The sequence below is a fragment of the Telopea speciosissima genome, chromosome 7, assembly GCF_018873765.1.
Source record: "Telopea speciosissima isolate NSW1024214 ecotype Mountain lineage chromosome 7, Tspe_v1, whole genome shotgun sequence".
Classification (NCBI taxonomy): domain Eukaryota; kingdom Viridiplantae; phylum Streptophyta; class Magnoliopsida; order Proteales; family Proteaceae; genus Telopea; species Telopea speciosissima.
In genome coordinates, this window is record NC_057922.1 from 2,405,840 (window position 1) to 2,692,875 (window position 287,036).

The window sequence follows — 287,036 nt, forward strand, 5'->3', positions numbered from 1 at the left end:
TGCCACATGTCGAAATCTCCACCCTGAGCTGCCGCACTGCATAGTTTAGGGTGTGTTTGATTGCGTAAATCCGTAGATGGTAATTTCATGGAATTGTGATTTTCAATTATTAAAACTAGGGCTGCAACAGGGTTGGGTTGGGCCGGGCTTTATAAAACCCTAGCCAAACCCTAAGTCCCCTTAGTTGGCCTAGGCCCGACCCGACGCTGACTCAGGGTAAAAAAAATCCAACCCTGACCCGCCATCAGGGTCGGGCCGGGCTGACCCTGATTGACCCTGATCATGGGGAGGGGAAAGAAAAGCATTGGCTAGAATGGGTTGGGGAGAACATTATTAATTTTACATAAAATAACACTATAATAAAATGTATTATATCACTTATTATCTTCATATATAATATATTATATAAAAAAATGTGGGTGACGTTTAAAGTTTATAATGTATATATTATATCAATATATATTTTTTAGTATAACTTAAATTAGGGTCGGGCCAGGCTTAGCCCAAGGCCTCAACCCTAGCCCGACCCGACCCTAACTCAGGGCCATAAATTTTCAACCATGACCCGCCCTCAGGGCCAAATGTCTCAGCCCATGCCTTGTTTGGGCTCATGGCGGGCTAGGGCAGGTTCGAGCCAACAGGACCAAACTTGCACCCCTAATTAAAACTGTTTGGTTGTGTAATTTCATATATTTAAGAGACCCACCTGATTCCACTTCTTGTGCTAAAGTTGCTTCATTCAGGAATCCACCTTAAGAGGTGAACTCACACATGGATCACGTGATTCTATAATACATTTAAATATCATGATTCAACCTAAAAGTAATATTTTATTAAAAAATAAAACACTAATAGTTAACAAAATAAAATCTTATATTTTATAAATAAAATATCATTTTTAGTTAAATATTATGCTTATATTTTTTTAAATAAAACACTAATACTCAGTTAAATAAAATCTAATATTTAATTAAATAACTAATATTTAATTAAATAACTAATATTAATTAAAAAAACTAATATTTACTTAAAAAATTAATATTTAATATAAAAAAGTATTTAATTAAATATTAGTTTTTAATATTGGAGAGGATTAAAAACCCACATCAGGCTTTAGTTTCCAGTCCTGCTTTTTCCTTTTCCTATAGGGTAAGAATAATTATAATGGGAATAGGGAAGAGAATTTGACTAAATATAGGTGTGAGAGTGAGTTGTCACTTGTCACGGTAGCAGTGTAGCTACTAGCTATCTGAAAATAATTAGAATGGAAATAGCGAAAAAGATATTTTAACTAAATATAGAAGAGAGTGTGAATTGTCACTTATCACGGTAGCGCTGTATCTATCACAAACAGTTTGTTTCGTGCGTGCCGTGACGGCCTTTGAGCAACTACTGCCGAGCCTACGGTATAATCTAAGTAGGAGTTTAAGTTAGAGTTCGAGTAAATATAGAACTGGGACCGATATTAATATATATATATATATATATATAACAAACAGTTTGTCTTGGGCTTCGTCTGAGCTTTGAAGCCTTTAAAAACTGCCAATACCAATACCAATACCAAACCAAAATTTCTATAGATTTTGAACCCAAGAAGGGAGAAGAAGGAATTAACAATGGATTCTGAAACTGATTTCTCAAGTTTCAGCCAGAGTACAAGCTCAGCAGGATCACTTCGCCATGAACACAAGCTGAGATTGGAAGATGATGGATTGGAGACTGATTCCTTTGACACAGAAATCAACTCTCCAACAGAACTACTGGAAATTGATCCAACAATGTCGAAAGTAAAACAAAGTTTTGGTAAGAGTGATGGAGATGGTATTGTCTTAACATGGGAGGATCTATGGGTCACAGTCTCTCTTAAGGGAAGAAGTGGATGCAAACCGATTCTTCAAGGGGTCACAGGCTACGCTCAGCCTGGCGAGGTCTTGGCCATTATGGGTCCTTCTGGTTGTGGCAAGTCCACTCTTCTTGATGCCTTGGCAGGTGAACACCATTATCTCACAAGTTTTACTTCTTGGGTTTTTGGTACTTAGTAGACTAGACTCAGGGTTTTAAAAATCGGTGAGTCGGGTTTGGAATCGTCCAGGACCGATCCCAATTTCTGCCATTCCAACCGATTCTAGGGTTATTCAATCCGATCTGAAATTCTGTCGTTTCCTGCTTTTAAAACCCCGACTCTGAGTAGACTACTTTTATTTACCAGGTCGAAGAGCTTTACCCACCCATGTTCAGGGTCTTAAAACCCGGAATCAGGGATGAGAAACCGTCTGGAATCGATCTCCAAGAACCCTAGAGGAATTTCTAGGGTTTTTGGGGTGTGAATCAGCCGTATCGAATCGGTTGGAATTGGGATCGGTTACTGCCAATTCTGATATGAATTAGCCCATGAAGTTGGGTTGTTTTTAGTTAGAAGTAAAGTCATCAGATTAATGAAATAGAAGACATCCTCTTCTTCCCTTGAGGTTGCTTTGGCTGGACTTGCTGTGCAACCTTTATGATGGTTTAGAAATCATGAAAAGGTATTTTATTATTTTCTAGATATCCTTTAACCAGAAAATCCTTTTACAAGTCGCAACAACTAAGCAAACAGCCATGAGTCATCTTCTTCCAACATACTAGTTAAATTTTTTTTTCCCCCCTTTATAAGAAGGGTTTGGTTGCTTTGTCTAGTTCTGCAAAATTGATTTCACGAAGATCTTTTGAAACACATTCTAATACAAATTTACCATTGCAGGGCGTAAAAGTCCAAGCACAAGGCAACATGGAAATGTGCTTGTCAATGGTGTGAAACAAACTCTAGCATATGGGACTTCGGTAAGAAAATAGATCTTTTGCTTGATTCAGTTCCATAAATGGCACTAAACACATCCATCATTGAGTTGTCCATGAATTAGATGTTAGTGAGTGTTTAGATGGTAAGGCTCTGCTGTCCCTTAAGGTTCTGTAAAGTTGGTTTCAAATACAAAACCCTTTTAGCCTGACCAGGTTTTTTGGGTGGAAGGGGGTTAATGCCCACAACCAACCTTCCCTTAAGTGTGCATTGCATCAGTTCATCTATTAAGACTACCTACTTAATGTCCTATATCACTTCAGTGCATTCAGTGTAGTCCCACATCAGCCCCTGAGGCCCCTCATATACTTGTGAGTCTCTCCACCCAATAGTTTGAGCTTTTGGTATAGATATTTACACACGTGTTCCATGTCACGAATTCAAAGAGTTTTGGCGTAAGAGTGCTGAGGTGGGCACATGTTGCATTTCCTCCTCATTACGTATATGCTGATTATAGTTTACCTTAAATGAATACTATAAATTTTTGTATTTATTCCAATTTCTAAACCACAACATTGCCTGTTTGCCTTTGCATTTGTTTAGGCTTATGTGACTCAAGATGATGTTCTAATGACAACATTAACAGTTGAAGAAGCCGTATACTACTCTGCTCAACTACAACTACCTAATTCAATGTCGAGGTTGGAGAAGAAGGAAAGAGCAGAGATGACTATAAGAGAAATGGGTTTGCAAGATGCCATGCACACACGTATAGGGGGCTGGGGAGCTAAAGGGATTAGTAGTGGGCAAAAGAGGAGAGTGAGCATTTGCATTGAGCTCTTGACGCACCCCAAGCTACTCTTCCTAGACGAGCCAACAAGTGGGCTTGACAGTGCAGCATCTTACCATGTCATGAAAAGAATTGCAAACCTTGCTCAACAAGGTGGAAAGACTGTCATCACATCCATCCATCAACCTACCTTTGAAGTCTCTGAGCTGTTCCACAATCTCTGCCTTCTCTCTTATGGTACAACAATTTACTTTGGTGCTGCTTCTGCAGCAAATGAGGTAACTATAAGAAATCTGATTCTTTTTTAGTCCAATTAGTTTTAGTGGATCATAATCATTTCTTTTGTCTTGTTGAAATTTTACTAATCCTTACCTTAAAATTTTAAGGACAACTAAACATAAGAATAAGGTATGAGTAATGATTCTTAATTCCCATGCAGTTCTTCGCATTGAATGGTTTCCCATGCCCGACCCAGAGGAATCCGTTTGATCACTATCTTAGGATAATCAATAAAGACTTTGATGAGGTGATGACTGCTCTGTTAGAATACTTATTTCTCTGCATTATCTATTATTTTCTCAATTAATTGACAGCAATTCTTAATTTTTTTGTGTATAAAAACATTTCTGTAATTTTAGATTTTGGTACTTGTGATTAGGACATCGAACAAGGCCTTGGTGAAAGGATCCTAACCACCGATAAGAAGATTGATATTCTTGTACAGTCATACAAGTCATCTGGCACTTGTGAACAAGTAGGGAACAAAATAGCTGAGTTATCTCAGAAGGTAAGCAGTCATGTACAATGTTTTTAATTGTTTTAAGCCGAATTGGCCACTGCTGCTGCTGAAACTTTTGAGGATACCATTTGTTTTTGTAGGAAGGACCAGCATTGGAGAAGAAAGGTGGCCAAGCTAGCTTCCTTACCCAGTGCTTTGTTCTTACAAGAAGGTCTTTTGTGAACATGAATCGTGATCTAGGCTACTTTTGGTTGCGATTTGTAGTGTACAACCTTATGTGTATATGCCTGGGCACCATCTTTTACAACATTGGCTCCAGCTTTGGCTCAATTCAGGTAAGGTGGTCTAGGTATATGAAGTTAAAGAATTGAAAATTGATCATTCTAATTTAACGAGTCATAGAAGCATAGAGTGCATTGTATCTGACTATAAGATTATTGTAAACTTTCCAGGCCAGAGGTTCGCTGCTAATGTTTGTAGCTACACTCGTGACATTTATGTCCATCGCTGGATTCCCTTCTGTTGTTGAGGACATGAAGGTTAACTACTAATCTCCATAATATTCACCAATTCATCTTAGAAGTTATTCTTATTTATATTTCAGTTAAGAGACACTTAGCTTAAAAAATAAGAACATGTTATGAGTAATATAAAAGTATGTTTCCAGTATTGCAGCTCTATAATTGTTGTTGTTCCCCTTTACTCATTTCTCTTTAAATTCAGATCTTCGGACGAGAAAGACTAAACGGGCATTATGGAGTTGGAGCATTTGTTGTCAGCAACACACTCTCTTCCATTCCTTACTCGCTTGTAAACGCTATTATTCCTGGAGCTATAGCTTATTATCTTGCTGGCCTTCAACGGGGATTTGAACACTACCTCTACTTTGCCTTGCTGCTATTTGTGTGCATCATGTTGGTTGAAAGCCTAATGATGGTTGTTGCAAGCATTGTGCCAAATTTTCTGTTGGGCTTAATCGTAGGAGCTGGAATTCAAGGGTTGATGATGATCAATGATGGTTTCTTTCGGTTGCCAAATGATATCCCTAAACCTTTGTGGAGATACCCAGTACACTACATTGCGTTTCATAGGTATGCTAACCAAGGCTTCTACAAGAATGAGTTTCAAGGTTTAACATTCCCTAATAATCAGGCAGGAGGGCCACCCAGCTTTACTGGAGACGAAATTTTGAGGGACGTGTGGCAAGTACAGATGGATTACTCCAAGTGGGTTGATCTTGCTATCTTGTGTGGGATGATGGTTCTGTATCGTCTCATGTTCTTTCTTATTGTAAAGGCTGTTGAAATGGTTAAGTCCATACGAAAGATTCAAACCAGTCCTCATCATGACACTCTGTAATGGTTTTCCACAATTAATTAACTTTATTTGTTTTACAATGATTTTGAGTGTAAACTTGTTTAATTTTGACGAGAAATCATTTTAAGCTTACTTGTATTCATCAGTCATTACCCTTTCTAGCACTTCTAAAATAGTGAATGATTTTTACTCAGTTAAGATAAGCTTCTCTTAACAGCTCCACTATCTGCCATGTTTTTCCAGTTTTCAGATATTTATTTGGGAGTTTCAGCCCAAGCCCATGTTTCCACCTGGGATATTTGTTTGGTATAGACATAGACTATAGAGCATTATTTGTCTTTTTAATATATAATATAAGGGTAAAGATTCTATGAGGCCACCACAGAGGGTACACTAGCACCCTCTATCTATCTCTGTCATCACGTGAAACGACATCTCTACACTCCTCGTTGGTGCGCTCATTGCTGCTTACTGAGAGAACCCTCTCCCATAATTGGGGGGCAGAGCTAGGACCCAATTGAGTTTTCCTATTGACATCTAGTGTTAGGTTTTTTTTTTTTTTTTGGGGGGGGGGGGTGGGGGGTTCACAATTTTAAACAAGCATTACGGAGTTGGATAACTTGTTATCAGCAACACACCCTCTTCCATTCCTTCCTTCTATACTCTCCGATTCCTGGAGCTATAGCTTATTATCTTGTCAGCCTTCAATGGGGATTTGAAAGTACTGTGCCAAATTTTCTGTTGGGCTTAATTGTAGGAGCTGGAATTCAAGGGTTGATGATGATCAATGATGGCTTGTTTCGGTTGCCAAATGATATCCCTACGCCTTTGTGAAGATACCCTTTACACTACATTGCCTTTCATATAAATATGCTAACCAAGGCTTCTATAAGAATGAGTTCGAAGGTTTAACATTCCCTAATAATCAGGTAAGAGGACCACCTAGTTTCTTTGGAGATGAAATGTTGAGGAACATGTGTCAAGCACAGATGCATTACTCCAGGTGGATTGGTCTTGCTATCTTGTTTTGGATGATTGTTCTGTAACGTCTCATGGTCTTTCTTATTTTTAAGGATGTTGAAATGGTTAAATCTAATGTCATTTCACTCATTACTGCTATCCCTCCCAGAGAAAAGATACAAACCATGGAAAGCCCTCTTCCTCATCATGCAAGTCTGTAATGGTTTTCCATTATTAAATTTATTGGTTTTATAATTATTGAGTTTAAGCTTGTTTAATCTTTGATGAGAAATCATTTTAATCTTACCGTTATCCATCAGTCATTACCATTCTAGCACTTCAAAAATAGATAGAAGGGTAATGACATTGTGGAGCTTAAATAAATATCTCCTAGAGACACATGATTTTGACCTGTTTCCTTCAAACCAGTGAAGCACACCAATCTAAGTGCAGAGGATGACAATATACAAACACAACAAGAAAGAAGCAAGCAAAAAACATTAAGAGAAATACAAAACCAACATGAAACTGATGAAATTATGTTCAATATCAGATCTGTCTATAAGGCAAAAACCTTTTAATTTCCTTAGGAAGCTCATTGCCATGCAAAAATAAACACAATACCTTAAGACCTAGTTCAAATTCATCTTCAACGAAGTAACACAGAGAAAATCAACATCTTCACCTGTAATTCCGTACTCCATTTTACGAGTTCTGGTGCAAATCCTCTCTGACTTCAACCGTGAGGATTCCGAAACCCTCGACATAGGAATGAACTTCGAAATTTAAAGGTAGACCACGAAGAGACAGAGCTCTAACATCACCATTCACTGGGTTAAATAAAGGTAGCCCACTAGGGCCGTAAACCCTCTGTAAAACCTGCCGGTTCATGAAAAACCACGGACTTTTGTACGGTATGTCTGAAACAGTAAAGGAGAGTTGTTTTGTCCAAGTAATATCCTCCAATCCATCATCCATCCTCACCCATAATTCATAACGATTCTCATTATATAGATTATAAAATACAGAATGACAGCCTCCCAATGTAGTCAAGAAAGCTGTTGTTGTAGAATTATCAATGGGGGACATTGGAATTTCCTTGAACTTCTCATTTCCAAAACTAAATGAAATAATGGACTTCAAATCACGCACAATCCAATGGGGACAACCTCCAAACACCTGCGATTTTTCATCCCGAAGAGGGTACTGAAGTTCTCCAATGCTTCTCCAAGAACTTGTCCCCAATGTGTACACAACGGCTTCAAATTTATGAAGGTTAATCGTCCTCCTTGCCAACAACTTGAATTTACCAGAAATATGATCATAACCAAACCCTAAAACAGGGCTAATAAAGTAAGGATTTTTATCGAAAGGCAATTGCTTGAGCAGGATTCCACAAATACAGATAATTTTCGTAACTTTTCCAATAGGTTAAACACAGCAACCCATTACAAGAACCTACCAACTTCATATAGTTTGCGCGGGTCGGATTCAGAAAAGGTATATCGAGTGCGATTGCGTTGCTAAATTGGTCAAGATCCACTTTAGATATCTTAGTAGCAGTTGAAATGATGATAGTAGAGCCATTGTTGATTTCAATCTGTCGGTTCAAGTGCATTTTAATGAACTGAGGGTTATGGAATCGTGAGTAGTCTCTGATTACGCACCTGAATCGCAAGAGAGCCTCCATAGGTAGACTCAACAAGATTTTATCTTTGATTTCAATTGGGAGATTCAGCAATGCCGTCCTAGCAGATACACTCGTCTCGTTTCTTGTGTCTCTTTCTCCATTTTCTTTCTCTTAGGTTTTCTCCTGGTTGGATGCAATATAGAAAGGTAAAAAAAAAAAGGGTTTAAGTAACTCTGAACTCCCAATATCGGAATATCCCTCCCGCCCAAAGCCCTATACTAAATTTTCTTTCCCTAAAGGTTAATGATATTGGGAGTGCTTGTGTATTCTAAAGATGGATGAGGGATTTTTTTTTTTTATTTTTTATTTTTATTTTGGGTCATAACCTATAAATCAGCAAAAGATATGAGGGGCCTGATCCAAGAGATACAAGATCTAGAGGCACAAGAGGATAAAGAATGAGCCTCCTTAACAGAATCACGAGATACATGAAAACAACAAAACAAGCGAAGAGAACAAGACAAACGATCTATATCAGCTACAAATCCTACAAATCCTACAAGGTTACAATGACGTTGGTGAATTCATATTTACTATCCACATGGGAAAGGGTGGGGACAAATCTGAACCCCCATTGCAGAGGCCGAAGATAGCCCCTATAGGGAGAGAAAGAGCAACAATCTGACTAGTAGGTTCGCGAGTGAACGTCAATGCTAGGTGAAGGGAGGATAGTGTGACACTTGGCTACAAAAAGCTTACAAGCAATCATAGTAGAACGCAAGTCAAGAGTGATATAATTGATTGGGCATGTTTTTATAGAGACAAACAAAGTGAAAAATCCAATCCGTAAATTGTGGTTGCCATGTAACTGTTGGCACTTGGCAGTCAATCCTCAAAGGGGAAGCGCGCCAATAAGATAAGGCAAAGGGACATAAAACCAAAACATGTAAAATAGATTCATCTTGCCCCAGGCAGAAACGACAATAAGGGTGAAGGGCCAAGTTCCTTTTACGGAGAAGTTCATTTACAACCGAAAAAATCACTGCAACATCTACAAAAAAATAAGGGAAATTACATATACATCCCCTGTACTTTGCATAAAGTATTAATCAATTTGAAGTTTCAAAAATTGCACTTGTATATCTTTTGTAGTTTTCAAAAAAATACAAAATTAACAATCCGTTAGTCAGACCACATTAAGTGATGACGTGGGTGTTAAAGTGGACATGAAATGTCTGTTTTACCTTTAAACACCCACTAACCTAAGCAGTGGATGAAGAGAATTCCTCTTCTTCCATGGGATGGGATAAAGGTGCTTTTATCTGGATGGGGGGATTGGGTTGCGAGATTTTAAGCTTCCAAATGGGACATTGATGACTGGTTGGGGTGGCAACTAATTATAAATCAGGATTCCAAGTGGGCACAATTGATAAAATATATTTACTTTCCCTTTGGTAATTTTTTGGAGGCATCAAGTAATGGCAACCAATCTTGGGCTTGGAAAAGCATAAGCAAAGGTAGGAATTGCTGAAAAAAGGTTTGCTTTGGATAATAGGAGATGGTCACAAAATTAATATCTAGGATGATCCATAGATCCCAATCCTTAATGGGTACAGAATCGCTTCGAGAAGGCCAAATAATTGTGTTGAAAGGTTTGTGTTTGACCTTATTTCTCATAGTAGATGGAATGTATCAAAGTTATTTATTTATTTATTTTTTATGAGGTTCGATGTACCCTTAGAATTCCCATTAGTACTGAAGGGGGGGAACGAATTTGCTATGCTGGGGTCCATCTTCCAATGAAAGATTTTCAGTAAAATCAGTTTATCGGCTTGGAGCTGCACAATTCCAGTACCAGTCCCATTCTGTAGTAAGAGCCTCTCTCTAGGATCCTGATGCTCTACTGCCAAGGTGCCCAGCAGGACCATGCTGTGCAGACACAGCCAGATGAGAAAGGACCGCCTTACCTGAGTGGGGTCGAATTGTATCCCCCTGAGGAGTGTAGTGGATTGGCTCTTATTATTATTGTTCAGAAGGTCTTCTCTTCCATTTTAAAGATGGCTGCCAAGAGCTAATGCTTCAGTGGAGCAGGTGTTGAAGTGTATAAATGTTATTCCAGCTACACTGCAGGTACCAAGACATCCCTTGCGTTCATAGCATGATTTACAGCCATATGATGGGCATTGCAGAATATAATTCAGATGTGGCCTGTCTAAACCCCGTGCTATGGGATTGGGATGTTGCTTGATTTAGGATTTTTAGACTCCAGAACAATGCTCTGATTGAATCATATTTTGATACAAATTCTATTAGCTGAATGATGATTTTTATAGGATTTTTTATTTTTTATTATCATTTCTATCTCAAATGGCATCCAGGTATGGCTAGAACAAGGTTCATCTTCAAGGGTGGTGAAGCTTACATCTTGCTTTTAACCTCAAGGCATCTAAGGATTTAAAGTTGGGAGTTATGAAATGAGAATCTGGAACTTAGGCTGTATTTGGTATGCATTTTCGGGATAGATTCTGGGTCTAGAACTCATTCTGGATCCCAGATCTTCTTTAATTTCTCAGTTGAAAATACATTCTAAACCCAGAATATATTCCGAGAGTGCATTCCAAACACTGCCTAAATTGAAAATTTTTCATCCTTCCTAAATGCATTCTTTTTTATTGGAAAAATCTGTACAAATTTACATGGTCACCCATCAGAGACAAGCTTGGAGTTAGTTCCAACTGAAATACTGTTGATGTGTGCTTTGCCCTCTTTGTCATAGGAAAATAGAGAGTCGCAATGTCACCAAGAAGTTAGGCTGTTTTTATTTAAAAGTAAATTCGTCTGATTAATGAAATAACTGACTTGCTAATTAAGAGACCTGGGATCAAATTCTTCCTTCACTTTTCTGATGCCTGGCCATAGACTGAAAACATGAATTGATGATCTCTTGTAGAAGGGAAAATTTTATGTTGGTTTAGACATCTTCTTCCCTTGAGGATGCTTTGGCTGGACTTGCTGTGCAACCTATATGTTGGTTTAGACATCCATGAAAAGGTATTCAATTATTTCCTTGATACCCTTTAACCAGAATTTTCTTAATAAGTCCAAACAACGAAGCAAACAGTCATCTTCTTCCGACATTTATATCCAGTTTCTTCTGATACTAGTTTAATAATTATAACTTCATGAAGATCTTATGAATACTTTCTAATATGAAGTTCCCGCTGTAGAGAGTCAAGGTCCAAGCACAAGGCAAGATGGAACCGTGCTTGTCAATGGTGTGAAAAAACTCTAGCACATGGGACTTCAGTAAGAAAACAGATTTTGGCTCGACTCAGTTCCCTAAATTGATGACTTCTTAAATTTTGGGTGTATAAAAACATTTCTGTAATTTAAGATTTTAATACTTGTGATTAGTACATCGAACTAGGCCATGGTGGATGGGTCTTAACCACCGATAAAAAGATCGATATTCTTATACAGTCATACAAGTCATCTGATACTGGTAAACAAGTAGAGAACAAAATAGCTGAGTTATCTCAGAAGCTAAGCAGTCATGTACAATGATTAATCGTTCTAAGCCGAATTGGCCACTGCTTGGTGCAGAAACTTTGAGGATACCATTTGTTTTTGTAGGAAGGAGCAACATTGGAGAAGAAGAGTGGCCAAGCTAGCTTCCTTACCCAGTACTTTGTTCTTACAAGAAGGTCTTTTGTGAACATAAATCGTGATCTAGGCTACTTTGGTTGCGGTTTGTAATGTACATCCTTTTGTGTGTGTATCCCTGGGCACCATCTTCTACAATATTGGCTCCAGCTTTGGCTCAATTCAGGTAAGGTGGTCAAGGCATATGAGGTTAAAAAATGGAAAATTGATCATTCCTATTTAATAAGTTAGAATAAATTATTTTACTATCAGATTATTGTAAACTCTCCAGGCCAGAGGTTCGCTGCTCATGTTTGTAGCTACACTTATGACATTTATGTCCATCGCTGGATTCCCTTCTGTTGTCGAGGACATGAAGGTTAACTGATCTTCATAATATTCACTAATTCATCCTAGAAGTAATTCTTATATATTTTTTCAGTTAAGAGACACAGCTTCAGAACTCAAAATTTTTTTACTAGATTATTATAGAAATTTTAGTGTTATTTTCTGAAAATAAAACATGTTAGGAGCAGTGTAAATGTGTCTTTCCAATATTGCAGGCCTAACTGTTGTTCCCTTTTTCTCATCTCTCTAAATTCAGATCTTTGAACGAGAAAGACTAAACGGGCATTATGGAGTTGGAGCATTTGTTAGCCGCAACACACTCTCTTCCATTCTTTACTTGCTTCTAAACTCTCTGATTCCTGGAGCTATAGCTTATTATCTTGCCGGCCTCCAGGAGGGATTTGAACGCTACTTGTACTTTGCCTTGCTGCTATTTGTATGCTTCATATTGGTTGAAAGCCTAATGATGGTCGTTGCAGGCATTGTGCCAAATTTCTGTTGGGTATAAGTGTAAGAGCTTGAATTCAAGGGTTGATGATGACCAATGACGGTTTACTCCAGTTGCCGAATGATATCCCTAAACCTTTGAGGAGATACCTTGTACACTACATTGCCTTTAAGTTGTATGCTAACCAAGGCTACTAAAAGAATGAATTTGAAGGTTTAACATTCCCTAATAATCAGTAGGAGGGCCACCTAGTTTCACTGGAAACGAAATTTTGAGGAACATGTGGCAAGTAAAGATGGATGGATTAATCCAAGTTGGTTTATCTTGCTATCTCTGTATCATCTCATGTTCTTTCTTATTGACTTTGCTATAACTATGACAATGTGGAGCTTAAAGAAATATCTCCCTAATACACATGATTTTGATCTGTTTTTTTCAAACTATTTTGAAGCAAATCAATTTAAGTGCAGAGGACAATACAAAGACAACCAGAAAGAAGCAAGCAAAATAGTTAAGAGATATATATATACAAAACTAACATTAAAGTCTGATGATAAAAATCAGATATGTCTATGAGGTAAGAACGTTTTAATTTCCCTAGGAAGGAAGCTCTCATTGCTATGCAGAAAACAGTCAAAATCTTTCAGTTTTAAGTAAGTACCATAGTAGACTTAAAGCTCAAATCCATCTTCAACCAGTAGCAACACAGCCAAAAGAAAGTAAATCAACATCACCACTTGTAATTTTTTACGTACTACATTTTATGAGTTCTGGTGCACATCGTCGTCTCTGTCTTCAACCATGAGCATTCCGAGGCCCTCAATATAGGAATAAACATCGAAATAATGAGGTTTACCAGGAAGATAAAAAGCTCTAACATCACCGGTCACTGGGTTAACTAAAGCTGGTCTACCGAGACCTCCCAGTAAAACCTGACCGTTCTTGAAGCCCCACATGTGTCCATATCCATTATTAATATTTCGAGGTATGTTTGACAAATTAAAGGAGAGTTGTTTGGTCCAAATAGTATTCTCTAATCCATCATCATCCATCTTCACCCATAATTCACAACGATCCAGCTTAAATGACCTATAAAATATAGAAAGACGGCCTCCCAACGCAGTCAAGCGTGGTGTAGTGAAGCACCCTGATGTTTTTGTAGAATTATCAATGGGGGGCATTGGAATTTCCTTAAACTTCTCATTTTCAACAATAAATGAAATAATGGATTTCAAACCAGATTTCAAATCATTCACAATCCAATGGGGACAACCTCCAAACACCTGCGATGTTTCACCCAAAAGAAGGTACTGAAGTTCTCCAATGTTTCTCCAACAACTTGTCCCCAATGTGTACACAATACCTTCAAATTTATAGAGGCCAGTCTTCCTCTTCGCCAACACCTTAAATTTTCCAGAAATACGATCATAACCAAACCCTAAAACAGGGATAGTAAATGATTTTCCCTCGAGAGAATAAGAATAATTATGTTCTGGTAATTGCTTGAACTCTCCTGTAGCAGGATTCCACAAATGCACAACGTATCTACTACGATTCCTATGAGTTATGCACAGCAACCCATTACATGAACCTGCCAATCTCATTTCGCTTACGCAGGTCGGATTCAGGAAAGGTATATCGAGTCGGATTGGACTGCTAAATTGGTCAAGATCCACTTTATATATCTCAGTAGCAGTTGCAATGATGATAGTAGAGCCATTGTCGATTTCACTCTGTCGGTTCAAGTGCATTTTAATGAAATTAGGGTTATGGAGTCGTGAGTAGTCTCTGATTACGCACCTGAATCGCAAGAGATCCTCCACAGATAGACTCAACAAGATTTTATCTTGGATTTCAATTGGGAGATTCAGCAATGACGTCCTAGTAGCAGAAGCTGACACACTCCTCGTCTCTTTTCTCTGTTTCTTCGGTTCTTGTGTCTCTTTCTCCATTTTCTTTCTCATTAGTTTTGTCCTCCTGGTTGTTGGACTTGGAGGCGATAGAGAAAGAATAAAAAGGGAAAGTAGATGTGTCTCCTGATTTCCCTCTCCCCCGCCCAAATCCTAATTCCTCCTTAATACCTTTTTAAGAGAATAAGGTCTGGACGTCACGGTGTATTTAGAACTTCATACTTTTTCACATGAAATAATAAAGTAATTAGATGGCATTAAATATATCATTTTTGTCATCTGCTCTTTCTTAAATTTTCGGTGCATCTTCAAAACTCTTTACCATGTTTAAGATATTTTAGTTTTCCGTGCATATTCTCTTTTGGGTATATATATTCTCAATTAAGCAGCACATAGGGGTGTACGATCGTGTATGAAACTTTCCTTCTTTTTTTTTTTATATATATATTTTTAAAAGAGTTTTAAATTTATAAATATATATAAAAAAAAAGAAAATGTTCTCTGTGCTATAGCGTAGCTTGTGCCCAGGCACATGGGTAGCCTGTGCAGGGGGCAATGTGATCATTGCATCTACCCCCATGTGCCTAGGCACAGAGAGCAGCGCCCCATAAAAAAAAACTCTTTAAGTTAGAGATCATTATCAAAAGTATTCATGTCTATTTTCTTTTATCTTTTTTTTTGGTAAATATTTCCTTTTATCAAAAGCGTCAATTTTCTTGCACATATTTCAAATATATATATAAAATAAAAGGGAAAATGTTCTCTATGGGAGCCCAAGCCACTCACAAACACAATGGGATCGCAATGACTGCCCTGCCGCCATGAAAAGCAGAAATCCAGCCCTTTGAGATACCAACGTGTGCTCACATTGGCTGCCACGCACGTGTGGCCCTTGCTCTCCCCCATAGAATAGATTATCACTGTGTTTGATATGCATTGTCATAATAAATTATGGGTCTAGAATGCATTATGAAACCCCTTTTGGCCGAGGTATCGACCACCAGAATATATATATGGTGGTTTCCGTCATACAGACCTTGCTATTATTTGGTGAAACAAAATAGCAGAGTTATCTCAGGAGGTAAGCAGCCATGTCCAATGTCAAACCATTTCATGTCGAAGTTGCTTGGAACAGAAACTTTGAGGATACCATTTGCTTTTGTAGGAAGGAACAGCATTGGAGAAGAAAGGCGGCCAACCTAGCTTCCTCACCCAGTGCTTTGTTCTTACAAGAAGAAGGTCCTTTGTGAACATGAATCATGATCTAGGCTACTTTTGGTTGCGGTTTGTAACGTACATCATTTTGTGTGTGTATCACCGGGCACCATCTTTTACAATATTGGCTCCAGCTTTAGCTCAATTCAGGTAAGGTGGTCAAGGCCGGCATATGAATTAAAAAATAGAAAATTGATCATTCCAATTTAATAAGTTCTTGAATGGCATTATTTTCTATCAGATTGTTGTAAACTCGCAAGGCCAGAGTTTCGCTGCTCATGTTTGTACCTATAGCTACACTTGTGACATTTATGTCCATCGCTGGATTTCCTTCTGTTGTCGAGGACTCACTAATTCATCTTAGAAGTTATTCTTATATATATTTCAGTTAATTAATAGACACTTAGCTTCAAAACCCAAAGTTTTTTTACTAGATTATTATAGAAATTTAAATGTATTATTTTCTAAAAATAAAACATGTTATGAGCATTATAAATTAATCTTTCCAATATATCAGGCCTAACTGTTGTTCCTCTTTTCTCATTTCTCTTTAAATTCAGATCTTTGAACCAGAGAATAAATGGAAATTTCGAAGTTGGAGCAGCTGTTATCACTTATCAGCAACACACTGTCTTCCATTCCTTACTCTCTTAAACTCTCTGATCCTGTTGCCATAGCTTATTATCTGCCCGGCCTTAAATGAAGATTTGAACACCACCTGTACTTTGCCTTGGTGCTATTTGTGCATCATGTTGGTTGAAAGCCTAATGATGTTTGTTGCAAGCAGTGTGCCAAATTTATGTTGGGTGCCTTCTTTCAGATGCTGAATGATATCCCTAAACGTACCTTTGTGGAGATACCCTGTACACTACATTGCCTTTTATGTGTATGCTAACCAAGGCTTCTAAAAGAACAAGTTTGAAGGTTTAACATTCCCTAATAATCAGTAGAAGAGCTCAATCTAGTTTCAGTGGAGATGAAATTTTTAGGAACAGGTGGGAAGTATCGATGGATTACTCCAAGTTGGTTGATCTTGCTATCTTGTTTGGGATGATGGTTCTGTATCATCTCATGTTCTTTCTTATTGAAAAGGCTGTTGAAATGGTTAACTCCATTGTCATGTCCGTCATTACTGTTGTCCCTCACAAACAAAAGATAAAAACCATGGAAAGCCCTCTTCCTCATCATGCAAGTCTGTACTGGTTTTTCACTATCAAATTTATTCGTTTTATAATTATTGAGTATAAACTTGTTTAATCTTGATGAGAAATCCTTTTAAGCTCACTTGTATTCATCAGTCACTACCCTTCTAGCACTTCTATATATAATAGAAGGGTAATGACAATGTGGAGTTTAAAGAAAAATCTCCCGGATACACATGATTTTGATCTGTTTCTTTCAAACTATTGAAGCATATCAATTTAAGTGCGGTGGGCAATAAAAAGACAACCAGAAAGGGGCAAGCAAAATAATTAAGAGAAACACAAAACTAACATCAAAGTCTGATGTTAAATATCAGATATGTCTATGAGGCAAGAAGCTTTTAATTTCCCTAGGAAGCTCATTGCTATGCAAAAAAAAAAAATTAAAAAATAAAAAGATCTTTCAGTTTTAAGTACCACAGCTCTAAAGTTCAAATTCTTCTTCAACCAGTAACACAGGCAACAGAAAATCAACATCCGAACTTGTAATTCTTTACTACATTTTATGAGTTCTGCTGCACATCCTCTCTGTCTTCAACTGTGAGCATTACGAGGCTCTCGATATAGGAATAAACTTCGAAATAACGAGGATTACTACAAAGATGCAGAGCTCTAAAATCACCATTCAATGGGTTAAATAAAGATAAAGCTTGTCTACGGCAGTAACACTCCAGTAAAACCTGATCGTCCTTGAAGCCTAACATGTATCCATATCTTATTTGTCGAGGTATGTCTGATTCATTAAAGGAGAGTTGTTTGGTCCAAGTAGTATTCTCCAATCCATCATCCATCTTCACCCAGAATTCATAACGAGCCGGTTTAGATACATTATAAAATATAGAAAGACGACCTCCCAATGCAGTCAAGCACGCTCCATTGAAGCACCCTGATGATGCTGTTTTAGAATTCTTTAAGGGCATTGGAATTTCCATGAACTTCTCATTTTCAACATTAAATGAAATAATGGAATTCAATTCACGCACAATCCAATGGGGACAACCTCCAAACACCTGCGATTTTTCACCCGCAAGACGGTACTGAAGTTCTCCAATGCTTCTCCAAGAACTTGTCCCCAATGTGTATACAATGCCTTCAAATTTATCGCGGCCAGTCTTCCTCTCTGCCAAAACCTTAAATGTACCAGAAATATGATCATAACCAAACCCTAAATATGATTTACTCTCGAGAGAATAATTATGTGCGGGTAACTGCTTGAACTCTCCTGTAGCAGGATTCCACAAATGCACAACGTATCTACAACGATAACGATGGGTTATGCACAGCAACCCATAACAAGAACCTACCAATCTCATATGGCTTGCGCGGGTCGGATTCAGGAAAGGTATATCGAGTGGGATTGGGTTGCTAAATTCATCAAGATCTACTTTATATATCCTAGTAACAGTTGCAATGATGATAGCAGAGCCATTGTCGATTTCAAGCAGTCGGTTCAAGTACATTTTAATAAAATTAGGGTTATGGAATCGTGAGTAGTCTCTGATTACGCACCTGAATCGCAAGAGAGCCTCCAAAGGTAGACTCAACAAGATTTTATCTTTGATTTCAATTGGGAGATTCAGCAATGCCGTCCTAGCAGAAGCAGACACACTCCTCGTCACTTTTCTCTGTTTCTTCGTTTCTTGCGTTACTTTCTTCATTTTCTTTCTCATTGGTTTTCTCCTGGTTCTTGGACTTGGAAGCGAGAGAGACAGAAGCAAAGGGAAAGTAGCTGCTCTGACTCCGGATTTCCCTCCCGCCTAAAGGCTAAATCCAAGCCTAACACGTCTTTAAGAGAGTAAGGTCTGAAGTCTGAACGTCACCTTTTTTTTTTTTGAACTTCATAGTACTTTTTCTTTCATATTACTCCTCGGACACAGCAAGTCAGCAACTGTCTTCAATTTCTTAAATTTTTTTTTTGGAAAATTTCAATTTCTTAAATTTCCCAAGTGTTATATTTTATTTCTTAATATACGAACCTCAACCGACGAGAAAAATTGTGAAACACAGTGTAACAGTTGATGCCCATAAATGAGCCTAACTCGGTAATTATTGCATGACTCGGATAAAATTAATAGTCAAGAGAAAAATCAGGTTGACCATGATCGAGTTTTGGCATTTCTAAACCTGGCCGGGTCTTCAAGATTTTTGATCAAGTTTTATGATTTTTTGACTGGACTAAGGTCATTTGTCTGAGTCAAAACTTGATTTTTCAATTATGCTTTCATTATTAAAATTCAAAAGTGTTAAAGTATCTTTTTTTTTAATTAAAAATATTTTATCAAAAAAAATAATTAAAAATATCAATTTTCTTGCACATATTTTTTTTTCTTTTTTTTGATAATTGGAACATATGAATTGGGAGACACTTGGGCCCCCATGTTAATCAGTGAGTTTCCTCTCAGGTGGGTGCTCCCAACTCCCAAGGGGGGAGACGGAGTCGAACTCAGGACCATCAGCTTCCTTAGGCCTCGTCCCTTGCCAACTACGATGTCCCTTGGGGTTGCTTGCACATATTTCAAGTACGTATAAAGTAAAAAGTGAAAATGTTCTATGGAGGCGCAAGCCACACCCAAACACAGTGGGGCAGAAACGATTGCCCCGTCCTCTGAGATGCCAATGTGCGCTCTCATTAGCTGCCACACATGCATGTCCCCTGTTCTCTCCCACAGAGAACATTCCATCAAAATAAAATATTTCTATTTAAAAATTGTATGCAATACTAAAAGGATGAAAAAAAATTAAAGTTCCTTTAAAAAAACAAAAATGATTTATACTCATCTGAGTCATGTACCTTTCCTAACCGGCTAACCCACATATTTGTGTAGAGCATTATTAGTCTTTTCAAATATAATATAAGGAAAAATATTCTCTATTGGGGGGGTGGGGAATGAACGGCCCCAGGCATTGTGCATGCTCTCACTTGCTGTCGCGGATGCATGACCCTTTTTTTATTAAAAAAAAGTGTATTATTATTGTCACAAGGGTTTGTTATATTTTACAAAACATCAATAAACATATATTTTTCCATGTGGACAGATGATGAGTCCATTCCAACCGTTGGATAGATAGGACATGGTCTAGATTATCCACATGTAAAATTTTAGAGTCGAATTCAATCAAATATCCCCTTATTTTGACATGCATCCCGTGTATATCCAAGCGGCTATGCCAGTACTCTAGACAATACTATGCATTGTCCCAACTTTGAGCGAGAATAGACGGTCTAGATTTAAAAAACTGTAAAAGTGAATGATTCACATTTACGGCTCTGACTAAGATCTTGTATTCCTCTAAGGTTGCCAAGTGCCTGACTGAGTGTCACTTGGTGATGATTTTAGCTGAGGACTTTGATACCTCTAATAATGGGGCTGGATGGGCTACCTTTCTTTTTCATGAATAAATTTCTAAGAAGGGTTTGGATGCTTTATCGCTGTGTTTGATATGCATTGTCAGAATAGATTATGGGTCTAGAATGTATTCTCAGACCCCTTTTGGCCGAGGAATCGACCACCAGAATATTATATGGCGGTTTCCCTCATACCTTGATTAGTCACTTCTATGTTACCCACATATTAGATGGTGAGGAAAAAGCATCTTGAGGGTATTTTGGTTAATACAACTTCTTGAACATAATTTCCCTTATGATTCTTAGGTTTCTTATGTTTCATAGGAAGCCTGAAGCCTTGAGATGTTGCTGGTGAATGTAATCTTCCTAAAGCCAAGGCAACCAAGCCAAATACTCCATAGATTTTTTATTGAATCCCTTATTTTTATGTGGAAATATCCAAAAAAAATAATGCTTAAGAACTCAACTTTAGTGAGAGGATTTTGGTCGATCAAAATACAAGGTTAGTAGGCCATATGGTTAAGATGGGATTCCAATTTTGACAAGTGGCTAATCCATTGAGTTTACTACACAGCCAGCAGTTGATTTACAAAGCTTAGCCCCTCATGCTGCTTCCAACGGGTGGGCCATGTAGACAGGCTTATCTCAATGGCCAAGTAGGAAACATTAGCCAGCTAATTCTTCTATTTCATGAATGGGAGTAGAACTATTGCTCTTCACTAGTTTAATTGATATTTATGGTTGATTTTGATTGCACTTTATCCATTCTTGTAAAAACATTTCTGTAATTTAAGAGTTTAATACTTGTGATTAGGACATCAAACAAGGCCTTGGAGGAATAAAATAGCAGAGTTATCTCAGAAGGTAAGCAGTCTCTTAGATAGGTTATAATAAAAAATATAAAAAACTGGACACCATCTTTTACTATATTGGCTCCAGCTTTGGCTCAATGCAAGTCTGTACTGGTTTTACACTATCAACTTTATTCGTTTTATAATTATTGAGTTTAAGATTGTTTAATCTTGATGAGAAATCCTTTTAAGCTCATTTGTATTCATCAGTCACTGCCCTTCTAGGACTTCTAAAATAAAAGGGTAATGAGAATGTGGAGCTTAAAGAAATATCTCCCGGACACACTTGATTTTGATCTGTTTCTTTGAAACTCACTACAAAAAATATGATTTTTCGTGAAGGTAAGAAATATGTTTCGTAGCCAAATATAATTTTCAACGACAGATACCATAGTATCGTAGCAAAATATTATTTTTTGCAACGGTTACTAGGTACCCGTCGTGAAAAATCTAATTGGGCGACAGTTTATCTATTTTTGTCGTGAAAAATGGATTTTCAATGACGGTAGTAATATTTCCGTCGCTGAAAATAGAATATTAACGACGGTAAAACCATTTCGTCGTGGATTAAATATAATACTATTAAAGCATATCAATTTAAGTGCAGAGGACAATACAAAGACAACTAGAAAGAAGCAAGCAAGCAAAATAATTAAGAGATATACAAAACTAACATCAAAGTCTGATGTTAAATATCAGATATGTCTATGAGGTAAAAAGAATCTTTTAATTTCCCTAGGAAGGAAACTCTCATTGCTATGCAGAAAACAGTCAAAATCTTTCAGTTTTAAGTAAGTACCATAGTAGACCTAAAGCTCATCAAATTCATCTTCAACCAGTAGTAACAGAGGCAAAAGAAAGTAAATCAACATCACCACTTGTAATTCTTTACGTACTACATTTTATGAGTTCTGGTGCACATCGTCGTCTCTGTCTTCAACCGTGAGCATTCCGAGGCCGTCAATATAGGAATAAACATAGAAAGAATAAGGTTTACCAGGAAGATAAAAAGCTCTGACATCACCGTTCACTGGGTTAGCTAAAGTTGGTCTACCAAGACCTCCCAGTAGAATTTGACCGTTCTTGAAGCCCCACATGTGTCCACATCCATTGTTAATACTTGGAGGTATGTCTGACAAATTAAAGGAGAGTTGTTTGGTCCAAGTAGTATTCTCTAACCCATCATCATCCAGCTTCACCCATAATTCACAACGTTCCAGCTTAAATGACCTATAAAATATAGAAAGACGGCCTCCCAACGCAGTCAAGCGTGATGTAATTAAGCACCCTGATGTTTTTGTAGAATTATCATCAATGGGGGGCATTGAAATTTCCTTGAACATCTCATTTTCAACACTAAATGAAATAATGGATTCCAAACCAGACTTCGAATCACGCACAATCCAATGGGGACAACCTCCAAACACCATTTTACACCCCAAAGAGGGTACTGAAGTTCTCCATTGCTTCTCCAAGAACTTGTCCCCAATGTGTACACAATGCCTGAAAGTTTATGGAGGCCAGTCCTCCTCTCGGCCAAAACCTTAAATTTACCAGAAATATGATCATAACCAAACCCTAAAACAGGGCTGTGATATGCTTCTCTCTTGACAAAATAATCATATTCTGGTAATTGCTTGAACTGTCCTGTAGCAGGATTCCACAAATGCACAACGTATCCATATCGAATCCTATGAGTTATGCACAGCAACCCATTACAAGAACCTTCCAATCTCATTTGGCTTGCGCGGGTTCGATTCAGGACAGGTATATGGAGTGGGATTGCGTTGCGAAATGAGTCAAGATCTACTTTATATATCTTAGTAGCAGTTGCAATGATGATAGAAGAGGCATTGTCGATTTCAAGAAGTCGGTTCAAGTGCATCTTAATGAAATGAGGGTTATGGAATCGTGAGTAGTCTCTGATTACGTACCTGAATCGCAAGAGAGCCTCCACAGGTAGACTCAACAAGATTTTATCTTTGATTTTAATTGGGAGATTCAGCAATGCCGTCGTCCTAGCAGAAGAAGCAGACACACTCCTCGTCTCTTTTCTCTGTTTCTTCGTTTCTTGTGTCTCTTTCTCCATTTTCTTTCTCTTTGGTTTTCTCCTGGTTGTTGGACTTGGATGCTATTAGAGAAAGAAGAAAAAGGGTAAGTAGCTGCTCTGACTCCTGATTTCCCTCCCGCCCAAAAGCCTAACACCTTTTTAAGAGAGAGAGAGTATCAGTGAGGTCAGTAGTCTGTACGTCACGGTGTATTTAGAACTTCATACTTTTTCCGTCATGTTACTCTTCGTACACAGCAACTATCTTTACATTCTTAAATTTCCCATGTGCATCTTCAATATTCTTTTAAATTTCTTATATTTCCCAAGTCCAGGTATATGGTGTCTTAATATAGGAATCTCAACCGAGGACAAAAAATGTGAAACACAGTGTAACATTGGATGCCCATAAATGAGCCTAACTCGGTGATTGTTGCATGATTCGTTTAAAATTAAGAATCAAGATAAAAATCAGGTTGATCAAGACCCTAGTTGGGCATTTCTAAGCCTCGCCGAGTCTTCAAGATTCTTTTACCAGGTTTTAAGATTTTTTTACTCGACTGGACTGGCTCGTCCGAGTTAAAACATGATTTTCCAACTCTATTTCATAGTTCATACCTTTTTTTAATTGTCTTTTTTCTACTCTCAAAAGCCTTTTTACCTTTATAAATATTTTTTTAAAAAAAAAACTCTTTTAAATTAGAGATCATTACCAAAAGTGTTAATGTTTTTTTTATCAAGTGTCATTTAATCCTAAAGAGATCTTTCCTTCTCTTTTTTTTTACTTTTAAAGGCGGGAGGGGGGAGAACTGGGGAGGGGGGAAGGTGACAGCCAGGAGAGTCGAACTAGAGACCTCCTGATGAGCATGGGCATGAAGTGCACCATAGGTCACTAACTACGCTAGGCAGTTGTTGTTAAGCTGTGGATTTGAAATCCTAAAGAGATCTTCCTTAGAGCAATCACTGGAGCTAAAGAGGTAGTTAAACAGTTCCATTTCGCAGAAAGAAAAATGAATAGGCTGGTCAAATGGATTCCACCTCCTCTTGGATTCTTAAAATTCAATGTGGATGGGACGAGTCATGATAATCCAAGAAATGTTGGCATTGGGGTTGTCTGCCAAAATGACAATTTTTCTTTCATTTGTGGTTTTTCGGAAGGTATTGGTTGGAATTATGCGCTTATTGTTGAAGCTCTTGCGGCTAGAAAGGCTATGCGGATTGCAATTTCTTTCAACTTCAAGAAAATTATAATTGAGAGCGATAACTTTCTGCTGATCCGTCTTCTTAAAGGTGTCTCGGTTGCTACGCCTTGGAGAATAAGCTTTATTTTGCTCGATTGCTTTAGTCTGATCCCTTATTTCGAGGAAATTCAGTTTTCTCATGTCTTCATGGAAGCTAATTTTGTCGCAGAGTTCCTTGCATCGCTGGCTGCAGATTCTCAACAATCTCTGTATCTCTGTTTTGGTCTTCTGCCCCCCCCCCCCCCCTTTTCTATTTCTTCTTTATTGTATGCTTAATCTGTTGGAACTTTGTTCCCCGCCAACTTTTAAAAAATAAGTCAATTTCCTAGCATATATTTCAAGTATATATATAAAATAAAAAGGAAAAATGTTCTCCATGGGAGCATAGGCCACACTCAAACACAATGGGGATGAAATGATCTACGGGCCCCCCATGAAAGGCAGAAATCCCACCATCTAAAATGCCAATGTGCGTTCTCATTGGCTGCCACATGCACATGGCCCCTGCACTCCCTCCACAGAGAAAGCTCTACCAAAATAAAATATTTTCCTTTAAAAAATTATATGTAATACTAAAAGGGTGAAAAAAGTTAAAGATCCTTTAAAAGAAAAAAAAGAAATGATTTATACTTACGTGAGTCATGTCCCTTTCCTAACCCACATATTTGCATAGAGGCATAGAGCATTATTAGTCTTTTCATATATAATATAAGGGAAAATATTCAGGGGCAGGGGGAGAGGGAGAAATGACCTGGCTCCCATGAAAGGCAAAAAATCCCATCCTCCGAGATGCCAACGCACATGCTGGCTGTCGAGGCCACATGGCCCCTTTTCCTATTAAAAAAAAGTGTATAATTATTGTCACAAGGGTTTGTTATTTTTTCCAAAAAGTAAATAAGCATGTATTTTGCCACATGGACAGATGATGAGTCCATTCCGACCGTTGGATGGAGATGACATGGTCTAGATTATCCACATGTCAAATTTCAGAGTTTAATTCAATCAAATACCCCCTTGAATTGACATGCATCCCGTGTATATCCATGCATGTATACCAGTACTGTAGACAATACTGTGCACTCTCCCAACTTTGAGCAAGAATAGACGATCTAGATTTAAAAAACTGTAAAACTTAATGATTCAAATTTACGGTTCTAACTAAGAGCTTGTATTCCTCAAAGGTTTCCAAGTGCCTGAGTGAGGCTCATTTGGTGTTGGATTTTTGCCGAGTACTTTGATACTTCTAATAATGGATCTGGATGGCCTTAATTCTTTTTTGAATAAATTTCTTCCCTTTCTAAGATGGGTTTGGTTGCAGGACATCAAGGTCCAAGCACAAGGCAACATGGAAATGTGCTTTGTCAATGGTGTGAAACATACTCTAGCATGTGGAACTTCGGTAAGAAAATAGATGTCTTGCATGACTCAGTCATCACTCATCACATCCATCCATCAACCTACCTTTGAAGTCTCTGAATTTTTAAGTCCACTTAGTTTTAGTGGATTCGTTAACAAAAAAAAAAGTTTTAGCCGAATTGACCCAGACCACTGCTTGGAGTAGAAACTTTCGAGGATACCATTTGCTTTTGTAGGAAGGAGCATGTTAAGAGCTTAGCTGTAAGAAGAGGAAATCAAGAATTCCTGCAACTATTATAAAAGAAGAAAGAAGAAGAAGAATTCTGATTTTAGAGGAACCAGAGCCTCCAAGAAAAGAAACTAAAAAAGACAAAAGCTCTAACATTTTTCACACCTCACCCCCTCCTGCGCTTACACCTTTATAGCCCATGTGTAGCTTGACTTTTCTAACTGCTTAGCTGTCTAACACAACTTCCTAACTGACTGTTATAACCAAAACCAACTCTCAACTAATCCTTAAGTCTTGCTGGCACCTTTCTCTGTCTATTGCTGATTCTTCTTTCTACCTCTTGTTGAACCTGCCTCGTTACAGAGCAGAGCATTGGAGAAGAAAGGTGGCCAAGCTAGCTTCCTTACCCAGTGCTTTGTTCTTACAAGAAGAAGGTCCTTTGTGAACATGAATCGTGATCTAGGCTACTTTTGATTGTGGTTTGTAATGTACATCCTTTTGTGCGTGTATGCCTGGGCACCATCTTTTACAATATTGGCTACAGCTTTGGCTCAATTCAGGTAAGGTGGTCTAAGTGTGTGAAGTTAAAAAATGGAAAATTGATCATTCTAATTTAATTAGTCACAGAAGCAAAGAGAGCATTATATCTAGCTTATCAGATTATTGTAAACTTTCCAGGTCAGAAGTTCACTGCTCATGTTTGTAGCTACACTCGTGACATTTATGTCCATCGCTGGATTCCCTTCTGTTGTTGAGGACATGAAGGTAAACTAATCTCCATAGTATTCACTAATTCATCTTAGAAGTTACTTATTTATATTTCAGTTAAGAGACTTAATAGCTTCAGAACTCAGTTTTTAACTAGATTACTGTAGAAGTTTTAATGTGTTATTCTCTGAAAATAAAACATGTCATGAGCAGTATAATGTATCTTTCCAATATTGCAGGCCTATAACAGTTGTACCCTTTTTCTCATCTCTCAAAATTCAGATCTTTGAACGAGAAAGACTGAACAGGCATTATGGAGTTGGAAGCATTTGTTATCAGCAACACTCTCTTCCATTCCTTACTTGTTTCTAAACTCTCTGATTCTTGGAGCTATAGCTTATTATCTTCTCGGCATTCAGTGGGGATTTGAGAACACTACCTGCACTTGCTGCTATTTGTATGCATCATATTGGTTGATAGCCTAATAATAATTGTTGCAAGTATTGTGCCAAATTTCTGTTGGGCATTAGTGTAGGAGCTGGAATTCAAGGGTTGATGTTGATTGATGAAGGCTTCTTTTGGTGCCGGATGATATCCCTAAACCTTTCTGGAGATACACTGTTAAAGTGTCTACCAATTTAAGTTGTAAGGAGTACATGACCATATGTACTGCAGGGTTGTGTCAGGTACACATTCTAATATTCTATTATGTTCTCTGGCTTCTTTAGTGTAGGTGAGTTAATTGTTACGAGTCCTAGATAGGGTTGGTTCCTTGATACTTAGACTCAAACTCTAATTTGTACTTACTTCTATTTTCATTAAATAGTGAAGGGATGGGCTGTGGGCTTCTCACCCGATTCTGTTTTGATATCAGAACGGTCTTTTCTTCCATCAAATTCTTATTTCTGGTTTATTAGTTCTGATATTGTTCTTTCGTATCAGAGCACTAATAAATCAGGAGATTGTCTTCTTCAATCCTGGTTTAATTTGTGTTTCAAGGGTTAACTTCGGTTACAGCAGCCTATGCTGCCTATCTGCATATTGCCCTACGTTTATGATTTAATGAAAATAAACTAGGGCCTATTCTCAACTACATACTGCTGATTATGGAGTTAACTTGCTGAAGATATCTCTACCTATGCACACTTCAAGTTGAGGTTTCAAGTTTTGAAGGGTTTTTTTTTTAAGATCTGGTTAGAGCAACCTTTCCAACCATCTGATGGTTATGATATTTTAAGAGATGATTTAGGACATCCCAAGGGAAACTCGATCCAGGTTCCATCAAGTTTTACTGGTTGATTTTCTGCAATTAATTTTCTCCTCCTTGGCCATGATACTCTGTTTTCTGGGCAATTTTTTCTCTACTTGATTATCCAATTAGTTCTGATCCTTCCACCTGATCAGAATAATACTTTGGGATCTTCATTCCCTACCCAGGAAGGTTGCTCAATAGATTTTTTAGGTTATTATGACCTCTTGATTGTGTGTGATTTAAAAATCACCCATTCTGATCCTAAACTAAATGGGGTTTCTAACTATATGTTGTGGGCCCAAGCTGTATAGGCCTACATGCATGCCAAAGGTAAGATGAAGTTCATTATAGATAATCCTCCTATTACTGATCCTAAGGATCCTAACTCACTAACGGCACATGAAAACTGGATGCATGAGAATTCTACTATCAAGATATGGTTATGGAACAATGTTGAACCATCTATTGCTTCCAATGTCGTCATTCAACAGCCAAAGGTCTTTGGAATGATCTCTGTGAAAGTTTTTCTCAGGAGAAGAATCATTCTTGAATATATGAATTATATGACAAGATGTATACATGTACACAAGGAGATAAGACCTTCAATGAAACCTACAGTGGATATAAGAGAATCATTGAAGAACTTCAGATGCATCAAACCCATACCACTAATTTGGAGCAACTCAAGGCACAACGACCTGAATTTTATGTGGCTAAGTTCTTGGGTGGCTTACACCCTACCAATCTATGAAGAATCATCTTCTTATTGGGGAAAAGGTACCTTCACTTAACAAAACCTTTCTGTGATTGTAACGTATGTCTACCCCTCTCAAGAGGTACTACTACACCTTCTCTGAAGGAAGGTTCTGCTTTTACTACTCGGGGACATGGCTCCTCTAATGGAAGGGGTTGTGGTTCCTCTAGAGGTCGTGGTCAAGGTAATGGTGGTCGAGGTACCAGTGGTCAGTATTCTGACAAGTCTTCTAGTCATTGCTCAGTTTGCAGCAAACCTAATCATATTGTTGATACTTGTTGGGCCAAGCAAGGCAAACCAGATTGCGCTAATGAATTAGCCAATACTGCTACTACTGAAAACAATACGAAGCATGTTTCTGCTAGTGATACATCTACTGCATCTACATCTGGAGCCTCTTCCATTGTTTCTATGTCTTGGGAAGATCACGCATAAATGCTCAAGCGTCTTCAACAGCTTGAGACTTCAGTTTCCTCTTCTACAGCTAATTTATCCCACACAGGTACTTCCGCTTCTCTTTACACCACTTCCACCCCGTGGATTATGACTCTGGTGCCTCTACCCACATGACTGTTAAGTCGGAATTATTTTCATCCTCTCTTAATTCTGCTCCTCCTGTCATTCTTGCTAATGGTCCATCCACTACTGTTACCGGCCATGGGACGATATACCTTAGTCCCACTTTGACCTTATCTTTTGTGTTACATGCACCCCAGTTACCCTCGAGTCTTTTATCTATTAGTCAACTTGCTAAAATGCTTAACTGCTCAGTCACTTTCTACCGTTCGTACTGTGTTTTCCAGGATCTTCAAATAAGGAGGACGATTAGTGGAGGAGAGCTTGAGAAAGCTGGACTATATTATCTGGATGTCAATGGACCTTCTACTGCAGTTGCTACTACCACTAGAAGGCCTTCTCCTTTTCAATGGCTTGTTTGTATGGGTCATTTGTCTTTACCTAAACTTCAACGCATGGTTCCTAGTCGCAAGTCCATTTCTCATCTTTAGTGTGAAGTTTGTGAATTGGGGAAACATCACCGGTCATCCTTTCCTACTCGTAGCGAACCTCGGCGTCAATTTTTGTTTCCATTAGTTCATTCTGACATTTGGGTCCATGTCGTGTCAAAAATATATTAGATTTTTCTTATTTTGTCACTTTTGTGAACGATCACTCCCTATGACTTGGATTTATTTTTTGAAACATCTTTTACTTTTAAATATTTTTATAATCAAATAAAGACCCAGTTTGATAATTCTATAAAGGTTTTCTGATCTTATAATGCTCTTGAATATGCACAGCATGACATTACTAGTTTTTGCTTAGACCATGGCATTATCCATCAAACGAGTCGTTAATACACCCTTCAGCAGAATGAGGTGGATGAACGTAAAAATCGACATCTATTGGAAGTTGCTCATTCTCTTATGTTTCATATGCATGTGCCAATGCACATATGGTGTGATGTTATTCTTACTGCATTTTTCTCATTAATCATATGCTTTTTTCTGTTTTATCAAATCAGTCTCTGTTCTATTTTATTTCCTAATCACCTTGTTCTCTCTCTCTCTCCTAAGGTTTTTGATTGTATTTGCTTTGTACATGTTTTAGAACCTAATATTGAGAAACTATCCCCCCACGCGATTAAGTATATTTTCTTGGGTTATTCTTGGATCTAGAAAGGCTACAAATGTTATGACCCTATTACTCATCGGCTATAAGTTAGTGCTGATGTTACTTTCTTTGAGAATACTCCTTTTTATTCACCCTCCATTCCTGCCCCAGATCCTGGTGCAGCTACTGATCATACTACTACTCTTCCAATTGTGCCTCTTTCTCCCGACCAATCCTTTGCATGTTTATACTCGGCGACAGAAGACAGTGTCGCCTACTACAGTGCCAGCGTCTACTTTGCCCTCTACACAGTCTGTTCCAACTGAAGTTCCTGCCTTACCATCTCCTCCGCCGGATCCTGTAAAAGTTCCTTCACCTGACTTACCAATCGCTTGATGCAGATTCCCCAACTGGCCCGAAAAAGAAGAACCAAGGAGAATTGAGCCAGCCTCAAGTGGACCAGAACTGGTCCAGCTCGAGCCAGCCAAGAAGACTAGTTCGAACCAGCTAGCTGACCTTCTAGAAGATCCCTTTGCTAACCACGATTTTGACAGGAAATCTGGTCTTTGACGAGTCAAACTTAGTAGTACTAAGTCACTAAACCTATTAGTTTCTATTTTAGTTATTCTTGCCTATGGCTGAATTATACAGCCTAGTAGTTTCTAATTCTAGTTGGTTTCCATTTTCCATAAGATTCTATTGTCACTAGTTACCAGTTTAGTAGTTACTATTTTCTACTTTCAATATTTGTAAGGTAGCCTACTTCATTAAATAGGCGGCCCTTTTTGTAATAGTTAGACAATGAATTATTAAATGAAGTTCCGAGGCATCCTTGCACCCAGTTATGGGAGTAAATCCTTGTTTCAACAGCTGGGATAGCTGTGGGTGAGAGACAAAGGACTGAGAAAGCCCATCCCCCTACCCCCTTCTTCTTCTTTCTCCTCCTCCCTTCCCTACTAACGCTGCTGTGCTGTTTTCTGTGACTGCAATTAATCACTGTGAGAGTATACTTTGAAGACCTGAATCAAGCCTCTGTCAAGTTCTTAATAGTTGCTGCTGTTATACAACCTGAGGAGGCTGTAGAACACCGGCGGATGTGCAGTTTCAGCCCAGTTTCTCCTGCAAATTTCGAGCCCTGATTTCTCTGCAACCTGTACTCTGTTTCAGCAGAGGTATGGAGGACTGAATCTCAAAATCCAGGGCTACACTCGATCCTGACTTGGAATCCAAAACTCCCCCTGGTTTGCAAGATCTCCACAGACTTTCTATTTTTGAATCTGTCCTATTTCTCAGCAACCTTGGGTCAGAATTGACTGAGATTTGGAGGAGTTTCCTACTGCTGTCTGGGCCTTCACTCGACCTCAGTTTCAGCCTCTACTGCTGGCTGGAATGTTCTACAGCACCACCTTCTAATTCTGAGCTTAACCTTCTATTTTAAAGACCAAGTCAGATCTCCACTTCTGACCATCAGAGTTGGACCAGATTTGGACCAGGCATTCACACCACCAAGGCTCGTCGATCAGATTTGGAGTCCATCCCTGTGGCTGGTTTGCTCAGATTTGATTACTTTCTAATTTTAGCCTTTTCTTCTATATTGTGTTGTGGGTTTAATTTGGGGCTAGATTAACCCTAACTTGGTCTTACATTATCGCTGTTCGCAAAGGTACACGATCCTGCACCCAGAAGTCCCTGACTGCCTACCCCATTGACAATTAAGGCTCTTTTTCTCATCTTCCATCTCCGTTACATAATTTTGCTTTTTCCTTATCTACTCATTCCATTCCTAAGCATTATAGTGAGGCTTTATCTCATCCTGGGTGGAAAGTAGCTATGAACACGGAAATGGAAGCCTTGTTATCTCGTCAGACATGAACTCTAGTAGATTTGCCTCCAGGTAAAGATCTTGTATAGTGCGTTGGTTGTATACAGTCAAGTACAATCCTGATGGTTCTACTGAAAGGCTCAAGGCATGCCTTGTTGCCAAGGGTTATACACAGACATATGGTGTGGACTATTTTGAGAATTTTTCCCCTGTGGCACGGTTGAATTCTATGCGTGTGCTCATTTCTTTTGCTGTCAATCTTAATTGGCCTCTTTATCAGATGAACATTAAAAATGCCTTTCTTTATGGTGATCTTGATGAGTAGGTGTATATGGAGCAACCTCCCGGGTATGTTGCTCAGGGGGAGAATTCTGCCCGAGTGTGCAGGCTACAGAAGGCTATTTATGGTTTAAAACAGTCACCTCGTGCTTAGTTTGACAAGTTTAGCTCTGTTGTCACTCGCTATGGTTTTTCACAATGCTATTCAAATCACTCTATGTTTGTTTTTCACAATGCTATTCAAATCACTCTATGTTTGTCTGTCGACAGGGGTCGAAGGTGATTGTTCTGATTGTTTATGTTGATAATATTTGGGAATAATGCTTCAGAAATTACTACAGTAAAGGGTTATTTACATCAGCACTTCCAGATGAAGGATTTAGGCAATTTTTGATATTTTCTTGGTATTGAAGTTCTTCATTATAAGAAAGGGATCAATCTTTCACAACGAAAGTATGTGTTAGACCTATCATCTGACACTGGTATGCTTGCCTCTAAACCAATGGACACTCCTATGGATCCTCATCAAAAGTTCGGTACTACTACTGATGAAGATTTTACTAATGTGCATCGATATAGAAGGCTAGTTGGAAAATTGATATATTTAATTGTTACTCGGCCTGACATATCCTCTTTTGTTGGCGTTATTAGCCAATTTATGCAATCACCGAAAATGGTCCACTGGGAGGCAACTTGTAGAACTTGTAGGTCTTGAGGTATCTAAAAGGGCTTGTCTATCGTCCACATCAGAATGTTGATCTGATAGGATATTCTTATGCTGACTGGGCTGGCACAGATGGCGACCGTAGATCTACTAATGGTTTTTGTACTTTTCTTGTAGGTAATCTAGTCTCTTGGCGTAGCAAGAACCAGACCACACTAGCTAGATCCAGTGCTGAAGCAAATACCAAGCTATGTCTCTTACTGATGCAGAGTTAGTATGGTTACGTTCTCTTCTTCAAGAGTTGGGATTCCCTATTACTCGTCCTATGGCATGTATTGTGATAACTAAGCAAATTGAAGTCGACTGTCACTTCGTGCGAGATGCTGTTATGAAGAAGTAAATCGTTACTCCATTTGTTTCATCTACTAATCAGCATGGTGACCTGTTTACTAAACCACTCTTCGGGTCTACCTTCCGGAAGAATTGTGTCAAACTGAGCATGGGAGATTTGTATGCTCCAGCTTGAGGAGGAGTGTTAAAGTGCCTAGGAATTTAAGTTGCAAGGGGTACATGACCATATGTACCAAGGGGGTACATATGTGTCATGTACACATTCTATTATGTTGTGTGGCTTCTTTAGTTTAGGAGTTATTTAATTGTTATGAGTCCTAGATAGGGTTGGTTCCTTGATACTTAGACTCCAACTCTAATTTGTACTACTTACTTCTATTTTCTTTATATCATGAAGGGATGGGCTGAAAGCATCTCACCCAATTCTGTTTAGATATCAGAACAGAGTCTTTTTTTTCCATCGAATTCTTCTTCTTCTAGTTTATTAGTTCTGATATTGTTACACCCTCTACACTATATTCCTTTTTATGTGTATGTTAACCAAGGCTTCTAAAAGAATGAGTTTGAAGGTTTAACATTCCCTAATAATCAGTAGGAGGGCCACCTAGTTTCACTGGAGATGAAATTTTGAGGAACATGTGGCAAGTAAAGATGGAATACTCCAAATTGGATGATCTTGCTATCTTGTTTGGAATGATGGTTTTGTATCATCTCAAGTGCCTTCTTATTGCAAAATCTGTTGAAATAGTTAACCCCATTGTCATGTCCCTCATTACTATTGTCCCTCACAGACAAATGATACAAATCATGGAAAGCCATCTTCCTCAACATGTAAGTCTGTAATGGTTTTCCACTATTAACTTTATTTGTTTTATAATTATTGAGTTTAAGCTTGCTTAATATTGATGAGAAATCCTTTTAGGCTCACTTGTATTCATCAGTCACTAACCTTCTAGCACTTTTAAAATAGAAGGACAATGACAATGTGGAGCTTAGAGAAATATCTCCCGGATGGATCTTTATCTGCTCTATTTCCCTGCACGGTCCATTTCCCCAAGTCCCTTTAATAGGGGGGAGGGAATGACCACACTACCCCCTGCCCGAACATACTGCCCGAGTGGGGTCCAACACCCCCCCTATTAGAGGGACTCGGGGAAATGGACCGGGCAGGAAATGGAGCAGATAATTTTCCCTCCAGGATGCACATGATTTTGATCTGTTTCTTTCAAAACATTGATAATGTGACTTTGCTATAATTATGACAATGTGGAGCTTAAAGAAAGATCTCCCGATACACATGATTTTGATCTGTTTCTTTCAAACTATTGAAGCATATCAATCTAAGTGCAGAGGACAATACAGAGACAACCAGTAAGCAGCAAGCAAAATCATTAAGAAAAATCCAAAACAAACATCAAAGTCTGCTGCTAAATATCAGATATGTCTATGAGGCAAGAACCTTTTAATTTCCCTAGGAAGCTCATTGCCATGCAGAAAGAAACACAGTTAAAGTCTTTCAATTTTAAGTACCATAGACCTAATTTCAAATTCATCTTCAACTAGTAACACAGGCAACAGATCCCCACTTGTAATTCATTACTACATTTTATGAGTTTTGGTGCACATCCTCTCTGTCTTCATCCATAAGCATTCCGAGGCCCTCGATATAAGAATAAAGTTTGAAAACAAAACGTTTAGCAGGAACATACATAGTTGTAGTTGTAACGTGACCGTTCACTGGGTTAAATAAAGCTAGTGTACGGCAGGGGCCCTCCAGTAAAACCTGACCGTCCTTGAAGCCCCACATGTTTCCATATCCATTAATATGTGGAGGTATGTCTGACAAATTAAAGGAAAGTTGTTTGGTCCAAGTGGTATTCTCCAATCCATCATCCATCTTCACCCATAATTCATAACGTTCCCGCTTAAATCCACTATAATATATATAAAATATAGAAAGACGGCCTCCCAATGCAGTCAAGCAAGATGTAGTGTAGCACCCTAATGATTTTGTAGAATTATTGGGGGGCATTGGAATTTCCTTGAACTTCTCATTTTCAACACTAAATGAAACAATGGAATCCAAACGAGTTTTCGAATCACGCACAATCCAATGGAGACAACCTCCAAACACCTGCGATTTTTCACCCAAAAGATAATACTTAAGTTCTCCAATACTTCTCCAAGAACTTGCCCCCAATGTGTACACAATTGCTTCCAATCTATAGAGGCAAGTCGTCCTCCTTGCCAACACCTTAAATTTACCAGAAATATGATCATAACCAAACCCTAAAACACAGTTGTATGATTCTCCCTCGAAAATATAATTATGTGACGGTAACTGTTTGAACCCTCCTGTAGCAGGATTCCACAAATACACAACGCAACTGTAAGGATCCCAATCGGTTAAGCACAGCAACCCATTACAAGAACCTGCCAATCTCAATTGGCTTGCGTGGGTCGGGTTCAGGAAAGGTATATCGAGTGGGATTGGATTGGAAAATGAGCCAAGATCTACTTTATATATCTTACAACCATTTGCAATGATGATAGTAGAGCCATTGTTGATTTCAATCTGTCGGTTCAAGTGCATTTTAATGAAATGAGGGTTATGGAATCGTGAGTAGTCTCTGATTACGCACCTGAATCGCAAGAGAGCCTCCACAGGTAGACTCAACAAGATTTTATCTTTGATTTCAATTGGGAGATTCAGCAATGCCGTTGTCCTAGCAGAAGAAGCAGACACACTCCTCGTCTCTTTTCTCTGTTTCTTCGTTTCTTGTGTCTCTTTCTCCATTTTCTTTCTCTTTGGTTTTCTCCTGGTTGTTGGACTTGGATGCGATAGAGAAAGAAGAAAAGGGAAAGTACCTCTGACGCCGGATTTCCCTCCCGCCCAAAGCCTAACACCTTTTTAAAAGAGAGTAAGGTCTGAAGTCTGAACCTCACGGTGTATTTAGAACTTCATAAATTTCCCATGTATCTTCAATGTTCTCTTCTTTACCTAAAAAAATAAAAAAATCTTCAATGTTCTCTTTTATTTCTTATATTTTCCAAGTCCAACTATATGGTCTCTTATCTCATCAAAAAACAAAAAAAAATAGTATATGGTCTCTTAATATACTAACCTTAACCGAGGAGATAAATCAGGTTGATCAGGACCGAGTTTAGGTATTTTTTAGCTTGGCCGAGCCTTCAAGATTCTTTACCAAGTTTTAAGATTTTTTGATTTGTCCGAGTCAAAACCTAGTTTTCCAACAATGCTTCATAGTTCATTCTATCTGTTAATCACCTTTTTGTATTTTCAAAAGTTTTTTTAGTTTTATAAACATTTAAAAAAAAAACCTCTTTAAGTTAGAGATCAATATCAAAAGTGTCAATTTTCTTGCACATATTTGAAGTATATATATAAAAGTAATAGGGAATATATTCTCTATGAGAGTGCAGGCCACGCTCAAACACAATAGGCTCGAAATGACTACCCCAGTCCCCATGAAGGGCAGAAATCACACCCTCTGAGATGCCAACATGCGCTCTCATTTGCTGCCATGCGCACATGGCCCCTGCTCTACCCCACAGAGAACACTCCGCCAAAATAAAATATTTCCATTAAAAAAATTGTACCTAATACAAAAAGGACGAAAAAGGTTAAAGTTACTTTAAAAAAAGAAATGATTTATCCTCAGGTGAATCATGTCCCTTTCCTAACTCACATATCTGTATAGAGCATTATTAGTCTTTCCATACATAATATGAGGGAAAATATTCTCTATGGGGAGAGGGGGAATGATCGCCCGTGAAAGGAAGAAATCTCATCTTCCGAGATGCCAATGCATATGCTCTCATTGGCTGTCGCGGCTGCATGACCTCTCTTCCTATTAAAAAAAAAGTGTGTTATTATTCTCACAAGGATTTGTTATATTTTCCAAAACATCAATTAACATGTATTTTGCCATGTGGACAGATGATGAGTCCATTCCGACTGTTGGATAGAGAGGACATGGTCTAAATTATCCACATGTCAAATTTCAGAGTCTAATTCAATAAAATATCCCCTTGTTTTGACATGCATCCCGTGTATATCCATGCGGGTGTACCAATACTCTAGACAATACTATGCACTATCCAACTTTGAGCGAGAATAGACGGTCTAGATTTAAAAAACTGTACAGTTCTAACTAAGAGCTTGCATTCCTGTAAGGTTGCCAAGGCCCTGACTGAGGGTCACTTGGTGATGATTTTAGCTGAGGACTTTCATACCTGTAATAATGGGGCTGGATGGGCTGCCTTTTTTTTTTCATGAATAAATTTCTTCCCTTTCTAAGAATGGTTTGTTTGCTTTATCGCAGTGTTTGATATGCATTGTCAGAATAGATTATGGGTCTAGAATGCATTCTGAGACCCCTTTTGGCCGAGGTATCGACCACCGAATATATGGCGGTTTTCCTCATACAAACTTTGATTAGTCACTTCTATGTTACCCACATATTAGATGGGGGAAAAACATCTTGAGGGTATTTTGGTAAATACAACTTCTTCAACCCAATTTCCCTTATGATTTTATTGATTCATAGGAAGCCTGAAGCCTTGAGATGTTGCTGACTTGCTGGTGAATGCAATCTTCCTAAAGCCAAGGCAACCAAGTCAAATACTCTATAGATTTTTTTACTGAATCCCTTATTTATGTATGGAAATATTCAAATAAAAATAATGCTTAAGAAATCAACTATAGTGAGAGGGTTTTAGTCGATCTAAATACAAGGTTTAAAAGCCAAAGAAATGGGCTATATGGTTAAGATGGGATTCCAATTTTGAAAAGTGGCTAATCCTTTTGTAGGAAGGAGCAGCATTGGAGAAGAAAGGTGGGCAAGCTAGCTTCCTTACACAGTGCTTTGTTCTTACAAGAACGTCCATTGTGAACATGAATCATGATCTAGGCTACTTTTGGTTGCGGTTTGTAATGTACATCCTTTTGTGTGTGTATCCCTGGGCACCATCTTTTACAATATTGGCTCCAGCTTTGGCTCAATTCAGGTAAGGTGGTCAAGGCATGTGAAGTTAAAAAATGGAAAATAGATCGTTCCAATTTAATAAGTTAGAATGAATTATGTTTCTCATCAGATTGTTGTAACTCGGTAGGTCAGAGGTTCGCTGCTTATGTTTGTAGCTACACTTGTGAAATTTATGTCCATCGATGGATTCCCTTCGGTTGTCGAGGACATGAAGGTTAACTGATCTACATAATATTCACCAATTCACCTTATAAGTTGTACTTATATATATATTTCGGTTAAGAGACACTTAGCTTCAGAACTCAAAAAGTTTTTTTACTAGATTATTATAGAAATTTTAATGTGTAATTTTCTGAAAATAAAACATGTTATGACCAGTATAAATATATCTTTCCAATATTGAAGGCCTAACTATTGTTCCCCTTTTCTCTTTTCTCTTTAAATTCAGATCTTTGAAGTAGTTTTAACTAGAAAGACATAATGGGCATTTTGGAATTGGAGCATTTGTTATCAGCAACACACTCTCTTCCATACCTTACTCTCTTCTAAACTCTCTGATTCCTGGAGCTATAGCTTATTAACTTACTGAATTTCGACGGGGATTTGAACACTACCTGTACTTTGCCTTGCTGCTATTTGTGTGCATCATGTTGGTTCAAAGCCTAATGATGTTTGTTGCAAGCTTTGTGCCAAATTTATGTTGGGCATAAGTTTAGGAGCTGGAATTCAAGGGTTGATGATGATCAATGACGGCTTCTTTTGGTTGCCAAATGATATCCCAAAAGAATGAGTTTGAAGGGTCTAACATTCCCTAGTAATCAGTAGGAGGGCCACCTAGTTTCACTGGAGACAAAATTTTGAGGAACATGTGGCAAGTATCGATGGATTACTACAAGCTGGTTGATCTTGCTATCTTGTTTGGGAAGATGGTTCTGTATTCATCAGTCACTACCCTTCTAGCACTTCTATAATAGAAGGGTAATGACAATGTGGAGCTTAAAGAAATATCTCCCGGATACACATGATTTTGATCTGTTTCTTTCAAACTATTGAAGCATATCAATTTAAGTGTGGAGGACAATACAAAGACAATCCAAAAGGAGCAAGCAAAATAATTAAGAGACAGAGAAAACTAACATCAAAGTCTGATGTTAAATATCAGATATGTCTATGAGGCATGAAGCCTTTAATTCCCCTAGGAAGCTCATTGCTATGCAAAAAAATAATAACTAAGAATGAAAAGAAAAAAGATCTTTCAGTTTTAAGTACCATAGCTCTAAGTTCAAATTCATCTTCAAACAGTAACACAGGCAACAGAAAATCAACATCCCTACTTGTAATTCTTTACTACATTTTATGAGTTCTGGTGTACAACCTCTCTGTCTTCAACCGTGAGCATTCCGAGGCTCTCGATATAGGAATAAACTTCAAAATTAAAAGGTTTACCACGAACATGCAGAGCTCTAACATCACCATTCAATGGGTTAAATAAAGATAAAGGTTCTCTATTGCGACCCCAAAATAAAACCTGACCGTTCTTGAAGCCCCACATGTTTCCATATCCATTATTAGCATCTCGAGGTATGTCTGACGCATTAAAGGAGAGTTGTTTGGTCCAAGTAGTATTCTCCAATCCATCATCCATCTCTACCCATAATTCATAGCGTTCCGACTTAAATGCACTATAAAATATAGAAAGACGGCCTCCCAACACAGTCAAGCTTGCTGTAGTGAAGCACCCTGATGTTTTTGTAGAATTATCATCAATGGGGGGCATTGGAATTTCCATGAACTTCTCATTTTGAACACTAAATGAAATAAGGGTGGAATTCAAACCAGACTTGAAATCACGCACAATCCAATGGGGACAACCTCCACACACCTGCGATTTTCCATCCACAAGACGGTACTGAAGTTCTCCAATGCTTTTCCAAGAACTTGTCCCCAATGTGTACACAATGGCTTCAAATTTATGGAGGCCAGTCTCCCTCCCCGCCAACACCTTAAATTTTCCAGAAATACTATCATAACCTAACCCTAAAACAGGGCCAGTGTATGATTTTCTCTCGCCAATATAATTATGTGCTGGTAATTGCTTGAACTCTCCTGTAGCAGGATTCCACAAATGCACAACGTGTCAACTATTCCAAGAGGTTATGCACAGCAACCCATTACAAGAACCTGCTAATCTCATTTGGCTTCCGTAGGTCGGGTTCAGGAAAGGTATATCGAGTGGGATTGGGTTGCTAAATTCGTCAAGATCTACTTTATAGATCTTAGTAGCAGTTGCAATGATGATAGTAGAGCCATTGTCGATTTCAAACTGACGATTCAAGTGCATTTTAATGAAATTAGGGTTATGGAATCGTTAGTAGTCTCTGATTACGCACCTGAATCGCGACAGAGCCTCCACAGGTAGACTCAACAAGATTTTATCTTTGATTTCAATTGGGAGATTCAGCAATGCCGTCCTAGCAGAAGCAGACACACTCCTCGTCTCTTTTATCTGTTCTTTCGTTTCTAGCGTCTGTTTCTCCATTTTCTTCCTCATTGGTTTTTCTCTCTGGTTGGACTTGGACACGATAGAGAAAGAAGAAAAGGGAAGGTAGCTGCTCTGACTCCTGATTTCCCTCCCGCCCAAAGCCTAACACCTTTTAAAAGAGAGTAAGGTCTGAAGTCTGAACGTCACGGTGTATTTAGAACTTCATACTCTTTCTGTCATTTTACTCCTCGTACACAGCAACTGTCTTCAATTTCTTAAATTTCCCATGTTTATCTTAAATGTTCTTTTTTTGTTTCTTATATTTCCCACGTCCAAGTATATGGTCTCTTAATATAATCCTCTCCATTATTTGTTGTTATTTTCCCCTTCAGAGTGTGACACGTGGCGGTCTTAAATCTAACGGCCCTAAATCATTCTCTTACTTTTGAATAATGAACTAACTATGGTTATCCCAACCCAAAGCCTAACCCGGGTCAAGTTTAACCAAACAAACATTAAACCCATGGTTAACTCAAACCGAAAGCCCAACCCTAATCTCAGGATTCGGCCGACGTTTCAAAGCCTTTCTTCTCCTCTTCTATGGCACTGTCTCAAACTATTCAAAATCATTCCTCTCCTCTTCAAGCTCTATAGAGCCTCTTCTATGAACCAAGCTGCTCGATCTGGGCTTTTCTTCTACCTGTTTTTGGTTGAATATTACCCTATGATTCTATCATTCCAGCGTTGGACTGTAATCATGCCCTAGGCACCCACCGCCAACCATTGCAGCTTCACAATCTTCACCATGAGTATATTGTCTCATGTCATTGGACTAGCATCTGCTATTAGTTAAGAAGAAATAAAGCATTAAAAACTCACACTTAATGGCCTTTGTCAATGAGCTTGACAAGCCTTTTCACGATTAAATGGGATTTTGATCATGTTTCTCCATTCAACTCAGTTTTTTTGCCAATAACTGAATATGGAAAGATTTTGCTCGCAAATAATTGCTTATAGATGATAGAGGGTTATCCTTGCAAAAAAATATCACGATGAGGCCTTTTAAACTTTATAACAGTGGGGTATCAAGAACTTTGTAATGATGCAGCTATAATGGAAAATTCCCAGAACTGAATCTAATCAAACCATTGAAGTTTGAGTAGAGGCCAATTTGTTTATTTAGGTTGGGTCCAGCTCGGCTGCTTGGTGGAAGAAGAGCAAAAGGGAGCGAAGAGGAGAAGGGCGCCATGGATTTACACTGAACTTGCAAGTGATCAAAATCAAAGTACCCATTTCGTTCCTTCATCTTCTTAAGATTTTTTTTTTTATTATTTTCTTCCATGAAATCTGAAAGTAAACAAATACTGAGGAATAGGAACTAATCTGTTACTGGAACTTAGCTTTTTACTCTGTAATTCGTATAATATATTCTTTCATCTTCAGATTCAAGGGGGTTGCTTTCTTTCTTTCTTACTTTTTCTTTTTTTTTTTTTTTTTTTTTTCTGAGATCAGTGTATCAGGTCTCTGATACAGTTTGGTTTGGTTCAGATTTGTTCTAAATCAAATGAATAAGAAGGCTCTTTAGCTACTACTGGAACTAACCCATCCCTGTATTTACACTGAAACGATCTGAAAGAAGACGAAGAGAGACAAAGAAGAGAACCAGAACTGACAGATAAAGAAGAAGAGGAAGAAAAGATGAGTTGGGTTCTAGTTTTCTTGGTGGGAAGTCTTTGTAATGGTACTAGGAAGGAAAGGAAAATTGCGTGCGTTAGATCCACATGGGCCATGGCCATGAACGATGGAGTTGGAGTTGCTCTGAGTTTTTCTCTGAGTATTGCAGTTCCTCGGTTGGGCTTCCAGCAGCAGCTTCTTTCGTCTCTCAATGAGGACAATAGAAGAGAGAGAGAGGCGATGAGAACTTAGGGTTGAAGAGTCGGTTGAGAGCGGCAAGAAGAGGTGGGCTTCCGGCGGCAGCTTCTTTGGTCTCCCAATGAGGGCAATAGAAGAGAGAGAGAGAGAGGTGATGAGAACTTAGGGTTGAAGATTCAGTTTGAGTTAACCATGGGTCTAACATTGGTCTGGTTAAACTTGACCCGGGTTAAACTATGGGTTGGGGTAACCATAGTTAGTTTTTTTTTTTTTGGATTAAGAGCTTGTATAATAGGGGGGGAATTAGGGGATGGGGATAGGCCCCAAGGTGGTTTGAACTCATGACCTCTGTAACCATAGGTTAGTGTTTTTTTTTTTTTTTTTTTTTGGAATTGGGAGCTTTATATATATATTTTGTATAGAGGGGGGGGATCGAACCAGGGAGGGGATAAGGTACCAGCCAGGAGACTCGAACTCGAGACCTCCTAGTGAGCATGGGCATGAAGCGCACCACGGCTCACCAACTGAGCTAGGCCGTTGTTGGTATGTAACCATAGTTAGTTCATTACTCAAAAGTAAGAGAATGATTTAGGGCCGTTAGATTTAAGACCACCACGTGTCGCACTCTGGAGGGGGAAATAACAAGAAATAATGGATCTGAAAATGGAGAGGATTAAAATCCGTCTCTTAATATAGGAACCTCAACCGAGTTGGAAATTTCTAAGCCTGACTGAGTCTTCATGACTCTTTACAAGGTTTTAAGATTTTTTTTGCTCGATTCGGGTGACTCGCCCAAATCAAAATCTAGTTATTCTTATCTATATCTCAGTTAATAGACACTGAGGCTTGATTTTGTATGATTTTTATTTTAATTTTGAATTGATTTCATAAAATAATCAACAAATAGATTTCTTGTCAAAGAAATTGAAATTGTTTTGGTTGTATCAATATGAAATATTTCAAGAATTAGAAATCTATTTGATAATTCAATTTTCATGTGGAGGAATCTATCACATTACACCAATGGTGGCATAGAAACGGTATCATCCACATGGTGTCTCATGACGATCAAAGGAGGAGTGTGAATATACTACATAACCCATCTGAAAAGGTGTACAACACATGATAAATTTTTTGTTCAAACACTTCATATTTTTTTAATAAAATATACCAAAAAGCTACACAAAAAACACAATAGACATTGTGTTCATCCTTGATCGCGATAAGCTTTCTTGATTTGATTTACGATTTCTTTCCGACATGTTTCTCATCGTTGTTATTGCGTGTCACCCACCACACTTGCAATGTTCATAATCTCCTCCTCCTCCTCCTCCTCACCATCATCATCATTCTGTGCTTTTTCAAAAAGCCAATATGATGCCTTTTGCTTTCTAATTAAGTTGTGTATGGTTGGTTACACAGGTATTTTCGACTTTGCTCGATCTAAGATATTTTTCTCCCAGCCCAATTTATATGCCTTGGGATGCTGTGGAAGATCCTGAAGCCTTAAGCCACCACACAACTTAATTATTTAAAATGTCCCGGTAACTCAAAGTTCAGTTATGTGATCAGGAACAACAGTCTGGTTATAAGATTTGAGTTTTGACTACTTGACTAAAAAACAAAATGCACACCCAGCATTTGTGGCCGTTCAAATCCCTGAAAGCTACATTTCAACCCGAAATCACAAAATGCACACCCAGCACGATAAGATTAGATTGATTTTTTTGCAAAAAAATGCACACCCATCAAGTCTACACCAAACCGTTCAAACCAATCAAAACTTGCAAAAAAATCAATCTAATCTTATCGTGCTGGTTTCGGTTTGAGGTATTATGGAACCCATATCAACCCGAAACCATAAAAAATGTTTTCCCCCCATAATTATATATTTACAATGGCAAATTAAACTTAAACTGAATCGAACCTTATATGTAACCGATAGCAACCTGATAAGAGAAAATTAAAATAAATTGAACCCAAATCAGACCAAAATCGATCAAAATCAAATCTTCTCTTATTGGTTTGATTTTGAATTCACCCATTCTGACCCCAAAACCCGATCAAAATCGAAGCCACCAATTGACACTCCTATTTCTTATGTAATAAAAGAGGAAGATAACCCAAAAAAAAAAAAAGTCAGTGTTCTTTTGACTTTAGTGACACATGGTCCAAATCCATTGGGACCGGTATTTCTACTTGTAAGTTATTTTCCTTTCCTAAGGAATCTAGCCATCTAGGATGGGCCTCCTAGTTTCATGGGCCTAATTGTGACAAAGCCCGCGTGGTGGACCTGAGTGAGATGGGGCTTAGACATTTCAAAGCGGAAGACTTTCACTGCATCAGTTGTGATGGTAGAGCATGTTGCATGGTCGTATTTTCAATCATTGGATGAGCATGATTGTGTATAATATACGATCCTTCATTCCCATTCAATGGTTGCAAACATGATCATGGTGCCCATGCACGGTCGTGTACAAATTTTTTTGCCAAGAATCAATTTGTCAATGTTTTTCTTGATAGAATTCCAAGAGTGTTTTTTATGAGCATTTCTTTTTGCTAAGTGGCAAAAATAGGTGAAGTGGAAATTTTGTGAACAAGTGGCCCTTTGATCACATGTCAAGTTTCAATCCAAACTTTACCAAAAAAAAAAAAAAAAGTTTCAATCCAAACGGAGTAAAATAAAACATTGAAAAATAAAAAAATACCACTAAAAATTTGGATGCATAGGCATGCATGAGTGAATATGCACCATTACGAGGGATGGTAGGTGATTGATTTGGATTTTTTAAAATAGCCGGCCCAGACCATATCAATCGAAACCAAATTTTCTCTCTTTTTTTTTGGGTCGGGGAAACCAAATCTTCTCTTATTGGTTTGATTTTAAATTTATCCATTTTGACCCCAAAATCTGACCAAAATCGAAACCAATTGACACCCTAGGTGCAGACCGTGCAGTGATCCAACCGCACAAGTTAATTTTTGTTAATAAAATGGATATCTGGATCAGGGCCGGTCGGGTGGGTATAAATCATGAAAACTTTTGGGTTGGAAATTTGAGCTCTCTCATCTACATTTTGTTCATAAGCGTCGCTTTGGCCGAGTGGTTAAGGCGTGTGCCTGCTAAGTACATGGGGTTTCCCGCGAGAGTTCGAATCTCTCAGGCGACGTTTCTCCTTATGCTTTCATAGCTCAGTTGGTTAGAGCACCCGTTTAGTAAGCGGGAGATCTTGAGTTCAAATCTCAATGAAAGCACAGTGGAAAATTACGGGTAGTGTTCTTTTGACTTTAATGACACTTGTGGTCCACAGCCTTTCTACTTCTAAGCCATTTTTCTTTCCTAAAGAATCTAGCCATCTAGGATGGGCCTCCTGGCCTCCTGGGCCTAATTGTGACAAAGCCCGCATGGTGGAACTGAGTGAGATAGGCCTTAGACATTTCAAAGTGGAAGACTTATCGAATCTGGTATCTCGTTTGACACGTGTCTGACAACCCGTATTTCAAGGAAATAAAATATTAAATGGGCCCTTGGAAGCTAAAGAGATTCCTTCACGGCTTTATCCTGCCTAAAATCGGGCGATTCGTGTCAGTATCAGGAGGATCAATACCGATTCCTGACCAATGCCATATCAATGGATCGATACGAAAAGGGTAAAAATAGAAACAAAAAATTAATGAAAATTTTATTATAAAATTTATTTATTTTCATTTCTTATTTATTGTATTATTTTAATTTTTCAGATTGCAGATGATAGTGAAGTATTTACAAACATGAGTGATTACGTAAAATAAACCAAACCTTATGATGGGGAAGTGCTTGCTATGGAGGCCTATCATATTATTGACAAGGTACCGTCACTTATTTTTGTAAATCAACATCTAGACAAATTGGAAGTTGTTCTCCAATTTTATTATTTAATTTTAAAGGTAAATTACATGTCACTCCCTTGGTTTTCAAACGAAATTCAAATCACTCCTTGGTTTTAAAAAATGCTCATCCATCCCCCTTTATAATAACGGTGTTAGTCTGTTGTTAATTATTGGTGTGAAATGACTATTTTACCCTTGTACTAAAACATTAGAATTAAATTTACAATACTACCTTTCAAAATCTATATTTGGATGTCAAAGGTAGTTTAGGGATTTGAATTTATTTAACTGGCTAACATCATCACTTAACAGCATAAAACTAACGGTAAGGACTAATTTGTCATATTGGGATCTAATACAGGGGGTAATTTAAGTATTTTCAAAAACCAGAGGATGACATGTAATTTATCTTAATTTTAATAAGATATTTTGTTTTTCTTATTCATGATTTTATATGTAATTTTTTTTTTTAATTCATTATACAATCTCTCAATAAAGAAGGAAAAAAGTTTTCTGATTTGTCGACCAAAAATGGAACATATCATGGTTTGGGGTCATTCATCCATCATTAAAAAAAAAACATTTAATACTTCTTTTATTGAATAAAGTTATTGTAATACCCCTACTAAGCATCCAAGATTCACTTATGATACTTTTTAAAGCGGAAACCGTGATAACTTCTTTTCTTAACAACAATTAAATTAATAAATAAATAAAAATCTTACAATGGGAATCCAGGACCACATAAGAGGGAGAAGTTTACAATGCGTCAAATAGGGGGCTTTTCGTCATTTCAGATCCTATTGTCCCATCCCACCTGTAGGTGCTCAACCGTGCATGGTGCACAGCCTTTCGCCTTCTTATAAAATATTTTCCACAAAAAAAAAAAAACAAATGGATACCTTCAAGAAGCCGCTAGGTGGTTTCTTAAAAGAAAAAGAAGAGAGTAGATCCTAGGTAGGGATGTAAACGGATCGGATTTGATTTGGATAGTACTATATCTGCATCCGCATCCGATTACCTTTTGGACGAATTTGGATAGTGCTAAACCGATACAGACACGGATATAGATTGAATATTTTATCCATTTACATGTAAATATAGTTTTTCAGATAACTATGGCCTATCCGTATCCAAATTCGTTTAGCTTTCGGACAGACTCGGATAACGCTAAACAGATATAAAAACGAATTTTGACTATTCATTTACACTGCATTAGGGTGAGGTTCAAATTCAGTAATATATGAAAGCTGTCAATGAGATATTACAAGCTTATTGATGTCTTATCAATGGGATTCGATTGTCTTAAAATTGGGTCCCAACCCCTTATCTTCTCCTGTGACTCACTAGAGACCAATTATATAAGTTACTGGCTCTCTTATTTTAAAAGGTGTCCAATGAAAACTCTCTTCCTGTACAGATTGCAGATTTGCTACACTGAACTTCAACAAAGGTAGTCAAAGAAAGAAGAATGTGAGAGGTTGTAAATTTCAGTGTTTATCTATCACCTTTATGGCATTTTGCGTGTAGTATTTTCTTTGGTGTTAATGAAAATTTGTCTTTCTTTCTTTCAAAGAAAACAAAAACTAGTACATAGAAAAGGCTGCCAGTAGTTTCATGCAGCCCCACATATGTGTAAATACAAGGAACCTCTCTACCTTTATGGGTAATAAGCCAAGAAGCCCTTTCTTATCACCTCTATCGATCTTTTGCATGCATTGCATGGACAGGGGAAAACATCCAAAGGGTATTTTAGTAAAAGAACTATTTCAAGCCATGTCTGTATTTAAGTACTAGCTTTGCTAGTTTAGTTGCCATGGGGGCAGCCAAACCAAATTCTATAGAGATTTTAAGTCAAATAGAGAATGACTTCACCAGTTGATGTCTCAAGTTGCAGCACAAGACCAACCCCAGAAAGATCACTTTGCCATGAACACATGATAAGGGTGAAAGATGGTGGGTTGGAGATGGATAGCTTTGGCCCAAAAATTAAGCATTCAGCAGAACTGGAAAGTACTACTGTTACAGTACTGAAAGAAGAAGAAGCAAATTCTGATGTACATGTGATTAGTTCAGAAATGAGAGGAGATGGTGTCTTCTTGACATGGGAGGATCTTTGGGTGACAGTTTCAATGGGAAGAAGTGGGTGCAGATCAATCCTTCAAGGGCTCACAGGATATACCCAGCCCGGCGAGGTCTTGGCCATCATGGGTCCTTCTGGTTGCGGCAAGTCCACTCTTCTAAATGCTTTGGCAGGTGAACTCCATTGTCTTTTCAAGTTTACTGAGTAGTAGTAGTGGTGGGGGTAGTTCAATTTTCAAAACTCAATTTAAGAGTCCATTAGATATATTTGTGAGTCCAAAATTCACAAGCTGAATTAGTTTGTTCTTTTGATACTAAAGTTAAGTGAAGTCATTGGTTAAAACAAAAAAACTTTTCAATGAAGTGTTTGACTTGAAGTAAAATTGATATACAGTGATATGAGTAACAATTATTACATGTTAGAACAACAATATTAAGAATTATTTCATTGGTTCATAAAGAAGTTGGGAGGTTAAATTGTTTCATTGGTTCTCAAAGATCAAAATGAAAGAATTATTTTTCAAGTAAAATATCAACCAACAAGGCCAAAAAAAAATATGGAGTCATACAATATTTCCTATTGCTTCTTTACCCATGAAAACATTTTTGACTATTTTGCACTCACTCACTTTCATTTAGACAATTGCTTGCTCAGTCGGTTGATGCTTTGCTGGTAGAGTGTAAGCTCCCAAGAAGTCACGGGTTTGACTCTCCTATCTTCACCTTGTGCCAATAAGACATCTCTTTCCCATCCTTCCCATCCCTAACCCCCCCCCCCCCCTCAACCCACTTTCCTCCCTCTCTCTGATTGTATCTGTAGTTAAAATCCTATTGGGCAGTTAGATAGGTAGGCTAAAAAAAAAACTTTCATTTACTTCAATTCATTCATTATCAAGGAATTTTTTTTTCTTCTTTTCATTTTATTCATTATTAAATTTGACATTGACATGACCAAAAGGATGATCTATCCAACCAATGGTTTGTATTGGCCACAAGGATCCTCCATGTGGCTAAATTATAACTGCCTATGTAGCCTACCTTGGGTGGACAGGCATTTTGTGATATTTTTACCTTTCTTTACTCTGTTTTTTTTTTTTTTTTTTTGCTTTTAAAGTAAGCCGTATATATTTTCCATTGAAACAAACAGAGCCCCAGAAAAATGCCTCCCAGTGCTCAAGTCTACACTCTACAAGATAGTTACAAAGGACTTTGGATTAAATCCCATTTTCACTTTTCAGTTGCCAGGCCTTAGGCTGCAATTGTGCACCAATTTGAGCCCTCATACAGGGGTACACTTTCCATTGAGGAAGCCTTTGTGGACCTGCTGTACAATTTTGTATTAGTTCAGCACACTTATAATAGTATCTTTTCTTATCCCTTCAGTAGCAAGAGGAGTTACCCCTGTACATGTCTCAACTCCTGACCAAAAAATTATCTTCTTTTCATGTAACTACTGTTTTACCATTTCCTACAAGACTAGTTTGAATATCTTTTTCCCCCAGTTATATAGTGTTTGGTTATCTTTTCTTGTAGTACTTAATTAGTGCTATAGAACTTCATGAGAAAATATTCTGACAAAGCTTGCATTGCAGGGAGACTAGGTACAAATACAAGGCAATCTGGAAATGTGCTTGTCAATGGTCGAAAACAGACTCTAGCATTTGGAACTTCGGTGAGAAATAGAGATCCTTTCAAGTCTTATAAAAGCCAAAAATTAGTTGACCCCTACTGCCAAAATGTCCCTTATGTGTTCCTTTGATCATGAAGACACCCAAGGTCTCAGACTTAACCGATGTCCCCTAACGTGTCACCGTAGGGGATGTGTAGGTACCATATAACAGGCTTGGTGTTTTAATGCCATGTTAAATTTCAACCTAAAAGCTCTAACTATTAGCTAGAAGAATCCAACTGGTTTATGAAAACACCCAAGCTCCCAGGCTTTAACTAATGTGAGGTTGTGTGCATTTCATTACTTCTTATGATGTATATGTTTGCATTCAACCTCAAATTCATACAATGTATTCTGAAATTTATAAAGATTTCTCATTGCAACACTGCCCATTCCCTTTTCCATTTGCTTAGGCTTATGTGACTCAAGACAATATCCTAACGACGACATTAACAGTTGGTGAAGCAGTATACCACTCAGCTCAGCTCCAACTACCTGACATGATGTCAAGATTGGAGAAGAAGGAGAGAGCAGAGATGACTATAAGGGAAATGGGCTTACAAGATGCCATCAATACAAGGATAGGGGGATGGGGAACCAAAGGGATTAGCGGTGGGCAAAAGAGGAGAGTAAGCATTTGCATTGAGATCTTGACACATCCTAAGCTTCTCTTCCTAGATGAACCAACAAGTGGGCTTGACAGTGCAGCATCTTATCATGTCATGAACAGAATAGTAAACCTTGCTGAAAAATATGGAAAGACTATAATCGTGTCTATCCATCAACCTAGCAATGAAGTCTTTGAGCTTTTCCACAATCTCTGTCTTCTCTCCTATGGTAAAACAATTTACTTTGGTGCTGCCTATACAGCAAATGAGGTAATTTTTTTGATTGTTGAAATTTAACTGGTACTTGCCTTAAAATTGTTTGGATGGAAAAGGCATAAGAAAAATCACAAGAGCAGATCATGCCTTTGTAGAGACATGGTATGACTAACAACATTCTTAGTTCCAAATGCAGTTCTTTGTATTGAATGGCTTCCCATGCCCAACTAGGAGGAACGAATCTGATCACTACCTTAGAATGATCAATAAAGATTTTGATGAGGTAATGTGTATTATATCAATTCTCACCAGTTTCTATTATCTTAGCTAATAAAAACGCGTCATATATTTTAACATTTTGATTATTGTTATTAGGACACTAAACAAGGCTTTGGTGGCAAGATCAAAATTGCAGATGAAACTATTGATATTCTTATGCAGTCATACAAGTTATCTGAAACCTATCAACAAGTTCTAAAACAAGTAGCTGAATTGTGTGAAAAGGTAAGCTGCTTTCATCTTCTACATTAAATATTTTCAAGATAATTTGGCCTCTGCTTGGAGGAGAAACCTAGTAGACCATTTTCCTTTGTAGGAGGGAGCATCATTGGAGAAGAAGGGCAGCCAAGCTAGCTTCCTTACCCAGTACATTGTTCTTACAAGAAGATCCTTTGTGAACATGTATCGTGATCTAGGCTACTATTGGCTGCGATTTGCAACCAACATCACTTTGTGTTTATGCCTAGGAAATATCTTTTACAATGTTGGTGCCAGTGCCAGCTCTGCCTCAATTCAGGTAATGTATGCAAAGACAGAACTTTATATACCAACCCCTAACAAAAGTAAAAATATGGAAAATTGTTCATCATCACAAGATTAATGAGTCATGGAAGCATGGTTGCACTATATCTAACCATCAAGTAATTCTCAAATTTCCAGGCTAGGGGTTCGATGCTCATGTTTGTAGCTTCACTCATGACATTTATGTCTGTTGGTGGATTCCCATCTTTTGTCGAGGACATGAAGGTGAGTTAATCTCCATAATATCCACAGACATCTCATGATCGAATAAGAGATACTAATTTTAATACTCAACTTGTTTATAAAATCATAACAAAAAATTATCTGAAATATTGGATATATCATCAGCATTATAGAGACTCAAATATTGCATTCCTCTAACTCTGTTTCCTCCCTTTCTCCCCACTCCCCCCCCCCCCCCCCCAACAAAAAAAAATTCTCTTTAAATGCAGATTTTTGAACATGAAAGACTAAATGGGCATTATGGTATTGCTGCATTTGTTATTGCCAACACACTCTCTTCCATTCCTTACTTGCTTCTGAACTCTTTACTTCCTGGAACAATAGTTTACTATCTTGTCGGCCTTCAACGGGGATTTGAACACTTCATATACTTTGTTTTGATGCTATTTGTCTGCACCATGTTGGTTGAAAGCTTAATGATGGCTGTTGCAAGCATTGTGCCAAATTTTCTACTGGGACTTGTAATAGGCTCTGGAATTCAAGGATTGATGATACTCGATGCTGGTTTCTTTCGGTTGCCTAACGATCTCCCCAAACCTTTTTGGAGATACCCAATGTATTATATTGCCTTTCATAAGTATGCTTACCAAGGCTTCTATAAAAATGAACTTGAAGGTTTAACATTCCCAAATAATCAACTGGCAGGAGCATCCACTATCACTGGGGAAGAAATTTTGAGAGAAATATGGCAAGTAGAGATGGATTACTCCAAGTGGGTTGATCTTGCTATCTTGTTTGGAATGGTGCTTCTATATCGTCTCATGTTCTTTCTTACTGTAAAAGCTGTTGAAAATGTTAAGCCCATTATCATGTCCATCAGTATTGCTCTCTCCCACTTAGAAGATTCAGATCATGGAGAACCCCTTCCCCATGAAGGAAAACTATAATTGTTCTATACTCTTTTGTTATTTATGTTGAGCATAACCTCATTAAATCGTTGTTAAGCACGAAATACATTAATTTATCTTGAAGCATACTTGTATTCATTAGTCATTAACCTACAGCAATTTATCCATACAACTTTCCTGTGCTTTTTCATCTTTCCTTTAAATGGGCATTGCTGTTCAAGATATGTAACAGAGGGGGTTGAATGAGGTACATGCTACTTCTAATTCAAAAGACCATTATAGACCACATTAACAGAAGTTACCTCTGAACTTGTCTCACTTGACAGATCTCATATTTGAGGTTAGAAGACTTTTATTTGTGTAACCTCTGCAGTCCTTGTCAATGAGATGGAGGAGCCTTGGCTGTGTAAAGCCAGCAACAGCTAATAGGCATTTAGGCAATTGAAAGGGTGGTGAGAGAGAGGATTGGGTTTCCTTTATTAACCTTCAAAAAAGGAGTTTTCCAGGAAAAATATTCTGCCCTTCTATAATATGATGTTGATAATACCCCCATTGTTCCCCTATATCCTATGGTCACCATCTCCATCGGTCTCCCTTGAATGTGGGTTCGGGAAACTCGGTCCTTCAAAAAATGGGAAATACCAAGAGGGACATGATTGAGAATGGGCATTTTTCTATCTCAATTTAAAAAAAAAATTTAAGAAAATACATAGAGGGACATAGGACTGATAGATTGTACCATAAGGGGTATTTATGTTAAGGGAAAGTTTTTCTGCATCAATGAAAAGAAACTCATGGTTAGAATGTAATAATGACCTCTACCTCTTACTAGATGAATTCTCGAAGTGCACTTGCACACTATTCTTAGAGTCTCATCGGATTGCCACGACCTTGGGATGAAGATATTCTTATTCACCAATATGCGCAGAATAAATTGCACCCTTTATGTTAAAAAATAAAATAATAATAATCAAATGACAGTTCATATTTTTATCTATTGTGTCCTTCTAGGCGCCACTATGTCTAGTGAAGTATAACACTTTACTATTTGGCACTTGGCAATACATGGGTTAGCCAATGTGATAGAGGACCCACGTACATCTTAATGTTCAAAATTTAGTCTATAGTAAGAAAATTACTCAAATTCTGATTCAAAGTTTTAGTAAATTTATCAAATGCCATCAAATGAAAAATGCATATAATAAAAGTACAAAAAGACCTCCTGATAGTGATGGATTTTCACACCCCACATGCTACCAAGTGCGCTAGGCATTTTTTCACAGGGTTAGGACTTCTCCAAAGACATGAATCCCTATAATGTTCAAATGATCCATTTTAGATTTTGAGAAAGGGTTTTCTTCTATGTCAGTGTGCCTAATGAAGTATAGTACTTCACTATTTGCCTACACGGGTTAGTCCTTGACTCCTTGTGAAAGGAAACCAAACAAACATCTTATTGGTACAATTTCGACTTAAAATGAATACAATAACTAAAATTGTAAAAGATGCCATTTTGATGTTTGTGAGATCTTATGCCACATTGGTTAATCCATGTACTGCCAAATGGCAAATAGTGAGGATTTTTTTTTTGAGAAACCTCTTTCCCTCTGCCTCTCTCTTTCCTCACATGAAATGATTTTTCTACCCCTACGTAATTTTAGTCCTCTACATTGTTTAGCTCGTACGCCGCTGGGGTCAGTAATTCTTCTGCATATTCAATGGTTGGGATTAAGTAATCGGTAAATGCTTGGCCGTGCGATGATACACCTCTGCTATTTAATGAGTAAGGTACTCTGTATCGCGTCTCTTGCAAGTACGAGGGGTTTTGAGTTTTTTGGACAGAATTGCAGTGCAGTTCCACAACGAGAAAGGGAGAGAGAGATGGACGAGGAGGAGCATGAGGTGTATGGGGGAGACATCCCTGATGAGGGGGAGATGGAAGGGGATATGGAGGCTAATAATGTTGATGTTGAGATGGGCAGGGCCGATGAAGATGCCGTCAAGGTAGTGCCCCAGATATCTACTCGAGCCCTAATAAGTCGATCAGATTTTAGGTCTAGAAGCCCTATCATACCCTACCCAACCTAGCCTGACTGGTTGAATTTTTTTGTGAAGTTGCAGGAGCTGGATGAGATGAAGAAACGATTGAAGGAGATGGAGGAGGAAGCGGCTGCTCTTCGTGAAATGCAGGCTAAAGTCGAGAAGGAAATGGGTGCTGTCCAAGGTTGGTTTGTATTTTCCTTTGATTTTCTTTTAGTTTGTTGATTGATGTTTGGATGGTTTAGATGTTGTGTTTTTTCAACGATATTCCCTGTAGATTTCTGCTGGCAGTTTTTGGCTTGTGGGATTATGTTCTATCGGACACTATTTCTTAGGGAGGGAGCGGTCATGGTCGCTGGGGCGGATAAATCTATATTCGGCTTGCTTGCTTTCTTTACTAAATATCGTTTTATACCATTGAACTTAAGAACGGTTTTATGAAATTTGGACGGGAACTCTTACTATTTTGCATTGATTAGGGTTCTTAGGGGGGGGGGTGTTGGGGGTGGGGGTTAAGAAATGAATATTGATTTTACGGCACTGCGTGGAACATGCAGAAATTGTTCATTGTAATACAATTAACTTCTGCAAATTCGTTTACATATTCTTATGCTTGTTACAATTGGAGAGATCAGGTGAAAACTATTAAACCTCAATGCTTGCAATCTCTAGCCTATTCTGCTCGTTCCTTTAGCACAATTTGCTGCAAGTCTTAGTCCTCCATATCGTCCTTGATGGCCACTATGAATGTTAGGGAAAAAGAAAGAGAAACTGCTGGACCAAAATACCCCTGTTAATGTTAAGCAACTTTCAAAAAACTCGTATATAAATAAGAATTTGAAAAATCCACGTGTTGAACTGGAATGAAGATCAACTACCGCTTGCCTTAGTTGTTAGATGGCTGCATTAGACTAGGAGTAGCATATTATTCATTTTGGTGATACGAGTGTAACAAAACTTGAGAAGGTAGAAGTGATCCAATGGTCGTATGCACTAGCAATCGAATGGTTGGTCCAGCATGACCAGGTTTGGAATCTCAAACTCAGACGGAACCTGTCCAACCCAGGTTTTTGGTATAATAAGGGCTGGGCGGTGATTTAGTTGTTTATTTGGGTTTAATTTGTAGTATTTTATTTTCTCATTTTTTGTTTTGAATGGGTTATGTCGGAATAGGAGATAGAGAGATAGAGTTTGGGTGCAAGTTAGTTTCAGTTTTACATTCCAATTAGGAGTCTCTTGGTTTTCTCTTATTTATACCTTGTAACCATCATTGGATAGACAGATTATAATGAAAAGAAATTGATTTGAGCATGCTGTGGCATACTGGCATGTATGTGTGATTGAGGTCGTGGAACTTCCCTTCCTCCCATGCAACTCTGAGTTCCGTCTCACTTCTCAGATATCTTCCCCTTCTATCACTGGCCCTCCACCAATTTGGTATCAGAGCCGAAGTCCCTCCATCTTCCTGCTATTAATCTCTCTCTTCCCTTTGCTAAGGTATGACCTATCAGTCTGTCTCCTTGTTTTCCCTTCTTCCCTGCTATTTGTAATTTTCTCATCTACTTCTTCATCTCCTAAGCCTTATAATCACAAAACCATGATCTGCTGGGAGATTATTCTAGTTCCTCTTAGGTTTCTGCCAGTGAAAAAGAAGAGAGTTTGAAAGGTGGGAAGTCGAATCGATTGTACTTGGTTCACGTGGTCACTGTTTGCATTTCAAACCCCAGAGTCTCACCAGCTTCAGTTGAAAGATCGATCTCTTCAACCAGGGTTTATTTCTGGAGTACCGCCCCTGCTGATTTCAGAACTTTCTCTCGCTGTCTTTTGCTGATCATTGAATCTGTGAAGGGATGGGTTGGCAGGATTTGCAGTTGGGAACTTGCTCTTGAAATCCTAAGTCAACTGGAATTCCCAAATGCGAGATTTCCTCTCCGAAAGATACTTGGTTTCCTCTAGTTTTTCTGATTACGTCTTGAGGTAGGAGACGACCTCCTTCCTCCCCTCTTCTCGATATATATTTCTCTCTTTACTTTCTTCTTCTGTTTCCTAAACTGCCCCCTCCTTTCTCCTTTATCCCTTTCTATCCTTTATTTTTATTTTATTCCAAGTCTACCCCTACTCTTTATCCATTTCTATCCCATACTTTTATTAATTACTTAAGATTCTCATTATTTATGGCCTTGTCATTCTATTATAAACTTTGATTTTTTTTTTTTTTTGGCCATTACACTTTGATTTGAGCTTTCTACTCTTTGTGTGGGCCCCATAGTAATTCCGAATTGGGTTTTCGAACCTCGACATTGCGACCATTTTGGAGATACTAATCATATCCTGCCACGATGGTCAATAGTGAGGTTCTCCAATAGTTTAACTCCTATAAAATTGAAACCCTCATTAAACGTGTTGATACCCTCACAGTAACTGTCAGTTCCATCCAGACTACAATGGTATCTTTGCAAGCTTCCATAGACCGACTGGTGGCTTTATATAAGGAAAAGAGTCCCATGCAGTTTGGGGATTCTTCTAACTATGTCCCACAAGGCCTGTCTCATGTTACACCACCACCACCATCGCCGCATCATACACCACCACCACCACAACCATATGGAGCTGGTTGATATGATGATCCTTTTCATGGAGCTAAAATAGGAGCGAAGCCGGACATCCTCGATTAATAGGGATTACTACCCAGAGCAGTATCTTGACTGGGTTCATAGTTTGGAGATATTTTTCAGATGGAACGGTTTGATTGAGGCCAAAAAGATCTTATTTGCAGAGGCTAAACTGAAGGGCACAACTTGGGTTTGGTGGATCAAGCACCAACAACAGAATTGGACTTGAGGCATTGTGTTAGTCACTACATGAGCTGAGATGAGTGAAGCCATGAGCCGGAGATTCTTGCCTACCGCTTCAAGCAATGCATGTTCCTTGGGTTTGCACAGCTGAGACAGAAAAGCATGACAGTTGAGGAGTATGTAACCAGGTTTTACTATTTAGCCACTTGATCTATTTTGAGTGGGATGAGGAGGTATTGGTGGCATAGTTCCACAATGGATTGCATCCTCAGATCGTGCTGCACTAGCATCCAATTGAGTGCCTACGATGTAGGATGTTGTTTAGGTGGCATATTCGGGTAGAAGAAAGTCGAATGGGTACACTTAGAAGATTCCTAGGGGTGTTAGTTCCAATTAGCAACAGTCTTGCCCCCAGGTAAAATTATTCAACAAGTCATAAGCAAGTGGCTCGTCCATGCTGCCAAAGCTTGCCATTCAGTGTTTTACATGCAAGGGGTATATACATTTTATTGCTCAGTGTCCCAACGGTTTGGTAGCTTACATTGATAAGGACTCTTTTATACCTTTTGCCCTGGAAGAGCAACCAACTCTTGAGACAGTTAATTTAGAGGCAGAGCGTGAACCAGGTGAGTTCAATGACATGACAGTGATGGGGAGAGAGAACCTTTTTAATGTTCTTTGTCTTATTTTGACCACTCACAAGGTCTTTGAGGATGAAGATTGGCGCCGTAACAGTATTTTCTAGACCGTGGTGAAGTGCAATTACCAATTATGCAGCTTGGTGATTGATGAGGGTAGTTGCACTATGTTCATTTTTTTACTTTAAAATTAAAAATAATAATAATATATATATATATATATAATATATATATATATATATATATATATATATATATATATATATATATATATATATATATAAATAAAAATATAAATGAAAAATGGAAATCCAGAAATTGTCTTTATCTTCATCTTCTTTAAGTATTTCTAACTTCGAATTTTCTGGATTTCCATCCAGATAAGAATTTTTGAAAACTGGGCAATTTTTATAGGATACGGCGAAACTAATCGAACTACTTGGGCAGCAAGTTCAGTTTATGGAGCAAGCTGAAGGGATTTTTTTCTTATTTCAAAAAGGAAATTATCTACTCCATCCGACTAGTTCCGGGTTCGAATCCCGGACAACCCAATATCATTTGGAAATTTTTATTAAAAAAGGAGGTCAACCTGTTTCAAATATACAACATGGATTCTGGCAATGCAATGTAGTTGGACCCTAATGTCATTTCTGAAGACGTTGTTCGTAAGCTTAGATTACAGACAGAGCCACATCTAAATCCCTATAATGTTGCATAGGTGAACAACACCAATTTCAAGATTAATGATAAGTGTTTGCTCACATACTCTATTAGTGAGTTCATGGATACAATACAATGTGACGTCCTCCCTATGAAGGTGTGTCATATTCCTCTTGGTCGACCGTGGCTATTTGATAAGAAGGCATAACATTGTGGGTATGCGAATGCCTATTCTTTCAAGCACAACAACAAAGAGATGAAGTTTCTTCCTACTAAAGATCTCCCCAACATTAAGCTCAAGAAGGTAGCAGGATAACTCCTCCAACATGTTGACTTAGATGACCTCCTTGGTCCTAATACAAATTCTACGAAGTTGAGTTCTTTTCAGAGGAGGAGAATTGATGCAGTAACAATCGAATGGGTTTGGAAACTGGCCCACCTGGGTTTTTGGTCTAATAAGGATTAGTAGTGATTTAGCTGTTTATTTGGGTTCAATTTGTAGTCTTTTATTTCTTTTATTTTCTCATATTTGTTTAGAATGGGTTAACGTAGGAATAGGAGATAGAGAGATAGTGTTTGGGTGTAAGTTAGTTTTATTAGTTTCAGTTTTACATTTCAATTAGGAATCTTTTGATTTTTTTTTATTTATACCTTGTAACAAATTAGAATGAAAAGAAGTTGATTTGAGCATGCTGTGGCGTGTGTGTGCGACTGTGGTCGTGGAACTTCCCTTCCTCCCCTGTAACTCTGAGTTCCTTCTCAGATATCTTCCCCTTTTCTCGCTGGCCCTCCACCAGGTGATGAGGGAGGAGAGAGGAAAGAGTGGTGCAAAATAATGTAAAAAAAATAATTTGAGTTTTATGCTTGAAATTTTCAAAGGATTCCTTCTCTGTTTGTGTCGCTTATGCATTAGACCTTGTATGTAGCCGCAGAATCTTGTCTATACCCCGTGGAGTAAATTGAGGCCAAAACAAGGAAATTTTTTTCTATGACATGTTATAACTGTTGGTAACAAGGAAATTTGACAGGATTGTTTCAGCTAGGAATAATAGAGTATATGTTCTTATTTTTTAGTCATGATTGAAGGCATCAGTTAAGGTTTCAAGCCTCCAGGTCAGTCAGTCCCAACCAATCTTGATTCCATCCAATGATTGATCAGGACAATGTTATTGAGGTGTTCTGTCAGCATGGCCTAGGCAACAAGGTGGTCCATGATTGATCAGGACAATGTTAGATTGCATCATGTAGGAGCTACATGCTTTGTTTGCTGAACTAAGACAATCAAGTAATCGGCATACATGCAATGTATAATTCTTTTTTAAAGTCTTCTGAAACAGTTAATAAACAATATATTAGGAAGAAGCATAATTGTAATTTGTGTACCATAATAAAGAAACTGATGTGGGATACGTTAGAATATTTCTTGGGATGATCATTGAAAAATACATTGGAAAAAATTGACATAAATATTTTTCTAATGTGTTTGCATATTATTTAAATCGATAAACAAATTTTAAGTAATACGGAATAGGTCTAAACTGGATATTAATTTTTCTGTATCTTTGAAATTATGCATTTTTTTAACATTGGTCAATGCATCACCTAGGCACCTTGTTGGTGTCGCCTAGAAACCGTGACAACTATGTTTTCGAATGTCCAGTTCGTACTTGAATAATACATGGACTCCTATGGGATGGAGACTTGTGAGCGATAGGACAATGTTTATCCTGTAGTGGCTTGTTCGATTCATTGTTTTTAAAACACAAATCAGATTGATCCATTGTGTGATAATGCTGGATTGGTTTGAAGATCCTATTGGGATTGGATGATTTTCGGAGCCATGTTAATACCTTTACTAGAAAACTATTAAATATTTTAACTTCTATTTGAAGGAACTATGCATTTTATTGATGTTTACGTGGTCTTATTTTAAACAAAAGATAATTCTTGAGATTTATGATAAGTTTTCGGTATCTTTGCCATACAACATTCATTTCAATCTATTTTCAGACTGAGGCTAATTATTATAGGAAAATATTCATGTTGTGTGATTGGTTGTATTATTTCGACAGCAAAAAGCTTCTAAATTCACTTTTGTGCAACTTTGTGTGTGTGTGTTTGTGTTTTACTTGTTCATCTTCTAAAATGCAACCACTGCATCATGTGTATAGATCCTGCAAGTGTAGCTGCAACTCAGGCAAGTAAGGAGGAGGCAGATTCTCGATCAGTGTTTGTTGGTAATGTGAGTTTCACAATCCTTCCAATCTGCAATTTAATATTTTGCATAATATGATGCTTGGTAGTATGCAAAAAGTGCTGATTATGCGGGAGACCCCTATTTAATCTTAAACGACCATATGAAAAAAGCTGTGTATCTTTTTAGTTTGTTGTGGTTCTTTGAGGATATGGCCTATTTGTTTAATTTTTGCCCACCTATCTTAAGTATATATATATATATATATAAATCCATCTTGATCCTTTCTACTCTGACATTTGAAGCATTATTCTACTTTAAAATATTTTGCCTCAACTTTTGGTCTGTGTGCTTCCTTTAGATTGTCATGCTGTTTTTGAACTCGAGTGTTTGCTCTTTCTGACATTTGATTGGTGGTGTTGTTTGGTTTCGAAAGGTATTTTATTGCTTCCTCATTGAGCTTGAAATTTGGAATTGGGTACCAGAGTTGATGTTCACCTTAAACAAAAACAGCTGAAATTATAGGGTATGGATCAGTTTGATCTTGCCACCCGTGGGTTCTCTTTGTTACTTTTCTGGTGATGGGAGAGAGCCTGTCCACCCATTTGTAGCTGGTCTTTTGGGGAATTGTTGACTCTGATCAGTGAAATTTTTTCAGCTATTCCTTGGAAATCATGGGACCATCTATTTTTCATTGTGCCATGGCAGGAAATATTGAAGATTGTCAAATATGTGAGGTACCTGTGCATGGTTGCTTAGGGCTATTTTTATTATTTTTGTTGATGGGAGTCGTAGGAAAGAGTATGGAGTCGTATTATTTCAAATTTAGTTTTTGTTTAAGAATCTTTTTTATTCTCTTTATATACACACATGTAACCAATGATTATGGTTGGAATTAGATTTTTTTTTTTTTTGGGGAGATTCATACACTGCTGTGTGTTGCTGTTGTGCGATTGTATCGTCTTCCTTCTCTGCTCAACTCTAGAACTGATTCTTTTCTTCAGTTGTGATCTTCCCAACTATCCTTTCTTCTAATTTTCTCTTATTTTTCTTCTCGTTCTTTATTTCATTATTTATATCTTCTCCCTACTGTTGATTATTCAGTCTATCATCTACTGCGATCCTCTGTTTCTGGCGGTAGTGACAGTTCTAGAGATTTGAATCAAACTCTTATCAATTCTCTTTTCTGCCGGAGATTTCATGTGTTAGTTATACTCCTAGGGGCTCTACTTATCCTTCCCATTTTGAGTCCCAGAGAACATCGTAGTGCTGAGAAACATACCTGCAAACAGGGCTGGTATTGAGTTTACCACCAGGGGTGATTTCAGAAAATTCTATCCTGGTTTTTGAGCCAGTATTTGGTTGCTTACTTCTTTAATCTGGTAGGTCAATGACCTTCATACAAAGTTTCAGACTCATAGGAGTCCATACGGTTGAGTTATTTTCAGCCTAAGGAAGTATTCTTCTTAATTACAAAGGACAGCATCTAGTTAAAATACGCATAACCTCTCCTCTTCTGATATTTGTTTTGTTTTATTTCCCTCTTCCTCTAAAATTCCAGAAAAGCCTTCTTCACAAAATTTAATTATAATTCTGCCCCAAGGGTAAAATATACTCACAATTAGAATATAAGTATTTAAAAAATTTAGTATTTTTAATCAATAATTTAATTATGTGAGAAACTCTTGATGTCTAAATTGAGTAAATTCGATACAAAAGATATGGGAGAAGCTGATGTGATTCTTGGAATCAAGATCATCAGGAAAGAGAAAGATACTATCTTATCTCAAGATTATTCCTTTCAATTAAATCCTAAATTGTTCTGAAATTTATGGAATTGCCACTGTTCTTTAGAATTGAGTTATTTGTTACCTGTGGGTCCATACCAATCCAGATTTAAGGGTTTAGGAACCCGAGATCTCATCAGAGGGAGCTCGTCCTTGGTGGGATCTGAAGGGTTGCGCACTGGTCATAAGTTGGATCCTGGGTGACGGAGTTCCCATGGAGATTTTCCAATCTGATCAGAACAGCCAGATCCTTGTGTGGTTGGAGAAACATGTCGTCACCTAACCAAGTCCCAGAAACTCATTGGCAGACTTTGGCTATAGAGGGGCAGGAAGAGAATTCTTGCACATGTTTGGCAGAATTTGGCCTTATACAAATGGGGGTGCTGAGGCATTAGGAATTTTTGTCTCTGGTTGGTTGGGCACCTATTTGGCCATTTGGGGTTTTATATTTTATGCATTTCATTTTCTTAATCAATAAATCCTTTTAAATAAACAAGAGTGCAGGTATTCATCTGATCCTGTCGGCTGTCCCTAGTGCTTCCTTCTCACTCCGCACAATTGGAGTCTTATTTTTTCCCAGGCTGGATGGTCCCGGGGGGGGGGGGGTTGGATTTGCCTGAATGCAAGCGAGATTGGTGAGAGGTTTACTTGGTGTTGGGGATACCTTCAAAGGCTTGAGGTGGTATCCAATTTGAAAATAAGCATTGATTGCATGAATGGTGTGTTATTGGTTTCTTAGTTGATCCAGTGGTGGCTCCAAGTGATCCAAGTCTAATCGGTGGTTTTGAGGGTATATCTTTCTTTTTCTACTTTGCTCAAGCTAACATGAATGTGCAATTTCTTGGCTGGCTTTGTTCTTTTTTTTTTGCAGATGAATAACTAAGATGACTTCCCCTCTACCCTTAATTACATTGTTAACAAGTATGTAAAAAAAGAAAAGAACAAGGAAAAAAAAGGAGGAGAAGCAAATACTTTAGTTTGGTGGAATTCACAGTACATATAAAAGAAACAAAGGCATTCAAAGTTCTTATGTTAATCAGAGAAAAATGTGCGAATTTTACTATGGGGAAATGCTATCAAGTCCAATGTGGGATGATCTGAATTGCGAATCATTTTAACTGAATAAATTCATTAATATATCAGATTAGTTGGCTAGAGTTAATATAGTGTGCTATTTTTCTCCCTCTTTATCTATTGGGTTGTGGTGGGTTTATTAACTTATTAGGTGTTCTATTGTCGATTGACAATAATGTTGGGTATGCTGATCCACCTCCTCTTTGAAATTCCATCCTTAACCTGCCTGTAGGAAAAAAAATATATTAATTAATTATATTGGGTACAGTTTTTTATATTTTTTTCTAAATTTATTGCGTCTTGGCTATAAAGAAATTTATTTATTTTTGTTATTCCAGTGATTGGCTTCCTTCATTTTGCTTTTTGTAATTTCCTTCATTGCTTTTTAAAGTTCTTTATTATCTGAATTTTGTTTCCTATGTGAAGGATCTTTTCTCTCTTTTCATTGTTTCAATGTTTGTAATAATTTTGGTTACTTTTCAACCCTGGAGTCATGGTTTTGACTTTATGTCTGAATGATCGCAGGGTCATTCTGCATTATTCGAGTCCTCTGATAAGCTGGATTTGCTACCAAATATTTGTGTGGATGGAAGTTTTTCTTGTATTAAAATATGTCTGAATTAGAAAAGGAAAGGAACAGAAGATAGTTGCATGTATGAAAAGTAACAAAAGAGGGCGACAAAAGAAAAAGAATAGTTAGAAAGGAAAAAAAAAACCTTAAGACAATGAAGGAAAAATCCTACAATGTAGCCCCTAAAAAGAGAATTGCAATATCCTTTGAGAAAAAAGAAAAAAAGGAGGATATATTGAATGGGGGAAAAAAAAAGAAAAGCAAAAAAATGTTTTAAAGCCAAATATAAACCAGTTCGATATGGGGAAAAAAGAAGGCAAGAAAGGAAAGGAGATAGGAGATTTCTGTGTGTTATTCCAATGACATTCCAGCTTGAAGGTGATATGATTGAAGAATTGACGAGAATCAAGTGTTTTGAACTCGAAACCACTCCGGTAAGAGGACTAAATTTATTGAGGTAGTTTGGAAGCCAAAGATGAATCATGGGCTATTTGCTGGTGGTGGCAGTGGATAGTGCCTGCAAAGTATCTAGTTACATTGCAGCCAATGGTGAGGGATATTCAAACTCTTCCTTATGACCTTGATCTCTTGTTTGTCATGTAACTCACCCAATTCATGGTGGAGACATCCATAATTTTGGAAAATGTACTGACTGTCCTATAACAAGGAATCTGGCTGTTGATTTTGCTTTTATATTTTTCCGACCTTTTTTACTAAAGATTAATTGGTTCTAAATGCTTGAAAAGTTATTTTATTTTTCTCTCATAAGGTAGCTCAAATATTAGTTGTCATTTTAGAAGCGTGTGAGTTAGTCATTTTCCATATTATATTCTCTGCCAGCCCGAAGATCGTGGTTTTGGATTATGGAGAGTAAAGCAATCTGAGGTGTCCAAATTGTATGGCTGGGAATCATCTGATAATTGGAGAAGTTTCTGATGAGATAGTAATCTTCGAAAATGGTTTTTATGATTTAAAACAAAAAAATTAATCATCAAATTCAAAGTAATTATGGTTGCTTTCTGCAAACCTAAGTCATTGTAGTTGTTACATGAGTTCTATTACTAATGAAAAAATGTCTTGTTTAGGGGCAGAATTCTTCTCCTCATTTAATCATTTCGTGACATTTTGGACAGACACTTCTATGCCATTCTTGCCTGTGCCACCAGAAGCAACACAAAGCTAGGAATGAAGCATACTTTTCAACTATCATGCTCAACTGATGCATAAGATGTAATTAGGAGTTGTTGCAACTTGCAATTGTGCCCTCTTCCATCCTCAATTTGTTTGCTTTCTGCCAGGAGCTACAAGATATTCTTATTCCAGGAATATAAATACCCTTTAGGCTTTCTAGCAGATGGATTTTCTAAATGGAATTTCAGTCCTTATCCTTTCTGATGATCTGTAAAAAAGAGTCTTATCCTTTCTTACAATCTGTAAAAAGAGTCTTTTCCCCCATGTTGTTACAGGCCATCCGTAACTTACAAGTCATCATTGAAACTCCCTCTGGTTTAGTGTACATATGTTCTCTTACATTAACGGTTATCTAGGCAACCTTGTGCCAAAGATGCATATTGAAGTCCGGCATGCTGTCCCTAGTAGGTTAGTGAACAAAAAAAAAAATGCATTGCCACTCAACTTCTCATAGGTTGAGCTTTATATATCCAGCAACAACGCAATGCATGGGGTAAAGAACAGTTTATAATGACCATGACGGATATTTTAAATTGTTGACTGGTTAATTGTCATTTCAAACCTCTATCAAAACTGCTAGTTAGGCAGCATCACTAATTGCTTCAGTGCAATTGGACCTTCCCAGGTCTAAATCATTAGGTGGCCTGAAAAACTGATGTTATATGGTAAAAATTTAACCTCCCCCCCCCCCCCTTTCCAAATGTAGTGAAATCGGAGGAAATACATTGGCCATCACATGAGTGAACATATTAGGAGAGTTTAAGGGTGGAAAAATTCTTTTTTCTTTTTTGTGGGGTTGGGGGGGGGGGGAATAGAGTATGTGAGTGCACTATTTCTTTTGCTTTTTTTGAGTTTCTCTGGCCCTGCTTGCAAACTATTGGGGTCTGGTCACCAGAACTAACTTAGCTTCATAGCAAATAAGAAACAAATGTGTACAGAGCTTTGGAATGATGCCTCACATTTAGTGTTTTCAGGCCATTGCCTATGGATAGCTAGGTGGCTGATCTAGGTGACATAGGCATAGGTGGGGTGATCCTAGGGAACTCCTAGGTCTAGGCATGTTCCTAGTTTTAATTTTTGTCCGGTTACAGCCCAGAAGATGGATGCTATATATAATGTTTTTTTGAGTATTTTTAGATCTTTTATATTATGTGTTCGTTCCTTAATTGATGTGTCATTATCTGTTATATGTTTCAAACAAACTGCTGACAACATGCTTAATGTATTAAAAGGGTTAGATACTTAGGGAACAAAGATGAAGTCTTGATCACTGTCAAACCCTAAACTTAAAGCTGGAAAACCTAACAAGTAGAAAAACCTAGGAGAAAGGAGGACCTCATGTCTCTGCTAGTACTCATTTTAAATTCAAATATTTGAATGAGTAATGGAGATTTCATCTGTATACATGTTGTCAAGAATTGCCTAGGTGACAAGGTGCTCCTTGAGAACCAACCATCCAAGGCGACTGGTGGCTTTCTTTGCCAAGTCCTAAACCCAAAATCTGTTGATCTTGCCCTCCAAATGTAGTCATGTATTCTATAAAATAATTTAACCTTTTAAATCAATCTAATTTAGTTCCATTTACAACTTTATCCAATATTTGGTAGCCTGCAAGTTATATTATCATTTTTAGTCTTTGTTTTTTGATAGATAATTCCCGTTTAATGGAGAGGGTACTATTTCAATTCGTCATGTGTCATAACTAGGCATCACATTGCCTTTTTGGCATGCCTTAATTATTTAGATTTCTTAAAGTTATTAGTTGAGTATAGCTGCTGTTTAACTCTCTCTCTTTCTCCCCGACCAATTGGAGCTTAAAGATGAAAATAATAGATTATTTACACTGCATTAGTTTTATTTTTTTCTCCGAAGAAATTTCATGTATCATGCTCCTAGCTTCTGCTAGAAGTTTAACTTTGTACCTGCACTGGTTCTGTGGATGGTGTACCTAGCCACTTTGGCCTACTTGTCATCATGCCAACTTAGTTGGCACTTTGAAAAGGATCCACACATACACAAGGTACCCTGGATTCACATTGGAAAATCTTAGCCCTTTATTTTATTTTTGGCTTCTTAAAGACACAGAAAAACGGTTGGAAGGTTGTTATTTGAAAACTACTTGATGGCTGATGATAGGGGGATTGTGTAATCTATAAAAAGGGGGGTGTACCCAGTGCACTAGGCTCCCGCCACTGCATTGACCATTTATTTTGCTGCTGCTAAGTTTGTTTACCTCTGATTTGTTTCTTGTAGGCATCTGTATAGTTATCTTCTGCTGTTTTGCTTGGCTGACTGACTACTAGGCATATGTAGTATTTTGTGATTTAAACCCATGAATCAAATCATTTTTGCAGGTGGATTATGCATGCACCCCAGAGGAAGTTCAGCAGCATTTCCAATCCTGTGGGACAGTGAACAGAGTCACTATTTTGACTGATAAGTATGGTCAGCCGAAGGGTTTTGCTTATGTTGAATTTCTTGAAGTAGAAGCTGTCCAAGAGGCTCTCCTTCTCAATGAATCAGAATTACATGGTCGCCAATTGAAGGTTGGTTAAATCTTGTGAGTGTATGTGTTATTGTGTTCCCTTGCTAGACAATCTTGTATCCCCTGTGGATGACGTGGCCAACCTAGGCTCTGTCCAAATAAGTGACTTTAAATTGGCCACCTGTTCATGCCCATGCATTCATCAGCTGTGATGATGTGTGGGACTAAGTCGTTCTGGGCATACTCATTACACAAAGAAGATTCTTGGATCTTCTGTACTTCGTCACCTGATATCTTCTTGCAAACATGTCCCCACATAGTTTTTTGGTTATTAGTTTCCCTAATGTTACCTGACCAAACTTTGATATTTGTGCAGGTCTTGGCCAAACGAACCAACGTTCCTGGAATGAAGCAGTTCCGCCCAAGGCGTTTCAACGCATACATGGGGTACCGATTCAGGCGGCCTTATGTACCCCCATATGCTTACTCCCCTTATGGATATGGGTATGATTCTGGTTGCTCAAACAAATTTCTTTCTGCTTCTTGTATCATGAAGGATTCAATTGGGATTTCCTGTGAACATGGTATGCTGTGGCCTGGAGGTGTTGCGAAATCTTGTGCAGGCTTCTAAATACTATGGCATTGTGGGTCATTGGTATTACTAATAACTGATGCCTGGATACTTGCCCTAGGTGACACTATTAGCCAACAGTGTGTTGGCAGTTGACACCACTCCTGGTCAGAGGAAACTCGAGCTGTGGGGCATTTACATTCGTGCCCCTCCCCCCCTCCCCCCTCCCTTCGCTCCAATTTTTTTTTTTTTGGTAAAGGGTGTCTTGTTTCTTTCATCTCACTTTTTATGGCATATCAATTGCAGGAAGGTTCCCAGGTTTAGAAGGCCAATGCGTTTCAGGCCTTACTACTGATGGACTTTGTTCATTTTAAGACAAAGATAGATAAATAGAGAAGCTCTATTGGAGGAACACTTCCCTTGTAAGACATTGGAGATAAATATTTAGACCTAAGGGTTTTATTGCTATATTGATGTCATGCTGCTTGGATTGTATTGGATTATGGATTTGAATATAAGATAATATATTTGATGCTTGATGCGGAAACAATCTGATGAACTGTGAATTTCAAAAATGATTGGAAGAAATGCATGGGGTTTCAATTTGAATGGGGTTTCAATTTGATTTCTTTCTGGCTAGTTTTGATGTAAAAAATATGGAACAGGATTGGATTCAACTCAAGGAAGGCTAGATTCTTTGACTTTGTTTGGTAGGAGAAGTGGAGATATTTTACTCCCCTCAAATTATGGTAAAAATTTTGGGCATAGAATAGTGAAAAGCACAGTAAAAGGCTTCTTTACCATTAGGGATATTAATACCCATTGGGTCATTTATATGTCAAATTTTGTGTGGTATCTTAATTATATGATTCACTATTTAGTTGATTTTCTTAAACCGAAAAAAAAATCTTTTTTTACTATGGTGGAATTTCCACGTGGGGGGGGGGGGGGGGATTGGCAATTTGTGAAGTTTCAAAGCCATATTCATTATAGGGCCATCACGTATTGGATCTTTGACCATGCAAATCTTAATCTAAAATTTTTCTTATACTTGATAAGGGAGAGGGTTTCCGAGTATGCCCAAGTAATAATTTGGGTGTATGAGAAACCCAGGTTACGAACCTTAGAATTGGGGGTTTGAGGAGGGAGAAAATGGTTGGGGCTCACCCATACATGATGTGACTGCAAATACTTGTGAAAATTAGTGTTCTCGCAGATTTGTCGAATTTTCATTACTGTAAGTTTAATCAATCGTGTGAAAATAATTTAGAAAATTAGAAAGGGAAAAATATCACTTCACGGTGTCGTCAAGATTAAGTTCCCCCTGATGATCCACAGAATATTTCCATATGGTAGAATAGAAATAGTATTGTAATTCCAACCATTGTCTTATAACTAGACCGGAGGGGTCTAACTATGAAGAAAGAAGATTTGGGCCCCATCTGGCAAACTATGTGGCAGATTTCTGCTTACCTGGTCAGGCTAACCAGGTATACTTTGCCCAATTAGTAATTCCCTAGGTTATCAAATTTATATTTCAGTAAGCTTTGGCCATTCTTTCTCTATTTTGGATCCCTCAATCTCCTAATTTTTCTTGTGATTTCATACCACAGTTCATATTAACTTTCTTCATGTACATCTCACTCATTCACTTCAATGTTATCCTTAGACCCATCCAAATGATTGTATGGGGAAAAAGCAGCTGGTCATTGGAGATGCATCAGCTCCCATCATAAATAACCTTAGTTCTCCTCCCCCCACCCCTCACACACCCCCCCCTCCCCCAACAAACTGCAGTGTAGGACATAAAACATCGATCAAAATCACAACTTGCAACCCCCCAACCTAAACACACACACAAAAAATCAGACTTCAAAATTTGAGAAAAAAGACTGTCTTGGAGTGTAACCCCTGTACCTATATACAGATGGGACAAAATGATTGATCCACCCTCAATGAAAGGTAGAAATTCAGTTCTTGTTGATGCTTCTACATGTACTCCCATTAACCCGTACTGACGCAAGATTCACTCCCCAACAAAGAACATGTTCTCAGCATGGAAACAAAGAAAGCATCAAGAACATGCAAAGCACCACGCGAAACTGAGGATAACTCATACAGTTGGAAGTTGGAATCTCACCCGTATAATTAGACCTACATTGAATGATGTGGTCCCAGCCTCAGGCCCTCAGGTGTTGTCATTTTTTCGTAGCGCTAGTAAGCATTGCTCTTTGCTTGTACTTTCCTCTCTATTAAGTGAATATATTTTCTACTATAAAAAGAATTATCAGGTCTTAATGACCTCACTACATTTAAATATATGGGAAAAACTTTTCCATGACATATTTTCTGTCTCTGGCTTTGAATATATGTGTTCCATGTGGATGATACCTTGTTCAAGATCACCATTACTGTGACATACAGATTCCTCTCCACACAGGCGACATTGGGAACTTTCTCCCTAAAATCTATTAGTGCGTTGTTTTATACCTCTTTTGAATCCTTAGTCTAACGGGTTTTTTTGATAATAATATAATTTCACCAGTATACTCAATATATATATATATATGATAATAATACATTTTGATAATGATATAATGATATGCCACTTTCGACTTATTTATAGAGGTGTCATCCAGACTCTCCTAATTTAATATAAAAATTCTTATTATTAGTGATTAATCAATTAATTGAACAAAGATCTTCGAAGAAAGTTCTCGTACACCGTCGGTTAAGAACCCATCGATCTTCCTTGGGACAAGAATCTAAGCAGCATCCATTCATTGTTCAACAATCATGGGTTTCAATATGATTAGTATACCTACATTTCTACATCTTAATCCTTAACCTGTCACTGAATTCTTCAACAAGTACTCGAAGTATTTCTATCTTCAGTCAAAAGAGGGTAGGCACAAGAAAACATCCTCCCCCTTCTCCTCCTCCCCACCCACCTTTTCTCAAGGGGTTTGGTTTCTGTCAAGTGGTGTGTGGGTAGGTAGAAGGTCATGTGCCACCAACTAATTCCTTCTGTCTATCCCCCTCTTCCCCCCCCCCCCCCCCCCGACCCCGACCCCGACCCCGACCCCCACCCCCACCATTTTGTTTGTTGATAAGCTTCTACATTTAGTTGCTGTCCCATATCAAGCGCTCTACTTATTGATGGGGCGATGTTCTCTGCCCGGGAGAGCATGGACACATGGGGCAGGGCAGAGCAGGGCAGGGGAGTGATTTCTGTCATTCAGGAGGTTGCTGTGCTGGATGGTCATTTCACCCATCCCCATGTGTCTGGGGCCTCTGGGCACACCCCATGCCCCGAGTGCAGAGAACTTTATCCCTTGATTTATTTCCAAGCATATCATCTGTTCATTCTAGTAGGTACATAGTTTCAAAAAATAGGGGAATAGAATCAGCAGAATAGGCCAACTACCACTGCATTTCTAGGGTTCAGGTAGAATCTAACCGATTCCCAAATCGGATCAGAATCAGCTGGACCCAGTTCAGATACTGATTCCTTGTTTTAAAACCTTGAGTAAAAGTTTGCAATGCTGCCAAAATAAGAAGAAAGGGGAATAAAAGATGAGTAAGAGGAAGTAACAATGCATAATACACTTTAATTTATTCCTCTCCACTTCCAAATCATCACTTGTTCCAGTATACATACATAGTAGTACATAAAATTAAGCTCGGAAACCCTGCATAAATGAAAGGGCTACCAGTTAAGAAAACAAGAAACACAAAGACCCTTAGAATTCTTCTACATGCTTAACGAACCCAGAGAGGGTTCTGATCCGATCCTCCTCTTTCTAAGACGTTCAGCGATGATGAAGGCAAGCTCGAGAGATTGAGATGCATTGAGTCTTGGGTCACAGTGGGTGTGGTAGCGAGAGCTAAGATCATCAAAGGTTACAGTCCGTGATCCTCCAATGCACTCCGTCACATTCTGTCCAGTCATCTCCAGATGAACACCTCCTGGATGGCTACCTTCTTGCTCATGGACATCAAAGAATGCACGTACCTCCGCCTGCCAACAGATACAACATTTAACATATATGATTCCTAAATTTGGATTGCATTCAGAACAAAGAAGTACAGAGATAGCTAATTACATTCCAAGTCTGTTGCCAACCTGACTGAGAAAAGAAGAGAAAAAGGAGAAGAAAAAAAGTGTAGAAGCAAAGATTACCTACTTTGCATGCAGGTTTTGATAATTTTATTTGATTAGGACTCACACCCACATACATCTATGTCAAACTTTTCCTACCTAACTACTATTCCTTACCTAGTTATATATGATTTGTTGAAGTTCCTCTCAATACTTTACTTGGCAATAAACTAACCCTTCTCAAATGCTACACAGCCACAATCAACAGCTGTTTAGTAAATAATGGTAATGTACATCTGGATGGAAAGTGACTGATCAACCAATCAGAAGCATCCCATTCAATGGGCTTCAATGAACGATTGACCAGATTTGACTGGTGAAATAGGATTTGAGCTTGGAGGGTAAGCTAATGAAGGCATGCCATGATTCATTCACGGATTTTTTGGATCAAGACTTTGATGCATACCCAAATTCTCTAGATTCAGTTAACAGTCTGCCTGTTGTTGAAAAAAACAAAGGCCCAACTGGTAAATACTTATCAGTAGTTGTGAAAATGGGCTACCAAACATCAGGTTGGAACCCCACCTAACCCTGCCTCCACAAGTAATAAGATATTGGGAAAAAGAATGGCAGTATGCAGTTGCTAAAATATCTCTTTCTATTCTCTCATCATTAATACCGTGAGTCCAGTTAAATACTCCGACACCCATCGAAATGGATGTTTCTCTCTTTTGCTTATATGATACCTCTCCCTAAAACAATAAACGAATGTAAAACCAACCATAACCAAAGAAACACTACCCATTAGCTAGGACCTTCAAGCTACTTCCACCCTTCCATTTAGGTATTGGGATTCCCACAGCTGATAATTGGATTTGGTGTTCCACTCAATTAGGTGACATGGATAAGAATGGTTTCATACACTTATTATTCACATCCAATTTCCACAATTATAAGAATTAAAATTCAACCAAAAGTTGCAGTGGTTGTTGAAATCAAGAAAGCCACCCAAAATAAACTTAATTCTAACCTATTAAGCAACTATCACCCTATAATGATCAAAGTTAAAACTCCTTTGATCCAAAGTAATGCAATCATCAATCAAAACAAAGGGGAAGAAAAGGAATCATATCAAATAAGGAATGCATATTCAACGAGATCATACCCTTATGGCATCGAAGGGACGAGTTTTGAGGCCACAAGGAGCTTTAATGGTGTTGCCGTGCATTGGGTCACTGACCCAGGTAACGATTTGCCCTGCCCTGCGAACTGCTCTGATCAGATGAGGAAGCTTCACTCTCATGTTCTCGGCTCCCATCCTAGTGATGATAGTAATTCTCCCAGGCTTGTTCTGAGGGTTCAGAATTTCAATGAGCTTAACTAGCTCATTTGGATTCATTTTATCGCTCACCTGCATCAAATCGCTTTTCTTTCAGCCAGCTCAATCTTTGTCAACCAAAATTTTTTTGAAAAAAATCCAAATAATTTCACATAAACCCATATGCAAATAAAGATATCATCTCCAAGAGAGAGAATTTAAAGTTCAAAGAGCAGAAAATTCATGAATACAAATTAAGTTCAGCCACTATAACAAATTGACTCAACTATGTGTATTATAGACTAATGCTGATAAAACAAATAGATTGTAATACATTTGGCACCAACCTAGCTCAAAAGCATATCAGACATAGGGATTGCCCACGAATTGATTGAATCAAACACAGAAGTGAAATCAGATATATGTGATATACCTTGATGCCAAGTGGATTAGCAACTCCTCTCAAAAATTCGACATGGGAACCATCCAGTTGCCTGGTGCGTTCACCGACCCAGATCATATGAGCAGAGCAATCATAGAAGAGGCCAGAGGTTGAGTCCTCCCTTGTAAGTGATTGCTCATAGGGCAGGAGCAAACACTCGTGGGATGTCCAGAACTCGGTCGTCGTCATGATTGGGTGGTCTGCAGTGAGCCCAGCAGCAGTCATGAATCCCAAGGCCTCATCAACACGATGAGCCAGTTCCCGGTACCTATTGAATCAGCCAAACAATTAAACAAATTACAATCTGAAACAGTAAGGACATGGCCGAGTTGCAACTTGACACACTGTAGCTCTTAAGGCGACTCAACAACCTAACTCGCCAGCCCACCCGAGTCCTCAAAAATCCATCTAAAGAGGAAGAATTAGGTAGAAATTTCTCTTGACCAGCCAAAAACAATGAGAACGTCGGGATGGAAAGCAAACTTCAAAGTCATCTTTGAAAAGCACAAACCCCGATTGACCCAAATGAAAAGGACCCAAAAAAGGCAACCTTTATTGGGATGTTTCCCTGATTTTGCAATCAGATAATTTCTGAAGAATTCACGAAATGACCAAACCGAAAGTAAAAATATTCATTTCCAATTATTGAGTTTATTGAGAGGAAGGGAAGAAGGAAACAGAGAGAAGAACACCACCAAAGTGGCAAAGTCACCAAAAACAATTCTAAAAAGAATACCTGTCCCCCTGTTCGCTGTGCTCCGTGAAATCGAGATTCCACTGGGTGACTCTCTGCATGGCGGCATAACCTCCGGTGGCGAAGGCCCTGAGGAGGTTCAGAGTGGCTGCGGATTGGCAGTAAGCCCTGATCAGCCTCTGCGGGTCAGGGGTTCTCGATTTCTCATCGAATGCATCACCGTTCACGTTATCACCTCTGTAGCTCGGTAGCTTCACTCCGTTCTTCTCCTCGAATGGATCCGATCTGGGCTTCGCGAATTGACCAGCCATTCTTCCGACCTATATGAGTAATGCACAAAATCTTCCATCTCAGTAACTATGCCATGCAATAGCATTCAAATCTCGAAAGAAAGTATAATACAAACCAACCTTGATGACTGGCATTTGGCCTCCGAACATGAGAACGACGCCCATCTGAAGAAGGATACGGAAAGTGTCACGAATGTTGTTGGCGTTGAACTCCTTGAAACTCTCGGCACAATCCCCTCCCTGGAGAAGAAAAGCCCTTCCCATGGCGGCCTCTCCGAGACGCTCTTCCAAATTTCTGGCTTCTCCGGCGAAGACGATGGGAGGGAAGGATTCGATGGTATGAAGCACCGATTCGAGCTCCTGCTTGTCAGGGTACTCAGGGAGTTGGATTGCAGGCTTGGATTTCCAGCTATCGACGCTCCATTTACCAGGGGTGGTGGTCTTGGGGATCACCGTGGTGGCATTCTTGGAAGATGACTTGTCGGCAACAACAGGGTTCTTGGCAGGCTCAGCAGCATGGACGGCGGAGATGGATTTCAAAGATCTGGATGATTTGGGTTTGGTGGGTAAGAGAGGGAAGGATGGTTGGTGGGGCTTCGAAGGAGAGAAGAGAGATTCTGTTTGTAGAAAGGATTTGGTGGACGTAGCAGGGCTGCTTGCGAGAGCCATTGTTGTTCTTTGTCCAAACTTACCTTTCCTTTACTTTAGATCTCTCTTCTTTTTCTTAGCTTTTGGCTATTGGAGATCAGAAGAAGAGAGAAAGGGACTCTAGTGCTCAATTGAGAAAGAGGCCCTGAAGAAGAGAGTGGAGAAATGGGAAGGGTTATATAAACGTTTGAAGGAGAAGAGAATGACAGAAGTCACAGTAGCAGAAGGGGTTGGGTTGGGTTGGGTTGGTGGAGCGGTGCTTGGAAAAGGGTGATGGCGGGGGTAGTTGGGGTTAAGAGATCTTTCGATCGCTTCTTCTGGGGACTGACCAGATTTAGGGGTAATATAGGAAATTCATAAATATTATATTTAAAAACTATATAAATCTAAAAAAGGAAAAAACCAAAAAAAGTAAAACAATGCCCACTTAAGCTTCTCTTCTCAACTTCCATCTCTGACGTTCAGACTATTCCCACATCGTCTCTCTCTCACCTACTACTACTACTAGTAGCGCAAACGGCGGCGGCGGCTTAGAGCCGAACTTTTTTTTTGTTCCCTTAAATCAACCAGTAAATTGCCACTTATTTTCCGCCGGGTTGCTCACCATTTTGTACAATAGAGACCAGATACTTAGAGAGGCTCGGGATGACTTGGTAGGTTCCGACCTTAACTGACTGGTTAAGCCTTGAGCTCCGGTCAATCAAAATTTGTGGTAGACCATTACTCGATAGTTTATAGTCTGATCAGCTAGTTTTAGCCCATTTATCGTGATTATTGCCTGATTATAGTTGTTGAAAGATATTTTATAGCCCAGCCCAATTAGTCAATTAACTGTTTAAATCTCGATTAACGATAATCGATTGATCGAATAGATACGTGCCTATTACCAAAAAAAAAATAGAAACATGTCTATGCCTTAGCCTATGATATCCGATTATATGGAAAGCCTTAAATTAATGGGGATTGATTAGGTTCAATTGAAATCAATTGGGTCCAACCCATTGATATCCCTAGATTTGGGTAGCTGTATGTATTGATCATATTAGTCGATACATATCGCTATCAACGATCAATATCGATACAACATCAATACGTATTGGTTGATATGGTTAAAAAATGATTTTTTGTATTAGAATTGACTCGATGTCAGTGGTGATATTATGAACTAAAACCTTATTGGTGAGTTGAATCAATGTGTGATTCTCTCTCTATCAATCCACTCCACGAACACAACAAAAACATGGTTCATTGGTGAGTTGAAAACTTGGGATCATTTAGACCGGGTCCACCCAAGTGAATCGGGATTGGCAACAATTGATCCGTCCGATCGTCATCAAGTTCCTTCAAACTCATTGAGAGATTGGTCAGATGAGCTGAGTCATTTAAAGAATAAAAGGTGAAAAACCAAAAGTCTAAATTACCCAACTGAAAAAAGAATCTCTTCATTCAAAGTGATTTGATATTATACATGGATTCCTCTAAGAGTCTCATCATAAAATGCTTCCCCTACTAGTTAGTAAAGTTTCGAGATATCTTGTTAGTGGGATAATTTGTGGCAGAAGAATTTCTCTTTTCGTTCACCATGGATGAAGGAAAACTCAGTCGTACTTTAAAAAAAAAAAAAATCTTCTTTTTGTAAGCTTCACTCATACCATCATTATCATAAGGTGGGCATTAAAAAATAAGGAAAATGTATTTTGGACCTTCCATTAGCAGAATAAAGTAATAAAAACCCTTAGATTTTGGGTGAATCATTAGCCACGAATTTAGGAATATTCCTTCAAAATAGAAAAAAGAAATGGAGATCATTGTTGTGCAGGCAAAAGGGTCATCTGCTGCTTGGCTTAAATTTATTTATTTTATTTATTTTTATTTTTATTTTTATTTTTTACTGTAGCATGGAATGTACATTCTAAAGAGTCCAAGGTTTTCACAGAGGTAGAGATATATTGGATTGAGTTGGATATGTTTGTGGGGCGAAAAAGAAGTGGTTGTAACTAGTGATTGCAATGCATCTACATGCACCCTGTAGATAAAAGCAAAAGAGAAGGCTCAAATGAGTTACCAAATAAAAAACGAAAAATATAACTAGCATAACAAGGTTTGTTGACTCTGTTAGAATTCAATGTTTCAATCAAAACCTTGAAACAAAATTCTGTATAAATCTCAAACAAAACTCTGAATCTCTAGAATACAGTGGGGTGATCAAAAGAGAAAGGAAAGAGATGTGTATCCTTTACTATGTATGTTGACGAAGAACAATTACAAATCTATGATCAAATTTGCATAGCCGCGATGGTGATCTTTTTCAGTCTCCTAGATTCTCATCAATCTCTCTTTCTTGTGGAGAAAAGAGAAAAGAGAATAGTAACTGCTGGGACCCTCATCAATAGTATTTATAATACTCCTCAAATCCTAGTCCACTTCCACAATAGGTTGGTCTGGCCCGTCTCAAGAATAAGTAGCAAGTCATTTCAGTCCATGTATTTATTGATTCCCATCAATGATCGACCCGATAATTAAACAAACCTACAAATCGTCATTGGGAAAAATCTATCAGACTCTTCATCATGGAGAAAGTTTTTCTTTCACCCAGTGGGAAGGGTTCATACATCATCTTAGGGTCTTAAAAGATACCCCTTCCACCTCTGTTACTGGATATCCTCTCTCGTGAATCCAAAAATTGCGATCAAGAGATTCCCTTCACCGGGATTTAAGGAAAACTCGATCCCCACATTTCATGCTCCTTTACCATACAATAGATACGGGCAGATGAGGTTTGTATCATATGATAGAGAACCTCACACTTATTTCAAAAGTTTAATTTTAGCTTAAAACAAGCACACAAAAAAAATTATAATGATTTTAAAATATCATAAAATTACAATAATTTCAATTTTATTATAAATGAAATTTAAAATTATTTTTATAGTTTTCTATATTTTGGTATTGAGTTGAAACATGACAAATTGGATACACCATCAAATGTTCATTTTGGCCATATGATGTGTTTACTCCTAGGATTGGCAACAGCTAAAGTTTGGTACTAGTATCATTAAAACCATACCCAACAATCTTAAAACATTACAAAATTATAGCTGCCAACCCCACAAAGCATGCATGGAACCTCTTAAATTTACAAGGTAATGAGGATGTGTACTCTCGTAGGTTGAAACAATGCAGGGCAGGTAATCTAGGGTTCTTAAATACCATAATCAACTCTAATCTAATATGGGTCATACCATACCCCATCCACTAACAATAGAATAGTAAAAGATGTCCATTCTAACTCACCTCTTCTCAATTCATTGCAACTTAGTTTTATTCTAACTAAACGGGGTCAACTATATGAATCATTTTCTCTAGTCAATTTTATTCAAAGTCATATTTGTTACTAGTCTTAAGCTATGTATGTTTTTCTGCATAATATTCGAATTACCCTATTCTAATTCTTTGTACAACATCATCTTTTCTTTTCTTTTCTTTTTCTTTATTTATGACTAAACTTGAGTACCTAAATTTTCACTTCATGTTATCTTCCTATCCTCAATTTTCACCACCCCACTTTCAATTCTATTGTTACTAAAGGTACACTTTGTTCTACTTATCTTAAAATCTTTTTGACTCTAGGATTGATCTTTATAAATCTAACTTTGCATTTATCCTAGTTTTTTGTTTCATCCATCAAACAATATTATCAACAAAAAACATAAACCTAAGATCTGATCTTGAATGTTTATAGTCAACTCTTTTATGATTAGAGCAAACAAATACGGGTTTAGAGATGATCCTTGATGTAATCTAATAATTGTAATTGAAAATTCACTATCCTATCCCCAACAATTCTCATATTAATCGCTATATTATTATACATATATTTAATCATGTCTATATATTTATTTGCTACACTTTTCTTCTCTAACACTTGCTAAATCAGCTATCTAAGAAATCTATCGTAAGCTTTTTCTACGTAAATAAAGGCTACGTGGAGGTCTTTCTTACATTCTCTAAATGTTTTCATTACTCTAACCCACCTCATTGTCAGCCTTATTTCCTTCAAACCGATTTTCCCTATTAATTTAGAGAGAGAGAGAGAGAGAGAGAGTGAGTGAGTGAGTGTGTGTTTTGTTTGTCCCTCAACCCAAAGGAGAGGCTTGGCCAGGGACCATACTTTCTTTACCTCTCGAACTTAATACTATTGTACAGAGAGAGTGCTGTTTTGAAGACTTTGAACTAAAAACTACCACCTCTTTGTGACATTAGTGAAACACTATCACTAACACTTTGTCATACTTTCATTAAAAAAAAAAACACTTTGTCATTGCCAACAACCCTAAACGAAAGGATTATGTAGAAAACAAAAGACAGGAGGGCGTCAGGGACGTTTATGTATGACAAGGTTTACAAGGTTTACAATACTCGGCTAATATGACAATGTTTACAAGTCATACAATACTCAAACAATTTCGTCGTTTTTCATTATGTGTGTGTTGAAAGTTTCTCTCATGGTTTCTATGTACTTGATATTTTTGTATTATTAATTTAGGGAAAAAGATCTCTATTTGTTGGTGTTTCCTACGTCCTCTCTCAGGGCACCATGAAATAATGCCTCTGTCCCTGGGTAGATACTCATGGGTGCTCTCCCATTGGCCCAAACGTTTGTTAGAGACCATGTGACCAAGTAGAGATCCTTTGTCCATTTATTTAATATTTTCCAATTTTTTATTCATTTCCGCGGGGGGTGTTAAGTTTTGAAATTTTTTCTACCAAGTGGCAATGTTCACTAGAACCTTACATCAAATTGATAAAAATAAATAAAAAATTTCGAGTAACCTTTTGAGATTGACGTGTGGTTTGTGTGATTATACTTTCATAAATACCAAAAAAAAAAAAAAAAAAAAAAACTGATAAAAAACTGATTCCAAACCGGACCAAAAACAGAGACAATAATTAAAACAAGAGTTTTAAAACCATTGTTTTGAAGTTGTGTAGGGTTAGTAAGCCTAATCATTGCTTACCAAAAAAATAAGCCTAATCATTCTTATTTACCTAAGCCAAGCCGATCGAGCCGAATGGTGGAGCGCTTTCTCCTACTGCAGCCGGAGCCAAACCCTGAAGTCCACGTGTTCAACTAACATTCTAACAAAATTATAGAAATAACCCTACTGACCCCTTAAGATGACTGACTTGTTGGGAAACCCTACTTCACTTCACTTACCTACAAAATAAGATTAGACATCATCACTCCTCCCGTCAAAAGTCTCATCGACGTCCAGATGCAGTTAGATTTCTATCCTCTCTCTCTCTCTTTCTCTCAACACACACGCGTGAAGGGTCCAAGTCACCCACCTACCAACCTCCACCTCAAAATATCAAAGAACCCTCTCTTCTCTATTTCCCCTACCCCGACCAAACCATCCAGTGACCAATGACCTCCTAAAATACTGACACGTTTTAGTTTCAAAACAAATACCGACACGTGTTGGTTTACACATCCGGATCTGCCTTTGCATATTCTTTCTCCCCCACCCCCTCCCCGGCCCCTGCCTTTATTTTCTTCTCTTGCGATAAGGAGTTAAAAAAATGCTTTACAATATTGCAGTGGTCAAATTTGCCCCGACTCCTCCAGTTACAGTTCTCTTGTCTAAAGCCTCTTAATTTGGTTAATGTCTCTATCTTATTATCATAAAATCAAAATCAATCTAAATCATCCATTCCCACCAAGAGTTTGAAGACTTGAATGTCATTAGTATTGGTGCATTTTTTGTTTATGAGGGACCATGAAATCAAAGTTACAAGAGTTCTAAATCCATGGAGTGGAAACGGGTCAAGCAATCCCACACATAATCGAAAGGACAACACGCTTACTTATTCTAGGAACATACATGAAAGTGCACTGCTGTAAGTAAGATGATAGAAAATTCAGCAGGTTCAGAGATTATGGAAATGGGTTTCCCCAAATGGTCACAGGTGATATTATTGGAATTGTGCTCATCGAACTCGAATTATTTTCTAGTAGATTTATAATATACCATTTTTGTGCGTTACATATAGTTCATTCAGAAGCTTATAAGGTTGTCCTTAGTTTTTTTCTTCCTAAAACCATTTCTCGAGTAGGGATAAGAAGATTATACATCCTATTCAAAGTCTCAATACAAACTTGTACAATGAGTACTTGGCCTAGACAGTATTACTTTACATGTCCTATAATTCATTATGTGACATTGTGTAATGGATGATCGTTTGTAATTTGTAGAGTTTAATTATACTTCACTTATTAAATGGGAAAAAGTAAACATGTTAGTTATTTAATTAATTATTGTTTATATCTTTTAATTAGATCAATAATCCTTTTAAATTCTACCTCTACGCTCTCTTTATGCACATCCCAAAAAACACACACAAATAAGGAAACTCCTTCCTTGTCAAACTAAGAAATCTTATTCAAGATTTTTCTATTTAATACATAGCAAGGGGAGGGAGAACTTCAATTGCGGTCCTAAGGTAACCCTATTTCTTTCCCTTTGATCAATAGTTTTTGTTTTGTAAATTTGAATGCAAGAGATTGAGATCCAAATCATTCTGCTGCGATATTAGATTTAATCCTTCGGAAATGTCCTAACCCTCCTTTAGAGGTTCCTCACATCTGGATTGTGTCACAATTTAGCTTGACAGTTCCTAAAAAAAAATAGAGGGGGAGGGGGGGCTCCAAGAGGATTGTTATTTTATTTTTTGATCTAACCTATCTAATTGCCCAATGAGACTTTAACTACAGCTATAAGATGGGCCTTATGACACAAATGTGAAATAGGAGAATCGATCATGTGACCTCCTGGGGGCATGCACTCTATTGGCAAGTCACCGACCAACTGAGCAAGCAATTGTTCACAATGAAGCTTTAATGGCTTGTTGAATCATCACATGAATGAACTACATGAGATGCATGCAAATATAAAAAAGGGGGTATTTGATTGAATTATTTTGAAATTTGAAATGTGACTAATCTAGACTATGTTCTCTCTATCCATAGACCTTTATGATAATAATAATAATTCAAATAAAAAAAAATAATAAAAGACTTAAAATTTTAAGATTTAGTTTCGTTTCACCCACATTTGAATTAAGTTGAAGAAGGGTATCTCAGACCATGAACAATAGGTCCACTAATTGTGTATAAAATCTTTCACCATTTAATTATATACACATGCTACATGTGTGAAAATCAAAGGAAAAGAACCAAGGTTCAAAATCCAGGTATCGGACTCTGTATCAGTCATTGTCAAAACCTTTCAGGATCAGGATCGGATCGGTACAAAACGGTCAAAAAACCTCCCAAAATCGTTTTTTTATGAATCGGGTCATGTATCAACCAAAGTTGGTGGGTGTTTAGATCTCAGGATCGGATCGGATCAAATCGATCAATATCAGTTGGTATCGGTCAATATTGGTCGAGATAATATAAAAAATAAATAGAAAAAACTTAAAAACTTTGAAAAAACAAAAAATATTCAGTCAGATCGGTCAAGGATCATATCGGCCGATCCAACCAAGTTGGCCAATCCAAAGAACAATCCAGTCAATCCTTGTTGTATCGGTCTAATCTTGAGACCGGCCTCGACTGATACTGATCCGATCCAACCGTTAGTGGCCGATCCAATCCAAGATTACGAACCATGAAAAAAACCCATAAGCATATGTTTTTTATTTGAGTAAATAAAAAATGTTTTTTTGAGTGATCGGTCTCAACCTTCGGGATCTTTTAATCACCACCGGTCCACATGAACGTTGGAGCATGTACTATAGAACATATGGTTTTTTTTTTTTGGTAAAGATTATAGAACATATGTTATTCTGTTACAATATTCAATTTGAAACCCATTAGATATTGGAGGATAAATTAGATCCAAGGTTGTTACCAAAAACAAAAAAGATCCAAAAATATTAAATCAGATCAGCTGATGCAACTGAATTGGCTGATCCAGGAAATGATTCAGTCAAATCTTGCTGTATCGGTCTAATCTCGGGATCGGCCTCGACTGATACCGATCCAATCCAACCGATATTGGCTAATCTGATCCAAAATTACGAACCAAACCCTAAAGTCTTCTCTCTCTCTCTCTCTTAAAAATTGAATCGAATTCAAAACAATTGAATCTGAGTGAACAATCCCTATGGCTATGTTTGGTTGCAAGGGGAATAAAAGGGAAGGGAAGTGAAAATTTTCCTACCTCTAAAAAGAAATTTTGTAATAATTACGCTATGGGATTGTATAAACTGCTAAAATTTCATATCATATTTAATAATGATACATTTTACATGTAATTTTTATTTTACTTTTTAAACCAAAGGGAATTGGATGCAAATTAAAGTGAAATTTAATAAACAAATATGGAATGATTTGGAGTAAGTAATATAATGATTACAAAAGTTTTCTATTCAAGTTTAAAATTTTCATTTTCCTTCCCTTTAATTTTCCATGCAACCAAACAGAACTATAGGGTTTATCCGACATCTAGTCATTTTGACCAATCTAAAAGAGAATTGGATTGGAATCCACTGGATCCGATTAAGATGCTGATTTCTTATTTTAATCTCTTTTCGATTTAAAAATTAAAATCATATTAGGCAAATCAACCGACTATGAACAAGCAATATATATAAGGTTTATAATGTTCACCTGAAATCTAAGTTCTAACCCATTCCAACCAATCGAGAACGAAATAATGTTGGAATCGATTGGATTTCATTCAGATACCGATCCTTATTTTAAAATTCTCTGTCTCTAGCATATTCCTTTACTAAGGATGTCAACAGATATTTGAAAATTCGTATTCGATTTACGTTCGTATCCGTTTAAGAGAATCTGAATCCGTAAAAAAACTAATCGGATATGAATGTGATAATCCCCCTATCCGAACAATTATTATCCGATTCGTTTAACAATCCGACGGTAATAAAATGTCTGAAATAAATCTTTGTGTCCGTCTATCTGATTAAGTCTTTTTTATATTTTTATAATTTTATAAGTTAAGATAATGTGATTCTTTTTCTAGATTTTCTATTGATTTATATATATTGTTTTATGCATTGTGATACATGGAATCACATATATATTAAAATAAATACAAGATAAAGTCAAAAGTAGAAAATGTAAGAAAATCAAAGACTAAGAATAGTAGAAAAAAAGGTAGTTGTTGAACTCTCAAGTCTCACCCCTAACCCTCATCAACAACGGTAAAGATGTCAATGAATAGGATATCATCCGAATCCGTCCAAATATAATCAGATATGAATATGATAATGCCACTATCCGAAACTGATTTCGATCCGTTTACATCCTTATCCTTTACTCCTTTGACATAGTAACTAACTAATCTCCCCATTTATTAAAAGAGAAAAGGTTAGGCACACCACCTATATACGCCTGTTATATCTATCTCCTTCTCTTGTCCTCTTGAAATGACTCTGCAACTCCTATATGATGCCCTGTTTCATGTCCTCATTGGTGTTGCTCACTAGCTTACTATACACTCGGGTTGTGGGGCTTGTGCTTGTCCCTCCCCATTTTTTATATATGGGAGAAAGAACGTTATCTAGTTGCGTGTGGTGCACTACGTTGCCCCTACGGCTAGGCGCAGGAGTAGGCGAAATGATCATTGCGCACCCATGGAAAGGTAGAATTTCTCAAGGGCGTGGTGATCATTTTGCCCACCCTTGTATCTGGGCACAAAGGCGTAGGTAGTGCTCTCTTTCCCTTCATATCTATATGATTCAAAATCCACGTTTCTAACACCTTTTTTTTTTGGGTACAAATATAATTTCCTCAAATCTTAGTACATAACCCTTCCCTTGACTATCAACAACAAGAGATCTTACCACCAGAGTAGGGGCGTCAATCGGTCAGTTTGGGCTGGTTTCGATTTGGGTTGAGTCATTTTTGTTGTGATCCGAAACCAAACCAATAATAAAGTTTGGTTTGTTTCGGGTTTGCATTGTTTCTTGTGTCATTTTGTTAATGGGTCGTCTTTGGTTTCGATTCGATTTGGGTTTGGTTTAACATACATATTAACACAAAAACTATTGAATTTTTTTAAAATGAGTTTCAGGTTGTTATCGGTTTCTTATCGGGATACATCAATTTGGTTTCAGTTTCGGTCTGGGTTTTGAGCTGGTTTCGATTTTGGTGTAGGGTTCTTTCGATTTCCAATGTGGTTCAATTCGGTTTTCGGGGTTGTAATACCCCAATTTGAAACCTACCCAATAAGACATTAGTTCGATTTGGTCCGGACCATTTTGATTCAGATCGGTTTGCCCGATTCGGACCCAATTTTGACACCTCTACACTAGAGCAAGGACAGACCCCGATTGAAGATATGTGTTGTTAAGTAATTATGGTGAAAGAATGGTGCCAAGCTACGTAGCGTATGCTAGCGTCTCTCGATCTGCCTCTCTCCTCCCTCCTATGAAACAACATATCTATCCCAGATTATGGGAGGAGAGAGATAGACACAAGTGGCGTTAGCGTATCCTATATAGTTGAACATGGAACTCAATTTCAGTAATTATATATATTTCTTAAAGGGAAATTCTTATTGTAACCAATGTTGGTTACAACAAGATTGTAACCTTACTTTTTTGCCCTTTTTTTTTAGAATATACATTTTTTCCCGAATAATGATAAATTTTGTTATTTCACAAAAAAAAAAAAAGGGGATTAAATATTGAATTTAAATAACTTAAAATTATTTTTAAAAACCCTTTTTCACCCATACAATAAATAACTTCTACCAATAAGACAAGCGACAATTAAAAGGCTACAACTTTTTAGTTAACTATTTTGGTAACAACTTGTTTCCCTAGTGGGTTTACAATTTGGCTCTCCACCAGTCGTGGCGGGAGGTAGAGGGTCCAGCCGAGCAAAAAAAGAGGGGTTTAGGTCATTTCACAGGTGGGACCCAAGTGGCCCCCCTTGTGAAATGAGTCAAATGACCATACCCCCCAATTTTTGTTGGGCTGGACCCTCCAGCTCTCGCCACGACTAGAAGAGAGCCAAATTTGTGGGTTTAGAATCCAAACAGATCTCATCTACGATATATATGTTAAGAATTAACAATCAGATCAATGACTTAGAAAAGAAAAACGAAAGAGAATCAACAAAGATTAACTTAGTTCATCCAAGATGGGCTACTTCCACAGTTGAATGATAAACTAGAGAATCTACTATTCCGAAGAAGAAATTACAAAACCCTAACCACGCATATCTGTACGAGATAGACTCATGGGAGTGCTGGCGTAAGCCACACTCCCGAACAGAAAACTACTTCCCATCAAATACTGAATCTCAATTCTTAATAATCAATCTCTATGTATAATACTAGTATGTGTAAGTCTCGGCTCTAACTGGGCCGGACTGAGCCCAATGCTTTAACTCTAACCCAACCTAGCCTTTTCATGGGGGAAAATAAAACCAGTCTAGCCTGACCTCTTCAAGTGAATTTCTCAACCCTAGCACAACCCATGGGCTATGAATCAGAGTCCAATCCCAAAAAAATAAGGCAGGCCTAATGTGGTTTTGTGGCCCCTTAAAATGAAAAATATGCAAGGAAAATCCATCTGATATTAGAACTTCTGGAAGGGTAGTTTTATGTCACCAGCCATATCATGGGCTGGTGGGTTGGTCCGTTGGGCTTCCATTTGAAGATTATCCATCGAAGGGTCAACCTTAGGGATGTCAATCGGCTGGTTCAGTCTGGTCTATTAATAGGCCAAACTGAAACAAAACTGTTAATTCAAAGTTCAATTTCAGTTTCGATCTGGTTCGGTTCGTTCTTTTATCAGGTTGGCTTAATGGTCTCTTATGTTTTTAAGCTGTTTAGATTTTTCTTAGCATATTTTGTTTTTATCGGTTTTAAGGTTTGGTTTGGTTCTGACATTGGTCGGTCGGTCCAGTTTTATAAAACCCCAAATCGAAAAGAGCTTGGTTCGGGCTGAAAAGTGACACCCCTCTCAACCCCGCCCTAAGTTATCCTAATCCCATCAAATTCCAGGATATATTTGAAGCTCCGAGAGCAAGAAATAGGGCAATGAAGGGTCCAATGAGATCACATTTACAGGTATCTGGCATATATCCATTCATGCCGCCAAAAGAGTGGCATGTTTCAGTTTCAGTCCAGGTGGTTTAGAGTTGGGACTAATTAGCTAATCGGTTTGGTTTTGGTCCTAGCTCAATTATGTTGTACCTATTGTAGGACCAAACCAATGTTGACCGGTTGACACCCCTCCTCGTGGCGGTATTTGGGTGAATTATTGCTGATTAACCGGCTTGACAGGTGGAGGTAAATAATTTGAACCGGAGTCCATCGCGAGTTGACTCGCGAGACATGTTGAGTGTTCACCCTACCAACCGGCGCACTTTAGATTTGCCCATGTACGTAATCTCTTCTTTCTTTTTGTGACACCACCACCCACCTCCACCACCACCACCGCCTCCTCCGCCGCCCCATCAACCTCCAATACCCAATGTCAACCATTAGAGCTCACCCTGTACAAACCCTAATTGTATTACTCACACAGAGCCCGTCTTAATACAATTCCATGTCTGCCGTTTCCTCATCTGCTCCCGATGGAGCACCACCACCACCGGAGCTCGAACCCTCTACACATGACCCCCCTCAACCCTCACCGCCCTCTGCTTCTCCACATAAGAAAACTGCTCCTCTGCCATGGTCTCACATGGAGACTGTACACCTAATCGAAGCCTACCAGGAGAAATGGTACTCTCTGAAGCGAGGCCAACTCAAAGCCAGCCAATGGGAAGAAGTCTCCATCTCTGTCGCTGTTCGGTGCGGCTACGATGAGCCCTCCAAGACCGCTACTCAGTGCCGCCACAAGATGGAGAAGCTTCGCAAACGCTACCGCTCAGAGAAACAGCGCTCGTCTCCCTCCCTTTGGCCTTTCTTCAACCATATGGATCGCATGGAACGCGGGCCTTTCCCCATCGCTGCGCGTCCCATCTCCTCTTCCGTTGATCATCTGCATCACAACAGAGACGATGACAGTGAAGACGACGATGAGGACGATGATGACGACACGAATAAATCTCGAAGCATCAATCACATTCTTCGCAGACCACCAATGGCCTCACGGTATCCTCCTGCGCAATGGAGTGTTGGTGGTGGTGGGGGAATTGGAGTAGGAGGGCCTCCTGGGGTTTCTAGGTTTTTGAGGAATCCGATGTTTCGCAAGAGAAAGTCGTTCGAGACGGATGAGGTGGAGGAACAGGGAGTTGATCCGATATCGGAATTGGCTTCGGTGGTTAGAGCATTTGGGGAAGGGTTTGTTCGGATAGAGAATATGAAGATGGAGATGATGAAGGAGACGGAGAGGTATAGAATGGAGATGGAGACCAAGAGGACAGAGATGATTCTCGAATCCCAAAGCCGCATCATCGAAGCCATTGCCAAATCCCTTGGCTCTCAGAAGTCAAAGAAACCCCAGGAAATTTGAAGGTTCAAGTTTCAACTTCCTTCCCCCCCCTCCTCTCTCTCGAACATTTCAGTTTTCACCCCCCCTTTTTCTTTTTCCCTTTATATGTCTTAGATTCTCTCTTTTTGTTGTTTTTCCTAATAAAGAATTGCCCTAAGTATAATGTGGATTACACATTTTGTATAGTTGAGGATGCTCTGTGGCTGCTTTAGAGGTGCAATAAAATAGTTTCTTGATTTGTTCTTCTGGTCTTCCTTTGAGGTAAAATTTGATCTCTTTTGGAGGTTTTGGGGCCCCAGAAGTGAATTACTATAACTCATCTCTTTTACTTTCCACTGAGCAGTGATGGCATTATTCTTCTTACCTTCAAAGTTGGAAACTTTTGGTGTGGCATTCATCAGTGAAATTTACAATGGTATGGGTAAAAGAGGTCATAGTGCATGCCTTGCATTACTTTCTAGCTGTTTGTGTATAGTCACATTAACAGTGGGTATCAAACCTCTTATTCTCATTCTCACCTTGCTGCTGGAGCTATAGACCAGGTCCGGTAGGCATGTGATTCTTAGTATCTAAAGGGTTCCTCTCATTTTGCCCATATTTTGAAATACTTAAATGGGGGGGGGGGGGGGAGGGAATTCACAATGAGCATACTCAAAGGGTCTCCTGCTATTTCTTTGCTATTGTCAAGGAATTGAAACATACCTCATATGATTGCTTACATAAACAGAATTCCCTTCATCAAGCTCCAAGTGCACAGTTTTATTCAAACCCTTTCTGTTTGACAGCGTTTCCTTAAGTTTTAGTTACTTTGAGGTACCATCCTTCACCGAATATTAAAAATCGGGAAATAAGGGGACAAGAGGCTGGGAAGCATGAGAAAGCAGGGATCTGAATAAATCTCATTTCTGTTTTGACAGAGTTCCCTAAATTTTTAGTCACTTTAAGGTACCATCCTTCACCAAATATTAAAAATCGGGAAATAAGTAGACAAGAGGCTGGGAAGCATGAGAAGGCAGGGATCTGCTCAACAACAAGTTGTTCTCTTCGAGGGAAAAATGACAATATGTACTCAGGAAGCTGACTTTGCAGTTCAATTCCCACTTTGGATATTCCAGAACTTGTTTTGGAGATGATCAATGATAGTTACAACACATTACAAGATTCAGCCATTTAGGCTGTTTTTTTTTCCAAATAGATAACTGCTAATAATTATTTCAATTTTCATGACAAGATTTGTTGCACTTATCAGTTGCTAATTTTTATAGTGTATGGTACTACTGGTTTGTCAGGGATTCTTATAGTTTCTGTTTTTTAGCTTTCTTTCAGCTTGGCTGCTGCTATTGCTTAACTACAGAACTTCTATGCTTTGGGTATCTTTTAGGAATCTTTTCACTAAAACTTTTCTTTTCCTTTTGGTATCTGTAGTCCATAGATTTAGCTGTGTCTGAAATCTGAATTGTAGGTGCCTGGGTTACTAGTGTCCTAATCCTTCCTATACGAATGATACTACTATTAGAGCTTTAGTTTAACACTCTTACATTGAGAACACCTAGAATTCTCATATTCAGTGCTTGAGAGCTTTTGAAAAAAAAAAACAACTCATACTAGTTAGAAGTCAGTGTTCTTAAGTTGAAGGTGAACTGATGTATTGGCAATGTTAGATCCTGTTAACATTCACTTGCAAGGCTGTAAAGTTCACCAGTTATTACATGGTAAACATTGGGTGAGTCATATACAGGACATTGGAGCCATCTCATTGATCTAATATCAGCCAAATGGGTCAATAGTACATCCAAAGTTTTAAAAAATCACAAAATGCTACTAACCACTGGACATTGTGGAAGTTTTGTAATTTCTATGACTTTGAACCAACATACGTACTCAATTTTGGTTGAATTGGCTCATAAGACCGGTCCATTTTTAATCAGGGTGAGGACATTTTTCTTTCTGTCCATTGTTTTGCCCCTTTTTTTGGTTGACAATTCATTGTTTTGCCTTTGTTTGGCTGGTCTTTTACTTACTGGTCGCATATCACTATATTCTTTCTGGGCTTGCATCTTCTTGTTCTTGATAAAAATCTGTATCCATTTTATCATTAATGGCCAAAAATATTTCATCAGTGATGATACAAGTATGTAAGAACAATGGATGTTGACAAATTAGTAAGTATTAAATAGTTAATGTAGAAAGTGCTGACTGTTTGTTCTGAAGTTATTTACCTGAAATTCACTAAGCTTTGGAGTACTTCTGATGTTGGACAGGTTAGAAGAAAACCTTGTACCCTCTAAGTATAGGGCCAATGAGATTACAATAACCTCATATCTCACCAATTCTTAGAGCAATGAAAATAGGTCTTCAATTTTCTGAACTGCTTAGCAAGGATACAAATTCCATTGCATCAGTCAATCCACATCTGGTTGCAGTGACAAAAAATATAACATTCTTTATCTAGTTGTGAACAAATCCAACTAAACAGCAATTACTTGCTTTCGATAAACAAGAACCACTCTGACAGTCAGTCAGTCTAACTGTGATAGTCGATTCAATCACATTAGAAGATACCATTTCACTTCAGAAAATAGTAATTAACTTGTAAAGACCAGATTCAAACAGGTTGATTTGTAGGTTCTGGGAAACCAGAATCATGCCTTGGTCTCTTTAGGGGGGAGAGGATTGTAACACTTATCCGATCATCCCAACTATTAGAAACCAGATAACCATTAATAGCAGAAATAATAGCAAAGGCAGTAGCTTAGTAGATCCGATTAATGAGAGAAACTGATGAATAGATCCGAATAAATCAAATACATGCATTAAGTAGATCCGATTAATGGGAGATACTGATGAACACATCTATTACATGTCTTAAAAAAAAAAACAGTAGTCACTAGTCCCTTTACAGATCTAGTTTACACTGAAACAGAAAAAAGGGAGAAACTTTTAAAAGAAAGATCTTAAAATCTTCCCCAACAACAAACTCAGCCTTATCCCAACTTAATGGGGTCGGCTATCTTAAAATCTTCCCCAACTTCTATAAATAAACCTCCAGTTGGTAAGAACCTTGTCTTGGCCTTCTTTTCTGAATAGAGGCCCATGTTTCTCTTGGATTTTTCATGGGCTGGCTTTTTGGGCCTCTTATGTACATGATGGTCCCTCATCAACTTAAACTCAGGTTAATTAAGGGAATCCAAACTTAATTTTTGGTACATATTATGATGATTTGAACAACGGTAAGGTTGCTCCATTGGGATCTAGTGGTCGCGGGTTTGAGTCGAGAAACAGTCTCTCCGCCAAAACGGGGTTAAGGCTGCGTACATAATGACCCTCCCTAGACCCCGCAGTGGTGGGAGCCTCGTGCACTGTGTACACCCTTTTTATTATGATGATTTGAATACTTAAATTCGTATGTCAAAAAAAAAATATGAGTTACTGCAGTCCAAGAATTCTTTTCATTGTTAGCAATCTAATTTTTTCCATCCATCATATATCCATCTCTAATGTTCGTAATATCCTTTTTCCTTTCTCCCCAGTCTGTTGACATGAACTATCATACTAATAGGAAAACCAGAAGTTTCTGCCATAGTTGTCAAAGCACTAGGTGACCCAAGGCATTGGAGGGCCTCCTAAGCGTTTAGCGATAAGGCGGCCGCCTCGTAGACCTAGGCATTCTAGTAAATTTTTTTGATGTATATATTATATCTAGTAGACTAGTATAGAAAATAGCCAAATAGCATAGTAGCAATGATATAATTCTACTTAATGCTACATCAAGAATCATATCAATGCACTATGGTATAATTATACTAGCATTGACAATCTGAGACAACGAACAAATAATGAACAAAGTATAAGATATAAATAAACATATTCATTAGAAAAACAAATCAATAAACTGTGAGCATAATAGCATATAATTAAGAAACAGAATTATAAATATAAAAAGAAAAAAAACGGGACTGTTAAAACTAACAGAACTAATGCAGCTTCCCTGTAGGGATATAAACGGATCGGATTCAGCTCAGTACGGATTGGACGTGATCGGATCTGAATATTCCCTGGTCGAATACAGATACCTCTAAACGGATTCAGATGGATTCGGATGCGGATCGAATTCGGATTTTCGACCATCAGTTTACATGTCTGCCTTGTGTAACCCGGACCTTCCTCCCCCTAGCGGATACAATTCACTCTCAATCCATATCTCTTAGATCATGATTCTCTTTTCCTCATATTCTAGAACCTGTTGAATCTTCAAAAACCCTCAAGATCATTATTTACTTAATTTTTTATTATTAAGTATTTGGATTTTTTTCGGGATGGATTTTTATCGGAGTATTCGGATTTTTTTCCGGATATCTCTAAATGAATACGGATGTCCCTAAACAGATATGGATGCGGATCGGATTCAGATTTTCAGTTATCCATTTACATCCCTACCTACATGATCCTGCCATGTAACTCACAGGTCAGATGCACAGAATACAGTACAACACCAACAGAGCTGCAGCTGTACAGTTAACTACCCAGCGACAAAACATGGATAATTAAACCTGATCTTGATACCGACAAGGACGATGGCCATCTGTAGGTCCTGGTCATATGCTTCATTCAAAAAATAACCTCACGGCAGTGAAAAATACAAGCCATCATATTTATCAGAAACACACCATTTATGGTCCTGTTCATCTGCAGTCCAAGAATTCTTTTGCTAGTTAGTAATCAAATTTTTCCGTCCATCATATATCCATCTCTAATGTTCATTATCCTTTCTCTCTAGTCTATTGACATAATACTAATAGGAAAACCAGAAGTTCTTGCCATAGTTGGCAAAGTGCTGGGCGACCCAAGGCGTTGGAGGGCTCCTAAGCTTTTAGGTGATATAAAGAAACATATTCATCAAAAAAAACAAATCAATAAACTGAGAGCTTAATAGCATATAATTAAGAAACAGAATTATAAATACAAAGAAAAAAAGGACTGTTAAAAGTTAAAACTAACAAAATTAATGCAGCTTCCCTACATGCTCCAGCTATGTAACTCACAAGTCAGATACACAGAATATAGTACAACACCAACAGAGCTGCAGCTGAACTACCCAGCAACAAAACATGGATAATTAAGCCTGATCTTGATACCGATAAGGACGATGGCCATCTGTAGGTCCTGGTCATATGCTTCATTTAAGAAATAACCTCAAGGCAGATGCAGATAAAAAAAGGCATCATACTTATCAGAAACACACCATTTATGGTTAAGCCTGAACATATTGGCTTTGTTTCCGGCTAGGATGAGGGATATCTCCAGCCCTCTGCTGAATGCTTGGTTAAAGAAGAAGAAAGACTGGAAAACAAAATCGATTAATCAGTTATAGAGGAATGAAGGAGGGAAAAAAAGAGAAAAGAAAATAGTGTGTCACAGGAAGAAGAAAGGGGAAAAACAATCAGAAGTAGAAGAAACAGAGGGGGGGGGGAAATTGATTAATAAGGTACAGAGAAATGGATGAGGAAAAAAAGAAAAGAAGAAACAAGAGTTCAGCGAGAATAGAGGACGAATGGCATCGCAGACCTACTGGATTTCGTCTCACGGTCATGGGGAAGGGAAGTTTGAAGATGTTAAACATTTTTGTGCTTTCAAGGCTAACCAGGTTGTAGGGTCTGAGTTGTGAGAGGAGAGATTTTAACCCCATTTTATATAACTTGATCCCATGTAGCATGGTACATTGTTATCCCGTATCCAAACGAATGAGAAAATTAGAAATATAATCAACTAATAATTTCAAGTAAAAAAAAAATGCAAGTAAGGCAAGCGCCCAACTTATAAGGTGAGCCAAGGAGTCCAGAACACCAAGGTGGGCACCTTTTGCGCATCCAATAAAGTGAGGCCCGCCTAGCCGCCCCAAAAAACGTTTGGATGCCTGCCTTGGCGACGCTTTAACAACTATTGTTCCTACATTATTGAGTGGCATGGGGGCCAGGGTTTTAAGTATCGTTGCGTATCGTATCAGTATCGGTGGGTATCGATACGATATGTACTGCTACAATACTTATTTTTTAAAAACAATTTGTATCGACTGATACTGTTCGATACAGTTTGATATGGGTAAGATACACTCGATACACCTCTGTTAAACCTGCAAAACAGAAATCATGAGTGAGATACGAAATCGAGAGCATTGCAAACTTGTTTTTCTCTTCGAACTAAGTTGGGAGAAATCATATAACATAAAAACCCTAATCTTAACCATTTCAACAAATTTTGGGGATTTATATGCTCAAATCATGTATCAAAAGAGATATGGAAAAAAAGAGGTAAAGTTGCAGGTCTCTTTTTTTTTTTTTGGGGGGGGGGGGGGCTCAAATCTCTTATTTCTGGCCTTTTTTTGTTGTTATGCATCATTAGATTAGATAAAAACAACTCAAAGACTTGCATCATGCTGATATATATTTAAGTATTGCATTATAAGGTGTTTAATGCTTCAAAACTGTATTTTGTATGTATCATAAGCACATCAATGCATTCCTCGACTATTTCCATTTGTATCTTTAGCATATCTTGCGTCTCTCCAATGTGATATGATACAGTATGTCACTTAAAATCACGGCTTCAATATGACACCCGATACGGACACTTAAATCCTTGATGGGGACAATATTTTTTGAAGTCTATGAAGGATTATTGCGTATTATAAGCCAAAGGATGCACTCAAGCAGTAGAACAGAGAAAGAGAAAGGAAAGCTATGTTTGATGTTTTATCAGAAACCAGTACTGAAGAGAGTAATGTGGACCAGAAATCAAAGATAAATCCCTTTTTCCATTACAGGTAAAGAAGTAAAGTTGACTTTAGTTTCAGTGAGTAGTATGCTCAAGTTGCAGATCAAAGGATGGTTCTTTCTTCGGTGATAGCCTGATTGGTACAGTTCCAATGTAAGTGAAGGTTAGGCATACTGATTTGCTTTCTTAAGGGCAAATGAAGCATCAAATTGGAACTCTTTTTGTTGGAGTACAAGAACACGAATGAGAAAGATGGAATGCCTACCTAAGCAGAACATGGGTAGACCATTGTCTGACTAATGGATCTTGTTAGCTTGTCCTTTTCTGTGGCTGGGTGGTTGGTTGAAATAACTCCCACTCTATTGATTCTACAGGGCGATTCTCAGGGAGAAGAGGGAGGAGGGAAAAAAAAGAAGGAAGGATGTGGTAGAGAGAGGATGGGGTTTGGTTGTTGGGGCAGAAGTTACTTGTGATGGAGAGGTAGAGATAGTGGAGAAATAAAATAGAAAAAGTAGGACTAGGAGAGGAAAGAAGGGAGTAGTTGGCATGCATTAATTGAAGGATAAAAGGAGCACAACGGTTGTGTCTCCTGACTCAACACACTGAACAACTGATTTAAGCCATGTGGAGGGATGACATGGCCAACCTGAACCATTTGATTCAATTGCTTCAAGAAGCCAAGTTTTGTGGGGAATGACTCAAGCAATCTTGTGGAGGTTCCTGGTGAGAAAGGAATTGGGGAATCATCTAACATAGCTGATCTACTACAAGGATATGTGCAGATATTGGATCACCTTTTCTGGATTTGGCCTTTTCGTGCAAGTTTGTTAGCACTGATTGATCAGCTTCATGGAGATAAGTTGAACAACATCATTTTGGTTGATTGGGATCTGCTGTATTTGGGAGAATTTTTGTTTGTCCTTTCTGCTGATATTAGTTGGGTGCTGTATGGTTAGACACAGCAACAATTTTTGGATATGTAAAGCTTGTATTCATTAGACATTATGAGTTGGAAATAGTTACTTCCTGCTTATCCAGCTTCAGTAGGGAGATGTTCTTATATGTTGATCAGTAAATCTGGCCTCATACACATTCCAAAATTCTCTTTGTACAAGTGTGTTATCCTTGTTTACTATCGTTGTTGTTCCTTGCCAGTTATTATTCCTGGCTTCTTGCCTTTCTCAGTAACTAACTATTGTCGGTATTTTATTTAAAGGGGAAGAAGGAAATGATCCCCCTTTTTATGATTCCGTTATAGGAGCCATGCTGATCAATTGCAAATTAAATATTCAAATGATTTGGCTAGAGCTTATAATGCCGCCTGCCAATTTGACGCAACCTCGGACATGTGCCTCTGCGACTGGCATGATTAGTGAAAATGATTTAATGGACAATAAGGCTTCATATGAGAGTTGAATAGCAAAAAGGGATTTCTATAGCCTATTTTAAGTTGTTGGGATAAGTCTTATTTGAATTAAATTTTGTTGCCTCTTCTTTGTGACCTTGATGTGGGTGTTCATGCCAAGAATTGCCATGAGCTAATGCTGAAGTTTTCTACCGTCTACAGCTGGTTTCATCATTTGGAATTTTGTGGTTGTTACCTGTTGGACCTAAAAGTGATGCATTCAAAACAATTGGGCCTAGGAAGACTGTATTTTGGGTTGGATTGGTTCTATGGGCCGATTAGTTTTGGGTTGTGTATTTTTATGGGGCCTTCATTATTAACCTATAAAGTGAGGGTGAAGTTAGTACACAAGATTAGTAGTTAACGTTTATTGTTTTGATTGATATTCTAGATCTGATCTCCTTGCTTCCTACTTCTTTTGATATACTCTTATCAGGTGTGATCTTTCCTCATTCTTTTTCTCTGCTCTTCTTAGTCGCTCATTCTGATACCTACTTCTGGCTCCTTTTCTTCTAGTTCTCCTGTCCTCTAGATATCGATATACAGTTCTGGTATATATATCTGCTCAAACTGAATTACTTCTTGCAAATCTGAGTTTCTGTGCTCTATTAAGTAATTCTAGATTTGATCCTTGATCTCTGGTTTATTTTCTCGAGTTGTTGAATATAGCTTGAAAATAGCGATACTGGTTGTAGTTCTTGTTTCTAGGTTCTTTCTAGAACATTGAACTGCATTAAAAAGCCTCTGGATCCCCTACCTTTTGGTTCTTGTATTGGGTTACAAGATGAAGACTTAATATCTTTAAGGATTGTAACTTGATGTTTTGCCCATGGGACGTGTGATAGCCTCCATGGTTAAAGAGTCTTGAGGAGTCGTGACATTATGGTTGACTATCAGTGTTGTTTGGACTCCTCTTGAGTTCCTTGAGTAATATAGAGTATGGTTGGCTGTTTTGTTTTTAGGGTCTTCAGTAGAGTGTCAGATACTAAGGTCATGGTTGACTGTTTAGTTATTAAGATTGCGGCAGCGATGTTTTGCCCCATGGGGCTTGGAATCCTTTTAATGGCCAAGTGCCTTGATTAGTCAGATTGCGGTCAATTGTTTAGTTCCTGCAGCTGTGAGTTTCACTTGTATTGTCAATGCACGCCTGCACGGTGTTGCCAATGTTGATCGAGTAGAAGAATGAAGAGATCAATTCAGGAGGGCCTAAAATCTTTTCTGAATTGGGTGTGACCCAGTTGAGTGATCTTCTTGTATGGGGTGATATTAGTTACTTGTGTAGGATGCGGACTGATAAGTTCCTATAAATGCAGACACAATTTAGCTGCGTGAGGTTAACTGCTTTGGTTTTAGTTTAGTCGCCTACAAGAAATGTAACATGGTTTGCTTGTAAGCAGTAAGGACCTTGTGGACTTCCTACCAAACCAGCCAACATCACACACTCCTTGGATTTATGCGAGTCAATTATGCAGATCACTGTCATTTGTGGCTCTTGAATTACTTGGGTGGAAATTCAAGTTGATTGCTAACATAGATGGTGATTTAGTCACTACTATCTTTTTCTTTCTTTATTTATTTACTACTTAATCCCTTATTATTTGTTATCATGATAATTATTTGTAACTTATATTTAAATGCTCAGTGTTGTTTACGCTATATTATTCTTATGGTTATTGTCATGTTTCTTGGTTTAACATATTTCTGGATATATGGCTTGTTCTTCTGTGAAAGTATTTAATTTACCTAAATGGGTAACTGTTTTTTCATGATCTTTGGAGTGAAGTTCTTGTATTACAACATGGATTCTCAATGTTGAGGAGAACTGACAATTGGGCTGCTCCATCCAGCATCTATTACACAAGTTCTCCTCAGTTTTTATTCTCGTTCAGAATTTCAGATCAATTGCAATCAGATTCTGTTTCTTGCTGAGTTACATCTAATACCAATTGGACTTGCAGTAGGGGGAATGAATTTTCTCTGGGTTCAGCTTAAGAATGCATGTACCCTGCTATAAAATGATGGAACCCTCTTAGGCCACAGGACCATTGGTTGGGTCGCAGCTCTATATTTTCCTGTTGGCAGTAAGTAGGACCACCTAGTCATTGAGTTTCCATTGGGAGCAATGTACCTTGTAGAGCTTAATGCTCTTCAAGATTCTAATTTTAGATCCAAAATCAATCATATATGGTCACATATATTGGCATGCGTTCTCTTGGTAGCTCAAGTATTGGCGTGCATTCTTGGTAGTCTTGGATGTTTCAAAAGCTTTTTTAGCCACTTGAGATGATATTTGATATGTAAGTAGGGAATATTGAAGTCTATTTGTTCACAAAATTTTTGTCCTATCATTGTGGATCATTGCACTGTATCATACTGTGGCATACAGCTCTATAGACCATGGTTCTTAAAACGGTATTTGTATCGGGTGTTTTGGTTGATACATTAATCACACCTGATATCGACACCGGATTGACATGGTATTGGTGAAACACTCGAAAAGAGACATTTTGAAATCATATTGGCACGATATGTCTGTTCCATATCGGTATCGACCGAGACCAATATGGGTATTGATACTGTGTTTTATAACCATGCTATAGACTTGTACCTGAATGGCCGAGCATTATAACCATAGATATGAGGAAATTTAGTTCTCTCCCTCGCGATATCATTTTCAGGTTTCTGACTGATCCTTTCTATTTTCTAACTGATTTGTTGTGTTTGAAAATAAAAATAAATCTTTTTTTCATGGAACCCTATTCTTGTTATTTCGATTATACAATATAAGTTCCACTTTATTCTCTTCCATAAATAACGTGGGACTAAAATTTTTTCACTTCTTTACTTAACTAGAAATAATATCCGAGAGATCATGGGGTTCATATCTTATGGAAGATAAAACAATCAAATTCTTTTGAAAGATACATAAAAATATTTTGAAAATTTATTTGCTTTAAATATAACATTTAGTCGGTAAAATAAAATCAACAAAGCTTAACTTTTCTAACAAAATTCTCAAATTTTTATTGAATCAAAACTCCAAAAAATTAAAATTTTTTTTTCTAGTTCAAAATCCCAGGATTTTGATCGAACCCAAACAAAGATTGGTCACATATCCAAAGTCCAGACCCATATACTAAACCTTGCAGCGACATTGGTCTTGGACTCATATGATTGGGACTACTGGTTGTAGTGGTGCCTGGGGTATGTTGGTCTTGAATTTGAGACGATTCCTACCGCCTATAGCAAGTAAGGTTTTTTCTTTAGTAAGTGTTGGTCTTTCGTGGGCCTCTCCTGGTCCCTTGTGGGTCTATTGTCCTGAGTCCTGATTTGACTCCTTCGTAGGTCTTCCTAGTGGGCCCCATTGTGGTCTTAATGAGTTAAATTCTAATAGTTTAAAAAAAAAAAAACCTTGAATCTCGTAAAACTCAATGGTTTTTTGGGGGGTGGAACAAATAAGGATGTCAAATTAGAACCGGAATCAAAAATTGAATTCAAAATCGAATCGAATAAAATTTGGTTAGAATTGAGTATTGGATCTTAAAACCAATTCGATTGTATTATGGTATGTATATTATAGTATATGGACTGAGTAGAGGCATCGGAACCGAACCGTTTAAGATCTTAATAGAACCGAATAAATATGGATACTGAACCAAAACTGAGCAAGTTTGATTTGAGCATTGTATTTCAAAATCGATTCAGTTCTTCTGTATCACAACACTACTCTCTAGATTCGAACCAATTGACAACATGAGGAGCAAAATGTAGAATTTTTTTGGGAACAATAAAAGATTTCTGTTAAATGCTTTCATTGAGATTTGAACTCAAGACCTCCCGCTTACTAAACGGGTGCTCTAACCAACTGAGCTATGAAAGCAGAAGGAGACACGTCGCCTGAGAGATTCGAACTCTCGCGGGGAAACCCCATGTACTTAGCAGGCACACGCCTTAACCACTCGGCCAAAGCGACGCTTATGAACACAGTACAGATGAGATAAGATTAAATTTCCAGCCGAAAAGTTTTCCTGATTTATACCCACCCGAGGCCCGACCCGCCCTGATCCAGATTATCCATTTTGTTAACAAAAACTAACGTGCGCGGTTGGATTACCAACACCACCTGTTTGGAATGTCGTCAAAATTTTGTCACCAGCGCCACTCAGACTCATCCCGTCGCCACTACTGAGGCTGAGGAGTAAGCAGCCGATCACTCAGATCTTCAAACGACAACTTCATAGCTTTTTTTGTTTTTGTTTTTGGTGTTTCAATGAAACCCTAACAGAGTGAAGCAAAACGAGAAACCGTTAAGAAAGGATTGAGAAAATCATAGACAATGTCAGTTGCAGCTCCAAACCTGTTCACTAATTCACGCTCTCATCTCCTATTCTATACGACGAATTTCCATGGCCGTTCTCTGAAGACCTCTGCTTTCGCTATCCCGACAATTTCCTCCAGGCCTATCGAAAACCCATTGCATTTCGAAATCCTTGGGGACAGAGCTTTGCAGAAGAAATTCGAACCCTTTGTGACTGATCGATGGCGTCTCAGAGCTTTTGAATCCGGCGAGCCCCTTCCCAGAGAGGGCTTCGATAACCTTAATTTGGACTCCTTCCTCTGTATTGCTGAAGTGTTGTGTCTGGTTCCTTCGGCTGCTCTTTCAATTGGAGTTGCTGTGAATTGGGCGTTTTCTAGCTCGCAGAAGTCGATTCAGTTGTCATTGGTTAATCGGGTTATAGTTTGGCAGCTTGTTCTATTGGTGGGTGCCGTTGCCATCGGAGCTCTGATTCGGAGTAGACAATGGAAGAGGATTTGTAGGGATTCATTTAAGTCGGGTTCTGCGAGTTTCAATCTCATTGAGAGAATTGAGAAGCTGGAGGAAGATATTCGGAGCTCGGCAACAATTATACGGGTGCTGTCGAGGCAGCTTGAGAAGTTGGGCATCCGGTTTAGGGTTACTAGGAAGACATTGAAAGAGCCCATTACTGAGGTAAATTTATTTCTCTTACACTTCTGTTTATCCTGTCCATTTTCTTTTGATCATTGTTCTGGATTGAGGGGACGGGTTGATAGATATAAATCTCCAGAAATGTACATGCAAACGAAAACTTTGTGTCTTAACTGTGACAAGATGCTTGCTGGCTTATCTGCTCATTTGTGAAATTTTGTACAGTATATATATGGTTTCAATACCTTGGAGTCCTTATTTGACTCATCATCGTCTTCTTGTACACATTAAAAAATTTCTTATTCAAATTCATTCAGAGTGTATTTTGGAGAAACATTAACAAAAGTAGATTGTGCCCCTCCTATATCTTCGACCCCCCCCCCCCTCTACCTACTACTATGTTTGTCTGATATGGCACCAGGTTTTACTTCATATGAGCTTCATAATTTTTTCATTTTGGAGGGGGGATGGGAGGGAGGGACATGGGTTGTATTAATATTATTTTAACTTAGGGAGCGGGGTTCTTGGTCTGGCAGGTCATAAAGAGTATGTCTTAGGACTGGCACAATATTTGCCACCTACTGCTTTGGTTGTGCCTGAAATTTTGTGGACTGATAGGCCATAAAGTCCCCTCTCACGTGTCCAGTTTTCACCAAATAGAGTTGGGCAAGTGGCAAAATAACACTTTGAAAATCCAGTGAAAAATAAAACTTTCAAAAAAAAAAAAAAAAGGGACAGCTGAAAAATACGGGGTGAATATGTCAATAAATGGGAGGGTATATAATAAAATTTAAGAAGGAAATTTTACACACAGTCAATCTAGACCATTTCCTAGATATCTATCAGCCGGAATTGCCACATCATCCTTCCACGTGGCCTAATTAGGTACACTAACCAAAGATTCCATCTGGACTTGAAGGTCTAGAAAGCCTTTTGCCTTCAAACTTAACTGCATTTTTCCAATTTTGAATATTATAAAATACCCTTCAGTATGTTTGTATTGTTTGGTTGGCTTTTCTTGTTTAATTATTTTACCAATCCATTTTTTGTGTAGACCGACAGTTGCAATGAATGGAGGGGTGCAAGCTATGTGGCCATCCAATTAATGCTAAATCATTTAGCAAATCAATTCATGTTTTTTTAACCCACGCGGGGGTGGGGAGTATTCCGCCTTTACCATCGTTACTAATAGCTAGTCTGCAGCTTATTAATTTTGTTGCTTTGATGAATATGATCCAGCTTATTATTCAAATGGCCATTTTTTTTAAAAACTTTTATTGCTATTCCTAACTATTATTGTCCTGTTTGCAGATGGCGGCTTTAGCTCAGAAGAATTCTGAGGCAACTCGAGCTTTGGCTGCGCAAGAAGATATTCTTGAAAAGGAGTTGGGTGAAATTCAAAAGGTCTTGTTGTTAATGCAGGTGCGTCTCACATCATGAAGTGTGTGTGTGTGCATGAATTTGTTTTCTGTGAAAGAGATAATTTTGGTCTTAGGGAAGCAGGTTGATAAATTTTCAACTTATAGAAATATTTTATCAGCCTTGGAGCTCATTCAATTGCTTGTTTTTTTGTTTATTAAAACCTAGTTTAGATTGTTTCAGTGGGCTAGAAAATCAGAGATAGCTCGTTATATACTTGGCAAGCATGTAGATGTCAAAACAGCTTTCCCCCCTCCCCGGTGGTCTAGTTGTATATCTGCTGGATAATATTTATTTTTTTTCCTGTTTCAGTTTTGCACCTTTATTGTCCAACTAGTGGATGGAATTGGCAGAGGTAGGAGGACATTTAGTGTCAATTTTACCTAATGGCTGACCAACAGCCTCAAGTTTACTTGCTTGTAGATAATGTGCTGTGTATTTTGCGTTCACAAGTGTGAAATGCTGAACACCTTTAATGAGGAATTGATTATCAAAGTCAAAGTACGTTCATCTGATGGGTTGTCTTAGTCTATGAGAGACTGACCATAATAGTACTTTTTTTACATGTGTTCTGGGGGCATTTTGTAGTGAAAGAAACATATTCTAGTTTCCAGGTTCTAGTCAGCTGGAGATTTTACTTTGCCTATTGAATATTTAAACAAGGCAAGGCAGGATTTTATTTCACCCTTGGTATGAAACTTCCCTTTTGCATTTGTTGATTAGGATATATTGAGTTGAAACTGATCTTATGACACCTTATAACTAACCATTGCATGCTGTACACGCCTTCTGTGATCTAGAGATTGCAATTGATGAAACCTGTAAACATCACAATTATCCAAGAAAAGTGATTTTAGTGCACTTGAAGAAATATAGGGGCTTAGCTGATGCAAACACAAAAACTCTAGGGTCTAAGTGCTGCAGCTCAAGCCAGGAGGTTGCATGTCTGGTTCCAGTTCATCTAGAAGAAATTATAAAAGGGCATACCCAGTGCACAAGGCTACCACCATTGTGGGCTCTGGGGATGGTCATAATGTATGCAGCCTTACCCCTGCTTCGCGGAGAGGCTGTTTCCTGACTTGAACCCGCAACCACTAGATCGCAATGGAGGAACCTTATCGTTGCGCCGAAGTCCGCCCTCTATGTAGAAGAAAATATAAAAAATAAAAAATCATTATGTTGTGATGCAGATATGTGGGCAAAAACCGCAAAACTGATCATCATCATATTTTCTACTGCAAAATTGACATCGTTTGCAGCAATGTAGCATCAAGAAATGTCAGCCTCGGGTAGACACTTAAAATTTTTTATGATATTCAATGTCCAGTGCACATTCTGAGAGATATAACTACCTCTTGTAGAAACTTCTGATATTTTGATAGAAACAATAATTATTCCATTTCTTAGAGTTCCTTTATTCTGTTAATGTCAGTCATTGTGCTGAGTTACTTCATTGCAACCTTTGTTATTTCTAGATAGCAAGATTGAGTAACCATGAACTAGGAGTGGCCTCGAAAGCATATTGAGGGCAATAATCATACCTGTTTTTTTTTTTGGGTTGGGGGGGGGGGGGGATGTCCTTGGTCTTTGGGTTCCACGTACTCAAGCATCTTGATCCCATTAATCCTTGTTCCCACTGTTTTGGTTTAGTTTCACGAATCCTGTTCTGCCATTCAACTCTATAATTAGGGCCATTGTTTTATCTTCGGCTGCGTAGGGTTTTCATCTTTTCTAGGAATACTTTTCGGATTTCCCCATATAGAACAGTCACAATTCTAATGTTCTTAGACTGGATTTAAAGTTATTCCTCTAACCACCATATGATATTTTGGTTGCCGCATTCTAGTACAGCTGTTCCTTTGAAACTGCAAAGGGTATAGGGACGAACAAAATAATTGGAATGTGGAAGACAACAATTGCAGCCCATTTTTGGGGTATTTGGAAGGAGAGGAATGCCAGGTTTTTCAGACACACTTGTTCAGACGAGATGATTGTGCAGCATTTCAGTTTGGTAGTTGCTCACTGGGTTGATGCATATCCTGTGTTTGCAGCTTAGCTACTTATTGGTTCCAGGTCATAGACTTCTCTCCTCAGCATCATAGTATCACAGTTGAGTGGATCCCTCCTCCAGCCAAATTTCTGAAGCTTAATTTTGGTGATTCTTCCTAGGGGAATCTGGGGCTTTCTGAGTTGGGAGAATTCTTGTAGCTTTCTTTTAAGTCCCATTGCTTAAGACAATTTGATTGGGGCTGAGTTGTTGACATTATGTTCAGGTTTGAACATTTCTCTCTCATGGTGCTTTTGACTTTATAGTGGAAACTATTGTCATCGATTTGATGAGGAGGGTGGATAGATTAGCCCTCGCGGCTATAATATCTTATCAGAGACATCAGCCTCCGTGATTCCCAAGCATATATCTCATTTCAGTGAATGCTTAGGTCTGCACAAGAAAATACCCCATGGCCAAAGTTGATTTATTCGAACTTCACTCAGTTTCAAATGGAAGTTCCTGATGTTAGTTGGTGCATATGCTCGTCTGTTGTATTCTTGCAGAGCTGGGGCTGGTTTTTGCTTTTCATGCCCAAACAGAGTTCCTTCATGAGTGGCTTTCAGGTGGGGAAGTAGTACCTAAGCACTGCCATTTCTCCACGTCCTTCAGAAGGAAAATGAACATCAAATCATATCAAACCCCGCCTCGCATTCCCACAAAAACAGGGAAGAAGAATGAGCAAAAATTAGAAGAATGAAGTGATCACCTTCGCACCAAAAAAAAAAAAAAAAGAAAGTGATCACCTTTAATAATATTTTAAAATTAATGAATTGATATGCATCTGACAGCATCATTGCAACCTAGTGGTTGCGGGTTCGAGTCGGGAAACAGCCTCTCCATGAAGTGGGGGTAAGGCCTGCATACATTATGACCCTCCCCAGACCCTGCAGTGGGAGGAGCCTCGTGCATTATTCCAAGGGCTGGGCAGTCGACCGCCTTATTTTAACTTAACAAGGCGGGTGCCTTGGGATGCCCAAGTCTCTGGGCGTTCGCCTGCCTTATTCTAACTCACCAAGGCGGGTGCCTTGGGACGTCTAAGTCCCTGGGCAGTACATTTTTGTTACTGACATTTTCTTTTCCTCTAAATAACTCTGTTTCTAACATCTTTTATTGGCTTGTGTATAAGTTTGTGTATAGGTGAGAAGAATGGGATCATTTAGTATAAATAAAAATATAGGGCAAGAAATCACTGCCTAGTCGAGTAGCCCCTGCACCAGAGCGGCGGCCAATGAGAGCATGCGCAGGGGCATCAACAAGTATGGGATTTTTTATTTCAGGAGGAGCTGGGCAGTAATTTCGTGCACTCCCGTGTCTGGGTGCAGGAACCACGCGACCAGGCAGCATTCTTTTTCCCATAAATAAATAAGAAAGGAATCGAACTTCACTTGTTCACTTCTCTTGTTCTCTTCCTGTTTACTTAGTGTTTTTAACTCTTCTAAATTGTTGTTTCTAACATAATGTTGTTGCTGTAATCTTGTAATGATGTTGCTAGATGTAATGGCAAATTAGTGCATGGATTCTATTGTTGTTGGCGTAATTCTATAAGTATAATTATATTATTGCTATACTAGATATAATGGATGCATTAAAAAAAACCCTAGGACACCTAAGGTGTCTAGGTCAGCGTTTTGTTACCTAAGCGCTTAGGCAGCCCTTTAACGCCTTAGGTTGCCTAAGCACCTTAACCACTATGATTTGATCTAATTCATGCTGATAAGAGATTTCTCTATTTGCAGTTTGTGTGAATTATATGGTTCTGGTTTTCTTTTGTTGTTTTCTTTTTCTTTTTTTTTTATAAAAAAGAGGATATTGCTTTCGAGACGCAAAGAAAAAATGCACGTCAGCATGAAATGAAACCAATCTTACAAAGAGATTCTTAATATACTAGACATATGTACGAGGAATTGGTCTAAAATTGTCATAGAGCAAACGCATCGTCTTTTCTTTATTTCTGGTTCAATATAAATTTCAGTGACTAGTAGATCTGAAAAGAGTGGCTTTTATGTGTAATTTCTACCTGTATAATTTGGAATTTCAGGTGCTAGCATGTAGTTTGCTTGGTTTTTTACTTCTGTATCTTCACTATTGAATGCTGCTTTTATAGGAACAACAGAAAAAACAGCTTGAGCTAATTCTTGCAATTGGGAAAGCTGGGAAGCTGAAGGAAAGCAAGCGAGAGACTGTTGCCGAGGAAGAGCCAATGGAGCCGTTTCGCCCAGTTTTGGAAGGGGTAAAACAGGTGGAAATTCAAACTGGGGTTAGACACATGGGAACCAATAATGACAAACCCTAGGACTTTTGGAACAAGAGATTCTGAATGAAGGATGGGCTTACCATGCATGACCGAGAAAATGTAAATTGTTCGACATTGTCTGGTTTATATTGACAGTGGTCTGTAGTGGCAAGCAGTGTATTTGCGTTGGTGGGAGGCTATTCCCTCCCAATTAAAGAGAAGTTGAAGGTTGATTGATGGGCTGGCCATTGCAAAGGAGATGATGGAAAAGAAGGTTGTTGTCATTCCACATTTAAGTCAATAACTGCAGGGCTTCGGACACCAAAGCTTCATGTAATTTAAGTCATTGTAACTTATTCCTCTATTTCCCACCTTAATGGGTTCTACTCAAGGCATTGCTGATAAATTTGATATGATATCAAGCACTCAAGTTCTATGTTCCTGTCTGGTAGAAGCATGGTTTGAGACTTTGAGCTTCCATGTGTTCTCTTAGACATGGTTTATGGATTGCCCTTCAGTACAGTAAATTACAATGAGAATCTTCCAATGCCTTGGACTTTAGAATTACTCTCACCTGGCAACCAACCCAGAAAGTGGTTTCGAGACTCCGAGTGGTAAGTTACAGAGGCCCAAAATGATTCCAATCCAAACCGTATACGTTAGCTGAATGTTGGTACTAGATTACTAGCACATCACCCCCAAGGAAAGGAAAACTAAAGAAGGTAAAAACTTCACGGTTCTGTATGCTTGTAAGGGAAATATAGATATGGGAACATGTCCTCTGTTTGGGAGCGTGTCCTTATGCCCAGACACATGGGCATGCAAAATGACCACAATGCCTTTCCTTGTTGATTAGGGATGTAAACGGATCGGATGTGATCGAAGCCGGATATTCCCTGACTGAATACGGATACGTCTAAACGAAAACGGATTCGGATTTGGATTTTCGACCATCCGTTTACATGTTTGTCTTGTGTAACTCGGACCTTCCTCCCCCTAGCGGATACAATTCACTCTTAATCCATATCTCTTAGATCATGATTCTCTTTTCATCATATTCTATAATCTGTTGAATCTTCAAAAACTCTCAAAATCATTATTTACTTAATTTTTTATGGGGAAAATTTTCATACACGGCTTACACAGCCGTGTATATGAGAGGGTCTCTCACAAAGAATTGGAAAAGTCATAAATCCCCATCCATTAATTAATGTCTTGAAACTCCCACCCTCTCACATACACGGTTTACACGACTGTTTATGAAAACTTTTTCCATTTTTTATTATTAAGTATTTCAATTTTTTTTTCCAGACGGATTTTAATTGGAGTTTTCAGATTATTTCTCGGATATCTCTAAACGAATACAAATGTCCCTAAATGGATATAGATGCGGATTCGGATTTCGGTTATCCATTTACATCCCTATCGTTGATGATTGCACATGCACTCTCATTGGCCAGAGCATTGGCATGGAGGCCACACTTCCGTACAGAGTTCCTTGTTGCTATAGATATTTCATTAAAAAATAAATTTTATTTTACAATCGGATAGTAAATTAATTGGATATTATCCGGATCCGAAATGAAAATATCCGAATTCGAATCCGGTTATCTTTCAAACAGATTCCGATATTTTTTACAAACCAAAATTTCGGATTCAAAAACCCCTAAACAGATTAGGCCTGATTTGGTATGATTTCTATTTCAATTTTGGATTGATTTCTTGAAATAGTTAATAAATAGATTTTTGGTCAAAAAATTGAAATTGTTTTGATTGTATCAATAAGAAATATTTCAAGAATAAAAAAAATCCATTTGATAGTTCAAATTTTGAGAATAGATTCTCTATACTTCTTTGAGAAGGATGGTGGTGGTGGCGGCGGGGTAGTAGTGGTGGTGATGGTGGTGGTAGGGTAGTGGTGACATGGAAGTAGTGGTGGTGGTTGTGGCGGTGGTGGTGGTGGTGAAGGGGTAGCGGTGGCGGTGGTGGTTGTGGTGGTAGCGGTGACAGCACAGTGGTGGCGGTGGTGGTGATGGTAGGGTAGTGGTGGTGGTGAGAATGGTGGGAGTGGGGTGGTGGTGGTGGGACCATTAGGAGAAGAAGGGTGGTGTTTTATTTTTAACATGAAATTAACCATGTGCTTATTCAAGAGCAAGAGTGTTAAATCAAATGAAATAAAAATTCTGAAACAATTCCTCAGCTATTTCAAAATTTCTATTCAACTTGATTTCTATTTCACTGAAATAAGGTGTAAAAATCAAACCAAACAATTTCGGGAAAAAAAATCACCCCTGAAATTGAGAAATCATACCAAATCAGACCTTAATACTTTTCCTTTCCCATCTCCATTCTAACCAAACGGAACAAGATCGCAATTGTTTTAGGCCGAAAGACAAACGTGTCGATCTATTCTTCTCTCTTCAGGCGGGCCGGCGGGAGAACTGGAAACTGAGATACTCGACGTATCAGCTCTTTCTATAGTCTTTCCCGCCCAGACGCCCAGTCAATTTTTATAGTTCGAGTGTGTGTGTGAAGAGAGCACACACGGAGGCAAGCGATGGAAGCTCTTCGGAGGTTGGAAGAAGTGCAGAGAATGATGACGTTCATGCGATCGCGTGGCCTCTCTTCAGACCATCCCGATTCCGACCGTTTCCTCGCCGATCTCATGCTCCTCTTGGTACTTATCTCCAATTCCTTTACTACTTGCTACCTTTTCCTCCTAGATTCCTAGTTTGTTTTGTTCTCTGTCATTGGAATTCCATCCTTTTCTAGCTATTTTTGGTAAAGAAAAGAAAAGAGATAGGATTCAAGGTTCTTTTCAAATTTCAGAATCACATTTGTTATTGTCTGTTCAGTTCCTTTGGGGGATGGGGCCGTTTGGAGAGGCCCCCGGGGGGGGGGGGGCATTCGCTGTTCTTCTTTTACTTTGAGATGTTGGGAGTCCATCTACCCCTATACAGCCAGTCTGTCCCATCTGCCTGCCTAGGGATTAAATCACTTTTCTTCCTTAACTGTATCGTGCTTTTTGCATCCATTGAGAGAATGGGGCCTAGGGAAGGCTAGGGATATAAGATCTTGCATCTATAATGCTGGTCACCCTTTCCTTTTAAACACTTTCCCCCTTCTCTTACTGAATTTATTCTTTCTGTTCTTCCTTTGATTGGCTTACATTTACCCTAACTCATCTTTTCATTAAGTCATTTACTGAATCGTGTGATTCATTTCATTTAAAAAGAAAGTAGTAAAAGACTGTATCTGTTTCTTTGCTTTCCTCTGAATTTGAGTGTTCATTGCTATAGGTAAAACCAAGTGACATGCTCAACATGGGTAAGAAGCTTCATTTGATATCTGAATTTCTGTCGAGGGTAAGCTTAACACCCTAATTTTTTTTCTTTTCTTTGTCTGGTTATAACTTTCATTCTGAGTTAGTTTTACTTGTTTGGCAGGTTTCAGTTGCTATTGTTGAAGAAGCATTGCTTTTTACCGGAGAAGGTATGTGGAACTGGAAACTAGATGCTTTAATTTTTTTTAATGAATACTACTAGATGCTATAATTTTTCATACTTAGATTTTTTTCAGAATGAATAGAGAACTTCTACTAGTGGTTTGCAATTTCAGTGAAATTCCACACAATATTCTTACTCATGGAGGTGCTGGAATATTGAATTAAAGGAATAAATATGGTTCTATAATATCTATTTGAGGAATTCCTAAAGCTATGGAATCATGAAATATCAATTATATATCGACTAATATGTCTAAACCTTTGATATTTTGTACAGCATTGTGGAAAACTGAGAACCAACTACAGAAGTTACACAGTTTCACTGAGACACTTTGCATTCTATTGAAGTTCTTTTAGGGCTCTATTAAAGCTTCTTCTTTCTTGAAGATCTTATTCCTCCCACTCCCCTCCTCCCCACTTGATAGTTTTCGATCAAGGATGTGTGTTGTCAAAGGAATCAAGTGCTCCAACTTTGTCACAGATTTTATGAAATCTTGCAATATCATTCAAGATGTCAAAATTAATATAAGAAGACAGAACCTATAAAAGTTAACATGGTGCATCTGATGGTTTTAATTTTTTCACGAGAAATGTCTTGCCGGATCTGAACTTGTATCATTTTCTGCAGAGCAATCTCAAAAAAGATACGACAACATTGCGGTGTGCGATAATCATAATCTGATGAATGGATATTCGTTTTCTTTTGTAAATTGGGATATTCTTTCTTCTTTTCTGAATAATCTTCCCAAGCATATATTGTTATCTTCCCATCAAACAATTTCTAACATTGTTTCTTATTATGGACCTATAAACACTATACAGGTATTCAACAAGATAATGTTGAACATCATACACAATTTCGTGTCGAGAATAAAATAGATCTTGATTCATGGGCGATTGATGTTGAAGATATGGCTGTGGTTGGACTAGATGCAATGAAACGGTCAAATTCTAGTCTTGACGATTTTGTGAGTATCACTATTACTGTGGCAGTGGATGTTTAGATTTATTGATACTATTTTAGCTTAATTAAAAGGTCATAAAAATTTGGATCATGTGTGACTCAAGGGTATGTTTGGCTCAAGTTATAACAGAAATGTTGTCTTTATTTGGTCCTGTCTGGCTTGAGTCAAGCACTGTGATCCCTAGCCCTTATAGTACTCATCCAGTTGATTATTCATTTTCGATGAAGTTCTTATTTTTCTGGGCATTCTAACAGCCTAATTAATTACCCAACTCTCTGTGTATTTATCCAACCGATTAATATTTTGACAAAAATTTTTCTTGGTGAATCATCCATGAGAACATGATCCTCAAGGCTCTTAGGAAGGTAAATTCCATCATTTATGTACTTGATGAGTCATGGTCAGGTATTGAACAAGTTGATTTAAATGTAGATAAAGTCCCACAAACTTAGAAATTGAACTTATGGACAAATTGATTCTTATTTTGCAAATTAGATGAGCTGAGAACCAAATTATAACCTAGGGGTTTGAACTCATTTAACAGCAATAATTATGAATATTAGATAGCGTTGTGATTGATCGTGCTGTGAACTTGGTGACCATGGTGTTTACTATTTTAACTGTAGCCTTCAAGTCTATTGTTTCTTTATTATTCAATTTTTCTTTGTTCTGTATAGTTGTTGGTATTGTTTCCCTTTTTAATGCAAGAATAATTTCTCGAAGAGGAAAAAGTTAGATTACAAAAGAAATGGAAATTAGGGGGGGGGGGGACTGCACCATGGAGTGTAACTTAAGACCCTGCGATCAAGGGGACCTAAATAAATCACTCAAAAATCTTATGTACAATATTCAACCTATCAATATATGGTAGGTTGCTTCAAAGCTCAACCATTGAAACTGAATTAGTACTTTTTTTCTCGTTATTGATAGAGAAGTGTTCTCTGCCACTGTCAAAAATGGTAGAGGGTGGAAGAGAGAAGGTGAAAGAGTGAAGGATTTACAAGTCTAATGGGAGAAGAATTTCTGACTGCTTTTTTGACTATCAAATATAACCCAAGACGTATAAACCACAGTGTGGACCCCAACTCAAGGACACTAGACTAATTGACTTGCTGTGGGGAAAGTCTTTCGCCAAATGAGAAAAGATTGTCTGTTTTTCCTATAGAACTGAGTTGCCCTAGCATCGACTTGAAGAATCAATTGAGTTATATCTGACCATTAATGCCCGACACAACGAGGCAGAAAATGCCTCTGATTCATGGCATGAATTAAAATTTGGATCACTTTCAACAGTTATATAATTAAAGTGTAGTTGCTTGCACAATTTTAGCTCATCAAATAATGATATGTGTCCAGAATATTTTTTTAGGCAGTTGAGTAGAAACTTTTGAAAATATGCCATTTTCCATAAATGCTAGGTAGGTTTTCTTTCTGCTTTGTAAACAGACATCCATAATATTGGGCCCTGGATTATAGCATGAAGCTCCATAACAATTCAAAGTTCTGAAGCTTCAGACTGATATTTCAATCTACTTTAGTGTGCGTCATTTAGAAGCATCTAGTGAACTGGAACAATAAAAAACAGACTAAATAGTTTGCAAGAAATTCTTGATCTTAAAACAATACATGTTTTCTTAGATGAATATGTTAATAATAACATGTTGAGAGGGTGAGGTTTCGTGTTTATACTAACCTTGATTTTCTTGCAAACCAAAGTTCATAATATGGAAGGACCTTGATGAGTATTGTTGATATTGTTATAATTGTCTCTCTTTATTCTTTGTTAGGATAACTTTTCGCCTGAAAGATGGATATTCTTGTTTTCCTCTTCATCCTTAACCTTCTCCTCCTTCTTGGTGGTTAAGCCTTAATTATGTTGTCAATGATATGATTTGTTTCCTCTCATATTTAGGCAAATCTTGTATTATTTCAAATGGTCATGAGATGATTTGTGGCCTATTGCAGTGCAGGTCCTATTTTATGTTTCATGATCTGGATGTGAGCAAACCACAAACAATATTCATATACCTGCCAATTCTTTCATTTACAGAAAGCTACATTTATCAGGTAACACATGCAACAATAATGTTATAATGATCTATCGCCTTTTTGTCAAGGGAAAAAGCTTTAAATAACTCTACGAATTATGAAAGTGGTGATGTAATTCTGTGACCCTGCAAACCAGTGTTTGAACCATGTGGCAAGCCAAAATATTAACTGCTTTTGTAAGATGGTTAAACAGACAAACACTGAATAATATGCTGCATGGGATTTCAAGCATTGTATTATCTTAATATTGCATCTTGTGAGGTAATATCTTTTTATCAGGTAACACATGCAACAATAATGTTATAATGATCTATGGCCTTTTTGTCAAGGGAAAAAGCTTTAAATAACTCTAGGAATTATGAAAGTGGTGATGTAATTCTGTGATCCTGCAAGTGATCCTGCAAACCAGTGTTTGAACCATGTGGAAATAAGCAAGCCAAAATATTAACTGCTTTTGTAAGATAGTTAAACAGACAAACACTGAATAATATGCTGCATGGGATTTCAAGCATTGTATTATCTTAATATTGCATCTTGTGAGTTAATATCTTTTTTTTTTTACAATATCTTCTGTTTCTCAATAACCATCTCCCCTTCCCCCCTTCTTTCCCTTAATACAGCTTGACAGATATAATGAAGAAATTCTGCACCCATCAACAAAGGGCGATATTCCTTCAGAAAGAGGACCTGACCATTTTAATAATGTTTATAAGGTTAGTTAATTAGGAATCCTGGAAGCATTCTTTTATAAACCTTTCAGTCGGTCACTCAACACTTAATGTCTAGTCACTTTGATTTTAATTGGGATGCAGGATGAAAAGCAAAGGTTGAGAAAGAAATTCCTTGAGGTTTTTAAAACTGATCCATTTAGGCCTCTTATTCTTCTGCTTGAGCGGCAGGGACTTTTGACAGAGCGGTTTGGCATCCTGCTTACTTGAAAAATTTTAAAAGCAAAGATGTATTTCTTAGAGCATGCTAAAGGCAAGATCTTCTCTAACTTCCTGTAGTTTCCATTGTGCTTAATTGGTTCAGAATAAGAGAAGAGCTTAGGTGTGGACAAGAGTATTGGGCTCTGGAAAGGAACCTTTGTAATGCACTTCTAAGCAATAAGGAGGTACTCATGCATAGAACCTTTTGCAGAGTTGGCTATCTTGACCATACTAATAATTATTTTCTGTTACTTTGATTTTCAATACTCTTAGCATGTTGAATGCCAATCTTTTAAGATGTTAAGCACGCCTCAGTAAAAATTACAATAAGAAATCCAATATGTGTTTGATTCATCATTTGCCCATCTACAGTGTATCTCCACATACTATAATTTTTCTCTAATGTTGAAATAAGGATTTGGTACCTTGGGTTCAGGTTCATTTCGTTGTTGCAATCTAGGATTTCCTAACATCCAGCTGCCTCAATCATCAATATGATAGATTTGCTAGTGTTAAAGAAAATGGTATATTTGCCTATCTCTTTGAGTGTTGGTAATCAATCCTGCCACTTATATATTCCTTGGCATCTAATGCTCAGAACTTTGAAGTTTTAATGATTATCTTATAATAAAGGTAGTGTTGAATTGGTGTCAGGAGGCCATGGCAGGGTTGTATGCTGCAGGGGAAACAATTTTGATGTTTAGTATTAGCTCTCTCTCTCTCTCTTCTCGTTCTCTCTACCTTTCCTTGGTTTTAGGGGAAATGAGTAGCTGGGGATGGTTGTTTATTGGGGAAGAGGGAGGAAAGTCTGAGATTATAGGCTAGGCTTGCTGTGATGTTTGACAGATTTTAGTTGCTTATGTAGGGGTGGTTTTTGGGGAAATGAGTAGTTGGGGATGTATTTTAGTTGCTTATGTAGGGGTGGTTTTTGGTATTTGGCTATGGGTGGGTAGTGTGAATTTCTTTTGCTTAGTCACCAATCCCCATTGCAACACCATCCAGATGCTGGATGAATCCTTGGGTCCAATAACCCAAAGCCCACACTATTCTAACATGCAGCTATCCATGCTGCTTGATCAAAGCATGATATTACCTACCAAAAAGAAGGGGGGGTGTTTTGTATACAAATTTAAACCTCATGATCTGAAAGTTATAAATGAAAAGATTGTCTTGTGCCAATCCAATAGGTGTCCAAAATATAGATGGTCTAGGTGATGATCATGGATGTACATATGTTGGTAGCCACATTGAATAGGCCATTTCCCATTGGATTCTTAAATAACTGGTAACAGGACTAAGAATTTCTCCAAATAGAAATAATTTAGGTTTCTAACCTATCCCATGGCTGCCAAACATTTGGATATTCCAGGTCAATAATTGAACATGGTGAGTGTTAACAATTCCCTAGCTGTAAAAGCTTGAGCTTTTGATCCCGGAAAGGCGGAGCCAAGTTGTTTCTTTCTTTTGTTGATTTCTTTTCATATGCTTTTGTGATGTTGCAAATTGTATTATCTGTGTAACTGAGGGACCATTTGTGTATAATATATAACTTATCATACTCTGTAATATGTTAGTATAGATTCTCATGCAATGTAAATGAAATATTATCATCATTAGGCATGTACCTACTCATTCAGATTCTGATCAAGAACATTTTATCATAGGTATTTATTGAAGATGTGATGAGAGGCATTGATCTAAAATCCTTTGATTACCGGGTTTTGAATCTGTTGTTGTATCAGTTGAGAGGAGAACAGGTAGTTTTTTTAGCAATATTACAATTGTTTATGATATTATTCAGTTTTATGTGCTAATTACTTGAACCAAGTCTCCCTCGTCCTATGTCCTTGTATGCATATGTTATTCCGGCTACAGTATGGTAGATGGGTTTAAGTTTTGAAGGACAGTTTTATATCCCTCAAGTTGAATTGTTGTAGTGCAGCTTAAAATTTTAAACTCTCCACAAATCTCTCTGCACAGAAAGAAGTGTTAGCAGCTTACAGGATAAAGGACAATGAAGGGTTAACCGAAATTGGTGCTGGACAACAATATTTGTTGTACCATATGTCTTTCCACAAATCACTCTGCACAGAAAGAAGTGTTATCAGCATACAAGATAAAGGACAATGAAGGGTTAACCTAAATTGGTGCTGGACAGCAAAGATTTGTTGTACCATATGTCTTGTACTTTTTTCGTCTCTGGAAACACAATTTACCTTTTTTACTTATATAAAAAAATATGCTGATTCTAAGTTCAGATGAGGACTTATAAGTTTTATTCCTTTAATATGAGAACAGAAATTTGAACCATCACTTGGAGCTTGAAGAGATCAAATACAGAAAAGGAGAGAGGGGGGGGGGGGGTTAAAGAAATTTAGAGGCATGTAACAATTTTCAAAAGAATTTACATAAAGAAATCTCAATGAATGTAATAAAGGTATCCACCTTGAAACTCTAGGAATAAATTAAAAATATGATTTTTTTTTTCTCAATTCAGGTGTTTGACCTTCTAAAAAAATTGGCTAATATTTTGACTATAATTCTCCTATATGAACAAAAAATTGTGAGGTTTTGTTTTGTTGGAAATTCAATGGAATTAGATTTTAACTGACACCAAATCATGCCAAATGGGTTAGTCTTAAGTCTTGACACCCAAAAGATTGGGCTAAATAAAGATATTGAAATATTGCTAATTAAAATACAATAGAAACAACTCAAACTAAGGATGGTATTAATTTTCCAATTTAACCTACAATTACACAAATTCAACTAAACTCATCCGCCCCATACTGAAAATATACTTTCTACTCCTAAAAAGGATCCTAAAAGTGAACAAAACCAGAACCAAAATATCCAATATACTTATCTGCCCTTTATTTTGTGCAAGTTTGATGCCTAAAGTTGATTTGGGCCCCACAAGAGATCATTTACTTATACAAAGCTTGTCCTTGAGGACCTTGACTTACACCATGCCACTGAAAACTCACATGTAGAAGTCTACTTTGTTCTTTGAATGTTGTCGTGGCATTTCATGAGCCTTGGTCTTATGGACTTGAACTGATCTTACCTAGCCTCAGGAAATCTTCTTTCTGCCATTATTGTTCATTCTCCAGCATTCTGTTCTCTTATTTTCTCAAGATCTGATGTGGTTAATATGGATTTATATCCTTACATAGGGATTGAAGCGAGTGTGTGAATTTGAAATATATTACTGTGTACTGTTGATATAAATCTCGAGTATGTTTTACTTTTCCCTTTATCAGTTGGCACAATTATTTGATTAGTAGGTTATAATATCTTTCTCTTTGAAGTTGTGAAGGTTAATGAATTGCATATGGAGTTTTTATCAATCTCAGAATTCCTTGTTGAAATATCTGATGACTTGTAAGTACTTCTGATCTTTGTTTCTCCTTTTTATTGTTTTGATTTTCATATGGGATCTGATCCATAATAGATTACCATTCCTTGTTGCCAAAGACCTTGTTTGGACTCATAAGTAGATCTGACTGTGGGATGCATCTATACTTGCAGCCAAGGTTATTAAACTCAGAATCAGGATCTGGATCGGGTCCAGCCGATTCTGATTCAGCAGGAATTGGCCTGAACCCTAGAAACAGAGCATGGATCGACCGGAATCGTGAGTGGGTTGGCCGATTCCAATCTGAATCGGCAGATTTGACCAATCGATTCTGATTCTTGAAGCCCTGCTTGCACCCTCATTCAGTCAGTCCTGGGATATTCTACATGAGTTGGACTTGGAATTTGTTCATCAGTCTGCATTATCATCTGCATATATGGAATGTGGACTTGGAATTTTTTCATCAGTCTGCATGATCATGTGCATTTATGAAATGTGGATTGTGTCCATTCACTGTTGGACTAATAGATATGTGTGTGTGTGTATTTTTTTGGGGGGAGGGGGGTGGTGGGGAGGGAACAATTACTGGTTATTAGGTCTGTTGGATAATTAAGCTTCCTATTTTAATCTTGAAACTTATTCCTTACATCTTTTTTTTTTCAATTGAGCATGGAACTATTTGAGGTCAATGACAAGATGGTTGTGATGCTGTAGGTTTGATTATGAGGTGAGGCCATGTAGTAATTGGATACTACTTACTGACCTTTGGGCCTGTTTTCAGTGTAACCTTTGCTCATTTGAAGGATGACTGCATTTTATGTAGGATGATGTGGTTGAAAATAATTTCAATATTTTGCGCATGTTTGTCTGGATATATGGAGCTTCAGTTGCGCCGTCCATGTTGGTGAGTTTATTGAATAAAACATGTCATTTTATTTTTTTTATAAACAAAATATATACAATGATGAATGTTGACAGTAAGGTTATGAAGTTCTTGGATTTTCAGTGACATAAATTTTGTATAATGCACTCTTCATCTTGAATAGTCCAAATATGGTTGGAAACTGATAGAAAAACATTTTTTTTAAAAAGAAATCTCAAACTCCCGCTATCTTAATCAGATCTATTGCGCAGGATTTCTTCTTCATACTCCTTCGATTAATCTTAGAAAGACTCCATAGGAGCTATAGGGTAGTTTCTAGATTCTTGGAATTAGTCAATGTTCTTGAAGGATACTTCCTTATTCCTTTAATTTTCCCCCTCCCCAAAGCTCTCATTTGTCCCTCTTGGTCATTTTGGCTAAAACCATTTGAGATTTTAGTATGTAATAACTAAACTGTTGGACCCTAAGATCTTTCTAATGCCACATTATTTTCTGTACTAGGCAAAATGCATTGCTGAGGCAGAAGAGAAGTATGAACGCCTGTCAAAGACTTTGGATCCCAACCTCTCCCTGAAATACTGGAGAAGATGTGAAGAAGCGACAAAAGAAGGTTGTTCCCTTCCATTGATGTTTCATCTAGTGTGACATTCCCTTTTACTGCAATTCAGCTAGTGTGACCTTGGTTATTCTTAGACATTATTGTTCTATTCACTTTTTGTAGGTGGGAATATATCAGGTCATTCTCTCGGAACATGGACTATTCCACCTGTGATTGTAGATGAAGAATTGTATCGAACAGATTTTCCAGGCTTTAGATCATCTGTCAATCCAGATTGATTATGTTAATTTTTGTGGATTTTCTTATCAAACTTGATATTCAGCCATCATCTATCAATCTCACTCATGTGTTATTATGTTCTGAGCATTTTATAAACAACCCAGTTCCTCTAAACAACTATGAGGATCGAGTTTTGCAAAGGATATCTGTGGGAAACTTCCTCTATGATAGGGAAAGAACACGCTACCTGAGCGCATGCAGTACGCTGCCCCTGCACCGCGACGGATGAAAAGGCAGAATTTCCCAGGGCCAGCTCAGTGCACAATCCTCTCCCATCTTTTTTATTTGCTTCATCCATGTATTTGTATGACCAGCACGATTCAAGTAGTTGGAATCAGAATGGAGATTGATTTGGATTTTGGAGTGGTATTGCAAGCAGAGGCCTCTATAAAATGCTTGAGTTTCAATCCCTGTTCACTCCATGGAATAACCTCATACCAACCCACTCAAAAGAGATTTCTGTGGAGACTTGGGCTGTGTTTGGTATGCATTATTGGAATGCATTATAGATTGCTTTGCTTAACACAAGACCCTTCAAACTCTTAAAAAAGCAAAAGCCGTGGAATGATTGATAATGCATTCCAAGAACTTATACCAAACACAGCCTTAGTCCCCACCTATGATTTTAATAAACATCTAAATCTAATATTTTTATGGGAAGTAGTTTTCTGTACGGGAGTGTGGCCTACGCTAGCACTCCCATGTGTCTATCTCTCTCCTCCTTAAAATAAAGGGGCAGAGATGTCTTTTCATGTGGGGAGGAGAGAGATAGACTCATGGGAGTGCTGGCGTAGGCCACACTCCCGGACAGAGAACTTTTTCCTTATTTTTATTTATGGGTAGGAGATCACTGCTTGGGCCTCTAGAACTTACAAACACGCTGTGGCCAATGGGAGCACAAGCGCAAACATCGAACTATGTAGGATTTTAGCCTTTCCATAGGGGTAGGGTGGTACTTTCAATGGTGAAAAGGTGGTACTATGTCTGTGTAGGAGCAACATTAGCCACGCGACCAGGTAGTCCTGGCACCCCACCCTTGAAGAGCTCAACTCTAAATCATGGTTACAGAAAGTGAACTACATCCATAGTTTGAAAGCATTTAGAATTGTATAGTGAACTGCCAAGTAACGTTCTTATTACCTATAAAGATATTGACAAGTCAAATTATTGTTTTTTTGTTTTAATCTGTACCGATTATTTATATTAGCTCTATATAATCTATTACTAGGAAGAAATGAAAATGGGCAAACCCGATCGACCTCCACCGATTCTAATCAAATAGGATCTAAATCGGTCAGAATAGGTCCAGATCGGCTGGTAGCTTGGAAATTTGAATTGGAAAGGAGAAGATAATATTTTATTTAATAAACTTGGTTTTTATGGTATGACTGTATAAGAGGGAAGTTTAATTGATTTCCCTTTACAATTTGCAAATGTCACATTACCCTGCAATTACTCCAGCCAATTTTTACCTTGGTCTTTTACCTCTGATCTGACTTGAAATTGACGAAAAGTGACCATGGAAGGCAACGAGGAAAGGAGAACTGTGTCCATAGTCTTGTTTCCCATCCAAGATTGCATTGTACTCTTAGAACGAAACAAGAAGAGAAGGAAGTTTCTTCTACAACTCCCCATGCTCTGATTCAGTTAGACAGAGAAAGCAGAGGCAGCGGCGATCATTAATAGATTCTCTACCAGTGGAGGTTCAAACGTATGAAACTTTTCATTTTCATTTGCTTTTAACTTAAACAGAAATTTTTTGAGAAATATTATTTGCCAACATATGTTCTCATTCATTATCAGAGACGAAACAATAAAATTAAGGATTAGAAAACCAAGCCTGCTTGAAAGTTGAAAATTTTGTTTTTTGGAAGGAAAAATAGGTAATCTTCATCTATTCTATCCTCAAAAGTGTCATTGTCATCCAAGATATTGTAGAAATCCATTTGATCTTCATCTTTCTCCCCTCAGAAAATTGATCATCATAGAAGATGGAACCCTGCTTCATCAGCCTAGAGCATTTCTGATTAACTTATCATTGAGTTTCACATGCAAGCAGCCTCTCACATCAAACGATTCGAGTTTCTGGCAGCCAAAGACAATGTCAAGAAACCCTTCGGTTGTGATGTCCATGGAAGCTATGTCAAGGTGCTTGAGCTCAGGCATTGTGGTTGGAATGGCGTGGGCTTCCTCGTTATCGTTCTGACAGGACCAACGTCGTTGGCGTGAGCACATATTCCTTCTAAAGCTCGAAAGCAATCTACGGTTCCTACCAAATACTTCTAGAGCACGGAGAGAAGGAGAGAGGGAGAGAGAGATGTAAGTCTGAGAGTGTTCTTTGAGTCTTCATATTCTTGAGTGTCGCTATTCATCAAACATGAGCTTCAAGATGCATGTCCAAGAATGAATTGTAAAATCGAAATCATGGAGGACCTTTTGATTTCTGAAAAAGCTCGGTTTTACTTTTCAGATCTGAGCACCTTCTCACGCTCAATAAATTTATTGGATCAAGCCTTTAAGGAGATGGATGAAATTAAAATATTGATGGTTGTTCCATGGGCAATCCAGGTCATGCAGCAGGTGAACCTCAAGGCTGTTTTTATCAATATCTGGGAATCCAAACGAACTTCTTTGCAGAGCTCTCTGCTTTGTTCGTTGGTTTAGGTTTGGTAAAAGAAAACAATTTTCAAAGCCTATGGATTGAATCGGATTCTAATTTTGTGGTGCTTTGTATTCTCAATAACTCAATTCCTTGGAGGTTTCTACAACAATGGAAATTTTAGGCGAAATTGATCTATTTGAAAGGTGAGGAAGTAGAAGGCTGGGTAATTCCATGGAAAAGAAATGATACCAGTAACCTTAAGACCAGTTTTGTACCTTTCGTACAATTTCAACTTTTCATTCTCTCTTTTTAGGGAGAAAATCTTTGGAAAGAGGGGAATTTTCCTTTCTTAAGTATTTGGATTTTCAAAAATAAATTTCCATTCCCAAAGAGTTGGTTATGTATGGTGAAATGTGGTACTTGAACCCCTAGGTTGTATGCCAGCCAAACAGTAGCTTGAACTGTGATGGCTACAATGCTTAGCTATTGCCTGAAATTGAAAAAAGAAAACAGGAATTGTCACCTCCCGGTCTGATGTAGTCAGCATCACGGTGTGCCTGACTGGCGAATCTACTGTATCCGCCGCGGTTTTCCCTTATTGGGGTTCTTAATGCCTATTCATCTGGGACTATGATGTTAGTTTGAGATACCTAGACGAACAAGATACTGGAAGAGCCATTGAATAAGCCCTCATTATTGAGGTGACATTTAATTTACTAAAGTCACTTGATTAAGATCACACACTTACAAAGCTCTGCCCAAACTCACGGAGATGAGTTAGTTACCAATACCAAACTCTGCATCATCAACACTCAACTCCATTAGAACATCAGCTAACATCTCCTCAATCCTCTCCCTGTCACCCCAGAACTCGTGGTCAATAATAATATCGTCCGGGAGATCTTCAAAAGAACGCCGCACCTTCAGCCCAGGGTATTTCTCTTTGAGGAACTTATCAAGAAGTTTCACACCCCAGCAGCCTTTCACATCCAAGTATACAAGCTTCTGGCAGGCAGAGAGAATGTCAAGGACCCCTTCAGTTGTGATGTCCATTTCGGCTATCTCAAGGTGTTTGAGCTCAGGCATTGTGGTTGCAATGGCATGGGCTTCATCGTCATTTAAGACCCAACCTGATAAGAGCATATTCCTTTTCAAGCACGAAAGCAATCTACAGTTCCTGCCAAATGCTTCCAAAGCAGGGGCACCAATGTTTTTACAATAGCTCAGGTCCAAGAAAGTGATGGCACCCATTTTTCCAGCAACTTGTTCGACTATCGAATCACTTATTTTGCTTTGGGGCATCTGTAAGGTTTGAAGGGAGCCGGCACTTGCAATACCAACAACAAGTATAAAACTCAGATCACCAAATCCACATTGACTTATAAATAAGAATACTGACTGACATTGGACAAATGGGTTTGAACTAAACCTGTTACCAATTATGAAAAGGTAGACATTAACAGAGTATTACTTACTGGTCTGCGATGAAGGAGAATATGGCATCGTTGGGTATACCAACAACACATAGATTCCGAGGGGAACCAGAGATTCCAATCAGCATTTGAAGCATTCGATCTAGTAGCTCAGGCTGGCAGCTGCAGCACCACTCCTCAATGTCTATCTCTTGCCAACAGTAAGGCCCCATCACTGCTTTTCTCCATAGTTTGCAAATTCTTGGAATCACAGTTAATTTTTCCTCAAGAGATAATTTGCTGAAGATTAACCCAAGCGCATCTGGAATTAGTTGGTCCCAATACCGGATATCTCCTCCCTCCATCTACTCTATCTTCAAACCTTGCAACACATGCAGAATAGGAATAAAAAAACAAAAACCAACGTGAAGGAAGGAAAAGGGTTTTCTTTGTTCCAATTTTTAGTAGCCTAGAACAGGCGTTGTCTACTAATCAATACCAGAAACAGAGTACAAGGAAGATCCATCATCATTTCTTCTGAAATCACATTATTTAAGAACGAAAATGAAGAAAGAACTACCATTTACTGAAGAACAAGAAGGTGATCCATGTAAATCAAGAAAGAACGTTGTAGAAGAATACCTACTACATAAGCATGAAAAGACCCAGAGTCTCCAACTAAATTTACCAAACACCAATCAAAGGCCCAGAAGACATGAAATATCAAGAAATAGAGAAGAACTGCAAAATTCCCCTACATCACATTCAATGGTTTGTACAAGAGAAAGTAAGCTGCTTTTGAGGTTAAGGGGGGGTGGGGGGGAGAGTAAAATCTTTTCATCATCCACTGACCCAGATAATAAGAGGAGCGGAGAGTAAAAAGGTCTCATATCGCTCTAACAATCAGAATCAACAAACCAACGCAGAGCAAAAAATCCACAAAAAATTAAAAGCTAAACATCAAAACATATAGAATATAAACAAGAATATTAACAGAGCAAGAAATTAAGACCCCTATAAAATGAGTTAATGGCATTAAACTCAAAATGATTTCAAGAGGAAAATGAAACGGGTTGACAGAACGCAAATAACAAGAGAGGAATCAGCAGTAAAGAAACATAAAAAAGGATGGAGCATGCATACACGAGGAGAATATAGTCTCTGTTTTCTTGGATCTACAAGGGCAAAGACTCACTGGTTTATCCACCTGAGATGAAGGGGAGAGAGAGGCAGGTAAGAGAGAAAAACAGCTACACCTTCCAACTATGTATACTGTGATAAACAACAACAATAACAAAAACAATAATAGAAGGTGAAAGTTTTCCTTCACCTAGAAGAAAAGCCAAAGAGGAAACCAAAAGGCAAATGGCAATAGGAAAGCAAAAGACGCAAAAGGAGAGAAACATGGAAAAACAAGAAAAGAGATATGATACATGGAAAGCTTTTGCCCAAAAAGATCCTGTCCAGCACCCTACCTGGCCTGCATGTGCAGCGCCGGACAGAGTGAGGCATGAAAAGACCATCTCACCCCTACTTAGGCAAGACACTCAGGAAAAAGGCTTAGTGAAAAAGAGAAATAGCACTATATCAACCTCCCTTCACTCTCCCCTCCTTATGAATTGTATGGAGTTATCCACGGTATCAAAATCCTAACAAACCAGTTAATCAAATGTATGTTTGATCATATTTCTAAGCAGGCAAATTCCATTGCCCACTCCCTAGTCAAGAAAGCCCTATTTTTGATAAGTAAGACGGCATGACCAAATTCCACTTCTTGGCTCCAGAATCTTTGTAACCAAGAAGCCTTGAGCTCCACTTGTCATGTTTCTCAATAAATGGAGGACTTAGAAAACCTTTAATTCTTGTCGATAATGGGCCCTCAACATGAAAGATAGGGGCACTTAATAGGGGGTTTAAAAGAATGTTCGGCATTGGTTAGAATTGGAATAGTAATTTGAAGGGGAAATTGCCTAGATCTACTATAAAAGAAAATTAATTACAAAAAATTTTACACTTATTTTGTCTAGTATACCTACTTGTTTGTAATTCTTTTTCTTATCTCATAGATCTAGGAAATTATCCCTAATTTGAAACAAAAGGCAAAGAATTAAAGAAAGAAATAGATCTGAGAGCAAAGGAGGGACTATCAAGTGATCAGATTATGGAATAATTTCATTATAGGATTTTCATTCTCAGAATCCAACCATAAAATCATGGGCAGTGGTGTCTCTTTATCCTGTAAGTGTTGGGTGGACGGTTGGATTCTTAAGTGTGATGCACTAGACAGTGCAAGTAGTGTGCAACACACTTGATAGAATAAATTGTTCAAACATGAGGAGTGGTTTCTTTTTATCCTTTAAATATTGACTCAGACCATAACATTACTCTTCTCAGTTATCCCAAAAAACAATCACTATTACAAATCTGTTCAAACTTCAAAGTCACGGACATGAGTAACGGGTACAAAACTCTGAACAATCACTCCCACTCTATTCATCCTTCATTAGAGCCATACCCGAAATGTACCTTCAGCCCAGGGAAATTGTCATTGAAGTACTTCTTATCAAGTTCCACAATCCAGGGGCCTCTAAAATCCAAGAATATGAGTTTCCGACAGCAAGAGAGAATGTCAAGGATGCCTTCGGTTGATATGGGCATGCACTTTATCTCAAGGTGCTTGAGCTCAGGCATTGTGGTTGCAATGGCGAGGGTTTCATCGTGTTCGGTAAACCGACCATATTCGTCCATTTTCCTTTTCAAGGTTGAAAGCAATCTACATTATTGCCAAATGCTTTCATAGCACGAACACCAATGTTATAACAAAAGCTCAGATCTAAGAAACTGATGGCACACATTCTTCCTGCAACTTGTTCCACTATTGTATCACTTATTCTACTGTGCGGAATTTGCAAGGTCTGAAGGGAGCCGGCACTTGTAAAGCAAACAGCAATAATAAAACCCAGATCACCAAACCCATGGATTACAAACAAGAAAACAAAAAACAACTGAAATTGGGCAAAAATGAATTTAAGCCAGACATTTTAAAAATTGTGAAGAAGTAAACATTAAAAGAGAGTTTCTACTTACTAGTCTGCAATGAAGGAGAACATGGCATCATTGGGTACATAGAGACTGAGCTCCCGAAGGAAACCAGAGCTTCTCACGATTAGCATTTCAGGTATTCTATTGTGCCAAGGGCTACAATCCTGAATGTCGATCTCTTGCCAACAATAAGGCCCCATCACTACTTTTCTCCATGATTTGCAAATCCTTGGAATCACAATTACTTTCTCATCAAGAGATAATTTGCTGAATATTAACCCAAGCGTATCGGGGAGTAGTTCGTCCCAACCCCGAATCTCACCTCCCTCCATTTAGTCTTTCTTCATTCAAACCTTGCAACAGACAGCAGACTATATTAGAAAATTAGAAAACCAAAACAAAGCGACATGGAAGAAACTGAAAAAGAAAGAAAAGTGTGTAACCCAAGAAAGTAAAACATGTCTCCTTTGTTTAAATTGAAACGGGTCGATGGAAAGCAAAGAACAAGAGTGGAATCTGCAAAAAGAAATAGAAAGAAAGAATATGGACTATACATACTGGAGGAGAATACAGACTTTGTTTCCTTGGTGACTGCAAAGGCAAAGGCTTACTGATTTATTAGCATGAGATGAAGGACAGAGGGGGAAGCAGGAAAGACAGAGGGCGAGAGAGAGAGAGGGAGGGAAAAGCAGCTACACCTCCCAACTATCTACTCTGACAAACAAGGGGCAGTGGCTTTAACTGAGTCTAATTAATCCCTTGACAAATTGTTTCTTCTTTCGCCTTGGTCACCCTTCTATTTATTAAGATGGGTTATATAGTCAAACTGGTGGGAAGAGAGCAACGGAAAACCAGGAAATTTGGTGGGGGAATTGCCAAACTGGTGAGGTTTTTAAGAACCTGGTTATTTAACTCTCTGTACTACTATCACACTTCTCACTCATCAGGTCCCAAAGCTCCTTTCTCAATTCAACCTCACATTGCTTTTTCTTTGGAAATGGTATGAAAACATTGAACATCACAACTTTGCAAATTCTCTCTCTCTCATAGAAAGTTACAGTTAATTCAACACTTTTCCAAGCCCATGTATAGGTGTGCAAGTGAATCCACACTTTTCAAAATAAGGAAGGTGGCCATGGAAGGCTAAGAGGAAAGGAGAATATTGTTTGACAGCAGCAGAGATCAAAATATTTGGTTTCTTTCTTATAAAAAAGGGCGAAATACAAAAAAAAATATTAAAAAAAAAAAAAAAAAAAAAAAAACTTATTCAAAATTATAGTCTTGTTTCCCATCCAAGATTGCATTGTACTCTTAGAACCAGACAAGAAGAGAAGGAAATTTCTTCTCCAACTCCACATGCTCTAATTCAGTTAATTAGGCAGAGAAAGCAGAGGAGACGGCATTAAAAAAAACTTTTTTTTTTTTTTGGGTAGAAAAAACCTAATTGATCTAATGTTCTCTATGCATTGAACATCAAATATTCCATCATTAATTGATTCTCTACCAGTCAAGGTTCAAACGTAATAAAATGTTTTCATTTTCATTTGACAAGAAAATGGGTGAAACCATAAAATCCTTTGGAGGAATACGAAACCATAAAATCTTCATGGGAAAATGAACGCCAACCAGTCATGGAGCACGGTGTGTGTCTGCGCCCAGACACAGTTGCATGTAAAATGACTGGAGCATCCCTGATCATTTATGCCTTTGAAAGGGTGTGAGCCGGTCATTTCATGTGCGACCGGGTAGAGTTGTTTATCCCAATCTTTATATTTGCTTCATCCATGTATTTGTATGATGGCACAATTCAAGTAGTTGGAATCAGAATGGAGATTAATTTAGAGTCGTATTGCAAGAATGCATAGCAGGTTTCAAATCCCTGTTCACTACATGGAATAACCTCCTAACAGCCTACTCAAAAGCAATTTGGATCCTCTACTGCCGAGCTGATCGGCAGGACCGTGCTGCCTAGATATGGCGAGGCATGCAATGACAGCCTTACCTCTGCCCAAGTCATTGCTGTTGGATATGTGTGTCCATCAAACCCGATTCGGTCCGATTCTACCCGGTTTACCTTTGTATTGAACTTTTATACATTTTAGTTTAATATTATCACATGCGATATAAACTTTTTGAGCATTATGTGTCCGTAAGTTATACTTAAAATGGTAGTCACGACTAGGGTTTGGGCTGGATACCCTTATCATATGGTCGTCGCATTGGGTATGCCTAGACATGTGATGTCGGAATGCGAGTACTCACATGTTGATGTGTGTATTGGCGAAGAATCGCTTTGTCGATTCCCTCATGTATTCTTGTCGGATGTAGGAAGGGATAGACATGTGTCACCGACACCCTTTTACCCGAGGGAACCGTCACGCAAAGTGTGACCGCATTCTTTGGTTCATCTATGACCGAGACTCAAGCGAGTCAAAGCCGTGTTCCGGGAATGCGTGAACACTTTGTGAATGAAGGAGTTACTCAACATGGTTACCACCGCCGATTGGGGAACACCAAGATAGAGATTGTCGTGTATGGTTGGATCGGAATATGGATCCAGTGCCGTTTTGGAAATGGTTTTGCAAAAATCTATTTTACTTAAAATAATAGATTATTTATAATTATTTGAACAAAGTGTTTTATCGAGTTTTGCGGGACCCGATCAGATGCACATACGCTTTTATATGGACATGTACTATGGATTGGGGTTTGACAGTACATGTGTACATGTCCTAGATTCCATAATGATAGTGTTGATTAGTGGGGGGGGTTGTATATGATAAATTGTTATCATATAGGGAGTTATTTGGAATTTGCTATTTTAATTGGTTCTTTATTTAATTATTGGATATGATGCTAATTGTAATTATCCATAAATATTAAATAAAGTAACTAATTAATACTTTCCCTATTAGATTCTGCTTCTTCACCGAGTAAAAGACTCTGAGATAAACAGATAAAGCTTATCTGAGATAAATAGATAAAGCCTATCTCAAATAAACAGATAAAGCCAATCAGGAGAGAGAGTGTCAGATTTTCACAGGGATTCTTCCCATCAGGGTTTTAGAAACCCATCTATAACTAGAAGCCAAAACGCAGGAGGGGTAGCAAGACTTCCACGTTTTTTCACTGCCACCCCCTCCCACGGTTTTGGCTCTCCCTCTCTCTCTCTTGTGATCTCTTCTTCTTGCTCTCTAGTTTTGAGAGCTAGGGTTTTAGAAACCCAGGTCTGGTCGGAGATACATTCGGATTGGCTTGGAGAACCTTAGTAGCACCATTGGAGGTTCATATCTGTTTGCTTGGAGTGCTTCTTGGAGGAAGAACCACTGTCTATTGGAGGAGCAACACTTGAGGCTCACCAGGTTAGCAACATTCTGTTAATTTCTTTTGATTGTTATTAATTTTTAATATTCATGGGATGCGAAAGAAACCCGAATCGATTTATTTCGCTGCGCATTCGGGCATGGGATGGATCCCTCCTCCATGTGATAGAACGGAGATGTTTGTTTTATTTCTGTTCGGATCCCATAATTATGGGGAACATGAAATAATGAATTTAGGGTGCACCAGGGTTTCATGGGCAACCATGTAAAACCCTAAAAATTTAAATAGGGGCACCCATGGTTTCCCATGGATTAGCCCCAGGGTGCAAAACCCTAATTTTCAGTATATTGATTTTCTAGGGGTGTAAAACCCTAATTGGTTTATAATCGGTTTGCCTAGGTGAACCGCCCAGATCCCATGGTTTGTAGTTTTGGCCTACAATTGCGTGCCTCACCATGTCTGGCCAGCACCGTCTTGCCGGGCAGTAGAGGATCTAAATCTACTCAAAAGAGATTTCTGTGGAGACTAAGGATGTGTTTGGTATGATTTCTTGGAAGGAGGGCTCTGGTCATTTCTAGCACAACTGTGCTTGGGCACAGGTACATGCCGAGGCACAACACCGGTTAACATTCTTTCTCCCTTTATGTTTTTAAAAGGCTATGGTAGTTAAACCAACTCAAACAAGTGTACTGGACCAATGGTCAAGGATAGTTTATGTATTAAAAGATAAACGAGAGGAGGGAATGTAAAGATTTGCATTGCAGGGAGAAATAAAAAAGAAGTATTTTCATAAAAGAAAATTTTCCAACAATGTTCAAGAACAACTGAACCAGGCCTTGTTCGTTGAATAAACTCAAGTGCTCAACCAACGTAGACTGCCTTTCTAGTTGAGCATACAAGACTCAGAGAAGATGATCCCTGCAATGGCGACTCCCTCTGTTTTGCCACGCGTTTGTTGTTTCTGTTCCTATCAGTTCCTAGTCTGATTTTGTTAAGAGCGGAAGCTTCTAGAGTTGGGTCGCACAATGTCAATGCGTCGTCTGACCCACTTGATTGTGGTTTTAGGAGTAGAAAAAGGGAAAAGCAACCTCTGTTCATACTCATATTTTTCTTTCCCCCTTTTGAAGCCATGTGCAATTACATCGGACATTGGTACAATGGGCTGTTGGTTGAGTGGGTATGGAGGAAGGGCTGCTTAAATCCGAAGTGAATAATACTTGATTGGATGAGTAATCTATTTTCCTCATTGCAATGGCTTTTGTGCAAAATTGGGCAAAATTGAGCAAAATTTAGAAGCTGACAGATGACTCTACGAGCTATTCAAAGAAGTATTTTCATAAAAGAAAATTTTCCAACAATGTTCAAGAACAACTGAATCATTCCTTGTTCTTTGAATAGACTACATGTCAAAGTTCAAATCTATCTCAGTTGTACAGCACACTTGTCCCATTGTTTCTCTACCGATCTAAGTTCTTCAGCCAGCATGACTTTTAAAACAACTTTCAAATCTTTATGTTGACTCAATTCTAAATTTGGAAGATTCTTTTTTTTTCTTTCTTCCCTATCTAATGAGGGTGTCCAGACATTTTGCCTGACTAGTACCCTGTGCATACGAATATGCCCCTACACATGCACAACGGATCATCACTAGATCTTATGAGAACCATAGAAGCAATGGAGCTGGAGGTACAAAGGGGTTAAGGGGAATCGAACTAAGGACGCATGTCGATTTAGGCACAGTACCTTACACCCTTGGGGTTATCAAGGGAGTCAATATCATTAACTTGGGCCAAATATGTCTGGGATGAATCAAAACTTTGAAAATCACAAAGTCTATCGAACCATAGATCCTTCATAACAGAAAAACTTACCAATTCCATTAACAAAGAAAACTACGAAAGCCAGAAATTTTTTGAGAAATATTCTCTGGCAAAATATGATCACCATTTATCAGAGAAAATAATAAAATTCAGGCTCGCAGTTAGAGAACACCGCATTGTCCTGGTGCAGCAGCAACAAAAATAGGTTTGTAGTACTTGAATTTATGAACAAGAAGATGAAACTTTATAAATAGGACGTCTAGAATCACAAAGGAAGATGAAATCAATATTATAGGAAAGTTGATAAATGCTAGTAGTAGGAACATTAGTAAATATATTTAAGCTGAACTCTCTTGATTCATTAAGATCACACTCTCTTACATAGCTACCAAAACCCATGGAGATGAGTTAGTTAGGAGAGTACCAAACTCCATGCCGTAAAGACCCCATTTCCATTTAATCTTCATTTGTTAAATCCACAGAACTTTGTTCGTCAAGCCAGTCCTAGTACCCGTAGGAATACAGTATGTCACGGAGGAGATAAAAAAAAATGTTCATCATAGAAGATAGAACCCTGCATCATCAGCCTAGAGCATTTCTCAATGAGTAACTTATCATTGAGTTGCATATGAAAGCAGCCTCTAACATCAAATGATTCAAGTTTCTGGCAGCCAAAGACAATGTCAAGAAACCCTTTGTTGTGATGCCCATGTAAGCTATGTCCAGGTGCTTGAGCTCAGGCATTGTGGTTGCAATGGCGTGGGCTTCATCATCATAGCAGTCTCAATCTGCTGAGTGCATATTCCTTCTCAAGCCCGAAAGCAATTTACAGTTGTTGCCAAATGCTTCCAGAGCACGGACCCTAATACCATAACAATAGCTTAGGTCTAGGAAAGTGATGGTACACATTCTACCTGCAACCTCTTCCATTATTGAATCACTTATTTTGCTTCCCCATATTTGTAAGGTCTGAAGAGAAGCGGCACTAGGAAAACAAACAGAAATGATATAATTCAGATCACAAATCCATGACTATAACAATTAAAGACACAAAAAAAAAAAGACTGAAATTGGGTAAATAGGTTCAAACTAAACCTGTTAAAAATGAAAAACTAGTCATTCAGCTTGTTTTCTACCTGGTTCTGCAATGAAGGAGAATGTGGCATCGTTGGGTAGACCAAAGACACAGAGCTTACGAAGAGAAACAGAGATTCTGATCAGCATTTGAAGCATTCGATCCAACAGCTTAACTTGGCGGAAGCGGCGGGAGCTCCACACTTCAATGCCGATCTCTTGCCAACTGTAAGGCCCCATCGCTGCTTTTCTCCATGATTTACAAATCCTTGGAATCATAGTCAATTTCTCCTCGAAAGATAATTTGCTGAAGATTAACCCAAGCGCATCTGGGATTAGCTCCTCCCAACCACCTCGCTCCATCTAATCTTTCTTCAAACCTTGCAACCGATGCAGAATATGAATTAACAGAAAACCAACATGCAAGAAACTGACGGTGTTTGCTTTGTTTAAAATTTTAATATCACAGAAAGAACATGTTCTGTTCATTCATACCAGAAACAGAGTATGATGAAGGTTCATCATCATATGGTCAGAAAGCACATTAAAGAAGAAACTGAATAAAGAATCGTCATTTACAGAAGAAGGTGATCCATGTAAATCAAGAAAGAAAAAGAAGCATTGATTGATCCAAAGTACAAAAAGAACAGAAGATGCAGAGAGAAATAAGATGGAATATACATACTCTGTTTTCTTGAAGACCGCAAAGGCAAAGGGAAAGGCAAAGGGCTAAGGCTCACACTGGTTTATATAAAACTGTAAGTGAATATGGAAGGGTGGCTCTTCCTCTTCCTCCAAATATAGTTGAGTTAAATTAATTCCTTAATTAATTGTTTCTTCTATCACCTTGATCTTATACAGTTAATTTTTCCTTGTTTTCTGAATATTATTAGATGGGTATATGGTCAAACCGTCAAACTGGTGGGAAAAGAGCGATGGAAAACCAGGAAATTTATTTAGCAGGGAATTGCCCAAGGGAAAATTGCTTTGATCTACTACCTAACAAAAACATTTACAAATTCGGTTGGTTTAAATTATATTTTACAATCACAAGTTACAAGTTTGAAATGATTTACCAAAAATACCCCTAACATCATTTTCTCCCTCCTCTTTTTTTCTTTTCGAACGAAGGAATGCCTAGGCAACCGCTCTCTTCCCCTCTCTTCTAAGTTTGCCTAATATCAATCCAATACTCAAGTTTTGAAAAATATTTACCCCTTCCCCTACTTTATAAAGATTATATCAACTGTACCTTAACTATTAAACGCTGTTTAAAAAACAAGTGTAAGGACAAATTTATCCTTTTTAATATCTATTGAAAGCATGTTTTTCTCCTTTGCTTATAAAAAGACTGTATTACCCTTTTATGTTGAGTTAAAAGGCAAAAGCCAAATCGAGAGAGAAATGTGGGAGAAAGAAGACAAGCCACCAACATTACAACATTTAACAGTTGTCCTTCTTTTGATTACAGAAATCTATCTCTTCTCTGTGCGTTGTTTCTTCTTCTTCTTCTTCTGCCAGCACCACCATCATCGCCACCGCTGCCGCTGCCACTACCGTTCCACCACCACTAGCACCACCACCACCGCCGAAACCCATTCAGCTCTTGCAGCTGAAAGAAGAGGCATCTACTTCGTCCAAATCTCCAATGATCAGCTCAACCAAACCAGCTTAGAGATCTTGCTTTCCATTCGAGCAACACAAAGTGAATGCTCTCTGTTTTTTCCAGAAATAAAATCGAGAGAGAAAAGGGGGAGAAAGAAGACAAGCCACCAACATCCCAACATTTAACACTTGAATCCATAATAATTAGTAGTTATGTATTCCCTTAATTAGTAATCTTTTAAAAACCGAATTAGAAATCCCAAATCTAAAACACTCACTCCCTCTATTTCGTCTTTCTTCCCTTTCTCTTCAACACATCTCTGCTTCTTCATCCTCTCCCTAACTAGTCTCTTCCTCTGCTCTCTGCACCCTGCAAACGCCACACCTACTCCCTACACTGTTCTGCTCTCAATCAGTTAAATCTTTTCTCTTGTGTCGATTGAATCGGTTCTTAGGCGATCCGGTGGATGTGACGCGCTTATGATTATTATTGAGACAGGTAACTACAAAAAAAACCATCGAATTGGTTTCCCAGGAGAGGAAAAAAGAAATAAAAGCTTCTACCTTGTCCTTGTTTTTAGTCTCTCTATCTTACCAGGTTTATTATTTGATTTCTGAATCGAATTTAAGGAGGTTTCCTGTGATTTAGTTTTGTGTCCATCACCATTCCGATCACAAATCTTCAAATCTTGGAATTGCTTTTGTGTGTGCCCAACCCCAAACGATTCCGCTGATTGGTAGATATCAAGCTATAATTTTGTTATTTCAACCAAATTCTTCCTTCTCTTTGTCTTCTCTCCCTTCTATAGTTTCTAACAATTTCACTTCTTTTTCGGTTTGTTGCAGGTTTTATAACCTTCTTCTTCTCCGTCCGGCTGGAAAGGAGGATTCCCATATCGAAATATTCAGATTCTTCCTCTTGAATCGCCAGAATCTCCTTGATAGGATCTTCATATCCCACACCAGAATATTGAAGATTGATTTACATGGAGTCGCCTCTGATCTTAAATCTCACAATGAATTCCGATAGATCCATAGAGTCCAGAAGGGAGAAGAAGAAACTCTCGAACCCAAGGCAGACCCAGAACCAAATGAGATGGAATTCCCCAACCGAACAACAGAATTTTTCGCTGCACCTGAGCCCCTGTCGATCTCTTCTTCTCTTTCAAGTTCAATCCAATGACGCTGACTCCTCGTCGCTTCGATGGGTTGTCGCCGGCGACGGCCGCCACCCTCTGTATCCTCCTCTTGAATTTCAACTTGAGACGGCTCTTCAGGATAGCTCTGCTCCACCTCGTTCGTCCCTTGGCCGCTATTGCTAAAGCCCTGTAGGCTGCTTCACGCACAGCACGGCCGCCCCGTGTGATAGATTCCGCACGAGAAGGAGAAATACAAGAGGAAGAAGGAGCGGCAGCCGGTGCTTCGAGTGAAGGATTGGAGGGGTAAAAATGGAATTAAGAAAAATTAAGGGTAATTTGGGGTTTAGATAAATTGGCCTTGTCCACGTCATCAATTAATGGTAGATTTTAACGGTTAGAATACGGTTGATATAATCTTCATAAAGTAAGGGAGGGGGTAGATATTTTCCAAAACTTGGATACTGAATTGATATTAGGCAAACTTAGTGGGGAGGGGTTAGATATTTTCCAATAAAACTTTAGATAGCCTCTCAGTATGCTGAGCCCTTGGGAGTCTATGGACTTTCTCTCTTGTGGTTTCTCTGTGCGTGAAAGTAGTAAGGGGGAGATCCTAACACTCACTTTACCTTTTCTCCTTTGATTTCAATTCTTACACACGGGAAAGAAGAAGGAAGATAGAAAGACCTTTAATGAGTTTTTCTTTTACGACTGATTAATCCTAACCCTGAGAAAGAAAATAAAACAAGTTTTAGGACTTTACGATCCAAACTAATACATTTCCATTTTCAGATCTGTTCGTTGGGCTGCCCGATCTATTCATATCTGATGTTGATTTAGTAGATTGATTCCTATAATGGTCAAGTGATTACTGAGGGGAGAAAGAGGGTTTTTTAATTGTTGTTGCTTTTCACTTATATTGTTAATGCAATTAATCAATTCCAATCGGCAAGACAACTCTTCGTAAAGAGAAGAATTCCAGATTGAAAAAACAAAAAATTACTGACTTGAAAGTGTTGGACCTACAACATGCTATTCCGTTCTCATTTAACGTATTATTTTTTGTATTTCTTGCTCACTCTTTCTATGCTGTCCAAGATGGATTCTGAATAAGAGAATTTCTTTGATAGTAGAGACCAAAATGTTTGTTTTTGTTTTCAAAAAATAGGTGTTAAAATAAACACAAAAAATACAAAGCCTATATTTGGAAGTCCAGAAAAAAAAAATATATATATATATATATAATGGAACAAAAACTATGATGACAGAATGATTGATTTATGTGTTTATCTTTCACCTCAAATTCAATTTTTTTGAATTTTTTATTTCCTTAGCTTCAAAACATAACCGATTAGAAAACAAAACAGAATAAGAAGACACAGATGGAAGGTAAAACTAAACGCACACAAAAGAAGAGAAACAAGGATAAATCAGATAAGGGTAATGACAGATGGAAAGTTTTTGTTTATTTTTATTTTTTGGGGTAAAATGCAAACCTCATTGATATTGTTTAAATGTTTCAGATTCCCCTTTCCCTCTCGGATGATTGTCTGAGATGGGGGGTGGATTGTAATGGTAGATTTTCCATGAAATCAGCTTACCATATACTTTGTAATGCTCAGCGCCTCAGCCAAGATCAGCCTCTTTCACCTTCATCCAATCTCTCCTTATAGTCCTGTGTTCCCTCCTCGGTTTGGAGATCTATATGGAGATGTAATACTCCTCCTAAGATTCGGTCTTTTCTCTAGCGGGCATGTGCAAATGAGTTAATTACAGCTTGAGGGGCTGCCCTGTCATTGCATCCCAGTTGATAAACAGTGTGTTCGTTGTGGAACAGCATTGGAGTTAGGGGTATAAATGAATAGCCAAAATCCGTTTCCATATCCGTGTCTGTATCCGTTAAGCACTATCCGAATTCGTCCGAAAGCTAAACGGATGAGAATACGAATAGGCTATAGCTATCCGAAAAGCTATATTTAGATGTAAACGGATAAAATATCTGATCCGTATCCATTTAGCACTATCCAAATCCGTCCAAAAGCTAATCGGATGCAGATATGGATGCGGATATAACACTATCCAAGCCGAATCCGATCTGTTTACATCCCTAATTGGAGTTAGTGGACCATATCATTTTACAATGCTCATTTGCAAAAGCGGTAAGGTTTGCCACAAGTGATTAACAAATGTGCCCTTCGGATCAGTTGTGTTACCACCTTTCGCTATGTAGCACATTTGTTAATCACTTGCTCATATGTTAGCTTTGTAAGGTTATACATAAATTTGCATGTCAAGGAACATGAAAACTATCAAAAATGGGGTGGGTGGAGTCACACTTTGCTGCCCCCAGTTAACTAAGAAAAAACAGGAAAGGTGAGATTCCTCTATAACCCACATATACTACAATCAGTCAAGCACTCACTTGACTAGGACAAAAAATAGAAAGGAATAAATCAAACCTCTTGTTATAATTAGAATTGTTGACTGGGGGGGGGGGGGGGTGGAAATCACAGGTGCAACTTGGTTCTAAACATTTCTCCGACAACTTTCCTTGGCTGTGGATTATCTGGTCCTCTGTCTCGTTGTCCAGACGTGAAGTATAACCAACCACGCCAGAAACCCACCAGAGTGGTTTTTACCCGATAAGGCATCTTCCCGTAAACTGACCATTTCTGTGATTGGGAACAAAGCATGAATGTCAAAAGTACTAAAGGTATAATTCACATTAACAAAGGCCAGAGCGCAATGAAAAAGTTAAAAATGAGGCAAAATTTACTACAACAGCAATGGAGGAAATCACACAAATATATGGATGCAGCTTTCTTAGATGATGTGGTGTACAAATGAAGGGGAATAGTATAGATCATTGCTAACAGCAATCTAGACCTTAGAAGCATTCTATTTGGCAAATTTTTTAGATTGAAACCAGTGAACAGTTCAAAAGAAGTTATTAGATGATTAACACTACCCAATTGGGTTGCCAACTGAAACACATGAATCTTATTATAAATGACCTATCAAGTGGAGACTCCAGACATGTAACACTTATTTAGAATTACCCAAACAATATACGTCTATGCCAGCAATGAAAATTTACATTTAAAGAAAAAAACCAGCAGTTGGGTTCTAGGTTTTCTCCTTTTTCTTGTTTATAGCTAACAAAGGGCCCAAAGTTTTTCAGTCAACAGGAGGCAATAATATGATGTTACTAACCCAAGAGACCAGGAGTAACTTGAAGCATTTCAGAAAGAAAATAACACAAGTTAAAAAGGATGATCACCAAGACGCATTTCAGAAAGAAAATAACACAAGTTGAAAAGGATGATCCCCAAGACCCAGAAGTACACTTTGCATCATCTATGATCAAGAAGCTCGATGTTATTATATGTATATAGTAAATTCTCTTGAGTATAATTTCAAATGGAGATAACAAAAGCTGAATATCAGTCCAACTAGGACACTGTCCAAAAAACAGGTACCATAGAAACCTTAAAGGCAACATTCCAACAGACGGAAAGAAAAGCATATATAAAAGAAAGTTCACCATTGGTAACGAATTTGAAATAGTACTTAACGACAAGAATTTAAAGAAATAGATCCAAGAGCAAAGAAGGGACTGGCAAGCGATCAGATTATGGAATAATTACAAACAGCTTAATTGATGTAGGAAAGGTTGATAAACCATAAAACTGAGTGAGGTTTCACATACAACACTCATTAGAGCAGCATCTCTATTCGACTGCCATGGGGAAATTCTGTCTTCAACTAAATGCTTGTCTATATCCATTAATGCAAGTGAATGAAAGGAAAAGGGCCATACCATTGTATCTAAATTGAACCGGAAAACTTCTCCAACAAGGATCATTCTTTTTGTCACAGGGTTCTTTTCTGTTGTCCCTCCCACAATGAAAATAGAATTGTTCACAAGAATCCACGAACTCTCTATATGGGAATTAGGCTTTGGCATCGGAGGCAATGTTTTCCACTTCATCTCATCATCCAGCATATAAACATCAGCGTATACAACCTGGAACAGATGAAATAAAAATTTGTATTATTTTCTAAAAACCAAATATAAAGGGGAAGCTAACAACCTAAACCCCTAAAAAGTAGGGTGAACAGACCTCTCATCCAAAATATGCATCCTCAACACATTATGAAAAGTTCACAACTGATACCACTTCACAAATAATACAGGGAATACTACTTCCATATATGACGCTTGGCAAGCATGTCGTCATTGGAAGAAATGTCATAGGGCTAAGAAAAAAATGAAACCAAAATACCAAACAATGATATGACCAACAATAGGATGTTTTTTATCTATTGATCGGCGTAGAACACAATTTCATTTAATCTTTAATCATTGTAGCAATGGGTCATGGTAAGAATAGGGATAACACAGCTGGCTTTTCAAATACTTCAATTTCACTCTCTGAAATAAAAGATAAGGCATTAAGCACATAGTTATCAAGGTGGCAAGGCGACCATGGCATTGGAGAGGGTCCAAAATCAAGGCGACAAGGCGCCCAAGGCGACCAAGGCGCCTAGGCGATGGCCGCAACGCCTTGATAACTATGATTAAGCATATATCAAATGACATCATTGAAGCATTTCACCAACTTGCAACCAACTCAAAATGGAAGTAAGCATTATCCTACCTAATTGGGGTCAGCTTTGAAAATCTTGTGTGTCAACCCACTCAGTTTAAAGCACCAGAATGCTAACAAACAAAATGAAAACATTAAAAAGGATAGAGAAGTATGCATTATGAATCCATTCTATGAAGAACCATATGAAACTTATTGCAACAATATGGAAATTTTATTGGTGTGGCCCTAAGAATCCCTAATACCCCAAAACAACATCACAAAAGGGCATGCACCAAGTCCACAAATAGAGACCAGAAAACCAATAAAAAATTATAATTCCCATACAGTAGCACCTTTACCTTTCCCCAGAACAACTTTTTTTTTTAAACAAAAGCCTTGGATTCAAAAAGAACAAGGAAGCAATTTGTCTTCTCCTTTTTCTTTTTTTTTTGGAATTCCATGTTTTCCTAATCCAACTGCAGAACCCTACAAAATTCTGAACCTATGCTCCTAATTTCCCCTCATTTCTTTCTCTTCTGAGCTACAAATAAAGCCTACATGCACAATGCTCGAGCTAGAAAGCAATTTGATTTTCTTCTTCTTTATCCCTTCCAGTGGAATGGGATTGAGACAAGAAAACAATGACAAGATCATCCAGGATTTCTAGTGAAGGACTGATGAAGTCAGGGGTCAATGAAATCTTAATTAGCTGCAAATGGACCCAATCAAGCTATCCAATTAATACAGTGCTAATCTCGAACCAGTGAAGTCCAGTGGGAGATCAGCTTGCAACAGGATCGCAGGTATAGGGACAACTCAGATACCCATGAAAATCCGGTTGATGGTCTATTAGTCCAGGAGAACAAGTCTGTAAAATCTTATGTTGATCTAATAGTCAGATCTGAAGATATGGAGTAGTCTAAAAAAATAGAACATAGCCAAATAGAAACTCAGACTTAGAAACCAATAGAAAACAATTAGAATCCAAAGAATAGCAAGTCAAACTCAAAATAGAAACATAGAATAAACTTAATAACTAAGGATGACAGAAATAGCAAGTAAATCAGACTTGGTAACCTACAGAGAAATAGAAAGTTAGAATGAAGAACATGTTGTAACAGTAACAGCACATAGGAATCAGCAGTGAATGACTGAATGCTCAACGGAACAATTTGATGGAAGGAATAGTTTGCTAAACCAGCACAATAACTTGATCTGAAACTTGAATGAAGAAGAAGAAATCACAAGGAAGAAGGATATGTTAGGCTTCTCAATCTCACCCAATGACGGAGAAGGAATGCCACCAACTCCAGCCTTGGCACCCACCAAGATTTCCCTACTGCATCCCACAGTAGAACAATTTTGAATCTCACAAAACCATGCTCTGTTCTCACATCTATTCTAGAACTTTAACAAAAGAGAAACTAGGGGCAGGAATGTAGGATACCTGTCCAGCCTTTTAGAAACACTACTAAAATAAAGAATACAACTTACTAAAGTAAATATTAAGACTAATCCCGTATAGGACTCAAATCCTTCATATTTGGGCTTATAGAATTCGCCCATTACAATAGTAAACTCAAAAATACTAAGCCCATGACCCATATAACCCATTGGATACTAAAAATTAAACATGTTGGTCCATTCTTGGTCCAGTCCAATGCCTGATTTGCAGCTGGCCTTCTTGTTCACCAATAGACCCACTCCAGCAATCCAATAGGAAAACAGCAAGAAATTATGATTTACTCCACTGATAAATATAAGGTATCCATCCCAGAACTGACCAGAAAATAATACAAAAAAATTGTAAAAATTTCTGTGGGCCACCAAATCTGATAAAACATCAGAGGATAATTAATTGAACAAAGCCGAATCAAGATTGGACCCACCACCAAAATAGTTTACAATATGCTTTTAAATCATAAAATTTTCAACCCAGACCAAGCAAGTTTGCTAGGGTTTGTGGGATTGGAATCCAAAACTCTGATTTGCGTCTAGAAAGAGAAAATCAGACCACTCCCAAATTATGGAAAATTTCAATGGAAAGTAATCTTTTTCTAGTTTAGAAATTTCAATAGATATCTGTGAAGTAGGCTTACCACATTGTAGACCCAACCAAAAGATTTACCCAGAAGGTCCATTGATAATTCTGACAATTACTTTTATTGCACAAGCAGTTCTAAATAGATAGTAGGATAGCAGCAACTAATGGCCTCAGCCAAAAAAAAGAGGAGAACCAAAGCTTTTAACTCAATTCTATTCAATTCGAAATTCCAACAGCACTACAATCATTTTTATAGAAGCAGACTACCAAGTAAATACCCATAACAAAAACCCACTAATAAACTCTAATACATAAAAAGGAAATAAACAAGGCACCCTAGTAACAAATTATTAATACTGAAACTTGCATATTTTCTTTCATCTTTGCAGGATAGAATCCCAAAGGCTCATTGTTCACCACTTGGACCATGCCCCCGTTTATGTTGAGGCACATAAGAGGCTAATATCTTAGGAGATGCTCCCACATCAAGAACCCTTATAAATATGTCTGCTACAGTATTTTTAAGGAACACCAGAACAGAATTCAGATCGCCATTCACGGTGTAAGCACTGATGATTCTAAACATGATTCACATGAGCCTGAAATGAAACAAAGAAGAATCTTCAACTTGAAATGGCCGTCATTAGTATTTTGGATCATAGATGGCTCAAAACACCCCTATAAATCAGTTTATTTAATTTTTTCCTTCCCAACTTCCTTTCCTGGAACTCCAGCATATCTTTATTCCTCTTCAATAGGGATCTTTTCTTGAGGCTCAACTTCAGTAAGAATCAACTTCAAATGGCTCAATTTCTGTGTGGGCCATCTCTCGAAAATCAACAACTTCAACTAGGTGTTCTAGTAATTCATCTTCCGCTCTTTTGTCATAAATCCTCAACTAGAACTTCAATTACTACATCACTGTTTCTATTATTCCTTCCATTTTTTGCAAGGGAAGTAAGAAAGCTATCACAAGTAGCAACCCTGTTCTGAACATCAGTTTTGATTAAGAGTATCACATTGTAGAACGTCTGATTAAGATCATCCATGGTTAAAACTGAAAAGCAATCAAGTTGGCTACGATACCAAACTGATGCAGCCAGGGATGCAAAGGATCGGATTAGCTTGCAGATGATGGACCTAAATACAAGACATAAGGCTTTAATTAATTGAAAGAGATGAGAAGCAGATCTGAGGGATTATAAAGGACAGATCTGATAAATATTATCTGAAATCGGTAACCGGTATGTGAAATTGCAGATTAAAATAAGAAGAATTAAAGCAATTGTTGATAAATAGATAGAGAAAAATAGGAGTGCAAACAGGGTTTAGCTTGGGAAGAAGTATAAAGAGAGAAAGAGAAGAAGGCCGTGTACCACATCTGTATCTATGATTGACAGAGGATAAAGTGAGGAAGAGAGAGGCGATAAAACTCACCCTATATTGACGCACAAGCAGTCAAACTACTTAACCAAAACTCAGCCTAAGACACTCAACTTGTATGGTCATAGGGCAGGGTACATACGCTTATATAGAACTCTCAAAATCTGACTCCTACAACTAGAACTTCCATAATTCTACTATAACTCGATCACTACTTATTTGACCAGTGATAGACTAAATAGAGCATAATTATACTCCTAAACTATCTAGGAAAATTAAAAACTTGAAAATCCTACAGAATCTACAGCCAAACAACTGATTTTACTCTACTCCCAATGCCACAAGGAGAAGACTTAAAATTCGTGTAACCTGACAACTAAACTTTTAGGCTTTATAATTGAGCCCATTAAAGGCAACGGCATTGAAAACCAAGGCCGGCAACCATCTAATTTCAAAACAGGTATAATCTTGGCTTGTAACTGCATTAAGTATCATAGACCATAAATCCAATCTATAACAAATGCTCCAAGATGAGATTGGTCCTATCTATAATTATAAAGCAGTTGGCTTTCATTGTTAACCTAATCGAAATTCTATTATTTGATTACAATATAGGAATCATCTCAAATACCTCATGCCTTCGAGAGCATTTGAAAATAGGTGATCCAGGTTTGGCCATAAAATCACCCTCTTGACCACCAATAACCATCAGCCGATCGTCAACCACAATACAAGCCCTGCCAGAATATAAACTCAAGAATCAGAGATATAACCTAAGATTACATGATGGAAGTTTCATGGCTGTCCTAATAGGCCTGAACTTTCTTCGCCCCTCCAATGAGCAGCCTTGGTCATAATGTAAATGAAACCATAGGCATAATGAGCAAATAATAATGAAAATCTATGCAATTAGAACTTCCTAGGAAAGAAAAGACAATAATCAGTAAACATGTAATTGTTGGGGAACACAAGTGGGTATGAAATTGTTGAAAGGAAAATTTTAAAATTTTCCATTTATTCAGATTTGCAGTTGCAAGAAATAAAAATTACACTAAAAAAATCTTGTATGAAAGGACTGGGACAGAAGAATGTCAGCACCATATTACATTATCAAATGTTGCATTTATACGAACTCGAAATGTTGCATTAGTTTCAACTTGAACCTGGTTGAACCACCTATATAAATTCACTTAACCCCATCGAAACTTGTTTGTTTCGACCATGGTTCAAGAAACTGAGACAAAACCTGGGCTAGAAATGGTATCAAACCAGGTTTGTAATTTATTTATGCCAAACGTCATTTAAGTAAATGACTTTGTAATTATCTATCCATTTACTTAAGAAATTATTCATAAATAAGCAAACCCCCCCCCCCAAAAGAATCTAATAAAAATATTTAAAAAGTCAACTTCCCAGTAAGGGTGATTTCCAACTTTCAAATGCTAGGGTTTTTCTCTAATCTAAAAATTTCATAAATCTTATTGTGATAGAACAGTATAAATCAGTGCCAAACCTGGTTCGGTATCATTTCCAAGAACAATATAAACCAAATGTATGTTCTGATTGTTTCAAACTTTCAATAACTTGTTTTGAGTGTTCTTTTTGTGAAACCAATTCATGGAATGGTTTAAAATGTCAAAAATAGGCAGCACAGATAAAATCAGGGCCAAAAACCACCTTTTGGGCCTCAAAACCAAGGTTTCTACTTGTCCAGGAAAAAAATACTAGTTTCGGTCGAAACCTACCATATCTCGGTTTCAGGGCTGACCGAAACTGGCCTCGAAACCAAGATTTCAAATCGTGTCTTAGAGAGAGAGAGAGGAATAGTAGTACACATTTAATCATGACAAAATAAACATAATTATGATCCACATGGGATATAATTTCATAAACTCGGCTATAAACTATTCACTTTTTATTTATAAAACCACTTACTTCACTTCTTTTGAATTTTAAGAACTTATTTATTATTTGAATAAATAAATAATAAAAAAACATATATCTTTGGAACGGAATGCATTGTATATAGATGTGTATTTCTATCATTTTTACCAAATCTCGACATGATGCTGCTGATTACAGGATTATATTTCAATTTACCCAAGGGTTTAAACTTTAAATCATCGTCCCTGAGGAAATTTGGAACCATGTCTATAGATGCAACCTTAATTCAGCAAGAAAAGGAAAGGCTGAAACTGTAAACAACACACACCCCCCCCCCCCAAAAAAAAAAACAAAAACAAAAAAATTGATGATTAACTTCAGAACCAGAAGAAAGTTAAACATTAGTCAGAATTGTAGACTATTTTTCACAAGAAAAAAACTTGTTTAGCATTTTGATTCAGGCAAAGATCCAAAAAAACCTTAAACAGCCAGCGGGTGATGGGGCCATAAAGAGGAAATAGGGCAAAAAGGGAGAGAATCAGATAGATATGACCCAAATCTAAGGTTCACATTTGATGAAAACAAAAGCAAAAAAATAATATATGAAATTTCTGATTAAAATAAGAACTAATATTGCACATAGTTGGGAAATCGATAGAAAATAAAGGAGAGAGAAATAGTCATCATTACCTAATAAAAGAGAGGGAAAAGATAGAGCATTGGAGGGGAGAGAAGAGATGTTGACTAACCTAAAACTTGGTGATTCGGGTCTGAAAACTGAAAAGTAGTAGACAATAAAGGGAAGAAAGAAATAAAAGAGACGAGAAAAAATAGGGAAATAAAAGATTAACGAGAGAGAGAGTATTCGGCCACAAGCCCATCTATAGCTACCAACCAGCAGCAAACCAAATCAAAACTTATCCATTGATCAACCACTAAATATCGTAGGGGGTGTAAACCTGTATTTGTAAAAAATAAAAACTTCAGAATTAGGACTCTGGCCTCCAACAACAATACTTGGACTCTTTAACTAAAAAATATCTAAATTAACTTAATCCCCTAGCTAACCAACATATGGACCGCTTTTCACAATAAAATAAACCCTACTTAAATATCCCGACTTGACCCTCGAATAAACCGTGCAACTAATAAAAGTAAATTACAATTATTCCCCTTGATAAAATATGCCAACCCTATATTTTGTGGAGCAAATCCTAGCCATTCAATATGGATCTTAGGATACTCCTGCAACATATTTCAACAGGCACCCAAGTCCATCTTCTAGAACATGAAAAGGAGGGAGTGAGGGAACGGACTAGCAAGGTTATACTTTTGACACAATAACCATAGGATATGCATGTAAAACATTATATGGAACAACATAAACATTAGGTGACATAAACCTCATAACTGCATTATAGACGATCACCCTCCAGTAGTTGAAATGATAATGAGATAGATTTGCACAAGGAAGCCGGAGAAATTAATTCTAGATTCATTTATCATCGAATACTCGTTTCATAGAAAAGCAGGCAAATAGGAAACCTGTTCGTTGCTTAACCCAATAATATACTGGTGCAGGGTGTACATTATTTCCATGCATTGAATAGTATAGGAATCCTTTTCTAATTTCACCTTGTAAAAAAATACTAACTTATTTATTTTGAAAAAGATGGTAAATAACCTGTGAGGTCCCCCACGAGGAATGGGTATTTCATTCTGCCATTCTTTCTCTAATACTTTGCCATCTTTAACTGCAATGCTCCAATGGTCTACTGCAGGTTCATGACGATCCTCCTTGCTGCCACCCATTACATGAAGTCTGCCCTTCCAAAGCTGAGTTGCTGGGGAATACCTGAAAATTGTCATGTTCAAACCCGTAATTTTAATTATGATATATCAAAATCATCAGGAGTCAAATGCAAGGTTTAAAGTATCAGTATTGGATGTTGCATAAGAGACGTATTGTATCATTCGTATCGGAGATGCGCTAAAGATATGCATGGAAATGGTCAAGATACACATGAAAATACACTTTTGGAGCAAAAAAAAAATATAAATAAGCAATATATAAACACTAAAATGGCAAATGTATAACGAGACAAGTGCATTAAATTGAAATTGTTATAAAAGATGAGGTTTCTTACACGTAGAAACAGTCTATTGCCATTAAGAGTGTCAGGGTGGTTCAAACTCATATCTGGAAGGGTCTATAGGAATAGGAGTGACTAGGATGATGTTGTGCACCGACCGAACATAAGCACAACACTGACCCCAGTATTGTGTGAAGAAATTTTGTTATTCTGTGAAATTTCATGACTCTAAGTACAAATCCTTGCAAATGATCAAGTTTGATGCTATGGGTGGGTTAGTTTTACCCAAATCTATCAAGTTATAGCAAAAAAATAGGTATAAAAACAATGGTTTAAACACAAATCAAGTTTTTGTGAAACCTACATTTTTCTGTGAAATCTCCTTCAATCTTTGATTTCAGCTTGTTCAATGATCCAAACTTAGGTTTTTTAGCACCCCTTGAATAGTTTTTTACTGGAGATTAAAACCCACAACTCAAATCTATGCAAAAAACTTGGTTAAAGGTCATTTTTAGGACTCTGTTGAGAGTTCGGCCTTTTTTTTTTATTATTTTTCTGGGTTGTGTATCGAGACTGAAACCAACGTGGACCTGCTAATGGCCGTATCGAGATGTATTGCATGTATCGTATCGAGTCGTATAGACCCATACAACTCAATATGTACCGATACTCTCACCGAAGGCTTTAATAGACTATCAATGGGTCGCCAAAATTTTGACCTATTTCGTGGCATTTCAGCGAAATGCCACTTTGGACTTTACTTAAATACCTGGTTTCACGAATTTTGGTAAACAACTTCGACTAGAACTCGTTTGTTTCGGTACTTTCGCCTGGGAGAAGAAGAAAACACCTCCTTTGCATGGATTGTTGCCACCTCACCCCATCAAACTGTAGGAATACGCTGTTGGGGATTGCCACATGACTACAAAAGAGATCGGTTCCTGCATATTGGCAAAGATTTGACCACATTCAACAATTTTAGGTTATGAACTTTTCCAAAAAATGATTCTTTGCCAAAAAAAATAAATAAATAACTGATTGTTGATGATGAAATTTTTATATGTAAGACACTGGAGGCCGATCTATGACCCATGGAACTAAACCTCGGTTTCGCAGTCGAGACAAGTTGAAGGGAGAATTTAAAAAAATGCAATGTTTCGACCATGTTTCAACCATATTTAGGTAATTTCGCATGTTTTGACCTGAACACTATATAAATTCACTTATCCCCATCGAAACTTGAGGAAACCTAGCTCGAAACCAGGACAAGCACTTATTTATGCCAAATATTATTTAAGATTTACTTAAATTTGTTATTTCATTTACTTAAGATATTATTCATAAATAAGCAAATACCCCCTATTTGAATCTAATAAAAATAATTAAAAATAATTTTTAAAAGGATAAAAAGTCAACCCCTCAGTTCAAGAACAAAAATGGATTTTCTACAGTAGGTGCAATTTCAACTTTTAAATGCTGGATTTTTTCTCAAATCTATAAATTTTATAAATCTTAATATTATAAAACATTGCTAAAAACCAAAAAAAGGGTAAAATATTCATTTGATCTAAAAATTTATTTCCATTCATAGAGATTTTAAACAGCATTCATGCACACAAATTAAATTTGACCTGAACATAACTTCTTCAATATAAATCAGATTTAAGCAATCTTGGATTTGTTTGAAAGCTTTCCCAGTCAAACCTTATTCGATATCATGTCCAAGAAAAATATACAGTATCAAACTTGGGTAAAAACCACAAGTATTATTTAGAGTGTTCTCTATGTGAAAATAACGCATGGATTGTGTTCAAAATGTCAAAAAAAGGAAGCACAATAAGAATCAAGGGGGAAAAAAACAATTTTTGGGTCTCGAAACCCAGGTTTGAGTTAGCCTGGAGAAAGTACCAAGTTTCGCCAGAGAAATGGTAAAAACTGAGGCAATCTTGGTTTATGGTTGGTCGAAACCAAGATTTAGAACCTTGAAATGACCTCATGGAGTTGGAAATTATTTTCTGTTTATATATAATTTTTTTTCCTGGTTTCAAAACTGTATTTTCCCACCACAAATGTGAAAAAAATTAGGGTTAATATAAATTGGATGAGGCTTAATTATATAGATGTTAGAAACCATTGGCTGAATCTACAGCCTCACGGAGTCGGAATTTTTTTCGGCTGGTTAATATTTTTTATTTTCGAAATTTTGAACATTTTTTTTACATTTAAAAAAAATAAGAAAAAATATTATGTTTTGGTTTGAAAAATCTATAAAATTTACGAAAGTAATTTCAGCATGTTTTGAAGCGCATATGAGGCTTATTATGTTGTTCCATATTTGCTTTTGTTGTATTAGGCTAATTATTTTTTTTTTTTAAATTATGAAACTTGTTAGAGTTTATGAGGGTATTTTAGGCCCATGCCTGTTAGATTGTAACTTGATGTAATGTGTTCTTTTCCTTTTTCCTTTTACCTCCCTTAACAATATTATATTAGCATAAGGGGTTAAGGATGTAATTTTCTTTTCTTAAGTTAAGTGAACAATATATGAAAGAGTTGTGAAGAGATTCACAACACACATTCACCACCGAACTCTCTTCTTCTCTATTTTCTCTTCTCCTTCTTCTTCTCCTTCTCTCTTCTCCCATCTCCCATCTCCCATCTCCTTCCCTCTTCCTTACATACATTCACTACCTAAATTCCAACTCAACCAAGCCACCTGAACATACGATAAAGTTCTTGTAGCTTTTCCAATTTACCCATAAATTGCTCTAGTACTATTTGTCTCACCACTGTCATTAAGCACATCAAAAGAGGCACCATTACATTAAAGATCTCAACCTTAGATCTGTCTTTGCTTCTGGCACTTCGAGCACAACCCTCGATCCAACCACACCAAGTGCCCATTAAATAAGGGTTTGAAACTTCTACTTTGATAACAACTGTCATGAACAAGTTTTTTCCAAGTACAATACTGCCCGTGCGGAGCTCTAGACAGCACTTGACCAAGGTCAGTCTAACTACACCCAAGCCATCATAGCATTCATCCAAAGATGTCTTCACAAAAATCAATGAGACATGACATGCCCACTAGTCATACACTATGTTGAAGCTTGGTCGACCTAGCCCACATCTTCACAATGTCACATCATTGCATCCCCACCAAGACACTCTCCCAATGACTAGGATAATTTGAAAGGCCAAGCCCAACACCTAGAAGTCGCTTCCCTACAACCAATATAGACGCTCATCCAACACTGTGGATCCCTTGTCATCGGAGCCCATCACTAGTGCTACAACACCATACGGTGAGCCATGCTACACCAGCTCAAGATTACAACCAAGCCAATTACCATGCTTGCATAGAAAGTGCCATTACTGCCCCTCAAATGGCTATGGGGCCCCTTGTTTGACACCCAAAGCATACCGAAGGTTTGCCAGACTTGCAGAACACCTGTCCACATCGAGTCACCACTATCGCATAGTGCATTCAAGTAGCAAACATCAACATATACGCATCCAATGCACACCAAAACTAAGAAGACACATGATAACCGGCTCACTCAAACGTAGTGTTGTTTTTGACACATATGAGGTACAATTAGCATCCACAAATTCGAACCTCTGCCTCCCGACAGTGCAACATGCTAGTGCCTCCTGCTAACATGTAAGGGTGTCAATCAGTACGGTACCGAAGCCAAACACCCCATACCAATACTGTACTGTACCGAGTACGGTACCATTTTCCCATACCAATACCGTACCATACGGTATCAGTTCGGTATACAGTTTTATTAGGTATATGGTATTTGTTATACAGTTTCTTATATATATATATATATATATATATATATGATAATACGGTATGGTATCGGTATTCGGTAATTCGGTACGGTATCAGTATGTACCGTCGGTATCAACCTCCATACCGTACCGAGTATGGTACCATTTTCCCATACCATTACCGTACCAAATTATATTCAGTACGGTACAGTACCAGTTCGGTAAATGGTTTCGGTACCGAATTGACACCCTTACTAACATGGTCCCTATAGGCACCCCACAATATAAGACACATGATAACCCCTCACTCGAACCTATTGTTGCTTTTGACGCATACGAGATACAAGTAGCATCCACAAATTCGAACCTCTGCCTCCTGATGGTCCACCATGCTAGCACCTTTTGCTAACATGATCCCTATAGGCACCCCAACCTACCTGGGAAAAAATTCATGGCCCATTCCGACTAACAAGTGTCCACCCATTGTATACACCAATGGAATAATTGTGCTACTGATGCATGAGTGGCTAGCCAACCCCACACAAAATGGCTTACTTGTGGAAAGTCACGATGCAATGTCGAGGCAACAAAACCAAGGAGGGTGAGGCACACACCTTCCTCAAGGTAGCCCTTAAGCTTTTGCTCCTTTTGAGACATTAACCCCCTCAAAAAATCATATTGTCGTATTCCAGAGTCTCACGACTCTTTGTTTTCCCAAAATGCCACTACACTTCTCCACAATGCTAACATCACACGGAGCATTGACATGCCCCGTGCTAGGAACAAAGGCCATCATCGGGCACACGAGCCATGCACATGCATGCTTCCACAAGTGTTAGAAACTTGCCTATGGTTAGGCTACAACATCACACCCATCCTCTGTCAGTTTTGATTATTGCCTCTAAAGCAAAAGAATAAAATAAAACAACTGATGAGTGAAATAAACATATTCAGAACGAGTATGAGTGGGGAAACCATGGTTGACAAATGCTCCTGACAAAAAAGAACCATTTTTCATGTTACCACTTCATTAAGGGACATACCTAGGGACGGGTAATGGGGGCATGTCCCGCCATTGTTTCGTTTCTGTGTCCAGCACAAAGGTACGTGATGTGGGCCCTCTGCACTGTGGACCATATTGCCCTGACACCACATAGATGTATCTCCCATCTGTCACTGTTCCTAAATGTGAATGTGCCATTTCTTTTGGCATATCAAACCTTCCACCCCATGTATTGTCCGTGAAGTTGTAGATATCAACATGTGAATGCACCTGCCAAATAAAAACACAAACAGAAAAAAGAGAGAACAGTTAGACCAACTTTGTAGTATCCAACAGTTACTGTTAGGAGAGAATATATTTTTATGGATATACAATGCCTTCAAGTCCAGGCATTCTCTGGCTCTTTCTCTATCCATAACTATCTTAATAAATTTTTAAAATGAACACAATTAGTGAAATACATGATATTCAAATGCTGAAGATAATCATTCAATCAAAAGCATTGATAACTCTCACTCTTTAACAGAAAGAACCATAATATTAGACAAGAGGCTGATGTCCCTTATCACTTAATAGAATTTAATAGAAAGCACTTTGATCACCAGTAGGAAAGTGAAGCAACCAAACAAGTGGAGAAACACAATCATACTCCTTATTTTTATTTAACAAATACTTATTGTCTTTAAAAATTATTGATTCAGTCTATAGGAATTTCTCCAAAAAGACTTGTAAATGAATTGTTTTTTTAATAAAGTAAACCATATATGTCCAAAATACATCAGTTATATGAATTTGTTGAATGGGCTCATCAAGATCATTCTCTGACACTCCACAACAGCATGCAACTCTTAAGAGAACCAATCTCCAATCTATCTTCAGCCAATGATATGTAAACCAGAATCAAACGTTCAGACCGTAAAATTAGAAAGGTACTTCCGTACTACAGCCAATGATATGTAAACCAGAATCAAACGTTCAGACTGTAAAATTAGGAAGATACTACTTTGCACACATATTATTCTATCACCGGTCCATAAGCTAACTGGTGCTTAATATAATCAGCTTGTCCCATAAACAAGAAAACATAGAACAAGGACACATGAAACATGATTGAGGCCTTGGGTATCCCATTCACCAATGACGAGATGATAAATCTCCATGTTGAGTGGCTCTTGTACATTGAGTTTCTCTCATCAGTCACAATTCTAGTGGGTTGGTTTGGTGTTTGTTAGTAGTGTTTTGAGTGGATATACAGATGATTACATCTTATTGGTTTGGTTCCTGACAAAACCAATAGGATTTAATAAAGTTTTTTAGAATATACCCTGAGAAGCCTTTTGGAGCTGGTGTATGATGATATCACGAGGCCTATATATCAGCTTTCGAAACCTAGAATTCTGTTGAGTTAGATGCCTTTTGGGTTCTTTGGCTCAATTTGATCAATGCTGCTTCATAGGAAAATTACTGCTCATAATAACGATCCGTCTGAGAGGGTAAGTATTTGATTTGATTTTTTATGTGGGCCCATAAACAATATAAGTTGGGATTTCCTATGCTATCATTTCATGAAGAACATGCATCTCTTATCCCAATGTCAAAGGAGATTCCCAGTGGAAAAGCCTTCACTGTGGCAGTTGTATTGAAGGAGAATCTAAATCACCTAAGGATAGGGTTTAGAAGCCAAGTAGACAACCAGAATCGCAATGAAGTAATTAAAAAAAAAACCAAAAAAAAAAATTTCAGTTGATCCTAAATAACAGAAGAGCAAGGGCTCTGTCTGGACAAAAGGCTAGTTGAGTCCTCTATTTGGAAGGAGAATATGATATAAAATTTTGAGACCAATCTAATAAATCGATGAAAAATTTTAGTAGGTTTCAGAATAGCAAGAATAAGGCTTAGATCAAATAAGAGCATCACAAAATATCAATAATAAACCAGGATAGAAATATGTAACCACGTCTTGGAAAGAAATCAGAACAGAATTCAATAAATAAGTATTTTAGGAGAAAACAAACATTAGTCAAAAGATAAATCAGATTTGAGCATAACTCTGGTCGAGTGTCACTTACGACCTGATGATTGATTCTGCAAAGTCAGATCAACTTTTCATGGCTAGATTCTTGTTATACAGAATTCCTACTAAAACAAGGAAAACTAAAACCAAGAATCTAACGGTAAAATTGAAATTTAATTCTAAAAATCAATTAGAAACTGTTCAACAGATGAGATCATAATACAAAATGTAAAATCAGAACCAGAACTATTTAGCAAACAAGATTGATAAATAAAGCATGTGCAGGAACAGAAAAAGTTTTGAAACTGACCCTATTCAATGGGGAAAAGAGGGAAACAGAAAAAAAAGAGAAAAGGGGATATTTACTTGGATTCACCACCAATCAACCTACTGAATCGCCACAGAACTGAAGGCAACAAGCCAAACTTTCATTATCTCAAAACGTGGAGGAGGCTATGCCTCGTACAATGTATATATACTGAAACGGACTCTACCAATAAAACAAAACTAACAAGGAATTTCCCATGCTTGAACTGCAATAGGACTGACCTGACATGACTATGATACCAATGAACATAGTGGCATCCAAGGTTTAAAGTATCGGTGGGGTGATTTTAAGAGACGTATAGTATCGTATCGTATTGTATTGGAGATATGTATCACACGCTACAGATACGCATGGAAATGGTCAAGATACAAGATACACTTTTGGAGCAAAAAACAATATAAATAAGTAATATTACAGTTTGTTTCCTTGATTCAACCAAACTGCAATTTGTTTCCTTGATTTGATTCATTTTTCAGCAAAGAATCAAAAGCATGAAATTTGAAAGAAGATGTCACAAGATTGAAGTTTTGGGTGATAACTTGTCCGTCCAGGTGTTGTTGATGCTTTCTGGTTTCTGGAATCACAATTCTAAGGTCACATGTACCTTTTAATGTGCGTATCGCAATGTATCGCACCATATCGACCGATACAATGCGATACATACTGATAATTTAAAAAAAATTCAACTCCTAAATCAATCGTATCAAGAGTGTATCAGTATGTATCGATTGTATCGTATCACACCGTATCGGCCGATACAATGCTATATTGATTGATACTATTTTTTTGGGGAAAAAAAAGAGACTTATCTCATTGTATCGTATCGATACCCTGCCATACCGATACGTATCGGCCGAGAGGAGATGATGCGGTGCGATACTTAAATCCTTGGTGGCATCTTGGAGACCAAGACACCTGGACACATAGACGGCGGCTACAGCGAAGCCTTGATAACTATGACAATATACGAGAACCAACAGACAAAGCGGACTTCCTACATGCTAAGTTGGAAAATTTCTATCTTGACCAAGCAACCTAATTACATTAAGAAACTAAAGAAAATGCAAGAAAATAACTCCCACGATTTAAGCTAACCAGCGGTTCAGCTGAACCAAAAATTGGTTCAGAACATGAATCGTAAGTAGAAATAAAGTCTGGTTCTCATCCTATCGCAAGGAATTCTCTTCTTCTTTCCTCTGGCTGAGATTTGCATCAACTCTCCCCGACTTAAAGAAACTCAATCTCAAGTTTTGTAGAGTTGAGGAATCAACTTCATGTGGTGAACATCTATCTTCAAACCATAACAGAACTCTGGCAACTCAGACATTAAGAATATAATCTTCAAGTCATGGAGCTCTCTTTGAAGAACATTGGCAGAATCACGAACTATGTGCTCAGCTTCGCAACCAGTATTAGTTGTAAACGGTGTGTCCGTGGAGTTCTCTGTAACAGTATCTTTGACCTCTTCATCCACCGTCTCAACCTCAACTGTACCCAATTCCTCGATGTCATCATAATCATCCTCCTCATTGGTTTTAACTAATGGAATCAAGCATATAACATTAACACCACGAGTCACCTCACCATCTTCATCCTCATAGAGTTCATCATCATCAAAATCAGGTGGATGAGGCATATGTTGAGGCATTTGCTTCTACTGCAGCCACTATAGAGTTACCTTTCAGTTTCCGAAGCAGTATGCCCAAACTCATTGCAATGGAAGCACTATGTGTTACCACCGCTAACCGTAGGTGCCTTACCCTTGGTGTCTATAGTTGTAAAGGTACCTAAAAGGTCAACATGTGGGTTTATCCGTGACAATGCCAACTGCAGGTGCTCTGTTCCCCGGCTTGAGAAGCAAACTTCCTAGAGGGGATCTTCAAATTTTCCTTTGCCTGAATAGCCTTCTAAAAGACTTGAAGGTCATATACATCGTGGACATTTATTTGTTTCATGATTTCTGGATTTAACCCTATCTTGATCCGTGAAATCAACTGAATGTCGTCCTCATCAATCCTTGTGCTTGAGAACAATGCGTCAAACTGCTCCACATACTCTGCCACATTTATCTTGTCGTAGAGTGTTAAGCTGGTCCTATAGTCGTGCTCTTGATATATGAGGTAAATACTTGTTCTTCAACTTTTCGTTCATCTCTTCCTAACTTCCAAGTAGCAGGAGTTATCAAATCAAAATCATCATCTAGGCTAGAAAATCACTTGTAGAATACTAGCAAGAATTAAGGCTTTGATGCAGTTAATATTGTCCAATTGGACCAGTCAAGGCTCAAAAGACTTTATTTTGACCCATGGTTGGTTTGTATGAACCTTGGGCTTCTTATTTTTGGGTTTCTTGATGTAATGGGCTTCTTTTATAAGTCCATATTTAGGATCTTAATCCAAATATGGATAAGATTGTGCGGTCCATTAGTTGTTAGTTAGTAGATTATTTAATTTTAGAATTGTTTTAGACAACTGTCATTAGAAGTGGGACCCAGATTGAAGACTTCTAAAAGGGCTTGCAGTTTTTAGATTCCAAGATTCTGGAATCTTATCACTTCAGGTTGTGGACTAGTTTGTATGTTGTAGCAACTTATTTTTATTGTAATAGTGGGGCTGGGTCAGGACACTATAAGTGGGTTAGTTTTTGCTTTACTAATTATGTTGTTTCCACTCTGAACCCGCCAAAGGCTGTTATGAGGAAATTTAATAGTATCTGTGCTGATTTTTTATGGGGTCACTCAGAGTGGGGAAAGCGCCATCACTGGGTGGGGTGGCATAAGATCACCCAACCTTTGGACGAAGGGGGCCTAGGCATACGCAAATTGAATGACATCAGCTTAGCTTTGAGGTTAAAGGGTTTATGGCGAATTATGTCTGAAAATTCCCTTTGGTGCTCTTTCTTTAAAGCAAAATTTCTTCAAAACCAACATATTGTTTTGGCTGGATTAAGGAAGGTAGGAACGGTTTCTTAGAGAAATGCTCTAAAACACAAGGAACTGATAATTGCTAACTCCAGATGGCTCATTGGCACGGGTGACATTAACTTCTGGCTTGATAACTGGTCAGGGTGGGGTCCTCTTATGGACTATGTTGACGGAGCAATCAATCTTGATTTAGAGACTCAAGTTAGGGAAGTGATACAGGTTGATGGTAGTTGGAAAGATAGCATTCTGATGCGAATAGATTCTCAGGAAGTCAGAGACAGTATTTTGGGTGGCAACTTTTCACTCTCACACAAGGAAGACAAATTAATCTGGTCACTCACTAGTGATGGAATCTTTTCGACAAAGTCAGCTTGGAATCAAATTAGAGTCCCTTCCGCTCACAAACCATTTGCAAAATGGTTCTGGAACTGATCCCTCCCCCCTAAAATCGGTTTCTTTTCCTGGCAAATCATGTGTGGGAACATCCCAATAGATGAATCATTGAAAAGCTTGGGCGTTCCTTTGGTTTCCAAATGCCTTTGTTGTGCTTCATCAGCTTGTGAATCGACCTCCCATTGTTTGGTGGAGGGTGTGACGGCGTCCAAGGTTTGGAAATACTTCGCCTTAATCTTTGATGTAGTAGTTCACACGTCACAGGATGCTAGGGGTCGTATGTTATTTTGGCATGAGCAAGCCAAAGGGAGAGGTGCTAGGGGGTAAAATCATGGGTTTGGTGCCTTCCCTCATCTTTTGGGAGTTGTGGAAAGAAAGGAACAACAGAAGACAAGGCGGGAGACCAAGACCTGCTAGTGTCATCATAGAGGTGGTAAAGAGTTGGGTGAAAGAAACTCCCTTTGTTGATTTCCCTACAAGACCTCCCTCTTTTAGAGAAAACCTTGTCTTTCAAATTTTTACTATTACACCAACCCCCCCCCTCGGTTAAAGCAGCCTCTTGTTGTTTATTGGTGCCCCCCCCCTTCTCTGCAGTAAAGCATAATGTGGATGGAGCTTGCAGGGGGAACCCTGGAGTGGGTGGAGGAGGAGGAATTATTAGAGATGGAGAAGGAAAAGTCCTGGCTGCCTTCGCTAACTATTATGGAGCATGCACCAACTCAATTGCAGAATTCAGGGCCTTAAGCGATGGTCTGAAGCTCTGTGAGGAGATGGGATTTGCAGACTTTCATGTAAATTCTGATTCAACTTTAGTTGTGCATTGCGTCTCTACAAAGAGATGCAACATTTAGAAGGGGTGGTACTGGTTCCAGGAGATCCTGACGTTGACTCAAGCCCTTTGGCTGATGGTTACTTTCACCTTTAGAGAAGGAAACAGAGCAGCTGATTGGTAAGCCAACTATGCTTGTGATTCGGCGTCCAACACTACTTTCAAGGCTTGGGCGGATATTCCGCCAGAGCTAAGGAAAATTACTTGGGAGGACGCCACGGGTTTACCTGTAATTCGTACATAGTATTCTTTTGGGGGTATAGGGTTTTTAGTGTGATGAGAGAGTGAGATTCTTTTGTATCCTCGGGTTGGGGTAAGGTGGGTTATGTCCCCCCCTTGTAATTCTTGATCATTTAATTTTGGATTATTCATAAATTGCCAGGGGCCAGCCCGGGTCCCAGATAATATTCGGGATAAAAAAAAAAAGGGGGGGGGGAAATTCTCTGAATATGCAGACAAATTAGAATCATCTGACTTCCCTTTTCCAATGCAGAATAATTTGAGAATACTCTTTAATGAAATCAAGCTGTTCTTCCATGCAATATATTGGCATACACTAGACAGAATCCATACACCCATTACTCTGCTAAGTTCTGCATAGAAGCAATTTAAATTGCTTTAGGTTCTCGCTGACCATTATTACTTTTCTATCAGCACGATAATTAACCTAGACAGCTCAGCAGCACTTCTAATCAACTATATCAGAAGTGGCAAAGGGTTCCCAACAATTGTAAGCAAATAAACATAAATCAGAAAACTGAAAATCAAGTAAATGGAAGGTTTGAGACAATATTGCCCATCACAGTACATGCCAAGAGTATGCATTACTTTAAGTCAGCCATTAGAAAGAAATACACTGACCCATAGTGCACAAGTAGAAGATATTGAAGAGATCTAAAATGAAAGAAATAAAATTCACAATATAAAAACAAAATCACTTCTAGCAACAACAAGGCTGTAGTCATAGTTAAACTATGCAAAACACGTAATAATCCTTAAGAATGTGAAAGATTCTTACATAGTCAATGGTACCGTATCCAGCAAACACATAGAGAAGGTTTTTTATCTGAATTGCTGCCCCATCTAAACGAGGTACTGGTGCCGGTTCCATCTTCTCCCATTTTAGCTCAGGTCCAGGTAAATCCGCAAAAGTTCCTGACAAGATTCTTGGATCATGCGTTATAATCTTGCTCTTAAAAGCATTGACCTACAAAAAAAGCACAAGATTGAAAATCAATTCGTGATCAATGAACAGTTGCAGACCAACATCAACCTAGTTTTTGCCCCCTGCGGATGAAACAAGTCCTAAATAAGAGATGCTTCTGGGCAAGCATTGTCCCCATTTTTCATCCGGGATGATAGTATAACGCTCTCTAATGAAACCTGAATTTAATAATCCTCAAACAAATAGAAAAAAAAAATTTAACTAAAACATCCAAGTTTCTTGGTACGAAAAAACAATGTCATTGGATCGAACTCACTTTTTTTATGTTGGGGACGACTACAGTCTCAGATTTCTCAAGTACCCAATTGGAGGCAATGGACGAATATGCAGACGATAGAAAAGAAGAAGCCCAGAGGAAATCTGCGATTAGAGCTGCTCCAAGAAGCCCTGCGCAGGACAAGAGAAAGACCAGTTTTGACGATGCGAGCTTTCCATTGTTCCTCGCCATTTCAATTCGCAGGGGAAACACGGCCAAAATTTGGTATGCAAATTTTAGTTGAAACGATAAAACTATAAAAGTATGGGAAAATCTTTCCCACGCTTCTAGCTTGTAAAGGAATCCCGCAGAATCACTCACAATCCCTGGAGGCGTCTCCCCCTCTCTGCATCTTTCTACTAGGCAACCCCTGTCCTGCTGTCCTGTAATGTACTATCGAAGATTGAAAGATCGATTTAAAGAGAAGAAATGATTTGCCGAAGCTGCAAATGATCGGAAAAGTCCCGAGTTATCCAGAGAAAAGAAGAGAAACCCAAAAAGAGAGCTTCGGATGAGGGGAGTAGAGAACATAGATTCTGAAATTCAGCAATCGAAGTATAAAAATCAGCAAAATGAAGATTGGGGAGAGAAAGAGAGAAACAAGAAGGCTTACCTGAAACGAGTTGGAAGAAACTCGGATCTCTCGAGAGAAGTCGGCTAGAGCTCTGAGACAGATAAGAGTTGCTCACAGACGGTAGAAAGCTTGACTAGGGCTCTAAAACCAAATGCAGAACATAAAATTTAAGATCGTGATGAAGAAAACCACCCCCATGAAGTAGAAAACTAGACAAAATGGAAAGAATCCCACTATGCACATGGATTTTATGCTGTGCGTGAAAGATCGTACAACTTTCCCGCTCCTTTATTCCAACCCACCAAATCCTGCAAACAAACGGCTCTGAAAACCTGAGGCTCTAATTTTAAATCAGTGGGCGGGAATTACGGTTATCAACGTTCTCTCGTCGTCGCCTATATATATATATAACTGTGTGCTTGTGCGGTAAGGAGCTTGTCCCTTTGCTCTCCCTCCAAATCTGGTTTGAGTCAAAGGAAAATTATATTTAACACTCCTGGGATTTCAAATAATTACATCTATCATTTCTGGAGTTTCAAAATTATTTCTGTACCCCTGGGTATTAAATCTGTTAGTTTTGAATGAAATGACAATTTTGTCCCTTTTTATTTGTTATAAGAAAGAAACCGACTCCAACCCACCCCTGTTACCATTGCATATCCTAAGTACCTGGAGCGACAAGGGTTAAGACTTTCCTACACCATCGACCTTCCATTGTTGCGTCAACGACCACCTACTGCACCGGCTGACGTTCCTTGGTGGGGTTGAATCATTCTTCTTCTTCTTCTTCTTCTTCTTTTGACCGTGTGGGCACCGTTTCCATTGAGGGCCAACCAACAACAAAGAAACTGAAGCAGCGGTGGGCACCGTTCCCATCTTATTCTTATGTTTTACTCATACCCTCTTCGTCTTCTTATAGCACTACCACCCACCCAACCCATGTTCTCTTCATCCCAATACACCACCCCACCTCCAATCCTCCAACCCAGCCCCATCCCAAACCCTTGTTCTTCATTAGCAGCGTTCAAGAGGATGGGAACCAGAGTGCAGAGAAGAAGAAAATAAATATCAACGGAGAGATACATTGATCCTGAATTCCTGATTTCTAATTTCATTTTTCCCTAATAAATGTCATAAACAGTATGTGAAGCTTGTAAACACCGTGTTCAACACTGACCTTTCTTTCGTACTTGAAAGTAAAAAAGCAGTGGAGAAATTATGAAGACACAACGGAACATAGAAGGACAAAACATGGACTTCCACGAGACAACCGATAAATCAATGAACCCAAATCTCATCTAGACTCAAAAATATTTCAAAGAATACATAGTTTTGAGGAAATCGAAGCCCAAAAGCAAAGCCAAAGTGATAAAATTGGAGTCATTTGAAACAAAGTAGAGCTTGTTTTTTTATTTTCTCTTCCCAGTTCCCACAATAAGCCAATAATCATACAACAGTTGACTGCAAAGTGCAAACAACTAGAAAATCAATCGTATTGACCCCTTTTGGTTGCAGTTGCCGTTCTTGTCACTAACTAGGGTACCGCACAACAGTTGCTGTCTTTCTTTGGGCTTCTCTGGTTTAATGGAGAAGATGAGTTTACAACACCTAAATTTGACAATGTGTCAAAGCAACGGTGATGAGAATTTCAAGGGTTTTTCAGGGATGAACTTTCTCTCCCCTCCCCCCTCCCTCTCATCCCTCTTCTCCATCATTGCCTCCTCTTCCTCTCTATTTTGGCATTTTGGGTTCTCCTATACCGGGAAGAAGCAAGAGTTCGAAAATTTCTTTTCCTTTTGAGACAATGGTGTTTCAAACAATTGGATGTAGAAGTGTAAAAACATATTTATTAAGGGTATTATAGGCATTTGGTTAATATTTGAACAATGATATCACCACTTAACTGTTCTCAACTAACAGTAGAGGTATGTTTGTAAAAATTTTTCAAAATACAAGGGTGATTTATGAAATAGATAAAACTCCAAAGGTGATAGATATAATTAATTGAAACCCCAGGGTGGTAGATGTAATTTTCCCAATTAATTATTATTATTATATTTTTTTTTTGTCTTTAATCTTATGACTTTCATCCAGTTACTCTCCTCTTGTTTTGTTTTGTGAATTTTTTTATTTATCATTACCAAAAAATAATAATAATAATAATTTTTATTTATACTCGCATGTCCATTGACTCCTGAAGCCTCCATTAGTTATAAGAGAAATAAAAGGGAACGTAATTGAAAATTAAATTAAATTTAAAATATTTTATAATTATTATCAACTATCACTGTTAATTTTATATTTTCAAATTAAATATAAAATGTAAATTTTCCTTCACTCAAGTGAGATTTCTTCATCTATAGATTTTTATATTTTGAATGGTCAGAGAAGGTATTTCAGACCTTCAACCGATCACTTGGGGGAGCACTATTCTAAAAGTCCCATCAGACCGTCGGAACCCATGGTTGAGAAAAACTTTCGCCAACAATTTTTGTTGACAAATACTGCAGGAAGGAAGATAGTTTATAATCAGAGAAGCATGAAAACATAGGCTCCCAATTGTGTATTCCCAAAACAAAATGAATGAGAGAGAGTTCATTTGTTCAATATATATATATGTAGAGCATAGGTTCCTTCTGATAAGGTGGAAAATGAGTTTGAGCCGTTAACTCTTAACAAATTACCAAGAGTTGCCTAGTGCAATTGGTGAGCCATAATGCGCTTCATGCCCATGCTCACCAGGAGATTCGGAATTCGAGTCTCCTAGCTGGTACCTTCCCCCCCCCCCCCCCCTCTTTCCCCACCAAAAAATATCTCAAAAAAACCTCATAACAAATTATCCGTCAAAGCTACTACTGCTGTCCTTACAGCTTGACGTCTTTGCTTCTCTCTATAAAGGGCATTGTACCTTGTTTTAATTCTGTATCTCACCTTCTCTTCTTTGCTGGGTTGTCTCCCCTTTCCTACAAAATCAGTGGTATTTCATCCAAAAACATATATATGGTTTTGCCTTGTCAAAGAAAAAGGTTAAGTGAATATGTAAAGATCTTAATGTGGAACTTACACACGCTGTATTTTATCTCTTTTGTGTGTAAGTTCCAAATGAAGATCATATGCATATTCACTGAACCTTCTTCCTGGGAAAATAGAATCAAGACTCAAAGAGACCTGTATTGACATGATTATGGATTCCCTTTTACTTTTTACTGGAGTTCGGATCATGTTTTCAGGTCGTGGGTTTATGCAGTTTTCTGTTCTGGTTCTTCCTTTCTTGGGGACTTGAGAAAGAATTCTTGTTGTTCCAGCAGCATGCAAGAGATCATCAACTGAAACGCTAACAATGAAGTATTGTGAAACTGGATGTAATCAACAAAACAGTATTACAATACTACAATGGAGCAACATATATGGCTAGATAGGTATGACAAAAATTTTACATTTTCATTTCAAAATTATCCTTCCTCATTTTAATAACCTGAAGTGAATCCTTAACTTTATTATGCAGCAAATGTCCACCCAAGCTGATTCACCGAACTACTCCCTGCAGAAGTTCCAGAGAAGAAATTGTTAGTTTTCTACATGGGCTATAGATGATCACAGGAATCCATACTTGCACCAGAAATAAGACACTACCCAGTAATGAGATAATTTCATATAATGAACTTGTCTAACAGAGATTGATGCAGCAAGAAAAAAGAGGGGTTAACAAGCTCCTCTTCCTAGTATTCATAGGAGTTCAAGTCAGTCTGATCGTGGCATTGGTTTGGATTAGTTTTTCTTATTCTAAGTTTTAATTGGAAACCTATATTGTATAGGAGTTTCAGGTCCTTTTTTTTTCCCCAGTTTATGTTGAAGTCCTAGAACAAGTAGGAATGCCTCCGGTAGCTGGCAGCAGGTTTTATTTTGCATTTTTCCTTCTGGTATTTGGATTTCCTAAGTAGCTAAGGAGTGAGAATTGAGCCTGAATCATTGTCCATTAATAGATGCAACGGTCCCTCGGCCTAAACACATAATTTATGAGATAATAATATTCGAATTTCTTTCAATTCTGGATGGGAGGATTTGCAGTGGATTCTCAAGTTTCCTGTGGATACCAAGGGACTCACGACTTTTGTTTCCCTTCTTCCTTCTATTTTCAGTTTACTTTCTCTTCATCCAGGTCAGGTTCTATTGCTATTCTCACCATGGTTCAAAATCTCGCGATATTTCGCCGAAATATCGCTTAATTTCGTATATCTCGAGCTTACCGAGATGCGAAATCAGGTCGAAATGAAAAAATACCATATTTCGTCGATATCTCGTGAGATATCGTGAGATATCGACGATATCTCGTGAGATATCGACAATATCGTCGATATCTCGTGAGATATCGACGAAATATGGTATTTTGGCTTAAAGTGTCACGTGAAGGGGGGCTTTAATACAATATTTCGCAAATTTCGGTCCATATTTCGACCGAGAGCTGCATTTGCTAAGGAATTTCAGTCTTTTGCCTATTCTTCCAAGCTCTCATCCAACACTCTAGCCATTGTTCAAGCACATTGTTGTCGGATTTTCGCCGGTAAACTCATCGGAGGGTCATCTAAGCTCATCATCCAAGCTTTTTTCCACTATTTAAGGTAAATTCTATTCCTCTAAAACTATTTTTTTGAAAAGACTATGTACAAATTTTGTTGGATGGTGATGATATTAATATATGTTAGACACCGGAGGCCGATCTATAGCCTCACAAAGGTTGAAATTTTTTTCCATATGTATTTTTTTTTTTTTTTTTTTGTGGTTTTAAAAATTCATTTTCCTACAATTAAAATAGGAAATAATTAGGGGTAATATGACTTAGATGGTAATGAATTAAATATATGTTAGACACCAATGGCCGATCTACGGCTTCACGGTGTCGGATTTATTTTTCTGCTCTTAAATAATTATTTTAATTTTCGCACATACCACTCCATTGGCATCGGATTATGGTGCATCACAACCTTACGATGGATATAGATATGGATCATCATCATATGGGCAGTTTAGTGGGGTAGGGGACTATGACTACGGTCCCAGTCCCAGGGACATCTTGGATCATCTTTTGTAAATAACATCTTTGCATACCCTAGCGGACCTAACTACCAACCTCACCAGCCATACATGCAGCCAATGCCATCGCCTCTTGCTGGCGCCAACATCATATCACAGTGGATCATCTTCTTCACGGATTTGGATCGATTGGTAACCCTAGTTTATATCCTAGGATAGGTTACCTACAGATGTTGATGATTCCATTTACGTGACACTTGTGGATGACTACACTCGTTTCTTTTCCGATTCTATACCGTGGTCCACATATGTCCTTCAAACAGAGAGCAATGGACGTCGACTCGGCGAGGCATGAGTGGGATTGATCCAGGAGGCACAAGCAACTACTATTAGCGAGTTTAGCACTTGTAATTTGTAACTTAAGTTGTGATTTCATTGATCTATGAACTTGTGAGTTGTGACTTGCGAGTTGCGAGTCTTGTGACTTACTAACTTTGACACTTAGTGTATTGCCTTTAAGGCTTTAAGCGAGTTATTGAATATTATGGAGTTTATGAGAATCATGGCACTCATCAATGTGTATTGGCTTTAACTTGATATGTGATGAAGTTAAATACTATTATTAAATATTAACTGCCTAATCTATGTGTATTTAACTATTTATACTTTAGGGTCGGCGACCGTATGTCAATCAAGGGTGCAAGCCCAAAACACCAATTTGAATTCACATTTTTACAATTTTATGGTTTAAATGTGTTTATTAAGCTTAAATAAGGCTGTCCATGAAGTTTCAGGCCTAGATATGGCCAAAAACCCCCCAAGATGGACCCCCGAAATATTGCAGAAAAAATGCAATATTTCGGTCATATTTCGCGATATCTCGGATATTTCGGATATCTCGGTAGGCCCGAGATACCGATATATCGCGAGATATAGTACTATGATTCTCACCTTGCAGCACCTGTTTTCTTTATAACTTTTCAATTTTCGGAGATTAATTATAACTCCTTCCTTAGTTAATGGCCGTAGTCTTATATTTGATTCTTCAGTCTCTAATACTAAGATTTATTGATTCTGATCATTAGAATCTAGTTTACTAGCCTAAATTAATACATCCATAATCCCTGCACTGTTTTCCTACCGTCACTAGGGTGTGCCACCGCCCCCTTATTCTGATCTCAGATTTCTGAGATTTTTTTACTGGCTGATAAATCTGTTCACGAAGGCTACTTGATCTAAATTTCAGATCCATCAGTTTTAATCAAGTTTTCGGTTTTCTCTTATATTTTCTTAATAATGTAAGACTAGAACCAGAATAGGTCTAATCCCAGGCAGGATCAAATAGAAAACCCTCCAATAAACAATAAATCATATGAGGGAACCAAGAGAACAATGGGAACTCAAATGAGGGAACAATTTCCTTGGTTGAAGTAACAAATAAAAACCCACAAATTTGTAACTTGTTGAAGCAGCAATGATCTTGATGTGGTAATCTTCAAGAAACCGATGTGACAATCAGTTTAAAGAAATCCTAGCAGCTTGTAGCACCCTTGAGATCGATTTGAACAAAATTAGGGTTTGGATTCAAGAACCGATGGAAGGGGATGGGAAAATGAAATGGGCATCTCACCCTAGGCCTCTCACCTATCCTATCTCAGGATTTCAACAGTACATAAAACTTTTCTATTCATTCAAATTCGTGACAATGCTGGCCTCCCTTACAAACGAATATAAAAGACTCAAAAATAGACTTAGACACTAAAAATGAAAGGACTAACCCTATCCTTAACTAATAAGGTAACCTAAATTGAGTAGGAAAGTCAAATAATAAAGAAAACAAACTCAAAAATAAGACTCTAACTAAACTAAGGAAGTAAATCCCATTTTCCTACTTTCTACCCATATTTTAGGCTCATTAAATTGGCCAACTACAAAGTAAAACCATAGGATCAAAGGCCCAACACATACATAACCCAACCTAAGGCTTATTCCCAATAAAATAAACCCATTCAACTTCCGAATTTTCTGGGGGGAGCCTGGTTTCTACATGCCTGTTATAGGAACCTTTCTTGCACACCAATTTTAAAATCCAAGAACTGCCACATCGCAAATCAAGATGAATACAAATTTTGTGGACAAGTAGATGCATCAGTCCCATACTCACACGTCGAGTTTCGACCCAATCAGACTTTGCTACGTGTAAAAGCAGAGCTTTAAAATGCAAGGGCTATGGGGGAATGCACAGTAATTGTTGTACTGTAGGCATGTGTGCATAGTCATACATGGGATGCATGCTAATAAACGGGAGGGTATTTGATTGAATTAGGCTCTGAAATTTGACAAATGGCTAATCCAGACCATGACTACTCTGTCCGATGGTCAGAATGGCTACATCATCTGTCCATGTGGCAGGGCATGCAGGAAAGGTTCTACAACAGGCATGTAGGAGCCTTTAACCCTTTTCAGGGTTTTGTTCTATTACTCCTTATTCTTTTCTGGTACTTTTGCTATTACTTTTCTGTGTGATACCTCTGTATTGAAGAACCATCTTGCAGATCCTTCTCTTAAGTATTTTACTCAGAAGTGAGGGTCAAATTTGCCATCAGAGGTATTCATCTATCCATGATAATTTTTTATTTTTTTTTAAAAATCCCAATGCACGAGGTTCCCACTACTACAGGGTCTGGGAGGGGCAAATGTACGCAGCCCTACCCCCTGCTTCGCACGAGAGGCTGTTTCCAAGTTTTGAACGGCTCACCCACTAGTCCACTACTCAGAACTCAAAGTACTCCTCTGATACAACCATAGACAATTGCAACCAATTCTGCCAGAAATTAGTGGGAATTAATCCCTTTGAACTTCCTTAAATGATAGACCAAGATAGCAGCAGGTTCCAAACTCTAACAATCACAAACTAATGGTTCTATAGGCACTCTGATATTCCTCTTGTATATAAAAGGGTGTACCCAGTGCAAGAGGCTCCCGCCACTGCAAGGCATGGGAGGGTCATATTGTAAGAAGCCTTACCCTGGCTTCGCGAAGAGGCTGTTTCCCGACTTGAACCCTTGACCATTAGGTCGTAATGGAGCAACCTTACCATTGCGCTGTGGCCTGCCCCTCTCATATATAGTCCCATAAACCCTATTGCTTCTCCGAAGGTGCGTCATAATGTATTTTCAAAAATTTCAAGATACTACTCCTTCCATGATGAACCATGGCTAAATAGCAAAAGGCATCAATTTTACAAAATATCTCATCTTCTTATTGATGCGGCCACTCCACAAACACCAGGTACGTTCAACAGGTTAAGATGGCAGATCAACTCTATCCACTGAATACAAGAGAACCACTGCATCAGGAAGAATCTTTTCCCAATTTATTCAGAGGATAATCGTCAAATCTTGTCAAACTAATGCCATACATCATATAGTTTAGAACTCTGCCAGAATCTGTCATTTAGCCGAGAGAATATACAAAAAGGTGCTTGTGAGGACATGTTTCCAAAGACAACCTTCCCATCAGCTGAAAGTAAGTTAGGCATTCCAATCTGGCAATCTGCTGCCTTAAAATTATGAGTAATGATCTCACTGGAAGCAGCTATATAGGGAAGGAATGGGGAGAGTTTCTAACAGAAAGCCGAAACAACTACAATAACAACAACTCAGCCTTATCCCAACTACAGGGGGTCGGCACAATATTGGCTTCAAATCATTCAAAATACTTAGTTTTGTGTTGCCCGTGAAATCTCAAAGAAACCCATTTTGGTCAAAGCCAACAAAAAACCCTCTCCCCAAGATTTTCTCCAGATGAACCTTTCCAATCTTGCTTCCATACCATACCCTACTATCACATTCTTAAAAGTTGAAAATCTAATCTTAAAGAAATCATCCCAAACCACTATTTTTTATTTTTTTTTTTTGGGGGGGGGGGGGGAGAATAAATAATTCATTACCAAAAGGTGGAAAGGAGAAACAGAAAACCTCTATATGTTATTGCCTGCTAAAGCAGCTTTTGGCGGCAGAAAGCAAGAAACAACTAGGGTTTAATCAAAAGGTTAAGGGAACACACAGAGGCTCAAATCGATAATAAAAAAAGGGCAGGGTAGTAAATTGCTGATAAAGATTTAAGGGTCTTGACAAAAGGGTTAGGGCTTACATGAGGTGACATCTTTGTAGACTGAAAAAATTTGGATTCAATAAACTTTAGGTGAAAGGACTAAACAAATTGGTTGCCCTTATCTGCTCTTCAGGCTTCCTTTAAAAAAAAAAAAAAAAAAGAATTACATGGAGCTCAGAGAGAAGCACATATGATCAAGACAACTTCCCGCAGAAAAAAATAAAAGGTCTGCTCAATAAAAAATACCATCAACTACAATTCAAAACATGGGAACTTATTGAGTTGGCATCCCTTGAGAAGTTAAGTGGTGGGTGGATCCTTATTTTCTAGGTATGCAAAACATAGGAACTTATTGGTTCTCATGTTATATTGGACAAGTAGACCAGTAAATACAGCCCTATTGAGCGTAGGGCAAGCATTCCCCCTAACACAATAACTTCACAAATTTCTCATGTTTCCTTCACTGTTTCCAGATTGTCACCGCTCGCCATGAAGAATGATTCTAGATAGACGTATATTCCAAGAAATGAAATAGGATTAAAATCAAGGAAACGAAATATGGGCACTATGGTTTCCTAAATCTTTGCATGCAATTTCAACTCCCAACTCCCAACATGATAAAATTATCAATTATATGAACTTGCTTAATCCAAAAGCAAATGCTCTGATTAAAACTACTACTCAGAAGATAAATGAAACGAGAGCATACCATTTGATGAGCCATCCAAATAAGAAATGCTGCATGATAGGAACCTTTTCCAGCACCTCGGCCTTGTACATCTTGAGCAACCCGCTATTCACCTTGTTCCAAGTGGGCACGCCACTGATATCGTTGAGCAATGGAGAGTGCTCAGCGAAAGGCCCCTTCTTGACCTCCTTTATAGAAGCAATGCAGGAGAGATAGAGGTAGTCACTGGAGAAGTTATCAAGTATGTCCTGGTTATGAATCGACTTGGGTTTCATATACTTGTGATCAATCAACTGCGAAGAACCAAATATAAACGGCAAGAAATGGAAATCATCCAGACCCCATACCCCATGCGACCCAGCCGGTTCGAGACAGTAAACAGTCTGCAACTTCCTCATCAACTCATGATACTTGACGAAAATCCGAGAAACAACAGCCTGATAGTCCTCTTCCTTGAGAAGTTCTAACCGAGCAAGGCAATAAAGCCAAGCCGCGAAGTTGGTCTCATGACCGGTTCCATAATCAATGCGGCTCAAATTGCCGAAACTATCAATGAAGTAAGGAACAATCTCAACGGTGGCGGTAGATAGATTGTCAGGGAGGAACTGAAGCATCAAGGACTCGGCGTTCTCGGCCAAGCGGCTCTGCCAAGTCCTAAAGGAGAGATTACCGTAACGAGAAGATTGGGGAACCGGAGGGATTTCGTCGACCCAGCGGAGGAGGGTTTCGAAGACGGAGACGATAGAGTTTAGGGTTTGGGATTGGTGGCAGGGATCGGAGACCTTGTGGCCGCGGATTGACTCGCTGAGGGCGACGACGAAGCCAAGGAAATTTTTGCCGGAATCTGAGTCGTGGAAGTGGCGGATGTCATCAAGGGAGTGAATCTTCTTGACGGGGGTTTCGAAGAGGTAAGGAGGGGAGACGGTGGAGACTTTCTGGGAATGAGGGACAGGGGCAAGGATTATGGCTTGTCGGGCGTTGCTGGGAGGGAGGTTGATGGCAGGAGAGCGGATTGGGCGGTAGGTGGGTGGGGGAGAGATGTCTGACTCTGACCATGTTGGGGGCGGTGCAATAGTAGTGGCGCCGCCGCATCTGCAGCAGGTGCCTGTTGAGTTGAGTGGTGAAGAGAGATGGTCGTGGTTGGCGTGGGGTGACGGACCACTCGTCGTCTGTTGTGAGTGTTGTAACTCTGTTTCTTGTCGCCGGGGTTCCATTTTTATTTTTTGGGTGTCGCAAACCTATTCCCAGGAGAGACTAGAGAAAGGGCTTTTTAGTTTTTGTACGAGGGAGCCTTGGGTCGATTTCCTTCGTACACAAACAAAAGCGTGGAAGATCAACGATAGATGTGGATGTCGGAAGCGGCGCAGCGTCACGGCCTTGACAAAGGCTTTTTAGTCAATCTAGATCATTACGCTATGTTGGATCCGGGTTGGATCTGAATGGATAGTAAAAAATTTGTATTCAATCTTTGTAGGGATTTTTGAATTCGAAATTTTGGTATTCAATAAATTTTGGAATCCGTCTGAAAGATAATCGGATTCGAATATTTCTATTCCAGGATTGAATAATATCTGATTGATTTACTACCCGATTGCAAAATGCGATTAGTTTAATATTTTTATGATAACTTATGATATATTACTGTATTATTTTTACTATAAACACTTTTATAAGGATATTTTGGTAACATCTATAATCCCAAGTAGTAACCCAAACCCTAACCATGAGTATATGTCATATTTGTTTACTAATCGGATAGTTTATCGGATCGGATAACATCCAGATATCTGAAAAACTTCCGAATTCGAATATGATATTAGTTTTCTGTTGTTGCGTTGGATGTGGTGCAGCTCAGGGTTGTGTTGCACCAGATCTAAATCCGATTATGTTTCAACTAGGATTTGGGAAGGAGATAAAATAAATGTTGGGATTTAAACCTCTTATATAAGTCTTAATTCAAATAATTTGTAATTTTATTTTAACACATCTTTTTATTTGAGGCTATGTTTGAAAGACTATAAAATAAATAAAGAAAGAAAAATATTACAAAAATGTGTAATGACAGTTCTTTCATATGATATAATGATAAGCCACTCTTAAATAAAAAATTCTTTCTTATTCTTAATTTAAACAGTTTTGAGAATAAAACAAGAGACAATATAAAAAAAAAAATTATATGCTCTAAATACAGTTATAGATGTGGCATTCAGACAATCCCAAATGAATTTATCAACAACAAAAATTATTGATATATTTCTCTACACCGTGGGTGTGGGAGGGATCTTCACATCCCTTCCATCGATGCCCTTGCTTTGCATTAGGGAGGGTATTCCGACTTTGTCAATAAGGGTGGGAGTGTTATGATGTCCAAGAATTCAATCACATGATCACATAATTAATGGAAAACTTTGTGTTAATATACATTTGGGAGAAAGAACGCTAACTAGGTGTGTATGGTGCACTATCTCTGCACCAGACACCAGGGCACGCGAAATGACCGCCACACAGTGGCAATCATTTCGCACGTCATTGTGTTTGGGCATAGGAGCAGCACACCACACGCGCCCAGAAATTGCCCTTGGGATTGCCCTCAAAATCTCATCCAAGCCGAAGAGATTTTCTTTTCACCATGGATGAAGGAAAACTCAACTCTTTTTTATGTAATATGGTAACTTAGTTGGTGTTCAAATTTCAAACTTCCTAGAGGGAAGTAACCATGTCAGTGTTATTTCATCCAGTGTTTATTTGGTTAGATTTGTAAGATGTTATTGACTTGACAAAAGAAAAAAAATGCTGATATTGGTTGCATATCAAATTTAGGACATTTATGGATTGCATGTTTAATAAAAAAAGTTTTTAATTATTTTTGAAACTTGGCAATGCACATCTGAAATCAAATATGAAGCATAACAAGATAAACCTAAACATATTTTCGTCTTACTTCACCTTTTAGCTCTCGTCCAATAAAAAAAAAGGGTTTTTTATAATTACCATCCCAAAATTTTTCATATTTATTATTATCCCTCTCAAAAAACTTTGATACAACTGTTACCCTCCCCTGTTGTATACTAATAACTAACTGGCCCCCACCGTTACAGACCTTTAATGGAGGGGGTTAGTCGTGACAATGTGCCGTTGTCACAGATTTTTTTTTGGATCAAAATGCCCTTTTTAGGGTGGTAATTGTAAAAAACTCCCACCCCATCACCGGCCTTTCTCCTCCTCCTCCTCCTTCTTCTTCTTCCCCCTCTGCAACCCCAACCGCCCCGAACGAGAGTTAATGGCACGAGAATGAAAAGACCACAACTAAAGTCTGAAAGCTGTGATCCATTGGATTTTGAGGCACAGAAAGCCTCAAGAACGAAGCAAACAGTTATCAGCAAAGGACGATTGATTATAACCTACCGACTGCTTAGTTGAATTAGAAACAAAATGAGGATAAAAATTTTAGTTTATGAACCACCAGGTCTCATAAAAGCCAAGTTCTTGAAAGAAAACAAGGGAGAATACTTTTAGAGTGCTAATTTATTCCCGAGGAGCAACTTCAGGTTGGAATCAAATTTTCCGTATTTGTTGAATTTGGAAATCCAAAAAAGAAAATTACTGTTTAAAACTCAAAAAATATATAAATTTCAAGCTCAAGGTAACCCATTATGAACAATCAAAATGAAAAAAACATAGAGGAGAAGAAATGAGCCCACTTCCAGAAAACACTAGCAGTGCGGAAATGCAGAAAATCTGCAGAGACACAAATAAAATAGCCATACACTGTCCCCCCCCCCCCCCCCACCATCAAACATATTATGCAAAAAGACAATAACTAAGAACTCAACCGACCTGGCACTGGGAACCCTCCTCAGAACTTCAGGTTCAAACTCGACGGGCAAGCCAAGGAACCCATTAAAGCGATCAAATGTGACATGGGCAACATCGAAACCTGAGTAGGTTGTAAGTACCAAGAAGGAAATCTGGAAAAGAAGCCGGAGTACGTCAGATGGTGATGGAGTCATCGATCGGGGCGGTTGGGGTTGCAGAGGAGGAAGAAGAAGGAAGAGAAGAAGGAGGAGGAGGAGGAGAAGGGACGGTGATGGGGTGGGAGTTTTTTACAACTGCACACTGTCACGACTAACCTCTTCCATTACTGGTCTGTAACGGTAGGAGCCAGTTAGTTATTAGTATGCAACAGGGGTGGGTAACAGTTGTTTCAAAATTTTTAGGGGGATAATAATAAATATGAAAGATTTTGGGGTGGTAATTATAAAAAATCCTAAAAAAAAAATAGTATGGATAATGCTATTGGGCACTTCTTCTAGTTGTAACTTTTGAAGCTAAGATAACTCATGGGCCCAAAAGGCCCTCTCAACAAAGTCCGATATGAGGTCCCATAACGGTGAAGGAAAGCGTGAAGCCTAAAAATAGCTGCCAGTATGGGATCAAGCCCACAAGCCCAGTTAGCAATCCTGTATGAGCACCATCGTTATAATGTCTTCTTATAAAGTATTCCACTTTAGACCCAAAAATATATATATATTAGATTGGGCCCTGGTGTAATCAGAGTTTGTCTTTCTTTCAAAATAAATATATGTCAAGTGAGTAAAACTCATTATGAGGAATCCCTTCACCAATGCCATCGATCCCGTCTGATTAGATTAAGGAAGGATATTTTCGATTATGTACAATAGAAATGACAGTTAATGATATTATAAAGTCCAATCGTCTCATCATCATTGGTGAAGGGATTTTTCCTTCTCCACGGGTGAAGAAAAATGAAAAATTAATCCAAAATATGTATAGGAGAAAAGTTCTCGGGAATGAACGTGCATTGCTAGACACATAGGGGGCAAAATGACCGCCCTCCCCCCTGAAAGGTGGAAATCCCCCCCCCCCTCTATGATGTCAATGCATGTGCTCTCATTGGCCCCAAGCACGTGCAGAATATCAACCCATATTTATAAAAGGGAATGGCCGAAAGAGTATAACATAGGGTTTTTAATTCTCAGCCCACCTAACCCGGCCCAATGAGGTAATGTACCCTCTTCACTTTCAGCATAGGCAGTTAGCCCACCTAACCCCACTCAACCCAACCTGTCCAAACGTCTAATTCCCATTATCATATTGTTGTTGGATAAAATAGTTGGCCAGGCTAATTAGGGTTTATTTCTCGAGCTTAGCCCAGCCTAGCCAGCCCAATGTCCTCCGAGGAAAACTCTGTCCAAATCGGTGAGCTGAAGAGGAAGGAATGGAATGCAAAGTGGATTCCCGCTTCTATAGATCCCTAAAATTGTTGATTGGGTGGAAAAAATTTTCATTTTTTTATTTTTTGGTGGCATTGTTTTTTTTTTTTTATGAAAACTTTTTGGTGGAATTGTTGCTTTTAACATCCGTTATAGAGAGTCTAATCTTGGATTACCATTTCATTTTTTGGGCTATGTTACATTTTAGTAAGGGATGTTTGGGCCCAAAAAAAAAGGTTGGGTCTCCATAGTGAGAACGAATGCTACATGGCAGCACGCAGCACCTACGCCTAGACACAGGAAGATCAGATCGCCCGAAATAACCGTTGCACCTTTATGGAATGGGAAAAATCTCTGAGGCACGTCGATCATTTCACACAGCCTAGTCTCTGGGGGCAAGGGACCATGTGCAGCCCCCAACCAAGTGGAAAATTATCTTCTGCAATTCCCTGTAAGATCCAATTCCCTAGTGCCTGTAATAAGAGGAGGTGAACCCCACCCGGGCAGAGTATTCAGGCAAGGGGTGAAATAATCATTGTGCCCCCTAATGGGAAACTGGACCGGACGGGGGATAGAATCATAGAGATCCCCAACAAGATAGCATTCTCTTTCCCATGAAATTAATAAGCAATTATCACTGTTTGATGTAAAATGATGGCATTATTTGAAGAACTCCTCCACAAGAAACCCCCATCATATCATTCTCTTGGATAAGGCCGATCCACGGCTCATATAATTTAATCTTAAAAGATGTAATAAAGAAAGGTGCCAAATTTTAAATTCAAAATTAAAAAAAAAAATGTAAAGGAAATCTCATGATCTATGGCTCATACAGACTACTAATCTAATCCATCTGATCTAAACCTTTGAATTGGCATAATTGGTCCCACTGTGGATTAAATCATGGATGCGTCGTGAAAGTGATTGATTAATGCTCTACAATCATTTTAATTTTTTTTTGAAAAGCAAACTTCTTTTTTCAATATTTTTTACCATTATATACTCTATATAATTATATAATATCTTATATATATCTTCATCTTCTTGTAAGAGAAGGGGGAAAAATTTACACGGCGAAGCGCAGAACAAGAAACCTGAGAAGAGTACATCACATTTCACATTCTACATCCAATACTTTCCACGACCGTATCTCCATACGTACAGGTACTCAACCCTTCTACCGTATGTACGCGTATCTCCACCACCTTCAGGTCGTCTTCTTCGATCGACTTCGAGTCTCTGCAGTTTCATTCAAACCAGAGTAGAGCAAGCAGAGGTCGTTGGGTCCCACATGGCCGGAAGCAAATACTTACGCCCACGGATCCCCACCGCATTATAACTGGCACCCGTCGTTTTATCCACCAAAAGCTCCCCCGGGTAGCCCGGATATGCTCCTTCCCCATAAATACCCGTACAAGCCGAGACGGCCTCTAACGGAGCACTAGACGTACCCTGGTAGTAACCGTTATCAAACGGATTCGTTACGGTACCAGCCAGTAGAGTAGCCAAGTTGATGACCATGCCGTCAACCCCGACGTCACCGTTAGGTGACACTAACGGCGGCGTTTGTGGTCCGTAAATGGGCTGGTGGAAGGGCCAGGCACACTGACCGGGACACTGGGTCTCCGGGTTTCCAACCCATATGTAAGCGAACTTGGTTTTTCCAGTGGGATCAGCCTTGGCTGACCCGTGGGTACCACAATCGCTCATACAGAAACCATCGACGGTAACGTCTTTGGCAGTGAAGACGACGGTGATGGCTTGCCTGTGATCACCTCTGCGAGCCAAACGGGTAACCTGAGGGGTCTTGAGAGACTTACCCAGAGAGCAATTTTCGTCGAACGTTTGCTTCCCAAGGATTAAGCTTGTGAAACCGTTTTTGTACTTTCCCGTTATCTTCCACCACGAAGGGACGGAAGGTGCGTGGATATGATGATTCAGGGATAAGATGAAGTCGATGAGGATGACACGTTGTGGAGTTGTGAACTTACCGTACCAGACGAGATGAACCGTAATGTTTCCCTTGAGGAGAGGGCCGTTGTGGTATTGAAGAACCAGTGGTTGTTGCTGAACCAGAGCTGTGAGCTTCCTGGTTGTGGCTGTGGAGGGGACGAAGAGAGAAGAAAACAAGAAGAGAGAGGCAACGACAAGTGCGAAATGGTGAGTTGAAGCCATGAATGAATAGAGTAGCTGAGAGTGAAATCAGTAGTGTTTGAGAGAGTCTTGGAGAGTAGTGTCAGGTGGAGGAGAATTGAAGTGGATCGAGAGACATGTACGAGCGATATTTAAATGGGGGGAGAGCAGAGAGAAAAGAGAAGCGCGTGTGTACAGCTGTAGAAAGCAGTGTGCACGTCCGCTGACCGCCACGTGGGTTTGACTGGTTGGGTGTTGAAAGCTAGCCAGGCTGTCATGTGAACTATCGGGTGACGTAGTGAGCAAGCCATCCATAGCGAAGGCGGCTTCTTTTGGTTTTGTAATGTTGATATGGTATTTGATTTGGTATTTGTATTTTGATGTCTTCGATGTATCGAGTGTGACGGTGACGGTGACCGTGACATTCCTTCTGGTACAGAGACAATGTTACTGTGCACCGCATTGTAAAAATGTAAACCACCCCAATCTTGACTTCTTCAAATCAGACGGTGCAAAACTAGCCACAGTTTCAGAATGTACCAATTACTTCTGCAAGACCCGTGTAGTATAGGGTTTTTGGGGGGGGGGGGGAGGGGATATAATTGCTGACGTTGCATGGGTAAGGATGGGGACCAGGATTGTAAAGTCCAAACCATAACAACTCATATATAAGTGCAACTGTGCAAGTGGGGTTGATCCGACCGGTTTGGTGTCGTGCCTAGCCCGATTATGAATTAATCAATAACGGTGTTTGATTGTAGTTCGATAGACGTCTGACTGAAATTAAACAACAACATTGCCTAACCTATTAGAGACCAATTAACCCGATCATAGCCTAACTAGTCTTGTTTTTTATAGCCCGACTAGTCAATTAGTTTGGTTACAAACTAATTATTGACCTAGAATTCTAGTTGCCTAAATGGTGGGTAACAATGTAGACCTTAAATTTGGTAAGACGGATTAGACTTAATCGGAACCGATTATACCAACTGATTGACACCACCCTAACTACAGACTAGGAAAGATTAACCAGTAGAAGAAACATGGAACGGGGAACCTGGTGAGGGTGGGACCTCATGGGCTGAACCGCTGAGGGTCCGAAATTTGTGGTTCGAGTAGGGGTTAACAAATTAACAAATAATGCATAGATTTTACCCATATTATTATTAGTATTATTAAACTCGTTTGGCATGCTCGATTTTGGGTGGGTGGCTCAATATAAATGTATAAAAAAATTAAAAAAACAAGACACACGGAATATGAGAGTTTGCGCACGTGGCAAATAGATGAAGAAATTAATTAACAAACGGTAGTACTCGTTTTTGTCGTCGTCCGCGTGTGGCGAATGTAAGGTGGAGGAACCGAGGGAGGAACGGACCACCACCACCACCACCACCACCGTCCCTTTCTCCACTTTCTAATAAATCGTCCACAATACTGCATCTCTGCTAAAGGAGAAGATAGAGAAGCGTAAAGTTGAGTATTCTACCTAGAAAAATAAAAAAAGCGTAAAGTTGAGTGACCGACTCACCGTCTTATGAGAACCAGGTGGACACACGTGTTGACTCATTGGAGAAAGTGTACCTAAAGGGCCATTTTGTACCAAAATTATATGATATTAATGGGTCAAGTGTCAATAGACTCCAACAAGTGGTGACCATTGAGACACATGGACTAGGAGACTCCAATCACTAATCTTTCTCTAACTTCAGTTATTGATCTAATACAATACAATATGGGGCTAAGATGCCCAAACCTCTTGAAACTGACTGATTGACACCCCCTACCCTAATGAAAGTAATGAGCCCTACCTAGCTCCTTGCCTATTCTTGAAAATAAACTTAAAATGGTCTCTCTTTTACTCAATGGAAATTCTTATTGTAACATTTACCTGAAAAAAAATAAAAATTATTGTAACTAAAATAGTGAATTAAGATTTTGTAATCCTTTTTAAAGAATGTCATCAGGTTGCGCAACATATGTTGGCCTTGCATCGAGACACAGGGGTGTGTGAATTGACTGTTACATTTTCAAAAAAATAAAAATGATCAGGGGTGTGATGATCATTTCACACGCCCTTGTGTCTAGGGATAGGTAAGGTATGCGCTGCATGATTGGGTGGTATTCTTTTTCACATTAAATAATATTTAAAAATAAACAATTAAAAAAAGAATACAACCTCTTAACTCACCAGTTTGATAACAAGAAGTTGCACACTTGCACCCTTAATTCAACTCAACTCCAAATACTTTAGAGCCCTCATACCTCTCTCATAGTTAGATTGGGTTCTTAATTGATTAGTGTTGCTTTCCTGTTAGATACATGTAATTAAAAGGTGTTTATAAAGAGAGAGAGAGTGAATTAAATCTTGTTGACCATTTCAGATGATAGAATTTATAAAAAGCCATGGTAGTTAGGACAATTTCAATTTCAAGATCGGCATGCATTGCTGTAATGCGGATGACTGACTAGCTAGCTTGGGATCAGATTGAATAGGAGTCCACCCAAAACCCCAACTCCACAGTCAAAAAGGGCAGGGGGGGATGCATGAGGCTTTTGTCATTGCGATGTCTGATAAGGATCATAATGTACACAATTTTATATCTGCTACATGAAGAAGTTGTCCTGATTTGAATATGCAACCACTGGATTGCAATGGAATAACTTTACCGTTGCATCAAGGCCTGCCCCTCTAAAACCTACAAGGATTTCCTAATTTATGTATAATTAAGGCAAAGGTTATCCAAGTAAAAGGCATACATGAGCATTTATCCCTAACAAATGGTGGATAATATGGAAGCTAGATGCAACCACTTCCCCTAGCATTCATTTTGCTGTATATGAACCATATGGGACACCTAATATCTAACTTCCGAGTACAAGACTAAGTAAAGATAATGTGCTTCATCCCATCAATCAATCAATCAATCAAAGCAAACAAACAACCAATTAGAACAGTATTGAACACAAGAGAGAGAGAGAGAGAGAGAGAGAAATGATCATCACTGTTTTTGTCGGCAACACAGGCGTGGTACGTTTGTGTACGTAAAAACAGCTAAAATGGATGAACTAAGAACCAATAATTGGTCATGGTTTCATGGACTATAGAGGGTGGGTATGTTAGGGTTTCCCAATGAACCTAAAAAACATTGAGATAGGAAAGTGACACAGAAAGCAACCTACAAATGATCAAAATCAAATAATGCAAGGTGAGATGGTGAGACTTGGCCCTTGGAGCTTTGGAGGGCTTGCCGACCTTGGCCTCACTGCCTCATAGGGTCTCTCACCTAAGTAAGGCAATTATCACCAGCTATGAGCTACCTTCATTCCCACCACTTCTTCTTAATACAAAGGCACCTATCTCTTAACTACTTCAACTTTTTTTTGGAACAAAAGTCAAAATTCTCATTTGTCCTAATCCTCATATCAATCAAATGCCAATAGTTTGAAAGGAAGTGAAAGGGGTGCTAATGTGCTAGCAAAGAATAGTGAAACATTCTCGCTACAATGGATCGATGGAGATGGATAGCTTATTTGTGGTACCACTGGAGTGAAGTTAACTCATCATCAGAAAATAGCTGACCTGAATTTAACAGGCAGGGTTTATTTGGGTTGTGTTAAGATTAGTTGGTTTTAATTTGTGCTTGAAGGAGAAGGATTTCTCACTATGCGAGCATGGGGTAGGGTTTAAAAAACTTAGAATCGGGATCTGGATTGGTCTTGGCCAATTTCGATTTGATTGGATTAGAATCGGTGAAGATCCATAACAAATCGGCCAAATTTGCTAATCTTAGTTTTTCAAAGATGATCAAACGGCTGAGCCATATTAGCCAGAGTCTGGATTGTTTGAAACCCTGGTATGGGGCAATCTCTTATACCACACTAATGGCAGTGCAAGAATTGGTATAATTCATATGGGGCCACATGTTCATGGCAGGAGAGGCAAAACAATAAAAAAGGGTCATGTGAAAGCGATAATACACTAATGTCGTGGGAAACTTTTTCTCATGTTTAATAACAATTCACCAGATTAAAACAAACTTGGGAAAAATATTGCCATGTTGTCGGAGTGCAAGTTTCTTCTCACATGATTTTTTCTTTATTAGGGCAAGAGATCGCTAGTTGGTTGTGTAGCCCTTGCACCAACAGAGGGACCAATGAGAGCACGTGTAGGGGCATTAACTGGGGCTGTAATTTTGCATGCTACTGTGTTTAACCGTTTAAGCATAGGAGGCATGCGACCAAGCAATATTCTTTTTATCTTTTAGGGCAAGAGATAGCTACTTGATTGTGTAAACCCTACACCAACTAGACGACCAATGCGACTGTTTGCAATGACATCAATACAAATGAGATTTTTTATTTCTCCAAATATGGGTTTCATATGAAAGATATCTATCTAAAATAGTCATTGATGTGACGTACAAATTCTTTCCTACACTGACTCCGTGGGAAAACCTCTTCCAACAAAACTTTTTTCAGGGATTTGAAGCAATGACCACATAATTAAGAAAGCCAAGGTTTTGACAGCTTGCTCTGATATAGATTTGTTATTAATACTCGTACACGTAAGTGAAAGAAGAGCAGATATAGAAGAACCAAACCCAGGGTTAGGAAATGGAAGCCCAAGTTGACCTGGAGTTTGGGTTGGGTTACTTGGGTAGGGTTCAATTCAGCTGGGCCCAGTTTGCTTAGTGTGTTCAAAATCTAAATTGGGACTAATCCTCTGTACTTATTATAAGTGGCTATTATTAATAGGGCCCACGTAGTTTCTTATTCAACAACTACTTTCTGAAACCTTGAGGATAGAACTCAATAATTGGTGCTACCCCATATTGGCGTTATCCTGCATGCCCTGGGCCAGGCCAGGCCCAGTGGGCCAACTGTTGAATGACTTAGGGTTCCATTTTGTTTATATGATCTGGGCCAGCCATGACTTGGACTGCAATTCGACAGAAAAAAAAAAAAAAAAAAAAAAAAAAAAAACTATAAAAGATGCCAAATAATGGACCACATATAAGGCAAGGTCTGAAATAAATGGAAGGATTTATCATTTCTAATTATTGCATATTATGCCTAAACTTTCTTTTCCTATCCTTGAAAAGGTAAGAAAAAGAAGTTTAGGACGAATAATGGACCAACAGTTCCAGTTCCAAGGTCTGAATAATTCAAGTAGTTATAATTGCTCATTATTACAAATCATGCCAAAGGATTTGTTCAAACAAATAAAAAATCATTTTGGCTGTATTTAACATGCATTTTCGGAATAGATTCTATGTTAGAACACAGTTTGAAACGAAAATATAGAGAATAATCAGATTTCAGAATGTATTATGGACAACAAAAAATATCTATTTCATGAACGCTTTACCAATCATAGTAAAATCTACTTTAGCTAGACATTCTGTATTGGTAGGCCATTTCCGGCCAGATCAAATGCTTTTGCCCTTACGAGTTAAATCTGATTTGATTGATTCTGATTGAATAGATCCTTATTTTTTAAATCCCAAACAAGCAAACCAAGAGGACTGTATAAAAAACATATATCTCAAACAGACAACTTTAATACAAACATTTCACGTGTCAAAAGAAGAGAGAATGTAAAAGTTTCGTAGACCTAACCAATCCAAAACTGATTGATTGGGAGAAATTTTCCACAAACTCGGACAGACACCAACCTACTTATTAAATGGTGGGTCGATTCCAATTTTAGTCAACCACTGTGGTTAAAGAATTCCAAGTTCGATTTGACAACTCTTGAAAGTGTTGGACTAATTTCACCCCAAAAAACAAGAAAGTATTGGAGTAATGGAGGTCGGATCTAGAGCTGCAGAACATAGTCCGTGGCCTTAACTCTGGCATTAAAAAAATCCAAATCCAAATCCAAATCCATCCTCAAGGTTGAAAATGTCTGATTGGATTGAAGGTGAGTATAGACTCACGTGATCAAACACCTCTATAATGTGCATTTTCCCTTAATACAAACAAAAGCATAATCTGCCTAGAATCAGGTTCATTGATTGAGCCGGCCTGACAAATCCAAAACCGGATGGACTGATTTTCCACAAACTAGGACAGAAACCCACACCTACTCATTAAATAGTAGGTCGGTTCCAAATTTAGTCAGCCAATATGGTTAAATAGTTCCAATCTCGATTTGACAACCCTTAACAGTATTGGGCTCGTGATTAAGATGCCCATATACAATGTTGAGGAATATATTCTTTTGAAATGATTTATTTACATGGCCCATCACCATTGATGGGTTTTTTCTTTTTCTTTTTTTAATTTATTTTTTTAAATATAGTGTGAACAATTTTGGTAGAAAAAACTTTTAATTTCACTAATGAGATTTCATAATTACTTCTCTTATAGGACGAAGGTCCGAAATACCCTTGGTATTATTTTATGAGTTCAGTATAAACACCAGAAGTGCTAGATGAAGAGATTTTCTTTTCAGTGTGAGTGAGATGATTACTCAATCCATTACAGTAATCCCATTGTTTGATAACAAAATTTCTCAAAGCACCTTTCAACTAGGGAGTGATACAAGAAACCCTCTTCAAGTTTGCTATCTGAAATGGTGTATGGAAACTCTAAGATCATGGTTTAAAGTGCTGGTATTTAAAATTTTGAATCGTATTGATATCGCTAGTACTTGATATCAATACCATACCAATGGTACTGATATACGGAGGGAAAATGATCCAAAAAACCATGATATCGATATTTTGAAGGCAAAAATGGTTCGATGTAGTCTGATACATTCGATCTATATCAGTATCAATATCGGTATTGATCGAGAATAATACCAAAGACCTTGTCTAAGATAGACATTGGTAAGGGATGAACTTCTAGCTCAATGGCCGACCTCCACCCAGTAGAAGTGGTATAAGAACTGGGAGTCAAAGGTTCAACTCCTTCCCCCCACCCTTCTTGACATATAGTATTACTAGTAGATAGGTATAATAAGTGTGGCCTTGTGCCCCCGTGCTGGCCCCTTGTGGGTGGCTTTCTAGCTCCAAGGTGGGCCTAGCACCCAAAAGAAGGAAAAAAGGTAGACATTGGTAGGCACACACAAAGAAAAGGTTTATAGGAATAAAAAAAATGACATAAAGAAATTCAAGGACCCCAATTAGACCATCAGGCTAGTACTTTCAAATTGCTTTTATAGTTTGGACCTGCAAAAATACATGGGAGAGGATTCTTTGAACAAGCCGCATAGAGAAGTACACCAATGAGGTGCGTCAAAACAGTATTTTATACATTGGAGGGCAGCAAGAACATTTTATATAAAGTGGAAAGAGATAGACATAGAAGTGCTAGTGTACCCTATTCCAATTGCTTAGAAAACATTTTTCCAAAAGATATAATTGTTTGGGAATTAGTACCCTACGTAGTATAAGAACATCCATAAGTATTATGAAGAATGCCTAAAGTAAGTCCTTGTGGTACTTACGTTTTTTTTGGTAGAATCCTCGTGGTACTTTCTACTGTATATCTAGATCCAAATACATATAAATGAATTCCCCATGATATCAGCCGTGAAAAAATAATTGCCCATGTTATCATATTTGTTATATTATATTACCAAGGAGTGAGGACTGAGCATGCCCCTCACTCGTAAGTAGATTTGCCCATTTGCAATCACTATCATGTGACAGGTGGGGCCCAATATCGAATCTAAAATTAAAATGGGAAGTAGTTTTTTGTCTGGGAGTGTGTGGCCTACGTCTACACTCTCATGTGTCTATTTCTCTCTTTCTCAAAACAAGGGGCATAAGCATTGTTAGCGAAAATGCTTTAAAACTCTGTTTTAAACACGTTCCTGTTTTTTACCGTTTTAAACACGTTTAACCGTATGTTTCCCAAACATATGGTAAAAAACGGCAAACAGCAAACATTCTCGTTTTAAACGCGTTTAAAATACATTTAAAACACGTTCTCCTTTTTTTGGCATTTTTTAAGACCTTGGACTTAATTGACCATATCTCTCTCTCCCGAACTCTGATCCGCTTGATTCTTTCATCGACGTAAAAATGACTCGAAGGGTTACATTTTTCATGATATCATCTTCTCAAAGTCAATGCATGGATACTGGAAATAGAAGCATGTATTTTAAATAAAAATTCCTTAATTTATATGAGAATAGTGGTGTTTTTTTGAAATATAAACGTTTAAAACCAATATCGTCCGTTTTTCATTTTTTATCGTTCTCTGTTTTTTTGACCGTTTTATTTGACCATCCGTTTGTAATTTTTTACCGTTTAAAACCCGTACCGTAAAACTCCGTTTTATTGTCGTTCCCGTTTTTGCTAACTATGGGCAGAAGTGTCGTTTCATATGGGGAGGAGAGAGATAGACCCATAGAAGTGTTGGTGTAGGCCACACTACTAGCCAAAGTTCTTTTTTCCAATTAAGATTAATATCATATCAGGCTGATTCCGGTACAAAAAAGTTGAATGTATCAATATACGATATTGTTACCAAAATCCATTGGTGGGGCCAAATTTCTATTTATAGGTTGACCCATGGTCATGTATACATGTCAAGTTTCAACCAATGTAAGTTTACGGAATTACAAAACAAAGGATCGAAAAATTTTGGGATTATTTTGGGCTGCATGGGCATAAATGGGATGTTGCCTATAACTCTACAGTATGTATTGAATCTTGATTGAAATTTGACATGTGATCAATGCATATTATCTTTTAAAAATCTAATAATCATAATTGCCATATCATTCATCCATGTGGTAAGAACACCTTGGACATGATTGAATATTGTGTCCAAAATATTACAATGGGAAGGTGTTATGTGTAACGCGCTTCAACATTTTTTGTGGTGATCCAAATGAGATTTTTTAATCTAAGGTTATAATGGTAGCGGAGGGCTTGGGCGGTTTTGGGGTATTAGCTATTATTGTGTCTTGTTGTGCAACTGGGGAAGAAGTGAGATTTGGTGTTTTTTGTATTAGGGTTTTGAGAAGAGAGTTTTAACAATCGTTTGGATGGTTCTTAAGAGAGATCTCTATTGTAATCTTTTTCCATTACATAGGAAATCATCTTTAACTTCGTCCGTAGACATAGCACATTGTTTTGGTGTGTGAACATTAAATTTTTGTGTCATTCCAACTTTGTTTGCTCTTTTTTGTTTGTTCTTATTTCATAGTGTTTTGTTTTCCTTTTATCTTTCACTCTTTCTTCTACTAGGGTCTAACTATGAATGCAAATTGTAGTTTCAGGGAAGCTGCCATTGAATGACCCAACTGGTGAAAATTACCCTTCGAAGTTCGAAGCTCCAAAACGCTACTCGGAGAAAATTTGAGACCAATCATGAATTAATCGGAATTCTCCATTTCTGCAAGTTCTTTCGCAAGTGATGAAAATATAGGTGACATTTAATCATTTCGGAAAGTATAGGTTGAATTTCACCTTACAATTCTTTAGTTCCTAAACGGCTTTAGCCTTGTGAAGCTTGAAGAAAATGAAACAATTTATGGAAGTTCCTCACTGATTTTAGATTTCAGATTGCGTTATTGTCGATCATCTTTTTAAGTGAAAATAAACTCTCAAAGGCTCAAAATAACTTAATTCTATGGTCATGAACGAATTTGCTGTTTACCCTTTCTTCAATAATTGGGCATCTCTAAAAACCAATCAAGTTTTAACTTTCAGAGGGGTTCACACCCAGAGCTGTTACTAATTCTGGGTTCATGAATTTGGCAAGAGGTAGAAGGAATTGAGTGCCCTCCCGGCCAAATTCACACCATCTAGTGATTTCGAAAAACATGATTGAAGGAGCAAACAAAAAAAAATTTGCTTTATAGATTCGTAAAGGGGGCAAAACGAAAAATATAAATCAAGAAATTACAGTATCTATTATAAAGTCCTATATCTGTAATCTATCATCTCGATATCTTTTCTAATCCTAACACCATTACAAGAAATATACAGCTTAACTATTCTCTGCAACTGTTTTAGACCAGTGTGGAGCAAGAAGATGTGGCAGGGTCGTACAGGGCAGGAAGAAGGTACTTCCTCCCATTAACGCCGTGGGCATTGTAGCTAGCACCGGTAGATGAATCCACCAACAACTTGCCAGCATAACCCGGATAAGCTCCTTTCCCATAGATTCCGGGGCAAGCAGAAGCAGCTTCAAGAGGTGCCTCTGCAGATCCTTGGTAGTAACCATTACCAAATGGGTTCGTAGCAGTTCCAGCCAAGAGGCTAGCCAGATTGATAATCATGCCGTCTAGGCCAACGTTGTTGCTGGGAGCAACCAAAGGAGAGTTCTGAGGTCCATAGATGGGCTGATGGAAGGGCCAAGCACATTGACCAGGGCACTGTGTCTCTGAGTTGCCGACCCAGATGTAAGCGAACTTGTACTTCTTGTTGTGAACATTCTTCATCTGCTGACTCGGAGACGAACCATGTGTCCCACACCTGCTAAGACAGAACCCTTCAACGGCGACATCTGAGGCAGTCAAGACGACGTTAATGGCGTTGCTCTGTTCGCCTCTGGCAGCGAGGTGAACGAGTTGCTTGCTGGTAAGAAATTTGCCCAAGGAGCAGTTCTCGTCCAGGAGCTGTTTACCCAGACGGAGGGAGAGAGAAGAGGGTTTCTTGGAGCTGAGTTGGTAGTATTTGTCGGTGGTTTTCCACCATGTGAGAACAGAGGGTTGTTGGGTTTGGGTTGTCTGAGTTGTGGTGAAGGAAGAGATGAAATCAGCAACGATGGCGCGTTGGGAAGGATTGAATTTACCGTACCAAAGGAGATTGACAGAGATTTGACCGGAGAGGAGAGAGCCCTTATGGTATTGAAGCAGGGGTTGCTCCTGGACCAACTCAGTGAGCTTTCTCCCGGCAGAGGAGACATGAAAGAGGGAAACAAGCAGCATGAGTTGTAAGAGCAGAAGGGAAACAGAAGATGAAAAAGCCATACTCAGAAGAAGCTTCAGTAATTACTAACTAGAAGTTAATAATGAAGAAGGTAAAGAAGAGAAGCTGAGATTGGTTTCAGTTCGAGACAATTCGTGACTTCTGATAGCTGCTGCTCATTTCGGATGCTTGAGGTTGTGAAGGAAGAGGCTGTCTCTCTCTATATATATATATAGCTTTGGCCATGGATGGAGGGAGTGAGGAGTGTTGGGTACTCTTTTCGACGAATGAGGGAAAGCGTAGTTCACACTCCACATACACGGAATTGATGACGAAGGTGCCCATATACTTCGACTGGTTTTTTGACCTCTTTGTCTGTCACTTTTTAGGAAAGAAAGGGATTTACCAAAAAAAAAAAAAGTTAATTAAAGAAAGGGAATAAGGAAAAGGGCAGGGGGAGGAGACGAGCAGTGGAGCACAGCTGGGTGCTATTACCATCCATATATACCAACTGGCTTTGAAATTCTCTTTCTCTCTATCTATCGATTTTTGTTTAATTATAATTCCAAAATTGGAAAAATTAGTGAAGATAAAATTTCTTGAGCACGTGAGTGTGAGGAGTGCGTGAGGGATAAACGGAATCGTTAAGTCTGATCCAGCCGATTCTAAGTAATTTGGAAATGAAAATGGGATAGGGGCTTTGAAGTTGAAGATAGATCCGATTCAAGTTATGATATGAAGAAATGATTAAGAAAATCGGACTAATCTGTATATGAAATTACGAATAGGCAAATTCACTGATCCGATTCAGATTCTTGAGCTGGATCAAGCTAACACGTGACAGCTTTAGCGCCACACAAGTTAAAAGCTGAACCTGAGATTAAGGGCTCTAAGTACGTCTGTAATTTTTGAGGTGGGAAACAAGGAAAGTGGAGGATGTGGGCCGCGCCAATTGAGTCATTTTTTTGTTAAAAGATATAGGCATGGGCCCCACGGTTTTTCCCACGCCAAATTTGTTAACCATTTTTCATGGGAAAACTTAAAAGAAAAGGACAAAATTAAGCATTGTTTTTTAATCTTCACCTTTCTTTTTTTTTATTTTATAATAAAACTTAAAGCCAAGCTCGCATACGTCGACCTTGCTCTCTTTCTCTTGTTCGTCATAGCCGCTTCTAAATTATTACCAAAAAAATAGAAAAAAAGGGAGCCGCTTCTAAATGGCACGTGTTATTTTCCCATTTTCTACCTGGGCAAAATGGACATTTGATAGTTTTTAAATTCATATTGAAGGACGAATAGAAACACTGTCGGGTCCAAGTCAAATGGGGTTTGACTAAAGCGATTATTATCCTCTCCAATTCTCCATAGTTCGATAGTGCCATGGTGCTAATGTGGATGTTCGATACATGGCAGTTTGAACATTCAACGGTCTGAGTCACATTGCTGAGTTATAAGGAATTAGATAGGATAATTTTCCCGACTAAAGAAAGAGAACGTTAAGTGGTGCCCCTGCGCCCAAACATGGGGATGCATGAAATGACTATAGTATTGTCCAAAAATTCCGTCTTTTCAAATTTGATAATGGCCAGACTACCCCATTAGGGGTGAATTTGATAGTTTTTAAATTCATTTGTATTTTTTAGAAAAAGAGAACGCTAAGTGGTGCGTGCGGTGTGTTGCTCCTGCACCCAAACATAGGAATGCATGAAATGACTATAGCATTGTTTGACAATTCCGTCTTTTCATAGGGGCACGACGATCATTTTGCACGCAACTATCTACGTGCAGGGGTAGCTCCCTACCCACCCAATTAACATTCTTTAAATTAATAAAGGAAAATTGACTCTCTCTTTCTCTCTCATTGCCATGTACAATACATCTCTGTCATGTATTTTTTTTTGGGGGGGAGGGTGGAATTTAGCTCGTCTCCAAGGAGCCCAGCATGCCCAGGGTGTTGCTAGCCGTTGGGGTCGGTGCAAGTTTGGCCCTATCAGCCCAAACCCTCCTTGGCCCGCCTTGAGCCCGAACAGGGTATGGGTTGAGATATTTAGCCCTGAGGGCGGGTTAGGGCTGGAAATTTTTAACCCTGAGTCAGGATAGGGTCGGGTTAGGGTTGATGCTTCAGGCTAAGCTTGGCCTGGCCCGACCCAACCCTGATTTAAGTTATACTATAAAATATATATTGATATAATATATACATTATAAACTTGAAATGTCACCTACATTTTTTTATATAATATATTATTTATGATGACAATAAGTGATATAATACTTTTTATTATAGTGTTATTTTATGTAAATTTGATAATGTTCTCCCTGGCCCATTCTAGCCCATGCATTTTTTTCCTCTTTCCCATGATCAGGACCAATCAGGGTCAGCCCGGCCCGATCCTGAGAGCAGGTTAGGGTTGGATTTTTCTGGCCCTGAGTCAGGGTCACGTCGGGCCTGGGCCCAGCTAAGGGGACTTAAGGTTGGGCTAGGGTTCTATAAAGTCCGGCCCAACCCGACCCATTTGCAGCCCTACATTGGGCTATGTTGCACACATCCCTAGGCGTGTGCCGAGATGTGTGCGACACAACTCAACCGCTGGATGCCTTAGAGACGATCCTGAATCGAGGGGGGGTAGAAGGAGGAGGAGAGTAATAAACACAAGAAGCGCTAGGCCACTCTTGGATAAAGAACTACTTCCACAGGCTGGTAATGTTAGAGGTATACTGTATGCTAGCACCCTATGTGTCTATCTCTCTCTCATCCATCCTTTGAAATGACTCCCTTACCCCTCAAACGGAAAAACAGAGAGATAGACATATAGGTAAGGGTGTCAAACGGTTCGATTTCGGGTATTCGGTTCGGTTTCATGACTTGAGGGTGTGATCCAAAAATCGAACCGAAAACTGAGTAGGTTATGGGACCACCAACCGAATCCGAACCTGCTCGGTTCGATTTGGTTACGATTCTAATTCGATTTTCAGATACGGTTCCAATTCGGGTTTAATTCGGTTTCGGGTTACAGTTCTAATTTGGTTGCACACTTGAAGAGCTGAAATTGAAGAATTGAAAAGGGAAATTGAAAAAGGGAAATAGAGAAAACCTGGAAAGTGGAATATGAAAAATCATTAGGTTAGATGGTTACCAAACTACAAAGAAAATTCATAGAGTTTTTTATTTTCCCCTATGAAGAGTGGCATATAAATTTCATTCCATTGGATAGTTACCAAAAAAACACAATGAAAACATAGAAAAGTGGAATATTTAAAGTCATTTGGTTAGATATGGTTACCAAAAAATTTAAAAGATATATGGCTTTGGATTAAGTGGTTTATTCGATTCGATTTTAGTTCAAACCGACGGAACTTGGCATGAAACCGAAATCGAACCAAACCGAATTAGAATACCGTATATCAGAACCGAAACTAAACCGCATTAATTTGGTTTGGCTCGGTTCGATTAATTCGACTCGGTTTCAGATTCGATTTGATTTTGACACCCTTACATATATAGGTGCTATAATACGTTATATCGGTAGCATACGTAGGCTTTTCCCATTTATCATAGAGGGAAATGAAACAAGGGTTATGAAAATTGAGATTGAATCGGTTAGTGCCCATTCTCATATGATTATTGTAATAGCCTCTTAGATCTGAATACCCAATAATTTTGAGATTGAATCGATCAGTGCCAATTCTCATTTGATTATCGTAATCAGCCCCTTAGATCTGAATACCCAATGATCCGGTGAGAGAAAACCCTAGAATCAACTGGATTGAAATGGCCGGAATCAAGAGCAGTCACGACTAATTCCGATCCAAAATGATCTATTCAACATTTCAACCTACTCGATCTCGATTCTTCGAATAATGTATAAAACAGGTAACTCTTCCATGTTTCCACTGTTACCCTTGTTTATAAGGCTGAACTAGGTTAGAATCGACCAACTCAACCGAGTCAATTCTACAAGGGTTCAAGCATTGGATCCCACGTTATAGAGACGGATCCAGATCTCCTACGGCCCATCTGCCCGTAGCAGCCTGTGCGACGTGACAGGGTCGTGCACGCAATGATCACCTTACCCTCACTCGGGCAAGGCACTGGGCAGGGGGTAAGGCGATCATTGCATGCACAGCCCAGTCTGCGCCGCACAGGCTGCTACGAACAGCTGGGTCGTAGACGATCTGCATTGTATAGAGAGTAGAGACAGCTTGAAGTCTCCAGTTTGTCGCTGGCCACACCAAAACTGTAGACTTTAACAGCTCATAAGGATGGAAAGAATTTTTTAGGGTAGACAAGGTATAAAAATCTTCTATTGTACTGCTGGGTGTATGGTGCATATCGACACGTGGTCTCTATTGTCCCGCAAGATGTGCACTGAACACCCTACAGTATGACAGAGGATCCTGGTCCGTAGACAACGATAGAAAGATTGTATTTTTATCTACTTTATTTCCTGTCCGATTCATTTCTCCAATTTCCTCTAATAGAGGGGATGGACCCCACCAGGGGAAGGGTAGAGAGATTAGAACAATTCTTGATAGTAACCCACCCCGTGTGGTACGTTTGTCTACGAAAAAACTGCCAGAGTGGATGAAGTAGGAACCAATAATATGGTCATGGCTCCTCCCTCTCATGGACTATATAAGGTGGGTGTTCTGAGGTTTCCTGATAAACCCTAGCAAAGAATTGAGTTTGGAAAGTGACACAGAAAGCTACCTACAAATGCCCAAAATCTAATAATGCCAGGGTGTGGGATATGGGACGGCTTGCCGACAGGGTTTCAAAACTAAAATCAGTAATCGAATTGGTGGTGCCGATTTCGATTCGATTCAGCCAGAGTTGGTCGGAATTTGTTAATATCGGCTGGAAATTGACAGGGATCGATGGGAGTCGGTGTGAATCAGTTGGAAGAACAAAATATTTCTGGGCTGGGTAGGGTTCAAATCATCTGGGCCCAACTTGTTTCGTTTTTTTTTTGGGAATGGTTTTAATGAAGGAAAAGAAAGATAGGATGAAAAAAATGGACAAAATACTGGATGATTTCGGATTGCAGAACAAAGTTGTGTTATCGTGGATCATCTTTTTAAGAGAAACAAGATGCTGAAACTAATTTAGGTCAAGAAAGATTTTGCTTTCTGTTTCCCCATTCTTTAATAATTGATCATCTCTCAAAACCGATCAAATTTTAACTTTAGTGGTGTTCAGCCGGAGATGTTGGTAATTGTGTATACATGAATTCGGCAAGAGGTGGAAGGAATTGAGCTCTCTTGTAAAGTCACAGGATTTAGTGATTCGAAAAAAATGATTGAAGGAGCAAACCAAAATAATTTGCTTTATAGATATTCCATCATAAAAGGGGCAAAAAAGAACAAATAAATCAATGAATTATCTCTAATCCTACACCATTACAAGAAATATACAGCTAGCTATTCTCTGCAACTGTTTTAGACCAGGGTAGAGCATGAAGAGGTGGAAGGGTCGTACAGGGAAGGAACAAGGTACTTCCTCCCATTAACGCCGTGGGCATTGTAGCTAGCACCGGTTGTCGAATCCACCAACAACTCACCGGCATAACCCGGATAAGCTCCTTTCCCATAGATTCCGGGGCAAGCAGAAGCAGCTTCAAGAGGAGCCTCTGCAGATCCTTGGTAGTAACCATTACCAAATGGGTTCGTAGCAGTTCCAGCCAAGAGGCTAGCCAGACTAATAATCATGCCGTCGACGCCAATGTCGTTGTTTGGAGCAACCAAAGGAGAGCTCTGAGGTCCATAGATGGGCTGGTGGAAGGGCCAAGCGCATTGACCAGGACACTGTGTCTCTGAGTTGCCGACCCAGATGTAAGCGAACTTGTACTTCTTATTGTGAACATTCTTCATCTGGTGGCTCGGAGACGAACCATGTGTCCCACACCTGCTGAGACAGAACCCTTCAACGGCGACATCAGAGGCAGTCAAGACTACGTTAATGGCGTTGCTCTGTTCACCTCTGGCAGCGACCTGAACGAGTTGCTTACTGGTGAGAGATTTGCCCAAGGAGTAGTTCTCGTCCAGGAGCTGCTTACCCAAATGGAGGGAGAGAGAAGAGGGTTTCTTGGAGCTGAGTTGGTAGTATTTGTCGGTGGTTTTCCACCATGTGAGAACAGAGGGTTGTTGGGTTTGGGTTGTCTGAGTTGGGGTGAGGGCAGAGATGAAATCAGCGACGATGGCACGTTGGGAAGGCTTGAATTTACCGTACCAAAGGAGATTGACTGAGATTTGGCCGGAGAGAAGAGAACCCTTGTGGTATTGAAGCAGGGGTTGCTGCTGGACCAACTCAGTGAGTTTTCTCCCGGCAGAGGAGACATGAAAGAGGGAAACAACAACCATGAGTTGTAAGAGCAGAATGGAAACAGAAGACGAAAAAGCCATACTCGATCAGTAGAGATAGAGTTATTAGAACTTTAAAGCAAAGAAGAGAAGAAAAGAGAAGCTGAGATTGCTTTCAGTTTGTGACTGGAGGCAGAGCTCTGATGGTTGAGGCAGTGAAGGAGGAGGCTTTATATATAGCTTTGGTCCTGGAGGCCGGTTCGTTGGGGACTCTTTTCGACGAAATGAGGGAAGCGTAGTTCACACTCCACAAGAAAGAAATGAGACGTTGGTAAGAAAAGCGAACAACAGCTGGCCAGCTTGGGTGCTATTAGCATATGCCAACTGGCTTTTTGGTTTATCTCTCTCTTACTTTTTATTTTTAATTCCTCGAAAATTGGAAAATACAGAGTGAGGACAAAATAAAACGCTCAATTGGATATAGGGGTTGAACCAAAAGAATACCTCTCTCAAAACACGGGATTCGAAAATTCGAATCGGTCATAGCTATTTCCGATCCGGATCATTGAGTCGATTTTAAGCCAATTTAGAGGTAATAATAGGATCTGACTTTAGAATTGAGAATTGGCTCAACAATTGGTCCGATTCATATTAAAAAATAAGAATTGATTAAAAACCAGTTCGAGTTGGATCCGGATCCAATTCCAATTTAACCATTAAACAATCAGGATTGGTGGAAAATAAGATTGGATGTTAGCCATTTCGATACGAATTGGCCGATATACTGATCTGATTCGGTGATTCCTGAGTCTTGAAACAATGAGCTGGATCTAGCTAACACGTGACAGCTGCAGTGCCGCACAAAGCTAAAGCTGTGTCTGAGATTTTATCTTTTTTTGGGGTTTCGAAAAGAAATTAAAGCTGAAGAACCTCTGATTAAGGCTGTAAATGAGTAAATCTGTAAGTTTTAAGAGTGGAGATACGACGCGAGTGGTAGATGTGGGCCCCGACAATTGGGTTAACTTTTTCCAAATTTATTGATGAAAGCTAGGCATAGGCCCCACGGCCCTACCTCCCACGCAAGTTTTTTAATCATTTTCTCTTTTACGTGATAGTCACTTCTAAATGGCACGTGTTATATTTTCCATTTTCTTATTAGACAAATAGTTTTTAAAATCTTTTTGGTTACTGTAAGTCCATATCTTTTGTTTATCTTGTCCTTTACCTATTTTATATATCTTAATTTCCTTTGTGCGGTGGTTTTTTTTTTTTTTTTGTTTTTAGGTAATTGGAAACTTTATTGTAAAGCATGATAAGCGATTACATCGACTTCATGATTATATAAATTCAGGACCCAAGGGGTGGGACATAGGCCTTTCGAGCTAGGTCATCAGCGACATGATTCGGTTGCCTAAGAATCCAAGTAATGGTTGAGTTCAGTTGGCGTCACAGTGCTTGAATATCCTATAGGATATTGACTACGGCCAGCGGCGGGTCCATGGTGACGGCTCTCAGTAACTCCACTAGTTGAAGGCTATCAATCTCAATCTGTATATTTGTAAAACCCATGGTCAGACCAGCTTGCAAACCTGCACGAAGTGCCAAACTCTCGCCAACCAAGACATTAGTAAACGCTTCCGGTATTGATAGTGCCAGTAAAGCCGTATACCTCTCATCACGAATGATAGCTCCCAAACCACTTCTACCCGAAGACGTGTCCAACGCCGCATCACAATTCAACTTAACATAGTCCTTCAACGGGGGCTTCCATTGCAGATCCTCCACCTCACTACCAAGAGGAGTGGTGACGACGTCCGTGGTATTCCAGAACTCTTGAAAAGCTCTCTTCCTATTGAAAATGATGTCATTGCGAGCCAACCGAATATGCCAAATAATAAAAGATGCTAGAGATAGCGCCTCAGCACTAGCCTTCTTTGAGGGAAATTGAACTCGTTCCCAGTATTGCAGGAGCGTCGCAAGCCGAGGTGATTCAGTAGTAGACACTACAAAGGACAGATTGTTGTCGAACCAGATTGCACGAGCAAAGGGACATCCAAGCACAATATGGTTTGCCGTTTCAGTAGGATGTCCACATCTTCTACAGCTAGGATCTTTTGGAACCTTTCGCTTAAGCAAATTCTCCCCTGACGCTACTCCATCTGCGCATATCTTCCACAGGAAAGCTTTAATTTTGGGCAGCGTCTTACAATTCCACAACCTCTTCCAAGTTGCAGAGGTGATATCTTGCCAATCGTGATGGCTACTGGAAGATACAGGTGCCTGCCTCGCATCTCTTTGATTGGTCAAAAGTTGATATGCGAAGGTGACCGAGAATACTCCTTTTTTATTTGCTCCCCACCTTAGTCTATCAGTCACAGATGAATAGGGAAGCTTGATTTGTAGAATTGCCTTAATCTCCGTAACATCAAATAGCTGTCACAGAATGTCCAATCGCCAAGTGTGGTTCTCCTCATCAATTAACTCCGAGACTCTATTCACAGTATAGTTTGGGGGGTTAGACGAATGGATCCGAAAACCAGGGAGATCAGGGACCCAGCATGTATCCCAGATTTGAACTTGTTCTCCATTTCGTATTTGCCAGCATAGTCCATCAAGAAACACTTTGCGCCCTATCATAATACTCCTCCAAGCCCACGAGGGCTTATGAGTTATGACCCTCTTTAGCTTCTAGGAAGGATGAATCTGGAAAATATATGGCCTTCATGAACCTAGCCCATAGAGAATTCGGATTGGACCATAATCTTCAAGTTGAACGCGCATGAATGAATAGCTTTCTTTTTATAAAAAAAAAATAGTTTTTTAAAATTTACCCAAATTACGATTTGACAGATTAACCGGTATGAGTCAAATAGGGTTTGACTAAATTAAACAATACTCTAACTTTAAAAATGGGTTGATATTCTCTGTGCCGTAGTGTATCCTGCGCCCAGACACATGGTCTGGGTATTCTTGCTATTCAAGGGAGGCAGGGTGGTCATTTTGCCCACAACCCATTTGTCTGGGAGCACGCCTACTCCCCCAGCACCCAAGTTGACGGATTTTGGGTTGGGTAGGGTTCAAATCAACTGGGCCCAGCATGTTTGGTGTGTGGCTTTGTCAGTTTCTTAATTGTAAGGTTGTAAACGGATCGGATTTGGCTCGGATAGTGCTATATCCGCATCCGCATCCGATTAGCTATTTGACGCATTCGGATAGTGCTAAACGAATACGGACACGGATACAAATCGGATATTTTATCCGTTTACATGTAAATATAGCTTTTCGAATAGCTGTAGCCTATCTGTATTCGCATCCGTTTAGCTTTCGTACGGATTCAGATAGTGCTAAATGGATACGGACACAAATACGAAAACAGATTTCGGCTATTCATTTACACCCCTACTTAAGTGGTAATAATCCTCTCAACATATGACAAGTTGAAGGGATTAGTAGGACACCGTGTAATAGTTTCTTATCCAACAACTTTTTCTAAAACCTCGAAGATAGACAACCTTTTACCCAAAAACAAAAAAAAACAATAGACTAAACCCTCATGGTCTTGTAACTTACATGTCAAGTCTGTACCTAATCTAAGTTTTCCAAATGGTAAAAACCAGGTATTGAAAAAAGGATCGAGTTTTCCTCCGCCAGTGAATGGGGACTTAGAGAAGGCAAAAATAGATATTGGGAGGGTATTTAGGAATGTACAAAAATCCTAGGAGTGGTTTGTGAATTCTAAGGTGGTGGCAGAACAGTCCTCTATGGGTGGAGGAAAACTGTCCATGAGAAAAGAAGGATAAAAGGGCTCTCTCCAAGGGTGTAGCTCCTGGGCTTAGATACATGATGATGTGAAACGACAGCCCCACTTGTGTGTGGAAGATAGAAATCCATCCTTCTTGTTACTTTCCTGTGTGCTCCCATTGGCCCTAGCATTGGTGTAGGCCCTACTCCCAAACAAAAAACTATTTCCCAAAAAAAAAATGGTTGGCATTCTCTATGGGGGAGAATGGCCTTTACCCGCACAAGTGCCAAAGAGAACATGAGTGTTGGCATTATAGGGGCAAGGCAATCATTTTGGCCCCCATCTGTGTTTGGGTGTGGGCGATACAATCCCCCAAAGAGAACTTTTCTCCTGTACTGAAGGCTTGCATTGACAAATATTGAATATCGATTTGAAAATTGAAATTCAACATATTACAAAACCATTTTATTTGGTCATTGCGCCCACCCTCATGTGTTTGGGCAGTCTATGCCCCGGCACAGAGAACATTCTCCCATTTGTTAAATATCTAAGTCATAGCTGTCACATTATCTTTCGTGACAAAATCACATTTAGCAAGTTGAAATACTCCAACTTTTTCCCCAATATGGTTCTTGTATAGGGGATCGAAAATGACGACCTCACCCCCCACCCGAACACACTACCCTGGTAGGGTGAGGTTGTCATTTCCATCCTCCCTGTCAGAGGAACCTACGAACCTGACCGGACAAGGAACTTCAGAAGAGAAAATTCAATATTATAGTACGAAGAAGGGCCCACGGACTTAGGAGTTTGGGTTGAGCAGGTGAGGAGGATTTCGTATTACTGAAACAGATTTATTTATTTTCCTTGTCATCTCTCTGTTACTCTTTCTTCTAGGTTGCAAATTGTAATTTCAGGGAAGCTGCCATTAATGATCCAACTACTGTATATTTGCCCTTCCAAGCTCAAAAACGTTACCCAAAACTCCAAAAGAGAAAATTTATGTGACATTTCACTCTCTCACACAGGAAAAAGGGCGAGAATTTCATTAGCAAACAAATCTTAAATAAGTTCAGAAGAACTTCACATCATAACTAGTCACTAATCATAAGTCCTCCAGAGTCCAAAGGTCTACCCTTGAAGAGAATGAAACCAAATATGAAAGCTTCTCACTGATTCCATGTTTCAGAGCAAAGTTGTCATATTGTCTGTCGATCATCGATCATCGATCTAAGTTTCAAGAAAAATTTAAATTTTGGTTCTGTTTCCTCTTTTTTCAATAATTGATCATCTCTGAACACAAATCTAAGTTATAACTTCAAAGGGGGTTCACTCGGAGCTGTTACTAATTCTGGATTCATGAATTTGGCAAGAGGTTGGAGTATAAAAATCACACGATTTTGATTGAAGGAGCAAACCCAAATAATTTGCTTTATAGATTCTTCCATTATAAAGGGGGCAAAAAGAACAAATAAATCAATAAATTGTAGGATCTACTATCAAGTTCTTATATATATAATCTAGCATCTCCATATCCTTCTCTACTCCTACTATTACAAGAAATATACAGCTAGCTATTCACTGCTACAGTTGATCTAGACCAGTGTCGAGCACGAAGATGTGGTAGGATCGTACAGGGAAGGAACAAGGTACTTCCTCCCATTAACGCCGTGGGCATTGTAGCTAGCACCGGTCGTCGAATCCACCAACAACTCACCGGCATAACCCGGATAAGCTCCTTTCCCATAGATACCGGGGCAAGCAGAAGCAGCTTCAAGAGGTGCCTCTGCAGATCCTTGGTAGTAACCATTACCAAATGGGTTCGTAGCAGTTCCAGCCAAGAGGCTAGCCAGATTGATAATCATACCGTCGAGGCCAACGTCATTGTTGGGTGCAACCAGAGGAGAGCTCTGAGGTCCATAGATGGGCTGGTGGAAGGGCCAAGCACATTGACCAGGACACTGGGTCTCTGAGTTGCCGACCCAGATGTAAGCGAACTTGTACTTCTTGTTGTGAACATTCTTCATCTGGTGACTTGGAGAAGAACCATGTGTCCCACACCTGCTGAGACAGAACCCTTCAACGGCAACATCAGAGGCGGTCAAGACAACGTTAATGGCGTTCCTCTGTTCGCCTCTGGCAGCGAGCTGAACGAGTTGCTTACTGGTGAGAGATTTACCCAAGGAGTAGTTCTCGTCCAGGAGCTGTTTACCCAGGTGGAGGGAGAGAGAAGAGGGTTTTTTGGAGCTGAGGTGGTAGTATTTCTCAGTGGTTTTCCACCATGTGAGAACAGAGGGTTGTTGGGTTTGGGTCGTCTGAGTTGTGGTGAGGGAAGTGATGAAATCAGCGACGATGGCACGTTGGGAAGGTTTGAATTTACCGTACCAAAGGAGATTGACAGAGATTTGGCCGGAGAGGAGAGAGCCCTTGTGGTATTGAAGCAAGGGTTGCTCCTGCACCAACTCAGTGAGCTTTCTCCCGGCAGAGGAGACATGAAAGAGGGAAACAACAACCATGAGTTGTAAGAGCAGAAGGGAAACAGAAGATGAAAAGGCCATACTCAGAAGAAGCTTCAGTAATTAGAAATTTAAAGTGAAGAAGGAAGCAAAAAGAAGAGAGGAGAAGCTGAGATTGCTTTCAGTTCGTGACAGCAGAGCTTGGATGCTTGAGGTTGGAAAGGAGGAGGCTTTATATATAGCTTTGGCCTTGTAGGGAGGAGGGGTTGGGACTTGGGGACTCGTTTCGAAGAAATGAGATAAGCGTAGTGTACATACACTCTATACTCGACAGTATCTCATTAAAGAGTTTTACGAATTGACAAATATGCCCTTAAACCTCGACTGATTCTTTAGCTTTGTGTTTCAGCGTAGCGTAGGGGTACTAATTGGAACAAATTTGAAAAGAGAGAAGGAAATGAGACGTTGGATAGATGGGGGAGGACAGCTGGGAGTAGCGTGCTATTACCAGATGCCAACTGGCTTTGGGGCTTTTCCTCTCTCTTATCTTTTTTATTTAAATTCTTCGAAAATTGGAAAATGAAGAGTGGAAAATAAATAAAATAAAACGGTGAGGGGGCTCAAGGGAGTGGTTGAAGTGAAACCAGCGAGCTGCAGTGACTCACTCACATACTTACTCACACAGACGCTCTCACATTGACAGACAGACACACGCACGGTCTCACACACAAAACACGTGAAGAGGATTTTTGAGCCCGTTCCTGTGGTAGTCTGAAGGGTGAGAGCCAACTGGATCAAGCCAACACGTGACAGCTGTTGTGCCTCACAAAGCTAAAGCTAAACCTGACATCTTTTTCTTTTCTTTTGGGGGGTGTGGGGGTGGATCTTTATCGCTTCCCAGTGTAGTAAGGGTGTAAATGAATAGTCAAAATCCGTATTTATGTTCATATTTGTTTAATATTATTTAAATTCGTTCGAAAGTTAAACGGATGTGGATACGGATAGACTATAGTTATTTGAAAAGCTATATTTACATATAAATGGATAAAATATTTGATCCGTATCCGTGTCCATATCCGTTTAGCACTATCTAAATTAGGGATGTAAATGGATATTCGTAAATTCGTATTCGATCTGTGTTCGTATCCGTTTAGGAGAATCCGAATTCATCCGAAACTAATCGGATACGAATATGATAATCCCCCTATCCGACCTATTATTATTCGATTCGTTTAACAGTCTGATGGTAATAAAATATCTAAAATATAATTCTGTGTTTGTCTATCCTTTTAAGTTACCTCATTGGATTTTGTTATCTTATTTTTATAAATTTATAAGTTAAGATAATGTGATTCTTTTTCTAGATTTGTTATTGGTTTATATATATTGTTTTACGCAATGTGATACATGGAATTACGTATCTATTAAAAAATCAAAAGTAAAAAACGTAAGAGAATAAATGACTAAGAAGAATAGAAGAAAGGGTAATTACTGAACTCTTAAGTCTCAACCCTAACCTTCATCATAAAAACAGTAAATATGTCAACGATTGTCGAAAAATCATATTCAATCCGTATTCATATCCATTTAGGAGAACCTATATTCAAAAAATCACTATTAGGAAATTATCCGAATCCGTCCAAAAACCGATAGGATATTATCCGAATTCGTCCGAATATAATCGGATACGAATATGATAATGCCACTATTCGACTGAATTCGATCCATTTACATCCCTAATCTAAATCCGTCTGAAAACTAATCGGATGTAGATGCAGATATAGCACTATCTGAGCCGAATCCGATCCGTTTACATCCCTACAGTATAGTTACTGCAATTCCTTTCATAGGTGCAGAACTAACCACCTTCCTTCAATTCGAACACACTCCCCAAGTGGGGTCCTTCTTTTATTAGAGATAATAGGGAATTGTACCGACCGCAAGAGATAGCGAGGGGTTAGAATTGAACCTAGATTACATACAATGTTTGAGAAATCGGTATCGGGCGATACATAATAGTTTTGCAAGTGATGGATCTTAATGCTGTGTCGATCCCGCATATAAAGAAAAGAGGTAAAATTGTCACACACACACAAAAATAAAAAACCTATTTTTAGAAGAGATTTAGGGGTAAATTTGGCTGATATGATCGATCTGTACCAATATTGATTTGATATCATATCAGTTGCTATGTTGATCGATATCCATTCCAGTGTAGTGCACTAAAATCAATTTACATGTTACTAAAGTCTATGACTTCTGGGGTCGAAACGAGGACAAGTGGGTATCTTTATCCCCTCCAGTTCTTTGCCCCGCCCAGTTCTCCAGTGTTTCAACCAAGAGGTACAATGACCATTCCACTCTTACCCGAACACTCTATTTGGATGGGATCCACCCCCTCCCTTATTAGAGAAATTGGGGTATTAGAACTAGCAGGGACTGAAGGAGATAATTTTAAATTTTCCGGTACAAAGGATGTGGGCCCCATGTAATTGAGTTAACTTTCTCAAAGTTTTTTGATGAAAGATAGGAATGGCACCGACGGCCCTACATCCCATGGTGCATTTTTAATCGTAAAACTTTAATAAAAGGACAAAATTATTTTTTTTTTCCCAATTCACGTCTGATTTTAATTAACCCAAGCTCCCATGCGTCGAACTTTATCTCTTTCTCTTGTTCGTGACATCCAGCTTTCAAATGGCACGTGTTAAATTTCCCAATTTCCATCTTGGCAAAATGGACATTTTCATAGTTTCTTAAAACCAAAGAGGAGGACGAATTCAAAGACTGTCCGGTCTGGTTCAAAGAGGGTTTGACTGAAATCTTTACTGTACCGCTGGCCACAGCATAGGTGTAGACATTAACACCTAATTAATGTCATTAACTTCAAATTAATTCTCTCGTCCCCTAATTATATAGATCCAAACTCCAAACCCGTTCATGGACTGGTCAAAAGATCAATAATCTTATACTTGTGAATGCCATAATAAAAAAGCACTGTACTTAATTACTAATACACATAATAATATGAGCCATTAAAGAAGCTAGTGACCTATATTATGCAGATTGAATTAACATGTGAAGGGATGAGAAAATTAAGTGAGAGATCTATTCTATTTCTATTACTGTCATGATTTCTTCGGATTCATGTAGCCGACTCCATTTAGTTGGGATAAGATTATATTTATTGTTATTATTGTTATGAAGGGATGAGAAAAACTTTAGAATCAAGACCAGTCATGGTCAGTTCGAACCCAAATCGATCAATTTGAGCAATTGAATCCTATTTTTGAAACTATTGATGTATATATTTATCCTAACCTTCTTTAATAGTTTGAGTTTTTACGAACATGACATCAGAGTAAGAAGGTCAAGTGTTCAACTTTTAGAAAATATATTGGAAGATTTTTTTTTGACATTTCTACTATCTTTCCCTAATAGTTCAAGCTATTAGGTGAAACGATATAAAATAAAAACAATAAGAGTAATGGTTAACAAAGCTGAAAACAATAATGGCCGATTCAATAATGCCCATCAAATAAGAGATGATGATCGATTAGGAACTTTGACCTTTGACCATGTCATTAATTGATGAAGAGGTATTTCATTTTCTTTGAGTCTTTCTGGTAATCATATAAATGGTTATTAGGTGATGGCCATGAATGAGTATAGCTTTAGCTGGCAACCTAATGGTACGTGGTCCAATCTAATTAAAAATCCACCAATTAAGGTGAAGAGATTAAATGAAAACCATTTATTACACCACATCTTTCATTGGGTAAACTGATGGGATCGGAAAACGGTCACCCTTCTAATCTTTGCATCAAATTGTTTCAAAGCTTGTTTGGATTAAAATTCGATTAACCAAACTACGATTGGTCGGATTTTGATTGACTGGATTTAGTTCAACATTTACTTTAGATTGACTCGGCCAGATCGCCCCGATTCGATTGAGTCTAACACTGACCATCCGAGTCGTAAATTTTGAAACACTGCTTCTACCTATGGTCTTGATAATCAACTAAGAATTTGTGGATTCAATCGACCCTAGTTCTGATTTTGACCAATTTTGTGCCGATCAAAACCAACCAAATCCGATTGATGTTCTTCCATTGTAACCTCTTCTTCATATGGAAAGAAACTTTTGTCCTTTTATTTTGAAAAACAGAGATAGACGAGTCTGGTGAATCTTCACGTACGTGAGAATACGTGAATGACTTACAATCGTTCAAATAAAGTAAATATTTTCATAGATTGGATTCCATACGAATAACTATAAATTGTTCACGTACATAAAGATTCCTCGCTCATAAGATAAACATATGGAAATGCCGACCTAAGCCACACACATTCACATACACTCATCTATGTTGACATCAGGTAAGAAATCCACGTCATTAAAAAATCACAATAATAATAATACGGCCCCCCCGTACAACGAAATTGCATGGCCGGCTTCTCTTTTTTTTTTTTATTATTTATTTTTTTGTTTGTTTGAATCTACGTAAGCCTTCAATCGCAAGGAACCTTGACAGCTGTTAGTGTCATCAAATCCTTCCCTACCAGCTTCAACTAGCATGCATGGGTCAAATAATAATAATAATAATCAGAGTCCCATGACGTAGTCACTTCCATCATTATTAATGATTCGTTTTAAAGAATCCTATGTGGCAGTCAAACAATAAGGAACCAAAAAAAAAAAATTATTTTTATTTTCTTCCCTTTAAACTTATCCATACACGTAGCTTTCGGTAACAAGAATTCATTTGTTTTCTCTAGTACTCAGTTACTCACTAGCTTTTAAATTATATTATCTTAATTAAATATAGACGTGACACATAAACTGTGTAAGGTTAGATCAAAGCAAAGTGTTATTTAGCCACCGCTGTAATGCCACCAAATCTCCCCCCCCCCCTACTAATAGACTTTGAAGCAAATTAATCCTAATTAAAGACTTCATAAGCAAGCGTGTCTGACGGGGTATTATTGGGTTTTTTGTTGCCTTTTTATTGTTCCATTACTTGCAAACATATGGTGACACCCCACTTCACTTCACCCCTTTTAAATTTAGATTCCCTGCCCAACTACACGAGTGGTTCTTAATTTGCTTTCAATCCTAATCTACAATCTTTTATTATATATATAAAAAGGATTGACTTCATCATGTAATTTAATTTTCTTTGCTCATGGTGAGCATTTTAAAAAGAATTTGTGATAAAAATTCATTAAAATCCAGAGTGGTTTGATTTGGTTGAACCATAGCTACCTACAATCCTAGAGGATTGGATTTTGTCAAACTTCAAAAAAACCAAAGGGGTATGGTGTAAGTTAGTCCATTTTGAGTAACTGGTCTGATTACTTATCGGTTTCGGTCTTTAAGGGTCAGGACTAGAACCGACATGTTTATCTAATATTCAATTTCAAACCTGAGATGTAGAACCGTGTATTAATGAGTGGGCCGGCTCTAGAACCGACCAGTCTCTTTTACTTATCACTTACAACATTCAGATCCAGAACCAGACCGAGATCTTAATGGATGGATCGGTTCCAATTCTTAACAGGTCGGTTCTGATCTGATTCTGTCCTTAAATGACACCTTACTAAGAGGGTCTCTAATGGATTAACATATCATAATATGTAGAAAAGAAAATTCCATTGGCATCATTTGATTAACTAGTTTGATCCAGCAGCCAAACCATATCTGGTCAGTTCAGCCTGCATGATTAAAACTGAATATTCTCATACCTTTAATGCAGATAAGGGTTAATTCTCAGCCAAACCATATCTGGTCAGTTCTCTGTGATTTCTTCAATGGCTGCCTGCCACTAATTCAAGCTTCATTCCAGAGAAACAAGCAAAGATGTGCAGAGGAGACCAAAGGAATAATGCAACTCACCTTCCTCATATTTTAAACTAAAACTAATCTATCTTCCCATTGAAACAATTTGATATTATTGGGGTACTTTGTTTAATGAAATTAGCTTTCTTTTCTGTCAAACTACATTTCCTTTGTCGTTATAAACACAACAAGGCTTGTGATTTGCTGCTTTTTGATAAGCTTGTGTCTCATGGTTGATGTGGCTTAATTTACCAAATCATCAATTAGTTTTCAATAGTTTTTTGCTGCACGAATGGAGCATTTCTCTGGGAATCTAAGACCACTTCTGAATCCATGGTTTTGATTAATTGTTACACTTCCATTTATAAAGGATTGACTAAATACCATATCAGCAAAGGTGACCTTCCAAGCCTCTTCCTTCACATGATAGTAGTCTTCTACCCTGCATTTATTTTAATGTAAAGCTGCTTTCCTTGAGGAAAGCATATAGACAGCAAAATCTAAAAGTTAAATTTATCATACTTTGTAAGCTCACCTTATAGCAATATCTAGTATTACAGGGATCTTGGGGTTTTCATGCAGGGTTATTTTCAACTTATTAAACATACGGGGGAGGGATCTCCCACGCCAAGCCAATGGGCGCAAGGGAAAGAGTCTCTCATGAATAAAATTCAAGGGGGCCCACATGGTCAGGGAAGAGAGAGTGTGTCCGACAACGTCAGGGAGGAGAGAGATTATGAGAGGACGAGTACTACAGGCAATGTTTACATCATTTTCCCTTACTATAGAGAAAACAGCAGAAGAGTACAGTTGGAGACCTTTTCTTAGTCATATTAAAGCTCTTTGCTATTTGTTCAGGATCTTTGGGAAACCCAAAATAAAAAATGCTTAAGGTAGCTCTAATCATAGCCCTTAATTCATTTTTAAAAGAGTTGGTTCTTGTTTGTTGATGGTGTTTTTTCCACTGTTAGGATATTTTTATTTGGTTTATTGGAGCCAATTTTATCTAATCCCCTTCCTTTTTCGATTTAAGAATATATTGTATTGTTTATTTGATGGATTTTTTTTGGATTTTTCTTCAACTACAAAAGAAGAAGAGCAGTTCAACAAATTTCTTGGTCCTTTAGAACAATGATGAGTGGGGGAATACATGATCCCTGCTGATTGAGAAAGGTTGTAGATACAGAATGAAACATTTTACTCGTGGAAGAATAAATTTTTAAAAGAATTTTCATATCTAACTAAAACTGCTATCCTGTCAAAGAAACATGAATGTTAATTCCCATCAGTAAGTTTCCTAAATGTGGACTCTGCTGATAAATAGACAAGACAAGGTTACTCTGAATTCCTAAATATTCTTCCCATTGGATCTTTCCTATTCTAATACAACTTGGATTTCACTAACTTCATTTGTAATTTAAAATAGTTTCAGAAATATTCTGATTGCCATTAAATATACTAAAAATATAAATTCTGTAATAAAGCTTTACAAAATTCAAGCTTCTGTGGGATTTTTAGACTTTAGGGACAAGTTACGTGGTCACCGTAGATGCCAGAAGCTTCAAACATGCTTAAGCCAAAATACAGCTTGTTCAATGGGAGATGAGGTTATTCTGTTCTTACACTTATAACCACAAGTGGCTTAGGCTTTACAAGTAATGCTTTGGAACTTGAAGACCATTAGTCGATAATTTTTTAGGGTTTTCATTTCTTACTCTCTACACAAGAGTCCTTGGTTTAACTATAATATCCTCTAAAGATACTTTTTTTGAATCTACATTCCTTCTCCATTTCAAGTATCTGTTAGTTCTGTACTTCTTTCTCAGTATTTTAAGTTAAAAGAGGATATAACCTAGTGATGGTTCGAAAGCCTTAATGTATGCATTAGACTATCTAAATCCTTGAAGATTTTATTCAAACACTTCATCTGACTTATGCTAACTGTAAGGGATCATACCATGTTCTTGCACAGAACAATCTCAAGAATTGGCTCCTCTGTCTCCGGTGCAACTGATCCCACATTCTTTGCCTGTATTAGTTGCTCCATAAAAAAGTGACCAATTCCAACAATGTGTTTCATTTATGTGTTCCATCTTCACTGCAAAAATGCCATTTTGTTTGTTAAAGTAACACCAAGCCCTGCAAGATATTCCAATACATTGCATCACTATATGTCTCAAGATTTTCCCTATAGGTCTTAAAGTTTAGTGCTTGGTCCCTCAGGCTCCATTTTACAGCAAGATATGTATTGGACATTAGACAAACAAGACACTGTGACCTTACTAACTTCTGTTGCTTCATGATCTGCAGCAAGAAGCATAGAGGGGACACACACACAAAATAATAATAATAATAATAAATAAATAAATAAATAAACTGCAGAAATGCTATGTGTTTCATGTCAACTGGACATTTGACTCGGCACTCAATGCAGTAGATTGCAGTGCCAAATCAGAGGTATCAAACCATTTCTAGGTTTTAAAAATTTTAAATTCCTGATCTATGTACTTTCTCTGTGAGTCTTACTAGAGATTCAATTGATGTGGTCACTCTAAGGTTCAAATGAAAACAGGCCAAAATACAAAGCTGATAGGTTTGTTAACAAATGCTCAATGTTGGGGGCTTTGCCAATCCTTTGAAGTTGAAACAGGACAGTTTAGTGGAAGGCCAAGGTCATTCAAACCCAAGACCCAAGCTAAGCATATAATATTGTAAAGATCACATTTTTTTGAAGACTAAAGTTATGTTGTCACTGAAAAAAAATAATTTGAAGACATGATTATGGGATGGGGAGAACTGAGGAGGTTTCCTACCTCTATCATTTCGGCTACAGAGGAATTGTTTCAAATACCCATGATGTGTATGTACACTGTATCTGTGCATGGGAAATGGGAAGTTAAAAATGTTTTTCTAAGTGATGAAAATGGAGAAATGCAGAAGAAGAAAAGGAAAGTAACAAAAAGAAAGATGCTCAATCATAGAATGAATAGAAAAGCAGATGCTAAAGCCTTTAATTTTGAAGTTTTAACTTTAAAGTAAAAGAGAGAAAATCTATTTAAATCCCCAAACTCAATGACACATAACACCTAACCTAATATTATATATCTTAACTCTAACACAGTATAATCACTAATCTTTATTTAATACAATTAATTAATCTCTAATGCAGGTGCTAATTGATTGTAGTAAAAGGTGACGCAAGGAAACTGCCTGGGAAGTAGACCTCAACACCTCACTGGCTCGCACACCATTAATATCCATCCATTGTTTTACCTCCATGGATCCCAGCAGTGAAACCAATGAGAGCAGAGACTACGAATTTCTATACTAAGAAAAGATTAAAAACATTAAACTAAAAATGGAACCTTTATTGAGGGGATGCCCCTACCAGATGCTTCCCCTCATGTCTTTCGTCATCTCTCCGAATCCCCGTGATATATCTATTTTCATAAACGACGAAACTCACAAGGAAAGTGAATCCCTCACCACTTCCCCCCAAATAGGCCTCAACTAGCCCAGTTCATGTACTTCTTCACCTATATATAAGCCTACCCCTGCAATTCCTTCTCTGCATCCTCATCCACAAGCAACTAATACTTCCAATTTATATCTATCTTTCTTCAGCTCTCACTGTCGCTCTCTGCTTCCTTCCATTGAATCCAATTCAATTTGATTGTCTATACATTGAAACGACGCATTTTTCCCTGAAATGGGTCTCACTCAATCTGCAAAAACAGCCCTTTTTCTTCTTGTCCTCGTTTATCTCAGTTTTCCCAATCTGTGTTACGGAGCTAGAAAGCTCACTGCGCTTTACCAACCACCAGCCATGCTTGTATCCTACCACAAGGGGGCTTTACTTGAAGGAGACATCCCAGTCTCCATTCTCTGGTACGGAAAATTCACTCCTGCCCAGAAATCCATCGTTGCAGATTTCCTACTCTCTCTCACCCAAAACGACCACCACCAAGTAGGCCTTTCTTCCAAGACACCTAGAGTATCTCAATGGTGGGAAACGATCCAAACTTACGTTGAGAAAGCCGGGAAGAAGGGGACCCAGGTCATTCTATCCGGTCAAGTCACCGATGAAGGGTACTCCATGGGCAAATCCTTGAAGAGATCCCAGATTTCTGAGTTAGCTGCAAAAGCCAACTCAAAAGCCGGTGGAATCGCTCTGGTTCTCACGGCGGATGACGTTGCGGTCGAAGGCTTCTGTATGAGCAACTGCGGGTTTCACGGGTCTGACTCGGGGAAGAAATCGACCTTTATATGGGTTGGAAACTCGGTGACTCAGTGCCCTGGTCAATGCGCGTGGCCGTTCCACCAGCCCATCTACGGACCACAGACCACACCACTGGGTGCCCCCAATGGGGACGTGGGCTTGGATGGCATGATCGTAAATATCGCGAGTTTGTTGGCCGGAACAGTGACGAACCCGTTCGGAAAAGGTTTTTACGAGGGTCAAGCTGACGCGCCACTAGAGGCCGCCTCTGCTTGTACCGGAATATACGGCAAGGGCGCGTATCCGGGATACGCGGGTGAGTTGCTGGTGGACTCTACTAGTGGTGCCAGCTATAATGCGCAGGGGGCGAACAGCAGGAAGTACCTGTTACCGGCATTATATGACCCTAAAACTTCTTCGTGTTCGACGTTGGTCTGAAACTGCCAATACCTGCGGGGAGACAAGAGCCACAGTTCGTTGACTTTTTGACTATGTTTATTTTTAACTTACTTTGTCACTCCTTTTGTGGGCCCATTTCAATATGTATATAAAAAATGTATCTATGTATGTATGTAAACCGGTCGCCATATTAGATCCCTATAAATGGATTCATTATTTCCACTTCACATTTCTTACTCTAAAAGGAGTGACAAGTAAGGGTTCTCAAATATAAATAAATAATAAATAAAATACAAAATACAAAATATAAAAATAAATATAAAAATCAGCCGGAATTGTTTTTTTATATGTTTGTAGAGATTCTGAGTCAAGAGTCATTAGTTCTCCTTCTATTTTTTTTATTTTTTTATTTTTGTGTGAAGAGTCATTAGTTCTTGAATTGGCAATTGTGGCTTCTTATATCATATGCTTGTCAATGTCAGGTGACCTAATAATGCAAGGACCTGCTGAGGCTATTGTGAAGAGATAATTTGCTCCACCCACTTATTTTCAAAAACACCCAAATTAGTTCTTAAAATATTTGCTCACTTAATTCATTTCATTTCATTTCTAAAACTTGCAAACACAACTCCCATGTGAAAGGTTTGCTTTCTCACTGTCAAAATGCACACAGATCCACCACCATAATCTCACACATTTCTATTTCTTTGTTTTCTTCAGTGACCCATGGGAGAGCTTTGCTCTCTCACTGTCAAAAATGGACACACATCAAACCATCAACTAGAATCCATAGCCCAATTTTCCTGGTTTCTTAATAGATGGCGAACGTGTAAACCATGCTACGATTAAGTGGTCCACTATAGCCTTTTCAATTGTGATTTTTCCACTGCATTCTGGATAATCAGAACATGGGATAATAAAGGAAATTTATGAAAAGATAATTATGTACATTCAATCTGGATTTTTTTTTAAAGGGAACTTGTGGATTTCTCAGATGGTGGCTTCAGTCCCAGTCCATAGTTTGTGCAGCACAATAAGTTGTATCCTACTGGTTGGGCTTAACACATTGTTACTAATTGTGATGTCAAATCTCAAGTCCTCATTCTAACTAATAGAAGGAAATTGGCTGCACTTGAAACAGAATACACATATTTTTTTTTTTTTTTTATCATGGATGGTGGCCTGTTGCACCATATTGTGTTCTGAAAGCAACTATCATTACCGATCAGAGTCATCTTCTAGAACATGAAAATAGGTCAACCAGCCAGTCATTTGCCACTTAATGATACCCCATGGCATGGTCATCAAATGTACTTGTGGTAGTGCATAACAGAACCAGAATTAATATTTCATGTTCATCATGCAGCACCAATGAGGTGAATACCTATAGTACAAGGTAAAACCCGCTAGAAGGGTAGAAGAGTTACAAAGGGAGTGAATTACTCAGCAAGAGTCCCAGATGGATTTGTACAGCTGTCAACAAAAATTCTAGATAAACATAAACACTATTGTCAATAGTACATATGCATGGGGTGTCATGCGCATGCATTGACATGGTAAGGTTGTTCAAGGTAGTTGAGAGAGTTTTATCGCTTGTGTTATACATAGTGTTTGTTATTGCTGTGTTTAGAAGAGATTAGAGTTGGTTTTTGAAGTCATGGTAAACAAGTTATTCAACTAAATTCTTAGGATTTTTGTAGAAAAACATGGCATAGTAGATATTTTAATTCAGTTTCCAACTACTACAAAAAATCTAACTATTTTCCATTATATTTATGGCCTTTCTTCTTTAAAATGTTTTACTCTGCAAAATCTTTCATCAAGCCAGACAGAGCCTTACTGTAGATATTCCACCATTTTCCTTAAAACAAATATAAATGCAATGACTGCCCTGCCTTGTCCTAAGTTTGGTATAGAAAGTAAACAAACAATCAGCATCATAGAATTATGGTGGACATGTTTTCATTAAAACATGGACATCTTTTTCTAACAACATTAAGAATAACGAAACTAAAACATGGATGTGTTTCAATTTGATGAGAAGTTGAGGCTCTTTTCACATGGTAAAGCCCCCTTTCTTCTCAATTTTTAGTTAGTGTCAGAGGTAAGCAGAGAAATGTTATTGCATATAATTGGAACGCTATTAAGAGAGCGGGTGATGGTAGACACTCCATATTGAAACATACCATCCCCAGAAAGTACTTGTTAGCTTTTTTGCCTATTTAGTTGACAGACCACTGATCAGATGGTTAAAACAACACTAAAGTAAAATTGTATAGCAATTAGGTTCCAGAGACTTGTAGGCAGGTTTTATTGACAGGAGTCAAAACTGTTACATTTCTCAGTTCCATAATTAACAGACAAAGGATTAGATGGTTAAAATAGAACTTAAGTAAATTGTAGAGCGAATTACATGCACCCTCCTCCTCGTGTTTGAACCAATTACAGAACACCCCCCATTGTTTCTTACGTCCGTAACTATGCAGGCTGACGGTGTTAGTGATGTGTTAATTTTGAAATGTAAAAGACATATTTAACCTTATTATATCAGTGACTAAAATGAAATACCATTTCACCCTTATAACATCCTCTCCTCCAAGCCTAAAATCCCAAAATCGATTTTTAGGTTTTGCTACACACCATCTCCGGCGAAGATGAAGAAGACCATCTCTTTCCGGTGGACCTCCCCTTGATCAGCAACTCTCCGGCGAAAGTTAGTTTCTCCACCACCCCTCTTTGAAGTTTGTATACAAAAAAAGACAAGGGTGCTTTTCAACCGTTAAAAAACTGTGTTTCACACCCGCCCGCCTGTCAAAAGGTTAATTAACCGTGATTGATGCATTATCTGTAGGTAGAGAGAGAGAGGACATGGATTTTTTTCAGCCACACAACCTATTTGTGTCTATCATTATTTATCTATACAAGCAGAGCACAGAGAAGGAGCTTCAACAATTAAAACTTAAATACCCTCTCGATCAATCTGCTTGCTTCACCCAAATGTTGGGGATATGCTGTCCTCGTGATGATTCATTGCAGCCAAAAGATGAAACAAAGCACCTGCCGAATTACAGCTTTTCTGGTTACTTTGATCATGGGAGGATTTTTCTTGATTTGGAAGATAAGACTGAGGATGTGGTAGATCGGTCCTGGAATATGTGTTAAAAGAAACTGACAGTAAGGAATCGAACACCAGACGGTTATACGAGGATGCGGTGGCAAGAGTGGAGACACAAGCCAGAGTTGTGTATGTGGAAGGAGACTCACGAAGATCGCCGGAGAGGAGAGTGGAGCTCCTCACTTGCAGTTTGCTAGAAAGGACAATGGAGGTTCGTAGATTGCCAGTTTGGAGATGTTATAGCAGCAACAGAGCCGGAGTGGAGAGTGGAGTTTTCTATAGTCTTTGCTTTCTTCTCTCGAATATCGCCGGAGTGGAGAGTAGAGCTCCTCCCTTGCAGATCCCTAGAGATGACAAGAGGTTTGCAGATCGCCGGAGAAGAAAGAGGAGAGATAGATGGAGGAAGATGAGGTTGGGACGATGGTTGAGGAGATGGAGTTGGGTTTTGTCACTGTTGCGTCAAGAAACTCGCCGGAGCGCGCTTTGCCTGCAAGACAAGATTAGCAGAGAGTACCGGGCGTTGCCGGTGATCTCACTCCGATGCTTCAGTTAGATCTCTGAGCAACAGATAATCAAGATATAATTCAGATGATTGTAACGCGCGTTACCTCCCTTACTTAAGGTGGGTGATGGGCAAAATCGTGCCCTAATTGGAAAGCTAAATCCTCAAAGTGGAGTGAGAACGTTTGGAGTGATACATGGGATGATGTTTATCCATAACTTCCCACGCGCTTGATTAGGCGCAACGTGGGTGAGAATCTCGGGCCATACTGGCTCCTAGAGATCATTGCGTTATTTATGCAAAGTATAGAGATCACCCCTCCTATCACTGGCTAGGACCAGGTTGTCGTCATTCTGGGTGTGGGCACGATGCCCCTGGGTAGTGGCGCGAGCTGGACTACGACCTAGCGCCCTGCTGCGTACGTGGCTCTCCAAACTAGTCGAGGACGAATTTGTTGGCGCTTGCTTAACCAGACATGGTCTTAGTTGTTCCTTCACGCCCTCTCTGACTCGTTCTTGCGATGTCAGGTCCTTTGTCCCATCAGTCACATAAGGGTAAAAGGGTCAATGTACATTATTGAAGGGTAATATGGCCATTATGAAAGTTTAGTTTCAACTAACGGTTTCAACTTAACGGACAGGGCCTACTTGTAAGCCCCACAATAGTCTACGGGAGGTCCATATAAATGGTGAAACAACGGGAGGTGTTCTGTAATTTGTTCAAACACGAGGGGGGTGCATGATGCAGGTTTATCACCAAATTGGGCATCTTTCTTTAGAAATAAGTCTAGGGTTGGGTCATAAACATGTTGGGCCTTTGGTCCCATGGGTTTTCAATGTAATAGGTCACTTTTATGGACCTAAAGTAGGGGTACATGAGTTGCATACGAGATTAGCCTTATACTTAGTTTATTTTCATGTTTTAGTGTTTTAAATTGAACCGGTCGAACCACTGGTCCAATTTAAGTGATTTTAGAATATTCTTTTAGGATAGAAACTTTTTAACTTAAGTTATATTTTAGGGTCCACACCTCTACACGAATTTAGAGAGGGAGTGTTTTGTATTTAGACTCAACCTGAAATTTCTTATTCCTAGGCTGCATAGGAATTTAGGCCTTTGACCAATATAAATATAGAACAACCGTGGGGCTCCTCTTTACCTCACTGTTTTATGAAATCTGCTTTTGCAAGCTGCTGCAACCTTTCTTCTATTGAAGATCTGCTTTGTGTGTGAACAAAGTTGGAGGGATTGGTGTGTGATCCAATCGACACTTTGCGGTGTGAAGCCCGAGTGGTTCCTCTCAAGTTCTACTTTCAAGTTCAAGTTCAAGATCTGATTTTTATTCAAGCTCAAGTTCAAAGATTCAATTTTTATTCAAGTTTCATCCTCAAACAAGCTGCTGCCAAGAGTAATCCGCTACTACAGTAAGTTTGAGACATCCCCATCCCCATCCTTCTTCTAATCCTCTACAACCCCAACCTTAGTTCTCCCTTTTGTTATTTTCAGTTTTACCATACCCTAAATTCCCCACAGCCCAAACCAACCGTCAGAATAGTCTAAAAATCTGAACGATTATCCCTCATACCCTCCTAAGAAAACCATTCAAGTTTGGGTAACTTTTGTCCAGCCAAACCCTAGAAATCCATCTTTTCCCCTTTTCCAAAACCCAAAACCCCAACTTGTTGCCCGTTAAGTTTTCACTCATCCGCTCTTCAAACCATCACTGGACCTTCACTGATAGACTCCCCTACACCTGCCTAGCATAACCAACCCTTCAAACCCTAACCTAACCCTAATTTTGACCTAATTCCATATTTTACCCCAATCGGACTGCCATTTCATAGCAGATCCTGTAGTACTGGTTCCTAGTGGCTCATCTCCCTACCTAGGACTACATTAGTGCATGTAATTTGCTCTAAATTGTATTATCCTTTGAGTGGACAACAATTATGGGAGCAGCACAATTGTCAAAAAAAAATTCTAGTTTAATTTTATTTTGAAGGCTGATAATAACTCTTTCCTTTTAGCAGAAGGGGAGATCAAAGAAGTTATGGCCAATCAAGAAACTGAAACCTGGCCATCTACCATGGTCTTCAATTGATTTAGGTGAAGTTGGACCATGAAGAAACAAGCTATCTCACAACCTCAATTTGAATTCAACTAACATCTTGGCATCTCCAATCTCCTCACAGGAATTGGGAGCTATTACATGCAGAAGTAGAAAGCACTATTTGTTTGTCAATTTTAATCCTTTTTCTCTTGCAGTATTATTTCCTTCTTGATATTTCATATTAATTTCTATCCATTTGCATCATTTTTCTGGTTGTTTCCAAGTAGGCTAAACAAGATTTGTTTCATAAATGAATCGTGTTGTGTCATGTCAACCTCAATTTTCTGCTCCAGTAGGAGCATGCCAACAAGGGTCCTGTCATAGATAAGGCTACCCAGAAATCTATATTACTTTCTAAAACAGACAAGACTACAAGAAGATTCCCAATACCACTTGAATAAGAAGTAATCCACCTCAGAAGAAAACTCAAATAATCCTAATAGAGTAAAAATTTAAAGTCCACCTAATATAGGAAAGGTGGAAACAAAATCCTTCAATACAAATTGTTTGGCAAGGTAACACATACCATTTATATGCCTTTTAATTCGCTGGATGGTACTTAGTAGCTTGTATCGGAATGAGGCGCATCTGTAATGTGTTTCTGACCAACCATTCAACGCACCCCACATATTTCTCCCAGGCACAAGATTGGTTCAAAGGGATGATTCAAGACTGAATCCAGCTGATGATGTTAATTGACAGGATCAAAGATTTTGTGTGATGGAATCTTATAGATAGCCTGGCAAGTGGACCCAATGAATGCAGATTCTTAACCCCCCCCCCCCCCAATTCTGTACTGGTGCATCACCTCTAATATCCACTATTAGATTTCAATTCTTTCCTATCAGCACATCTTTTGCAACAACCATAGAAGCTGAATGTAGACAGAGTAAATGAGCATGCTAAGTCAATAATCTGATGCAAGGAAAAGAAAATGAGCATGGTAAGTCACTGAGATAATATCCAAGCACTGTGCAATGAGATATATGAAATATTTTGAATTTGAATTTGTAACATAACCCAATGTGGAAGTCGATCAAAAATCTAACTATATAAGTAAATGAATATTAAAAATTATGTGAACTAGCTCTAATAAATTACTCCTCCAGCATCTTCATTCATAAAAGATTTATACCTATATGAGATTCTCCACAACAAGCATTTGCCTCAAGCCTCATATCCACAGCAGCTTATATCTACTCATCATCACTGTCATCTTCATATTCAGAGAATGACTCATCTTCCCTCGGCTCCAAAAGCGTATTCATATCGAACTGCCTCTCCATTTCCATCTCCTCTATGTCGAAAGAGTCATAGTTCATCCGTTCCTCAAACTTCTGATCTGAGCAGTTAAGAAGCCATCCAAGTGAACACTTCAAGCCCTTCTTGGCAACCATCTGATGTCTAGGCTTTATTGTTGACTCCAGACCGTATGTAAAGAAAGCTGGGAAGTCTACCAGATCATCCAAATTTCTACACATCTCTGTCTGGAAGTAATCAAAGCTAAGCTTCATAATATCAATATTCAAGGCAAGCAATTGGGGACACCTCACAACCATGTTTCTCATTTGCAGCAAGGAGAAACCACAATTCTTTAAGAAATCCCCATGGCTCACTATGGAAGACTGGATAAGGCTCACAACTTGAGGCATTTTTTCAATAATTCTGCAGAAATCATCAGGATCAACACCAATACTAGAGTTGAGCAAACTCTGCTGAGAGAGAAACTTCGTTTTCAGGTCAATTCCTATGAGCTCAGGATACTGTGCTATCATGGAAGGAAGTGATGCTTTTCTCACACCAAATTCTAGAAGTGCACCCACATTTGGTTTCACTTGATCTTCTAATGCAAATCCAAGAATGTGAGGTCTCTTCTCAATAAGCCTTGCCAAAGCTAGTCTTGGAATTCCTAGGCTTTCAAGGTAATCCACAAAAGGTTTGATCACTCTGCCAACTCTCATTCCCAATATCTCTGGGTATCTTGTTAGAACCCCACCAATCTCTCTTCTTGCCACCCCAATTCCTACCAAATATGCCACAGATGTGCTCATGGTACCATCGATCTTGAAACCTAGTACTTCTGGATACCTCTCGAGAACCCGAGGTATATCATTTGGCTTAATATCCATTCCTTGAAGATACTTAACAACAGGTGCAAGGTCAACCACAACACTAGAATGGAGGACTTGGGGGTATCTCTGTAAGAAGTCGGTGAAGGTGGATTTTCTTACACCTAACTTCCCAAGATAATCAAGCACAGGAATCATATTCTTCTTCACACTGCAACCAAGAACAAGAGGGTAATTGTTTATGTCTTCGATTGTCAGCCCCAAATTGTGAAGGAAGTCAATACGCTCCCTCATGACCTCAACTGTGACAGGGAGCTCCAGCCCGTCAAGCTCATCCGGAACAATTCTAAGTCCCCTCAAGAATTCATAAACCCGCTCTCGATGAGCAATCCTCTCGTTCTTCATTTCTAGTAAACTAGGCCTACTGTACAGAGAGGAGGAGCCTCCTTCTCTCCTACGCAAACGAGTGGTTGATGGTTTTGTCAGAGATGAATCAATTGAACTAGAAGCAAATGTTCTTTGAGCAATGGAATACTGTACTTTGGTTACTGCCCCATGTTTTCTCTCAATTAAACTTGGGACTCGACGAGTCGAAGGAGGACTCAACCTGGGAAATTGGAAGGGCAGAGTCGATAACTCTGGTTGTGCCAGTAACAAACTTGGTTTTGCCATGCTTGTATAACCGAGAACTTTCATGCTTCCAAGGGTTTCATATACCAGCAAAATCTGCGTACCTAACAAGGAGAATAAGGATTAAAAAGCTAAACAGGAACTTAAAAAATCGATGCTTGAAAGGAAAAAATTCGTTCAGAGACGACAGAAGCAACTGAGAGAGGGATACAGAGAAATGGAGCACACCTGGCTTGATTTCAGTTTTAGACGTCCAATTCCTTTGTACAAAGAAATCTCTGGTCAGTACAACGCCCTAAAGAAGAACCCAATAAACCGTTGCCGGAGGGAGACAAAGAGAGGAAGAGCTTTGCCACTCCCGTTCCTGAAGTTCACACTCACACTGAGAGGGGGGTAAGAGCTGACCTTATACAGTGGCCGGATTCGTTTGTGGCTCTATTTGGCCCAAAAACCCCGTCAAAACCCTTGAAGGCATGAAAGATAAGTTCTCTGTCAGTAACCCAACAAAGCGTTGCAACGAGAGAGAGGGAGAGAGGGGCATCGTGATCTGAAAAAATACGTCGGAACTCGGAAGGATAAGGACCTATGCCAGGGTTTCAAGAGTCGGAAATCCGTTTGGTGAATCGTCGATTCAGATTGAAATCGGATGATTCCAATCCGATTTCCACCATCCTTAATCTCTACTGCCTCAATCGAAATTGGATCAACCAATTCTAGTCGCTTTCTTTATAATTCATCTAAAATCGGAACGATTCATGGGCCAATTCTCGATTCTATTTTCACCACAAAATAGCTTGAACAAGTTGGATTGGATCGATTTAGGACGATTCAGATTGAAATCAACTCTGAACAATCTGTTAAGGTGTGCTAAATGTGATCCAATTTTATACTAATGATCACCCACAAAAATTGAATCCCATTCACTCCACCATTAGCCAACAACACTAAACCGATTTTAGTAAACAAATATTGATCTATGCTAACCCACCTAAAAGAAAATCTTACCATCTAAGACGAACCAAGTCGGATCCATAGTTTTGAAACACTGGACCAAATGAAATATCAAATTGGATTATACCAAGTGAGCCACCTTGAACTCGGGTTTCCAATTAGCTTCATTGTTTTTGGTAACTATCAATGGTTGAAGAGGGGGAAACAAAAAAGAGGGGGCAGGGGGCCGGGGGCCGGGGGCCGGGGGGGGGGGGGCAGCCGAGCAGTGTGGTCGGACAAGGGGTTAGGTTGTCATTTCTGCCCCCTATGAGAAGAATCGGACAACTGTACCGGATAGGGAACCTGAGAGGATAAAAATACGTTTTTAGTATCTTTGTGCTTATTTCTCTCCTCTTTATATAAGGTGTAAGTTAGCATCTCTGTGTTTACTTCTCTCCTCTTTATATAAAAATAAAATGATCTCATTTTCAATATATTTATATTGTTTTGTCGTATCTCAGTTGTACACTCCTCAATGCCGCTTGCTCAGAGAACATTCTTCCTTTTAAATATAGGCATGATGATTAATGGTTTTATTACTCAAGTTGGTTGTGTCCTTAAAATCTTGCCTAGCACAACGGTTCTAAATTTCTAAAATGTGTTTAATAAGAAGCAAAATCAAGGAAACAAAATTTTTGATGGAAAAATAAAAACAGTAAAAGAAATTTCAATGAAGGTTTTTTTTATTTTTCTACCAAAGAAAAAAAATTAAGGGAATGTTTATTCAAATGTAAAGTTATAGAGAGGGTACAAGTAATATAAAAAAGGGAGAAGATTATCTGAGCTAGCAAATGCCATAGGTGGAATGCACCATTAAGGTGCAACAAAATGATATCGCACATAAGAGGGCTGCAATATCATTTCCCATGAGGGCGCAATGATCATCCTGCCCCCTGCATAGGCTGCCCATGTGCTTGGGCACAGGCCGCGCTGCGGCACAGAGAACATTCTCCCTAAAATTAATTATAACATTAAACTTGTTGATCTTAATTTATTTTTTATTAACACAACTATTCACTTCATTTGCATTGTATTTTTATTAGCACAACCATTCACTTCATTTGCATTGTATTTTTATTAGCACAGTCATTCACTTCATTTGTCTATCAATGCATGTAAAGGTGATAAACGGTTCAGCTTCGGTATAAATGGTTCGATTTGATTCGTTGCAAGAATTTTTAAGTAAAATCAAAATCAAACCGTTTAATAAATGGTTTTAACGATTTTCGGTTTTAAATGGTCCTATTAGGTTTTTATGTTTTTTTTATTCAAACCAATTCTTTCTCTTTTATTTTTTTATTATTGAAATTGATGTAAACTTAAACTAATTACCAATCCAAGGATCACCAAAACTGATAAGTATCCCATTCTCATTGTTGGATCAATCAAAGCCCACTTCCTCTAGAATTTGAGAAATGAATTCTAATCCTAACTCTTGTCATAAGCTGGCCTTTGATAGAAGTTGTATATCAGAGTTATAGAGGATGAAATTTGAGATAAAAACAATCACAACCATCGGAGATTAATTGAGATAGAGATGTTCAATCACTTACATTTTGTGTGCTTAAAATAGATAGTTATATTCAATCAATGTGTTAGTGAAGTTATTCTCACCTAGGTGTGATGCAAAATCTATTTTACTATCTTTCATTTCATTTAATTTTATTTTAATTTAATTAAAAAAATATATATTCAATTTCAGTTATTCGATTTGATTCAAGATACAAAATATAGAAACAAAACCAAATTGAGCATTGAAACACATTTTCAAAATCATGTCAAAGATGGTTTTCTCATATCGATTAGTGTTTAAGCTCAACAAATTTAGTAATCAATCGACTCAATCTTAGATATAAATAAATGGATTTCTGTTGAACCTACTTTTTTTTTTGGTAAAGATGTTGAACTTACTTAACAACTTTTTCCTATATCCCTTTTTCTTTTGTTGAGAGGGGGGGGGGTAAATTCTTCCTGATCCGAACCAAATGCAGGTTTTAAGAATCAATATCAGACAAAGGATCGACCTTGGCCGATATTGATCTGAATCGTCCTATATTAGTTCGGATCAGACCGATTTACCCCTGATTTTCATTAAAAATTTGAAACCATTTTACCCTTTATCTATGTAGATCCATGGACATGGAATTTTCCCAAAATCAGAATCTCATGACCGACATCAATCCGGTCATGACGATTCTACCGATCCGTTACGGATTCCTCAAACTATGCGCCAGAGTAACTAGTGACTAAAAGTCAGACCTTTGCATGGTTAAAATTTTCTCATTTAACTTTCACCCACTCAGTGAATCTGTCGCAGTCAAACCACCCCCATAAAAGGTAAAATAATCCAGTGAGACTGGCCAAATCTGATGAGAATAAGTATATAATGGTTCCCACTACACATTCCAATCCAGCAGTCAACACAGGGTTAGCTCCTGCTATTATATTTAATGAGAGATTTCAACAACTTTTTTACTAACTATTGAGTAAAAAGTCCGACCTTTGCACGGTTAAAATGCTCTCTCTGTCTGTCACTTTTTGTTTTGGGTAAGAGTTTTATGTGGGAGAGCGTGGATCCTATGCCTGCGTCGGGGTCAATGGCAGAGTGCACGGTAGCATCAAAGGGGTGGTCACTACTGCCTTCCATGGGGTGGGATGGTTGTTATGTTGCCCCAATATGTTTGCGCACATGAGATACACTCGTCCATAGAGAACATTCTTTCTTTTATTTATTATTTATTTTTTTTAAGGGAAGACATTCTCTAAAAGAAACATGGCCTTTGTGCCAATGTGAGGGCCAATGGGAATACATACAAAAGCATTTGTCTAGACAACATTTCTACCCTTCATGGGGTGAGGCGGTCAATCTATGCCCTTTTGTGTTTGAGCATAGGGTAGACATTCTCTGACAGAATTTTTTTTTATAAGACTTGACCATATAGGAGAAGTTGTGAGAAAGGACATGCATAGTTTAGGTCTTACATCAAGTATAACCTTCGATAGAACCTATTAGAAGGTAAGGATCCATGTATCAAATCCCATTTAACTGAGATTCTCCTGATTTGCTTGACTATACCTCTTTCCTCAAACTTTTATCTTGTTTTCTTAAAAGTTTTCAATCCAAGTCTTCGTATGCGTGTGTATGTTTTGCTCCTCGCTTAGGACCATGTGCTTCAGTCACAGGTCCCAGGTTCGAATCCCTACAAGTGAAGGATGAAGGGAGGCTCCCTGTAACCAGGGTTTTTTCGTAGGACCTGAACCCTAAACTCCAATACAAAGGACACCCATCATACCCAAATATGATACCAATACCTACACCAACACCCATCTTACCCAATATGATACCAATGCTGATACCGAATACCCGACACCTAAAAGGCTAAAACCTCGCCTTTCGCTGTCCAGAGTCTAGACAGCTACTGATCCCTATCATAAACAGCCTTATAGAGAGAGAGAGAGAGAGAGAGAGAGAGAGAGAGAGAGAGATGAGACTTGTCAAAGCCCGTTCTTTTGTTCGGCTTTTTCTGATGTGTGATTTCTTTCCAGTTTGTTTTGTTTCTTCTCCTGTCTCGTTCTCTTCTCTCCCTTCTGTTGATTGAGAATGAGACCTCTTCGCTTGTTTCGCTAGAAGAAGCAACGAAAGACTGGTTTTTTGGTCTCTATCTTCATTTCTCCCTTTTCAGTTTTTGGGTTTGAAAGTTTCAATCCATGGTCAATTGAGATGGTTCCATGGCCAAGTATTTAGTGAGCTTAGATCGTCTCCACACCATTTCATTAATACTCGTTATCACACTTCTTCATCATCAACTCTCTCCGGCTTCTTGCCTTCTTCATCAACAACCCCCGTCGTCTCTGGCTCCTCAGGTAACAATTCTTTCTGATTCTTCATAGATTATCATATTTGATTGTTTTCTCAGCTCTGTTTGTTTGAATCATGAAGAAATTGTTAATCGAAGACAAAACTCGGTTGGGTTCTACTCCACCGAGTTGCCACAACAAGTGCAACGAGTGCCATCCTTGTACAGCTGTTCAAGTGCCTACGCTACCAAACCATGACCGAGTCGAACTCGGACCAGGTGGAACGACAGGAACGAAGCCTATGGAGCAAGAGTCGTCGTCATCTCCATCAACGGCAGCTGCAAAGTTCCCCAACTACAAACCTTTGGGTTGGAAATGCAGCTGCGGAAATCGCCTTTTCAACCCTTGAGAATTGAGAAGGTAAATTAAGTACTACTGATTCACTGAAGAAGCTGCTTCAGTACTGGAAGACATTGCAGTCCAGATGAGATAGGCTTCATCAGCCCCAGAGGACCACAGTAGACATTAGACTCTGCAACATTCCATCAAATGCTAACCCAACCATACCTGAAAGGCTGAAAACCATGATTTGATCTGGGTGTTTCTTCTCTTTCTTTTCATTGTATAAAAATTTTGGTAAAGAAGACATGAATGCTGTGAGCCTGTGACAGTTTCTTTTCATAATCGGAATTATATTAATTTCAGATTCTACTGTTGTGGATCGGATTAATTGCTGTTTGGCCCTTGTGGGTTGTGGGTTCCCCACCCTTCCTCCCCTGTTTTGCCCATTTCAAATTCAATTGATTTGATAGGTTTCGTCCTGTCCCTGTTGATTTGAGATTTCCAACTTTGATTTTGATTCTCCTTTCTCTTTTAACCTTTTTGGGATTTCCCATTCCCCAAGTCACCAAAAAAAGCCAAAAAACATTTATCTCCCCGTTTTCAACAGTAACAGAAAATTTGATCATTCTTTGATGAAGGCTAGCTCCTGCTGTACTGTGTAAATGCAAAGTTTGACATGCAATGACCACCACAGTGATCAGTGATCAGTGATCAGTGATGGGTTTTTTTCAATCTTCATACACAACTGTAGATTGCAGCATTGTAAAGTCTATTCGACAGTCTGTGATGGGTTCGTACCGTGTCTTTCCATTTTTAAAGAAAGGAGAAACGGTTCTCAGGGCTTTTCTTATCTTTGTTCGTTAATGAAGGTTGAGAGAGGAACCTGTGTAGTGTCTACAGAGACTGGAGATGATAATGGTGGATTTGGCATGGCACTGGAGAGTGGAGGGGACTGGAGAGGATCTGCTGGGCCTGGGCCTGGGAAAGATACAAAAACAATACCACGTGACCACACTATTATGTAGGTGGTCGTACAAGAATCATAATTCGCCAGGTGTCGGTCAATATTAGTACATTTTGGCATCTGTTAACCGACACGTGGCGGGCATGCAGGTTGGGCTGGACAGACTCTACCTAGCATCCCAATTTACCGGTCCCCCTCCCCCGGGCCCGGTCCAGGCCCACCCTACACACCCTTTCTCTCATAAGTAATAAATGTTTGGTACTTTCTACCAAAAAAAAAACATGTTTGGTACATAGCCCTTAGGACTTAGGAGGCTTTCATGGTCTATAGTCGATACCATTTGATACTGAAGAGGAGAGAGATCTCATTGTGATGGATTCAAGGTAGCTTTACAATACTCCACGTTATAGTGACGGGTTTGATCAGTTGATCTCTTTTCCAACATTTTAACGGCTGATCTAGGTCTCCAACTGTTGGATGAATAATGATCCGTTGGATTAGTAGCAATACCAAATCTTGTGTCATGATGGTCCTAGTGTCTCTGTGTCTGAGAGCATGGTTTCAAATATCAGTATAGCAAACACCGATATCGATACCTAATCATGGGTGGAACAGTTCTTCATAAACACAACATCTGATAAATGGTATCATCCCTGCAACTCATCTTCTCCAAATTGTTTGAGGAAGATGACTTGTAGGTTTTTTTTTTTTTTTCTCCTTGTAAGGGCATTTTTGTCGATTTATCTAATATTTTTAACGTTGTTAGTCCTAAACTAACGGAACAAAAGAATATATTAACTATTACGAATCTCAGCTCAGTGAGGCACACAACATTTTTGAAAATTGATTGATTTTTTCATAATTACGTCAAACCTCAAGGGTTACGTGAAAAAAACTCAAAAAAAAAAAAACCATGGAATGTTGAGAAATTAAATTGATTTAAAAATATGATTAAATGATGGAGTGAAACAATCAAATCTGTTGAAATATACGAATCCAAATTGAAGTAATAAAGGGATACAAATGTGCGTTGGGCACCTTTATAGTGTGACAAAGACTGTAGTGCATATCCCACGCCCTCAGTGCTTGGCCACGCAGCCCAACACCCCACCTATGTGTTGGGCTGTATGCCCAAACACTGTAGGCCGCACACATTGTGTCGCGCTACAGAGGACCCAAATCCTACAAATGCAATCCAATACAGATTTTCAATTATCAATTTATTTATATCTCCAGAATCAATTGAGAGTTTCTATGGACTGCGGACTGAAAACGACCGAAGGAAGGAAGGATGCATCCGTTTTCATAATAAATACGATTTACCATGTCAATCTGTCCTACTGCCAAGAACTTCTGGAATCAATCTCTGATAAAAGTTGATGTACGATGAGCCACCAGGTTTAGCAGCTTCTTCAGCTTTCTTCTTCCACTCCATGGCCTTCAATCTAAAGCTCTTACACTTCTCCCCGTCTTCCATCAACTCCCTCACAAGCCCTTCCACTTCCTCTCTCTTTACATCACTATCAATCTCCATGCCTATCCCCCACTTGGTGCACGCATACAGGCAATTCGTCTGTTGCTCTGCAAAGAAAGGCCAACAGATCATGGGAACCCCTTCGCATATACTCTCCAGAGTAGAATTCCATCCACAATGCGTCAAGAACCCACCAATCGAAGGATGACGAAAAACTTGTTCTTGTGGGCACCAACCTGAAAGCAAACCCCTACCTCTAACCTCATCCATGAATTCTCCTGAAACGATCTCTGAACCACCATTCACAATATCAGGTCTAATGACCCATAAGAAATCGTATCTGCTATTCGCAAGTCCCCAAGCAAACTCGTTCAGTTGTTGTGGAGTTATAATCGCTAGGCTTCCAAAGTTCACATACACAACTGATTTGGGTTTTCTTTCATTTAACCATTCTAAGCATCCCCTGTCTTCTCTCCACAGATTCGATTCAATAGAGTTCAATTCAGCTTCTGCGTCCTCTTTTGATTCTGATGAGACTGATTGCTTTAAGAGCATAGATAGTGGACCTATGGTGTAAAGCTTCTTGGGAAATTTGGATTTGATGGCATCGATAAACTCAGCTTCTAAATCATCAAACGTGTTTAGAATGAGACCCTGAGTTTTGAAAGCATTGTTTATCATTTCCAAATTGTAATTAAACATCACATCGTCAGGATCAGTTGTTCTGAGGAAGGTGGGTAGATCCTTTAATCGAATTCCTTTCATTCCTTCTATCCAATCAATGGTTGTGTCGAGATAACCATTATTAAGGCAGCTCTCATCTGCAACATGCCCAAAACAGAATACAGAAACACAGATTAAACTGTTAGTAGACATGTATCCATCAATTGTCGAATTCCAGGCCCATCATATTTTCTCGGGACTGGTATGGTAACTGCAAGCAGTCCTAGTTGCTCTTCCCCTTCTTTCATGGAGTTCTACAATCTCATTAGATCTTGTTTGTTTGATGAGAAAAGTGGTGGAAAACTTGTACATGTTTCTCACAAACTACCACAAATGTGACTGTTTGACTGAATTTGAGGTGGGGGGGGGGGGGAAAGGGGGAAAGGGGGAATTCCACACAACCTCATTAAATGCATTTATTCTTATCTGGTGAAATGACACCCCTCTTTTTTCCAGACAAAATTTTGCTGCTACTAACTATGTCCCTACTACAAGGTTGGCAGCCAAGGAAATAAGATCTTAAAGGGTATTTTAGAACATACTAAAATCTAGGAGGATATTTATGAACCCAAAGGGGAAGTGAATTATTCCATTTCGTTGGCTGCCAGCCCAAATATAGCAGCAAAATTTTTTTCCCTTTTTTCCATCCCATCCACTTTCAAAGTCCCATCAAATTGGTAGGACTTTGGCACTATTAATAGAAAAATTATTCTTGAGTCTGTATCTCTCTCCTATTCCCATTTTCTTTTGGATCTTTAGTGCCGAGCTGCCCGGTAGGACCGTGCTGCCCAGACACAATGTTGCACGCAATGACCGCCTTACCCCCACTCGGACAAGTTGTTTGGGCAGGGTAAAGCGGACATGACGCGCAACACCGTGTCTAGGCAGCATACAATTTCTCCAATTTCTAAAAGTAACCATATACGTCTCTCCAATTTCTTGTTTAAGAGAAACTGGTTAAGCAATTATAAGAACTCAATAATTAAGACCGGCATTAATGTATCCTTCTGGTGATTGTCTTCTTGATTGATCAAAGGAAACAAAACTCACCCTCTCGTCACATCTCTCTTCCAATTCCAATTCCTGCCATGGCTCAGAGAAATGGGCTTCACATTGTTATGTTTCCATGGTTAGCTTTTGGTCATATGATTCCATTTCTAGAGCTCTCTGAGGGCTTAGCTAAAAGGCGTCATCGCATCTCCTTCATTTCTACACTAAGAAATATTGAAAGGCTTCCAAAAATCCCTCCCAAATGAACCCCTCTCATTAATTTTGTGAAGCTCACCTTACCTCAGGTCCCTAACTTGCCAAAGGAGCAGAAGCCACTTCTGACATATCATTCAATAAAACCCATTACCTTCCCAACCTATTACAAAATGCGAATTCCATTATTTCGTTTTCTTTTCAACTCAATCCACAACATATAAGATCCATCCTTATAAGTTTTCCACCCCTTTTTATCTCTCAAACAAACGAGGTCATAGTGAATGTGTGGGAATAGGGTTTGGAAAACTGTACATTGTGAGAATGACAATGGTGATGGTGATGGTGATTGGTGACCATGAATGATGGGAAGACCTGCTACTATAGTGGGAAGAAGGGTAAACGAAAGGGTTAAGATCCCGTGAAAGTCTTGTGCAAACGAGGCTATAGCTAACCACATGATGATGATTTCCCTTCTCTGTGTTTTTTTCTTTTTTTAATGGCTGCCGCCGACCGGTATGACGATCCATAAACAGTTTCAAGGTTCCGACTTTAATAAACTCAATTGGACTAATGACTGAAAAAAACAGAACCAAACAAAGAGTGTTAATTAAATTCGTACGCACCTTTTAATGGAAAAAAACCTCTTTGAACGAGGTCTTCATAGTGGAGGTAACCCAAGAAGCCGCAAGCACTGGTTGTAAAGAAAACGAACTCAGGAATGCCAAATTCCTGGGCTACTTGTAAGGTAAAGCCCATAACTCCATCTGAGAGGATACAAGTGATGGGAGATTCAGTGTTGAGCTTCCTTATGAGATCCCTGAAAGGATCCACACAAGACCTTGTCATAGAAATGCAGAGTGCCGGAAGGTCAAGTATGCCACGGTTGTTGGAAGGTGGTAAGCCGTCAGGGATGGTTTCGAATCGGAAGCCATGGAAACCCTTAAGAGGGTCTGGATCGGTGGATTTCATGAGGCGGTGGTAGTTGAACTCGGTGTGGACGAAGGTGATGTGGAAACCGCTAAGATGGAGGAGTTTTCCCAGTTTAAGCATGGGGTTTATGTGGCCTTGTGCAGGCAATGGAATACATACTATGTGTGGCTTTACTGGCCTCTCCATGTTTGATCTCTTACAATTTCTCAGGAAGAGAGTGGAAGGGCTGGCTTATCACTTACGAAGAGAATAGTTAATGGTAGGGAGGTCCCATTAAAAAATGTTCTTGATATATCCTTGGTTTATTTTTATTTTAAGGACAAAGTTTGTATACAACGGTGGTGCATGTGCCATGACCATGTTCGGCCAGAACTTAATGTAGTTTGATGGCCATAAATGCGCATCGAAATGACAATAACACCTCCACCCCAAATTGAATTATTCTCACTCAAAATTGTTCTCTAGAAGTGAATTACGGTACAGTTTGGGGTTGAAAGCTCGATATGTGGTAGGTGTGACATCCAATAGTATTGAGTTCGAGAAGAAAAGAATTGGGTCAGTTGAACTCGAAATGATAGATGACACGCCTAGCAAGTGTTGAGTTCTCAGCCCTAAACTGTACCATATTGCATCTTTAGGACGTATTTGTCCTAATAGATTAACTGTTTGATTACCCTGAATCTGTTAGTTAAATCTTCTAGAAAAACTGTTTGGTTATCCTGAGTCTATCAGTTGGATTCAACTTGAATCTATATGATTGGTTTCCCTGAGTCTGTCAATTAGATTCAACTTGAATTTATATGAAAAATTATTTGATTTAGATAGATCCTATCAACACATTAGCTATTAGAATATGAAACAATTATGAAGAAATTTGAATACAACTAACGTTTAAACTTGAATTAAAATGACAGTTAATAGAAAAATGAAAGACCCCTGCTAATCAGGATCCACATCTTCTACTTCCATGGGCTGTACTTCCATCCTACTTCCACCACTTCTCAGCGCGCCACCTGTTCTTTATGAGCATCCAACGGCTTGTATTATATTAATTCAAATTTTTTTGAAAATCTGATGAGACCCTCTTTGAAGCGGTTTAAACCCCTAAACCAAACCTACTAACCGAACCAAATTTCACTCAAACCAAACCCACTTCTAATCGAACCATTTTCACCCAAACTAAACCCATCTCCGTTTCACTCATCCCGATTTCATTTGAACGAAAAGCCCTAAAAGTTGCAGAACCTCTCCATCGCTCCATCGCTCGATGTTGTTCATATGCATCTTGTCTATGGCACCGTCTCAGACTATTGAAAACCCAAAGAGATGATGATGATTAAAGCTCTGTAGAGCCTCTTCCATTTCTCCACAGCCTCGTTCCTTCTCCTCTTCTTCCGAAAAATCAGTGTTGTGGGTATCCCAAGTGTTGGTTAGATGTATGAATGATTTTTTTTCCAATCGCTTTTCCCAGAGCTTATGTAATATCTCTTCCAATTGACCACTTCATAGCCAACAGAGAAAATGTTCTCCTTCATACTTCCTTGACTTTAAGACTCCTACGGCTCCATTAGCTCTAATACAACAGAACGCGCTTGCTGATATTGTGAATGGACAGCAGCTGTTCAGGACAACCCTAATCAATATGATCGAAGGATTTGGATTCACTGTTGCGGTGTCAAATTTTTTTTGTTAAAGCTCTGTGGCTGGTGTCTTATAAATCTAATCTTGGTGTTCTAGTCAGCTTGTAGCTGATGAAATTCTTTTTCAAGCTCTCTGTTGTAGATCCATATCTTCAAAAGCAGCCACTAAAATTTGCTCTTGTTAGGAAATTAAAGGGCTCCATTCATTGCTGGACTCTGGGCTGTGGAGGAAGCTTAATTAACCCGGTCTACACTACACTGCAAAGAGCTTCGTCCCCTTCCCTTCCTTCTCCAACACTAAAAACCAAAAATGGGTTGTTTGATTGTCATTTTCTCAGCCACAATCAAGTGTGCTCTGTTTCTCCTCTGCACTCAATTGATATTGTGGATTTGTGACAGTAAATTGAGTTCAAAACCACTAACTGAAAAGGAGAACTTTTCTATATGGAAAATATATATATCTGCTCTAATCCTAAGAATACTGCAATAACATCTATTGACCCTTGTCCTTCAACATAGTTTAATGGTGTATTGTGGGTTTGGTTTACTTAAAATCAAAGAAAACCATTGCTTAAGTCTTGTCCACTCCAAAAGCCAAGGAAAGGAAAGAGCTGAACACTGAAGTCTTGACAAGTATTTTCTTCTAGTACAGCAGTTGGAGAAAAAAGATATACTACAAAGACAAAGAGCTTTATACCAGCATTTATTGTGATTCAAGTAACTTTCTTGCTATGAGCCTTACCATGTGTGATCCTCACAAGGGATTTCAGAGTGGGCCTAGGTCATGGTAAATATTTTCAAGTATCCACCATGGCTCTCTGCAACTCAAGAGATCCTAATCTCTTTTCACAATGCCCTCTTCTCCTTCACTTCCAAATCTCCTCTTCTTACAGTGACCCTCAACAGTCAACACTACTGTAAATACTGTGGTTGAAAGTAAATAAAATCTTGATTATGAGTCCACAAAGCTTGATTTATAAACACAAACGACCTTGATTAATAATCCTGAACTGACTTGTTCACCAGATAGTGGTTAAGAGAACTGAATACTGGCTGGAATCTAACAAAATTTTATTATGTAGATAGTAAAATAAAAAAAGAATACAAATCGGAGTCAGCAACTAACTGATCGAGCCTATGATAACTGAGTTTTCAAATAGAGCAAGGAAAGTGGGTTGTATATAGATAGATTATCATTTCAAGATCTCCACTTCTATGTTTGATATAGAATATCATTTCAAGATCTTCACTCCTGTGTTTGATACTTGCAGGGTGGTGAATGTGAAAAATGAACATTGAGAAATTCTCTCTTATTGACTTTATATTACCAATCATCATTGCTTGAGGAGGAAGAAAATTCCCTCTTCAGGAATGAGCATGGAAAAGCAGGGATAGAGACAGCAACAAGAGCATATTATTCCCAACATATTATTCCTAGCACTTGGAATTCCATGATTTTGACCCACCCAATTACTAATTCACTCAAACCCCTTAATAGAACAGCAAGGATAGATACAACAAGAAGAGCATATTATTCCCAACATTTTGTTGTTTGAAATAACTAAGAAATAAAAGGGAAGTAAAAAAAAAGGACAAAATTAAGCAGAGAATGAACAAAACCCAACTTCACAAGCTGCAATCCTTGAGACCTGATGGATTCGAACCATCATAACCTAGGAAATAATTACTAGGTGCTCTTCCATTTTGAGCTAAGGCCTCAACCTATAAAAAAATGAAGAATTTAAAAAACTGCATAGATCTCATGCTTCCACCAGAGTCACCCTATCCTCCATCATTATAGACTAGGCTAAACCATCCTTGTCAACAAGTTAATTTTATTCTAGCCATCCCAGCTGCTCATTCATTTTAGGAACACAACTTTTCAAACTGGTTGATAACTGAATTGATTTTAGTAGCATAATCACAATGCCACACCCTTGGCTTAGAAATACAAACTCTCCACTGTTGACAACAACCTAACAGAACAGTATCCCCCAACTGTCCAAATTCAGAAGCAATTCCAACTTTTTTTTAAGCGATTACCTGTTCTGATTTATAATATCAACCCAAACACATGTGCTCAATGATGTTCAAAAATCATATGAAAATACTGCTCAAAACAGTAGCCATAAACAATTAGGGATCCGTGGCAAATAAAGGTTGTTGGCCTTTGAACTCTATTGAAGTCTTCGTTCATGAGTTCCATGAGCTATTTGACATATTAAAAAGCTCTCAAGTTGAGGAAGGAGGGGGAGGGGGGGGGGGGGGGGGGGGAAGTCAACAAATAAAAGAGATGACTGAAGCTCTCTTAGGATTTTCTAATTGGCATGATTAGGATTAAAAACAGTGGAAAGAGAAGGTGCTGCATCAATGAATGAAGAATTTTTATTAACCTGTCATATGGTTAATTCGGAGCTACAGAGGTCCACCGAAACCCTAGAAAAAGTTCTTCTCGATAGTCACCGTGAGAATAATTTTGGTATCCTAATTGAATCTCTTACAACAGTACCATCGAAAACAAATACATCTAATTAATAACAGGCGAAAGGTTATAGCCAAAAAAGTCATCTTGAGCATCAGAAGCCTAGAAATAGCAATTAAAAGAGTTGTACAGAAACCAATAATCCCATACCCTTCCCTTGAGGAATCAATAAACCAGTCAGAATATAAATTCATGAAATTTTCAATTGAAGACTATCACTGTAATCATGGAGGAGACATTTTCTAGAACAACCACGAGCATCTGATTAGAAAACCCCAAGTTTGAATGAGACATACATTTTTGACAAGTCCGGCAGCTTGCAGTAGGAAGAAGCTGAGCTCTGAGTTTGAAGCCCGATTAGCACTGATTTTTCGGAAGAAGAGGAGAAGGAACGAGGCTGTGGAGAAATGGAAGAGGCTCTACAGAGCTTGAATCATCATCATCTCTTTGGGTTTTCAATAGTCTGAGACGGTGCCATAGACAAGATGCATATGAACAACATTGAGCGATGGAGCGATGGAGAGGTTCTGCAACTTTTAGGGCTTTTCTTTCAAATGAAATGGGGACGAGTGAAACGGAGATGGGTTTAGTTTGGGTGAAAATGGTTCGATTAGAAGTGGGTTTGGTTTGAGTGAAATTTGGTTCGGTTAGTGGGTTTGGTTTAAGGGTTTAAACCGCTTCAAAGAGGGTCTCATCAGATTTTCAAAAAAAATTGAATTAATACAATACAGGCCGTTGGATGCTCATAAAGAACAAGTGGCACGCTGAGACATGGTGGAAGTAGGATGGAAGTACAGCCCATGGAAGTAGAGGATGTGGATCCTGCTAATCAATGTCTCTATGCAGGCTTTCATGGCCCCCCCCCCCCATACTAGTGCAGGGACAACACGATCAAGCAGCAAACCTTTCCCCATTTTTTTTTTTTTTCTTAAAAGAGAAAGAATAATAAACAATATACATGTGAGATGGCGTAGCAGACATCTTTGACTCTAAAATTTGATACATCTAATGTATATCATGTCCTCGACCAAAAAAAAAAAAAAAATATGTAGATCATGTCCAATAGCTGAAATAGATATATCAACCGTACATATGATTGGATAGATATTTTGTGACATTTGAAAAATAACATATGTAGTTGAATAACAATAATAATTCACCCATTTTTTAATGAAAATTCTAATTCTAATTCTATATTATATGTTTTTTTTGTTTGGGAAAACTGAATAGTTACAATTTAAATACGTCACACCATACCACAATAATGGTGAAGATAAAGGAGGTCCCCCGGGGCTTTAGAACAAGGAATTGGTGTTTGAAGCGGCCCGAGTTGATTCCGATTAGATTCCATTCCGAGTTGGATCGAAATCCGTCGGGAATTGACCGGAATCGGTCACCTGAAACCTAGAAACCCTTTATGGATTGTCCACTTTTGAAATGACACGATTCATGATCATGATCCGCCGATTTCAATTTGAATTGACCTAATTCCACCTGATTTTATTCCGATTCCGAATTTGAAATCTGTGGTTGTCCCCCATTCCTTCTCTTCTCACTTAATGCGTTTTAGGGTATTCTCAGTTTCCCACACGGAAGAAACAGATCCATAAAAATTCATCTAATTAAGATATTGATATCAATCAAACCCATAAAAAGCTTGAATTACAGGAAACCCAATAAGCATATAATGACAGTTTTCCTGGAAAGCAAACAAATGAAAAGGCATTTAAATTCTAAGATGATATGTATTCTCATTGTGGGGTGTAGAATGTGGACCTGAGGATTGAGATTGAGAGTGACAGATAAGGTCTTTAGGGCCATTCCATACTTATCAGAACTCTAATTATTGCTCAACTTTTGGGGTATCCAATACAAATTTGAATAAACTATTTCATGATATGATGTATCAAGCTGAGTTTTTTTTTTGTTTAATACTAGAAAAAATAGATGTTTGTGTCATATCAATCAAATATACGTATCGATCGATACGATTGATCTGATACCAATAATTAAATCATGATCTAAAATACCTGTTCTTGTTCAGAGTTGGGAGATTGCACAATAGTGACTTGAACAATAGTATGCATGCATAAGCATACACGAGATGTATATCAATAACCAGAGGTATTCGATTGAATTTAATTCTCAAATTTGACACATGCATATGGATAATCTAGACCATGTTCTCTGTAATTAATGGTTAGCCGGAATGGATACATCATCTATCCACGTAACAAAATAAATGTCTTGCAAAGTTTGGAAAAGTAACGGGTCCTTGTGACAATGCTCTTTACACTAAACAGTGAGTTCGGTTCCTCTGCATGTATGTGCAAATGCACATACATGTGAGAGGCAACCACCTATCCTATTTTTACCATTTACAATGGGAGGAGGGGTATTTATGAAAACAAAATAAACATGTGATTGGTTCAAAGGTGTACATTCACCTAGGTAAAAAAAACAAAACATTTAAAAAAAACAAACAAACAAAACAAAACAAAACAAAACAAAACAGAAACAGCATAAGAGAAATCAGAGCTTTTGATTTCAATTATGTAATGTAAATGTAATAATGGTCAACTCTTCTTGCAAGTTGCAATTGAAGAGAAGAGGAAACAAGAAATAAAAATCACTCTATTAGAAATATGGAGCGGATGAATCATGCTCAACTACAACGATGATAATTAATTTAATATACAAGGAATTTATTTTTTCAAAGCAATGATTTTAAACTCAGAATCCGTAGTTGATTTCGTCTTTGTTGATTTCGATCCAGATTGAAAATTGGTTGGAATCGATCCCAAAAATCTTGAACTGATCGGGTCCTCAAAATTTTAGAATCAACCACTTTAAAACATTCCGAATCAAAATCGATCATTATCTATTTCGATTCAAATCAATCGATTTGATTGATCTGATTCCGATTCTTCATCCCACATGCCATAATTTTGTGATAGAGAACCAAGTAAGCATTTCATTGGTGAAGATTTAACTTCACTAGGCATAGTGACACCTAGAAGGACCCAAACTCCTAAATATGTGCAAACCTTCTTCCTATATAGCAATATTTGATAAGGATTTTCTTCTCTGTCACTATGCTTACTAAAGTATTCAGTATAATGCTTCACTAGATGGACCCTTTTTTTATATTAGAAAAGTCAAACTATGGTAAAACTATTTTGGTTGCGGGATTCCTGGCTTGTTAGGTCTAGGAAAAATTTCTAGAGCAAGCACTTGATTCTACCGCATAACAGTTTAGATGGTGTTGAAATTTTGTAGGTGACCCCAAGATACTTTGCTCACATATTTATGAACATAAAAAAACCAAGGGGAATTTTGCGAACTTTTCTTTTTGAGTGCTAGAAACCATGTTAAACCTAGATAACATTTACCGGACTCCCTGACTACATTTGGTTGCAAGGGACATGTAAATATTTTCTTAGGAAGTAAAATATTTTACAAAGAAAGTTATTTTTTTTATATATTTGGTTGCAAGAAAAATACAAATATTTCCTTGGAAAGTGATTTTACAAGATATGCAAATTTTACCCTTCAAATTCCTTCCCTTGCAACCAAACAGAGCCTTAAGGATTAAATTTTCCTTCACTCATCCAGCCTGCCCAGATTCGAGAAATGGCCTTTTAATACAATACCCACCAAGTAAGGGGTATCGTTATAGTTTACACCGATGAGATGTACAGATCTAAGCGCATGACGCATCGATGTGATATAAATCACAACGTCCAGATCGGAGCTTGCCCTATCAGAGGAGGGGAATCCACCCACACAAGAACTCTTTAAGTGGAAGTACTGGAATAATTATCACCTCCAATTTGCGAACACCTCCAATTCCGTTAATAGGGGGAGTGGACCCCACCTTGGGCAATGTTATTGGGCAGGGGCTAGGGTGATTATTTACATCCCCATGTGAGGAATTGGAAGGGACAGCGAATTGGAGGGGATAACGATTCGGAAGTACTGTGTCCCTATCGATCTATTCGATTGAAATTGAATGCCCAAGACCACAAAGGATTGAAATGCAGAGAGGACTGCCCACTTTGGCCAGAACATGAAGGGGCCGAAGGACAAACCCAAGCTAAACCTACATCCGAACTCGGACTGAGGACCCATCTGAGAGCCCTAAAACAGCAAAATCTCTCCATAGCTGCATAGGAGTGTGCCATGTACGGATGTACCTGTGTAAAATGTAAACTTCTAATTATTATTAAGGGGAGAAAAAAATATTGGAAAGTCAATGACCAGGATTAAGAATTAGGTTAATTTTTTAGTATTGTGTTTAATACATTTGTTTGCAATTTTTACTGATTTAATAAATCAAGTCGGTACCGACATCTTATATGATATGAGATGCTATGATTTTATAGATCTATTTTGATTCTGATATCTCATCTACACTATTTTAAATTTGGGAGACAAAATCCTTGAGATGCCGGAGGGGAATCTTACACCCTCTTATATACTGAGTCGTGGGGTCTACATTGACACACTCTTTCCTCAAACAAAATATGGGTTTTCTGTTGAACAAATCCATCCCGACTCTCTCATTGGTGCGATTTCTTTTTGACGGCATTGTGGGAAACCTCTTCCCTTAAATTTTTTAAAACCCAAACTCAGGGACAGATATCCATGAAATTTAATGAAACCTAGCGTTGCTCAGAAGATACACAGATGGGACCAACCTTGCTGATCTTGGAGGAAACAATTAAGCCCTCCTAAAGGCCTTGGCCTAATCTATAATTTCATTCTCATCTGATTAGGAACAAGTTCTAATTCGGGCTAGCGTTTGGATACCTAAGGAAAATTATCTCCTCCAGTTCCCCAATGCTTGTAATAAAGGGGAGGGGGGTGGACCCCACCCGACCAGAGTGTTCGGGCAAGGGTGGAATGATCATTGCCTCCCCCCCCCCCCCTTGTTAGGGGCACTGGAGAACTGATTCGGACAGGAACTAGAGGGGATAAAGATCTAGGACCCAATATATGAACCTAAAGATGAATGGACGATTAGGTTAGTGAAGCTTCACTAAACTTCTTCCCTAACAATTGAAAGCCCTCGTTACCGAAAAAAACAAACCATTAATTGAAAGCCCTATTAGCACCTGGTCGCATTCTTTATAACTAATCCTCCTTCTAGAGGCCCAACATATAGGGTGGGCGAGGGGAGGGGGCGGGGGGATGACCTTATAGGCTTATATTCATGGATGTGCCCTTCACTGTGGGTGGAGAAGAGACTTTATTCCTTTTTATAATCTATTTCCTTAATTTTTCATTGAAGGATAGGCTTGATTAATAATCAAGTGATCGAAATGAGTTTATTCTATTTTATTTTATGGTAAATAGAACGATGCTTAGTCGTGTGGTTTCTGGGCCCAGACATAGGAGCACATGAAATTACCGCCCAACCCCTCCTAAAATAAAAAATCTCCTCAATATTGATGCCCCTACATGCGCTCTTGTTGGCCCCCGCACTGGTATAAAGATTATACCATTATACGACCAAGCAACGATCTCTTGCCCGTATTATAGGGGCACCAATTTCAGTTCCGATCCAGATGGAATTGGCCTGAACCCTAGAGAAACAAGTCGAATGGACCAGTTTGAATCATCCTGATTTGGTATTAGGCCGATTCAAATGATCCAATTCCGGTTCGTTGAACCATGATTGTAGGACTCATATTACTCAACCAGCAAGTACAGACACTTGATTTTACAAAACAGCATTATGAGTAAGAAAAAAGCTCCTTACATTCTGGTCTGATAATGTAATTCATACTTGTTCAAAGCCCTCAATGGAATTAGGGAAGGGGCCATGACCAGAGCCAAAAGCCCTAATATGGTCCTTAAGAGATCTCTTGTGCTTGAAATCTGACCCACACATACAAAGCCAAAACTTGCCACAATTCTTCTCATGGGTTCTCCAGTCACCCTTCACTGCTAACAACTTCCCACATTTTCTACACATGAAGGGCTTCATCCCATGCTTCCTCTTGTAATGCGTTTGCAGCGTTTTGAAGTCTTTAAGAGGCTTTGCTCTTGGGTAATTGATATTGTTCTTACAACCTTGTGCACAACAATAGCAAGGAATGCTTAACATGCTTCTTCGTTGCGGTTCTCCCTTCAGTGATTCTGGTCCCTTGCGATATTGTGACCCATGGCCCCACATGTGCATCTACAAACAAATAATCTCTTGTAATAATGTTATTTTGAGGGAGTAAAGGATCCAACGGCCTGTGCTGCGCAGACACATTGCGCTTGGGCAGGGGTAAGGTGGTCATTGCGCATCGCCTTGCATCTGCGCAGCACAGGCCCCCCATAGAGGATCTGGATTGCGGAGTAAAAGTAGTTCTCACTTTTTAGATACTAAGAATTTAGGGGCGCTCTTCTCTGTGCCGCAGCGCAGACTGTGCCAAGACACATGGGGTTGGGCACAATGACCACCCTGCCCCCCTGAGTGGCAGGCCCATGTGCCTGGGCGCAGCCTGCACTGCGGCCCAGAGAACATTCTCCCAAGAATTTATTATATGGTAAAATGTTCTATGCACTGGGGATGCGCCCAGACACATGGGGGGTGGGCGAAATGACCAGCCCACCCCCCTAATGACCAAACTGGCCGTCCAGTCCCACCCCATGTGTCTGGGTGACTCCCGTGCGCTTCCAGGCAGAGAACATTGGCCCTTATTATGTAATCTCTTACAATAAGTGTTCTTCCTTGGCAATTAATTATAAGAGGACCAACTGCAATTTTGAATAGTCATTACAAAAATTAAAAAGCTCATAGATGAAGAGATGAACACAACAATTAAACCTTTAGGTTGTTGTGGCGATTGAAAGTTTTCTTGCAGATATGACAGGAGAAGTGGGTGAAGCCAATGAGTATCTCTGCTGGGGTAGGTACCCAATACTTGCTAGCAGCTACATCCATGGCTACATTGTCATCTCTCTTCTCCTTTGGTTTGAAGGATTCATTGGAGCAATTGGGAAGGCCAATGCGTAATGCAACCGTGACCTCGTAGGCTTCGTCGCAGCCTGTCTGTTGATTATCCTCTATTGTTGAGGTGGGCGAGTGAAGCAAGCGGCTTAGTAAGGGTAGGGGCTCAAAAATGTTTTCAGTAGTGTTTGCAGAAAGAGTTGAGGAGTAGTATTGGGTGTCCTTAGTAGAAGGAGAAGTGAAGGGGCTTGAGGGAACTGATGAGACAAGTGAGGAGTCCATGATGAAGAAGGTGAGGGGTAGATGCAGATGGCTAGCTCTTATATAAAGGGATTTGGTAGCCATTTTTGAGAGAAAAATATGAAAATTGAAGGGGGAGAGAGGGCTAGAGGGCTAAAGTTGGTGTTAGGAGAATTGTGTGGAGTAGTAGCTGGAGAATTTGTTGGTTGAAGGAAAACAACCTTTGGCGATTGGATCTTTAATAGGTGCTGCTCTATCTAGTATTCCCATTTTGGAAATTGAAAGCATTTTGCTTAAATACCAGTGGCCCATGGCCTCTGAACTTGGCAAATGACACACCACAGAGCCTTTAGAATACTTGGTAGCCTCATTATTTGATCTGATTCAGACTAAATGACCAGAGAGAGAGAGAGAGAGGGAGATTTCTAATGATCATTGATTCCAAAAGGGGTTGTGCTAACTTCACATGATATGTGAGGGATGTCCATCAGTAGCCAATACAAACACATAAAATGGGATCCTTTGGCACCGAGAATCCCATAAGATAGCTAGGGAAATGTAAAATTAAAGTGTAGAAGAAAAATCTACATGCTGCCTGCTTATATTTGTATTTTACTTGCCAAATTCATAGTAGACAATCAAACAGTATATTTAATAAGGGAAAAAGAACTATGTCTAAGAGTGTGGCCTACACCAGCACTCCCATGCATGTATCTATCTCTCTCCTCCTCAAAACAAAGGGGCAAAGGTGCCTTTTCATATGGAGGAGAGAGATAGACCCCCACTCCTGGATGGAAAACTACTTCTCTTTTAATAAAGAGAGAGAAGAGGGCTCACATATTTAATAAGAGAGAGAGAGAGAAAGAGAGAGAGTGAGAGGAAAGTAAACACTGACAACGTGTACTTCCTTTTCCCTAAATGTTATTGTTGCAACGGCTGATTGGATTTTCATGTGGCTCGCGACCTACAAAGGGAGTCTCTCTCTCTCTCTCTCTCTCTTTGGGTCCATACGTATCTCATTCATTATTGGTGAAGTTTTCATACCAAAATGAGCTGAGTAAGTGTGTTAAAATTTCAAGAATGTACCTAGTTTTACCACAAGCTAAATGATGTAGTAATTTTCCATCGGCTAAATAGACATGGCATGGCCTGAATTAGCCATGTGTTAAATTTGATACTCAAATCCAGACATTTATCCTCTTTTATTTTCTATACACCCCCATAGTATATCTCTACACCCTCTTCATAGTCTTGAAATATTTTTCAATGCTTCATTTTATCATTTGGCAAACTTTTCATAAGTAAGCATAGAAGCACATGAGTTATACATGTTAACGAACTTTGGGTCCCATCCGACATACCATGAATGTGGATAAAAATAGAAAGGATTGTGTAGAGAAGCTCCTTTAACCATTTTATATTTTGACAAAAGGAACAATCTGAACTATTGAATGGAATTGGAAAGAGGAAAACCTATATGGGACAATTGTCAACTTTCAACCCTAACTCAGTCGAAGGGCCCACAGTCCACACCATCCATAATTTCCATAGTTTTTTTTTTTATGATCCAGAATCATTTGCCCATGAATGGTTTTAAGTACTTTTGTCCATTTGATTTAGACATTTGGAATCCTTCATTTGGGCCTAAAATTGACATAAGCCATAAAATATTAGCCACTCTGCCCAATGAAATTTGAGGCCCAACCAACTGAAAAGTTTGTAGAATCTTAGACTATTTCATTTACTTGAGAAGAATAGAGAATTCCAATCCAATGGCTCTTGAACTAAGTTATTACAGAACTCTAGTTCCTCAAATCTGATCTCAAAAGTATAATAGACCCAGTTCATGAAAAAATTATCCTTTATTGAGGTCTCAGTTCAGGGCTGATAGTAAAATAACAAATCAACCCGAAGGAAAGAAGTAGTAAGTGAAAAATGAATATGGAAAAACAACTTAGTGGGGTTCGAGATTGAAGCAATACATATTTATATCAATATCACTTGCTCTAGTCGCCATTACCAAAGGTTGTAGCTTTCCACATTTGGGCGGTAGAGAAAGAAGAAAAAAAACTGTCCCCACCAAGCCATAGATCCCCTCTTCCTTATCATGAACCTTCCTCTCGCTCTTCCTCCACCTCTGAACTGACCACTCCAGTTCCAGTTGTTGCCGAGCATTGTTCTTGGGTTGTCCTTGAATCTGATACTGCCATGGTACAAGAAACAATTTCAATGCCTTTTCCTTTACTTTTGTGAAGGGATTTTCTTATTGACATATAATCTTACTTTTTTTAACCCTTTTAGTACAAGATACTTTCTTTTTTTCAATTAGATTAAATATTGTCATTTCAAATATATCATCGAGAAATGCAGAAGACATTGAGAGGATAAAGATCCTAGTATTACTAGAAATAAACTTGATAAACGAGCCAACTATGGGCAGCAAGAATCATAAAAAACAGGGATTTTCATCTTCTCAAGTGCCCGGCAGTGCACTAGACTTAAGAATCCAACCGAATGTTGTTATAACATGGGCCATAAAATCTTTTTATTCTTTCAAATGTTGGATGGATGGTTGGATTCTTAAGTGTGGTGCACTGGGGAGTAGTAAGAAGTTTAAACTTTAAAAAGGACTAATGGGTGTGTGGCTTTGAACTTTCTAAGGCTCTAGAGCCAATGAGTTATGTCCAAGTTTATGGTATCTGAAGGGCATTTTCGTAAAAGGGAAAGACAAATGTTGAATGGCCAACAGGCAACACTGAGACAGCACCAACCATGTCAAAGCTATGCTATCCATCCATGCCTGGCTCAAGTTCTCAAACCTTTTCTACCATCTTATAAGTCTATGTATTTGGAGAGAGACAGGGAGAGAAGAGAGAGAGAGTACTTACCAGCAGTAGTAGATGAGAGAAGAGAAGGTCTAGAGGTGGAGGGAGCTGGTGGGGGAAAGTTGGTGAAGGACCCCTCCTCACGTGTGGTGGTGGGGAGAGGAAAATAGGAGGGTCCGACTATACATTGGGGCTGACGATGAGCTGAAAAAGTAAGTCTGGGTGGTGCAGCTGTTGATGGTGGTGGCGGTGATGGCAAAGCGAAGCCATAATAATAAGGAGAGGCACCTCCTCCCATCGCCATCCCCATTCCCATCCCTGTCATCCCTGCGCTGGATGTTGACGTCCCTGCTCCGTACATTTGATGGTAATACTGAGCTTGCAGATGTGGGCTATACATCGTCTGCCAAATGGGCCCAACCATATCAACCAAAAACAAACACCCATTAGTAAACAATCTTTTCCTTTCATTTCTCCAAATTAGAAATAAAAAATAAAACTTTGTGGGTCAAATAGATTACAAGAGAAGAGGTTAATTAATTAGAAAATGTTTTTTGTTCCGAGTGTAGCCTACGTCAGTGTTCCCCTGTGGCTATCTCTCTTCTTCCCCTATGAAATGACATTTTTTTATTTTTTATTTTTTGATACAAATAGCATTGACGTAAGTCACGCTCTTGAACAAAAAACTATTCAAAAGTTGGGCAGCCTATAAACAAAATTACCAAATTTTGGCTTTTCTTATATATTTGTTAAGTTCTGAAGTAGGTAACCCTGAAAGTCTCACTCACAAGTTGCCATAGTTGACAATGGTTGGGCTTCTCACTGATTAAAACATTGTCGTTGGTATAATATGGTTGCTTGCTCTCTCTCTCTCTCTCTCTCTCTCTCAACTTGGAGGCTTTCTTTGGTGCAACCCAAGTGGAGACATCTTTTCAGGTGAAAAATGAATCATCTTGATGATTATGCTATTTTGGTTTAATGTGGATATGTTTCTACTTTGTGTCAAAGAAACGATAGTCATGGTTCCCCCCATCTTTAGTGGAATATCTTTCAAACTATGTAAGATATATGAAAAGGGGAGAGAGAGAGAAAGAAGGTATTAGTGTACCCTCTACCACTCGTTTATAAAATCATTTTCTTAATATTGGAGAAAATGTTTTTTGTCCTAGAGTGGGGGCTACATCAGCGTTTCTCTCTCTCTCTCTCCTGCTTATGAAATAACATCTTTGCTGCCTATCAGTGGAGGAGAAAGAAAGACCCTAGAAGCACTGATGTAAGCCACGCTCTTGGACAAAAAACATTTTTCTTAGGGGATCCACATGCTATCGTTATATGAAGAAATCTCTTATGCCAAGCCAATAAGAGCACGAGATGAGGGGGCGGCTGCATGGACATCAAATTTTTCTAATAATAATAATAATAAGGAAAATAATTTTTTGTACAGGAGTGTAGGCTACATCAGCACTCCCATGTGTCTATCTCTCTCCTCCTCAAAACGAGAGGTAAAGCTGTTTTTTCATATAGAGAAAAGAAAGATAGACTCATGGGAGTGTTGGCGTAGGCCACACTCTCGTACATAGAACTTTCCTCCTAATAATAATAATAATTATTATTATTATTATTATCATCAATATTTCAATCATTGAATAAATACACGAGAATCAAGGATGTTGAAATATAGAAATCCTTCAAATTATTCATGTATTGAAGAAAGAGATTGTTCTATGTTTTAAATTTTTAATCTAAAAAAAGAAAAGTTCTATGTGGGGGAATGTAATCCCTGTGCTAAACATATGGAGGCAAAATGACCACTCTAACACCCCCCCCAAAAGAAAAAGGCTGTAATGACCACATGTTGATGCCGCCATATGCACTCTTATTGGCCCACATGTACACATAAGGGCCACACTCTCCCAGAGAACTCTTGACCATAGAATAAATAAATGAGATACATACTTGGGTGTATCCATAATCTGGTGTATAAGTGGTGTACCTGCAAGGTAAAATATCATATCAATGGAAATGAATAAAATGGGTGAAATCATTGTTTCTTCTCGTCACTATGTGAAGTACCCTACTATATTATTTAAAACCATAATTTAAAAAAAACAAAAGCTTCCATGACTGGCCCAACGTGCGCCCTATACCAGCCTTGGACAGGTTGGCTTCTAGGGTTCTGTGATTTATAAAAATAAAGGCAGTATTTGTATGGGCCTACCTTTTGTACTCTATATCAGATGCAACAGCACCATATGTCTTGTCTCAGTCAATCAGTTGGAATTAGGAGTTTTGAGAGCTACCCATCAAATAAAAGATGCATACCATAACTAGAAATTCCAAGGAGAGAGACACCCCCACCCCCTCCCTTCTCACCCTATGTACTATATTATGATTCTAATTAAGAACTAGGGCAACCATACAAAACCCTAGCTAGGGTTAGGGTTAGGGTTTGGTGGGTAATATTACCTTAATTCTACGTGCAACCAAGTATTTGTCCATGCTCTCACTGTTTCAGAGCAGATGTGGCTGCCTTTAAATAAGACTAGTGTAGCTTAACTGTTACATAACACTAATTTAATATGTGGTAGGATTTCCATCAAAAAAAAAATTTCCCAAACATTCCTCACCCCTAGACCACAAAATAGATGAAGGATTAAACAAATAAAAGGATCTATATATAAGGTTGTGTTTGGTTGTCACCGAAATGAAATAATTGTTTTCATTTTAAAGCTACCATATCCAGCTAAGACAATACAAACTCTCACCACATTGGTATGACTTTTCTTCTTATATAACAAATCCAAGTTTTAATCATCAAAGCTTGTGATCATGGTTATCCAACTATGTTTTACTTATGCATTTGATTTTCGAAGGTGTATAAATGAGGTGTACCGTTTGATGCACTTTAAAGGTATACTGGATAGTCATATCTTACACATAAAATTTGAATGAAAAAGATATAACATAACTTACCCGTAAGGAGGATAAACGACCTGAGGAAGATGTAATGGAGGTGGAGGAAGAGTAGGAGAGGGAGGCAGCAGTGGTCCTGCAACTCTATTAAACGATGTATTACCCATTGATACGACCCCGCGGTAGGGGGTAGCACCTTGATTTCTCCCTGTAAAAATTCAACAACCAAACACCCCCCACATTAGCCTCTTTATTTCTTTCTTTCATTTAACTCTCTCCCCCCCCCCCTCCCTCCTCCCACTCAAAAAAAAAAAAAAGAAAAAAAGAAAAAGAAAATTACTAATTTAAGACTGATTAGAGATGTATATGGTTAAAGTGGTTAATTAACCTCTAGGTGGTGATGTTCGAGGACGACCAAATGAAGCAATATTACAGTTAGCCTTCCTCCCATCGATCATTGGGTTTGGATCGATACAAGCCCTTTTTGCTGATTCTGGATCACGAAATGTCACCTGCCCATATGATAATTTCTGGATCTTATTGATCAAATATATAAAAAAAAATTATTTTTCAAAAAAAAAAATGAAGAAGAAGAAGAAAGCTTACGAATCCATAGCCTTTAGACCTTCCGGTGTTCTTATCAGTGATGATGACAGCTTCAAGAATCTCTCCAAACTGTTCGAAATATCTTCTCATTTCTTCAGTTTGAGTCTCCCAAGCTAAACCCCCAACGAATACCTTCGTATAAGTTGTGTCTCCAAATGGAGACCTGTATTGTGTGTAAGCCATGGCTTGTTCTTATCAAGCGTAGCCTCGCTGCTCTGTTTTTTGGTTACCTTAGATCGTCAAAAAAGAAGAAATAGGGAAATGGGTCTCTTTCTTCCACCTCTTCTTCTTGTTCTCTTCGTCTTCTTTCGTTGTATCTATTTCCCTCCATTCCTCTACTAGAGCACAGGCACCATTGAGAGGAACAGAGAGAGAGAAACAATTGAATCGCTCCGTTTGTTGGCTGGAGAGGATTGGAAGAGTTGATTAATAGGGATTTGGAAGGGAAAAAAAAAAGGATGGTTATTGGTTAATAATTGAGAGGAGAGAAATAAGGGTTTTCTCTTTTTTCTTTCTCTCTCTCTCTCTCTCGCACTGAGTCTGACAACCTCTCGGCCTCTCTGTTTCCTCCCCTCTCCTCTCCGACAGCTACAAGCCCTGCAGGCGAGCGTTTAAGAGAGACAGAGAGGGAGAGGAATTGGTTTTTGTAAACTTTGGATATCGTCGAATGACAGTTGCACGACTACGCACTCGGCCCTGTCCACCCTGGCTCCCCCCATTAATATACTTTGTCCCCACCACAAACACTCTTTCTCTCTCATCGGTATAATAAGTATTGGCCCAATGGTTTTACAAAATTACACTTTTCTGTAGCCGTTATTAAGTCTCTTCTGTCATAAATCCGTAAGTCTCATAGCGGTTATAAGGAAGAAAGGAATAAAACTACTAACGGTTTCAAATGGAATCTAAATATTGTGTGAGTCGTTTACTAACGGGTATGTTATTGAATAATAATTCGGGGGTCACCGTGATCAGTTCGTTTAAGTAATTGGTCCTTATAGACTAGGTATGGTCTTATTTATAAACGGTCAATTGATTACTAGTCTATAATTGGGCTCGTACTAAACAAGAAATGGGCTACAAGTTATACAAGTTTGGTCCATATAGCTCTTAAAGTGGTTCAATTCTTTAGGATTGAAACAAGAACTTACTTGAGAGAATGTTTCTCACTAGGCTAACAGCTAAATAAATAAATCTCAATGCATTTGGAGTTCTATGGGTCTCAATCTTAATGGACATACATATAAAGACATTTTGAATAATATAAATGGCCTTGATTATGTACTTCATTTATTTTTGGCCCATCAATTTCATAGTGCATTAATATTCAATTATCAATTCTATATTTTTACTCGGCTAACAGTTCTTTAGATATAGCTTACGTAATACAACAAGATAAATTAATCAAGGAGACTAAGAAAAGGTATGTTTGAGATAAAATATGAAGTTAAACGGTAAATGAGGTAAAACAAACAGTTCATAAGCGGGCTTAAGCGGGTCAATTCTTAAACGTGTCGGGCTCGATCGGGTGCCCATCGGTCCATCCCCTTGCACCATGAATGACACATTTGGCTAACATGTTAGGCCTTAATCCGACACATTTAGCTAACATGTCGGGCCGATTTTTGGCTTTCACAAGTCAGAATCCCCTACAGCCCAAAACCTCTTGAAGGAATCACAAGAAAAAAAGTAAATGCCACGTAGTTTCATAACCTTGATTACAAAATGCACAAATATCCTCCCCTTTTCCCCCAAGAAGCCAGTTTTAAGTTCCTCCATATGACCAAAGACGACAATATTCCAACCTCAAAGAAATCTGCTTAAAGCAGCCACCTTAACCATAATGTTACAATTACCAATCACTTCCACCTATCCGCCCTAGTTCTGAAAATAGTAATATTATTAGTTTCGCATACACTCCATTGGCCCTTCTGTGCACAGGGGCCACACTCCCCCCACAAGAAACATTTTATCACCGGGCAAAAAGTTCTTTGAACCAACTGTGGAGGGTACACTAGCAGTCTCTTTCTCTTCCTCACATGAAATGACCTTTCTACTTTCGTACAAAATCATTATGTCACCGCTCCTCATTGGTGCATTTCCTATATCGCTTGTTCGATAATTTTCTCCCAAAAATAAAATAACCCAACCAATTTGTTACGCCTTTTTTTGAGATCCATTAAATACATGCATTTATTGAACATTTAAGAAGTGATAGTGACAAAATTAATGTGTAAAGTTACAAATTTGAGAACAAACTTCTTAAAATTGTTCATTTCAAGCAAAGGGAGGATACTCCTATATTGAAGTTGAAAATTGAGACCTTGAAGGGATAAAGCCTAGGGATGTAAATGGATCGGATGTGATCGGAGTTGAATATTCGTTGGTCAAATATGGATACCTCTAAACAGATTTGGATGTAGATCGGATTCGGATTTTTGACCATCCGTTTACATCTCTGCCTTGTGTAAACCGGACCTTCCTCCCCCTGGTGGATACAATTCACTGTCAATCCATGTTTCTTAGATCATGATTCTCTTTACATCATATTCTAGAACTTATTGAATCTTAAAAAGCCCTCAAAATCATTATTTACTTAATTTTTTATTATTAGATATTTGGATTTTTTTTCGGATGAAATTTAATCGGAGTATTCGGATTATTTTCCGAATATCTTTAAATGATTACGGATGTCCCTAAGCGGATACAGATGCGGATTCGGATTCGGGTTTCGGTTATCCATTTACATCCCTAGATAAAGGGGATAAAAATGAAAAAATAAGAAAACAAAGTACAAGTAGTTGTGTTGTGTCATTTTATGCTTTTAACAACTAAAATACAAATATCCAAGATTAAAGGTCTGAAACCTTTAATCTTTGTGTTGTGAATTGTCATTCTCTCTATTTTACCAAAAAATAAAAAATAAAAAATTGTCATTCTCTCTATTAGTTTGAAGGTTTGAAATACCTCTTTCCTCGTTATGATACTCATCTTAGTGTTGGAGTTTCACACAAAAGTAATTATCATATATCGGATATGAGCAACTCGATGTAATAACTTATAAAGACTTGAACATCCTCTCCTTAACAACTAACTTGTAAGAGTGACTTCTATTCGAATCCCAGTAGATTGTATCAAAACTAAAATACAACAAATCCATTACTTAGCCAAAAATCACTCCAATATAGAAATTGAATATTTGGTTTCTAAGTTAGGGGGATAAATGAATCATATAACACATCAAATACTTTTTAACTTGGCTGTAGAACTCATGTATTAGCAAATATTCCTTTCATTCACTCACTCTCTCCTTCTCCCCCACAATATTTTTAAAATTTCATGGTGGAATGTTTGCTAGCCATGCATTATTATAACCCTCTAAACAGAGGTCTTGCTGGTAATTAATTAAATATTCAACTAGTAGCAATCAAAGAAAGGGAAGATGAGGAAATTAATCAAATATTTATGAGTGAATCAACTAATTTGAATGGGCCAGATCATCAAAGATTCACAATCATATGCACCAATTGGATCTAGCTGCCTATATCTTAACAAACCAATTGTTCCAACTCCCAACTGAAATATTTTATAATATCTATGGAATTAATTAACATTGATGAATCATATTAAGATGTTCAAATTAATGCTTTGCCAAATCCTTTATTATTTTTCAGATGCTAATGAATCCAATCTGGAAAGGAAATGGAGCTTTTGTCATTTCCAAGTTGTAAAGCTTTCACATTAAGAAATCCTCTCTCCTCTCTCTCTCTTTCTTTCAACTCTGCCCCTTCTACCAAAAAAAACTTTGCTTTTTAGTGGTGTACGTGTGTATAAATGTGTGGTAGGGTTTGCAAACTAAACCCCTCTGGAGGTTTCTGAACTGCCAACCCTCTCTCTCTCACTGAGCTGCACGTGGGGTCTTGTCATTCATGGAGAGTAGTGAGCTGGATTTCATAGATTTTCCCACGTGGGAACTCTTTCAGAATTATGGGGTCCACCCACTTCCTCCATAACCTCATAGTCCAATAGACTATGTATCACCCACCTATCAACACCTTTAAGGGTGCACTTTGATTTTTAATTCCTAATTTAGTAGGTTTGTTTTATATATATAATAGGAGCCTTGACCCTTCTTGAGGTTTGAAGTGGTCGATTAAGACCTTTGTATTGATTTTATTCTAGGTTAACTTGCAAATCTAAGATCTTCATTCATTAGTCATTGACACTTGTATTTTCATTGCTTTAAATGTTCTTTCTAAATCAAAATAAGCTTGACATTGCTTTTGCCATGTTTGATTTTGTCTTGTTTGGTTTCAAGTGAAGGGAAATGAATGAAAGTAAAATTAATTTGATGGTAAAATAGAAATTAGGGAGAATGTTCTCTCTGCTGCAGTGCAGGTTGCACCTAGGCACATGGGTCTACCACTCAGGGGGCAGGATGGTCATTGCGTCTACCCCCATGTGTTTGGGTGCAGTCTACACTGCGGCACAAAGAACAATGCCTCTAGAAATTACTATAATTTATAAGGGAAAAAGAACTTTGTATAAGAGTGTGGCTTACGCTAACACTCTCATGTGTCTATCTCTCTCCTCCTCATATGAAAAGACACCTTTGCCCTTTGTTTTGAGGAAGAGAGAGATAGACACATGGGAGTGTTGGCATAGGTACACTCCCAGACAGAAAACTACTTCCCTAATTATAATTATCTGAGATGCAAAGAGGTGGAGTAGGGAGTAGGGGTGTCAATAATGCTCGGTTGGCCCGAACCCGCCCTGAGCTCGGCCCAGACCCAACCCTGATCTGCCAGCCCAAAGGGCGGGTTAGGGTGGAGATTTTGGCTGACCCTAGCAAGGTCGGGTGGGGTCCGGGATAAGACCCCGGGCTTAGCCCGGCCCGGCCCGAACCCTACCTTGTATTAGGTATAGGCAATGTAGATTTGTAATAGTGTATCACTTTATCACTGAAAAGACAAAAACGCCCATCTCTTGAGGGTAAACTAGTGAACCCTAATACCCAATTTCGTTTTCACTCTTCATCCTTGAGGAAGGCGCCACTCGAGACATCCAATTTCGTTTTCACTCTTCAGCACTTCCTCCTTTCCTGCTACGATCAAGGCATCAAGGAGCTTGTTTCTCCTCCACTCGACCTGCTACGATCAAGGCATTGCTCCTCCACTCGACTTGCTATGGTGCTCTCTTGACACAGGTATGTTCATGACCAAGCTAAGCTATGATTGGAATTATCAAGCTCAAATATAGCTAGGAAAACAAAACACAGTCAATGCAAAGGCCTTGCTATGCCGTACCCTTGTTACCCTTTCGAAATTATCCTTCCTTTCATCTCTATTTCACTTCTTCCTCTCTCTCCTTCCCAGGTTTTCTTTCTTACTTTTTTGGAGACCAAGATCGAATCCTGGGAAGGAAGTGAAAATCGCATTAATCTTTTTGAAAGGCCTACCTCCGAGGATAAACAGTTCTGAAAGGGATTCCTCTGTGATATTGTGTTCAGCTATTTTGTTTCACGGAAGGAAGGAAGGAAGCTAGTGATTCAAATTTTGAAACTTCGGGGATCTTCTAGTTTTTTGTTTTTTTTTTTTCTCCTCCCGAGATCGTTCGTTCGTTGTTTGACTGGATATCGTTCAGAAACAGAGATCCTAGTTTTGGCTCCTCGGAAGGTTTCTGTATTTGTAGTAGAGAATAGAGATTGAGCTACAAAGAAAGTTATACGTGTGGACTTTGTTTGTTTCCATCACTTGTTGCATCTGAAACAAGAAAAGATTTTGTGTTAGCGCATCAGGAAAGTTAATAAATCGTTCTGATCGTGAGTTAAAAGTTACGGCTTTAATTTCAAGGTGGGATTAAAGTAAAACTAAAGCAATTCCAACTCGGATCGCTATTCTCTTTCCTTCAATTTCTTAATCGTCAAAAACAAAATTTTATCTGTGCAAGGGATTTTGTTTCAAGAGAATTCCTGAAACTTTGTTTAATCCTCCCAAAAGAAAGGGGAAGGAGAATATTTCTTTGTTAGTTAAGAACGTAGAGAGAAGTGAGATTTCCTATCACATCTAGAATTTCCCCTTGGAATCCATTATTTGAAAAGTCAATGGAGGCATGAATGGTTAGGATCTTTGTAAAGTCCATTTGTTGTCTTTTGATTGTAACAGTATCCTGGTAATACACTTGTGACTTGACTGTATTTTCCTAGCTATATTAGGACCGCTCTGCATAGCCTTACCTGCAAAACTCTTATTGCTGTGATATCTTTAGAGAAATTATCACCTACTTAATGATACAGAAACAATTACATGCATTTCTAATAAAAAAGAAATTGGGTAGATAGCAAGAGGAAGTTGGGGGGTGATTGGGGACAAGCGAAATTAGATGAGCTGTTCATTGCTGTTTTAAATCCTAATAACATCATCTACATGACAATCAATTACCCCACCATCCAATCTTCCCAATCTTTTAGACTAGATTATGTTTCGAGGACTACGCTTTGAAATTTTTTTCTCCTTCATTTTTTCCCCCTATATAGGCTTGAAAGAAGCTAGTCATCAACAACTTCAGATGCAAATACTTGTTAAAATTGATTGAGATGCAGTTAGTAAAGACAGGGTCAAAACAGGGTCAAGACAGGATTAATCAGGGCCAACCCGACCCTTGATATGGTCAGGTCGGGCCGGGTTAGGGAAAACCCTGGTAGGGTTGGGTCAGGGTTGAGGGTTTCTTGGCCCTACCAGGGTTGGGTCAGGGTCAGGGTTTAGGTTAAGGCCTCTAGGGTCAAGGTCAGGGTTTAGGCAGGCCCGGCCCAACCTGGCCCATTGACACCCCTAGCAGGGAGGAGGATGGAAAGTCTGAGAGGGGAGAGAGGGTAGGGCAGTAGGGAGATGGAGAGAGGTGGGGCGACAAGAGGGATGCAATGGCACGCTGGGAAGGAGGACACACAAAGGCGGGGACAAGGGGGAAGAGAGAGAGAGAGAGAGAAAAGGTGGGTTTGAATACAGGGGTTGGGATGGGGAGAGGGAATCCGGATCAGCTACCCACATGGGGACGGGTGGGGATAAATCTGACCCCTCCATGGGGCGTGGGTCCCACACCCCCAAGGAGGGTTCAGATTTATCCCCACCTGTTCCCATGTGGGCAGCAGATTTGAACTCGGGGAGAGGGGCGGGACAAGGTGGGAGACAGTTGAGATTCAAAGGGATTAGATTGATGGTTATCCGTCCAAGAACACCTTGCCAACTTATTTTAATTGATTTATTTTTCTTCATTTCACTCCTAATTACGCGGTATCCATGGGCCAGGTGAATTCCTTCCAGGTAAAATTTTACACAAAGATGACAGGGAAAAATTATCTACTCTATTTCTCCAAGTTCCTCTAATAGGGGGTGGATCCCACCTGGGTAGTGTGTTCGGGCAGGGGGTAGGGTGGTCATTCCTCCTCCCCCTATTAGAGGAATTTGAAAAAATGGTCCGACCAGAGAAATGGAACAGATAATGATCCAAGAGGATGGTGTTCACCTACATGTGTAATAAAAATTACAAAATCATGGTTTCCAAGTCCTATAGACTTTTGAGGTTTTTCCTACGAAAGAAAAAAAAAAAATTGAGACTGTTTTCTAGATCCAAAGTAAGGTTAAATGACGTCTAGATCTGGTTTGAGACTAATAACAAACAACTTACACATACTAATGATGACAATATAGACCAAGTAGAATATGGAGAAATAAGGTTACTCCTTCAAAATAATAATAGACTTAAGTCTTTGAAATCTAGTGGATGATTCATTGATTCTTTTCTTCTTGATGATAACAAATGCTTGGTTCAGGATACTTGTAGATAAAATTATTCTCTAAATAAATGATGAATTTGTGTCTCTTATTGGATTTACAGGAAGAACTAATTTTGTTAGGATCTTAATCAATAAAGAACTCTAAAAATAAATAAATAAAGAACTTTCAAAAATTAAAATTTAAGATCAAATTTTCAAATTTGTCCATAAAATAAAATAAAAAATTAAATGTCATATTGAAGGGATAGAAGATGAAGTTTTACATATTCTAAATGGGTAAAAGATTTGTCAGCTTAATTTTGAAATTGCATTCGGACACTCCTCATAAGACTCAGATTACTGTAGCATCACCCTTGTAAAATGTCTCATATGCCTCCCTTATTTTTAGTATTTTTTCATAATACCCTTCCTCCTAGGCATGACACACAGACATTGAAGAGAACCCTCTCCAATTCTAAATACACTTATAGAGGTGTCACTCAAACAAGATTAAAAAGAGTTAAACTAGTGCCTACATCTAGCAAGAAGCTTATCTCCTTCGCAATGATCATATTGTCAAATGCCAACTGATTGGCCAATAAACTATGTAAACTTTTTTTTGATAAAGTAAACTTTTTAAACACGTTGTTTACATTATCATCTATTTAAGTGCAGTTTTGTTTTGTACCAAGAAGAATCTAACACAAAGTGGATCAGAATCACCAGATAACTGTGAAGAGCAATTAATTAAACATGTGGAATATCGAATCGTTATCTTCTCCTGCAACTGCAAGGCATAGTACTGCATCGTGTGGCACAGCAAAGGACCAAAGGCCATGTGGCACAGCGAGCCCCACATGGTGCACATGATTTCTACAGTCGCCGTACGATGTAGTACTGCACCCGTGCAGTAATTGCATAGGATAAAAATTCGTGGAACATCTATAGGAAAAGCATTGTATATCCCAAAGCCATAACCACAGCAAAAAAATTCCAACATGAAGGAGGTTATGATTTATGAATATTTATAGATAACTGTCACATAAACATCAATAGGGTGGTGGCGCAGTTGGCTAGCGCGTAGGTCTCATAGCTGCATTGAGTTATCCTGAGGTCGAGAGTTCGAGCCTCTCTCACCCCATTATTTTTTCTATTTTTCCTGGAGAATAAATTAGTTACAAAATGAGTATTTAAAAATTAAAAAATTTATAATTGTATAAAGAAAAATAAAAGTACAGAGTGCTTTATTTGGGTAGAAAACACTAATTCTTTTTATTTTTTTAATTGTGAGGTAAAAGAATGGGAGAACTCATATTAAAGCGCATTTAAATAAATTATTAGGAGAGAACACAATATTAGAGGACTCATACATGATGGGTCATATGATTTGATTCTCTACCAATAAATCTCTCAGAAGTTCTTCCAACTATCTAAATAAATTCATATATATAAATAAGGCAAAAAAATTTCCAAACCGACAACATGTTTTGAAAGTGGACAAGTAATGGCAATTTCAACCGTATCAACCGTATACATATCTAGAAAATTGTCTATATTGATCATTTATCAAATTTCGATCATCTATTTTTTTTGGAAAAGTTTCATTTTTTGTTTTCGCTAGGTTTTCAAAGCTTTAGTTTGCTACTGGGCTAATTCTGTATTGATTGAACTTAGACATATGAGCAAAGAACCTTGGCGCCTCAAGGGCATGAAGCCATGAACATGATAGAATGTTCTATGTATGGGCATGCTAAAACCCAACTCCCTCATATAAAACACTTATTGACATCCCTTATGTTGTTAAATAATTTATTAATTTAATTGTTTGCCCTCTTAAATCTTAATATATAACATTTTACTTTTAGGGAAAGTAAAATCTTATCATTTCACATGTTTAGTAAAAAAAAACATGTAAAACAATGACAATTATTGAAAATAATATAATGATAAGTATTTTTTCAAACCTTTTTCTACATCTAACTTGAACAATCTTTTAGGAATAAGACATCAAATTTTACTAAAAAAAAAAAGACAAACATCAAAAAAAGGAACCAAGTTTCCCTCCACCCATGGTGAAGGGGAATCGATTCACCAAGGGTGTGGGATGGGCGGGAGAGGGCATTAGGAGGGTATATTGAAAAATGCAAAAACCCTAGGATGGGCGGTGAACCTACCCCTATGGGTGAAGGAAAACATTATCCAAAAAAAAATTAAATATTCTAAATACACCTAAAGATGCATCATATAAAATAATAATACCAAAACCAACAAGTGCTCAAAGCCTAAAAAATTTTAGGCAAGGCATATCTGCTAAGTGGCTACTTGCCTAAGGTGCTATAGTCGGTTCTTTGCTTGCTAAGCTCAATACCATAGATCAGTCCATATGTCAAAATACAATTATTGAATGGGAAAAGGCCAGAGTATGCTAACGGTGTACCGTAAACTAGAACCCTATGTGTCTCTCTGTCTTCCTTCCTTTGAGGGGTAAGGGAGTCATTTCAAACGGGAGAGAAAGAAATAGAAACATAAAATGCTAGTTTACGGTATACCACTAGCATACCAATCCCCCTCCCTTGTTGAATATTGAACCTATTGTTATTACTATACACTCTTTCTTAGTACAAACTACAAAGGCACTGTTGTACAAAAACACTGCACCCTGCCCTATTAGAGTAAATGCACTGTACCAAATAGGCAAATACCGTTAGACTGGTGCATGTGAGTCAGAAAGAATTTATGACCTCTATTTACATTTTTGAATTTCACTGAAAGCACAACCATTACCTTTGTTTGTTTGCTTTCTATTAATCACTTGTGATTGAAATGGCTTCGATGGTAAGGGTATACTTACGGTCTTCAGTTAAAACACCAGCCATGTGGGCTCTCGTATTAAATCATCAAACTGCACACAAAATCTCTTTTTAATAAAACGGGGAAGAGCTTCACAAAAGTATACATTTCAATTCAATGGATAAACCAGGATTTTCCGGTTTCATATGTTTCAGACAAATAAATTATCAGGTGAATGGAAATGATTAACATAGCAGAATGAGAACAAGCAGAACCTTCCCCCTAAATATTATTTCCTCATGGCCTATCAATCTATATTTCAAAATTTAAACCAAAAAAATTTGAACCTGATACTACACTCACCACTGCTTCCCTTCCAACCTAATCCAGAGATCTTAGCATCGAATTTCCCTTTTGAAAATACATGTACATGTGCTGCCGATTAAAATTTTGTCCTCCAGAGAAAAAAAAATATGGACGGGTGGGGGCAAGTGCAAAAGATGAATCAACAGGTGATGACATTACCACAACTATCTTCTACTGTTTGCAGTCTTGGCTTTGTTGAGGTCAGCAAGCTCTTCAATGAGTTTCCTTTCTTCATTGCTCAACCTTTTTGGGATCTCGACTTGAACACGAACCAACTGATCACCCCTCATGTTACTCTTATTTAGCAGTGGCACACCTTTCTTTGCCATCACCAGTGTCGTGCTTGGCTGGGTACCAGCAGGGATCTTCAAATCGACCATACCATCCACTGTTGGAACCTTGATTGTTGTCCCTAATATAGCATCAATGTATGACACCTTGCAGGTGTACAGGATGTTGGTGTCTTCACGTTTGAGTACAGGATCTGGGAGAACTTCAAGAACAACAAAAAGGTCTCCAGGGGCTCCTCCTCTCCTTCCAGCATCACCTTCTGATCGAACCCTCAATCGGCTACCGGAGTCCACACCAGGAGGGACTTTCAGACTAATCCGCTTTGTCCTCCTGACTCGCCCATCCCCTCCACATGTATCGCAAGGAGTGAATGTCTCACCAGTCCCTTCACAAGCTGAACAGGTCATTACTTGCTGGAAAACCCCCAATGGGGTCCTTGCCGATGAAACAACTTGACCTTGCCCACCACATGTGCTACATTTAGTTGATTTGGTCCCTGGCTTTGCTCCTGATCCACTACAGGTACCACAGGACTCAAGCCGGGTTATCTCAATCTCTTTCTCCACCCCAAATATTGCTTCCTTGAAATTCAAGACTAGATTATAAATCTGGTCATTGCCATCCACTGCCCTACTTCTGGAACCTCTGCCTCCCATACCCATGCCACCCATACCGCCCATGCCTTCAAATAATGACTCAAACAGATCAAATGGGTTGCTGAAATCCTGTATGAAAAGGTACAGGTTAGTGGTCTGAAAAAACAGAAATAGTATGTAATGAATTATTAATCAGCAATACTCCCTTGATGTAGGAAGGCTTTCAGATCGAAACAGGGTATATTTATCAGAAAACCTAGCATCCACCAACCCTGATTTTGGTCCCTATTTTCCCTCGATTCTCTCTCCTGGTTCCAGATTTTAGTGTTTGGTATGTCATTTTTGTGTCCTATAACCTTCTCAAACAGATTCAATGGGTGAAGTCTTGTTTACATAGAATTCCATTGCGGGTAGACCTGTTGGCCTGCAGATTACAGTTTATGTTTCTTTTTAATTGCAGCTTTTAGTTTGGGGTTAATTCTTTTATTTTTTGAAGCCTTAAATTCCTCTGATTTGTAAGGATAATGAAGGGTAAAATTATGTATTTATTTTGTGGGGTTTTATGGAGTTGTAATGGTGTATCAACCAGACTTCAAGATATTGTTTTCTCTATGGTTTTCTGAAACAGTAGCAGCAGTTAAGCTCCGTTTATTTCATCTTTCTGGTTAATTAATATTCTTGGTTTTTTATGCAGTTAGAATTAGAAAGCCTCAAGTTCTCCACTGTATTATCCACCACCCCCCAAAACCCGGAAAAAAATAAATAAATAAGGTAAAGAGAAGAAGAAAAAGGGAACTTACCCCCGTGCCCATACCAGCACCTTTAAGCCCAGCCTCTCCATATTTATCATATAAGGATCGTTTCTCATCATCTGACAAGACCTGCAGAAAATGTTACTAGTTGTTTAGGCAAATAACTGAAAATCCATGGGTGTCAAACCTGTCACAGTTCGACCAAGAATCATATACATGAACCAGAATTACAAAAATACCGCCCTCTTACCTCATAGGCATTGCTTATCTCCTTAAATTTCTGCTCTGCCCCAGGTTCTCTGAAATAGAGCAAAATGACTGCCAATGAATTGTAGGATCAAAGGCAGAAGCAATCATAGAACATTATGGTACTCCTTGCAAACAAAATAGGAATGTCCTTCAACCAAAGAATAGATAACCATAGCATACATTTTTCACATGAACACTAACCTAGATGCCAAGGGAAGGGGAAGCCTATGTGAACCTGATTCAAATGTTCAGGCCTAATTGCAGTAGCTAGGTACTAAAGAGTGGCATCATGGGCTTCTAAAAGTAGACCTGGCAAAGCTGTTTCAGATAATATAAACTCGCCAACATTTCTGAAATAGTAACACCAACCTCCTTGCTTCTTTTGAAACTCACCATCAACTCCCCACACCATTAGCCTGTTGTACATTAGTCCAGAATCCTCCCCAATTTTTTAATGAAAACAAAAAAATGTCTTTATCTCACTCCAATGTAATTTACGAGGAAAAAATGGATATGAAATTCCTTTCCCCCTTAACCTCACATTTCACCAAACTAAACACTGAAAATAAGTTTTTTTTTTTTTTGGGGTGGGTGGGGGGGGGGGGGTTGTTGCTAGGTCATCACTAATTTTCCCATAAATGTCAAAAATACTCTTTCCCCTCCCAGATGGACTCTTTCATCAAAGGATGGTTTTTCTTCTAAACCCCTATTCATTGTTTTGTGGATGACATTTCATCCTGAGGACCCCGAAATAACTGAAGGCTCCATACCCTAAAACAGGGTTTGAAGAGTAATTAACAGGATCTTTGGAGATGTCATATCCCCTTTAAGTGTAAGGCTCTGGGCTGAAAATTAGCACACGGGAAGCTTTCTTTGTTTCAAAAGAGATGTATGGGGAGATTTCCCTCTCATGTTTGCTAACATTAAAGGAGGATAACAATTCGTGGACCATTAATGGAGGGCCGGTTAGGAGAAGAGGGGAACTTGGTAGAAATCAGAGTTGCAGAGGGGAAGAAAGAAGAAATCGCATAAGAAGAAGAAGGGGGGAGGGGGGGGGGGGAGAGTGCATACGCACACAGCCCTCAGGCACTCAATTCATTCTTCAAATCTGTCTCCAACGATGGGGAATTACATCATATATAAGGAGAAATAAAAGACTCCTAAAAATAAAGACTAACTTTCTAACTAGGAAACTAATTCAAATAAGCAAACTAAGAACAATTGGAAACCAAATATCCTACGTAGCTAACTTCTAAAATAAAGAGAATAAAATAAACTAAAAGACATTATTTCCCCAAATAACATAAATTCCTAAAATCCTACTAAATTCCATAAACTCAATCTGGACTCAGTCCATCTCCATCTGGATACCCCACTGGGTTTGGGTCGGTCCAAGGTAGTGTATCTGCATCAACATACTTTCCTCTTATTGTTCCTGTGCCAGGAAAGACTGGTGTCATGCCCTAAATGGTTTTTTTTTTCCAGGGATGCTATCAGTTTGACAGGGCAATTATATCATACTCCTTTAAGAAGCAAAAGCAATAGCAGTGTGTTGATGCCTATTTGAAGAAAGAAACACTAGGCTGTTCAGAGATTCCTACTCTCACTTAAATGTAAAGAAAGATTCAGAGTAGCACATTAGCAACAGCCAATCCTCTCTTCAGCCCAATAGTGGACCAATTTTTATGAGGATATTTCTCTTACTTTTTATTACTTTTAGTTGTCTAATTGGGTTGGGATAATGCTCATAAATTCCAGTCCTGATTATTGTCGCTTTCCTTCTGAACACTTATTCATAGCCTACGGCTAGAGAAGTTAATTTTAGGTTTGGATTCCTTTTCCAATCATGGTCAAGTTTTATAGCTGGTTATAAAGCATGTAAAGGTGAAACCTTTCATATGAATATACAATTTGATTGAATGGGAAATAGTTAGTTTTTGGGACTTCAGGTTGTTGCCTCTATCTTCTCCCCCCCACCCCCACTTTTGTGATTCCCTTTCCCTCTGCCCACGATCTCCCTTCTCTCCCCCCTCTCTTACCATCTTGCGATCTCTCTTCTCTAAATTTGTCCCTCTTTCCACCACCAAAAGATCCTTCTTTTTTGTATCTGCATTAATTTTCCTATACAGGGCATTCATAGAGCAAACAATCATAGCACAACGCCACAACCATGTAATATGTAGGGGGAACGAGGAACGACATACTTGTTAACATCAGGATGAAAACTCCTTGCAAGCTTCCGATAAGCTGAATAGAGAGAAAGAAAGTTAGTTAGTAAGTCATGCGTAATAAGATAATAGAAACATGAGGAAGCTGAAGAGTTCTGTTGAATTTCATAGCCGAAGCACAACCAAAGGAACAGTGAGAAACATAAATAAATATGTCATTACATATTTTGTGTTCCCTACAGCTTCATCAGAACATGGTTTCAATCCTTATTGGAATCCTTGGGCCCACGAATAAGACACCGATCTCCCAAAAGATCAGACTTCCTGTCCTGATAGGAATTTGAGTAGTAATGAGTTTTCTTTCTTTGTAAGATTTAAATTTTGTAAGTGGGCAGCATGAAGAAGGACCAAAGGAATCTAAGGAAAGCAGTTAAAAGTTACTAGTTGTCTTTTATTTCCTAGTTTGCTAGAGAATAACTAAATCAAGTTAATGGTTTCAAAGAGTATTAAGACTTTTTTTTTAATCGATGGAGTTATTGGAAGCCTATATACCAAAAGAGATCCAAATTCCAAAAGAATACAGTGGCTTTGATCATGTTACGGTTTTGAAGAGGGCATATCTTAACGAATTCTTTTTGCACATTTGATGATTTTTTATGTATGATGAATATTTTCCAAGTCCTTTATTTCATCAACACCACCAATTGCCTTAGTTCACGTCCACAGCCAATAATTTTGGCTCCATTCCATTATCCTACTAATCACTCACTTCTTTCCCAGATAAAAAATTCATCACCACTTCTAATCTGCTTCAGCAATGTATAGCAACCAAGAACTGTAGCTCTGTACTTATCATCATTTACAGCCATAGAATCCCATCCTCCAATCCCGACCCTGCTAAGCACACAGAAATAAGTTTACTTCTGCAATAAAGTCCAAGCACTGAGAATGTACTTCCACCCAAAACATTGTTCATCTTCTGTAATCAATAAAAAAATTTATAAATTAAAAAATTATCAGAAATTCTACAAGAGTTTTTTATTATTCATTGGTATTTCGATGAGACAGCAACGCTAGCACAGAAGCAATCATTTTATTTCAAAATTTTAAGAACAGACTGAAAGCAGCCTAAGGGTTATCATTTATAAGATGGTGTACTCAGACAATTAACATTTACATTATATGCTAGAAACCTAACACCGCAGGAAAGATCTAGATCTTGACCTATTCTTTATGTTCTGAGAGAGTCTATTACCAAAAACTGAATGGGTTTTGCTTGTATGAAGTTCATAATTGCAGAAGTGAGCTTTCTTAATAAGCCATAACATAAGGGTTCACGTATGGGGTGTTAGAAAAACAACGCCCAGAATGGCGATTTTGCAAAGAAAAATGAAGAGAAAGAGAAGACAATCACACGAGACAAGATTTTACGTGGTTCACCCCCAAGTAGGAAGGCTACATCCACGGCCGAGCGATAGAACGGTTTCACTACTTCTCTAAAGCAAAAAATTACAAACCCTCAAATCTCACACATCTCTCAAAGGGATAAGAACACTTTATAACGAAACCCTAACCCAGAAAGTACAAAACTGCCCCTAGAAACCCAAGAGACCCACCCAATCTGGTTCAGACCTGAACCCAACATATGTCGAAATACATATCAAATCGAAGATCTTGACAAGCTCTACAGTAACATGGGGACCTATATGGGTATGTGTCCAGGAGTTAAATCCACCTGAGGCCTAAAATTTAGGATACAGGGATACATGTGTAGAAGTGGGTGTGGTTTGTGGATAAGGCAAAAATGTGTCAAAAAATTGGGCATAAGACTGGCTTAATCTTTTAATTATTTATATAGTCTAAAAGAAATGGAAACAAGTGGTTGTTTTAAACAAAGGGACAATTATGTAAGAAAATAAAGCCTGACACGATAATTGTAAAAGAACAAAGATTTGGAGGCTTCAATGAAAATTAGCTGAATTATAAAGTATTATTATATGCCTAGGGAAGGTCATGCTTGGCGCGTTGGTCAAGTGCTCACTTGCTGAACGCTTGGTCACAGGTTCAAGTCCTGGAAACAGCCTCTCTGCAAACAGGGGTAAGGCTGCGTACATTTGACCTTCCCCAGACCCTGCTAAACACGGGAGCCTTGTGCACTGGGTACGGCCTTTTTTTATTATGTGCCAAATACACATGTTTTAAAATTTAATTGTCACTGATTTCTCATCTGGTGCTAACCTGGGGCTATTTAGAGCTAGGGCTAGACTTCACAAAGTATGAAAGATAGTGGTGAACCAGGTAAGGTTCCGATGTTGACCTGATCTTCACCTTTCTTCTTCAACCTTGGGGTTAGAGGTAGCTCCAAAGAGAACAAGGAGATGAACAGAGTAACATCCGCACCTTCCCCTCCTCCACCCCACCTCCTTTTATTTTGGAAAGATAGATACCCCCTTCTTCCTCTTCTCTCGTCCAATTTTGGGAGCAAACTACAAGGTGGTGCACCGTGACCAAGTATTAAGGGAGGGATCTGACATGGACACCATACCTGCACCCATGTCTTGTCATGTCGACACAGGTGCTTCAGGGTAAGCAGTCGTGTCTATGTGATATGGGCCACAAGCAAGGTTCAAAGTATCAGTATTGGGTATCGTATTGGAAAGATGATTTTAGGAGACAAATCGTACCAACTTGGAGAGACGCAAGATACACATGGAAATGTTTAGGATACATGTGAAATATAGTTTTGAAACATAAAATACTATAAATAAATAATATATAAAATATATCATGTATAAAGAGGAGAACAAAGTACGACAAGACAAGTGCATTCAGTTGATTATGTATAAAGGATGAAGCTTTACGGTTTAGATACACAACTCATTGCAAAAAAAAAACTAATTTGATTCAATCATTCAGGTTGTTTTTCACTAACCTTGTGATCCATTGCAAAAAGCGACACTAAAAATAAATATTTGAGCAAAAAATTCAAAATTTTTTTTTATAGACAACTGTGCTTGCATAAATTTGATTCCGATCCTTGATTGCAAGTTGTTTAATTACCAAATGATGATGAAATCAACATTACTAGGGTCGCTTTTGCCAATACAAAAAAGGAATCAAGTTGATTTTGCCAAAACAAAATTGATTACAATGCCTTACCAAAGTTCTTGGTAAGTGTTTTGAGTCATTGAACGAGTTATATAGTTTATAAGAGATGTATCAAGTGAATCGATAAGTATCAACCATATCGGGTCATGCATCGACCCAATACAGTTGATACTTTTTTTAGACATTTTTTAGGCATCATATCGGTGTTGTGTCGTATCAGTACCTTAAAAATAAGAAACGTATCAGTTAATATCGGCTAGTATCGGTGGATATGTTAAGATACTTAAAACCTTGGCCATAAGTTCAACCAAAAGCAGTATTTAAGATTACCAAGTCATTGTATCCTACTAAACTCATTAGAGTGGTATATGGAACATCTACATCATTTTTCTTATACAATTGGTATGTGATATTACTCAAATCTCAAAAGATGGTAAAATTAGTAATATAACTGACTAATAAAGAATTAATTCCAGGTGAACTACATTGTACAGAAGCAAGGAAACAACTTTACATCAGAAAACTTAAATAACAATCTCCTGTAGAAAGGAATCTAGAATGCGTACTTACCACTTTTAATTTCAGGTTTACTCGCATTCCTTGACACCCCAAGGACAGAATAATAATCCTGTACATAGAATAATATTAGTACACAGGACAATATTAATACGAATGTACGATGGAAGTTATTTTCATACTTAGGAGGCCCATGAAAAGATTTAGAGAGGGCAAGAAGGATGGTAAAGGACCAGTGGAAGAGAGAAGAAAAGGGAAGAAATCGCACAAGAAGGGGGGGGGGGGGAGGAAGAAAACTCGCACACAGCCCGCAGGCTACTCAAACCACAAACTCAATTCATTCTTCAAATTTATCTCCAACGCTGGGGGAAAACATCATATATAAAGAGAAACAAAAGACTCCTAAAAATAAAGACCAACTCTCTAACTAGGAAACTAAGAAGAATTGGAAAACCAAATATCCTACATAGCTAACAGAATAAAATAAAGTATTTTTTCCTAAATAACATAGATTCCTAAAATCCTACTAGATCCAAAAACTCAAACTGGACCCAGTTCATCTCCATTTGGGTTCTCAATGGGTCCAGCCTGACCCATGGAACAGCTCCTACATCAATTCCCCCGGTGTTGAGAAAAACTCGTCCAGGAGTTTTGTAAAACTAGAGAATTAGCAACAATTGATCGACATCCACAAATATCGACTTTGATGGGGCAATGATCCAGCACATCTCATGATCAACTGTCACGATCTTCTGATGGTCATTAGCAAACGACATCTCTTTGATGGGAATCTAATCGTGGGGCTTCACAACTGCAATCTAATCGTTGCTTCTGTTGTTCACATTTTCTTCCACATCTGATCCACCTTCTGAAGATTGAATCATGCTTGACACCTTATCATAGAAGGTGTTATTACTTCCAGCAAGCTCCCGAAAACCTGTCTTCAAATTAAAGTTTTCTGTTTGCAATTTACAGAACCCATCTCTAATCGAAGGGAGAAAATCATATCGATCAACCTACATGAGGTAGGGGGTTTATGACAACAATGGCTGAATTGTAATTTATTGGACTGCAAACTAAAGAGAAGAAAAGAAGCATGGTGTAACGTATGGATGCAGGACTGGGGAGGGGTAAACTTGGAAACGAAATAAAAATGAATGGAAAGGGTAATTCTGGAAAATAAGAGTACGACTTAGAAGAAACAAAAAGGATTTAAAAGGGGAGCAATACGGGAAAAGTGGGGTTTAGGAAGGAAGAACTTATTGCATTAAAGGAAGAAGAAGTGATGAACTGAGTCTTCAACCAGCGGACAAACATCAATGAATGGTGAAGTTTGAGTTGGAGTCGATCTCCCTTAAGCGAGATTGGCGGGAATCCAAGAGCAACCGGGTAAGCTTCTCTTCTGGCTCTTGCTCTCTCTTCTCTTTTTATTTTTTTTGGCGGAACCCAAGGATAGAAGAACGGGGCAGCTAGAAAGGGGCTGTGGTTTCGAGGGGGGTTTGGATTTTCTGCTGGAATCAAAGGGAGGGTTGGGGCTGGGTTTTCGGTCGACTCCTCTGTTTCCAACAGTGTCAAATCTTTTTTTCTTTTTTAATGGAACTGCTGTGGGGTGGAAACTGGGAATCCAAAAGGATGAGCTGGGGTAAGGTTTCAGCAGGGGTTGCTGCAGGAAGGGATGGTTGGGGTTTTGATTCGACTTCTGTTCCAATAGAAGTCCTGTTTTTTTTCCCCCACTTCTGCTGGTCGTATGGCACTGAAACAGGTAAGAGAGAATAGGGAAGAAGAAGAAGAAAAAGAATGGGATGAGAGAGATTGACAGGGAAGGAGATGGATCCTTAGACTCTGATATCAAATTGGTGGAGGGCTGGTGGAAGAGAGAAGAAAAGGGAAGAAATCGCACAAAAAGAAGGGGGGGGGGGGGGAAGAAAACTCAAACACAGCCCGCAGGCTACTCAAACCACAAACTCAATTCATTCTTCAAATCTATCTCCAACAACTCTCTAACTAGGAAACTAATTCAAATGAGGAAACTAAGAAGAATTGGGAAACCAAATATCCTACATAGCTAACAGAATAAAATAAAGTATTTTTTCCCTGATAACATAGATTCCTAAAATCCGACTACATCCAAAAACTCAAACTGGACCCGGTTCATCTCCATCTGGGTTCTAAACGGTTTCGGCCCAGCCCATGGAACGGCTCCTACATCAAAGGATCTCTATATGATTGTATTGACCTAGAAAAAGCATACAAGAGAGTCCCTAGAGAGTTAATCTGGAATATACTAGAGAAGAGAAGGGTTTCAAGTATATACGTGGACATACTTAAAGATATATAAGATTGTGTAGAGACTCATAAGAACTGTGGGGATCAAGTTAGTGAATTCCCAATTTTAATTGGGTTACATCAAGGATCAGTCTTAAGCCCTAGTTTGTTTGCGTTTAACATGGATGATTTAACCAAAGACATTCATTACAAGGTTCCTTGGTGTATGCTATTTGCTGATGATATTGTTTTGGTGGATGAGACAAAAGCAGGGATTAATGCCAAGTTGGAGTTATGGAGATCAACCTTGGAATCAAAAGGTTTTAAGATAAGAATAACCAAGACAAAGTATATGGTGTGATTTTTGTCACACTAGGACGGTTAATAAGGTGATGAAAATTGAAAAGGGGGAGATTCCATAAAGTGATTATTTTAGGTATCGGGGCTCAATCATAAATAAAGAAGGTGATATAGAGGATCATGTTGCTCATAGAATTAAAATAGGGTAGATGAAGTGGAGAGGTGCGTCCGAAGTGTTGTGTAATCGGCATATTCCTTTAAAGCTTAAAAGAAAATTTTATAAAACGGTCATATGACTGGCTATTATGTATGGTGCGAAATGTTGGGCAGTTAAGAAGCATCATATAGATAGACTCAGTGTATCGGAGGTGAGGATATTGAGATGGATGAGTGGAAAAACTAGGAAGGATAAAGTAAGGAATGATCATACTATAGCTGATTTGGGAGTAGCTCCAATATATGATAAGCTACGAGAAAGTCGTTTGAAGTGGAATGACCATGTTCAACGGAGGCCTTTGGATGCTCCAGTATAGAGAAGTGATTTGATTCAGATTGAAGGAATTAAAAGAGGTGGTCAGGGAGGAGATGCATAGCTTAGGCCTTGTATCAAGTATAATGGTTCCAAAACTTGGTTTCTGTACTGGTTTCGCCCAGCCAAAAAACTGAGTTGGGCCGAGATGGCGGTTATTTCATTTACTTAAATGATGTTAGGCATAAATAAGTGTTTGTCCTGGTTTCTAGCATAAATAAGTGTTTGTCCTGGTTTCTAGCATAAATAAGTGTCTGTCCTGATTTCTGGTATAAATAATTGTCTGTCCTGGTTCCTGAGTGTCTGTATACCAAGGTTTCCCACCGAGATGACCGAGACCACCTAAATAAGTTCTGTATACCAAGGTTTCCCATCGAGATCTCAGTGGCTGAGACAGTGAATTTCTCCCATTTCGCCTTTGATCTCGTCTCGATTTTGCAAAAGACCGAGATATTACCAAGATCTCGGTGAGTTCTTGTTCCATGTCAAGTATGACCTCAAATAGAGCCGAGGCCAAGGATCCATGTAGTCGACCGCATTTAGTAGGGATAAGGCTATGTTGTTGTTGTTGTTGTTGTCCATGAGATTCAACAGCCAATAAATTTTTCTAATAAATGAAACAACAAAGCAAATGGTAACTCATATAGCCACAAAATGTCAAAAGAAAGCATAAGTTGGGACACTCACACTGTCAGCTCTAACAATGAGCCTTGCACCCCTATGATGACGAACATTTTGAGTTAGCCTTGTCCTAAACACTGCATGCAAGGAGTCTTGCAACAAGAAGCTTGAATTTTTTGACGCCAAGTATTTTATCTTGCTTGAAATTCTGCACATGGGATGATAACATACAAGTTAAATTATTCTTACTGAAACAGAAACAAATTTTATTGCCATGATCATAAACAAACAAAATAATATATATACAATCTAATAACCAGTATTACATAACCTTCAATCAGATTTCTCGAACCAGGAATTAATTGATACCAAATCAATATTGAAGATAAAAAATGGTAGAATAAATGGCCATATTCGGCTGATAATTCATTCTCAGAATATCTTTTTCCCACATTCATTGCCTTCAAATTTTCCAAGACCCTACTGCTTCAAATGTAAAAGCACTTACCACTAGTTTTGTTGGAAAAGCCAGTCTAAGAAAAATTAGCGCCAGTGGAACATCTTAAACAGAAGAGAATCAGAGAAGTGGTAACAAATTCAAGGAGATTAGAGGCCATTGAAGAACCAAAACCATACAGCCTGTAACACTTCAGCCAAAGAAACTGCCTGGATTTGGGAAAAAGGTAATCCGGAGTCTGGGCTATGAACCTTCGGAAAAGATTGTTTCTCTAAATAAAAAATAAAAAATTTAAGCCAGTGTCACCACAAATGATGATTTTCAGAAAGAATAAAAGAAAACAGAAAGACTTCAACTTCCAACATGCTACATTGTCTCAGCAAGAAAGTCCACCAATACACAACTCAGCTAAGCTTTATCCTAACTAATGGTGACATGGAGATCCTATTTTACCATTCAATTCTATTCAAAGCCATACTTGTTTTCAATCGCAGTGCATGCATCTTTTCTCTCACCAATTCTCCCAAAGTCATTTTAGGCTTCCCCCTTCCTCCTTTAGTTCCTCCAATCTGAATCCTATCATCCCTCCTAACCAGAGAATTCAGAGATCATCATTGCACATGTTCAAGCCACCTCAAACAACTTTCTCTCAACTTATCTTGTATCGTACATTCGTACCATATTTAAAACGGGAATGGCAAAAAATCTTTGTTCAGTACGGCGTGTTTAAAACGGATCAGAATTCAAATGGGACGATCACATACGGTCAAACATTTCAAAAACGGTAAAAAATGAAAACAGACAATATGGGTTTTAAACGTTTAAAAAAGGGCGTACCCAGTGCACAAGGCTTCCGCCACTGCGGGATTTTAAATGTTTAGATTTGAAAAATACTGAACCAAAAAAGGCATAAATTGTAGGACCAACTCATGTCTTATTAGTTAAATATTAATATTCGATGTACTAATTATCAGTCTGTATAGTACAAAAAGGATGTACCCAATGCACGAGGCTCCCGCCACTGCGGGGTCTGGGGAGGGTCATAATGTACACAGCCTTACCCCTGTGCTTTTGCAGAGAGGCTGTTTCCAGTACAAGTCTATATAGTATTGAATTAATTTTTTTTTAAATAAAAAAGAAGTATTTTTTAAAAGTGCCTGTTTCACTCAAAAAAAAAGGGCAAACGTGTTTAAAATGTTTTCTTTTTTTTTGGGCATTTTTTGCCATATAATTGGGATCAATTTGGAAAACGGGGGGAAAAAAGGGCAAAAATTTGCGTTTTAACTAACTATGATTTCAGACCTACTCCTGGTTACCTCTAACATGTTCATTCCTTATTTTATCTTTTCTAGTTTTTTATGTCGAGATCCTCATGTCAACTACACTAATGGTATACTCTTTATATTGGTATAGTCTTTATATGGAGTTGAATTTATATGTTGTTTATCCACCACCCAGAATTCAACTCCATATAAAGAGTATACCAATATAAATTCTTTAATCTAAAACCATCTACCTTTAGCTCTTAGTAAAGATCATTCTGGTTCTCCACTTCTATCAAGTAGTTTAAGGCCTTCCCAATGAAAACAGTACAAGGTCATGTAATTGTTCATGTTGCCTTACTTCAAGCTTCTTACTATGAAGTGTACCTACTACCTAGATTGGTTACTTGGTTGGTGAATTGACATAATCATTGGCTAAGCACAGACATTCATATGACAGAGTGACTCGCCCATGCAGCCATTCCTGTCCCTGTAAATTCTTAGGCTGGGGTTCAGAAAGCCCCTAATTTTCATGACCAATCATCAAGCAAAAGTTACAAAACTGTGCTAGTTTCCGGAACTAATTAGCATGTCTGGATCTATTTCAGAGAATATTGCAGTCACTTATTTAGGAAAATAAGTGACTGCGAACCAATTTTTAGAAATTAGTTTAAACAGCTTTTCCAACAGATACACTAGTGTTGTACGATTAGTAATATACTTAAAGCAGCAGGCACACAAAAGAGTCCTCCAGCAACCCAATCTAACAACCACAACAAGCATCCAATTCAAACAAGAGTTTAGGGTTATGATGTTAAACCTTAAGCCTCCCAACCACAACCAGTAGCAGATCAAAAGAACATACACGGAATTAATAATAAATCTCAGAAACTACCTCTGGCAAAACTAGCCAAACCAGATGCCATCTTCACTTTTAATCTCTTAATAGACTTAAACCAAACAATCCCCAACTCTGCTATCTGAATTGGTTTCCTCAATAGAGTTGACCAGGCAGCTTTTTTGCTATAAATCAACACGATTATACTTACCTTCCCCCACCTCCCCAAAAAAAAAAGGTACCCAAATTCCCAAGTTGAATCATCATGATCTAATTATGTCGCTGAGAGTTCCTCTCAGCCCAAGAACTATCGCCACAACAGAGCACTTAAAGTAGAAGGTGAAATAAGATTTCTATGTAACAGAATCAAGAAACAACTGACCTGAATTTGGAGAAGTAAAACTGAAATTAGAAGAAAACAGAAAAGAGAAGAAAGCCACAAAACTGTTCACCATGAAAGACTTGCTTGCCCATCAACCGAAAGGAACATAACCCTTCCTTCTTACCCAAAAACCATCACCATAAATCCAAATTCCATTACCCAAAGTTCGATTACAACCAAATATATATGTGCTAAAATTCCTAATTCAAGTTTCCTAAACCTACATAGGCCCTTCTCCAAGCAACTCATAATTTAGAAATTTCCTAAACTAGACATAACAACTTGACTCAGTTAGTAGCAAATAACCCAATACTCAAACTAAATTAAAAACACATACCCTGTTCATATAGAACAATTGCAATAAAAGCCCAAACCCTAAAATTAAAAGATAAGCCCATGGGGCCAAACATCATCATGATTTCTATTATTTCCTCTTTACTGACCCAAACCCCCCAAAAAAGAAACGACGTGTTTTTGTTCTAGCAGATCATGCAACTAGAGTTGATTTTCTTAGAGACTTTTACTGTTATACAGACATGATACTAGCAGTTTGCCCAACCACACAATCACTCATGGAAGTTGGTGTCATAAAATGTCCTAAAACTATTTGAGTTGGAATTTAGGACAATGATGAAAATGCCAAGGTACAAATACAGGTAGAAGTGAAAGTATAAACTGTTTGCAGGCTATAGTAGGAAACTTTTCTTGGACAAAAGGAGAAAAATTTCCACACCACGCTATTTGTTCATTGGATAGGTTCCAAGTTAGGAAGGATCAGTGAGTACCAATATTCCTTTTCTTCACAAGCCAAGTTTTTTTACTAATATTCAAATGAGTATTGTGACTCCACTTGAGCTTCCAAAAGCTTCTTTAAGGGTAAAAAAAAAAATTAGCTGTCATCTTTTTCTTCCAAGCTAGAATTTTTAAGGAAACATTAATCATCCAAAATTATTCAAACAAATATACATTTAAAATATTGTTAAAAGTGTAACAGCTACCATACCAGCAATAATTCACTAAGCATGGAGAATTGCAAAGATACAATAACCAAAGAACAAAAGGGGCATTGTTTGGGTGCAAGGACATGATAAAAATTCTCAGATTGGAGGCATCCCACAGTAATACAGACAGTCTCTTAGTTGGACTGACAACCCCAAATTTCATGCTCATTAAGATTTTGGAATGTGTCTGTACCTGCCTCTTATCCTCAACATGGATACCAGGCCCCTACAGCAATCTGGCCTAGAATCAACATATCCATTTCTTACTAGTAAAATAATTGTATAGAAATACTCACACATGTTGGGATGACATCATCAACTTGTTCGTGACAGAGGGCCTTAACATAGTTTTTGGTTGAACTCCCCATTGTGCAACCCATGTGCTACCGCAAGGTATAATCGCCATCCAAGATATTCTCTGCAAGGAAGGGTTTTATCAAGCTTACATAAATTACCAATGAAAATAAACAAAAAGTAGTATGAACAAAGACTAAGCTCCCAATGGGACCCATTTTTTGTAGCATATGAATTTCTGGGCTACAAGATAATTAAATTTTAATTTTAATTCATTTTAACAACAATTTAATTTTAATTCATTTTAACAACTGAAAAAAGCTAGAGATTAGATAATAACAAAAGCCCAAACCTAACAAATGGGAGGCCAGTAGAATCCTACCCCACAACTCCATTGTCTAGCTAGTCCGCTCAGAAGTTTACAGATCTAGACCTCTACCTAAGGCAATAAAACTGAAGTATATCTTTCTCAAGCAAAACAATGTCCCCAGGAATGGTCATTAGAGGAGGCAATCAACTAATGACAATAGCAGAATCTTTGTGGTCTTAGGTAGATCCATAATCCCAAATCTTATATGTAATATCAGCTTAGCAGTTCATAAAAGAGGTTGATGTGTAATTCAGCTTTTCATTCATGGAAACTTCCACACACCTAACTTTTCTGAAGAATATTAAAATTACCTTTTATACTACTACAAATAACAAATCAAAAGAAAAAATTTTAAAAAAAAAATTTGTGGCGATGGGGGCATTCCAAAGAAATGGAATGCTCCATACCAATATAACAGCCCTAATATCAGCTATCAGAAAGACAGTAACCCTATTGGTGGCACCTACCAAACACTGAGGTAAGACCGTATGACTACTCAAACACTTCAATCTTTATGGCAAAAATTTTTCTAGACAAGCTGGTCTAGAGGGTATCTCTAGACCTGGTCTAGAACCAAGTTTTGCCACATGGAAGGAAGATGTAGCAATTTCGGTCATAGGGACATTTGGAAAATGGTTTAGATTGCTCACATGTTAAATCCAGACTCAATTTCAGCCACATACCCTCCTATGCATTTGCATATTCCTTTCGGTTTCATCCGTCCATTTCTTTTTAGAAAACTTTCATCCTTGCACTGGTGGCCAACTTTGTGTCGGCCGAATTTGACATGTAATCAGAGGACCTTGGGCTCTACATAGTCACAAACTTTCAGCTCTATCCAACATGCCAAGTGGCAAGAAAAAACTTCTCCTTTACCCAAAGAAATTTAATAAGAGCAAAAAAAGAATCCTCATCAGGGAAGCATGTGATCCAACATCGGGACATAGGGATGAGTTGTGATACATATGAACATTGAACAGATAATCACTAAATATAGCAGGGCGAATTCCTTGAAGCAATAATTCAAATTAAAGCCACATCATAAAACGCCCAACCATAAAGCACGAGCTGAGGCTGTATGAGCTAGAGTGCACTCAAGAGAAGCAGAATCCCCCAATCCAGATGCTAACCATAGACAACAGAAATATACATATTTTGCACGCACCAACAGGTCTCATCAAGGAGAAAAACAAGTCCGCTCCTCTGAGAAAATGGAGGGATAACATGGCAAGTCCATACCAGCAGGGAGCATCCAAATTGGTAATGTGCACCATATTGTAGTAATGCCAACACTAAAATTCACAAGTTTAGCATGCTTCTCTCTGAATAAGAGCCATTGAGAAACTCCTATAGGTTGAATGGACACATAAAAAGTAAGATATGAAACACAAGGGTATCTTTCCTCCTGCCACCTATGCCCCTACATGTATCATAAACATAACAGCATGTGAGAATCACATCAGAAAAAATGTGGGGCTAGTCCTCTCTATGAAAAATATCCCATTGGGGAACAAAGGACACAGCATTCCACCCATAATTTATCATTCTAATTGAATCAGTGTAGTGTGTCCATCATATGATAGCAATTTAGGGATCTAGTTTAGAGCAATCTGAGAAAACAACACCACTTAACGGTAACTGGAATAGTATTGCTGGTCAAACCCATCCAGTCTGCTTTCAAAGTACCAGTTCTTTCTCAAACTCCCTCAATATAGATAGATGCATGCATGAGAACTCTTTCATCTTCTTTGACTATATGCATGCAAAAAAACAGACATAAACTCTTTTCGACATGCAGCAACAAATTCATCTTACTGCATCATTTCATAAGTTCTACCCATGCTTGGCAGGAGCTCCATTAAATCTCAAGTTCTATCAAGATCCAAACAATAATACTTGTTTTGTCAATATCTAAGATAGCAGCTTAACATACTTACAACTGCTGGATATTATTCACCATGACGTTATTCAACTCAATAACTAGGTCAACATACACACAAATTCCTCGCGCAACCTAATTCCCGAAGATTAAAAAATGAAATCAATAGAGAGTACGGTTTCTGTCTGAAATTGACCATCACTTTATCTGAGTGAGACCAGGAGCTAAGAAGTGATGGCTTGGGTATGGCACAATTATACAGAGACTGGAAAATAATTATACGAGTAAAGTTGCTGAATCGTTTGTAACTTTTCTGAATGCTTGTAAAAATTGTTGAAAGTACAGATACAACCACCCACCCTAACCCCCCCCCCCCCCCAAACAAAAAAAACACACACACACACACACAAACAGAGCCCATTTGCTAATCCCTCTCTTAGTTATGTAGTTAGCAAATTACAGGCTTTCCCCCCTCTCGTAAGGTCAATTCTTGTCCTAGTCTATAGTTAGAGAAGCTGAAGTGTGTAAGATTAGGGTTTCCCGTTATAAATTCCTTTATTTAGGGCAACGTCTCATCAAACCTAATAGATAGATTGAGAAGGAGACATAAAAATAAAAAAAAAAGGGGCACAAATCGCCTCGAGTGTCACGTCAGTGATTCAGCTAAAGAAAATGCATAACGATTGCATATTTACAATACGAAAACAAGCAAGAACTCGAAATTACAACTCGTTATTCTTCGGAACATCAAGGAGAAACATTGAGGGGGGGGGGGGGGGGGGGAGCGTTGGGGAGGAACAGAGTACCGCGTTTTCAGTGAAACTAAAAATGAAAGCAATACGCATTGAAACGGAACCTGCTTGCCGCTCTTCTTCTTCTTCTTCAGCCGGGTAGTCTGCCAATTGTTTTGACGCCTCCTGAGTATTAACTATTAAGGGTGTTCGGGCACTTGCGACAGAAGAGAAGAGTTGCTATGGTGTGGGCCTTCAAGATGAGGCTCAACTGAGGGGGAAACCTTCCAGAATTTTCTTTCTTTTTTTTTCTTCTTTTTTCCCTATTCTCTGTGGGTGGGGAGAGAGGTATTCTGGGCTTTAATACTTCACTCTCTCAAACTTTCTAGAATTAAACCTTTTTTGACACCTGAGACTCTGAGGGAGAACAAGGACAGGGATGACACCCACACCCAAGTGCCGATGCTCAGTGAGATCCCGGTCCAATCCTTTGTGATTAGCATCAGCTGCTCCAGTTAAGAGGTTTTTATTTTTATTTTTTGGGTTTTTTACAAATGACCCCTTAAAAATGCTCATTTGTCCAAATGCCCCTATAACTTTTCTAATTGTAAATTCCCATCCACTTTCAAAATAGTATAGCACTTTGGTCCAGTCCGTTAATTTGGAGAGTTAGACATTAGTTTTAAGGAATCTAATGACCAAAATGCCCTTCTAATAAAAACCCACCAAAATTAAAGAATGATGGGGCATTGTTCTCTGTGCTGTAGCGCAGCCTGTGCCCAAGCACATGGGGGTGGGCGCAATGACCACCCTGCCCCCCTGCATAGGCTGCCCATGTGCCTGGGCGCAAGCTGCACTGCGGCACAGATAACATTCTCCCAAGAATATAATAACCAAATTGCCCTCATCTTCCCCAAATTGTTTAGGGTTGAAACTGAAAAAATTTTCCTCAAATTGGTTAGGGTTGAAACAAAAAAAAATTTCCCCTCATCATCTTCATGGAAGGACAATCCTATGCAATTTGGCATCCCCATACCCATCATCTGTGATTGGTTAAACCAGCATTGGGAGGGCAGCTTGGATGAACTCAACAAGCCGAATCTACCACTCATTCGGTTGATGTCCACAGGGCAAAAGAGTGAGCATTCATGTGCTTTCTTCACAATGTGACAGGTTTTCAAATCAACAGTAAGTGAAAACAATGACACCCCTACATCAACACGCATCATATCTTTTTCTTTTTTTTTCTTTTTTTGGTAACGGTGAATCTTATTGAAGGGGGGGAGGTGTACAACCAGTGGCATCATTTACACAAAGGTCATGAAGCCACCGAATGGAATCCGGCCAATCTGTCACACACCCAAGAGACAAAGCCTTCCTGGCCAGGGCATCTGAGACAACATTCATAGCCCTTGGAACAAAAGAGAAAACAACAGAGGAGAACGAGGGGATCAGCCTAATGATATCCGCAACCAGGTCCTCAACTTCCACCACCGGGGTTAGCTTGCCCTCCACAAACAAAACAGCATCCCTATTATCAGACTCAACAAGGATGCTATCAAAACCCCACTCAAGCGCAGGTAACATAGCACAGCGAATTGCAAGGACCTCCCCTTGCATAATGGAACCAAAAGAATGAGGAATGGATCGCGCTTTACATTGAGCTCCCCTATGATCTCGGAAAATCAAACCCAGACCACCTTTTGATTTACCTCTTGGTAGAGCAGCATCGCAATTTACCTTGATAACACCAACCGGGGGGTTCCCAATGATGAGGAATCAGGGGGGTGGCCCCGGCCTGTCCAGAAGACTGAACATCCCTCCCTAGATTAACCGAGGCAAACTCCAGGAAGGCATGCTCAGCAGCTACAACAACCTCTGAAGGTGACCACTCCTTACCATTGAAGACCAAGTCATGAAGCACAGGTACCAACAGATGAAAGAGGCTCTTGAGAGAGCAGCACGGGCTTTCTTCTTGTCCTGCTGAAACCAAACATCCCAACCATTGATCCAATTAGCTAGTCTTGGATTATCCTTAGGGGGGGATAACTGGAGTTGACACCCAAACCACACACTTCGAGCAAAAGGGCAATCAAGCAAAACATGATCACCAGATTCCGAATAGGCACCACACCTCAAGCAACTTGGGTCAATCCGAATTTGCCGAGAAAGTAAACCTGCACCCGTGGCCAATGCCTCATTACAGGATTTCCACAGCAAGCTTTTGATTTTTGGCAAAGTTTGGATTGCCCAAATGCGATTCCAAACTGATCTGGAATATTATCCCACAACCGACTTCTAGAAGATGAAGCTTTAACCCGATTTTTCTGCTCTTCTATTCCAACAAGCAGTCGATAAGCCAACTTAACAGAGAAACGACCATCTCTAGAAGCACCCCAAACCCTCCTATCCTCACTCGGAAAAATACTGAGGGAAATTTGAGCAATAGCATCCACATCCAAAGGATGGAAAATCGATTGAAGCAGACTTACTTTCCACCGCCGAGACACGAGGTCAATAAGGTCAGCCACAACCGAAAGAGAGCACCCATCTGGTTTCGGATTCCTTACCTCATAATTTGGCGCCGAAGGAATCCACCTATCTCCCCAAATACTGATCTTCAATCCATCACCCACCTTCCATAATAGGCCTTCCATTAGGACATCTCGGCCCACTAGGAGACTCCTCCAACCCCAGGAGGGGCGATTTCCCATCTTTGCCTGCATGAAATCACACTGGGGAAAATAGACTAATTTTATAAATGTTGCCCACTGTGCATCCTGAGAGGTCCATAAACGCCAAGCTGCTTTCGCCAACAAAGCTCTATTTTGGAGCTTAGAATCTTTAAAACCCAAGCCACCTCTTGATTTTGGCCTACATAACCTCTGCCAAGACATCCAGTAGATCTTCTGTCTATCTTTCTGACCACCCCAATAAAACCCTGAAGAGGCTTTCCACACCGCATCATGGAAAGAAGATGGGAGCTTGAAATGCGAGCTTGCAAAATTTGCCATTGGAACCACTGCTGCCTTTAGAAGCACTTCTTTTCTTGCATGAGATAAAAGCTTCTCTTTCCAACCTTGAAGCTTGCTGGGAGTCCTCTCCTTCACATCATTAAAGATATCCTTTTTTGACACGCCAAAGTGGGTGGGCAGACCCAAATACTTAGATGGGCCATCACCATGCTTGACTTTGAGAATTCTCGAGAACCACCTTTTGATCCTAACATGAGTGTTAGGGCTGAAAGTAGGGCTGGATTTTTTAAAATTTATCGTCTGACCTGTAGCATTGCAATATAATTCCAGACATTCCTTCAGAGAGTTAACTTCCTGCAAGTTCACCTTTGCAAAAAGTAAGCACTCATCAGCGAATAAAAGGTGGGTGATGGGATCCCCCTTGTGTCGAACTCTAACCCCGCTAATATTGCCCTCCATTTCAGCCTTTTTAATAACAGCAGTTAGAGCATGGGAACAAAGAATAAAAATAGTCGGGGAAATAGGGTCATCCTGTCTAATCCCCCTAGAAGGTGTAATCGCCCCTTTTACACTGCCATTCACCAATAGGTTATAGGATACAGTGGTAATACAAGCCATTACCAGATTCACCCAATAACTATTAAAGCCCAGTTTGAGGAGCATACCTTCAATGAAACTCCACTCTAACCTGTCATACGCTTTCCTCATAACCAGCTTCAGAGCAAGAAACTTCTGTTTACCCATCTTCTGCTTCTTAATGTAATGAAACATTTCGTGGGCAACAAGAATGTTGTCCGAAATGAGTCTATTAGGAATAAACGCAGACTGCACAGGAGAGATAATTTGATCAAGGGCCCCACTTAGGCAATTTGCAATTAGCTTTGTAATGACCTTGAAAGCTATATTGCAAAGGCTAATAGGCCTGAATTGATCAGCATTCTCAGGTTCAGCTGGTTTAGGGATAAGACAGATATAAGTCTTATTAAGCTCCTTTGGGATCCGCCCTGATCTGAAGAACTCTTCCACCATAGCACACAGGTCATCCTTTACCACGTCCCAGTATTTTTGGGAAAAAATGGGGGGTAAGCCATCCGGTCCAGGAGACTTCAGGGGGCCATTTTGAAGAGAGCATCATGAATTTCCTCTAACCGAGGAGCAGAACAAAGAGCATTATTTAAATCATCACTAACCATAGGCTGCACCACATCCAAGACCAAATCAAGATCATGATTATTAACTGATTCAGAGGAATACAAAGCCCGAAAATGGTTACAAAGAATACTAGACACCTCCTTATCAGAAGTAGACCACTCACCCATAGGATTCTTCAACTTCAAAATCCTATTTCTATGTCTTCTTCTAAGGGTGGTAATGTGAAAAAAAGAAGTATTTCTGTCACCTCCCTTAAGCCAATCCACCTTGGACTTCTGGCGCCACATTTCCTCTTCCTTTTGCAGCTCAATCTCAAGTAATTTTTGCCACTCAGCCTGCTTTTCTTGAGAATAGAGAGTATTCGGCAGCCCTTGAACATGTTCCAGCTGTCCCTTAAGCCCTTTAATGGACTCAAAAATATTACCAAACACCTCAGTGTTCCACTTCTTGAAGATCTCACGACAATGGTTAATTTTCCTCATGGTTTGGTTAACAGCCGAACCTGTGACTGGGCTGGACCAGGCTTTACAAGCTGCATTCCTACAATCATCATGCATTGTCCACATTGACTCAAACTTAAAAGGTCTTCTTCCCCTACATTTACCTCCCTCTCTATCAATTAAAATAGGGATGTGGTCTAAACTTACTGCCGGCTTTATAAACACATCTGCATTCTCAAACGTTTGCCTCCACACTGGATTACTAAGAGCACGGTCAAGCCTTATTCTTATATTTGCTGCACCTTGTCTCTTGTTATTCCAAGTGTAAAGAGGGCCATTAAAACCGAAGTCCAGAAACTCACAGCTTTGAAGGAATTCACTGAACACTTCCCCATCATGTGAACATTTATGAGAACCACCTACTTTTTCGTGCCATGAAAGGTAGAAATTAAATCTCCAAAACACAACCAACGGCTTCTATGATGATTTAGCATAGCAATTCTATCCCCGACAGCTTTCCTTCTATGTATAACTGGATCTCCATATACACAGGTAAGAAAGAAGGAAGGAGCATCCACCATACTAACCTCCACATCTATAAAATTAACCTCAGCAACCAGCACTGATAAAGTGACATTTTCCTTCCAAAGAAGGGCTAAACCCCCTAAAGCACCATTCGGGTCCACAGTTACACAGTCCTTGAATCTTCCTCTTCTTCTAACTTTCTCAATAGCTTCAATTTTGCTCTTAGTTTCCATCATAAAAACCACATCAGGGTTATCTATCTTAAGGAGATGATGCAACGAGCGAACTGTCGAGGGTCTCCCCAGCCCTTGATAGTTCTAGCCAAGAAGTTTCATTGTCTCCCGTGGAGCTGGTGCTCGCCAGCCTCCACGAGGGTAGAGCCTAAAAAAGACCCATCAGTATCATTCTCTGCAAGACTCATATCAGTATCCTTATGTTCTGCCAGTTCCTCTTCGCAGCTCCTCAATCTTTTAGTTGGCTGTATTTGCCTGTCCGGAGGGGATGGGTACTCAGAAGAAAGAGAGGTCGGGTCGTGGGTCGAATTGTTTTGCTGCTACAAAGGTATGGCAGGAGGACATCCTAGTTACTGATCCGTGTTCCACTATTCATGAGCAGGGTATTCCAACTCCTGAGATTTGTGAATCTCCAAGATTGACCTCAATACCTGTTCGAAAGAAGGAAAACACCCAAATCCAGCTTCTAGATATTAATTTCCCACCAAGTGCCCCCAAAGCAAAGCTCATTAAAAAGTTGCCACCAAGCTATGATGGAAGTGGTGTTGCAGAACTTGCATCGCCAACTACATTGAAAGAAGGGCATTTTGGTCATTAGATGAATTCAAACCCTAACCAATTGGGGGAAAAAATTTTCAATTTCAACCCTAACCAATTTGGGGAAGTTGAGGGCAATTTGATCAATTTATTCTTTAATTTTGGTGAGTTTTTATCATAAGGGTATTTTGGTCATTAAATTTTCTAAAACTAATGTTTAACGTTTCAAATTAACAGACTGAACCAAAGTGCTACACTGTTTTGAAAATAAGGAGAATTTGCAATTAGAAAAATTATAGGGAGGCATTTAGACAAATGGGTATTTTTAGGGGGCATTTGTAAAAAACCCTTATTTTTTTAAAATAAACGGTCAGGAGGCTTTCTAACGAACCCATTTAAATGGGCCTTGGTGCGCGTGTTGTACTTATGGGTCTTTTTCTTTTTGGTAAGGTACTTATGGGTCTTGGGTTCATTTTTTTAGGGGTAAGATTTGGTTCATTTTACTATTTTAGTAATTAGAATAAACAATTGTAAACAGTTCTTTATGTTTGTGTTGGGACATAAATAAAGGACTGAGTTTCCCTTCACTCAATCACCCAAGGGGTGCAGGGGTATCGGAGGGTATTTTGGAAAAAATAGTAAAATTTAGGAGGGTTTGCCAACCATAAGATGGTGAGAATCCATTCATCGGGGTGTGGGGGAACTTAGTCCTAAAAAGTAATAAATTCTTAGGAGGCAGTTTCTCATTCCACTGGCGAGGTAGAGGAGGGGTCATAGAAAAACATCCCCACACTATCGGTGTGGGAATAAAAAGGAGTATACCCTGCTCCCACCATTGCGGGGTCTAGGCAGGGTCATAATAAACACAATCTAGTTTCACAGAGAGATTATTTCCAAATTCAAACCAGTGAGCTCTAGGTTGCAATGGAGCAACCTTATCATTGCGTCAAGGCCTACAACGGTAATGGAGAAAAGTTTCTTGATCAACAGGCTAGATAACTAATACTATGATTTGGAGCGCAAAACTATGAAAATGAAATACTCCATTTTGACGAATGGTCAATAATACCACCCCTTTTGCTTTCTCTCTTTCTATTTTACCCTTAAAATTGCATTTTTTTAAGTGCTTAAAACCACTCCCCATTTTTAACATCATTAAATTTTGGGAAAAGTTTTCATACACGGCTGTGTAAGCCGTGTATGTGAGAGGGTCTCTCACAAAGAGTTGGTAAAGTCA

At 38.6% G+C, this 287,036-nt stretch overlaps 20 protein-coding genes, 1 long non-coding RNA gene, 5 other non-coding genes and 4 pseudogenes across 40 annotated transcripts; 14 read left to right on the forward strand and 16 right to left on the reverse strand.

Annotated features, from left to right (window-relative positions):
- The first annotated feature begins 1,845 nt into the window (after positions 1-1,845).
- On the forward strand, positions 1,846-17,050 carry LOC122669481 (ABC transporter G family member 1-like). Its single transcript, XM_043866250.1, has 9 exons — positions 1,846-1,989; positions 2,741-2,820; positions 3,380-3,844; positions 4,006-4,092; positions 4,225-4,353; positions 4,446-4,640; positions 4,758-4,844; positions 5,029-5,601; positions 16,868-17,050. The coding sequence occupies exons 1-9, from the start codon at positions 1,941-1,943 to the stop codon at positions 17,030-17,032; spliced, it is 1,830 nt and encodes a 609-aa protein (XP_043722185.1). The 5' UTR covers positions 1,846-1,940; the 3' UTR covers positions 17,033-17,050.
- A 2,898-nt stretch (positions 17,051-19,948) lies between these two features.
- On the forward strand, positions 19,949-25,550 carry LOC122669484. Its single transcript, XR_006334023.1, has 2 exons — positions 19,949-20,082; positions 25,455-25,550. It is a non-coding gene; the product is annotated as an uncharacterized LOC122669484 (long non-coding RNA).
- Positions 25,551-25,807: 257 nt separating this feature from the next.
- Positions 25,808-34,331, forward strand: LOC122667299 (annotated as a pseudogene).
- A 763-nt stretch (positions 34,332-35,094) lies between these two features.
- LOC122667300 (F-box/kelch-repeat protein At3g06240-like) lies at positions 35,095-36,285 on the reverse strand. Its single transcript, XM_043863554.1, has one exon. It carries the CDS (start codon positions 36,283-36,285, stop codon positions 35,095-35,097), a length of 1,191 nt encoding a protein of 396 aa, XP_043719489.1.
- Positions 36,286-37,977: 1,692 nt separating this feature from the next.
- On the forward strand, positions 37,978-39,468 carry LOC122667301 (annotated as a pseudogene).
- A 6,472-nt stretch (positions 39,469-45,940) lies between these two features.
- TRNAS-GCU lies at positions 45,941-46,021 on the forward strand. The gene has a single exon. It is a non-coding gene; the product is annotated as a tRNA-Ser (tRNA).
- Positions 46,022-46,032: 11 nt separating this feature from the next.
- TRNAT-AGU lies at positions 46,033-46,106 on the forward strand. The gene has a single exon. It is a non-coding gene; the product is annotated as a tRNA-Thr (tRNA).
- A 2,440-nt stretch (positions 46,107-48,546) lies between these two features.
- LOC122668155 (ABC transporter G family member 1-like) lies at positions 48,547-53,278 on the forward strand. Of its 3 annotated transcripts, XM_043864746.1 has the most exons (9): positions 48,547-48,693; positions 48,805-48,977; positions 50,396-50,475; positions 50,886-51,350; positions 51,493-51,579; positions 51,672-51,800; positions 51,892-52,092; positions 52,236-52,322; positions 52,550-53,278. In XM_043864746.1, the coding sequence occupies exons 1-9, from the start codon at positions 48,587-48,589 to the stop codon at positions 53,225-53,227; spliced, it is 2,007 nt and encodes a 668-aa protein (XP_043720681.1). In that variant the 5' UTR covers positions 48,547-48,586; the 3' UTR covers positions 53,228-53,278. The 3 variants fall into 3 exon arrangements, with proteins under 3 accessions (XP_043720681.1, XP_043720679.1, XP_043720680.1); XM_043864744.1 differs by having other exon boundaries at positions 48,547-48,977; XM_043864745.1 differs by having other exon boundaries at positions 48,547-48,977; positions 51,699-51,800.
- Positions 53,279-54,989: 1,711 nt separating this feature from the next.
- LOC122668156 (polyadenylate-binding protein 2) lies at positions 54,990-69,733 on the forward strand. 3 transcript variants are annotated; one of them, XM_043864748.1, is made up of 6 exons: positions 54,990-55,192; positions 55,310-55,412; positions 61,493-61,563; positions 68,493-68,684; positions 69,000-69,127; positions 69,501-69,733. In XM_043864748.1, exons 1-6 carry the CDS (start codon positions 55,070-55,072, stop codon positions 69,547-69,549), a joined length of 666 nt encoding a protein of 221 aa, XP_043720683.1. In that variant the 5' UTR covers positions 54,990-55,069; the 3' UTR covers positions 69,550-69,733. The 3 variants fall into 3 exon arrangements, with proteins under 3 accessions (XP_043720683.1, XP_043720682.1, XP_043720684.1); XM_043864747.1 differs by having other exon boundaries at positions 54,992-55,192; positions 55,304-55,412; XM_043864749.1 differs by lacking the exons at positions 54,990-55,192; positions 55,310-55,412; positions 61,493-61,563 and adding an exon at positions 65,253-65,496.
- A 3,056-nt stretch (positions 69,734-72,789) lies between these two features.
- Positions 72,790-90,836, reverse strand: LOC122667678 (phospho-2-dehydro-3-deoxyheptonate aldolase 1, chloroplastic-like). The gene is made up of 6 exons (XM_043864051.1): positions 90,825-90,836; positions 76,161-76,808; positions 75,793-76,070; positions 75,048-75,324; positions 74,462-74,707; positions 72,790-73,215 (listed from the first exon to the last, which is right to left on the reverse strand). The coding sequence occupies exons 2-6, from the start codon at positions 76,707-76,709 to the stop codon at positions 72,949-72,951; spliced, it is 1,617 nt and encodes a 538-aa protein (XP_043719986.1). The 5' UTR covers positions 76,710-76,808; positions 90,825-90,836; the 3' UTR covers positions 72,790-72,948.
- LOC122667681 (trihelix transcription factor ASIL2-like) lies at positions 89,163-90,411 on the forward strand. The gene has a single exon (XM_043864055.1). The coding sequence runs from the start codon at positions 89,283-89,285 to the stop codon at positions 90,192-90,194; it is 912 nt and encodes a 303-aa protein (XP_043719990.1). The 5' UTR covers positions 89,163-89,282; the 3' UTR covers positions 90,195-90,411.
- An 11,319-nt stretch (positions 90,837-102,155) lies between the features above and the next one.
- Positions 102,156-102,229, reverse strand: TRNAT-AGU. Its single transcript has one exon. It is a non-coding gene; the product is annotated as a tRNA-Thr (tRNA).
- An 11-nt stretch (positions 102,230-102,240) lies between these two features.
- Positions 102,241-102,322, reverse strand: TRNAS-GCU. The gene has a single exon. It is a non-coding gene; the product is annotated as a tRNA-Ser (tRNA).
- Positions 102,323-102,485: 163 nt separating this feature from the next.
- LOC122667680 lies at positions 102,486-109,437 on the forward strand. Its single transcript, XM_043864054.1, has 3 exons — positions 102,486-103,339; positions 104,609-104,719; positions 108,871-109,437. Exons 1-3 carry the CDS (start codon positions 102,686-102,688, stop codon positions 109,057-109,059), a joined length of 954 nt encoding a protein of 317 aa, XP_043719989.1. The 5' UTR covers positions 102,486-102,685; the 3' UTR covers positions 109,060-109,437.
- A 2,079-nt stretch (positions 109,438-111,516) lies between these two features.
- Positions 111,517-121,607, forward strand: LOC122667679. Of its 2 annotated transcripts, XM_043864052.1 has the most exons (14): positions 111,517-111,676; positions 112,299-112,364; positions 112,446-112,491; positions 113,327-113,472; positions 115,435-115,536; positions 116,139-116,231; positions 116,331-116,434; positions 116,551-116,632; positions 118,112-118,204; positions 119,767-119,831; positions 120,520-120,532; positions 120,629-120,709; positions 121,190-121,298; positions 121,410-121,607. In XM_043864052.1, exons 1-14 carry the CDS (start codon positions 111,557-111,559, stop codon positions 121,523-121,525), a joined length of 1,236 nt encoding a protein of 411 aa, XP_043719987.1. In that variant the 5' UTR covers positions 111,517-111,556; the 3' UTR covers positions 121,526-121,607. The 2 variants fall into 2 exon arrangements, with proteins under 2 accessions (XP_043719987.1, XP_043719988.1); XM_043864053.1 differs by lacking the exon at positions 112,299-112,364 and having other exon boundaries at positions 116,325-116,434.
- A 3,298-nt stretch (positions 121,608-124,905) lies between these two features.
- LOC122667302 lies at positions 124,906-128,929 on the reverse strand (annotated as a pseudogene).
- A 10,965-nt stretch (positions 128,930-139,894) lies between these two features.
- LOC122669127 (kelch repeat-containing protein At3g27220-like) lies at positions 139,895-162,624 on the reverse strand. The gene is made up of 7 exons (XM_043865807.1): positions 162,289-162,624; positions 161,826-162,014; positions 154,361-154,590; positions 149,129-149,299; positions 146,192-146,297; positions 141,362-141,568; positions 139,895-140,213 (listed from the first exon to the last, which is right to left on the reverse strand). The coding sequence occupies exons 1-7, from the start codon at positions 162,478-162,480 to the stop codon at positions 140,049-140,051; spliced, it is 1,260 nt and encodes a 419-aa protein (XP_043721742.1). The 5' UTR covers positions 162,481-162,624; the 3' UTR covers positions 139,895-140,048.
- A 3,700-nt stretch (positions 162,625-166,324) lies between these two features.
- Positions 166,325-176,707, reverse strand: LOC122667303 (annotated as a pseudogene).
- Positions 176,708-179,020: 2,313 nt separating this feature from the next.
- On the reverse strand, positions 179,021-180,151 carry LOC122669945 (protein EXORDIUM-like 2). The gene has a single exon (XM_043866863.1). The coding sequence runs from the start codon at positions 180,104-180,106 to the stop codon at positions 179,183-179,185; it is 924 nt and encodes a 307-aa protein (XP_043722798.1). The 5' UTR covers positions 180,107-180,151; the 3' UTR covers positions 179,021-179,182.
- Positions 180,152-189,921: 9,770 nt separating this feature from the next.
- On the reverse strand, positions 189,922-191,079 carry LOC122667723 (protein PHOSPHATE-INDUCED 1-like). Of its 2 annotated transcripts, XM_043864115.1 has the most exons (2): positions 191,051-191,079; positions 189,922-190,987 (listed from the first exon to the last, which is right to left on the reverse strand). In XM_043864115.1, the coding sequence occupies exon 2, from the start codon at positions 190,962-190,964 to the stop codon at positions 190,044-190,046; it is 921 nt and encodes a 306-aa protein (XP_043720050.1). In that variant the 5' UTR covers positions 190,965-190,987; positions 191,051-191,079; the 3' UTR covers positions 189,922-190,043. The 2 variants fall into 2 exon arrangements, with proteins under 2 accessions (XP_043720050.1, XP_043720049.1); XM_043864114.1 differs by lacking the exon at positions 191,051-191,079 and having other exon boundaries at positions 189,922-191,039.
- Positions 191,080-196,238: 5,159 nt separating this feature from the next.
- On the reverse strand, positions 196,239-197,358 carry LOC122667724 (protein PHOSPHATE-INDUCED 1-like). The gene has a single exon (XM_043864116.1). The coding sequence runs from the start codon at positions 197,341-197,343 to the stop codon at positions 196,381-196,383; it is 963 nt and encodes a 320-aa protein (XP_043720051.1). The 5' UTR covers positions 197,344-197,358; the 3' UTR covers positions 196,239-196,380.
- On the reverse strand, positions 196,299-203,599 carry LOC122667725 (protein PHOSPHATE-INDUCED 1-like). 2 transcript variants are annotated; one of them, XM_043864118.1, is made up of 2 exons: positions 202,514-203,599; positions 196,299-196,324 (listed from the first exon to the last, which is right to left on the reverse strand). In XM_043864118.1, the coding sequence occupies exon 1, from the start codon at positions 203,539-203,541 to the stop codon at positions 202,579-202,581; it is 963 nt and encodes a 320-aa protein (XP_043720053.1). In that variant the 5' UTR covers positions 203,542-203,599; the 3' UTR covers positions 196,299-196,324; positions 202,514-202,578. The 2 variants fall into 2 exon arrangements, with proteins under 2 accessions (XP_043720053.1, XP_043720052.1); XM_043864117.1 differs by lacking the exon at positions 196,299-196,324 and adding an exon at positions 202,382-202,468 and having other exon boundaries at positions 202,512-203,599.
- Positions 203,600-212,582: 8,983 nt separating this feature from the next.
- LOC122667625 (protein PHOSPHATE-INDUCED 1-like) lies at positions 212,583-213,986 on the forward strand. The gene has a single exon (XM_043863982.1). The coding sequence runs from the start codon at positions 212,988-212,990 to the stop codon at positions 213,933-213,935; it is 948 nt and encodes a 315-aa protein (XP_043719917.1). The 5' UTR covers positions 212,583-212,987; the 3' UTR covers positions 213,936-213,986.
- A 1,760-nt stretch (positions 213,987-215,746) lies between these two features.
- Positions 215,747-222,734, reverse strand: LOC122667622 (transcription termination factor MTERF4, chloroplastic-like). Of its 5 annotated transcripts, none has more exons than XM_043863978.1 (3): positions 220,760-222,494; positions 220,150-220,499; positions 215,747-215,797 (listed from the first exon to the last, which is right to left on the reverse strand). In XM_043863978.1, the coding sequence occupies exon 1, from the start codon at positions 222,386-222,388 to the stop codon at positions 220,820-220,822; it is 1,569 nt and encodes a 522-aa protein (XP_043719913.1). In that variant the 5' UTR covers positions 222,389-222,494; the 3' UTR covers positions 215,747-215,797; positions 220,150-220,499; positions 220,760-220,819. The 5 variants fall into 5 exon arrangements, with proteins under 5 accessions (XP_043719913.1, XP_043719914.1, XP_043719912.1 ...); XM_043863979.1 differs by lacking the exon at positions 215,747-215,797 and adding an exon at positions 222,728-222,734 and having other exon boundaries at positions 220,130-220,499; positions 220,760-222,418; XM_043863977.1 differs by lacking the exon at positions 215,747-215,797 and adding an exon at positions 222,557-222,721 and having other exon boundaries at positions 220,130-220,499; positions 220,760-222,420.
- Positions 222,735-226,956: 4,222 nt separating this feature from the next.
- Positions 226,957-227,581, forward strand: LOC122669493 (EPIDERMAL PATTERNING FACTOR-like protein 1). 2 transcript variants are annotated; one of them, XM_043866263.1, is made up of 2 exons: positions 226,957-227,176; positions 227,256-227,581. In XM_043866263.1, the coding sequence occupies exons 1-2, from the start codon at positions 227,042-227,044 to the stop codon at positions 227,517-227,519; spliced, it is 399 nt and encodes a 132-aa protein (XP_043722198.1). In that variant the 5' UTR covers positions 226,957-227,041; the 3' UTR covers positions 227,520-227,581. The 2 variants fall into 2 exon arrangements, with proteins under 2 accessions (XP_043722198.1, XP_043722197.1); XM_043866262.1 differs by having other exon boundaries at positions 226,963-227,176; positions 227,253-227,581.
- A 2,107-nt stretch (positions 227,582-229,688) lies between these two features.
- Positions 229,689-232,978, reverse strand: LOC122667168 (7-deoxyloganetin glucosyltransferase-like). The gene is made up of 2 exons (XM_043863388.1): positions 232,443-232,978; positions 229,689-230,711 (listed from the first exon to the last, which is right to left on the reverse strand). The coding sequence occupies exons 1-2, from the start codon at positions 232,933-232,935 to the stop codon at positions 229,744-229,746; spliced, it is 1,461 nt and encodes a 486-aa protein (XP_043719323.1). The 5' UTR covers positions 232,936-232,978; the 3' UTR covers positions 229,689-229,743.
- Positions 232,979-242,648: 9,670 nt separating this feature from the next.
- LOC122669475 (protein TRANSPARENT TESTA 1-like) lies at positions 242,649-244,126 on the reverse strand. Its single transcript, XM_043866243.1, has 2 exons — positions 243,695-244,126; positions 242,649-243,058 (listed from the first exon to the last, which is right to left on the reverse strand). Exons 1-2 carry the CDS (start codon positions 244,097-244,099, stop codon positions 242,657-242,659), a joined length of 807 nt encoding a protein of 268 aa, XP_043722178.1. The 5' UTR covers positions 244,100-244,126; the 3' UTR covers positions 242,649-242,656.
- A 6,052-nt stretch (positions 244,127-250,178) lies between these two features.
- On the reverse strand, positions 250,179-250,584 carry LOC122667304 (RNA-binding protein 24-like). The gene is made up of 2 exons (XM_043863556.1): positions 250,402-250,584; positions 250,179-250,307 (listed from the first exon to the last, which is right to left on the reverse strand). The coding sequence occupies exons 1-2, from the start codon at positions 250,582-250,584 to the stop codon at positions 250,179-250,181; spliced, it is 312 nt and encodes a 103-aa protein (XP_043719491.1).
- Positions 250,585-259,226: 8,642 nt separating this feature from the next.
- Positions 259,227-259,313, forward strand: TRNAM-CAU. The gene is given in 2 exon segments: positions 259,227-259,264; positions 259,278-259,313. It is a non-coding gene; the product is annotated as a tRNA-Met (tRNA).
- Positions 259,314-261,138: 1,825 nt separating this feature from the next.
- On the reverse strand, positions 261,139-280,204 carry LOC122667294 (chaperone protein dnaJ A6, chloroplastic-like). Of its 3 annotated transcripts, XM_043863549.1 has the most exons (9): positions 280,074-280,204; positions 279,066-279,075; positions 276,960-277,101; positions 272,790-272,931; positions 269,063-269,120; positions 265,421-265,463; positions 263,218-263,266; positions 263,016-263,096; positions 261,139-262,344 (listed from the first exon to the last, which is right to left on the reverse strand). In XM_043863549.1, the coding sequence occupies exons 3-9, from the start codon at positions 277,067-277,069 to the stop codon at positions 261,493-261,495; spliced, it is 1,335 nt and encodes a 444-aa protein (XP_043719484.1). In that variant the 5' UTR covers positions 277,070-277,101; positions 279,066-279,075; positions 280,074-280,204; the 3' UTR covers positions 261,139-261,492. The 3 variants fall into 3 exon arrangements, with proteins under 3 accessions (XP_043719484.1, XP_043719485.1, XP_043719483.1); XM_043863550.1 differs by lacking the exon at positions 279,066-279,075 and having other exon boundaries at positions 272,790-272,932; positions 276,967-277,081; positions 280,063-280,204; XM_043863548.1 differs by lacking the exon at positions 279,066-279,075 and having other exon boundaries at positions 276,960-277,081; positions 280,063-280,204.
- Positions 280,205-287,036: the final 6,832 nt, after the last annotated feature.

Excerpts from the sequence above, each read along its gene's own strand:
- LOC122667625 (XM_043863982.1), top strand. The coding sequence starts at position 212,988 with ATGGGTCTCACTCAATCTGCAAAAACAGCCCTTTTTCTTCTTGTCCTC.
- LOC122667300 (XM_043863554.1), bottom strand. The coding sequence starts at position 36,285 with ATGGAGAAAGAGACACAAGAAACGAAGAAACAGAGAAAAGAGACGAGG.
- LOC122669481 (XM_043866250.1), top strand. The coding sequence starts at position 1,941 with ATGGGTCCTTCTGGTTGTGGCAAGTCCACTCTTCTTGATGCCTTGGCA. Across the intron at positions 3,845-4,005 it reads CTGCTTCTGCAGCAAATGAG|TTCTTCGCATTGAATGGTTT; the intron begins GTAACTATAAGA and ends ATTCCCATGCAG. Across the intron at positions 4,845-5,028 it reads CTGTTGTTGAGGACATGAAG|ATCTTCGGACGAGAAAGACT; the intron begins GTTAACTACTAA and ends CTTTAAATTCAG.
- LOC122667679 (XM_043864052.1), top strand. The coding sequence starts at position 111,557 with ATGGAAGCTCTTCGGAGGTTGGAAGAAGTGCAGAGAATGATGACGTTC. Across the intron at positions 113,473-115,434 it reads ATTCTAGTCTTGACGATTTT|TGCAGGTCCTATTTTATGTT; the intron begins GTGAGTATCACT and ends GGCCTATTGCAG. Across the intron at positions 120,710-121,189 it reads CAGTTGCGCCGTCCATGTTG|GCAAAATGCATTGCTGAGGC; the intron begins GTGAGTTTATTG and ends TTTCTGTACTAG.
- LOC122668155 (XM_043864744.1), top strand. The coding sequence starts at position 48,587 with ATGACTTCACCAGTTGATGTCTCAAGTTGCAGCACAAGACCAACCCCA. Across the intron at positions 50,476-50,885 it reads CTCTAGCATTTGGAACTTCG|GCTTATGTGACTCAAGACAA; the intron begins GTGAGAAATAGA and ends CCATTTGCTTAG. Across the intron at positions 51,351-51,492 it reads CTGCCTATACAGCAAATGAG|TTCTTTGTATTGAATGGCTT; the intron begins GTAATTTTTTTG and ends TTCCAAATGCAG.
- LOC122667622 (XM_043863978.1), bottom strand. The coding sequence starts at position 222,388 with ATGAAAGTTCTCGGTTATACAAGCATGGCAAAACCAAGTTTGTTACTG.
- LOC122668156 (XM_043864747.1), top strand. The coding sequence starts at position 55,070 with ATGGACGAGGAGGAGCATGAGGTGTATGGGGGAGACATCCCTGATGAG. Across the intron at positions 68,685-68,999 it reads TACATGGTCGCCAATTGAAG|GTCTTGGCCAAACGAACCAA; the intron begins GTTGGTTAAATC and ends ATATTTGTGCAG. Across the intron at positions 69,128-69,500 it reads TACTCCCCTTATGGATATGG|GAAGGTTCCCAGGTTTAGAA; the intron begins GTATGATTCTGG and ends TATCAATTGCAG.
- LOC122667725 (XM_043864118.1), bottom strand. The coding sequence starts at position 203,541 with ATGGCCTTTTCATCTTCTGTTTCCCTTCTGCTCTTACAACTCATGGTT.
- LOC122667681 (XM_043864055.1), top strand. The coding sequence starts at position 89,283 with ATGTCTGCCGTTTCCTCATCTGCTCCCGATGGAGCACCACCACCACCG.
- LOC122667304 (XM_043863556.1), bottom strand. The coding sequence starts at position 250,584 with ATGGCTTACACACAATACAGGTCTCCATTTGGAGACACAACTTATACG. Across the intron at positions 250,308-250,401 it reads GGTCTAAAGGCTATGGATTC|GTGACATTTCGTGATCCAGA; the intron begins GTAAGCTTTCTT and ends TCATATGGGCAG.
- LOC122667168 (XM_043863388.1), bottom strand. The coding sequence starts at position 232,935 with ATGGAGAGGCCAGTAAAGCCACACATAGTATGTATTCCATTGCCTGCA. Across the intron at positions 230,712-232,442 it reads AGGTTTTTTTCCATTAAAAG|ATGAGAGCTGCCTTAATAAT; the intron begins GTGCGTACGAAT and ends GGCATGTTGCAG.
- LOC122667723 (XM_043864114.1), bottom strand. The coding sequence starts at position 191,006 with ATGGCTTTTTCATCTTCTGTTTCCCTTCTGCTCTTACAACTCATGCTG.
- LOC122669493 (XM_043866262.1), top strand. The coding sequence starts at position 227,042 with ATGGCCAAGTATTTAGTGAGCTTAGATCGTCTCCACACCATTTCATTA. Across the intron at positions 227,177-227,252 it reads CGTCGTCTCTGGCTCCTCAG|AAATTGTTAATCGAAGACAA; the intron begins GTAACAATTCTT and ends TGAATCATGAAG.
- LOC122669945 (XM_043866863.1), bottom strand. The coding sequence starts at position 180,106 with ATGGCTTCAACTCACCATTTCGCACTTGTCGTTGCCTCTCTCTTCTTG.
- LOC122669127 (XM_043865807.1), bottom strand. The coding sequence starts at position 162,480 with ATGGCGAGGAACAATGGAAAGCTCGCATCGTCAAAACTGGTCTTTCTC. Across the intron at positions 154,591-161,825 it reads GATACGGTACCATTGACTAT|GTGCATTCACATGTTGATAT; the intron begins GTAAGAATCTTT and ends TTTATTTGGCAG. Across the intron at positions 141,569-146,191 it reads AATGCTCTCGAAGGCATGAG|GTTGTATACGCTGATGTTTA; the intron begins GTATTTGAGATG and ends CATCTGTTCCAG.
- LOC122669475 (XM_043866243.1), bottom strand. The coding sequence starts at position 244,099 with ATGGACTCCTCACTTGTCTCATCAGTTCCCTCAAGCCCCTTCACTTCT. Across the intron at positions 243,059-243,694 it reads ATCGCCACAACAACCTAAAG|ATGCACATGTGGGGCCATGG; the intron begins GTTTAATTGTTG and ends ATTTGTTTGTAG.
- LOC122667294 (XM_043863549.1), bottom strand. The coding sequence starts at position 277,069 with ATGGCGATTATACCTTGCGGTAGCACATGGGTTGCACAATGGGGAGTT. Across the intron at positions 263,097-263,217 it reads AGATAAGCAATGCCTATGAG|GTCTTGTCAGATGATGAGAA; the intron begins GTAAGAGGGCGG and ends CATTTTCTGCAG. Across the intron at positions 262,345-263,015 it reads GTGCTGGTATGGGCACGGGG|GATTTCAGCAACCCATTTGA; the intron begins GTAAGTTCCCTT and ends CTTTTCATACAG.
- LOC122667724 (XM_043864116.1), bottom strand. The coding sequence starts at position 197,343 with ATGGCTTTTTCGTCTTCTGTTTCCATTCTGCTCTTACAACTCATGGTT.
- LOC122667678 (XM_043864051.1), bottom strand. The coding sequence starts at position 76,709 with ATGGCTCTCGCAAGCAGCCCTGCTACGTCCACCAAATCCTTTCTACAA. Across the intron at positions 75,325-75,792 it reads CACAGCGAACAGGGGGACAG|GTACCGGGAACTGGCTCATC; the intron begins GTATTCTTTTTA and ends CTGATTCAATAG. Across the intron at positions 73,216-74,461 it reads GTCCCTTCGATGCCATAAGG|GCGGAGGTACGTGCATTCTT; the intron begins GTATGATCTCGT and ends ATCTGTTGGCAG.
- LOC122667680 (XM_043864054.1), top strand. The coding sequence starts at position 102,686 with ATGTCAGTTGCAGCTCCAAACCTGTTCACTAATTCACGCTCTCATCTC. Across the intron at positions 103,340-104,608 it reads TGAAAGAGCCCATTACTGAG|ATGGCGGCTTTAGCTCAGAA; the intron begins GTAAATTTATTT and ends TCCTGTTTGCAG. Across the intron at positions 104,720-108,870 it reads AGGTCTTGTTGTTAATGCAG|GAACAACAGAAAAAACAGCT; the intron begins GTGCGTCTCACA and ends CTGCTTTTATAG.